This window comes from Squalius cephalus, assembly GCF_949319135.1.
Source record: "Squalius cephalus genome assembly, chromosome: 1".
Lineage (NCBI taxonomy): Eukaryota > Metazoa > Chordata > Actinopteri > Cypriniformes > Leuciscidae > Squalius > Squalius cephalus.
This window is the reverse complement of record NC_137122.1, coordinates 67,074,599-67,362,956: the sequence shown is the minus strand read 5'-3', so window position 1 is coordinate 67,362,956 and position 288,358 is coordinate 67,074,599. Positions and strand designations below refer to the sequence as shown.

The window sequence follows — 288,358 nt, the reverse complement described above, 5'->3', positions numbered from 1 at the left end:
ATCATTACATAATTGGTTCTTAATGTTATCTTTGTGCAAGTTACTCAAAAATATACTAGTTGGTGACAGTTTGACAGATGCATGTTTCTGGGACTCGGGTGACACAGGTAGATGTGAAATATACACTGCTATCGTGACTATAAGATTAATTGTACAGTTATTATCTGAATGTTCTTGTGATGACTGGCAGATAAATTTCCAAACTCTCTGAATCCAGGTATTGAATCTCCACAAGCTTGTGGTACAGAAATTAAGAACGTTTGCACAATGAATGTCAAAATAAACACATCTTGTCTAGGTAAAAACATTTATTTATTTTATTTTATTTTAACTGTTCTTGAGATCTTAACTCTTTAGAAAGTATTTTGTTTAAACAATTAAACAATCTTCTCTCTGTTCTCTCGCGCTGCGAAACAGATGGCAAAAAACAAAGTTTCAACATAACAAATTATGGAGGGATATATGAAGTAAGAATGGATAAAACAAGTGCAGACATAGAGCTGTGGCTTTTGCCAAATGAACTGAATTGTCTGCCATCACAAGTCCAAAATACAGGTGAGTGTCATCCTAAATTTAATGACGTTTTAACACATAACTCATAAGTGCAAATGTATTTTAGTGTTCTCTCTGGTTTCCAGGGTGCTGCGAAACAGATGGCAAAAAACAAAGTTTTAACATAACAAATTATGGAGGGATATATGAAGTAAGAATGGATAAAACAAGTGCAGACATAGAGCTGTGGCTTTTGCCAAATGAATTGAATTGTCTGCCATCACAAGTCCAAAATACAGGTGTGTGTCATCCTAAATTTAATGACGTTTTAACACACAACTCATAAGTGCAAATGTATTTTAGGGTTGCAATGATTGATCATTAATATCAGTGATGATGAAGTAATCAATGCAAAACAAATACAGATCCTAACACACCTAAGACAAACTGTTTGAACGGAGTCTGTGTTAATAGTCTTCTAAGCACTGTAATGTGTTTGAGTTTGGAAGAGCAGATTATGGTAAAGACTATTTTAGACTAGTTATATTTAGTGAGTTTTGTAATAACTCTCTTCCCTTCAGCTTGTTTATTAGCACAGACTGTGACCACCCCTGTCTGCAAGCCCGTCTGCACCTTTAATGGAAACTCAACACCCGGTAAGATTTTGTCCACTTTTACAGTGTTTATTAATGTCAGTTTATATTTTCAATTAGGGCAGAACAGTGGTTATTTAACAGGACAGGTGTAACTTACCATTATAGGAATGTGTCTGTGCTGATATCTGCTATATTTAGCCTACATAATGTTTTTATGTGCATTATTTCATTTATGTCGTTTTCCTGTGTTATATTCTCCTGGCAATAAGTATGAAACAAAAGAAGCAAGTAGAAGTTTAACCTTGTCTTATTATTGGGAGATATCAGGGTCCCTGGCTCTACCATTGGAGAAAGCATGATGGTCAACTTGGATCATGTGTGCCTTGATAGCCAATCACATTACAGCCTTGACGTCACTGAATTTCATTCAGAGTTGTAGGACAGTCAATAACTGTTTACGGATACCATAGAAAAGATTGAGAAGTGCCGTAAACTAAATCATATCTATCGCGCAATTGTCCATAACTTCTCTTATAAAACAGCATTTTTTTAATGTAAACTCTAAAAATGTATGTTTAAGAGCAAACATATTGAAGATTAGCCATGGGCTAACGATTCATTAAATGATAAGCCTCACAAAAGCGGTTTATTCGGTGTAGTGAAGCCTCTCCTCCATTGACATCCATTAAAAAAAAATGGCCTCTGGTCTCCATCCCTTTGACCATAACGTTGGCAGGCATTACGTTATTAATATTTTTATTTTTTTTGCTAACCTTGAAGGCAACCCTAGCTAACCTAGCAGGTGGGGCAGAGCTCCACTAAAATATTCATCCAAAACATAGACTTTATATAAACTAAATCAATTATAAATTGTAAATGTGTTCATCATTATGCAACAAATAATTTTCGGATTTTCTAGACTATAAAAAGTAAACATTTCATGCTTTCTAAAGATATATTGCTCATGTCTGTGAGGCAAGTAGCCTTTTTGTGATGCGCTCCAGTTCAAGGAGACCGAGACGGGACTAACTCCCTACCCCATTCAGTAAAGAATATGTGAACTATGATGAACATGCATTCATGCATTATGAATAAACAACAATATATTAGGATCACTTTAATTTGTGAGATCCAAATGCACAGATAGATAATTAAAATCCATCTCTTATTTAATACTTTGTGTTGAAGGAAAAGAAGAAAGCAAATGTGTTCTGCAATTTAAAGGGACAGAATGGATCTGTGTTGATGAAAGATCAACTACTGTGACACCACCGTCACACACCACTACTAACAATCCAACTAACAGTTTCAAACCATCTGAGACAACTAACAATCCAACTAACAGTTTCAAACCATCTGAGACAACTAACAATCCAACAACCAGTTTCACACCATCAAAGACAACTAACAATCCATCTACCAGTTTCACACGAACTGAGACATCTAACAATACAAATACCAGTTTCACACCATCTGAAACACCTAACAATCCAACAACCAGTTTAACATCATCTGAGACAATTTACAAACCAATTACCAGTTTCAAACAATCTGAGACAACTAACAATCCAACTACCAGTTTCACACCATCTGAGACAACTACCAATCCAACTACCAATTTAACATCATCTGAGACAATTTACAATCCAACTACCAGTTTCACATCATCTGAGACAACTAACAATCCAACAACCAGTTTAACATCATCTGAGAAAATTTACAATCCAACTACCAGTTTCACATCATCTGAGACAGCTAACAATCCAAAAACCAGTCTAATATCATCTGAGACAATTTACAATGCAACTAACAATCCAACTACCATTTTCACACAATCTGAGACCACTAACAATCCAACCACCAGTTTAACATCATCTGAGACAACTAACAATCCATCTACCAGTTTCACACCATCTGCAACAACTAGTCTAACATCATCTGAGACAATTTACAATGCAACTAACAATCCAACTACCAGTTTCACACAATCTGAGACCACTAACAATCCAAATACCAGTTTTACACAATCTGAGACCACTAACAATCCAACTACCAGTTTTACACCAACTGAGACAACTAACAATCCAACAACCAGTCTAACATCATCTGAGACAATTTACAATGCAACTAACAATCCAACTACCAGTTTAACATCATCTGAGACAGCTAACAATCCAACTAACAATCCATCTACCAGTTTCACACCATCTGCAACAACTAACAATCCAACAACCAGTCTAACATCATCTGAGACAATTTACAATGCAACTAACAATCCAACTACCAGTTTCACACCATCTGAGACAACTAACAATCCAACTACCAGTTTTACACCAACTGAGACAACTAACAATCAAACTACCAGTTTCACATCATCTGAGACAACTAACAATCCAACTACCAGTTTTACATCATCTGAGACAACTAACAATCCAATAACCAGTTTCACATCATTTGAGACAACTAACAACCTAACTACCAGTTTCACACCAACTGAGACAACAAAAAATCCAACTACCAGTTTCACACCGACTGAGACAACTAAAAATCCAACTACCAGTTTCACATCATCTGAGACAACTAACAATCCAACTACCAGTTTAACATCATCTGAGACAACTAACAATGCAACTAACAATCAAAATGCCAGTTTTACACAATCTGAGACCACTAATAATCCAACTACCAGTTTCACATCATCTGAGAAAGCTAACAATCCAAAAACCAGTCTAACATCATCTGAGACAATTTACAATGCAACTAACAATCCAACTACCAATTTCACACAATCTGAGACCACTAACAATCCAACAACCAGTCTAACATCATCTGAGACAATTTACAATGCAACTAACAATCCAACTACCAGTTTCACACAATCTGAGACCACTAACAATCCAAATACCAGTTTAACATCATCTGAGACAGCTAACAATCCAACTAACAATCCAACTACCAGTTTCACACCATCTGCAACAACTAACAATCCAACAACCAGTCTAACATTCTCTGAGACAATTTACAATGCAACTAACAATCCAACTACCAGTTTCACACATTCTGAGACAACTAACAATCCAACAACCAGTTTCAAACCATCTGAGACAACTAACAATCCAACTACCAGTTTCACACAATCTGAGACCACTAACAATCCAACCACCAGTTTAACATCATCTGAGACAGCTAACAATCCAACTAACAGTTTTACATCATCTGAGACAACTAACAATCAAACTACCAGTTTCACATCATCTGAGACAACTAACAATCCAACTACCAGTTTTACATCATCTGAGACAACTAACAATCAAACTACCAGTTTCACATCATCTGAGACAACTAACAATCCAATAACCAGTTTCACATCATTTGAGACAACTAACAACCTAACTACCAGTTTCACACCAACTGAGACAACAAAAAATCCAACTACCAGTTTCACACCAACTGAGACAACTAAAAATCCAACTACCAGTTTCACATCATCTGAGACAACTAACAATCCAACTACCAGTTTAACATCATCTGAGACAACTAACAATGCAACTAACAATCAAAATGCCAGTTTTACACAATCTGAGACCACTAATAATCCAACTACCAGTTTCACATCATCTGAGAAAGCTAACAATCCAAAAACCAGTCTAACATCATCTGAGACAATTTACAATGCAACTAACAATCCAACTACCAATTTCACACAATCTGAGACCACTAACAATCCAACAACCAGTCTAACATCATCTGAGACAATTTACAATGCAACTAACAATCCAACTACCATTTTCACACAATCTGAGACCACTAACAATCCAACCACCAGTTTAACATCATCTGAGACAACTAACAATCCATCTACCAGTTTCACACCATCTGCAACAACTAGTCTAACATCATCTGAGACAATTTACAATGCAACTAACAATCCAACTACCAGTTTCACACAATCTGAGACCACTAACAATCCAAATACCAGTTTTACACAATCTGAGACCACTAACAATCCAACTACCAGTTTTACACCAACTGAGACAACTAACAATCCAAAAACCAGTCTAACATCATCTGAGACAATTTACAATGCAACTAACAATCCAACTACCAGTTTCACACAATCTGAGACCACTAACAATCCAAATACCAGTTTAACATCATCTGAGACAGCTAACAATCCAACTACCAGTTTCACACCATCTGCAACAACTAACAATCCAACAACCAGTCTAACATTCTCTGAGACAATTTACAATGCAACTAACAATCCAACTACCAGTTTCACACATTCTGAGACAACTAACAATCCAACAACCAGTTTCAAACCATCTGAGACAACTAACAATCCAACTACCAGTTTCACACAATCTGAGACCACTAACAATCCAACCACCAGTTTAACATCATCTGAGACAGCTAACAATCCAACTAACAATCCATCTACCAGTTTCACACCATCTGCAACAACTAACAATCCAACAACCAGTCTAACATCATCTGAGACAATTTACAATGCAACTAACAATCCAACTACCAGTTTCACACCATCTGAGACAACTAACAATCCAACTACCAGTTTCACACCATCTGAGACAACTAACAATCCAACTACCAGTTTTACACCAACTGAAACAACTAACAATCAAACTACCAGTTTCACATCATCTGAGACAACTAACAATCCAACTACCAGTTTTACATCATCTGAGACAACTAACAATCCAATAACCAGTTTCACATCATTTGAGACAACTAACAACCTAACTACCAGTTTCACACCAACTGAGACAACAAAAAATCCAACTACCAGTTTCACACCAACTGAGACAACTAAAAATCCAACTACCAGTTTCACATCATCTGAGACAACTAACAATCCAACTACCAGTTTAACATCATCTGAGACAACTAACAATGCAACTAACAATCAAAATGCCAGTTTTACACAATCTGAGACCACTAATAATCCAACTACCAGTTTCACATCATCTGAGAAAGCTAACAATCCAAAAACCAGTCTAACATCATCTGAGACAATTTACAATGCAACTAACAATCCAACTACCAATTTCACACAATCTGAGACCACTAACAATCCAACAACCAGTCTAACATCATCTGAAACAATTTACAATGCAACTAACAATCCAACTACCAGTTTCACACAATCTGAGACCACTAACAATCCAAATACCAGTTTAACATCATCTGAGACAGCTAACAATCCAACTAACAATCCAACTACCAGTTTCACACCATCTGCAACAACTAACAATCCAACAACCAGTCTAACATTCTCTGAGACAATTTACAATGCAACTAACAATCCAACTACCAGTTTCACACATTCTGAGACAACTAACAATCCAACAACCAGTTTCAAACCATCTGAGACAACTAACAATCCAACAACCAGTTTCAAACCATCTGAGACAACTAACAATCCAACTACCAGTTTCACACCATCTGAGACAACTAACAATCCAACTACCAGTTTCACACAATCTGAGACAACTAACAATCCAACTAACAATCCAACTACCAGTTTCACACAATCTGAGACAACTAACAATCCAACTAACAATCCAAATACCAGTTTAACATCATCTGAGACAGCTAACAATCCAACTAACAATCCATCTACCAGTTTCACACCATCTGCAACAACAAACAATCCAACAACCAGTCTAACATCATCTGAGACAATTTACAATGCAACTAACAATCCAACTACCAGTTTCACACCATCTGAGACAACTAACAATCCAACAACCAGTTTCAAACCATCTGAGACAACTAACAATCCAACTACCAGTTTTACACCAACTGAGACAACTAACAATCCAACTACCAGTTTCACACAATCTGAGACAACTAACAATCCAACTAACAATCCAACTACCAGTTTCACACAATCTGAGACAACTAACAATCCAACAACCAGTTTAACATCATCTGAGACAACGTACAATGCAACTAACAATCCAAATACCAGTTTTACACAATCTGAGACCACTAACAATCCAACTACCAGTTTCACACGATCTGCAACAACTAGCAATCCAACAACCAGTCTAACATCATCTGAGACCATTTACAATGCAACTAACAATCCAACTACCAGTTTCACACAATCTGAGACCACTAACAATCCAACCACCAGTTTAACATCATCTGAGACAGCTAACAATCCAACTAACAATCCATCTACCAGTTTCACACCATCTGCAACAACTAACAATCCAAAAACCAGTCTAACATCATCTGAGACAATTTACAATGCAACTAACAATCCAACTACCAGTTTCACACAATCTGAGACCACTAACAATCCAACCACCAGTTTAACATCATCTGAGACAGCTAACAATCCAACTAACAATCCATCTACCAGTTTCACACCATCTGCAACAACTAACAATCCAAAAACCAGTCTAACATCATCTGAGACAATTTACAATGCAACTAACAATCCAACTACCAGTTTCACACAATCTGAGACCACTAACAATCCAAATACCAGTTTAACATCATCTGAGACAGCTAACAATCCAACTAACAATCCATCTACCAGTTTTACACCAACTGAGACAACTAACAATCCAACAACCAGTCTAACATCATCTGAGACAATTTACAATGCAACTAACAATCCAACTACCAGTTTCACACCATCTGAGACAACTAACAAACCAACAACCAGTTTCACATCATCTGAGACAACTAACAATCCAACTACCAGTTTTACACCAACTGAGACAACTAACAATCCAACTACCAGTTTCACATCATCTGAGACAACTAACAATCCAACTACCAGTTTTACATCATCTGAGACAGCTAACAATCCAATAACCAGTTTCACATCATCTGCGACAACTAACAACCTAACTACCAGTTTCACACCATCTGAGACAACTAACAAACCAACAACCAGTTTCACATCATCTGAGACAACTAACAATCCAACTACCAGTTTCACAACATCTGAGACAACTAACAATCCAACTACCAGTTTCACACCAACTGAGACAACTAACAATCCAACAACCAGTTTAACATCATCTGAGACAACTAACAATGCAACTAACAATCAAAATACCAGTTTTACACAATCTGAGACCACTAACAATCCAAAAACCAGTCTAACATCATCTGAGACAATTTACAATGCAACTAACAATCCAACTACCAATTTCACACAATCTGAGACCACTAACAATCCAACTACCAGTTTAACATCATCTGAGACAATTTACAATGCAACTAACAATCCAAATACCAGTTTCACACAATCTGAGACCACTAACAATCCAACTACCAGTTTCACACAATCTGCGACAACTACCAATCCAACAACCAGTCTAACATCATCTGAGACAATTTACAATTCAACTACCAGTTTCAAACAATCTGAGACAACTAACAATCTAACTACCAGTTTCACATCATCTGAGACAACTAACAATCCAACAAACAATCCAACTACTAGTTTCACAACATCTGATACAACTAACAATCCAACAACCAGTTTCACACCATCTGAGACAACTAACAACCCAACTACCAGTTTCACATCATCTGAGACAACTAACAATCCAACTACTAGTTTTACACCAGCTGAGACAACTAACAATCCAACTACTAGTTTTACACCAACTGAGACAACTAACAAACCAACAACCAGTTTCACATCATCTGAGACAATTTACAATCCAACTACCAGTTTCACACAATCTGAGACCACTAACAATCCAACCACCAGTTTAACACCAACTGAGACAACTAACAATCCAACAAACAATCCAACTACTAGTTTCACAACATCTGATACAACTACCAATCTAACAACCAGTCAAACATCATCTGAGACAATTTACAATCCAACTACCAGTTTCACACAATCTGAGACCACTAACAATCCAACCACCAGTTTAACATCATCTGAGACAGCTAACAATCCATCTACCAGTTTAACACCAACTGAGACAACTAACAATCCAACAAACAATCCAACAAACAATCCAACTACTAGTTTCACAACATCTGATACAACTACCAATCTAACAACCAGTCAAACATCATCTGAGACAATTTACAATCCAACTACCAGTTTCACACAATCTGAGACCACTAACAATCCAACCACCAGTTTAACATCATCTGAGACAGCTAACAATCCATCTACCAGTCTCACACCATCTGCAACAACTAACAATCCAACAACCAGTCTAACATCATCTGAGACAATTTACAATGCAACTAACAATCCAACTACCAATTTCACACAATCTGAGACCACTAACAATCCAACTACCAGTTTAACATCATCTGAGACAATTTACAATGCAACTAACAATCCAAATACCAGTTTCACACAATCTGAGACCACTAACAATCCAACTACCAGTTTCACACAATCTGCGACAACTACCAATCCAACAACCAGTCTAACATCATCTGAGACAATTTACAATTCAACTACCAGTTTCAAACAATCTGAGACAACTAACAATCTAACTACCAGTTTCACATCATCTGAGACAACTAACAATCCAACAAACAATCCAACTACTAGTTTCACAACATCTGATACAACTAACAATCCAACAACCAGTTTCACACCATCTGAGACAACTAACAACCCAACTACCAGTTTCACATCATCTGAGACAACTAACAATCCAACTACTAGTTTTACACCAGCTGAGACAACTAACAATCCAACTACTAGTTTTACACCAACTGAGACAACTAACAAACCAACAACCAGTTTCACATCATCTGAGACAATTTACAATCCAACTACCAGTTTCACACAATCTGAGACCACTAACAATCCAACCACCAGTTTAACACCAACTGAGACAACTAACAATCCAACAAACAATCCAACTACTAGTTTCACAACATCTGATACAACTACCAATCTAACAACCAGTCAAACATCATCTGAGACAATTTACAATCCAACTACCAGTTTCACACAATCTGAGACCACTAACAATCCAACCACCAGTTTAACATCATCTGAGACAGCTAACAATCCATCTACCAGTTTAACACCAACTGAGACAACTAACAATCCAACAAACAATCCAACAAACAATCCAACTACTAGTTTCACAACATCTGATACAACTACCAATCTAACAACCAGTCAAACATCATCTGAGACAATTTACAATCCAACTACCAGTTTCACACAATCTGAGACCACTAACAATCCAACCACCAGTTTAACATCATCTGAGACAGCTAACAATCCATCTACCAGTCTCACACCATCTGCAACAACTAACAATCCAACAACCAGTCTAACATCATCTGAGACAATTTACAATGCAACTAACAATCCAACTACCAGTTTCACACAATCTGAGACAACTAACAATCCAACTACCAGTTCAACATCATCTGAGACAGCTAACAATCCAACTAACAATCCAACTACCAGTTTCACACAATCTGAGACAACTAACAATCCAACAACCAGTTTAACATCATCTGAGCCAATTTACAATCCAATTAACAATCCAGCTACCAGTTTCACATCATCTGGGACAACTAACAATCCATTCACATCATCTGAGACAACTAACAACCCAACTACCATTTTCACATCATCTACGACAACTAACAATCCAACTACCAGTTTCACATCATCTGGGACAACTAACAATCCATTCACATCATCTGAGACAACTAACAACCCAACTACCATTTTCACATCATCTACGACAACTAACAACCCAACTACCAGTTTCACATCATCTACGACAACTAACAATCCAACTACCAGTTTCACATCATCTGGGACAACTAACAATCCATTCACATCATCTGAGACAACTAACAACCCAACTACCATTTTCACATCATCTACGACAACTAACAATCCAACAACCAGTTTCACATCATCTACGACAACTAACAATCCAACTACCATTTTCACATCATCTGGGACAACTAACAATCCATTCACATCATCTGGGACAACTAACAATCCAACTACCAGTTTCACATCATCTACGACAACTAACAATCCAGCTACCAGTTTCACACCATCTGCAACAACTAACAATCCAACAACCAGTTTAACATCATCTGAGACAATTTACAATGCAACTAACAATCCAACTACCAGTTTCACACATTCTGAGACAACTAACAATCCAACAACCAGTTTCAAACCATCTGAGACAACTAACAATCCAACTACCAGTTTTACACCAACTGAGACAACTAACAATCCAACAAACAATCCAACTACTAGTTTCACAACACCTGATACAACTACCAATCTAACAACCAGTCAAACATCATCTGAGACAATTTACAATCCAACTACCAGTTTCACACAATCTGAGACCACTAACAACCCAACCACCAGTTTAACATCATCTGAGACAGCTAACAATCCATCTACCAGTCTCACACCATCTGCAACAACTAACAATCCAACAACCAGTCTAACATCATCTGAGACAATTTACAATGCAACTAACAATCCAACTACCAGTTTCACACAATCTGAGACAACTAACAATCCAACAACCAGTTTCAAACCATCTGAGACAACTAACAATCCAACTACCAGTTTAACATCATCTGAGACAGCTAACAATCCAACTAACAATCCAACTACCATTTTCACACAATCTGAGACAACTAACAATCCAACAACCAGTTTAACATCATCTGAGCCAATTTACAATCCAATTAACAATCCAGCTACCAGTTTCAAACCATCTGAGACAACTAACAATCCAGCTACCAGTTTCACACAATCTGAGACAACTAACAAATCAACTACCAGTTTCAAACCATCTGGGACAACTAACAATCCATCTACCAGTTTCACACAATCCGAGACAACTAACAATCCAACTAACAATCCAACAACCAGTTTCACACAATCTCAGACAACTAACAATCCAACTACTAGTGTCACATCATCTGAGACAGCTAACAATCCAACTAACAATACATCTACCAGTTACACACCGTCTGCGACAAGTAACAATCTAACAACCAGTTTCACATCGTCTGAGACAGCTAACAATCCAACTAACAATCCAACTACCAGTTTCACACAATCTGAGACAACTAACAACCCATCTATGAGTTTCACACAATCTCAGACAACTAACAATCCATCTACCAGTTTCACAACATCTGAGACAACCAACAATCCAACAACCAGTTTCACAACATCTGAGACAACTAACAATCCAATAACCAGTTTCACACTATTTAAGACAACTAACAATCCAACTACCAGTTTTACACCAACTGAGACAACTAACAATCCAACAAACAATCCAACTACTAGTTTCACAACATCTGATACAACTAACAATCCAACAACCAGTTTCACACCATCTGAGACAACTAACAATCCAACAACCAGTTTCACACCATCTGAGACAACTAACAATCCAACTACCAGTTTCACATCATCTGAGACAACTAACAATCCAACTACCAGTTTTACACCAACTGAGACAACTAACAATCCAACAAACAATCCAACTACTAGTTTCACAACATCTGATACAACTAACAATCCAACAACCAGTTTCACACCATCTGAGACAACTAACAATCCAACAACCAGTTTCACACCATCTGAGACAACTAACAATCCAACTACCAGTTTCACATCATCTGAGACAACTAACAATCCAACTACTAGTTTTACACCAACTGAGACAACTAACAATCCAACTACCAGTTTCACATCATCTGCGACAACTAACAATCCAACTGCTAGTTTTACACCAACTGAGACAACTAACAATCCAACTACTAGTTTTAAACCAACTGAGACAACTAACAATCCAACTACCAGTTTCACATCATCTGAGACAATTTACAATCCAACTACCAGTTTCACATCATCTGAGACAACTAACAATCCAACTGCTAGTTTTACACCAACTGAGACAACTAACAATCCAACTACTAGTTTCACAACATCTGAGACAACTAACAATCCAACTACCAGTTTCACATCATCTGCAACAACTAACAATCCAACTACCAGTTTCACATCATCTGGGAGAACTAACAATCCAACAACCAGTTTAACATCATCTGAGACAACTAACAATCCAACTATCAGTTTCACATCATCTGCGACAACTAACAATCCAACTACTAGTTTCACAACATCTGAGACAACTAACAATCCAACTACCAGTTTTACACCAACTGAGACAACTAACAATCCAACTACCAGTTTCACATCATCTGCGACAACTAACAATCCAACTACCAGTTTCACATCATCTGAGACAACTAACAATCCAACTACTAGTTTTACACCAACTGAGACAACTAACAATCCAACTACCAGTTTCACATCATCTGGGACAACTAACAACCCAACTACCAGTTTCACATCATCTGAGACAACTAACAACCCAACTACCAGTTTCACATCATCTGGGACAACTAACAACCCAACTACCAGTTTCACATCATCTGAGACAACTAACAATCCAACTACTAGTTTTACACCAACTGAGACAACTAACAATCCAACTACCAGTTTCACATCATCTGGGACAACTAACAACCCAACTACCAGTTTCACATCATCTGGGACAACTAACAATCCATTCACATCATCTGAGACAACTAACAACCCAACTACCAGTTTCACATCATCTGCGACAACTAACAACCCAACTACCAGTTTCACATCATCTGGGTCAACTAACAATCCAACTACCAGTTTCACATCATCTGGGACAACTAACAATCCATTCACATCATCTGGGACAACTAACAATCCAACAACCAGTTTAACATCATCTGGGACAACTAACAACCCAACTACCAGTTTCACATCATCTACGACAACTAACAATCCAACTACCAGTTTCACATCATCTGGGACAACTAACAACCCAACTACCAGTTTCACATCATCTGGGAGAACTAACAATCCAACTACCAGTTTCACATCATCTACGACAACTAACAATCCAACTACCAGTTTCACATCATCTGGGACAACTAACAACCCAACTACCAGTTTCACATCATCTACGACAACTAACAATCCAACAACCAGTTTCACATCATCTGGGACAACTAACAACCCAACTACCAGTTTCACATCATCTGGGAGAACTAACAATCCAACTACCAGTTTCACATCATCTGGGACAACTAACAATCCAACTACCAGTTTCACATCATCTGGGAGAACTAACAATCCATTCACATCATCTGGGACAACTAACAATCCAACTACCAGTTTCACATCATCTGGGACAACTAACAATCCATTCACATCATCTGGGACAACTAACAATCCAACAACCAGTTTAACATCATCTGGGACAACTAACAACCCAACTACCAGTTTCACATCATCTACGACAACTAACAACCCAACTACCAGTTTCACATCATTTGGGACAACTAACAACCCAACTACCAGTTTCACATTATCTGGGAGAACTAACAATCCAACTACCAGTTTCACATCATCTACGACAACTAACAATCCAACTACCAGTTTCACATCATCTACGACAACTAACAATCCAACAACCAGTTTCACATCATCTGGGACAACTAACAACCCAACTACCAGTTTCACATCATCTGGGAGAACTAGCAATCCAACTACCAGTTTCACATCATCTGGGACAACTAACAATCCAACTACCAGTTTCACATCATCTGGGACAACTAAAAATCCAACTACCAGTTTCACATCATCTGGGACAACTAACAATCCAACTACCAGTTTCACATCATCTGGGACAACTAACAATCCAACTACCAGTTTCACATCATCTGGGACAACTAACAATCCATTCACATCATCTGGGACAACTAACAATCCAACTACCAGTTTCACATCATCTGGGACAACTAAAAATCCAACTACCAGTTTCACATCATCTGGGACAACTAACAATCCAACTACCAGTTTCACATCATCTGGGACAACTAACAATCCAACTACCAGTTTCACATCATCTGGGACAACTAACAATCCATTCACATCATCTGGGACAACTAACAATCCAACTACCAGTTTCACATCATCTGGGACAACTACAGATTATCTAAAAGACAATAATGGATTTATTAATTCCTCAAAAGCATCGTAAGTGTGTGGTTACCATGTGACTTTTTAAAATTAAAACTCTTATCACAGAATACAGAGATATTTTTCAATTTTGCAGAGCTGCCTTGGACAATCTGGAGTCTAAGATGGAAGAGATGGAAAAGAACAATATAAGCAACGCACAGATTGTCATGGGGGATGTTATTGGTCTTCTTCACATACAAGACGAGAACACAGAAGCCAGAGACACATGTTACTCTTCAGATCCAAACAGGATAAATGTAAGACTTGAGAAACAATAAAACATGGTATTATTTCTCATTTATTATGCAATTTTTTTTCCACAGGTTACTGATTGTCAAAGTGACCTGCAGACAGACATTCCCTGGTCTGTAAAGATTCCCAGCGAAGCCTTTAATAAATCACGACTGGAAAACCATGGACGCGCATTACTTGGAGTTCTACGGTTCAAAAACATGGGAAAGGTACTCACAATAAAAACATTTAAAAATCCATGTTTGAACATTTTAAGGAATGTTTATGGGACAGTTCACCCAATAAATGTCATATATTTTCACATTTACACTAATCTTTTTCCATAATCACACAAATCTCTTGACCTGGCTGGATATTAGTACATTATGTCATAACCACTACTGTTATGATGATTCTATCATGTTTTTTTATCCTCTTTGCGATTATAAATTGTTGTTTGAAAATAATTAAAAATTCTACTTTTGTGTTCCATTGAAAATATAACAGCATAAGAGACATTTATGTGTTAAACTATTCTTTTAACAAATGTTTCTTTATCTATTGTATTCATCACACGTTTATATTTGATTTGCTCTATTTCTTATTTAGGATGAAACTACAAATTACACTGTTTTGAACAATGAGGTTTATGGAATAACAATGAGGGCCAATATCTCCAACCTTACCAACAACATAGAAATGTTCTTTACACAGAAAGATCTGGTAATAAAGGTTTTGTTGTGAAACGGTTTTATATATATAATGACCAGACACTGTGAAAGCAAAATAAAAATGTTCTTACAGGTCGGTGAGGCGTCCTGCAGTTCTTGGGATGGCAAAGGTACATTTATTTATGGATGTATTGATCCCAACAGCAAACCTAATTTATTTGATATATTTCATTCCTCTCTCTCTTTTCTTTGAAGGAAATCTTAAATGGACGACGTCCGGCTGTGAGACAGTAAAAATCAACAATAACACCATAAAGTGCTCGTGTTCACATCTGACGTTCTTTGCAGTGCTGATGGTGAGAAGCTTCTCAGTGTTTCATTTAAAGACCCCATGAAATCAATATCAGTCTTTTAGTCCACTATATGCTAGTGAGCTTGTACAAGTTCAATAAAGAAACTTAACAGATAAATGCATTTAAAATTGAAAGATCTGATTCTTGCTTACAAGCAACAATAGGTTTTTAAAAATCATCCAGCTGATCAGTGTGTTTCTGTTGTTTTCTCTGCTCAGTCTCCTCCAGATGTAAATGCAAACATCACAGCGCAATATGTGGAATCATTGAGCTTCATCACTTCTATCGGCTGTGGCATCTCCATGTTTTTTCTGTCCGTCGCTCTTTTCATGCATTTCCTGTTACGGTACAGTCTCTTAAATATAATATATAGTTACTTTAAGTTCTTTGACCAATTGCTTTTGCTCCTCTTTTGGATTAAAGCGTCTGGTAAATGCATGTTACAAATACAGGTTGTTTTTACATTTGAACAGGAAAGCCAAATCAAACCAGGCCACGAAGATCTTGATGAACATGTTTGTGGCTTTGTTTCTCCTGAATTTATCCTTTTTGTCAAACGAGAGCGTCGCCAACACAGAAGACAAGGCTGCGTGTGTCTTCATAGCGCTGCTCATGCATTACTCCATGCTGACTACATTCACCTGGTTCTTCATTCAAGCTCTTCATATGTACTTATGGCTCATCAGACAGAACATCACCATCACAAACTACATGAGGAAGATCACCGTGTTCGGCTGGAGTGAGTTATATGGAGAAACCACCTGTTATAGTGCTCACTTAAGAAAATATATTGTGCTCGAGACATATTAACTACTGTCATGATACTTTTATGGTGTTTTTGTCCTTTTCTTGAGCCGTTTTTTTAAAGAACATCTGAGCACTCAACAAAATAATTTGTCTCCATCAGTGTTATTTTAGGATTTTATTTATTTTTTTATTAATATTTTTTAGTTACCTATAATAACCCTTGTCTCTGTGTGCTTTCAGCGTTTCCGGCTCCAATAGTCGTAGCTGTTGTTTCAATAGGAGGATATAAAGAAGTGATTATAAACGCAACATCTGGAAAAACCACACAAATGTAAGTTGTTCTGATGTCACAAATGCATGAAATAGCCTAATAATGACGCTTTTAAATCAACATTTTCTCTTCTCTTCTAATTATAGGTGCTGGATTACAGATCCTTTAATTCACTACATAGTGAACATTGGCTACTACGCTTTAGTCTTCATCTTCACAACTGGAATCTTCATCATGACCATCACTAAGATTGTCCAAGCCCGACACGTAAAAGCGGCTGACGGCAAGAGAAGCACGTTCAGAAAGCAGCTCATGATGGTGTTGAGTTTGTTCCTGCTCTTCGGCCTGACGTGGGCTGTGGCGTTCTTCAGTTACGGACCGATGCTCATTCCCTCATATTACATCTTCACCGCGTTGAACTCGTTTCAGGGTGAGAAACAATCACATACACCATTATATCTGGTTTAGTAGAATGCTTCTATTTATCCGTACGTAATTGTTTATTTTATATATAATTATTATTTTATTAAATTGATATTTTCTTTCTTTTTAAAATATTATTTATTCATTCATTTTATTGTATTTGACCAAAAGCATTTGGCCCAAAGTGTATTTTTGGTTACATTAAAACAATTATGCAAATGACTTTAAAGGTACTGTATGTAAGTTTTTGACTGTACTAAAGCATAAAAATACCATAATATGTTTGGAGATATTTAAGAAACATGCGTTCACATCAGTTCACATACTTGTTTCTCTGAAAAACAATGCTATACATTTAATTATTCTCCTTTGAAAATATGCGTTCCTTGTTGGAATGTCTGTCTTTGTTTTGGTCCGTGTGACTCCGCCCTCTGCCAGTTTACCCAATTATATTTCGGCACCCTGGGTTGCCAGTTGGTGGAAAACAACACGTATTTCAGTCATGAAAGCTGGCAAACTAAAGGGGTCCGAAATCAAACCTTCTACCCATCCTAAAAAGCCAAGGCATCCTTGTTTTACCATCGATGGTTTTTTTCAAACACCAAACTTATCAACACCACTTCTTGAAATGAACTTTTGCATGTTTTGTGATCAGATTCTGTCTTAAACTGAACACGACGTGTCTTGTGTGCGATACCTGTGAGTTTATCTAGCTGCGTGACTCCCTTGTCCGGTGGTCGACCGCCTTCTGACAGGGTTTGACTGAACACCGTCACACACCAGACGAGAAGAGCAGCGCCGTGCCACGTCTTCGAACACATTGTTTTCTATGAGTGTACACATACCGGCGGCGCCACTCAACGTCTGTCCGCGGTGTCCAGCTACTGTTCAAAATCCTGCTGCGCCATTTTAAATAAAGTAGCCTATGCTTTGTATAGAGAGCTAAAATATAGAACCTCTCCAATATTTTGAATTTGGACTGCAATACCGAGTTCACCCACTAGCTGGCAATATTACATACTGCACCTTTAATGATATATTGAATGTATTTAAATGAGATAAAACATGTTTTTCTAACTAGTTTTTTGTTTGTATGTTTTTTCAGGGTTTTTTCTCTTCCTGTATTACTACCACATTCATAATGATGTTGCGGGAAATTTCTCTGATGATCCAGAAAGCTCCAGCTCCACCACAACCATCGTTTAATCCAGAATTAATGTTGTGGAAAATGTTTAAAATTAGAATAATTAAGGTTTAAGTCTTTGTCTCTTAGACTTTCTTAGACTGATTTCTTTAACTGGGCTGCTGTTTAAGGGGAAACTGTATTGTAACCAAAATAATCAAATTTAAATCAAATTTTCACCAAAGACAAATGTCACTTCTGAATGAGTGAGAACTGTTTAAAATGATGTATGTACATTAAATTATTATGACCCTAAAAAGGGCAAACTTTATTGAAATCACTCAAAATAAATGACAAATATCTGTGGTGATCATTACTGAAACCGTCTGTTATTGTGGGAGCATTGAATTGTGCTGAATATTAGTGATTAGTTAGAAAACAAATTTACATCTTCAGAATGAAACTAAAGTCACATGCCTGTGGATTCATATATTTTCCTTGATCACACACATAGATGTGGAAAATATTCATGATTTGCATGTCTGCAAATAAACCATATGCCAGTGTTTCGGTGGCTCTGAGCTGCGGATCATAATCGTACGGCTTCATATGTGAATGGATGAAACTCTCTCTCCTCTTGGACTGTGGACTTTACATCTCAACAATGCAATAAGAAAATGCTTTAGGATTTATAACTGATATCTGTTGAAAAGAAAATTTAACTCGTGTCTCTCTCAGGCTGTTTTGGGGAATTATGTCTCGACAAAAGCAGAATTTGCTGTGGCTGATGATCGTCTGTTGTGCTTCATGCCAGATAAGTATGTCGCTTTAAAAAATTTAAATGTTAACATCATTACATAGTGACCTTATTTGTGCAGCCAGCTCAGAAGACCCAAAACTCCAAGTCTGTGTGACATCAACAAATCCAGGTAGACTGTGTAAATATTACATATTTATTTGTTACAATCACTTTACATCGGTTGTGTTTTTTCATTCCACTGCTCTTTGTCTCGGATTTTAAAGCTAAACAGCTAAACTTACCACCTTATTTTTCACGTAAGATGTCCGTCATCTGCTTCCATTTTTATTAGCTGTACAAAAACAGCCTGTTAAGCTACTTGATATTGGAAACTGGCATTTGTTATCATATTATATTAGGTACAGTATCTGTTATTGGAGGTACTCCAGAGCTCCTCGATCAGTATATAAAGTAGAACAATTGCATACACAAATACATTTACTTTCGACAATCATATTCATATTCACAATCTGAAAGAGGTGTACATCGCAAAATGGTCTACTAGCACAACGACTTCCACGTTTTACTTATTACAGCTCAGGCATTTCCGGTTTTAGATTGCATCTTCTTTTAAAAAGGACCCATATACGATATCTGCATTTACACTGTACTTGGTGAAACAACCGTTAGAAATGTTCATTTAGTTTTTTCCTAAACGACGCCTGTCATTAACCAGTAACCGGCAAGATGTTATATTAGAATTGAATTATGTTTTGTTAAATTAAAATTAAAATAAATTAGAATGCATAACAATCTCCACAACTTCATCCAAACCATTTTAGTGTGTGCCAGCCAGATCTGTCCTGTCCCCACCACTGCAGATTCTGGACGCTTCCCTCATCAGACACACCCAACTCAAGTCTTGCAGTCTCTACTAATGAGCTGATGAGTTGAATCATGTTTGTTTGATGTGGGAGATCAGTGCTGGGTGTTACCAGGACAGGTTTGAGAAGCACTGGCTTAATGTACATTTATTTCTTGATCATATACCAAATTAAATGAATACAAATTGTCTTGGTTACATAATACCTTAGTTCCCTGAAGAGGGAATGAGACGCTGTGTTGAAACGCTGTGGGAACGCCCCTACGTGATTGCGTTGTGATTGGAATCAGTCCAATGGCTTGACGGAACGTCATAGGCGGGTGACGTCATCGACCAGGAAACTTTAAAGCACACCTGTACCAACAATATAAGCTTCTGATAGGCCAGTGTTTCCCACACATAGACTAATTCGTGGCGGTGCGCCACAGAATCAACACTGGCCGCCACATATTGCGTTTCGTTATTCATTTTATTTTTCACGCTATTTAAAACACGCAGCATATTCGTTCAGCTGCATATCCTTTGCTTGCTCTCCCTCCGTCTCTCTGTCACTCACGCGTCTCTCTCTCTCAAACGCCTCGTCCGTTTGGGGAGGTGCGGGCGCAGTCTGCGGAGACTCGCGCTGCGGAGCCAGGCGAAAGTATGAACAAGGCTTCACACACACGAGAGATGATGGACCTACCACAGGCCTTGAGCGAAGCGACCACTCATGATATGTGAGGAGTTGGATGATGGCTGGGGCTGCTCCCGCTCAGCAGCACCGCCGTGGAGGCTGAACACGTGAAGGCAGGAAGCATTCATCTAGCTTGCTTCTCTGCCTGGTCTCCTGTTTATCAGCGGGCCACTAAATGCTTAGTTAAGCGACCGCACGAGTGATCACCTCCACGAGCTCCACAAATGCAGGAGACTGAACTGAGGCACTGGACCTGGCAGGTAAAGGCAGAGAAAAGGCCAGGCTCATCTCAAACCCGTCTGCCAGATCCATTTGCAAACCCCACGACTGGAGCCGCCGCTCTACCTCGGCAGAAGCGGGACCCAAGATGCCAGGTACACGAGCCGCAGCGTTCTCAGCGGTAGTCGCTCACAATGCTCACATTCATCTCCCTCGAAAGCTGACTGAACATGCTGCACTCCCATTATGTTTCTATAATTATATATATATATACAGTACTGTGCAAAAGTCTTGAAGGTTCGTGAAGGGACTCGTGAAGGGACTCGTGAAGGGGTTCGTGGAGGGGTTCGTGAAGGGACTCGTGAAGGGACCCGTGAAGGTGTTCGTGAAGGGACTCGTGAAGGGACTCGTGAAGGGATTCGTGAAGGGGTTCGTGAAGGGACTCGTGAAGGTGTTCGTGAAGGGGTTCGTGAAGGGGTTCGTGAAGGGACTCGTGAAGGGACTCGTGAAGGGACTCGTGAAGGGATTCGTGAAGGGGTTCGTGAAGGGACTCGTGAAGGTGTTCGTGAAGGTGTTCGTGAAGGGACTCGTGAAGGGGTTCATGAAGGGACTCGTGAAGGTGTTCGTGAAGGTGTTCGTGAAGGGGTTCGTGAAGGGACTCGTGAAGGGGTTCGTGGAGGGGTTCGTGAAGGGACTCGTGAAGGGGTTCGTGAAGGGGTTCGTGAAGGGACTCGTGAAGGTGTTCGTGAAGGTGTTCGTGAAGGTGTTCGTGAAGGGGTTCGTGAAGGGGTTCGTGAAGGGACTCGTGAAGGGACTCGTGAAGGGACTCGTGAAGGGATTCGTGAAGGGGTTCGTGAAGGGACTCGTGAAGGTGTTCGTGAAGGTGTTCGTGAAGGGACTCGTGAAGGGGTTCGTGAAGGGACTCGTGAAGGTGTTCGTGAAGGTGTTCGTGAAGGGGTTCGTGAAGGGACTCGTGAAGGGGTTCGTGGAGGGGTTCGTGAAGGGACTCGAAAAAGGGGTTCGTGAAGGGGTTCGTGAAGGGACTCGTGAAGGTGTTCGTGAAGGTGTTCGTGAAGGGACTCGTGAAGGGACTCATGAAGGGGTTCGTGAAGGGGTTCATGAAGGGGTTCGTGAAGGTGTTCGTGAAGGTGTTCGTGAAGGGGTTCGTGAAGGGACTCGTGAAGGGGTTCGTGAAGGGGTTCGTGAAGGGACTCATGAAGGGGTTCATGAAGGGACTCGTGAAGGTGTTCGTGAAGGTGTTCGTGAAGGGGTTCGTGAAGGGGTTCGTGAAGGGACTCGTGAAGGGGTTCGTGAAGGTGTTCGTGAAGGGGTTCGTGAAGGGGTTCGTGAAGGTGTTCGTGAAGGGGTTCGTGAAGGGGTTCGTGAAGGGACTCATGAAGGGGTTCATGAAGGGACTCGTGAAGGTGTTCGTGAAGGTGTTCGTGAAGGGGTTCGTGAAGGGGTTCGTGAAGGGACTCGTGAAGGGGTTCGTGAAGGGGTTCGTGAAGGGGTTCGTGAAGGGACTCATGAAGGGGTTCGTGAAGGGACTCGTGAAGGTGTTCGTGAAGGTGTTCGTGAAGGGGTTCGTGAAGGGGTTCGTGAAGGGACTCGTGAAGGGGTTCGTGAAGGTGTTCGTGAAGGGGTTCGTGAAGGGGTTCGTGAAGGGACTCATGAAGGGGTTCATGAAGGGACTCGTGAAGGTGTTCGTGAAGGTGTTCGTGAAGGGGTTCGTGAAGGGGTTCGTGAAGGGACTCGTGAAGGGGTTCGTGAAGGTGTTCGTGAAGGGACTCGTGAAGGGATTCGTGAAGGGGTTCGTGAAGGGACTCGTGAAGGTGTTCGTGAAGGTGTTCGTGAAGGGACTCGTGAAGGGGTTCGTGAAGGGACTCGTGAAGGTGTTCGTGAAGGTGTTCGTGAAGGGGTTCGTGAAGGGACTCGTGAAGGGGTTCGTGGAGGGGTTCGTGAAGGGGTTCGTGGAGGGGTTCGTGAAGGGGTTCGTGGAGGGGTTCGTGAAGGGGTTCGTGGAGGGGTTCGTGAAGGGGTTCGTGAAGGGGTTCGTGAAGGGGTTCGTGAAGGGGTTCGTGAAGGGACTCGTGAAGGTGTTCGTGAAGGGGTTCGTGAAGGGGTTCGTGAAGGGACTCGTGAAGGGGTTCGTGAAGGGGTTCGTGAAGGGGTTCGTGAAGGTGTTCGTGAAGGGACTCGTGAAGGGGTTCGTGAAGGGGTTCGTGAAGGGGTTCGTGAAGGGACTCGTGAAGGGATTCATGAAGGGGTTCGTGAAGGGGTTCGTGAAGGGACTCGTGAAGGGGTTCGTGAAGGGGTTCGTGAAGGGGTTCGTGAAGGGGTTCGTGAAGGTGTTCGTGGAGGGGTTCGTGAAGGTATTCGTGAAGGGACTCGTGAAGGGGTTCGTGAAGGGGTTCATGAAGGGACTCGTGAAGGTGTTCGTGAAGGTGTTCGTGAAGGGGTTCGTGAAGGGGTTCGTGAAGGTGTTCGTGAAGGGGTTCGTGAAGGTGTTCGTGAAGGGACTCGTGAAGGGATTCGTGAAGGGATTCGTGAAGGGACTCGTGAAGGGGTTCGTGAAGGGGTTCGTGAAGGGGTTCGTGAAGGGGTTCGTGAAGGGGTTCGTGAAGGTGTTCGTGAAGGTGTTCGTGAAGGAACTCGTGAAGGGACTCGTGAAGGGGTTCGTGAAGGGGTTAGTGAAGGGGTTCGTGAAGGGGTTCGTGAAGGGACTCGTGAAGGGGTTCGTGAAGGGACTCGTGAAGGGGTTCGTGAAGGGGTTCGTGAAGGTGTTCGTGAAGGGGTTCGTGAAGGGGTTCGTGAAGGGACTCGTGAAGGTGTTCGTGAAGGGGTTCGTGGAGGGACTCGTGAAGGGGTTCGTGAAGGGACTCGTGAAGGTGTTCGTGAAGGGGTTCGTGGAGGGACTGGTGAAGGGGTTCGTGAAGGGACTCGTGAAGGTGTTCGTGAAGGGGTTCGTGAAGGGGTTCGTGAAGGTGTTCGTGAAGGGGTTCGTGAAGGGGTTCGTGAAGGGGTTCGTGAAGGTGTTCGTGAAGGGGTTCGTGAAGGGGTTCGTGAAGGGACTCGTGAAGGGGTTCGTGAAGGGACTTGTGAAGGGGTTCGTGAAGGGGTTCGTGAAGGGACTCGTGAAGGGGTTCGTGAAGGGACTTGTGAAGGGGTTCGTGAAGGGGTTCGTGAAGGGACTCGTGAAGGGGTTCGTGAAGGGGTTCGTGAAGGGGTTCGTGAAGGGACTCGTGAAGGGGTTCGTGAAGGGGTTCGTGAAGGGGTTCGTGAAGGGGTTCGTGAAGGTGTTCGTGAAGGGGTTCGTGAAGGGGTTCGTGAAGGGACTCGTGAAGGTGTTCGTGAAGGGGTTCGTGAAGGGGTTCGTGAAGGGGTTCGTGAAGGGACTCGTGAAGGGGTTCGTGAAGGGGTTCGTGAAGGGGTTCGTGAAGGGGTTCGTGAAGGGACTCGTGAAGGTGTTCGTGAAGGGGTTCGTGAAGGGACTCGTGAAGGTGTTCGTGAAGGGGTTCGTGGAGGGACTGGTGAAGGGGTTCGTGAAGGGGTTCGTGAAGGGGTTCGTGAAGGGGTTCGTGAAGGTGTTCGTGAAGGGGTTCGTGAAGGGACTCGTGAAGGGGTTCGTGAAGGGGTTCGTGAAGGTGTTCGTGAAGGGGTTCGTGAAGGGGTTCGTGAAGGGACTCGTGAAGGGGTTCGTGAAGGGACTTGTGAAGGGGTTCGTGAAGGGGTTCGTGAAGGGACTCGTGAAGGGGTTCGTGAAGGGACTTGTGAAGGGGTTCGTGAAGGGGTTCGTGAAGGGGTTCGTGAAGGGGTTCGTGAAGGGACTCGTGAAGGGGTTCGTGAAGGGGTTCGTGAAGGGGTTCGTGAAGGGGTTCGTGAAGGTGTTCGTGAAGGGGTTCGTGAAGGGGTTCGTGAAGGGACTCGTGAAGGTGTTCGTGAAGGGGTTCGTGAAGGGGTTCGTGAAGGGGTTCGTGAAGGGACTCGTGAAGGGGTTCGTGAAGGGGTTCGTGAAGGGGTTCGTGAAGGGGTTCGTGAAGGGACTCGTGAAGGTGTTCGTGAAGGGGTTCGTGAAGGGACTCGTGAAGGTGTTCGTGAAGGGGTTCGTGGAGGGACTGGTGAAGGGGTTCGTGAAGGGACTCGTGAAGGTGTTCGTGAAGGGGTTCGTGAAGGTGTTCGTGAAGGACATACCGCAGTAGTGGAGTGCAGGGCACAACCTAACGCTTTTATAGACTTTCTCAGTTTGTGTAAATCCACTTGGGGTTCATTTAGGAGCATTTGGGAGTATTTATTTTTTCCCCACATGTCTAGTACAATTATGTGGCTTTGTGTCATTAATACAGTGTATATTTTTTCCTTGATTTACCGCCCAAGAATGGAAGTGAAATGTGACAACATGCCCCATAGGTGGGGTTCACTGTAACATGACCATATGACAGATTAAAATGTTATCTGATCTAATCAAAAATATAGGCTACAAGACAAACTAAAATATTTGTCAATGAAATAAAATTAGTAACTTTTACATATAAAATAATGGAATTTTTAATAATGAAAACAAAACAAATGTTTGAGTTTGACAACAAACACACCGCAAAACACACCTATACAGCAGCACAGTTCAAAACATATTGACTCTCAGTCTTTATTCACCTTTTTCTCAAGGTTTCTCAGTAGAATTCATAAAACTATAGAATACAATGTAATATTTCTAATAGGAGCTCATAACGCAGTGTGACAACATGCCCCGCCTAAGCAACTGAGAGTTTCTGCTGGTTAGAAACCAAAACAATATTCAATATTTGCTGTACTTCTGCTGTAACTATGACAAAACTAAGAGAACTGATATATTAAATTAATTAGCCGGGATTCATTTTGTGATGCCAGACATCTCAACAACTGTATGTTCTTCAGTAAAAAAAAAAAAAACTAGGCTAGTTGTTGAGGGTTATGATTTGAGTTTTATCATTTATTTACATTAACATAGGCTTGTTATTATTTTAATAATAATTTATTCATTTAAATACTTTTAAGTCTTATTTTCCTTGGGGGTTCCCGGATTGAAACTGAAGCACGTGTGTTTCATTCACCAGCCACCAGGTGGAGCCATACACCATGAAATACTCAATCAAGGGCCAGTACAGTACAGCATAATCCGCACATTACACAGAACAACACACTGATGTCTGAGTCTGAAAGAGAGAGGGGTGATGGTTTCTAGACTTCAGCTTCAAACACTGGGTCTCACTCACTAAAGCATGCATATACCCACACATTTGTGAGTGAAATGTGTTTACGAATGATTTTAAGAAAAAATTCAACAAAATGTAAACAGAAATTGTTTGGCAAGAATATTGGTAGTTATTGGTAGTTACACTCAAATCTCTAAACAGCCCAAACGTCCCGACAGAGAAAGTCTCCACTCAAAGACACACGTCACATGTCCCACATGTCCCACTCTCTCCACTGCTGGTCACATAAAGACACACGTCCCACTCTCTCCACTGCTGGTCACATATATAAAGACACACGTCCCACTCTCTCCACTGCTGGTCACATATATAAAGACACACGTCCCACTCTCTCCACTGCTGGTCACATATATAAAGACACATGTCCCACTCTCTCCACTGCTGGTCACATATATAAAGACACACGTCCCACTCTCTCCACTGCTGGTCACATATATAAAGACACATGTCCCACTCTCTCCACTGCTGGTCATATAAAGACACATGTCCCACTCTCTCCACTGCTGGTCCTGCTGTTACTGAGCCGAGTCAAGGCCGTCTGTGCCTCATGCAGACAGAACACACTGAGTTTGAGTTCTCTGACCCTTCCTCTGGCCATTTGGTTTTCTCAGCCTCTCCCACTCGCAGACACATTCCCGCAGACACATTCCCACACACACACACACACACACACACACACACACACACACACACACACACACACCTCTGAACAAAGCGTCCATTTTCCTAAGGAAGGGTCAGCAGGTCCTCCATCAGACAGAGGCTTGTTCTCGGCCAGACCCCCTCTCTCCAGCCCAGAGACAAGCGCACATTGTTCCCGCACACACACACACACACATACACACACACACACACACACACACCAGCGTTCAACACACACCGCAAACCTCTCTCCTGCAGCAGCCCTGAGACAAGTGCACATTGTTCCCGCACACACACACACACACCGCAGACCAGCTCAACACACACCGAGAGACGCAGGGATACGCCACACACACACACACACACCAGTGCTCAACACACACCGAGAGACGCAGGGATACACACACACACACACACCAGCGCTCAACACACACCGCAGACCAGCTCAACACACACCGAGAGACGCAGGGATACAGACACACACAAACACACATGGATTGTTTGGGCCGATGCGCTGGACTCAATGTGTTGCTTGTTATTACAGCTCCGGTGTAGCAGTACACAATGAATACACACACACACACACACACACACACACACAAATACACACACATACACACACACACACACACACACACACACACAAGTAAAGACTCTTAGAAAGCACGTGGAAACCTTGCTAATTATTGATACTCATACTGATTATTTGCTGAAGGTTCTCATTTAAAGCATCAGAGATACACACACACACACACACACACACACACTGAGATGTGAGTTTGGCAGATCAGCACTAAACACAGTCTCGTCTCCTGTGTTACACTCCTCTCTCCTGTGTGCTGGGTTACTGAGAGCATCTTGATGTCCTCGGACAAAACTATCTGGTTCTACAGCTGAACTCACCTCTGACCTCTGACCTCTGTTCATTTCAGTTCATCACTACACTAACTCACCTCTGACCTCTGTTCATCTTCAGTTCATCACCACACTAACTCAACTCTGACCTCTGACCTCTGTTCATCTTCAGTTCATCACTACACTAACTCACCTCTGACCTCTGTTCATCTTCAGTTCATCACCACACTAACTCACCTCTGACCTCTGTTCATCTTCAGTTCATCACTACACTAACTCACCTCTGACCTCTGTTCATCTTCAGTTCATCACCACACTAACTCACCTCTGACCTCTGACCTCTGTTCATCTTCAGTTCATCACTACACTAACTCACCTCTGACCTCTGTTCATCTTCAGTTCATCACTACACTAACTCACCTCTGACCTCTGTTCATCTTCAGTTCATCACCACACTAACTCACCTCTGACCTCTGACCTCTGTTCATCTTCAGTTCATCACTACACTAACTCACCTCTGACCTCTGACCTGTTCATCTTCAGTTCATCACTACACTAACTCACCTCTGACCTCTGACCTCTGTTCATCTTCAGTTCATCACTACACTAACTCACCTCTGACCTCTGTTCATCTTCAGTTCATCACTACACTAACTCACCTCTGACCTCTGTTCATCTTCAGTTCATCACCACACTAACTCACCTCTGACCTCTGTTCATCTTCAGTTCATCACTACACTAACTCACCTCTGACCTCTGTTCATCTTCAGTTCATCACTACACCAACTCACCTCTGACCTCTGTTCATCTTCAGTTCATCACCACACTAACTCACCTCTGACCTCTGTTCATCTTCAGTTCATCACCACACTAACTCACCTCTGACCTCTGACCATCTTCAGTTCATCACTACACTAACTCACCTCTGACCTCTGACCTCTGACCATCTTCAGTTCATCACTACACTAACTCAACTCTGACCTCTGACCTCTGTTCATCTTCAGTTCATCACTACACTAACTCACCTCTGACCTCTGTTCATCTTCAGTTCATCACCACACTAACTCACCTCTGACCTCTGACCTCTGTTCATCTTCAGTTCATCACCACACTAACTCACCTCTGACCTCTGTTCATCTTCAGTTCATCACTACACTAACTCACCTCTGACCTCTGTTCATCTTCAGTTCATCACTACACTAACTCACCTCTGACCTCTGTTCATCTTCAGTTCATCACCACACTAACTCACCTCTGACCTCTGTTCATCTTCAGTTCACCACACTAACTCACCTTTGACCTCTGTTCATCTTCAGTTCATCACTACACTAACTCACCTCTGACCTCTGACCTCTGACCATCTTCAGTTCATCACTACACTAACTCCCCTCTGACCTCTGACCTCTGTTCATCTTCAGTTCATCACCACACTAACTCACCTCTGACCTCTGTTCATCTTCAGTTCACCACCACACTAACTCACCTCTGACCTCTGTTCATCTTCAGTTCATCACCACACTAACTCACCTCTGACCTCTGACCTCTGTTCATCTTCAGTTCATCAACACACTAACTCACCTCTGACCTCTGACCTCTGTTCATCTTCAGTTCATCACTACACTAACTCACCTCTGACCTCTGACCTCTGTTCATCTTCAGTTCACCACCACACTAACTCACCTCTGACCTCTGACCTCTGTTCATCTTCAGTTCATCACTACACTAACTCACCTCTGACCTCTGTTCATCTTCAGTTCATCACTACACTAACTCACCTCTGACCTGTTCATCTTCAGTTCATCACTACACTAACTCACCTCTGACCTCTGACCTGTTCATCTTCAGTTCATCACTACACTAACTCACCTCTGACCTCTGACCTCTGTTCATCTTCAGTTCATCACCACACTAACTCACCTCTGACCTCTGTTCATCTTCAGTTCATCACTACACTAACTCACCTCTGACCTCTGTTCATCTTCAGTTCATCACTACACTAACTCACCTCTGACCTCTGTTCATCTTCAGTTCATCACTACACTAACTCACCTCTGACCTCTGACCTGTTCATCTTCAGTTCATCACCACACTAACTCACCTCTGACCTCTGACCTCTGTTCATCTTCAGTTCATCACTACACTAACTCACCTCTGACCTCTGTTCATCTTCAGTTCATCACTACACTAACTCACCTCTGACCTCTGTTCATCTTCAGTTCATCACTACACTAACTCACCTCTGACCTCTGTTCATCTTCAGTTCATCACTACACTAACTCACCTCTGACCTCTGACCATCTTCAGTTCATCTTCAGTTCACCACCACACTAACTCACCTCTGACCTCTGACCTCTGTTCATCTTCAGTTCATCAACACACTAACTCACCTCTGACCTCTGTTCATCTTCAGTTCATCACTACACTAACTCACCTCTGACCTCTGACCTGTTCATCTTCAGTTCATCACCACACTAACTCACCTCTGACCTCTGACCTCTGTTCATCTTCAGTTCATCACTACACTAACTCACCTCTGACCTCTGTTCATCTTCAGTTCATCACTACACTAACTCACCTCTGACCTCTGTTCATCTTCAGTTCATCACTACACTAACTCACCTCTGACCTCTGTTCATCTTCAGTTCATCACTACACTAACTCACCTCTGACCTCTGACCATCTTCAGTTCATCTTCAGTTCACCACCACACTAACTCACCTCTGACCTCTGACCTCTGTTCATCTTCAGTTCATCAACACACTAACTCACCTCTGACCTCTGACCTCTGTTCATCTTCAGTTCATCACTACACTAACTCACCTCTGACCTCTGACCATCTTCAGTTCATCTTCAGTTCATCACCACACTAACTCACCTCTGACCTCTGACCTCTGTTCATCTTCAGTTCATCAACACACTAACTCACCTCTGACCTCTGACCTCTGTTCATCTTCAGTTCATCACTACACTAACTCACCTCTGACCTCTGACCTCTGTTCATCTTCAGTTCACCACCACACTAACTCACCTCTGACCTCTGACCTCTGTTCATCTTCAGTTCATCACTACACTAACTCACCTCTGACCTCTGTTCATCTTCAGTTCATCACTACACTAACTCACCTCTGACCTGTTCATCTTCAGTTCATCACTACACTAACTCACCTCTGACCTCTGACCTGTTCATCTTCAGTTCATCACTACACTAACTCACCTCTGACCTCTGACCTCTGTTCATCTTCAGTTCATCACTACACTAACTCACCTCTGACCTCTGTTCATCTTCAGTTCATCACTACACTAACTCACCTCTGACCTCTGTTCATCTTCAGTTCATCACCACACTAACTCACCTCTGACCTCTGACCTGTTCATCTTCAGTTCATCACTACACTAACTCACCTCTGACCTCTGTTCATCTTCAGTTCATCACTACACTAACTCACCTCTGACCTCTGACCTCTGTTTATCTTCAGTTCATCACTACACTAACTCACCTCTGACCTCTGTTCATCTTCAGTTCATCACTACACTAACTCACCTCTGACCTCTGTTCATCTTCAGTTCATCACTACACTAACTCACCTCTGACCTCTGACCTGTTCATCTTCAGTTCATCACCACACTAACTCACCTCTGACCTCTGACCTCTGTTCATCTTCAGTTCATCACTACACTAACTCACCTCTGACCTCTGTTCATCTTCAGTTCATCACTACACTAACTCACCTCTGACCTCTGACCTCTGTTCATCTTCAGTTCATCACTACACTAACTCACCTCTGACCTCTGTTCATCTTCAGTTCATCACTACACTAACTCAACTCTGACCTCTGACCTCTGACCATCTTCAGTTCATCACCACACTAACTCACCTCTGACCTCTGTTCATCTTCAGTTCATCACCACACTAACTCACCTCTGACCTCTGTTCATCTTCAGTTCATCACTACACTAACTCACCTCTGACCTCTGACCATCTTCAGTTCATCACTACACTAACTCACCTCTGACCTCTGTCCTCTGACCATCTTCAGTTCATCACTACACTAACTCACTTCTGACCTCTGACCTCTGTTCATCTTCAGTTCATCACTACACTAACTCACCTCTGACCTCTTACCATCTTCAGTTCATCACTACACTAACTCAACTCTGACCTCTGACCTCTGACCTCTGTTCATCTTCAGTTCATCACTACACTAACTCACCTCTGACCTCTGTTCATCTTCAGTTCATCACTACACCAACTCACCTCTGACCTCTGTTCATCTTCAGTTCATCACCACACTAACTCACCTCTGACCTCTGTTCATCTTCAGTTCATCACCACACTAACTCACCTCTGACCTCTGACCATCTTCAGTTCATCACTACACTAACTCAACTCTGACCTCTGACCTCTGACCATCTTCAGTTCATCACTACACTAACTCACCTCTGACCTCTGTTCATCTTCAGTTCATCACTACACTAACTCACCTCTGACCTCTGACCTCTGACCATCTTCAGTTCATCACTACACTAACTCACCTCTGACCTCTGTTCATCTTCAGTTCATCACCACACTAACTCACCTCTGACCTCTGACCTCTGTTCATCTTCAGTTCATCACCACACTAACTCACCTCTGACCTCTGTTCATCTTCAGTTCATCACTACACTAACTCACCTCTGACCTCTGTTCATCTTCAGTTCATCACTACACTAACTCACCTCTGACCTCTGACCTGTTCATCTTCAGTTCATCACTACACTAACTCACCTCTGACCTCTGTTCATCTTCAGTTCATCACCACACTAACTCACCTCTGACCTCTGTTCATCTTCAGTTCATCACTACACTAACTCACCTCTGACCTCTGTTTATCTTCAGTTCATCACCACACTAACTCACCTCTGACCTCTGACCTCTGTTCATCTTCAGTTCATCACCACACTAACTCACCTCTGACCTCTGTTCATCTTCAGTTCATCACCACACTAACTCACCTCTGACCTCTGACCTCTGTTCATCTTCAGTTCATCACCACACTAACTCACCTCTGACCTCTGACCATCTTCAGTTCATCACTACACTAACTCACCTCTGACCTCTGTTCATCTTCAGTTCATCACTACACTAACTCACCTGACCTCTGACCTCTGACCATCTTCAGTTCATCACTACACTAACTCACCTCTGACCTCTGACCTCTGTTCATCTTCAGTTCATCACCACACTAACTCACCTCTGACCTCTGTTCATCTTCAGTTCATCACCACACTAACTCACCTCTGACCATCTTCAGCTCATCACTACACTAACTCACCTCTGACCTCTGTTCATCTTCAGTTCATCACCACACTAACTCACCTCTGACCTCTGACCTCTGTTCATCTTCTGTTCATCACTACACTAACTCACCTCTGACCTCTGTTCATCTTCAGTTCATCACTACACTAACTCACCTCTGACCTCTGACCTCTGACCATCTTCAGTTCATCACTACACTAACTCACCTCTGACCTCTGACCATCTTCAGTTCATCAACACACTAACTCACCTCTGACCTCTGACCTGTTCATCTTCAGTTCATCACCACACTAACTCACCTCTGACCTCTGACCTCTGTTCATCTTCAGTTCATCACTACACTAACTCACCTCTGACCTCTGACCATCTTCAGTTCATCACTACACTAACTCACCTCTGACCTCTGTTCATCTTCAGTTCATCACCACACTAACTCACCTCTGACCTCTGACCTCTGTTCATCTTCAGTTCATCACCACACTAACTCACCTCTGACCTCTGACCATCTTCAGTTCATCACTACACTAACTCAACTCTGACCTCTGACCTCTGTTCATCTTCAGTTCATCACTACACTAACTCACCTCTGACCTCTGTTCATCTTCAGTTCATCACTACACTAACTCACCTCTGACCTCTGACCTCTGTTTATCTTCAGTTCATCACTACACTAACTCACCTCTGACCTCTGTTCATCTTCAGTTCATCACTACACTAACTCACCTCTGACCTCTGACCTGTTCATCTTCAGTTCATCACCACACTAACTCACCTCTGACCTCTGACCTCTGTTCATCTTCAGTTCATCACTACACTAACTCACCTCTGACCTCTGACCATCTTCAGTTCATCACTACACTAACTCACCTCTGACCTCTGTTCATCTTCAGTTCATCACCACACTAACTCACCTCTGACCTCTGACCTCTGTTCATCTTCAGTTCATCACCACACTAACTCACCTCTGACCTCTGACCATCTTCAGTTCATCACTACACTAACTCAACTCTGACCTCTGACCTCTGTTCATCTTCAGTTCATCACTACACTAACTCACCTCTGACCTCTGTTCATCTTCAGTTCATCACTACACTAACTCACCTCTGACCTCTGACCTCTGTTTATCTTCAGTTCATCACTACACTAACTCACCTCTGACCTCTGTTCATCTTCAGTTCATCACCACACTAACTCACCTCTGACCTCTGACCTCTGTTTATCTTCAGTTCATCACTACACTAACTCACCTCTGACCTCTGTTCATCTTCAGTTCATCACTACACTAACTCACCTCTGACCTCTGTTCATCTTCAGTTCATCACTACACTAACTCACCTGACCTCTGACCTCTGACCATCTTCAGTTCATCACTACACTAACTCACCTCTGACCTCTGACCTCTGTTCATCTTCAGTTCATCACCACACTAACTCACCTCTGACCTCTGACCTCTGTTCATCTTCAGTTCATCACCACACTAACTCACCTCTGACCTCTGTTCATCTTCAGTTCATCACTACACTAACTCACCTCTGACCTCTGACCTCTGACCTCTGTTCATCTTCAGTTCATCACTACACTAACTCACCTCTGACCTCTGTTCATCTTCAGTTCATCACCACACTAACTCACCTCTGACCTCTGACCTCTGACCATCTTCAGTTCATCACCACACTAACTCACCTCTGACCTCTGACCATCTTCAGTTCATCACTACACTAACTCACCTCTGACCTCTGTTCATCTTCAGTTCATCACCACACTAACTCACCTCTGACCTCTGACCTCTGTTCATCTTCAGTTCATCACTACACTAACTCACCTCTGACCTCTGTTCATCTTCAGTTCATTACTACACTAACTCACCTCTGACCTCTGTTCATCTTCAGTTCATCACCACACTAACTCACCTCTGACCTCTGACCATCTTCAGTTCATCACTACACTAACTCAACTCTGACCTCTGACCTCTGACCATCTTCAGTTCATCACTACACTAACTCACCTCTGACCTCTGACCTCTGTTCATCTTCAGTTCATCACTACACTAACTCACCTCTGACCTCTGTTCATCTTCAGTTCATCACCACACTAACTCACCTCTGACCTCTGACCTCTGTTTATCTTCAGTTCATCACTACACTAACTCACCTCTGACCTCTGTTCATCTTCAGTTCATCACTACACTAACTCACCTCTGACCTCTGACCTGTTCATCTTCAGTTCATCACCACACTAACTCACCTCTGACCTCTGTTCATCTTCAGTTCATCACTACACTAACTCACCTCTGACCTCTGACCTGTTCATCTTCAGTTCATCACCACACTAACTCACCTCTGACCTCTGTTCATCTTCAGTTCATCACCACACTAACTCACCTCTGACCTCTGTTCATCTTCAGTTCATCACCACACTAACTCACCTTTGACCTCTGTTCATCTTCAGTTCATCACTACACTAACTCACCTCTGACCTCTGACCTCTGTTCATCTTCAGTTCATCACCACACTAACTCACCTCTGACCTGTTCATCTTCAGTTCATCACCACACTAACTCACCTCTGACCTCTGACCTCTGTTTATCTTCAGTTCATCACTACACTAACTCACCTCTGACCTGTTCATCTTCAGTTCATCACCACACTAACTCACCTCTGACCTCTGACCTCTGTTTATCTTCAGTTCATCACTACACTAACTCACCTCTGACCTCTGTTCATCTTCAGTTCATCACCACACTAACTCACCTTTGACCTCTGTTCATCTTCAGTTCATCACCACACTAACTCACCTCTGACCTCTGACCTCTGTTCATCTTCAGTTCATCACTACACTAACTCACCTCTGACCTCTGTTCATCTTCAGTTCATCACTACACTAACTCACCTCTGACCTCTGTTCATCTTCAGTTCATCACTACACTAACTCAACTCTGACCTCTGTTCATCTTCAGTTCATCACCACACTAACTCACCTCTGACCTCTGTTCATCTTCAGTTCATCACCACACTAACTCACCTCTGACCTCTGACCATCTTCAGTTCATCACCACACTAACTCACCTCTGACCTCTGACCTCTGTTCATCTTCAGTTCATCACTACACTAACTCACCTCTGACCTGTTCATCTTCAGTTCATCACTACACTAACTCACCTCTGACCTCTGACCTCTGTTCATCTTCAGTTCATCACTACACTAACTCACCTCTGACCTCTGACCTCTGTTCATCTTCAGTTCATCACTACACTAACTCAACTCTGACCTCTGTTCATCTTCAGTTCATCACCACACTAACTCACCTCTGACCTCTGTTCATCTTCAGTTCATCACCACACTAACTCACCTCTGACCTCTGACCATCTTCAGTTCATCACCACACTAACTCACCTCTGACCTCTGACCTCTGTTCATCTTCAGTTCATCACTACACTAACTCACCTCTGACCTCTGTTCATCTTCAGTTCATCACTACACTAACTCACCTCTGACCTCTGACCTCTGTTCATCTTCAGTTCACCACCACACTAACTCACCTCTGACCTCTGACCTCTGTTCATCTTCAGTTCATCACTACACTAACTCACCTCTGACCTCTGACCTCTGTTCATCTTCAGTTCATCACCACACTAACTCACCTCTGACCTCTGACCTGTTCATCTTCAGTTCATCACTACACTAACTCACCTCTGACCTCTGACCTCTGTTCATCTTCAGTTCATCACCACACTAACTCACCTCTGACCTCTGTTCATCTTCAGTTCATCACCACACTAACTCACCTCTGACCTCTGACCTCTGTTTATCTTCAGTTCATCACTACACTAACTCACCTCTGACCTCTGTTCATCTTCAGTTCATCACTACACTAACTCACCTCTGACCTCTGACCTCTGTTCATCTTCAGTTCATCACCACACTAACTCACCTCTGACCTCTGACCTGTTCATCTTCAGTTCATCACCACACTAACTCACCTCTGACCTCTGACCTCTGTTTATCTTCAGTTCATCACTACACTAACTCACCTCTGACCTCTGTTCATCTTCAGTTCATCACCACACTAACTCACCTCTGACCTCTGACCTCTGTTCATCTTCAGTTCATCACTACACTAACTCACCTCTGACCTCTGACCTCTGTTCATCTTCAGTTCATCACCACACTAACTCACCTCTGATCTCTGACCTGTTCATCTTCAGTTCATCACTACACTAACTCACCTCTGACCTCTGACCTCTGTTCATCTTCAGTTCATCACCACACTAACTCACCTCTGACCTCTGACCTCTGTTAATCTTCAGTTCATCACCACACTAACTCACCTCTGACCTCTGTTCATCTTCAGTTCATCACTACACTAACTCACCTCTGACCTCTGACCTCTGTTTATCTTCAGTTCATCACCACACTAACTCACCTCTGACCTCTGTTCATCTTCAGTTCATCACTACACTAACTCACCTCTGACCTCTGACCTCTGTTCATCTTCAGTTCATCACTACACTAACTCACCTCTGACCTCTGTTCATCTTCAGTTCACCACCACACTAACTCACCTCTGACCTCTGACCTCTGTTCATCTTCAGTTCATCACTACACTAACTCACCTCTGACCTCTGACCTGTTCATCTTCAGTTCATCACTACACTAACTCACCTCTGACCTCTGTTCATCTTCAGTTCATCACCACACTAACTCACCTCTGACCTCTGACCTGTTCATCTTCAGTTCATCACTACACTAACTCACCTCTGACCTCTGTTCATCTTCAGTTCATCACTACACTAACTCACCTCTGACCTCTGTTCATCTTCAGTTCATCACCACACTAACTCACCTCTGACCTCTGACCATCTTCAGTTCATCACTACACTAACTCAACTCTGACCTCTGACCTCTGACCTCTGTTCATCTTCAGTTCATCACTACACTAACTCACCTCTGACCTCTGTTCATCTTCAGTTCATCACTACACCAACTCACCTCTGACCTCTGTTCATCTTCAGTTCATCACCACACTAACTCACCTCTGACCTCTGACCATCTTCAGTTCATCACCACACTAACTCACCTCTGACCTCTGTTCATCTTCAGTTCATCACCACACTAACTCACCTCTGACCTCTGTTCATCTTCAGTTCATCACCACACTAACTCACCTCTGACCTCTGACCATCTTCAGTTCATCACTACACTAACTCACCTCTGACCTCTGTTCATCTTCAGTTCATCACTACACTAACTCACCTCTGACCTCTGTTCATCTTCAGTTCATCACCACACTAACTCACCTCTGACCTCTGACCATCTTCAGTTCATCACTACACTAACTCACCTCTGACCTCTGTTCATCTTCAGTTCATCACTACACCAACTCACCTCTGACCTCTGTTCATCTTCAGTTCATCACCACACTAACTCACCTCTGACCTCTGACCATCTTCAGTTCATCACCACACTAACTCACCTCTGACCTCTGTTCATCTTCAGTTCATCACCACACTAACTCACCTCTGACCTCTGTTCATCTTCAGTTCATCACCACACTAACTCACCTCTGACCTCTGACCATCTTCAGTTCATCACTACACTAACTCACCTCTGACCTCTGTTCATCTTCAGTTCATCACCACACTAACTCACCTCTGACCTCTGTTCATCTTCAGTTCATCACTACACTAACTCACCTCTGACCTCTGTTCATCTTCAGTTCATCACCACACTAACTCACCTCTGACCTCTGACCTGTTCATCTTCAGTTCATCACTACACTAACTCACCTCTGACCTCTGACCATCTTCAGTTCATCACCACACTAACTCACCTCTGACCTCTGACCTGTTCATCTTCAGTTCATCACTACACTAACTCACCTCTGACCTCTGTTCATCTTCAGTTCATCACTACACTAACTCACCTCTGACCTCTGACCTCTGTTCATCTTCAGTTCATCACTACACTAACTCACCTCTGACCTCTGTTCATCTTCAGTTCATCACCACACTAACTCACCTCTGACCTCTGACCTGTTCATCTTCAGTTCATCACTACACTAACTCACCTCTGACCTCTGTTCATCTTCAGTTCATCACTACACTAACTCACCTCTGACCTCTGACCTCTGTTTATCTTCAGTTCATCACTACACTAACTCACCTCTGACCTCTGTTCATCTTCAGTTCATCACCACACTAACTCACCTCTGACCTCTGACCTGTTCATCTTCAGTTCATCACCACACTAACTCACCTCTGACCTCTGACCATCTTCAGTTCATCACTACACTAACTCACTTCTGACCTCTGACCTCTGTTCATCTTCAGTTCATCACTACACTAACTCACCTCTGACCTCTGTTCATCTTCAGTTCATCACTACACTAACTCACCTCTGACCTCTGACCTGTTCATCTTCAGTTCATCACTACACTAACTCACCTCTGACCTCTGACCTCTGTTCATCTTCAGTTCATCACCACACTAACTCACCTCTGACCTCTGTTCATCTTCAGTTCATCACCACACTAACTCACCTCTGACCTCTGTTTATCTTCAGTTCATCACTACACTAACTCACCTCTGACCTCTGTTCATCTTCAGTTCATCACCAAACTAACTCACCTCTGACCTCTGACCTCTGTTCATCTTCAGTTCATCACTACACTAACTCACCTCTGACCTCTGACCTGTTCATCTTCAGTTCATCACTACACTAACTCACCTCTGACCTCTGACCTCTGTTCATCTTCAGTTCATCACTACACTAACTCACCTCTGACCTCTGTTCATCTTCAGTTCATCACTACACTAACTCACCTCTGACCTCTGTTCATCTTCAGTTCATCACCACACTAACTCACCTCTGACCTCTGACCTGTTCATCTTCAGTTCATCACTACACTAACTCACCTCTGACCTCTGTTCATCTTCAGTTCATCACTACACTAACTCACCTCTGACCTCTGACCTGTTCATCTTCAGTTCATCACTACACTAACTCACCTCTGACCTCTGACCTCTGTTCATCTTCAGTTCATCACTACACTAACTCACCTCTGACCTCTGTTCATCTTCAGTTCATCACCACACTAACTCACCTCTGACCTCTGACCTGTTCATCTTCAGTTCATCACTACACTAACTCACCTCTGACCTCTGTTCATCTTCAGTTCATCACTACACTAACTCACCTCTGACCTCTGACCTGTTCATCTTCAGTTCATCACTACACTAACTCACCTCTGACCTCTGACCTCTGTTCATCTTCAGTTCATCACTACACTAACTCACCTCTGACCTCTGTTCATCTTCAGTTCATCACTACACTAACTCACCTCTGACCTCTGACCTGTTCATCTTCAGTTCATCACTACACTAACTCACCTCTGACCTCTGACCTCTGTTCATCTTCAGTTCATCACCACACTAACTCACCTCTGACCTCTGACCTCTGTTCATCTTCAGTTCATCACCACACTAACTCACCTCTGACCTCTGTTCATCTTCAGTTCATCACTACACTAACTCACCTCTGACCTCTGACCTCTGTTCATCTTCAGTTCACCACACTAACTCATCTCTGACCTCTGACCATCTTCAGTTCATCACCACACTAACTCACCTCTGACCTCTGTTCATCTTCAGTTCATCACCACACTAACTCACCTCTGACCTCTGACCATCTTCAGTTCATCACTACACTAACTCACCTCTGACCTCTGACCTCTGTTCATCTTCAGTTCATCACCACACTAACTCACCTCTGACCTCTGACCTCTGTTCATCTTCAGTTCATCACTACACTAACTCACCTCTGACCTCTGACCATCTTCAGTTCATCACCACACTAACTCACCTCTGACCTCTGACCTCTGTTCATCTTCAGTTCATCACTACACTAACTCACCTCTGACCTCTGTTCATCTTCAGTTCATCACTACACTAACTCACCTCTGACCTGTTCATCTTCAGTTCATCACCACACTAACTCACCTCTGACCTCTGACCTCTGTTCATCTTCAGTTCATCACTACACTAACTCACCTCTGACCTCTGTTCATCTTCAGTTCATCACTACACTAACTCACCTCTGACCTCTGTTCATCTTCAGTTCATCACTACACTAACTCACCTCTGACCTGTTCATCTTCAGTTCATCACCACACTAACTCACCTCTGACCTCTGACCTCTGTTCATCTTCAGTTCATCACCACACTAACTCACCTGTGACCTCTGTTCATCTTCAGTTCATCACTACACTAACTCACCTCTGACCTCTGACCTCTGTTCATCTTCAGTTCATCACTACACTAACTCACCTCTGACCTGTTCATCTTCAGTTCATCACTACACTAACTCACCTCTGACCTCTGACCTGTTCATCTTCAGTTCATCACTACACTAACTCACCTCTGACCTCTGTTCATCTTCAGTTCATCACTACACTAACTCACCTCTGACCTCTGACCTGTTCATCTTCAGTTCATCACTACACTAACTCACCTCTGACCTCTGACCTCTGTTCATCTTCAGTTCATCACTACACTAACTCACCTCTGACCTCTGACCTCTGTTCATCTTCAGTTCATCACTACACTAACTCACCTCTGACCTGTTCATCTTCAGTTCATCACCACACTAACTCACCTCTGACCTCTGACCTCTGTTCATCTTCAGTTCATCACTACACTAACTCACCTCTGACCTCTGTTCATCTTCAGTTCATCACTACACTAACTCACCTCTGACCTGTTCATCTTCAGTTCATCACCACACTAACTCACCTCTGACCTCTGACCTCTGTTCATCTTCAGTTCATCACTACACTAACTCACCTCTGACCTCTGTTCATCTTCAGTTCATCACTACACTAACTCACCTCTGACCTGTTCATCTTCAGTTCATCACCACACTAACTCACCTCTGACCTCTGACCTGTTCATCTTCAGTTCATCACTACACTAACTCACCTCTGACCTCTGACCTCTGTTCATCTTCAGTTCATCACCACACTAACTCACCTCTGACCTGTTCATCTTCAGTTCATCACTACACTAACTCACCTCTGACCTCTGACCTCTGTTCATCTTCAGTTCATCACCACACTAACTCACCTCTGACCTCTGACCTCTGTTCATCTTCAGTTCATCACCACACTAACTCACCTCTGACCTCTGACCTCTGTTTATCTTCAGTTCATCACCACACTAACTCACCTCTGACCTCTGTTCATCTTCAGTTCATCACTACACTAACTCACCTCTGACCTCTGACCATCTTCAGTTCATCACCACACTAACTCACCTCTGACCTCTGACCATCTTCAGTTCATCACTACACTAACTCACCTCTGACCTCTGACCTCTGTTTATCTTCAGTTCATCACTACACTAACTCACCTCTGACCTCTGACCTCTGTTCATCTTCAGTTCATCACCACACTAACTCACCTCTGACCTCTGACCTCTGTTTATCTTCAGTTCATCACCACACTAACTCACCTCTGACCTCTGTTCATCTTCAGTTCATCACCACACTAACTCACCTCTGACCTCTGACCTCTGTTTATCTTCAGTTCATCACTACACTAACTCACCTCTGACCTCTGACCTCTGTTTATCTTCAGTTCATCACCACACTAACTCACCTCTGACCTCTGGCCTCTGTTCATCTTCAGTTCATCACCACACTAACTCACCTCTGACCTCTGGCCTCTGTTCATCTTCAGTTCATCACCACACTAACTCACCTCTGACCTCTGTTCATCTTCAGTTCATCACCACACTAACTCACCTCTGACCTCTGGCCTCTGTTCATCTTCAGTTCATCACTACACTAACTCACCTCTGACCTCTGACCTCTGTTTATCTTCAGTTCATCACCACACTAACTCACCTCTGACCTCTGACCATCTTCAGTTCATCACTACACTAACTCACCTCTGACCTCTGACCTCTGTTTATCTTCAGTTCATCACTACACTAACTCACCTCTGACCTCTGACCTCTGTTCATCTTCAGTTCATCACCACACTAACTCACCTCTGACCTCTGGCCTCTGTTTATCTTCAGTTCATCACCACACTAACTCACCTCTGACCTCTGTTCATCTTCAGTTCATCACCACACTAACTCACCTCTGACCTCTGACCTGTTCATCTTCAGTTCATCACCACACTAACTCACCTCTGACCTCTGGCCTCTGTTCATCTTCAGTTCATCACTACACTAACTCACCTCTGACCTCTGACCTCTGTTTATCTTCAGTTCATCACCACACTAACTCACCTCTGACCTCTGGCCTCTGTTTATCTTCAGTTCATCACTACACTAACTCACCTCTGACCTCTGACCTGTTCATCTTCAGTTCATCACCACACTAACTCACCTCTGACCTCTGGCCTCTGTTCATCTTCAGTTCATCACTACACTAACTCACCTCTGACCTCTGACCTGTTCATCTTCAGTTCATCACTACACTAACTCACCTCTGACCTCTGTTCATCTTCAGTTCATCACTACACTAACTCACCTCTGACCTCTGACCTCTGTTCATCTTCAGTTCATCACTACACTAACTCACCTCTGACCTCTGTTCATCTTCAGTTCATCACCACACTAACTCACCTCTGACCTCTGACCTCTGTGTGCCCGTGTGAAGCATTGAAGAGAACCAGAAAACACTCTCAATCTCTATTAGTAAAATGGCATATCAAAGTCAAGTCACCTTTATGTACAGTCACACACACACACATGTATTCAGACACTTTATGTACAGTCACACACACACACATGTATTCAGACACTTTATGTACAGTCACACACACACACATGTATTCAGACACTTTATGTACAGTCACACACACACACATCAGACATTTCTCACATCATCTCAGTTTATTCGCTATAGTGTAGAGAATGGTGATAAAATATGAGCAGAACTCAGTGGATATTTGACTGGTTTTGTCCGTCCTTCTGTTAGACTGTCTCACACATGAATTATGTTGAATATCTGTCAGCTGTTAAATTTAACTACACAATTAGAAAATACCAGTTTAGCTCAACCAATCACCAAGCAATGCTTCATTGTGTTCAGTCTGTGTGTGAAAAGAGCATTAGCAATTAAAGAAAACACACTTCAGCAAAACATGATCAGCTCAAAGTGTCCCAATCATTTCTGGTCCCAAATGTTTATAAATGTCACTGGTAGTCTCTGGATGAAGAGTGTTTGGGTATAATATCTCACAGTTTACTTTATTTTGAAAATAAATGTCTGATTAACTTCTGGTTTGACTGAAGCGCTTGTTATCAACACAGCTTTACAGTGATTACAGGACAGTGACGCAGCAGATCACAGCAGACACACACACACACACACACACACACACACACACACACACACACACACACACACGTGCAGAAGTCGGTCCGTCTTAAGGTCGTGTTCAGCTCCTGTCGTGCCTCGAGAACAGTGTGAGGAGGATGTGTTTATCATCGGCCACCTCCACTACACCTGGGTTAATGGCGCACACACACACACACACACACACACACACACACACAGTTTGAGGAGGATAACACTACTGAAGCTGATGGTGTGTTCATCATCGGCCACCTCCACAACACCTGGGTTAACGGCACACACACACACACACACACACACACACACACACTGGAATGTAACTTGTGGTTTACAAAAGAAAGTGTGGTCAATTTAACTGAACACAAGCGTTGAGTTCCTGCCAGACGCAGCACACACACACACTCATGTACGCTTCTCTTGCGGTTTACCACAGGTGTGTGTTATATTACAGCAGAGTAAACACCTGCTCCAGGCACACACTCCTCACACACACACACACTCAGACCTGTTCATGAGCTCAGGCACACACTCCTCACACACACTCAGACTTGTTCATGAGCTCAGGCACACACTCCTCACACACACACACTCAGACCTGTTCATGAGCTCTTAAAGACGGCCATGTTTAGAGGCCAGAGCATTAAGAGCACAGAACTGTAGGCCTGTAGTACATATGCAGTCTCTCACTTATTTTAGCACACTTGATGATTAGCATTATCAATATGTACAATATATACAATTATCTAACGTTATGTATTGTAGTGATAAACAAGAACTGAACTGAATGCGTTTCTGATTTAGGCTATGTCTCTGTCGGCTGCATGAACACATCGATGTTGAGAGAGCAATCGCGCCGCTAGCTTTAAACACGCAGCTTCTCCGGCTAATGACAGTGGCCAGCCGGATATACACTAATGCACACAGATGATGACAACTGAGGCATTAAACATTTGGGTGAGGTTTGCGTGTGTTTTTGTCACATTACATTAAACACTTGAGGAGAGGAGAGGAGAGGAGAGGAGAGGAGAGGAGAGGAGAGGAGAGGAGAGTGTTTCAGCTTCACTGACACTTCAGCCTCTTCAGGGACGGAGAGCCGCTTCTGCTGGACATCGGGTTCCTCTCAGAGCAGAAAGGAGGACTTGTTTGAGAGAGAGAGAGGCTTATAGTGGATCTCTGTCCCGGCTCAACAATAGAGGAATTCTGCTCGGGAAGAGGGGCGAGTCCTTTAAAACACACCCAGCGCCCACTGTCCACTAGCTAAATCTACTCTCTCACACACACACACACACACACACACACTTAGAATAATAAAGAGGAGACGCCGTCATCAACCCGAGTCAGGAGTATCACTATGCTGAGGGGTCTCACCACTAATGATCACTCTGTGTTCATAAGAGTCGAGCAAACTGAAACTAGTAAATCTACTTCAATAACTTGAGCTGTGAGATTATGAACTTCAGTATCAGTGTGATGAGAGCTGTCAGTGTCAGCTGAAGACATGGGAACCAAGCTACCAGATCAACACTGTGGCACATGAAGCCTTAAATACATAACCCAGTTAAAGTACCACGTTAATATCTTCCCTTTACCATGGTGCTAGTTCTGGTTAGGGTTGTACGCCTCTTGGTTTTGAAGTTTTGCTAACCAGACCGAGTCATGTTTAACACACATCAGTGCTGGAAATACTGCGCTATATTAAAAGCAATGAACCGAACAATAAAAATATGTGTTAACAAAACATAAATAAACAAAACACCTAAATAAACGGACGTAATTACGTCATAATAACTATGATTGACAGGCAAACAAGCGAAGACACCAACTGTAGCATAATAGGCATTATACTAGAGAATGGTTAACATGTGAATTGTGTATGGATTATTAACGTATACTCTGATGAATAGCGCGTTGTGTTCTGGTCATATCTGTTAGGCTGCTGTTATTGATGAAGCTGTTAGCATATTAAACGTTATCTCACGGTAACTTACTTACCAGTTTCTGCTGAGGAGTTTGTGCTTCTTCTCTTCCTTCTGTCAATCCTTCATCCTTTAAAGTATATTATTCCACATGTTAAGTTATTCCAGAAGTCATATCCAAACACGCCAGAATCCCAGAGATACAGGATTCATGTTCACGTTCCCAGAGGCTTTAGCATCCAAGCGGACTGAAGGAGTCCATACACATCCACACAATCCAGAGAAACTCATGCGCTTTCTGCCCTTCAATGAGGCTGTCGACCCACGTGCCACACACACACACACACACCTCCACATCATCCAGCGAAGATCTTCTTCACACTTGCCAACGACGTCCTGATGTTAAACCGAGAGACTCGGATGAAGTTCCGGAGGAAATCTTGTGTTTCGCTGTGATGTGTCAAGAGTAAGAGAAGCGCGCGGACGCACACACACACACACACACACACACACACACACACTCTCTCTCTCTCTCTCTCTCTCTCACTCACACACACACACATTCACAGTGAGACTGCCAGCGGCAGACTGAAGCTCCGCTCAGTCCCATATCACACACACGCTCTCTCTCTCTCTCTCTCTCTCTCTCTCTCTCTCTCTCTCTCTCTCTCTCTCTCTCTCTCTCTCTCTCTCTCTCACACACACACACTCAGAACCATGGGAAATGTACAGTTAGTCTGAGTTCTCTATTAATTGTCTTTGTACAAACATTTAAATTAATCATTTGATGCTTTATTTTTTTTAATGTTGTAGGCTACTTAAATCCCTGAATGTAATAACAATGTTAATTATTTTTTCTTTAATTTCATCTATAATTAACCTACCCTAGCATCACCAACCCTGTCCCTAACCTCACCCGTATCTCAGCTCAATAGCAGACACACTTCTGTTTCGCAGTAGCCTACAACATGAACACAATAAGTTAACTAACGTTTTATTCACAGACATCTAATATAGAGTAGGAACTCAACATGTATATTTCTTTAGTAGAGCCTAACTATAAGCAATATCACATGATTCTGAATGTCAGCACAATGTAAAATGTATTTTTAATATGTCTAATGAGGATGCACAACATATATTGCCTGCTCTGTATAGTGTGTTAAAATGGGCCGCAACATTGCAAGTGTGTCTTCACCTGTCCAATATCAACATGTTCTCCTGAAGTGACTGTGAACAGGCTCTGGTGTGTGTGTGTGTGTGTGTGTGTGTTAATGACAGCATCGCGTGTGAGCAGTTGAGCGTGAGTAAGATAAGATCAGCTGTCGTCACAGGACACAAAAGAGTGAATCATGCTTTCATTAATGTTCCTCCACCAGCTCCAGACATGCTTTCATTTCACACATCTCCGATCAGCTGAGGAGAACACCAGGAGTGGACTCGGGATCAGGATCAGGACTGATCATTTACAGTTACCATGATCTCTGATCTCAGATACTGGAATAATACAAATCATAATGAATCTGGCATCATCATAGTAATATTGCTGTTCAATAGATCGTTCCTTTCCACCCTGGAGAAGTTTTCCCAGTTCTTCTGTGGAAGTCAGTCGCTTCAGTCTCTTCCCGAAATCCCAGACTGACTGGATGGCGAAATCGTGCCAAAATCTCAGTGGATTATTACAGTGTTTGCAAAAGTCTTGCTTGAAAATCTGAAATGTGTGTTTTTTACTTGCATAAATAGCAAAAGATATGAAGGTCATTTCTGTAATTCAGTTTTATATCTAATGCTATATAGCAAATATAAGGATAATGAAGTTTCTCAATGTAAATTAGCACCAATCTTGCATAACATTTAATTAAAATTCACATGTGCATTATTCATAAACAAGACTATCATTAGATTTTGGAACAGGAGGCTAAATGACGACTTCTGTTAATTGACCAAATAAGGTAATTGCTGATATTCATTCACCTAAAGGATTATTAGGAACACCATACTAATACTGTGTTTGACCCCCTTTCGCCTTCAGAACTGCCTTAATTCTACGTGGCATTGATTCAACAAGGTGCTGAAAGCATTCTTTAGAAATGTTGGCCCATATTGATAGGATAGCATCTTGCAGTTGCTGGAGATTTGTGGGATGCACATCCAGGGCACGAAGCTCCCGTTCCACCACATCCCAAAGATGCTCTATTGGGTTGAGATCTGGTGACTGTGGGGGCCATTTTAGTACAGTGAACTCATTGTCATGTTCAAGAAACCAATTTGAAATGATTCGAGCTTTGTGACATGGTGCATTATCCTGCTGGAAGTAGCCATCAGAGGATGGGTACATGGTGGCCATAAAGGGATGGACATGGTCAGAAACAATGCTCAGGTAGGCCGTGGCATTTAAACGATGCCCAATTGGCACTAATGGGCCTAAAGTGTGCCAAGAAAACATCCCCCACACCATTACACCACCACCACCAGCCTGCACAGTGGTAACAAGGCATGATGGATCCATGTTCTCATTCTGTTTAAGCCAAATTCTGACTCTACCATCTGAATGTCTCAACAGAAATCGAGACTCATCAGACCAGGCAACATTTTTCCAGTCTTCAACTGTCCAATTTTGGTGAGCTCGTGCAAATTGTAGCCTCTTTTTCCTATTTGTAGTGGAGATGAGTGGTACCCGGTGGGGTATTCTGCTGTTGTAGCCCATCCGCCTCAAGGTTGTGCGTGTTGTGGCTTCACAAATGCTTTGCTGCATACCTCGGTTGTAACGAGTGGTTATTTCAGTCAAAGTTGCTCTTCTATCAGCTTGAATCAGTCGGCCCATTCTCCTCTGACCTCTAGCATCAACAAGGCATTTTCGCCCACAGGACTGCCGCACACTGGATGTTTTTCCCTTTTCACACCATTCTTTGTAAACCCTAGAAATGGTTGTGCGTGAAAATCCCAGTAACTGAGCAGATTGTGAAATACTCAGACCGGCCCGTCTGGCACCAACAACCATGCCATGCTCAAAATTGCTTAAATCACCTTTCTTTCCCATTCTGACATTCAGTTTGGAGTTCAGGAGATTGTCTTGACCAGGACCACACCCCTAAATGCATTGAAGCAACTGCCATGTGATTGGTTGATTAGATAATTGCATTAATGAGAAATTGAACAGGTGTTCCTAATAATCCTTTAGGTGAGTGTATAAGTCTATCACTGCTTAAAACCACAGCTAGTTTGATCAATAAACAATAACCACTCTGTCCATGAACAACACACATAACCTGAGACTATTTCACGGTCCCCATACACTGCAAAAATGCTTTTCTTACTTAGTATTTCAGTTTTGTTTCCAGTCCAAATATCTAAAAACTCTTAAATCAAGATGCATTTACTGGATGAGTAAAATGACATAAGATATTATGTCCTGTTTTCCAGGGGAAATAATCAAAATTAAGCGAGTTTGAAACAAGCTAAATTATCTGGCAATGGGGTCAGAAAAATAATGTTGTTTCCATTTGAATTAAGATTATTTTTCTGACCCCATTGGCAGATAATTTAGCATTTCTTTAAGCAAAGACTCACTTATTTGCCCAGAAAACAAGACATAATATCATATGGCATTTCACTACTTTAGTAAATGCATCTTTATCTAAGAATTTTTAGATATTTGGACTGGAAACAAGACCGAAATACTAAGTAAGAAAAGCATTTTTGCGGTGTAATTGTAATGCGAGTTGTTTTGGATGGCCAAATACGGTATTATCAGACGACGCTAATACAAATTTAAAAGTACATTTGTTAATTGCCGATCTATCAAAACTTAAGACCTCAGCAAGTTTGATCTATAAACAGTGATCACTCTGTCCATGAACACATTACTGTAATGCAAGTGATTGTGGATCAAGCTAAAGCAGTAGAGGTGCTATAGAAGCAGAAACCCGTTCCCGGATCCAGCGCTTGCTTTCAGAGCAACACCTCCTCTGGCTGGAGTCCACACACACACACACACACACACAGGCTCTTTCTAGTGTACCGCGCAGGAGAGGTGCGTGACTAGAGCCTGCAACCAAAACACAAAGACATTGTTTTCAGTCAAACCCCCTTTTTGGTAACTCAACCACATTCCTGTCTTGCATTCCTGAGTCACCGGCGCTCTGAAGTTTTCCTTTTTTTCTCTGCTTCTGAGAGTGATACACATAACACGGTATACAGTAGCCCTGAACCTGCAGCTGCTTCAATTAACACCATCATAAACTCATAAAGTATTAGCACAGGATAAATAGATAATTGATTGTTTTAATGAAGGGGCTCTCATGCTGTTAAAGGCTGTTACCAATGAGAAAAATAGATCACTTCAATAATGCACTGTTTAAGATCGAGTTGAAGTTCATACTTCTCCAGCCAACACATATGCCCATCAATGTCTAAGCCTCTGTTTTCCTCATAATACATTGGATGGTGTTTTATTCTGCCAAGCTGTAGAAAGACACCATAGAAGTATCATAAAAATGTCAAGTGTAAAATTTTAAATCTTCCCCTCTGGTGTAGCTCTCAAATCTTATTCGCAGATTAATTCTACATACTTATTGTGTTGCGATCAGTCACATGAGAGCCAGTGACATCTCTAATGCTTCCTCTAATGCCAGGATCAGACAATATTGGCCTGATTTTGATTCGTAAATAACAATGGGCATTGGGACTCAAGAATATTATTTAATTAATTGACTGTAATCTTCAACACGTTTTACGCTAAACAATGGAAATGAAAATGGATCTAGCAGCACTCCAGTTGACCCGCCTGTGCCAGGGAACGCGTTCGCTCGAGGACCACATCAGTGAATTTTTTTTTGGGACATTTGTAATTCCACCAACCTCCCAGACTATGATCTGATTTACATTTTCTGCCACTGACTCAACCACTCACTTCAATCCATCCTCGTTCACGTTCATGGATTATGCCCCTCTAAAGTTCAGACCCCGAGAGGGTCCCCGGTCCTCATCCAGACCCCGAGAGGGTCCCTCGTCCAGAGCCCCGAGAGGACCCTCGCCCAGACCCTCGAGAGGGTCCCCCGTCCTCGTCCAGAGCCCCAAGAGGACCCCTGAGAGGAGCCCCTAGAGGACCCTCTTCCAGACCCCCGAGAGGACCCCTGAGAGGAGCCCCGAGAGGGTCCTTGTCCAGACCCCCGAGAGGGTCCTCGTCCACAGCCCCGAGAGGACCCCGTCCTCGTCCAGAGCCCCGAGAGGGTCCTCGTCCTCGTCCAGAGCCCCGAGAGGGTCCCCGTCCTCGTCCAGAGCCCCGAGAGGGTCCTCGTCCAGAGCCCCGAGAGGGTCCTCGTCCAGAGCCCCGAGAGGGTCCCCGTCCTCGTCTAGACCCCCGAGAGGGTCCTCGTCCAGAGCCCCGAGAGGGTCCCCGTCCTCGTCCAGAGCCCCGAGAGGGTCCTCATCCAGAGTCCCGAGAGGGTCCTCGTCCAGAGTCCCGAGAGGGTCCCCGTCCTCGTCCAGACCCCCGAGAGGGTCCTCGTCCAGAGCCCCGAGAGGGTCCTCGTCCAGACCCCCGAGAGGGTCCTCGTCCAGAGCCCCGAGAGGGTCCCCGTCCTCGTCCAGAGCCCCGAGAGGGTCCCCGTCCTCATCCAGAGCCCCGAGAGGGTCCTCGTCCAGAGCCCCGAGAGGGTCCTCGTCCAGAGCCCCGAGAGGGTCCCCGTCCTCGTCTAGACCCCCGAGAGGGTCCTCGTCCAGAGCCCCGAGAGGGTCCCCGTCCTCGTCCAGAGCCCCGAGAGGGTCCTCATCCAGAGTCCCGAGAGGGTCCTCGTCCAGAGTCCCGAGAGGGTCCCCGTCCTCGTCCAGACCCCCGAGAGGGTCCTCGTCCAGAGCCCCGAGAGGGTCCTCGTCCAGACCCCCGAGAGGGTCCTCGTCCAGAGCCCCGAGAGGGTCCTCGTCCAGAGCCCCGAGAGGACCCCTGAGAGGAGCCCCGAGAGGACCCTCGTCCTCGCCCAGAGCTCCTAGAGGACCCCGGTCATCGTCCAGAGACCCGAGAGGGTCCTTGTCCTCGTCCAGAGCCCCGAGAGGACCCCCGTCCTCGTCCAGAGCCCCGAGAGGGTCCTCGTCCAGAGCCCCTGAGAGGACCCCCGTCCAAAGCAGTTCCTAGTCCAAACGAACTTCGTTTCAGCCTGATCAGTTTGTTCTTCGATTTCGCTTGAAGTGCATCAGTGCTTTTATTCACAAGACCAACGCGCTAATCCACAAGAAACAGATTAACCTAAACTGTAACTGACTGTCATAAAACTTTGAACGGCGGGCCCATTACACGATAGGCTGAGGTGCCTCACATGATCCAAGTTAGCGTTCTCCAATGTTAAGATGCCAGACCCTCTCATCTCCCCAATAAAACAATCTCTGCAGAAGCTCTTCCATACACTGCTTTCAAACATGCCGAAATGAAAGAGACTTTGTGAGTTCTTGGTTTAGGCATTAGATTTGACCTTTAGATTGTGGGGTGAGGTGTATATCCTGAGGTGAGGCTTATATTTACGCTGAGCAGGCGAAAAGAAGGCCGTCCATACCCGAGATGTGAACTGGGAACCCCGGTCTGAGACCATATCTTCAGGTAGTCCATAATAGCGAGTAAAGGTTTAACTGGCTTGCTTTAGAAAAGCGATCAATGACTGTTAATATAATGGTGTTTGCCTTTAATTTAGTCTCTTTGCTGAGCGTAGATATTAGAGGGTTTTGATGGTCAGTCAACAACAGAAATGGATGTCTCGCCCTTTCTAGTCAATGCCGCCACTCTTCAAAAGCTGCTTACATAGCCAGAAAGTTCACATTACTCACATCATTACTACGTTCGACAGGGGAGAGTTTACAAGAAAAATAAGCACATGGGTATAGTTTAGGAACCTTGACTTTGGGAGAAGACAGAGACGATTCCTGTGTTTGAAGTCCCTACTTCGACCACAAATAGGACGTTGGAGTCAGGATGGGGTCAGGATGATGCAATATGGGTGCAGAAATGAAGCAATTCTTTGAACGGCCAGCGTACCAGCAAAGTTAGTTTTTTTTCCTCTTCGCATGGAGGTGATTGCGGCTGCAAGTGTGCTAAAGTTTCTGATGAATCCCCTATAGAAGTTAGTGAACACTAGGAATCGTGGTAGCTCTTTCACCGTGGTAGATTGAGGCCAGTTCAACACCGCCCGCACTTTACTGTCATACATAGCTACCACCTCAGAGCTCATAATGTAAACTAAGCAGGTGGATGTCTGGTGGAATACATTTATTTATTTTAATTTAAAGAGCATATTCTGCTTAAATAATACATGAACTGTCCCATAAATGATGTTTCGTATGCTCAAATAGCTTTTAAAATGCTTATTTTCCAGGTTGGACCAGCCAATGGGCATGTGAAATCCTAAGTGTGTGTCTCAGGACTCTGACTGTTTCTTTGCCAATTTTACTTGTTGCTCTTTCTCCCATTCATAGTAGTATGGTGAGTGCACGTCTATGCATATATAAAGTCTTTGGTAAGATGCATATTATACAATTTACCTAAACCAGTGTGTAGCATAGATTTTACACAAGCAGTCAAAATACAAATAGACAACTTTATTACTGAAAAATGTAGCTTCCAGCCTAGGGTGATGTCAGTATGTACGTGATAACAATGATTTGGTACAAATACTTCAAATAATGGGTTTCTGTTAATGTGATTTAATGAAAAACACAGCAAATTTTGAGCAGCCGTAGTTGGGTGGTGTCGCTGGTGTATGTACACATATAGAAAACATGTTTGAAAACAATATGTTTGAATGAATCGATAAGTGCAACCACCTTAAATCTTTCTCCGCCAGTGTTTTTGAAAAAAGTTGCAAGCCACCGCAAGCATTTTTTTTTTTTTACATTTTCTCAATTTTCATGGCCTCCAGAATATTTTGTTGTATGAATATCTGACCATGCAAAATATCAAAAGAAAGACAAGAGCCTCTGCTTTTAAACAAACATTTTATTCTAGCTTAATGTATTATATTTTCATCAACACTTGAATGTGGGTAAGTTTCATAAAAAAAGCAACATTCTGAGCATAAAGCTGAGAAAATCGCATGTTTCGTCAAGGACTACATCTGGATCAGATTCAGAAAGATTGAGTCCATCAACACCCCCAATGCTCCACAGTCCTATAGCTCGTGATTTATATGCTGTTTAATGTTGATGATCACATTATTTTACATATGCATCGGCTTACATATGCTTTCGCCTGTTTCCGCTGCTTCTCCTCCTGCGTTTCGATCAGAAGATTCAGCAGTCTTACAGAAGATGTGTAATAGCACCCCCTACTGTATAAAAGTGCAGAACACACAGAAAGCCGGAAATTTCCGTCAATGACGGGGAAAGAGTTAATAAGGTTTGGAACACACCTTATGAAGGACAAGGGCCTACGTTTTAGATGCTCAGACAAACACTGGCTGTCAATTATTAACTGATGTTATATATTAATTTGAGCATAAAATCCACTAAAGATCTGTTGAAAGTCCCGTTATGCCATTGAAACACAAATCCCAAATTTGTGACTGGTATAAAAAAACTGTATTGTTGCAAATTGGCTTCAACCACGTCGGTAAATTATGTCACGCAGGTGGTGGAGTAACAACTGCTTTTAACGAATCTGTTTGAGATCAAATTAACGCTAGATGTTTTGCTATAAAATACAGACAAGCATGTCATCTGAGGACAATTTCTCATTTTTGTCAGTTATTTTGCTTTATTTCCAGATTCAATCATATATTCAATCTTACGCACTAGAGCACAATCACACGTGCGCACTCTTCAAAAACTAGCTTTAAATCTCTTGACAAACTAAAAGATTTAAATGACATTTGCATATATTCTATATAAAAGACACAGATTGTACTGAATGTCAGCTTGCTTATTTTGAGTCCACATGTCATGCAAACTAGAAACTCTGCTTCTAACCACAGGTCGAGATCTGTCATTCCAAACACACAAGTCTGCGATGCTGTTTGCGAATGTTCGTTGGAACGATGGTTTCGGGAAACACAGACTCGTTGAACTGCTGATAACGACAGAACTTGCGACCACAGTTGGCTACCGATGCTTTTGGGAAACACACCCCATGATAGCAGAATCTCCCACTAAGTTCACAAGAACACTCATGAATCGACGCCTTTTGAAAGGACATTGACATTGCAAGGAAACGCGAGGAAAGTCCGTCCCCTCAGAGGTGTGTGTGCAGATATTTGGCAGCGTGGCTGTGCGTGACTAGCAGAGATACACCTGTCTGCCGCTCAGGTAGAGGAGTGTGTGAGCACGCATGGGCCTGCCTTCAGAACAATACTGCCATTGTGACGAGCTCCGACTCACAGAGAGGAGGACAACCCAGCACACACACACTCACACACACCCTGTGAGCACACATGCTTTATTTATAGTTATACATTCACCTGAGCTTCTATGGAAGAATTTTACTTGCGACGAAAGTCAGCTTAGTTTGGCGTCTACTCTAGTGTGAACTGCTCTCTCGGGGTTGTTTATGACCTATTTGATCAATGCATGTGTTTCTGCTGATAGGATTGTTATACGATCGTGGAAAGATAACGTGTGAACACCTTCTATTCAAGATGGATAGCAATCTGATCATTCAGGACATGGTTTGACAAGCAAACAAGACGCAAATCAGCCAATTATTAACACTTTACTTCATTAGTTAACATTAATGCATTAACTAACATGAACTAACCATGAGCAATACATTTGTTACAGTATTTATTAATCTTTGTTAATGTTAGTTAATACAAATCCAGCTGATCATTGTTTGTTCATGTTAGTTCACAGTGCATTAACTAATGTTAACAAACATGACCTTTTACATGAAATTAATTCATGTTAACTGAGGTAGTTAACTAATGTTATCTAATGAACCTTACTGTAAAGTGTTATCAGTGACTCTAGTTGTTGGGGTCACATGCGAAAACTTTTCCCGTCTCAATCACAATACAGCAAGCAATCCAGAATGAGCTTGTGATTTACATATGGCGTGAAGTGAACGTGCCACATGAAGTTTTCACCATGGCATTAGCATCATCATGTAGGTTAACTGTGATATTTGCATAGTCAAGTCAAGTCAAACCTTTATTTATACAGCGCTCTTTACAATACAGATTGTATCAAAGCAGCTTTACAGAGATAACATGAAAATAATACAACAAAGTTTGTTTCTAGAAGAAAATTGCGTCATCGTCCACCCTTAATAAGGCAGATCAATAATATTGTTGAATATTAAATGTCCCCAACTAAGCAAGCCAAAAGCCAAGGCTACAGTGACAGGAACCAAAACTCCATCAGTGACAGAATGGAGAATAAACCCTTGGGAGAACCCAGACTCAGTCGCTCAGTGTATGATTATGATCCAGGCAGCGTTACAGGTCAGAGGTCAGATTGGATCTGGACATTCAGGATATGAGTTTGTTGAGGATCAGTACCGACGGCTGTGGTGTGGATGAGGCCTTCACAGGGCTGATGAGGCTGGGCTTCAGGGATGCGTTGTCGTGTCTAGGCGCAGGTCCTCCATCTGATCTGGATCCGGCCCGGATCCGGCTGACTTCAGTAAACCTCGGAATTAACAGAAAGTCTAACATTAGCGTAGACGCCATTCTTCTTATGATGTAGCGAGTACATCAGGATTTATGGGAAGTGTTCCCGGTTCCAGCTGACCTAATCTATGCAGCCTAACATTGAATTATAGAAGTCTATAATGTATTATATGAATGCTAGGTCAAAGAGATGTGTTTTTAGTCTATAGCTTTGAACTTTTACAGAGTGTGTCTGCTTCCTGGACAATGGTAGGAAGACTGTTCCAAAGTTTTGGTGCTAAATAGGAGAAGGATCTACCGCCAGCAGTCGATTTTGATATTCTAGGTATTATCAACTGGCCGGAATTTTGAGATCGCAATAGACGTGACGGACTATAATGCGTTAAGAGCTCGCTCAAGTACTGCGGAGCTAAACCATTTAGTGCTTTGTAAGTGATCAGCAATATTTTAAAATTGATGCGATGTTTAATAGGCAGCCAGTGCAGTTTTGACAGAACTGGGCTAATATGGTCATACTTCCTGGTTCTGGTAAGGACTCGAGCTGCTGCGTTTTGAACTAGCTGTAGTTTGTTTAAAATTTTAATTGCATACAATGTGGGAATAGTTGATCGGATTTAAGTGGCCGTGGAAATGGAGTGTGCTTTTACCCAGATGAATAGTGGAATTGTCCAAATGTTTTTGTATCGGTTGCACTTAAATCTAAAAGAATAAATTAAACAAAGATTATAGTTCAATAATTTTTTTTCTGACATTAGAAAATAATAAGAAAGATGGCACTGAAATTCTCCCTCATATTTCAAAAGTTTTAGAAAATCAGTTCCCCAACTTCCAACTCGTGTCTGCACTGATTTGACTGTGTGACCTGTGGTTTGTGATAAGAGAATACTACCACTGAAATTCCACTGACATGAAACCCTGGATTTCTTCCTGCAGGAGTGCGTGCGTGTGTGTGTGTGAGTAAGTGTGTGTGTGTGCCGTCTTCATAAAGGTAGTATTGTTAAGTTGCGTGCGAAGCTCATGCTGGAGGCTCTGTTTCTCCGCCCACTCCTGTAAACCACAGCCATTTCTCCTCTCCTCCCCCTCTCTCTTTGTTACAGGTAAACATTTGATGTCCGCACGCAATCCCTGGAGAATCCCCGCCCTCTCCTTCCCCGGATCATTCTCAGCCTTACACACACACACACACGCTTCTTCCTCATTCCAGCGGCATTCCTGTCCTCTCTGACTCAGCACCTGCTCTCCTGAGCTCTCACTTTCCCAGACCTTTTCTTTCTGAGCTTTCATTTTTATTGGACAAACAAAAATCTCAATTGTGATCAAATTTTAAAAAGTCATGTCCAGTTAGGTGGACCATCTGTGATGTTAGTACAGAACTGTAACAGTACAGCGATCTCCAGAGATAGCATCTCGTTCAGTGTGAACCGTGCATCACAACAACTTTACTGTTGTCAATCAAAGTGTCTTGTTTAATGCAAGCAGTGTTTGGGGGACAGTCATTGTTTTCGCTTGCACATTTCTATATTTAACACATTATTGATGTAAAGGAAAAACAATATAAGGTTAAAACATACGATTTATCGAATTATATGATCGTAACTTTGTAATTTCTTTTGCTCCCTCTGCTGAAAGTGGAACTGAAAATGTTATGATTACATTCTTAATCAATGTCACTGGTGAAATGTTTCAAAGCATCAAAGGAATTGCCTCCTGTTTCTGAATATCTTTACACAAATCAGTTAAAAAGAGCTTGTGCTAGAGATATGAAAACCAAGAAAAATGCATAATAAAAGTATAATCATAAGCATATGTTCAATAATGGGTTATGAGAAGAGATCTTTCGATGGGACAGTTAATAACAACTTGATGATGAAGTTCAAAACTGAACGTTGCTGTTTTTAAAGACTTTCACGCTCATTTGGGAACTCACATTTGTCAAAATCCAGCCATCAGTCAATGATCCCAAAAAGTGCACATAGCAAAAGCTGTCATTGCAGTCAGAAGCTTGAAATATTCTAGAGAATAGTGATATTTCAACAATTCAAAACCTTCAAAGACAATTCAAAACATTCATCAAAATCATTCAAAGTGCTTAGTAAAAAATAAATATTAAAAATGTACTGTCTTTGTGTTGTTTCAAAGGGATTAGTTTTGACTAATAACAAAAATACAGTGTAAAAAAAAACCTGTGAAATTTATGGTAAAAAAAAACATCTGCTTGGTTGCCAGTATTTTACCATAAAAAATATAGTAGTAACCTTTTAGTTTTTACAGGACAACCCTTATATTTCATTAACCGATAAACATTATCATTCAATCTCACTAAAGTATTAAAATCTGCTTTATACCTTTATAATATACTGATAACCACCATAATAATACAGGCGGAAAAAAGGAAATCCACATGATGATTTAAAGTACACCATTAGTTTTCCACAAGCTGAGGTTGAGGCACATGTTAATATAAAGAAGGTTCAAAAACAACACACCATCATGGTGACACACACACGACTCCAAATAATGCCATAAACATTCATTAAACAATATATGATGTAATATAAACCACAAATGTACATAACTGATAACAAAAACTAAGAAGAAACATAATTGTTTAAAAGAAATCATCAAAACATCAAATGTGAAGTGTCACGCAGGGAATTCTGGGAATGTCAATTTAGAGAAACAACAAGAACAGAAAAAAGAGAAGTGACGAGGAGAAACACAAGAACTACAGCTGACTTCAGACAAAGCCTTAGATCAACTGAAGATAAAAACATTAGTCTGTGAAGATCTCAGCAGAGGAGGATTAAACAACTCCACAAACAGCATTACCAGCTTCACTTATTACTAACCAGACTGACTTTATTTCTGTCATACATCTACTAATACTTATTTCCAGCACGGTCCTTGGTGTTACACACAAGAAACAATAAACAGACAAACTAGATACCCCCCCCCAAATTTATCAATAAATATTCACCTTATTCCATAAAAGTTTCTTGACCTGTGTTTTAAACATCCCTCGTGATGATAGGAGTTTTGTAGCAGTAGGCAAACTATTCCATGCCATGATACCAGTATAAAAGAAAGAATTTTTGCATTAGTAGCTCTAGGAACTATGCAGGAGCGGATGCTGGCCCTAGTATTGTGACTATGCTGCGTATGGACCATGGTTAAGTTAGAGCATAAATATTTGGGGGCATGACCATTATACCATTATATTAAACATGGGGGCATGTTTTTGAGTTTCACGGTCAACCCAGAAACCCATGCAGAGAAAGCTAAATCTACATGGCATTGAATCAGAGTTAATACCAATAATGTTCATACTCGAAGGTATAAGAGAAATCAAAAGGCTTTGTCTTGCGACATAAAAACTTCAACTTACAGGCACATTTGGCTAAAACCTTGGCTGCAATGGATTCACCTATAAGTGATTGATCCAATGTTAAACCCAAATATGTGACACTTGATCTGGATACAATTTCAAACCCATTACACATCACCTTTAAAGTATTTAATTCTGCCAACTTCCTTTTTGTACCAAACAGGATTGATTCAGTCTTGCCCAGATGCATAGAGAGCTTATTGTCTACTAGCCACAGGTTGACAGACTCAAGCTCTATGCCAATAGTATTTTCAATGTCTTTTACATTACAACCTGGGACAAGTAAAGCAGAATTATCAGCATATAATAGCAACTTGCACCGTACCGCAGCGAATATGCCATTTACTAAAAATAACAGGGGCCCCAGGATCGAACCTTGGGGCACCCCGCATGTTATACTCTGTGGATCAGAGAGGGTCCCCTCAACATCACAGGCTTGAGTCGTATCTGTTAAGTAAGAAGTGAACCATATAAGTGCTGAGTTACTAAAACCCATGCACTGTAATTTAGAAATCAAAATCTTGTGGTTCACAGTATTGAATGCTTTTTGCAGGTCAAGTAGAAGCATACCAACATAATTCCCTTGATCAAAGTTCTGACGCACATAATTGAAAAGGTGAATGAGACAGGTGTCGGTAGAGTATGCAGCTCTAAAGCCAGACTCTGAGACAGGACTAATTGCAAATGCATCTACAGAGATCATTTTACTTCTATAAAAGGAGTAAACAAAATTTATACCAAATTTGTCAGAAGCACCAGGCAATTTACTGACCAAACTGGCAGCAATGGTTGAAAAGTAATGGTTAAAATGGCAAGCAATCCGCCGCTTATCAAGACACATCTCATCTTCAATAATAAGCCCTGCTTTACCAGATCCCATATCATTGAGACTTTTCCACAGTTTTTTAGGCTGTTTTACATTTGCAGGAATGGAATCAGTATAAAATTCAGACTTAGCTTGCTGTACCTTGTAACTAACTTGATCTCTAAGATAAGCATAAGAGAGATAATCCGCTGGGAGTTTTGACTTTTTAAACTTTATGAAACATCTATTACGTTGTCTGATCATGTAAACAATTTCAGATGTCATCCAACATGCACTTCTATGCTTAATTCTTGTTTCCCTCATTGGAGCGACTTCATCAAGAGCTGCTCTAAAACGCTGCTTAAACAAATCCCAAGCCTTATCATCATCATTACATTCAAACACATCAGACCAGTCTCTCTCAGACAGCCTTTGATTGAACACCTCAGCAGAGTACTGTTTGGTACATCTGTATTTGATAGAACAGTGCTCATTTATTGGCTGAGATTTCATTTTCTTGCATGTGCAAAAAACTGCATTATGATCACTAAAAGCCACATCCAACACACCCGATTGACTTATCATTCCACAGTCAGATACCAAAACTAAGTCAAGAAGGGACTGGCTATTTAGTAGGCTCAGTAATTAATTGCTGTAAACCAGACGTCCTGCAAAGACATGAGAGAGATTCTTTCAAGCTACTTCGTGGCAATAATAGATTTGTATTAAAATCACCCATGATGATGCATTCTTTCTCTAGGCATACATTGCTTTTACAACAGACAGATTCAAGAAGTTCATAAAAGTCTGTTTGCTTAGGTGGACGGTAACATACATCAACAATGATGGGCTTGGTTTTAGGGAGAATTAACTCCACCCAAGCTGCCTCCAAGCCATCCACCTGTAGATTATGGCGCGGATTGAAAGTTATATCAGACCTTATAAAAAGGCACACTCCTCCTCCGTGTCGGTTGCGATCGCGTCGGTAGATGGAATAACCTGTAAGCCCAACTTCACAATCTTGAATGGAACAGTCTAGCCAGGTCTCCGATACAGCGATCACAGCAGCCTTAGACGTAGACACGAGGTGTCCAATTTCATCCCGTTGGGTAGCAGACTCCTTGCATTAACGTGAATAAAATGCATCCCTTTCCGATTTAAAAGGCCAAGTGAATCATAGTGTCTCCCATCCACACTGTCATCATCATACATTAAACATCATATACATTTTTAAATATTGTTGATTACTTACAAAGCACTAAATGGTTTAGCTCCGCAGTACTTGAGCGAGCTCTTAACGCATTATAGTCCTTCACGTCTATTGCGATCTCAAAATTCCGGCCAGTTGATAATACCTAGAATATCTAAATCGACTGCTGGCGGTAGATCCTTCTCCTATTTAGCACCAAAACTCTGGAACAGTCTACCTACAATTGTCCGGGAAGCAGACACACTCTGTCAGTTCAAAGCTAGATTAAAGACACATCTCTTTAACCTGGCATACACATAGAAAATTATACATTCATATTATTCAAATCAGTTAAATGAATATTAGGCTGCATAAATTAGGTCAGCCGGAACCGGGGAACATTTCCTATAACACCTGATGTATTCGTTACATCATAAGAAGAATGGCATCTAATTAGCTAATGCTAATGTTAGTCTTTCTGCTTATTCCGAGGTTTACTGTAATCAGCCGGGCCATATCCAGACCAGATGGAGGACCTGCTCCTAGACACGACCACAACGCATGATGTAGTCAGCCGGATCCGGGCCGTATCCAGATCAGATGGAGGACCTGCGCCTAGACACGACCACAACGCATGATGTAGTCAGCCGGATCCGGGCCATATCCAGACCAGATGGAGGACCTGCTCCTAGACACGACAACAACGCATGATGTAGTCAGCCGGATCCGGGCCATATCCAGACCAGATGGAGGACTTGCTCCTAGACACGACAACAACGCATGATGTAGTCAGCCGGATCCGGGCCGTATCCAGATCAGATGGAGGACCTGCGCCTAGACACGACCACAACGCATGATGTAGTCAGCCGGATCCGGGCCATATCCAGACCAGATGGAGGACCTGCTCCTAGACACGATGACAACGCATGATGTAGTCAGCCGGATCCGGGCCATATCCAGACCAGATGGAGGACCTGCTCCTAGACACGACCACAACACATGATGTAGTCAGCCGGATCCGGGCCGTATCCAGATCAGATGGAGGACCTGCGCCTGGACACGACCACAACGCATGATGTAGTCAGCCGGATCCGGGCTGTATCCAGATCAGATGGAGGACCTGTGCCTAGACACGACCACAACGCATGATGTAGTCAGCCGGATCCGGGCCGTATCCAGATCAGATGGAGGACCTGCGCCTGGACACGACCACAACGCATGATGTAGTCAGCCGGATCCGGGCCGTATCCAGATCAGATGGAGGACCTGCTCCTAGACACGACCACAACACATGATGTAGTCAGCCGGATCCGGGCCGTATCCAGATCAGATGGAGGACCTGCGCCTGGACACGACCACAACGCATGATGTAGTCAGCCGAATCCGGGCCGTATCCAGATCAGATGGAGGACCTGCGCCTGGACACGACCACAGCACATGATGTAGTCAGCCGGATCCGGCCCGTATCCAGATCAGATGGAGGACCTGCGCCTGGACACGACCACAGCGCATGATGTAGTCAGCCGGATCCGGGCCGTATCCAGATCAGATGGAGGACCTGCGCCTAGACACGACCACAGCGCATGATGTAGTCAGCCGGATCCGGGCCGTATCCAGATCAGATGGAGGACCTGTGCCTAGACACGACCACAGCACATGATGTAGTCAGCCGGATCCGGCCCGTATCCAGATCAGATGGAGGACCTGCGCCTAGACACGACCACAGCACATGATGTAGTCAGCCGGATCCGGGCCGTATCCAGATCAGATGGAGGACCTGTGCCTAGACACGACCACAGCACATGATGTAGTCAGCCGGATCCGGCCCGTATCCAGATCAGATGGAGGACCTGTGCCTAGACACGACCACAGCACATGATGTAGTCAGCCGGATCCGGCCCGTATCCAGATCAGATGGAGGACCTGCGCCTGGACACGACCACAGCGCATGATGTAGTCAGCCGGATCCGGGCCGTATCCAGATCAGATGGAGGACCTGTGCCTAGACACGACCACAGCGCATGATGTAGTCAGCCGGATCCGGGCCGTATCCAGATCAGATGGAGGACCTGCGCCTAGACACGACCACAGCGCATGATGTAGTCAGCCGGATCCGGGCCGTATCCAGATCAGATGGAGGACCTGCGCCTGGACACGACCGCAACACATCCCTGAAGTGTCAGCAGAGATTGTGTCAACTAGCCTCTCATCGACACGACAGCCATCGGCACTGATCCTCAACAAACCCGTCTCCATACTGGCGTGACTCTGATCTTCAACCAGATGAAACTGGATAATATTCTGAATGTCCAGATCCAATCTGACCTCTGACCTGTAACGCTCCTGGATCATAATCATACACTGTTCGCTCGTTGGCCAGAGGAGAACTGAGCGACTGAGTCTGGGTTCTCCCAAGGGTTTATTCTCCATTCTGTCACTGATGGAGTTTTGGTCTGTCGCCTTTTTCCACCTTTGTTGCCATTGGCTTGGCTTGCTTAGTTGGGGACATTACATTTAACATTTAATTTAATATTCAACAATAATATTGATCTTCCTGCATTGACACTATTATATGAGAAATGAACTGAGCTGGATGATGACATCATGGTCAGCTAATTTAATAACTAAATTAATAACTTATTTTTAAAACAAAAATGAACCATCACTGAACTTACTTAAGCTGGACTGTGACGCTATTTTCTTCTGGAAACAAACTTTGTTGCATTATTGTCCTGTTATCTCTGTAAAGCTGCTTTGGAACAATCTGTATTGTAAAAAGCGCTGTATAAATAAAGGAGACTTGACATGACTTGTTTCTGTTACAGACATTAGTTTCACTTTCATGGTTGTATTCATTATTTCCTGATTTCTTTTGTTTAGTTTCCCGCCACTTATGAGCTGCCATGGAGATTCATTGATTCATCAATGGTGTTTGTCGTTAATGACCCTTATTTGCCTTGTATTTAAGATGCAGAGTAATATGAATTAACTACATGTACTTACTCTAGGGTTAGGGTACGATTAGGGTTTGGTTTAGAGTTAGTTGCATGTAATTATGCATAATTTATAGTTATTACTATAGTAACTACATGTAACATGTGTAACAAGGACACTTTAAAATAAAGTGTTACCAAAAACTTTATCGTGGTTAATTTTGCAGTTATTTTTTTTTTTATCGATTGACAGCACTAATATAATATACAGTATACATAAAACCCAAGATTGAAATTTGTATCAGTTTTACACATTTTTTTCCCATTCAGATTCCATTTTCGGTCCTCATCCAGTCCTGTTATAAATAAAGCAGCACTGCCACCAGAGAACAGTTGACACAACTGGATACAATAGATTCTGTTCGTTGACACACACCTATTTCTACTATTACAAACACAAGTTTCCTCATGAATTCTTTGCTGTGAAGCTGTGCACAATGAATATTGGATTTGTTTCACTTACAACAAGTTCACTATTGTTTGGTTAGCCTCTCACTGGTCTGGAAAAGCCATTCAAACCAGATAATCTGTCTGCGGCTTGTCAATGCACCATAGTGTTCCTCGCGATCAGACCAGGGTCTGAGACAATGGGCCCATTTGATTAAGAATATGAAGTGACTGAAGGCAGAGAATAAAGGAATAGTTCTTCCCCTGCTGTATTTGTTCAGGGACAAACAATCTTGTTCTTTAATATGAATAGTAGCCCCCCCCCCCTCCTCTCTCTCTTTCTCTCTCTCTCTCTCTCTCTCTCTCTCTCTCTCTCTTTCTCTTTCCTATTTTGTTAAATCAAATACAACCAAGAACAATGGCCATTGTCCAGGCTGCCAATGGTCCTTTGAAATGTACCAGTTAGTGGCACAAGCCTTAGTAGTTGTGTTGCTTTATAATGTACGGTTGGGTTTGACACCTGTGAAAAACACATCAGTGGCACCAGCAGATCCAGATTCCCAGAATACAATTGCATGTTTGGGATTTATAGTGATACAGCACAATTAAGTATGAGCACATTTAATCAAGTTCCATAAAGCCATGACGTATTGATCATGCGATGTGACTGGATATGAACAAACAGTGACTGATACGCTGCATGTTTCAAATTTTACTGTGTTCATTTACACGTAAACAGTTTCAGTTGTTTGTCTCAGACTGCTGCTCCACACAAACGTGTTACATAGAACGTGCATTAAGGAATTCAATGTGAACCAGGATCACTTTATTTATACAGTTTCCAACATTTTTGTGGGCTATGTTTTCATGCCATCGTTTATATAGCAATCTAGGGTGTTGGCAGAAACCATCAAATAGAATAACAAGTCCATATTGAAAAGAAAGGAGGCTGTCAGCTTCACTGGAAGAGTCCACAGAGAGACAAACAACTCCATTCATAATTATACCATATGCAACGTTGCTCTTTGTGGATAATAACTAGCACATGTCTTATGCACGTGTGACTAAACAAGGGTGTACACGCAATGATTAGATAGACAAAAAAAGGAGATGCAAACATATTTATCCTGACAATTACTTATGTCAATCACAGTGCTGATTGCCTACACATACACAACGCCACAACCAATATGAACCCCTAACCCTACTCTATAACCTCAGCCTATACCCTACACCCTAACCTATACCCTATACCTTACCCTATACTCTAACCTATACCCTATACCCTACCATATACCCTATACCCTATACCCTAACCTATACCCTACACCCTACCATATACCCTATACCCTATACCCTAACCTATACCCTACACCCTACCCTATACCCTACCCTATACCCTACCCTATACCCTACCCTATACCCTATACCCTACCCTATACTCTAACCTATACCCTACACCCTAACCTATACCCTATACCCTACCCTATACTCTAACCTATACCCTATACCCTACCATATACCCTATACCCTACCCTATACTCTAACCTATACCCTACACCCTAACCTATACCCTACCCTATACTCTAACCTATACCCTATACCCTACCATATACCCTATACCCTACCCTATACCCTAACCTATACCCTACACCCTACCCTACACCCTACCCTATACCCTACCATATACCCTACCCTATACCCTAACCTATACCCTACCCTATACCCTACCCTCACCCTGGTGTGGGGAGAACAAGCATGTGTCCACTACATTCTGGATTTAATTGAGTATGTGTCAGTCCTCTGCACTATCCTATCTCAATAAAGGCAAAAACACAGCCTTTAAAGTCTCCCTGCAGTTTTTCAACCAAATGCTTAATGTTTGAAAGTGAAGAAGAGACATATTAATATTGTAACTTGTAAAATAAAATGATTATTATGATTATTAGGGATGCACTGATGTATCGGCCAGAGATTTATTAGCAGCTGATAAAAGCTGCGTCAGACATTAGCTTTTTAGAGTTTAATGGGAGTACAATCTTTATATATATATACTAGTGCTATAGCCTGGAATGGTTTACCTTATTGTATAAAGCAGATAAAATCTGAAGGTGTTTTTAGAAAGAAAGTTAAAAAATGGCTTGTTTTTTTTATTAATTTAAAGGTGATGTATTGTGATGGGGATTTCTCTCCATATATGATCTGTTCTTCCATTTTGTAAACATAAGAGGACACCAATGGAAATAAGCCTTTGGCTTTTTTGTGTATATTATCCTCGACAGTTTTTTAATTGTTCTATGAACTTTCCTTGTACAGTCGTTTTTCTTGTTTAATATCTTATAATAATAAGATTTATTATATCTTAATAAATCTTGTTTAATAAATCAATAAAAAAAAAGTCTCTTGTGTAGAATTTAGGGCTGTCAAAGGTAATGCAAATGTAAAATTGACCCTGTGAATGAGGAGGTATTTAAAAGACAGTACAACTAACTAGTGTATGATGTATGATGTATGATCGCCCAATCAGTGATTGAATCATGGAAAGAGTCAATAAAACAGCTTGTGAACATTTATGCCACTAATGCACATTTATCCCAGGAGAAGTGTTCACAGTTTCCTAGTCAGCTATAAACAAACTTATTTTAAATTTAACTTAATATTTATTGTTAATTATTTTTGTATGGTTGAATAAATCTGTCATGATGTTTTTATGAAAACTACCGTATGTGTATTTGAGTGTGATTTATTAAATGTGAAAACAAATACCAGTTGAATAGTTTGGACCATTTGTAATATTATAGTAAATACCAAATGATAAGGATATCGTTATTGGCGCTGAAATTTTGTATCTGTGAATACTTAATTATAATGATCAAATATTCTTTTTTTATAAAGAGTTAAAAAATTACAATAATATAATATATCATATTATTACAATCAATAGGATTTCAGAAAACAACAGTGTGAATGGATGTGGACTGAGACACTGACAAATAAAAAGTCCATTTTAAAGTAATGCTAAAAATTCAGAGCAAAGTTTATTGTTGTTTAGACTGATTTAAAGAGGTCTTGTTCTTGTAAAGACCGAACCTAGGTTTCGCTTGGCAGTGGTGGTCTCTTTGTTAACATTGCAGATCAAATCGCAATATATGACAAAATTATCACAAAAATAATTTTAACCAAATTGTGCATCCCTACACAAAACTGTAAAATATTTAAGTAATAAATACTTAAAATAAATATTTTATTTGTTTACCTGCCTGTCGTGTGAGTAATAAACAACATCAGAGAACCATTAAAACATCCAAATGTGCTGTTAAATTATTGAAATACAATAGTCAACATTAGAAGTGGATCAAAAAAGTTCATCAAAGTTCACACAAAAACATGTGTTGTTCAAAACTCATGTATAACTTTGATGAAAGGTTTTGATCCACTTCAAATGTTGACTAGTGTATTTACTTAAAATCTGAGGGGGAACTTCATGTTAACGGGGTTCAGCAGACAGAAAAAGTTTGGGAATCTCGTTTCTTATTTGTGCATCTTCACTCCCGTTCCTCGCTTCCTAATGCAAGGAAAGAAATGAGGACGAGGAATCAAAGCAAAGATTTCTTGATCACTCAAGCGTCAGCATTCAAGGGATCTGTCCTTATGTTATTAAAGTTTGGTTATTTATGAAATTCCAAATAGATTTTAATAAAGCAAGATGCCCTCTTGAAATATTTGAGATGTACGGTTTGTTTAAACTGGTGAAAAGGTAAAACATAAATTCAGTAAAAATATGAAGTCTGAAACATATGACAGCTAAATAACAGTGACAACAACAGCATAAATCAAGCCGGTTAATGCAAAGCAATAATCATTTTTTAATATTAATTACCTCATAATTTTTTCAGGATGCAATGCATGCTGGGAACTGGCACAACATAGTTGAATGTAAACTTGTTTTTTCAAATAACTCAATTTGTAAAGTTTTGGACAAATGCTTGAGAATCGAAGTAAGGTCAACAAAAAAAAAAAAACTTTTTTGTTAGTTGTTCCCAGTTCCCAGCATGCTTTGCACCTTGAAAAAAATATGTGCTAACTATTATATCAAATGTATTATTGCTTTGCATTAACTGTATGCTGCTATTTAGCTGCATGTCATATGGTTCAGAGTACATATTTTGTATGATTTGTATGTTTGAGATGTGTGTGTTGAGGTATATGTGCTTCTCATTGCCACTTATTTGCCCGGATGAAATGGGTAAACCGTGTGCCTCTAGTTTTAAGAGGCTAATGGTGTTTCATGACGTATAGCTAACTTTGGTCATGGAGATAAAAACAAGGATTGCAGGAATGCTGCTTGCATGGCTAAATACTAAACATTGTTTAATTGCCTTGACAAGAAGTTTTAAGTTCAAAAGACTACCTGTTACTCATTTCATGAACAAACGTTTTTAAGTTGACTTTAACTGGAGAGAATTAGTTGAGTTAAAGGGATAGTTCACCCAAAAATGAAAATTCTATCATTGTTTACTCACCCTCAAGTTGTTCCAAACCTGTATGAGTTTCTTTGTTCTGCTGAACACAAAGGAAGATATTTGGAAGAATGTTTGTAACCAAACAGATCTCGGTCCCCATTGACTACCATAGTATATTTTTTTCCTACTATGGTAGTCAATGGGGACCGAGATCTGTTGATTACAAACATTCTTCCAAATATCTTCCTTTGTGTTCAGCAGAACAAAGAAACTCATACAGGTTTGGAACAACTTGAGGGTGAGTAAATGATGATAGAATTGTCATTTTTGGGTGAACTATCCCTTTAACTTACAAAGTTCAGTGTGATGGGTTGCCTTATTTTTTCAAGTTGGCTAAACTTTTTTCTTTAAGTTTTTAAGCTGATTTTAACTGGAGCGGATTAGCTGAGTAAACTTAAAAAGTTAAATGCGATACAATTATTTCAGATTTTTTTTTTTTTAATCAACTTAAATATGCTTTGAGTTCAACATGTGTTATTTATGACTAAGACAGCTTTAAAAGTGATATTGTTCAATATTTTAAGGCAATTAGATCATGGTAGTGATGGGGACGAGACCGCCTATGCCGAGTCCAAGTCAAGACCGAGTCTTTGAAGGGTCTAGTCCGAGTCGAGACCGAGTCCGTTGGTTTTCAAATTCAGTCGAGTCCGAGTCAAGACCGAGTCTTTGAGGAAGCAAGTCCGAGTCGAGACCGAGTCTTTAGGAGTCGAGACCAAGACCATAAAAACATGTCAGTTTTCATATTCATGATTTAATATCACCCCAGTTAATAATCAACAGTTAGGCCTACAGACTAAGCTAGATTGGGAATTGTTTAGAGGAGCAGTCTTAATGTCTTAATATGGACTATGTTTTTACTATCATTAAAAAAATCCCTACCACATGCATCATCTTCTGCCTATTTTTCTAAACTGCTTCAACAGTGCTGCTCTGTCATCAACATGTTAAGCCCACCCTGACTTTTTTAATCATAGTTAGGACATGCAGAGCAAATGAAAATTTTCTAGTGGTATGTATTCTAGTGGACTAGTGATGGGGACGAGACCGCCTATGCCGAGTCCGAGTCAAGACCGAGTCTTTGAAGGGTCGAGTCCGAGTCAAGACCGAGTCTTTGAAGGAACAAGTCCGAGTCGAGTCCGAGAAAGCAGAAATCGGTCTCGAGACCGGACTCGAGTCCGAGACCGAACTCGAGTACTACATCAATAGATCATGGATCTTTACTGGGGACCCAAAAGGCACCGAATCCCAGGAATAACCCGCATCTCTAATCCACAGTTCTAGATCTTCCGGTTTTCCACCTGCTGGTATGGGAGAGTTATCTTATGCAGGCACAGAAGATATGCTAGTTAGCCGCTAGCTGTAGTCTTTGCCCTGTGTTCAAGCGCAACTGTTTTTCCCAGATTTTCTAATTGATGTGTCCCTACCTTTACACACTGACCAAAACTCACCAATTTTACACATTTTGTGAAGATCACAACATAATCTGGTGCCCTGTGTGAGAGCGACTATGCACTTACAGGAAAGAAGGAAAGGAAACGAGGATGCACAAATGAGGAATTGAGAAACACCCAGTGTGTTTGTGGTGTGTGTGCATCAATGTAATGAACCTGGGCTCGTCAAACAAAAGGTTCTGCCCTACTCACACAGAGCTGAATACAATGTCAGAACTTAATGTCGGATTTACGTAAATACTGATTAAAGATTGTATTTGTGGAGACAGAAAGCAGGTTTACTTGTGTCACGCTGGAGGCGCTTGACGGTGAAAAGTGAGGGTGTTGTGCAAGCGGTGTTGGCTGGCTGCAGCTGGAGCCGATGGGTGAGAGGTGAAGAGGCAAGAGTGTTGATGTGTGGGTGGTGAAGAGATTGGTTCAGCATGGCAGACCTGATCAATCACCCTTTGTAAACGAAAGAGACAACACATTAGTCTTCTCACGGAGTCAGAGCTCAACTGTCTCCAACTGTTGATCTCTTCACGCCTGGGTCTGTGGTTTCCAGGGGTGGTGCTGAAGCCCAACATTTTACAAAAACCCTTAGTCCCAAAGTACACTTAAAGTCTGGTGGTGTCCGTGTACACAGTCAAGAGGCAGAACAATAAGAGGGCTGAAAATCAGAACAAACAGGAGAGAGTAAGACCAGAGGAATATAAGAGCCTTGAGAAGAGTACAAAGAGGTCACTGAGCTAGAATAACAATAAAACCAGCACGACGACTGATCAAAGTATGAACGTTTCCATCATCTGTGACTTAATTTCACACTAAAGTCTGCGTAGCACAGGCTGAGACAGCGTACGCTGCTGTACAGCTGTTGCTAAACCTTACTTTTATGAGCACAGAGGATTTTATGAGTCCCCATTGTTCCTGAGGCGCTGATCTGGACCCGGAGTCCAGAGTCGACTGCCAACGAGAGACAGGTGACACAGGCAGACAAAAGGGCAACATACACACATACATGTAGATTTGACAGAGATTAAATTTTACACCAGACAGTTCACATTAATGCATTTGGCAGACACTTAAAGGCACAATATGCAAGATTGTTGGATTAAAATATATAAAAAAAACACTAAAACAATGTTATATATTTTGTTGACTTCTGTACTCACACTATCCCAAATATTTCCAACAATGTTTAAATGGAGAGAACTCAGCAGTTTAAACCGGTGTAACGGTTATGTGCTTTATTAGACAGGTGAGCAACTGTTTGGATGCTTCTGTCGACAGAAAATTAATCCTGGTTATAGTTCTGTCAGGTGTCTGGAGTGTTTGGTTGCGTTCGAGACCGCATACTCACTCAGTAGGTACTTCATTTCAATAAGTGCTTACTTAACGAGCGCTAAAAGAGTAGGTACTTTATAGCCTGATCTCGTTAAGTATGAATGCGGTGCCATGTCGACGTTATCACAAGCGCAACAACTTAAAAGAAATGAGAGACATGTTTAACTCATCTATCTGTAAATATCTTGATATTAATGAAACTTGCTCATTTTGTGGTATTGTTTAAGAAACAGCTGCCCATTTATTTTGTGAATGCATTTAGAGTTGATTTAAGTTTTAAACCCTACTAATGTTTTATCCTTATAACGATATTTTTTTTTTATTAAGAAACCCCCAAATTTTCTCCTTTAAGTTTTCCTCTTAATCTTGTTGTATTTACCTCTCGTTTCATCCCTCAGGCTTCATAATGCATACATTTTTTAAAGTAAACTATTTAAAGATATTTAGCCTTGTCACTGTTCTTTTTTCCTGTGTATAAAATATCATATTATGATGTACACAAACCCATGATCTTTCTGTTTTCTGTTTTTGTCATTATGATTGTTCATTGTTAAAGATACAACTATGGTATCATTCCCTGATCTTGCATGTAAAGAATGATATGAGCGACACTGCACTAACACCTCATAACATCGGGGGACAGATTTAGACAGATTTGTGAACAATATTTGAGAGAAATAGGCCTTTTGTGTACATAGAAAAAGTCTGAGTCAAAAACTCAAAATCTTTGAGTTCAGCTCATGAAAAATGGGGGCAAAAACAAAAGTGTTGCGTTTATAATTTTGTTCAGTGTATATAATAAAAAGAAAGACTGATTAAACAAAATAAAAGTCTGTGCTTGCAAAGTCTGTAAAAATGGTCATTTTTCCCACACTGCTTAAAATGTAAGATATATCATGTTTTTTTTTAGTACAGCCATATCGCACGGCCCGAAGGACCTCTTAAGTAAACTTACGACTAAAGATGAAACACATTAAGAAAAAAGAATGGAGCCTGTTTGTAGGACCAATAAGACTGAAATTTGAGCACAACAAAAGCTTTATGAAACTAGCTTCATGCGAGATTTTGAAAGCGTCATGCTTTCCAAGTGTCGGGGATCTTGAGAAACTGAACCATATGACCCATAAAGCAGGGAATTTCAGCTATTTGACCCCAGGTTCTGCTCAGAGAAACCATCTGATTTTACCACAGATGTTTGCTCCAGAAATTGCTGCCCAGTTTGAACCTGGAGGCTCAGAAAAATCGGCTGCAAAATGATTTACAACTACTGTAAATAAGTATAACCTCATATTTGACATCTGTCACATCTGTCTACAGTTTCCACATAATGCTAAAGCATTAATCCACTCAATTCAATGCACCAGTCATTTTGGAAAGCAGAACACATGATGGCTCATAATAGATTTGTACATTTTCTAAAGAAAAAGCAAATTGTGAATTGTCTGGACAATTAAATATAACCCTACTGAACAATAGTCAAATCATGCCATATTTGTATTGCACTTTTCACAGTACACATTGTTTCAAAGCAGCTTTACGGGAAGGTACAGTATATAGTAACAGCAGGTCATACTATAGTGTAGTGATGATAATAGATAGTAATAGTGATACCACACTCCCACTCCACATCCATTCATTCCTGCTTGTGTTGCGCAGCTCCCAAACAAGAAAAGCTGCTCTGTTTGTGGACAGTTTTGGCTTTCCCAGACTTCTCCCTGGCATGCTGTCAAGATCCTGCCCCTAGAGAACAGATTAATGACGGTTAGTCACGGAAAGAAAGCACAGACACACGGCGAGAGAAGGGGGGGAAAGGTGCATAACATCAGTGCTGAACTGAGTTTTGGTGAACTATGCTAAGGCCTGTCTCATTGTTAATACGCTGGTATTAAAACGTAACTTTCTAAGACTCAAAACATACTGTTTGGATAGTATGGAAGATTCGTAAATATTTAACGTTTTTACAGCTATAAAACGTTAAATATTTACAAATCTTTCATATCATAAAGATATCTGTGTGATTTCCCTTTTACCACTTTATAGATAAATGTACGATCCCTTAACCCCACTCCCAAACTTAAACATACCCATTTTATACAGAGTATAAAAAGAATAAAACGTAATGGACAGAGATGTGTAGGAAAATGAACATTTTTGTAACAATATAGCAATAAAAAGATATTTTGAGCTGCTAATCCCACTCCAACCCTTAAACCTACCCATAACCATTTCATAAAACTTCGTACAGTTATGAAGAAAAACATAAGAGACAGACAAGAATCACAAGATGTGAAAAGCGGTACCAAACGTTCTTCAAACGATGATGTGCGTCTCTGGCGGTATGTAATAGTTTTGTATGAGGTACGGAGCAGAATTTAAGTTATTAATCCATGTAAATGTAAATCCGACTTCACTCTGTGAAGTTCCCTATTTTAAATGTACATGGACTGAAACACGGCATGTCGCAATCTGTGACGAAGCAGGCGAGAGCCGATGAGTCCCTGCCGTAAAACGTGCCGTAGCGCTTCTTGAGGGCATGTGCGTGTGGTAGAACTACACTTTACGTAAAAACACACGCATTCTCATGAGATCACGTCGGATGGGGACACATCAACAGAGCCATTTTTAACAAATTAGGCATAAGATTAAGAGTGAATGAGTGCATATTGTGAATAATCTTAATGAACGTGGTTACCTGGCTTTCTTGGAAGCTTTACATTAATTTCTTTCTTAAAAAAAACACAAAATAATAAAATAAATGTAACAGATGTAAAACTAATTTAAATCTCTGGTTATGTTAGAAAATTAATCAAAAGCTGTAGGGTAAATCGAACTATCGTTTTACACAAAAGTATTAACCCAGCTAAAGATTTTTGGTTCCCAGAACGCTCTTTTTTTTTTAAAGTGTTGTTTTTGGTTAGCCAGGAAGTCAAGTGACCTTCATTTATAAAGCACTTTTAACAATATAGACTGTTTCAAAGCAGCTTTACAGTGATAATATGAAATTACAGTAACAGATTGTTTAGGCTTTACAGCAGCTCTAGAATAAAGTTATTGTCCAGCTAAAGTTAGTTTGATTGATTCACTTCTGTTGTAAAGATGATTAGTTATTAACTTAGGGGCCGCTAACACGACACAGCTTCAACAGTGGATGGAATCAGCATTATACAATCCATATCTCGTTTTAATTTACTTTTTTTAATTTAATAAAAACAATCCAAGCACATCAACCATCATATGAAAGATTGAATAATATAAAATTTGTCCATTAATATGTAAGATTTACTATTTCACCAGGAAAACCGATTTTACATTTCTTCAGCACCAAATAACAATGACTTCAACACAATCTATGGTTTTTAAAATATATTAAAAAAAAATATTAATGATTTAATGTGTAGAGTCCTTACACTCATTATCAACCTTTGCGGATATCGAGGTTCTGGACTCCAGTCTGGACACCTGCCCCATAATCTCAGCTGTCTAATTACCCCTACACCCCTGTTCAACCCAGTACTTCACATTTAGAGCGCATCTGCAGTTTGCTCCGTCAGATGTTTCCCATAGCACGCCTGTGCAAGCCCTTGTACAGAACGAGGACCCGGATCAGATGCAGTTATGCATTCCACCAGCAGTAACAGCAACTGGTGGTTCTCCAGCATCTTCAGGGGCCCTGGGACATTACCAACACCTGCAAGTGATAATGGACACCTTACTGCACAGGTCCAGGGTAACTGAGACGCATTTTATGACCTCATGGAAAAACAGGAGACAGCTGCAAGTGTACTTACTAGTGAATTGAAAATGACTTCTTCCCAACATGAATGCCAATTGAAAAGTCTTGCTGATAAATTGGACAATCACACAAAGCAAATTTCAACGATTTTATCAAGTACCAAACAGCAGGACTGACCAAATGGTCAAGACAATGAAGTTGTTAATGTCTGATGAATTCCACTTTTTTTATTTTTTATTCCTTAGCATCAAAATATTCGTTCCATTATGTAGCAACTTCATCTGGAGATACAGTGAGATATTAAAGCTGTCCAGCAGTAAGTTGCAGTTTGCCTACCGTGTGAGTTCGAAGCCTGGTCAAGCTGGACTTAAAGGACCCCTTCCAAACATTAACCGACCTGCAGATAAGACACAGGTGCAGTGTTGGAGGAGTAAAGGGCATCTTCTTTACAATTGAGTTTTAATGTCTTTCTTGAATGCCACTGTTAAATAGAACCATTGTAGTCTACATGAAAAATTGAAAGCACAGTTTATTTCATTTGCATCGTTCTTAAATTGAATTTGTCATATTGAATGTAATTTGTATCTTTGCCCATTTTGAAGATAAAAGATAAAATCATTGGAAATATACTGTATTTTAAGATATGATAAACTTAAATTGTATAATTATGATGTAAAATGACAAAGACATATATAAAATTACTCATATTGTGAAACAAGTTCTGTCATATTATTCAATTACTTTTACTGTTGTGTTAGTTTTTTTGCCGTGTTATTGATTCAGTACTGGTATCGATATTTTTAGTCAGGTATCGTATCAAAGTCATAATTTTGGTATCGTGACTGTAGCAGAACTGATTGAGCATGAAGCAATGCCAAGGATGAGAAAAGGATTCACAAGGAAAACACATACTGGCAAAATGTAAACCATGAATGGACTGTAAATCACTTTAGATAAAAACATCCGACAAATGCATTGAACGGGAAGCGTGTGTGTGAGTCATAGACTAGGCCAAAGGTGAAGGTTCAGTACTCTGCTGGCAGTTGAGTCATGTTTAGAGTGTTTAATGTAAAGATCTTGTTCTGTGTGTATTACACACCATCTGACAGTCAGTCCACAGTTTCACAGTCACACTGTGATGACTAAGGTTACACAATGTCAAGACATGTTGTATTTGATTTTGGTTGATATCTATTAAACACAGACCTTCGATGTAAGAAGAAAACAACTAGTCAGATAGAAACTGTTTCAGAATTATCCGTCGATGTGGAACATGTCTAGACACTAATGTCTAGACACTTCCTAATATCAGAACAACAGCAACCTCAGAACTATGATGTTCCCTATCAGTCATTAACATTTGATGTTTAGTCAGATGTGATCTTACAAATTAGGATCTCGCTTGGGATCAGCTTTTGGCTTCGGAGGTGAGCAGTTCTTCTGTTCAGGCTTTATCCAGTCATGCAAGAGTGAAGACTACGAGTGCTCTTCGGGAAGAGGCTTCTGCTATCTGGTGTTGCTGTGACGGCGCTGCAGCGGTAGTTGTGATCTCCAGAGTACTTCCTGCTGTTTGTAACAGTCCTAAAAGAGCTTTGTGCAAACTCCAGGCTGCACTATTCCCTGCCAGCTGTGCTGTGGCCATTAGTGCGCTTTAGCACTATAAGAGAGCTAAATTTCCCTGTAAGAGACACTGGGCCCTATTTTAACGATCTGAAACGCAAGTGTCAAGCGCAAAGCGCAAGTAACTTTGTAGGCGGGTCTCGGCGCTGTTGCTATTTTCCCGGCGGGATAAATGACTCTTGCGCCCGGCGCAAATCTAAAAGGGGTTAGTCTGAAGTAGCTTCATTATTCATAGGTGTGGTTTGGGCGTAACGTGAAATAAACAAATCAGAGCGACATCTCACATTCCCTTTAAGAGCAGACGCGCTTTTTCCATGGCGGATTGCTATTATAACGGCGGATTTGCCAGGCGCGTGCCAGGAGCGGTTCACAGCCGAGGAGAGCAACGCTCTCGTCACGGCCGTAAAAGAGAGAAGTTACATTGAAATGGAGAAACCCACCCAAAATGAACTTCGGTTAAACAGGCGTATGATGATTTGGGTAAAAGTGTAAGCTAGATGTATGCTTTTATATTAAATTGTCTATCTATCTATCTATCTATCTTGTAATAATGTATGATTTGCAAAAATGAAAACTGCTGCTTCTGTGTAGATGAGAGAATCAAAGTGTATGCGCGTTGTGCACACGCTACATTGATTATGGCCAAGCATGCGCCCTTAAAATAGCATATGAATAACATGCGCAACGCGCCACTGACTTTAAACTATTTTTTCCTGGTTAGTGGCGCAATTGTTTTCTAAACCTGCAAAATAGCATGAAGGAACGTTTGCACCGGAACATGCCTCCTCTTTGCGCTGAACCGCCCTGGGGAGCGCAAGTTTATTTCCTAACTTACCGACTTGCATCTGTGGAGGGAAAAGTCCGCTTTGCGCGGGTGCAAAATAGGAATGATACATGCGTCGGTGTACAAAGTCAATTGCGCTGGGTGCAAGATAGGGCCCACTGTGTCACTCCACCCATGTGCTTCCAAATGCGGTTGTTACCTGGTGCCGACTGACAGTCACGATCGTTGCCTCTGGCTGAACCTGGCGGATATGAGGGAGTCCGACAAGTATCGATTCCTCAACTCCCCTATCTCCCAGGGCGGCCTCTTCAGCGACGCAGTTGAGAACTTCTCCCAGCAGTTCTCGACTGCACAGAAGCAGACGGAGGCCATCAGACACATCATGCCCTGGTCGCAGGAAGGCAGCGCAGCCCGTTCAGGCACTTGCCAAACCAGGTGGCAAACGAAAATACAAGCGGCCCTGAGACGGGCGACCCAGAGATGGAGGGAGCAGCTCTTCGGGAGATGGTGACCACTTAACTCCCTCCCCCGGAGGAGGACCGTGTGAAGAATCTATTGTTTAGGTTTTTTTCTGTTCTGAAATTCGCGGTACTGAAATTATCAATAAAAGAGCAGTTTCCTCTATCTCTGGGTCCCAAGAGGGCGCAGATGGCGGTGTGCGATGCTATACCTTACCACCTCCATCCCCCTCTCCTACTGCCAGCTGGCGGCAGCAGCGCGTGGTTTGAGGCGCTATGCCCTCTCACACCCTGTCTAATACTCCTGTCTTATTAGCAGAGATCACAGTCCTACTGGTGAAGTACGCGATAGAGCCGGTCCCTCCTGCCGATATAAAGTCAGGTTTTTGCAGCACCTACTTAAAAGTACCCAAGAAAGGTGGTGGGTTACGGCCAATCTTGGACTTGCAAGTTTTGATCCGGGCCTTCACAAGCTCCTGTTCAAGATGCTCACGCAGAAACGCATTTTCGAATGCATCCGTACCTGAGATGGGTTTGCAGCGATTGACCTAAAGGACGCATACTTTCATAATAAATAATAATAATAATGTTACATTAACATAGAGCTTTTCTGGGTTCAGAAGCACTCAAAGCGCTTTACATAGAAGGGGGGAATCTCCTCAATCACCACCAATGTGCAGCATCCACCTGGATGATGCGACGGCAGCCATATTGCACCAGAACGCCCACCACACACCAGCTTATTGGTGGAGAGGAGCCAATCCGTGTATATACAGTATGGGGATGATTAGGAGGCCATGATGGACAGGGGGCAATGGGCAAATTTGGCCAGGATGCCGGGGTTAAAACCCTACTCTGGGATTTTTAATGACCACAGAGAGTCAGGACTTCGGTTCAACGTCTCATCCGAAGGATGGTGCTCTTCGACAGTGTAGTGTCCCCATCATTATACTGGGGCGTTAGGACCCACACAGACCCCCTGCTGGCCTCACTAACACCTCTTCCAGCAGCAATCTAGTTTTCCCAGGAGGTCTCTCATCCAGGTACTGACCAGCCTCAACCCTGCTTAACTTCAGTGGGCAACCAGTCTTGGGCTACAGGGTAATATGGCTGTTCATGTCTTGATTCTCCCTCGACACAGACCGTTCCTGCGCTTTGTGTTCAAGGGGCGTGCATATCAGTACAAAGTCTTACCCTTCGGGCTGTCCCTGTCGCCTCGTGTCTCCACATAAGAGAACATGGTATTCGCATTCTCAACTACCTCAACGACTGGCTCATTCTGGCCCAGTCGTGAGAGCATTTGTGCGAACACAGGGACATGGTGCTCAGACACCTCAGCCAGCAGGGGCTTCAGGTGAACTTGGAAAAAAGCAAATTCTCCCCCATGCAGAGGATCTCTTTTCCCGGTATGGAGTTGGACTCACCCAAACAGCACGCCTCACAGAGGAACATGTTCGTTTAGTGTTGAACTGCTTGAATTTACTCAAGAGCAGGACAGAGTCCTGACTGAAATTGTTTCAGAGGCTCCTGGGGCATGTGGTATCCGCAGCCGCAGTGACGCCGCTTGGATTGCTTCATATGAGTAGACGCTTCAGACCCGCACAGGTAGACCTGTTTGCCTCTCTGGACACGGCCCACTGCCAGTTGTTTCACTCCCTGACCGAGAGGACCACCGGCAAGACCACCAGAAATGTGCTGGCACTAACCCCGGAGGCTACACAGATATGCATTTCCCCCAGTGAGCCTACTTGCACAGACACTGTGCAACATCAGGGAGGACGAGGAGCAGGTCTTGCTAGTTGCACCTTACTGGCCCAAATGGACCTAGTTCCCTGAACTCATGCTCCTTGCGACAGCCCCTGCCGACGCATTGCTCTGAGGAAGGACCTGCTTTATCAGAGATGGGTTACCCTATGGCGCCAGCGTCCAGACCTCTGGAATCTCCACGTATGGTCTCTAGACGGGACATGGAGGACTTAAGTGATCTACCCCAGGTGGTGATATTAGACACCATCACTTCATGTCTTGAAGGAAGGACTGGAGAGTAGGCTATCTCCCTACACCCTGAAAGTGTAAGTTGCCACGATTGCCGCACATTATGATCCAGTAGCTGGTAAATCTCTAGGGAAGCATGACCTGATCATTACGTTCCTGAGGGGTGCGAGAAGGCTAAATCCTCCTCACCCTCACCCCGTACCCTCTTGGGATCTCTTATTGGTGCTTACGACATTACAGAAAGCCCCCTTTGAACAACTGCAGTCAATTGAGCTGAAAATTCTGTCAATGAAGACAGTGCTCCTGACTGTGCTGACTTTTATCAAGAGAATAGGGGACCTACAAGCATTTTCGGTCAATGAATCGTTCCTGGAATTAGGACTGGCCAATTCTCACGTTTACCTGAGACCCCGGCCCGGATGCATGCCCAAGGTTCCCAGCACTCCTTTCAGGGACCAAGTGCTGAACCTGCAAGCGCTGCCCCTGGAGGAGGCAGACCCAGACCTACCTTTGCTCTGTCCCGTCCACACTTTGCGCTTGAATGAGGACCGAACGCAGATCTTAAGGACCTCAGACCAGCTCTTTGTCTGTTATGGAGGCTAGCAGAAGGGAAAGGCTGTCTCTAAGCAGAGGATGGCCCACTGAATAATGGATGCCATCATCTTGGCATACCAGTCCCAAGGTGTGCAGTGCCCCCTCGGGTTGAGAGCTCACTCTACCAGAAGTGTTGCTTCCTCTTGGGTGCTGGTACATTGCACCTCAATGACAGATATATGTAGAGCTGTGGGCTGGGCGACACCCAACACCTTTGCCAGATTTTATAGTCTTCATGTAGAGCCAGTGTCATCCTGTGTACTCGCCCCAAGTGGCCAGTGAACGCTGGGGAACTGCTCAGTGTCTCGCTTGCTGCACCATACCCTTCCTATGGACCGGATATTTGCGCTTTTCCTGCCTCTTCAGTTGAGTTCCCCAGCTGGCGAACCATGTTGAGTTTCTCCACCACCCTCGGCAGTCAGATGTGGCAGAGCGTCCGACGCCAGGTCTAACCCCTGTGCTAGGCTAGGCGCTGTGATCATAAGTTGTGATCCTTACGGATCCCATATGTGTATTCTTCCGCAGTACGGCTCTCCTGTTGGTGAGCCTGTGTCTTTCCCCTGGGTAGAGTCTGCTCTGCCGTTCCTGCCAGTGTTGACTCCCCCTAACTAGGCCGGAGCATCCTCAGAGAGCTTCCATATGTTACACTGCCCTAATGGCCAGTACATATGTGTAATTTCCACATGATACCTCTACAGGCAGGATGTGGATTCTGTAGCGTCCCTTTCCACCTGGAAAAGGCACCCTTTCCCAGTGTTATTCAATAATCTCACTGTATGGGTCAGGCGGAACAGCAGTGATCGACTTTCTTGGCGTAAAGCCTTGTCCTATCTTCTGCCCCAGTAGGTGTGGGGGGATCAGGTGGCTTACACGGAGCTCTAGAAATGGCAGAAATAGTGGCGCTTTGGTATGGATCCCAATTCATCAAATCAGGTCTGACATAACGTTTTGGTCATGTATGTAACCCTCGTTCTCTGAAGGTGGGAACGAAGATGTTATGTCCCGTCGCCACAATTACTGTACCACCGCTGAGTGGCTGGGTCACCTGCTCAACCCCTCAGTGAAAACCTGAATGTGCGTGGCATCTGTATTTATACCCTCTTGCACGCTAATGTGCATTGGCTTGTTTAGTTTACACTCGAAAGTGATTGGGCTCTCAGGCGAGATCCCAATTCATCAGATCATGTCTGATGTAACGTCTCCGTTCCCTCCTTCAGGGAATGAGGGTTACATACGTAACCGAGACGATCTACATGCAGAAATGTTTTTTCAAACATCTGAAAATGTGAAAGTTCTTGCATGATTCAATAGAGAGAAAAAACTTACTATAATTTGGAACTGCTCTGGAAATAAAGAGCAAAACAGCCAGCACTGAGCCTTCCAAACACAGAGAGGTTCTGTTCTGTAATAATATCTATAGACCTGCACTTTTGGTTGTTTGCGCTGTTAATATTCTCATAATATTCTAATGAGATATAAACTTCAAGTATCGAGTAGAGGTTAAATTAACATGTTATACAACTAGCACGTTACATTAGCAAAACGCAAATCTAGTGTGCTTACAACAAAATACAGTAATAATCTCAATATAACAACCCTCATACAAACATAATCACTTTATTGTTTTGATTTGTTTTACTGTTCATATTCACTTGAATGGATTAGCAATCATTACTGTTGCCTCAAATAACTGATGATATATATTAGGGCTGTATATCACCAACAATGTCACGATACGATACACATCCCGATACTAAAGCCACGATACGATACGTATCACGATACGGATCAATTTGGAATTAAATAGTTTAGTAACAGTACTATCTGTTTATTGAAGAATCAGTGTTATAACAGTTGTGATAACTGAAAGACTTTAGTTTTTGTCATTAAAAAAAAACTGAGTTAAAAAAAAAAAAAAAAAAAAAATGTCTCTAAAAGCAGAAGGAAGAGCCATTCTAAGCTTTTTAAGTTTCTGCCTTAATAACAGAAATGACAATTATAGTGTATATTATAGTGACACTGAAGCGTGTCAGCAATGCTCAATGACTAAACAAATCTTAAAACATATTCCATAAAAGCAAAAACTGTAACAACTTAAATTTAACTTAATTTTCTTAAACTCTTTCAAACACTTTTTTTTTTTAACAATTTGGTCTTACGTGTTGGAATGTGCACCAAACAAAGTCATTTCTTCACATTACGTTGAAATCTTCAGATTTCTATGCAGAAACAACAATTGATCGACATGCTCAGGGTTAAGAGCATTCCTCTTTGCTGTAATTATATCTCCAGCAGTGGAGAACACCCTCTCTGCTGCTACACTTATGCCATGGATGCAGAGGGTACATCTTGCCAAGTTTAATTTAGTTAGTTTTAGTTAAAGGAAAAACAGACTGGTGCACATTCCACTAAATGAGTGGATCCTCTGTAGGAGGTAATGGCTCTGTGTCTCTGTATTTCCTGACTTCAACCTCTGCCTGATTATACAGTGTCAGAGGTGATTGTTTGTGGTGTTTTGTAAAAGTATGTTGGTACGAGCCGAGAGACATGTATTACACTATATCCAACTTTATTCTTCTCCCTCATCAACACACATACCATCCGCCTGTATCTCACTGTGCACTCTAGCGCCCTCGGTGTTCACTAACAGTTATTAACAGGACACAACATTGTTGTGTTTTGGGAGGGGAAAATGCATCTCCAAATAAGTCCTCAAGAGCACAAGAGTCCACATTCTTTCTCTTCTGATCTGCTTCATTACTCTGGTTCTGAAATAATCATAACATGACATTTGTAATTAATAACTTTTAAAGAACTCATGTAGCCCATATTTTGTAGACCACACTGATAAAAAATGTATGTTGTTCTAGAACATATTTTGAGTTGAGTCCACAAATCTTTGGCATTTTTCCGCACCTCAGTTGACAGTAATGCAGTGTAAATTGCAGGCTGTTGTTCTACGAATCGCTCCAACATGTCATGTGCGCTGTTCCACCTCGTCCAGACATCGGTCATCAACTCAGGAAGGCCAAGTATCTTTTGCTTCCCGTGCAGGACATGGCAGGCGATTGTACTTTTCCTAAAAAAAAAATTGTGATGCTCCGAACTCTTCTGAGAAGACGGGAAACTGTTGGTAACTTCAGAGCCCGTTGAGCAGCCAGATTCAAACAGTGAACAAAGCATCTCACATGAACTAATTTGGCTAGTTCTGAAGCTACTGACATGTTAGATGCTTTATCAGTCACAAGTACTGGATCTTTGTCTTTTATTCCCCATTCGTGCATCACATCATTTAGCAAATCTGCGATGTTTGCTCTGGTGTGAGTGTCAAACATCACTCTAATCTGCAGAACGTGCGAGACAAGTTCCCATTGTGGAGATATGTAGTGGCAGGTTATCGTAACATGCGATTGGGTTGCTCTCGAAGTCCAAGCATTGCAGGCAATGAAAACTATGTGCAAAAGAGTGACAGCAGAACGTCTCGCTTACCTTCATCATACAACCAGGGAATTGCTGTTTCTGTTAAAAACTGACATGTTGGTATTGTGTAGCGTGGCTCACACTCGTGAAGCAATTGTCTGAAGCTGTTATTCTCGACTACGCTGTATGGCCGTAAATCCTGACATATGAAGCGCATTAATGCATTTGTAATCTTTTGAGAGCGGTGGCAAAATCATCTTATCCATTTTGAATGTCTCGCGCTGCTGCTCGCGTTGCTAAAATTGGAGCCAATTGATGTCACGTGATAATTGGCTACATTGAAAAGCACAACAGAATCGATATGGTAGTTGCTGTATCAATACGCACATCGTCAGGAGTTCGCGACGATGTATCTTTATTCTGAGTAAAAGCCCTAATATATATATATATATACAGTACCAGTCAAAAGTTTGGAAACATTACTATTTTTAATGTTTTTGAAAGAAGTCTCTTATGCTCATCAAGCCTGCAGTGAAAAACAAACAAACAAAAAAAAAAAAACAGTAATATTATGAAATATTATTACAATTTAAAATAATGGTTCTCTTTTTTAATGTATTTTAAAATGTAATTTATTTTTGTGATGCAAAGCTGAATTTTCATCACCAAGTACTCCAGTCTTTGGTGTCTTATGATCCTTCAGAAATCATTTTTAATATTCAGTTTTGGCATAATATCTACTGATATCTGTATCAATCCATCCATTCTCCAAAGTGCTTTATCCTCTGTGCTGGGAAAATTGAGCATTTTCCCTATCCCAGCATCTTGGGCACAGGCGAGGGACACTCTGGATGGAAGGCCAGTCCATCACAGGGCTCACACACACACACACACACACACACACACACACACACACACACACACACACACACTTAGTGTTTTCAGTTCAACTATGCTACATGTTTTGTGAAGCACCCGAAGGAAACCCACACAGACACAGGGAGAAACCACAGGGAGAACATGCAAACTCCACACAGAAATGCCTCAAACTGGGGACCTTCTTGCTGTAAGGCAACAGTGCTATTCACCAAGCCACTTTGCCATCAAGACATCCCTATGGAAATGAAAATATTCATGGAAAGTGCCAGTTGTCTAACTACTGTACAACAACCATCACTGTAGTGCCACTTCTGGGTGAGCTGTTGAACTGCAGTTACTCTTGATTTGACTCTTGATTTTCAGCGAGAGCTCTCTTCATTGGCTGAGGCCAAAAGGAAAGGACATCTCTGGGTGCCAAATGTTAATGTGAAAGGTAATATGGTGAAACTTTACCATAAGGTTGTATTTGTTCAAATTAGTTAATGCATTAGATAACATGAACCAACAATAAACATGAACTGTTTACAGAATTAGTTATTTTGGATAATGTAAACTTGTAAATTTCTCACATTTCACAAAACATTTTACAGTCTTTTAAAGTAATGCATTTTGGTACTCTTACCATAAAATACCATAAGTAACTACATCAGAGCAAACCATATTAATATTCACATTAGAGTTGTCTAAAGTACCGGTTATTCTGTACCAAGTTGTACAGTGGGTACAAGATTTTCACAAGTATTGGTAGAACCGAGTATTGGGTCAACCCGGTACTGATGTACTATTCGACAGGTAGTCAGTTTATAGGTGCACCATTCAACAAGAAGACATGGGGACTGGCAATGCCACTGGCGAGATGGCTCCAAATCCACACAAGCTTTTAAAACAAGAAAAACATAAAGAGCAATGTATCAAAATACTTTGGATTTAAGGCAGATTACTAAGGGAACATCATCAATAACCAAAAAAAAAACTATTTGCAAACAGTGTAATTGAAGTTTTGTGACAAAAGGAGGAAACATCCCAGATAGCAAACTTTGTCTGGCCCACTTGTGGACCACATAATTTATAAAATTCCGGACCAGATCTGACCAAATATGGTCCATGCTTTACTGCGAGTAGAAATTATGGTTGTCCCAGATTTGGCCCAATGATTATTAAATCAATGGCTGTGGCCCAATTTGAGTTAAATTATATGAGAAACAGCTGGCCCAGATGTTTTCACATTTTCAAATAAAATCATAACAATAAAGCAGTTTAAATGAATGATCTTTATTTTTTATTATTTCACAGAATTAATACAAAGAATTTTTTTTATTTTCATTCAAGTTTAACTGTCAATAGGAAATATTAAATCTAAATTATAATTACAAAAATCATTTTTAAACGATGCATGCCAACGGCATTGTCTACTTGTCTGAACCCAGCTGCAACCACCTTTTCATTACAAATTCAGTTTCATTTCAAGTTGGTTGCTCTTTCAGACAGCATCTAATGCACACAAGCATAAAACTCAAAGACATTCACTTTTGACTCAAATGGGATACATTGGCTACTGCATAATTTTATAACTCAAATCTCTCAGAGAAAAAACGGTTCACTGTTCACAATTACTTCTCCAGCAATTTTTTGACACACATGTAAGCATACATTAACTAGTCTTACACCATGGCACTCTAGAATGGCACAGGAACAGTATTGGGTAACACTTTTAAGGTATTGATCATTTTTCAAAACTACTGAAGAAGTACCAATGTATTTCAGTTATTTAAAACAAAGCCCTATAACATATTGCAGCAAAGTTTGTGCTTTAATTACATATGAATGGCTAAAACATCTTAGTACTAAAACAACACTGGGCAAGGCTTAGTTTACCCTTTCAAATAACAACTTAAAATTTTTAGTAAAATAATGGCAGTTGTGGTTACTAGTAGCTTACTGTTAATTGTACAGTTCTTTAATCTACAATATGTTACTGTAATAATACCATTCAAATTCAAGTGAAACAATTATTTTCAATGAAACATCTAACACTTGTTTCACATTGAATGCGTGAGCAGATTAGAGCATTCAGACTGCACATGAGGCAGCATGTGGTACAAGTAGAAGGGGCAGTACTACAATCATTTCAGTCTATTTAAGTCTGTGTTTGCTCGGCTGCTGACGATTAATTAAGGCCACAGTGTATTATTTTTGGTAAAAAATACACGAGTTAACACGAATAATAACAAATTTCAACATTTATCGTTCAAACAAAAGTGATTCTCACAGTCACTTTTTTTTCTTCTTTTTTTTTTTTCTTTTTTTTATGCACTGTGGGGGACAAAAATACAGAAAAACATCATTGCCAGAAGTTTTTTTTTTTTTTTTTTGGCCTGTTTAAAAAGTTGCTATTATCACTGTTAAGCTGCTTTGAAACAATCAATATTGTTAAGTCAAGTCAAGTCAAGTCATCTTCATTTATATAGCGCTTTTAACAATGTAGATTGTTTCAAAGCAGCTTTACAGAAATAAACGTATAATTTAAGGTAACAGAGAATGTTTTGGCTTTATAGCGTTTCTTTAATAAAGTTATTTTCCAGCTAAAGTTAGTTTTGATTGATTTGCTTCCGTCGCAACGATCATTTGTTATTAAATTAGGGGCCGCCAAGAAGACACCATTCTCTCTACACAGACTTTAAACGCGAACCTGTGAGAAACGCTGATGGCGTTCACATGCGCATTAAGAATTGGTTCTATAGTTATGTGCGTTTGAATATATGTGTGCAGGTTTGTTATTCCCTACAAACCAAGCCTAAACAAAGTACTGGTGTTTCCTTATAGTTTTGATTCAGAATTTTATTTTATTTTATCAATTCGGGGTAGATACGCAAATTGAGTTTTCCCGACGACGCTTTATCTGTAGAGTGGTAAAGGGATCCTCCATAGGGAGAGACTACTTGGCACTTCAGCACTGCGTTGTCATCGGGTCCAGGCGCAGGTCCTTCGTCAGATCTGGATACGGCCTGAATCCGGCAGGCTGCGGGAAAACCTCGGGATAAACAAAGACACTAAAATTAGCGTAGATGCCATTCTTCTCATGATGTAACAAGTACATCAGGATTTATGGGAAGTCTTCCCGGTTTCAGCTGACCTAATCTATGCAGCCTAACATTGAATTATAGAAGTCTATAATGTATTATGTGAATGCCATGTCAAAGAGATGTGTTTTTAATCTGGCTTTGAACTGACAGAGTGTGTCTGCTTCCCGGACAATGGTAGGAAGACTGTTCCAAAGTTTTGGTGCTAAATAGGAGAAGGATCTACCGCCAGCAGTCGATTTTGATATTCTAGGTATTATCAACTGGCCGGAATTTTGAGATCGCAGTAGACGTGACGGACTATAATGCGTTAAGAGCTCGCTCAAGTACTGCGGAGCTAAACCATTTAGTGCTTTGTAAGTCATCAGCAATATTTTAAAATTGATGCGATGTTTAATAGGGAGCCAGTGCAGTTTTGACAGAACTGGGCTAATATGGTCATACTTCCTGGTTCTGGTAAGAACTCGAGCTGCTGCGTTTTGAACTAGCTGTAGTTTGTTTATTAAGCTTGCAGGGCAACCACCCAGTAGAGCATTACAATAATCTAGCCTTGATGTCATGAAAGCATGAACTAATTGTTCCGCATTTGTCAATGAGAGCATATGACGTAATTTAGACATATTTTTAAGATGGAAAAATGCGGTTTTACAGATACTAGACACGTGACTTTCAAATGAAAGATTGGTATCAAAGAGCACACCCAGGTTCCTAACCGACGACGAAGACTTAACAGAGCAGCCATCAAGTGTTAGACAGTATTTTAGGTTATTACGTGCAGAGGTTTTTTGTTCAATAATAAGAAACTTTTTTTCTAAATTAAGTAGTAGGAAATTACTAGTCATCATATTTTTTATATCAGCTATGCATTCGGTTAATTTTGTGAATTGGTAAGTTTCGTCAGAACGTGAAGAAATATACAGCTGAGTATCAACAGCATAACAGTGAAAACTAATGCCATGCTTCCTAATGATATCTCCTAATGGTAGCATGTACAGAGTGAACAGCAGCGGTCCTAGTACTGAGCCTTGTGGTACGCCATACTGAACTTGTGATCGATGAGACATCTCATCATTTACTGCTACAAACTGATAACGGTCAGATAAGTATGATTTAAACCATGCTAGTGCATTTCCCGTAATGCCAACATAATTTGAGTCTATTTAAAAGAATGTTGTGGTCAATGGTGTCAAATGCAGCACTAAGATCGAGTAACACTAATAGAGAGATTCAACCATGATCGGATGATAAGAGCAAATCATTTGTGACTCTAACGAGAGCTGTTTCAGTACTATGGTACGGTCTAAATCCGGACTGAAAATCCTCGCAGATATCATTTCTTTCTAAAAAGGAACATAGTTGTGAGGATAATGCCTTTTCTAGTATCTTTGACAGAAAAAGTAGATTCGAGATCGGTCTGTAATCGACTAAACCTCTAGGATGAAGTTGCATTTTTTTAATAAGAGGTTTAATAATAGCCAACTTAAAAGTTTGTGGTATGTTTCCTAATGACAAAGATGAATTAATGATATTAAGAAGAGGATCTAGGACCTCTGGAAGCATCTCTTTCAGTAGCTTAGTCGGTATAGGGACTAACATACATGTTGTCGATTTAGATGATTTAACAAGTTTAGTAAATTCTTCCTCACCTATAGCAATGAATGAATTGAATTTTACTTCAAGGAGACTACAATGCACTCCCTGATGCGATACTGTAGTAGACGGTTGCATAGTTATAATTTTTACCCTAATATTGTCAAGCAAGTAAAGAAGTTCATAAAGTCATTACTGCTGTGCTGCTTGGAAACTTCAGAAGTTGAAGCTTTACTTCTTGATGATTTAGCCACTGTATCAAATAAATATCTAGGGCTGTGTTTGTTTTCTTCTATGATACTCTAAAAATAAGCCGATCTAGCAGCTTTTAAGGCCTTTCTGTAAACAATCGTGCTCTCTTTCTCAAAATGCGAAAAACCTCTAGTTTTGTTTTCTTCCAGCTACGCTCCATTTTTCTGGCTGCTCTCTTGAGGGCTGGAAAAGAGAGAGTCAATAGTTTCTGTTGCAACATTGAGTTCTTCAAACCTATCTGGGATGCTGAGAAGATGAAACTGATCAGGACGATTATTATATATTTATCTGACTTCTGTGACGCGAGACGGTCTGGTTAGCCAGTCTGTCTGCTTCCTGACCTGAGCCCCAGATTGTCATGTTTGAGCTCTAAGACTTTGTGCCATATTACTAGAGAGAAGAGCAGCACCATCCCAGGAGGGATGAATACCATCTCTTTCCAACAGGTCAGGTCTGCCCCAAAAACTTTTCCAATAGTCTACGAACCCTATATTATTCTGCGGACACCACTAGACAGCCAGCAATTGAAGAGCGGTGTTTTGTCCCGCGACTACAGCGTCTCACGGTCACTCAGTTGCCCTGCTGCATGGGCTCTACTTCAGCCTGAACCGAACAATGTACAGAGTTCACTAAGCAAGGCGCATCCAAAGCAGTATCTAAAACCCTTGTACTCTTACTATCCTCGATTAAAGTTTGGATGCGTGTCTCTAGTTCTGTAATTTTCTCCGTCACCCTGACTATCTCCCTGCATTTATCACATGTAAATCCCTCATTGCTGACAGAGAATGCTATGCTATACATGTGACACAAAGTGCAAGTGACAATAAAAGGTGATGACATGACTTACAGTGTTTGTTGACTGATCCAACACACCACAGCTGTTTGATGGCAAACAACTTTGTTTGATGACAAATGCTACCTGTTGTGCCGAAACATTGGGAATAAATGTGCTTAAGAGAGTGTGCAGTTATTTTTCTTTGCATCAAGTTTTCCCCTTGCACCTCATAAGGTCCGCGTTTGCTTTTCTGTTCAACAAAAAGCAACATGCCAGCTTTGAAGTGGAGTAATTTTTATTCAAATCCATGTATGTCACAGGGAAAAAACAATTTACACGCAGCACTGTTCCAGAATACATGCTGGTCCATAGAAACATTGCTGGTCACACTTTAGATTAGGGTTCAATATTACTTCTAGACAGAAATACTTGAATGAAACACCCTTTAAACTACATTAAACAATTTAAAATTACATTTTCACTAATCAACATTTTTATTTTTAGATGAACATAAGTGTGTTCATGATGTATAGTATATATTTGAACTGAGTTTACATTCTTAATGAGTCTATGAATCTATGAGTCTATACATACATAAAGTATCAAGTAAACAAATAAAAAGGAATGGTTAAATAATTGTTGGTAACTTTTTATACTTTGTAAGAAATTGTACTGTACTTGCTCACTATCTTGCAGAAATTTGTAAATTAAAATCAAGCTTTAACGACTAATTAAAACTAAGCATATGAGTGATTATAACAAAAGAAAGGAAGAAAACAAAAGTGTTTCATCTAGGATCTAACTTTGGTTTTTTTTAAGTCTGAGAAGAACCGAGTACTTCCACGCTTCGACGCACTGGGAGAGCGGAATCTCTTCAGGGAAGAATTCATCCACCTCAACAGGAACTTCCAGATCGTTACGCTCCATGTAGGCCACAACAGTTTCTTTCAGACTGAAGGACAGACAGAAATCAATGAGTTATGATAGATTTCCATATGTTCAACATGAGCTTAAAATTGCAATCATAACCAGGCCTGCATGGATTTGCTCTGCAGAATACTGTAGAATACGAAAGCCTGCCAGTCAAAAATGTCCCCCATATTCCCTGCCACATCTATGTTCACATGATTTTTTTTTTTTTTTTTTTCACCAGTCTAAGAACGTTTTCCAGACATTCAATTCTGGTAATGGAAACGTTAAAATGACAGTTTTTCTTGATGTTAGTGGAACATTTTTTAAGGTTTGCTTGATGTTTCTGAAAAATATATATTTTTTTAACTTAATTTTTACTAACAACATTATAGGAACGATGGTTTGTAACATTCCAAGAACATAAACATGTCCAGTTTCCTTAATGTTACTAGAACGTCATTTGAAGGTAAGTATGATGTTCCTGAAACATTCAAGCAGCTGCTGTTAAACAGAATCACTGAAGGAAACAAGAACAGAAACTACAACTGAATTCAGCCACATCCTTAGATGAAATCAACTGAAGAGAAAAGAAGACATTAAATCTGTGAAGATCTCAGCAGAGGAGGATTAAACAACTCCACAAACAGCATTACCAGCTTCACTATTACTAACCAGACTGACTTTATTCCTTTCAAACATGTACAAAAGTTCTTATTGAGATGAACAGATGTTTAAATGATGTTTGGTTGAAAATAAATCACCATTATGGTGATCAGTGTTTGCTTTAGTTGGGCTAGACCCTTGACTTTTGCTAACCTATTTTTCTTTTGCAAGTGTTTTCAGTGAACATTTGTGCATTGCTCAAGATAGAGAAAGATGAAAACGCAGATTAACACGTCTGTTTCAGTGACTATCAAATTACTTTTTATAAATACATTTTCTGTAGTTTCATGACTGGTTTAAATAGTGATGAAGTTGAAGCATTAATGAATAAAAAGGTAATAAATTCAGCTGTTGTGACAGAAAGATTATTTGTAACACTAAAGAGATCTGTGTGAAATCTTCCAAAAACAGTACAACCTCTTGTGTAAACAAACAATGGTGACAATCAAAAAATATTAAACCTCAACAATGGTGACAATCAAAAAATATAAAAATATTTAAAAAAAAATTACTTCTGACCAGTGATTAGACTTAAGATGTGAATCTAACACTTCACAATGATGTTAATTATCAGCCAACATCACCTGATGCTATTCTGTCTCGACTTCTTCTGATGCAATAAATGTGTTTTCTGAACACACTATTAAAGCAGCCAGAGAAAAACTGATAAAACAATCCAGAGTCAAGAGCTGGAAACACTGATCACCACAATGGCGACTTCAAATGTTTGCTCTTCTTTCCTTCAGTAAGTAACCCCTAATGCTCAATCATCACTCATACTGTATATCTAATAAACTCCAACACTGCTTCAATTTAACACTCTGTAGTGTGGACACATATGAACACTGAGCCGTGTTCATGAAACATGAGATTTTGTTGTGTAATATCCAACCTTAAGCCATTTTTTAGCCAAAAAGTTAGTGATGCTTAATATTTAAAGGCCAATTGAAGAATTTTGTTCAAGGTATGTTTTCTGCTAAAATTAAGAGAACATTCATAAAATACTAATGACAATATGTAGTGATTTCCTGAACAAAGAATTAAACAGAGGTGGACAGTAACATAGTAAATTTACTTGAGTACTGTACTTAAGTACACTTTTTGAGTATCTGTACTTTACTTGAGTATTATTTTTTCTGGAAACTTTTTACTTTAACTTCACAACATTTGAAAGACAAATATCATAATTTTTACTCCACTACAATTCTGTCATGGTCCTTGAGTAGAAAGTAACATCAGCCAGTGGATGATTTTGGTTGCAGGGGTTGCATTTTGGTTGGAAATGAAAGTCGGATTGACATCAGAACCCGACGTCAGATTGACGTTGGATATTGATTGAAAATAAAAGTCGGGTTGACGTCAGAACCCGACTGATGTTGGTTCTGACGTCAACCCTATTTTCATTTTCAACCACAATACAATGTCTGTCCAATGTTGGAGATCAACGTCAATCTGACATTGGATTCTGACATAAACCTGATTTTCATTTTCAACGTTGGGTTTGGTTTTCTAAATGCGAATTTTGTCACTTTTTTGGAGCACACTAGATTATAGATAACAGTAAGGCTAACATATTCACACTAAAAGCCAAAAAACTTTAAATAGGGCAATATTTTAGGGAACAGCCATTTGGGTGTCCGAAACCATTGTGGACGTTATTTAGTGCGCTTATTCAATCTCATATTCAATCCCACTACTGGAACTGTGTTCTAGAAATAAATGTGATATTGATATGAGGGCAGGCATAGATTCAGAGGCATACGGTACTTTAAGTATTACATACAACAATGCAACAATAATAAAACAATGCATTAACATTACTTTTTACTTTTGATACTTAGTATTTTTAAAAACGAGTACTTCTGTACTTTTACTTAAGTAAAAATAGGTCTTTACAACTTTTACTTGTAACGGAGTAATATTTGACCAGTAGTATCTATACTTTCACTCAAGTAAGGAAGTTGTGTACTTCGTCCACCTCTGGAATTAAACACTTTCAAAAACAAAGCTTGCATAACCTTTCCATACATTTAAGATTAAAGTTAGGAACAATAACTATGGGACAGGCTATGTTCTTTTAAAATAGCACACACAACCTTATTCTTATGACGTTTGTTGTTTTTCTAAATGTTTTAAGGATGTTCCATGAATTTTGTTCTAAGAACGTTTTCTCCCAAGAAAACATTATGAGGACATTCAAAAAACCTTCTAAAAACAATGTATAAATAACGTTTTTGACATTTTGAGAACATTACTGAAGAACAGATAATATTGAACAAACGTTTGTAAGAATGTTTGTTCATAACTTTGAGAGAACCTTGCCAAAACGCTCTTCTAAAGTTCTTCTGTGTATACACCTGTACCAACCCCACCCATCAGATCTTACCCCCAGTCAGGCCTGTAGGTGTCCGTGTCGTTTGGGCTCTTCAGAACCAAAAGCAGAAATTCATGAATCTCCAACAGGAAGGCATCAGCACTGGACTTAGTGAAAAAACTAGAGAGCAGAGTCTTGTGTTCCTCCTGCAGAGGATGCTTGTACTCTTCGCTGATGCTCACAAACGGGTCCTGAAGAGCAGATGAACAGTCATTATCATATACAAACTCACTGAAAGTACAAAGCAGAATACGGTTTAGTGTGTTGAGTGTCTCACCCTCCTCAGACGAAGCATGGTCTCAGATTTCAGAGAGCTGAGCAGCTGCCACAGCGCCACACAGTGTTTCAGACTGCACCTGCTCAATGCCTGCACACACAATTATCACTTAAGCTCTAAGGCAGTGGTTCTCAAACTTTACCCGTACCCCCTGAGGCATTTAACATCCTTCTGCGTACCTCCTCTCTTCCACTTAGACTGCAGTGACACCTTTTCCATAAAGGGACAATATTTGCCACCTTAAATCGATTTTCCAGTGCATTTTTTACCTTTATAAATACCTTTATAAAATAATGATTTAAATAAAAAATGTTCAATAGATAAATGTGCAGTGACTTTTAAATATTAAATTAAAACCTCTAGTAGGTGGCGGTAAGTTACTGTCTTTATGAGCGAGTCATTCATTCATTCAGTAACGAAGCAAGTGCCTGTAGTTATGAACGGGTCATTGAATCATTGACTCTCACGATTCATTCAAAGCCGCAGATTCGTTCACAAAACATCGCTTTGTATGGGTTGCAGTTCTGCTGTGGCTTTCGTTGGAACTATTATTGCATAGCAAAATAGAGAAAACAATAATGATAATTCTGTGTTTAAAATTAACATCACTTAATATTACCCTTTCATTTGTTGAACTGTTGTATAAAATCATTGTCAAATTTGCAATTGTGTGGATATTCAGGACACATTGCATTCTCGCTCGTATAATATATGATCAACATTAAAACAAGAACTCACACAGGGAATGTTTTTGTATCGAAGAGAGTTTGAGTCTTAAATCGATCTCAATCCACTCTCTGTGTCTATATTTATTCTTCATGCTAGTAAGTGCTAAATCCCCACTTTTACAAATGTACATTGTCAAGTAATGTAGCGTGATTTGCTAAGGCAGCATTAACTCTATACGAAACCTGTCATATGCATTGCACACTGCTTGGACTGCGAAAGATGTATACGTATTATAATATAATATTAATATATGTATTTATGACATTTTACCTGCTAGAAATACATTCAAATTTAATGTTCCCTTTCGAAGGGAACTCGACACTATGTCATTGACACTTTGGGGAACGCCTCAGGCGTGACAGGTGTCTGAAATCAAATATCAACTCACGGCAATCATGTTGACCAGCGACAGCCCATGAATCATCAGCTTGATTGATTAACGCGTGACCTGGATGTATAAAGTGGAGCCTTGAAAACATGACAATATCTTTTCGTCTTCAGGGACTGTTTTTTTCTGTTTAAGAGAATATCGCTTGGCATTATGAAACGCGCAGAGAAGAAAAAGGAGAGTTTTCACAAGTGTGCAGACCCATGCCCAAGATTTTTGATGCCGGGTGACACACACGATCTGCACGTTTTTTGCTTGGGTGAAGAGCACGCACGGGAGGCTCTCGAGAGAGCCTCTTGTGCAAACTGTGAGAGTTTTTCATTGAAAACTCTCCACTCTCGTCTGACCCTTTTCTCGAGGGAAGAGGGTTCAGCATCTAAGCCCCGTGGTGCTGGTCTCGCTCGTGCTGAGGCTCAGCGGCAACTTTCATCATGGGGCTCCCAGATGGAGCTGGCCGATCGTCTGGAGAGGGAGGTTAACCTATCAGACCATTCGTCCACTGACGAGGGCGAGCTGCAGGTAGATGATGTTTTATTATTATCTCCTAATGCGTCTGCAGCTGGTGCTCTTCCGGACAGGCAGGATTTGGTTGATGATGCTGTCAGTCAGGTGGAGACCGGACCATCTCAACCATCCTTCCCTGTGTGTGTGGAGCAGGTGGACGTTATGGGACGTGCCACCGACAGATTGCAGCTGCAGTGGAGGCGCGTTAGGGAAGAGACCGCTCGTGGCCGTCTTGATGATCGGTTTCTTCCCAGCCATAGGCCACCAGCTCAGGTGAGCCTTCCATTCCTTCCGGATCTCCATACTGAGATCAAGAAGGCATGGAAGAACCCATACTCTGCCCGTATTCATCCACAGTGGGGTAGTTTCGCTGCTGTGGATGGAATCGCAGAATATGGGTACGTGTCGATGCCGCCCATGGACGAGACGTTGGCTAACTATCTGGGCAGGCGTCGAAATTGAGAGCTCCTACCCTGCCATCCAAGCCGCTAAAAACAATGTTGCGCTTGAATGGCAGAGCACACTCTAGCGGTGTTACAGGCGTACCAGGCCGACCTGCTGCGCGATCTCAACCAGGGGACAGGACTATCCCCTGAGGCGGTCGCTGAGCTGCGCCGCACCACGGACCTTGCTCTCCGGGCCACCAAACAATCTGCTGCCGCGATCGGCCGGTCGATGGCGGCCATGGTGGCCACGGAGAGGCATCTGTGGCTCAACCTGGCTGACAACGGAGAGAAAGAAAAAAACCTTTCTCCTCGATTCGCCGGCTGAACTATTTGGCCCTTCCGTTGAGGCGGTGGTTGAAAAGTTCAAGGAGACGAGGGCGCACTCAGCTGCTTTTAAAAGCTGTCTTCCGCTGAGATCCGATCCGTGCCCAAGCAGGCGGGAAGGCCTGGCCTGTCTTGGTCTGAGGACCATAGACAGGCTCAGAGAGCCAGTGTCGCCTCTCGTGCGCCCCCTCCTGACCGGAGCAGGACGCAGAGGAGACGCAATTCCCGCAGGAAGAAGGATCTGAGGGAGGTTATTCAGAAAAAGCGCTATCAGCGGCGCTAAGGATAATCTCCCCGGAGCCTTCTCCTAACTTTCCCCAGGCGTCTCTTACAACAGGCCTGGGGCTGGGCCCATGATGAGAACCATGTCTGATGGCCCTCCTCGGCTTGGTTAGTAGGAGCGCCTCTTTCAGGCATGTAAGTGGTGAACCCCAGGTGCTCTTTAAGAAGGATTCCTGACGTGTTTTCACTCTGCACGCCGCAGGTGTACTGTATGGTCTTTTTGTAAAATGTTTTTTTGCGCAAATAACATATTTCTGTTTCTCTTACAGACCGCATCTCCTGTATAGAGTTTGGGGCATGTTATGGGTAAGAAAGTAAAATCTAAAAGCTTTTTCGGAGGCTGCATGGTCAGGTAGTAGGCCTTAGCAGGCCTCCTTGACCAGACAGTCCCCATCTAAAAATGCAACTGGACAGCGCTTGGGCCTCCCTGAGGTGAGCTCCCAGGAGTTGGCTGTCAAGGAGTATTTTCCCAAAAAAAAAAAAAAAAAAAGACCATATGTGGTGTTCAGGTTCACCAGGCCTTCCTGAGTATGAGCTCCCACATACAGTGGTTATCAGGTCTTAGGCCTCACTAGGCCTTCCTGAATATGAGCTCCCACATACTGTGGTTATCAGGTTATAGGCCTCACCAGGCCTTCCTGAATATGAGCTCCCACATACTGTGGTTATCAGGTTATAGGCCTCACTAGGCCTTCCTGGTTATGAGCTCCCACATGCTGTGGTTATCAGGTCAGAGGCCTCACTAGGCTTTCCTGAGTATGAGCTCCCACATATTGTGGTTATCAAGTATCAGGTTATAGGCCTCACCAGGCCTTCCTGATTATGAGCTCCCACATGCTGTTGCTTCTACATGTCACTTCTTGAGTCTCTCCATCATTGTCTGACTCCAGTTTGAACATAAAAGACTAAAAGTTTTTGAAATTTTCAGTGCATGTGTGTGTGAGTGCAAGCTGTTGAAGCTCTGCCCCTTGTGCCAGGAGCAGCAGCTCATTTGCATTTAAAGGGACAGACACAAAATGATGTGTTTTTGCTCACCCTCAAAAAGTGACAAATTTAATTAACATGCTATATAAAAATATATGTGGGGTATTTTGAGCTAAAACTTCACATACACACTCTGGGGACATCATAGACTTATTTTTCATCTTATGAAAAGGGCATTATACCACCCCTTTAAGACCAGTGATGATGGCATAGTAACACTGCACAAACATATAATGAAGAAAGTCTGTGTTCATGACCAACCTTGTAGATGTGTGGGCCCAAAATCATCTGTAGCACCTCTTTCAAATAAGTGACCAGCTGCATGTGTGGCTCTCCCCCCGTCATGGCAAGGAACCCCAGGGCCAGCTGGACTGTGGACAACGCCTCACACACGTCACTGTAGGAGGACTGCAACTCCTTTACCAGGTCGTGCTGTGTAAGAGCCTGCAACGGCTCCTTTGGATGCACAATCACAATATGGCTTGTGAAATTATACAAATATATATCTGCATTGTCAACATGGATTTAAATAAATATTCAATTTGTAAATGGTGCATAAAAACAATGTAAAAAAACTTTCATTAAGAGCATTTTCATATTCCTTGTGGACCTATGTCTAACAAAATTGTAACCAATACAATAACTTACCGATTAAACGTGTTATGCTAAAGAAAATAATGCTACTTACTTGTTGAACTTTGCCTTTCACATCCTTAAATATGGTCTCATAATTTCTATCCTGTCTGTTTACCACTGTCGGAATACCCTAAAAAACAAAACATATATAAATAAATATAATTTTTATTCATAATCACATTTTCAACTCCTGAAAAACTCCTAAAAAAGTAATCTGTTTTAACTCTGAACATGCATTTTCAACCCTTCTGGTGCTGTGACATACATTAAGGGTTATGTGGGGTTTGCCCTGTAGAAAGCGTGTGAAGATCTGTTGCTGGATCTTGGGCAGGTCATACTCCATCAGTGTTTCCTGTCCGCGCTCCATGCTGTACTGGCAGTTGGACAGTATCAGCGGGAGCAGATCCCGCTCATACTCATAATGGATCACATGTAGCTCCATCAGCTCAGCTGGGCTTACAGTGTAACTGGAGGAAACAGGACAGAGGATGATACAGAGAAATAAGGGTAACTGGGAAATGTGGCAGAAAAGACGCTAGCTTTAACCACCAGGTCACAGTGCTGACAGGACAATGGTTCAGTGTTTTGAGTGATTATTAGTGTGTTGTGTGGTTGCTAAGGTGTTCTGGATAGTTGATTACTGGCTCAAATCAATATAATCCACCACTAATTGATCTAGATATGGCTCAGAACCCTCAAATGTAAGTCTATGGGTGATAGACTTCTATCTCTCATCCGGCAGCACTGGGCATTCTATCATCAAGACACATGATTTTAAATATCTCAAATTTACTTCATATGATTTGTAATACACACGGTGTAGGATGCCATAATGATTAATACTCAGGGTTAAGGCTTTGTTCAACTCAATAACCCTAAATGAGCAATGATTACTATATCAAACAGCAAATGATATAAGACATCTGAATCTCTTACTCAGACTCCTCTCCAGTGTGTTTTTCCACAGCGTACACCAGGTCATTGTGAAGGGCGATGAGGTAGCTGACGAGAGCAGTGGAGCACAGGCCCAGACCATGTCTCTGTGGCAGCAAAACCTGCAGGTCAGTGTCCAGACCCAGATCTTCCTGAGTGTAGTGAACAGGCAGCTGTATCTCTCCTGAGAGAAAAAGATCATGTATCATTCGTCAACAGAACACATTCAACTTGGTCCATCTGCCCAATAAATGATTTAACAGTGGCCTAAAACAGGGTTAATAAGTAGGAGTGGTTTTACCTGTGGTAGCCAGAGATACCCTGAGTTGGTTCCATGTTGACAAGAAGATTTTTATGCACTTCTCATACCAAGCTATTGAAGCTGTCAATTAAAAATATGGCACTATTACTTGGTTTACAGTGAACATAATATTTATTTATAGAGAAATGCCATATGCTTGCATGAAATGGGTAAAATAACCACCAACACACTTGCTGAAATTATTAACAATAATTAATTTATCATTGATCAATTATGAACATCCTCTTAAGACAGGGCTGGGCAACTCTGGCCATCGAGATCCACTATCCTGCAGAGATGAGCTCCAAGCCTGATATAAAAAAAATGAGTCTGATTTTGACATTAATTTGTTCAGGTGTGTTTGATTAGTGTTAGAGTAAAACTCTGCAGGAAACTGAATCTCAAGGGCTACAGTTGCCTACCCCTGCACTAAGACAACACGTAGCCATGATTTCTTTATTCTCTAAAATGGCCAGTACCTTCTTTATGGCTATCCAGGAACTCTCCTATAGTTTCGAAGGTTGGGTCTGTCACGTTCTGGAACTTCTTTACCAAATCCCTCTGGAGAACCAAGATATCAGGAAGGAATCTCACTAGCCGTAGCTCTGCTTCCTAAAATAAACAGATCGTTAACATGACACTAGTCTCGGTCACTCCCAGAGACCACCCACATATTGAACACAAAACTAGATACAGCTCCAGTTACTTACTTAAGTTAGACTCCTTGAGATCAGTAGCTGGTGCTATGCACCTTTCTCTGAAAAATACAGAAGCCCTATTTAATCATGCCAGTGAAATTAATTGACCAATGGCGTTCGAGTGTGCCATTATAGTGGGTAAGGAGATGTCATTCACACCATTCTTTCTATAGGCCATGGCTATAGTCAAGACAAGTCAAGTCACCTTCATTTATATAGCGCTTTTAACTATACAGAGAGTGGTGTGAATGCCGTCTCCTTAGAATCTTAAGTTCCTCAATAGTTATTTGCCCAACTTAAGCAATGTCTTATTCCTTCATCTCAGGCAACCATCTCATCTATCCAGTTTCCAATGAAGTATATCAAGCTGCAAACTCTGTAAGCACCAAGCATGCAACATTTGTGTAAATACACTGTGTAGTGGCAAATATGGCACTAAACACATTCAACCTTCAAGTAAGGAAACACCGAAGTTATAAAACCAATAACTGTTGACCAGCCTGCAGCCAGACAGATGTCCTGAAAATACATGTCCAAGGTTTTCTTGTGGAGTGAGATCTCACTCTTATATGGCATAACAAACCGTTGGAGTTTTAAGCCAATGCGACTGCATCAACAATCCAGTGAATGTGCAATCTGAAAGTGCAGGGCTGAGCAACTCTGGCCCTTGAGATCCACTTCCTGCAGACTTTTATCTCCAATACTGATGAAATTCCCCTGACTGTTGCTTTATAGTAATCCTGAATACCTTGATTAATTTGTTCAGGTGTGTTTGATAAGGGTTGGAGCTAAATTTTGCAGGAAAGTGGACCTCGAGGGCCAGAGTTGCCCACCCTCACTTACTGTAGGTGCAACCTCTGAAAGAGCTGCTCAGCGTCACATCCTTTTAACACATTCTGTTGACTAGAAGTAACGTTGCACCTACATAATTCATGATTACAATACATGACTAACGATAGCGGCTCAGACCTCAACTCTGTAGTTTACGTTACATTACGTTCAACGGTTTCAAAACTTAGGCAGGACCATGCCACTTAGGAGTTAGTTTGGCCATAAATGTGTCCCCTGCATAAGACAACGGGTGAGCACGAACCCAGATGAGTTTCCCTTCCTGGAAGGTCTCTTGCCTCCTCTTCAGGTTGTAGTATCTCTGTTGTCTGCTCTGGGCTCTCATGAAATTCTCCCTTACTCTCTCCAGAAGTGATTGCTGATGTTCAATAACTTAATACGCAGATTGGTCAGAATCAGGCAAACGATATTGGAATAGTTCAAGGGGTCCTTTCAACATGCATCCAAGATTGATTTCCGCCAGGGTATATTTTGTACTCCCCAAGATGAATTGATTGCAAGCCTGAACTCATGGATCCACTGGTCCCAATTCCGGTGATTGTCCTTGACATAGAATGCAATCATGATCTTAAGTTCCGTCAGGTTAGTCGGTGATTCATTTTTGAATGGCACCCCATTGTCTGCAGGTAGCGTTCAGAAGTTGTGAGGTAAATTTTAGTCCTCTGTCTGATACCAAATAAGTAGGTACCCCCCATCGGGTAAAGATCTCTTTGATAAGGATGTTAGTTATCATCCGTGTCTTAGCTAACTGCAACGGGAACACCTCGACCCACTTACCACAGTAATGCACAGTAACCAGTAAATACTCATTCAACTTCATGCTCCTCAGAAACTGTCACATAAGATCAATGTCCACCATATATACAGGTTCTTTCACAGGAGTATATTGAAGGGTTCCAGAAAGTTTGGATATATGTGGCTTATATTGCTGACAGACTTGGCACTGTTTGCAGTGGTCCCATATATCTCGCTGGATTTCTGGCCAGTACACCATGTTGAGTAGTCTATGCAATGTTTTCATGCACCCAAGATGCCCACTTAAAGGATTGTCCTGTGCAAACTGGAGAAATTGCTGCCGGAGATCCTTTGGGATGACTACTTGCAAAGTATGACCCTTTTGACTTTCAGGGACACATCTGAACAGAAAGCTGTTCTGTACAACATAGTGAATACGTTGGGGGGTCGATAGGGTTAAGTTTTGCTTCATCCCACAAAGGCTGCAATGATTGGTCACTTTTCTGGTGTCGACCATGTTCTTCCCAGTTGATCGCTAAGTCTCCATTCACATCTTTTGCTTGGCATACCACAACACATCCCAGTGGCTCTCCCCCAGGCATTGCATGGGACAACATTACATCTCCCTTTTCGGAACCTCACAGTAAATCAAACCCCTGGAGTCGGATAGCCCACCTGGTAAGTTTTGATGTTGGGCGAGGATGGTTGAAAGTGAGTGCAGCATGATCTGTAAGGACTTCAAAGGGTTTCCCTTCTAGGTATTGTCGCCATTTCTCAACCGCCCAGACCACAACGAGGCATTCCTTCTCTGAAATGGCATATGATTTTTCGGCTCCTTGAAGCAGTCGGGATGCATAGGCGATGACATATTAACCCTTTTCCGGCAGTCAGTACAGCCCCAAGTCCAAAGTCACTCGCATCAGTCTGCACTTTGAATGATTTACTTGAATCTGGGGGCACAAAAACTGGGGACTTTTGCAGGGCTTCCATCAAGTCTTATAAAGAATGTTGGCACCTCTCAGTCCAGTTCCATGGTACACCCTTCCTCTTAAGTGCATGAAGTGGAGCAGCACATTCAGAAAAATGGCGATGATACCACCCAGCAAGACCTAGGAATTGCTCAAATTCTTTCATATTTTTGGGCATAGGAAAATTCCTAATGCCTTCCGCTAAAATGACGTGTCCCAGAAAAGTCCTTACCAATTAGCATTTCCTTACCAATTAGCATTTCCTAAGGTTAAGTGTTAGGCTAGCTGATTCCAGCCCAGCAAACACCTTCTTCAGATCTTGGAAGTGTTGCTGGAGGTCTCTGGAGTATACAACAATGTCATCTATGTACACAAAACAACATTTGCCTATAAGATCTTGCTCCAGCATTTTTCAACCCAAATGGTAGACAAACAAACTCATACTGGTTGTTGTACTTTATAACACAATCTGTTTTTTGAGTGCTACTTTCGTCCATCACCACTTGCCAGTATCCAGACTTGAGGTCTAGGACTCCAAGATATCTTATATCTGAGGCATGCGAAAGCCATCCAGCAGGGTTTTGGCATTCAGTGCTTGATAATCCACACAGAAACGTATACCCCATCCTTCTTGGGCACAAGCACTACTGGAGCTGCCCATGGGGATGTAGATGGCAGTATTATACCTTTACTCATCATGGCTTTGACTTCCTCATAGGGGTGGAACGGTACACAGAAGTCACGGTTCGGTTCATACCTTTGTTCAGACAGCACGGTTCGGTATGAGTTCAGTACAATGGAGGGAAAAGCAAAACAAAAACGCAGAAGGCTTGTGCATGTCTCAGGCTGTACCACCAAAGGAAAATAAATTACTTAAGCCTTGTATTTTTTAAATAAGTTTTTTTAATAAAAGTAAAGGCATAGAACCAGTTTATTTGTAGTGCACTGTGACAATAGTTTTATATAATTAGTTTATTAATTAAATTAATAAAAAGACAAAAAGACCTTGAGATATGTTTGGTAATTGTACCTGAATAAATTGAAAATTAATTTGCTACATTTCAGATTAATATATTTGTTTTCCTTAAAATTTTAATTAACAGTAACTTAAAAGGGGGGTTAAATGCTATTTCATGCATACTGAGTTTTTTACACTGTTAAAGAGTTGGATTCCCATGCTAAACATGGACAAAGTTTCAAAAATTAAATTGTATGTTTGAAGGAGTATTTCTGTTCCAAAAATGCTCCTTCCGGTTTGTCACAAGTTTCGGAAAGTTTTTTTCGAGTATGGGCATGTGTGACGTCAGATGTAACGGAATTTCCTTATACGGGTCCTAAGGGCACTTCTGCCGGAAGAACCGCGGGCGCGCGTGCACTCGTAGACCAGAGCAAGAGAGCGAAAGCAGTACGCCCATCAAAGCGCTGTGCTCGGCTTTAGGGAAGTCAATGTCACCAAAGAAGTGGGTTTTTGGTTGCCAGGGCAAGACAACCCTGCACAGATTACCAAAGAACCCAGCGTTAAGGGAGCAGTGGATGGAGTTTGTTTTTTCAGAGCATCAACGGAGGTTGTGCAAGACTGTTTGTTCCCTGCATTTCGACGATGCTTGTTTTATAAACAAAGCCCAGATCGACGGATTTGCAGATCGTCTAATGCTTAAGGATGGAGCAGTTCAAACGATAAAGGTTCGCGGTCGTGCGTTGAAACCGCAGGCGGTGAGTAAAACTGCTTCTATTGTCTCTGTGTGTTGTTAGCTCAGCGCGTTAGCACACAGCTTTAGCTTCGCCCACACGGCCCGCCTCCAGCCGCTCGTTTTTTTCCGGAAAGACTCGGTACAGCCTATCTTTCTTTTATAAATATAATAAAACTAAAGACTTTTTGGAGATATGAAGGATGCAATACTACTCTATAGGTACTCAAGATTAACAGGAGATTGAGTGAAAATGAGCATTTCACCCCCCCTTTAAACACTTTGCAGTTTGAATGATGTCCTGTATAAACAAAATGACGGAGTATGTTTTTATGTTTCCACTGTTCGATCGCGCCCGCACCTCACACACCCAAACACACACGCGCACACAAATATAAGTAAACACTTTGCGACTTTTCGATCGCGCCCACGCCTCTCTCTCTCACTCACACACACACACACACACAAAACATATTCCAAAATTGTAATCTTTACATCGCAGCCTGCTTCAGAGCTAAGGCGGGTCTACAGATTAGGTGTCCCTAAAGAACCCGCGTATCTAACAGTAGTTCCGCATAACATTAATTCATTTGCACGCAAGTTTTATTTATTTTTATACCGTGTATTCTCCGTGTAAATTTATGCACCGAACCATGACGCCCATACCATTTCAGTTCAATACGAATACATGTACCGTTCCACCCCTACTTCCTCATAGGGTTGCAAAGGGGCGGAAAATTTCCGGTAAATTTCCGGAAAGTTTCCGGTAAATTTCCATGGGAAGTTAAGCTGGGGAATTTTGGAAATATTCATTACCATGGCAACCGCTTGCGCGTCCACTCTGAAAGTAACTGTACACACAAGAGACATATAGATACATTATTTAAGGTTATTTCTATTCGTTAGAATATTGATATATGAACTTGTTGTCAAGTAAGCCCCGTTGCGAGCATGTGCGTCTCTCTAAACTTTCAGTGTGCTGCACTGCTCTAGTTGACTTCTGCGCCTTCCTCCCCAAAAATATCACGTTAATTTTGAAAACGTAATTCCTTTTGTGGATCCTCTTGGTCTTTCTTCATGTTTCTTTGACAAATATCAGTGTCTCAGTCTCGCGCACGCTGCATGTGAGTTAACCACGCCTACTTATTTACATGTTGCGGTATACACGGAATAAAAAAATCTGTTACGGTTGACATTTTCTTCCGCGGTAACGATATATACCATCATACCGCCCAGCCCTACTTATGTGGTAAATAAAGTTATGCAAGCTTATTTAACATCTAACCTATCAGCTTGCTATCTACTAGATGAATACATTTGTATGTGATATTTGCAATTTAAACATTTAATCAATATATTTCCCCATAATATCATCAAAACTTACTTCACTTTGTTTAGTCCACAGGCTCAAATGTGTGCCTTCAATAGTCTTGTGCTTTGGGCTTCTGTACATGTGATGGAGGCATGCACAGTGCCAGTAGGGGGTGTGGTCTCAATAGCCATGCAGTAAGCAGTGTGCTAAGTGCATGTGATTGAGGAATGGCATGGATATTCAAGTGTATTTGAATGGCATCTGTTTGTTTTAGTCAAGATTATGCTAAAATATACTTTCCTCCACTACATTTAAGTTCCCTATGAAGAGCCAACCTTCAACTTTGAAAATTCCCAGTTTATTCCCGTTTATTCCCATAAATTCCTGTTAATTCCCTTAAATTCCCATTAATTCCCATGGAAAGTTTCCATCTTTGAAAATTCCCAGAATTTTGCAACCCTACTTCCTCATCAATGAAGTTTTGTTTATTGACTGGAATGTGAAATGCTCTTTCCCGTACTGGGATGGGGTCATTAGTTATGATCTGGTGCTTAATGATAGACGCTTCACCTAAGGCATCTGTACAGACAGTTGGCCAATTAAACAGTAACCCCTCTAAACATCTCTTCTCTGTCTTGGAGGAATCAGCAAGACCCACTAAATCCTTGATGGCAACTGCTGTGTCACTGGATACTTGCTCTATTTGCAGTGCACAGAGTATGTTAACAAAGGGTGGTTGGCCATAACAAGAGAAAGGATGTAATGTTTCATTTTGTCCAGGCAATGAATATGTGGTGTCAAAATCCAACTTGACTCTGCATGTCAGAAGGAACTCAAGATGAGTGGAAAAACTAGGTCCTCATCTCTCATGATGAATAGTCGCACTCCCAAGTAACTTCACCTAATGCCCTCTGGATATGGCCGTTGAAAAGTGTAAATGTCTGTCCCAAATTGGACCAACAAGACTCTGTCTCATCCTTCCACCTCCTCCACAATGACTTCTGGATTAATGAGTATGGGCTGCCTGTATCCATAATGGCTTCACAAGATTGGTTACGCAAAGTTAGAGTTAAGGTTAGAAGCTTGACATTACATCGTCACTTGTTGTGACTTCCGGGGTTACCTTTGCTGTACTTATCCTGGCTCTCTCTTCTGGAGGATTGTTCAGCCTGACGTTGCTTTCAGAAGGCCCTCACCTCAGCAATGTCCCGCTCTAAACTCCTGTGCGCACAAAGTCATCAAAGGTAGTTACCGTTCCCCTTAAAATACTGGCAAAACGGGGATTACAGTTTCTCAAGGCACGCTGCAGAATCTCCTTCTCAGACATCATTGGTTTGAGTCTAAGACATAAAGCTCAATACTGGAAAGCAAATATTCGAAGATCCTTATCAATCCCTTGTTGTCCTTCTCTTATCCTCCTCTCTGCTTCAACCTCATGATCACTGGGTAGAAAGGACCGAAAAAAGGCAGTTTTGAACTGACTCCATGTTTTAACTAGTGCTTTTTCAGCCACCCACCAATCCTTGGCTATTTGTGTCAGTACCGATGGCAGAGTTGCTAATATTTCAGCATCACTCATGGGTCGCACAGCTAGATACTCTGCACATTTCTCCAGATAAGCTATTGGGTCTTCATCTACTGTGCTCCCAAACTTAGGCAAGTCTATTTTAATGGCCATTTTATAAGGCAGCTGATGTGGAATGGGAGTTAACTGCACATCTGGTGTTGATGTGGTAGTTGGTGTAAAGGTAGCTCCAGGTGTAAGACAAAACAAAGACTTGAGATGGATGTCTCTTCTTTTCATGCAATCCATCACAGCTTTACCCATCTCTTGCAGTTGATTTTCTAAGGTTTTATAAATGAGGAGGGATCAATCACCACTTAATAACAAACGAGTATCCTTCTCAAAAGAGTATACAATTTGAGTACCTCACAATTTCATTAGAAAATTACATGAAGCAGAGTTATCAATCGTTTTACATTTGGAAACAAAACCTTAGAATATCCACCCAATATTAAACTCCAGAGTTAACACAGATGTCCTTGGTTCATCACACCATTGTAGATGTTAGGATGTTTAAAGAATGTAATCTAAGTTCATCTGACAAAGGTTGCTTCAAAGAAAAGTGGCAGTTTCTAAAGGAGTTCAGATGTAATCCAAAATTGAAGAGAATAACAAATCGCAAACTTGAACCAGTTGAGATATCTTCAAAATCAAGGCGATACAAAAACTCTCTGGACAAAACAAACAATACATCATGAGGCTCAACAAGCAAGATACATTTCCCACTATAAACCCCTGATAATGATAAAGGAACTAATAAATTAACTCACATTAAGATGTAGAACACAAATGTTCCTCAACAAAGGGTTTCCACATAAAAGCATGGAAAGAGCAAACACTCTCAGCTAACAGGTATCCCTTACTCACACTTCCCTCTTCCTTTTACTCTCTGGCCTAGAAAACTCTTCCTGATAATGTCTCCCTAGCGCCCGCTAGTGCCAGAAGTAGAATTAAAACTTGCATTCACCATAAAAGACAGGTAACAGTTTACTGAAACTGTTACACATTGTCACTCCCTCGTATATGGCCTTTCTGGCCCATAACATGTCTTACCAAAGTTAAATCAATATATTGTCATGAGTGGGCAGGATTATTTTAACACCATTTTGTATGCAAAAACTCAATCCTACAAAATCCAGTACTCAAAAGCCTTGTGAACAAATGTTTAGTATGTGGTTTATGAACCCCTCAGACCCCATAGGGTTAAATGTCAGATGTACTGCAAGCAGTTCCAAACAGGTAATGTGCCACGTCTTCCTAACATTGTCCAGGTGCTGAAGGCTGGCTGGCCATAGCACAGTGTGCCCCATCTCGTGCTGGATGCATCTGCCATGACCAATATTTGCCTGGAGACCAGGCCTATCTACATGCCCCTCTGGTAAAAAGATGTGAGGCAAGTTCATGCCACAGAGATTTCCACGTGCCCAAGCAGCAAGCTGGCCCGGGAATGTGAAGCTTGAGTTGAAGTGAGCGCATGTTGAACAGCCCTAGCGATATCACAGATGACGTTGCTGCCTTCAGACCCAGTGCTCTTTGAAAAAAAATAAGTGGAAGGGATTTTCAAGCTGGAAACTCCTGAATCATCTGCAAGCTCTCTACCAAGAGATGGACTCAAATTCTATTGCTAAAATGGAAAAGCACTGACTGGGAATCAGAACACTCCTTGTCATATAAACTCTGAGCCCCAAGCTCTGTAAGTGGCTGAGAAGCAGGGACCTGTGTTCGCACAGCACTGTCTCTGATTGGGCCAGGCTAGGGGCAGCCCAAACAGAAGGAAACATAAATTGTAAGCTGTTCCTTCGAATATGAACCTCAAAAACTGTTTGTGATGAGGTACTATATGGACATGAAAATAAGCATCTTTCAGATCCACTGAACTAAACAAGTCTTTCAGACTAATGTGTGGAAGTAGCTTGCTGTCTTTCTTTGGTACAAGAGCCCTTTTTTGACATTCTTTTTGTATGTTTTTTGTTTATTGCACAAACACAGTAATTGCACATAGAACACAAAACTATCTTTCTCCCTGTACTGTAGATTCAGATTGGAACTGAGGGAGCCAAAGTGCTGTGGAGTCAGCCCGAGAAGTTGACGACTCAAGGAGAAAGCCATGATGGCTGGCTCGAAGGCCACTGGCCACTGAATTTCACTGGCGTGATTCACTAGGGCTTCGTTTTTTTGCTGAAAAAGATGTTTCCCCATAGTGTTAGCTATTGATACAATATAGACCATTTTTCTGTGAACATAGTCTTGTTTATCCAACTGTATATTCAGTTTAACTTGTTTAATCTATACTTTCTTTAAGAATACTTACTTTTGGACATAAATTAGGATTACAAAGTCACGTTTTGCGCAATTTTTCTGTGATACCCGTTTACCTTTATTTGATTTTTTTTTTACTGTTTTATTATAGTGAAATAATCACTTCAGATAAACATCTTACCCTCTGAAGGAACCTCCAGAGTATAGGTAAATTGTCCCGGCCATTGTTCTGCTCCACAATGTGTGCCAGACTCAACAACGAGACGTTCCTCCGGCAGCTCCAGATGGATGAATTATGGATAAGGGAGTTCTGGGGCAAAGAGTGCAGGAAAAGCCCTGGTTTCCCAAATGTCAACTTCATCACTGGATTAGAAGACACTCGCTCATCTTCCCTGATGAATGCATTCACTTCCTTTAGCTGATGCTCCAGAACCTGAGAGAAAGAGAAATAATCAACCAATAATCATTACAATAATCCAGAGGTTCACAAACTTTTTTGTCAGCCAAACCCCTTAGACTTAATCTATTTATAAACACATATAAATATTTTATCAGTTTAACACTCACATGTTCACAGTTCTCTGATGACCATAAATGGTCACATGACATACAACATCTAATCTATTTTTAGTAAGTGTTTTATATTGATTGTTTTAACATGTCAAATTCTCCAGCTTTTATTTTGGTGGAATATTGCTAAAAACTTCTGTCTACTATACAAATGTGACTGTAAAAAAATTATTGTTGTTGTTGTTGTTCATTTTTTGTTGTTGGATAATCGTACACAGTACCTATATGTATCAATGAATTAAAAAAGCACTTAGTTTAAAGTACACTAAATGCCCATTCACTTGTACATCGTGAATGTAGTTTAAACTAAGCGCTTGTAGAGATGGAATTTGTAAGAAGCAGCAAAATAAAAATAAAAAAGCAGGAAAATATTCATCTAATTATGAAAAGAACCATCAGCTTATTATTTCCAGAGCACCTCATTAAAGGTGATCTAAGTAACTTTTTTTACCTTAACTGAACAGCTTCGGAGTCATTGGAATGGTTATATTACTTATTTCGGGTTGAATGGTGGTCGTTTCGCACCCCCCTGGTGCCCGTGAGCGGAAAATCCGCACTTGCAACTTTGAGCCGGCGGGCCGCCGGCCGCCGCGTCAGGAAGTATCGCGTGATATCAGGTCTCGCGATGTAAACAATTGCTTTACGGCCAAAAGAAATCTGCTAAAATGCTGTCATTATTGCGCTCCCTCACGCTGTTCGAACCCGAATGAAGAAGATGTTTTAAAGAATGTCCTATCTGCTTTGATGTCGTTGATCTACTAGCCTCTGGTGTCTGAGAATCACCAACGAGTTTTTACAACAGTCTTGTCAAATATCTATTCCGAAGCTGTGGGGGGAGCTCTAGAGAGAAACCTGCGAGCAAAAAGCGAGAATACAGCGAAGAAATCCCGAAACTACTGAGCCCCGCTTTAATGTAAACTTGCATGGCCTTTATAGTGAAAGCATTTCGTGAAGTTCCTGAAGAAGGATTTTGATGGTTTCCTGAGTTTCAAATGATTTCTTCTGCATTGAAGGAAGAAATAGTGATGTACTTGAATGGTTTGTTTGACTCTGTTCTGGTTGAAGGTTTTCTCTCTTTCCATGAGCACACGGCTGGAGTGCAGATTGTGACCTGCCGGCCCTGAGCCAGAGAAGCCACACAGAGCAACCAGGAGAAGGGAGAAAGTCGGAAGAGTTGATGGTTGTCCATTCAGTGATAGTAAAGTTGCAGTTTTCTTCTGAGTTGGAATGAAGAAATTACATTCTGACTCTGTTGGGAGAGTGAAGGCATAGCGGGCTGTGGTCAAGGCCTGCTGGGGCCCTTGGGCCCCAGTGGCGGTCCACACAGATGTCAACCCGAAGAAGCAGCAGTAGAAACAAGAAGAAGAAGAGGTCACTGTCAATTTGTCTCTAATAAAGCCTGAGAAAAACCCCACCTCTCTGGGTTTGCTTGACCAATGAGAAGAGTGGAATTTCCAAGCGGGAAAATTCCTCTGTGGTTGATTTATGAATCTTTGTTTAAGCGTGCTCATTTACATTTGCAGCTGGATTGGTTTCTGATGAAGAAACTAAGAAAGATTCTTGTAATACTAATATGTTGCGCAGCTATCGACATATCATGTACACCATCATTTTAATCTTCAAAGTACCAATTTATAGAGACCAAACATGGTATAGGTGAGGATACATTGACCGTTATTCTATCATAAAATACACAGTATCAAAAAAATAATAGAATTAAAAGACACTACACAAGACAGTAAACCATTCACACAATGTTCTGGGATGCATGTTCATTTATAGATCACTTTGTCTATAAATTAATGCAGGAAAGTCTGTTTCTGTCTTTCCTATGGCCTCTGTCTTGACCACATGACCACATTTTTAACAGCAATAAAATCGTATCTGATGGTAGTCATGGTTCTTGCCCTAGTTGGGGGGATGGAACCATAGATCCCAGAGTGAGTTTGAAAGATTATTTGTTAAATATAACAAATAATTGTGTCTGATTTGTCTCAGTCTTTACACAGATAATCGTACACAGAATATGCATCAATGAATTACACATTTTGGCTGTGGTGTGTGAATTAACGTTTGTGAAATGTCTGCTAATTACGTTGCTTATTTTGATCACTTATATTGGGCACTTTGTGCAATTAAATTGGCTTTTGACAATGAAAATTATGCATGTGTTTTTTCTGAGGGTTGAAGTCATCTGTTAATTTCTTGATTGGTATTTTAACAGTTTTCACTTTGACATTCTAGTCATATTTGCTAATTCTATTTAATGTAATTGCCCTGTTTTGATCCGTTTTCCTGGGAAATTGATTTATTTTTATTTTATTTTGTTTTAAGGTAATACAAATGGTTCTTATCAACCTTGATTGACATGGCAATAAAATAAAATAAATTTATTTTGGCAGTTAAAGTTTTAGGCGGATATTTCTTGGGGTGGGCAGGTTTTGGTGAGCTTTTGGGCTGGAAATCGTCGACCCAATCTGGCACCACTGGCCATGCTTTCCACAAACACATTGCGAAGTATTCCCATTCTTACCTGCCTTACTGTGTTCTTTTCTCCATTGCCATTGTGACAGCTTCTTGTTATGACTGTCAAGTGTTTTTCTTCTTAGCTGTGCTTAACCCTCACTTGATAGGGAGGCACCAATCAAGAACATTAAACTGGGTTTCACTCAATAACCAGGCCTCTGTTGCATCTTTGTCCTTTTTTATTTGTCTTCACTTTTTGCAGCCCAGATATTTACAGTACATATTCACTCCCATTGAACTACAATCTACAATTTTAGCACTTAAATATTTTTGATTTCCATTTTAGACAAATATTATGAAAATAGGACCATGCACGCTTTTCAACCATGTCTTTACAAGTAACCAATTCAATACAACAGTATCCCACATATCAGAATTAAATCACTAAATTAAGCAAACTGCAATAAAATTGACCAACCAATATTTGCACAATACATTCCGTAAACTACCACATGAATATTTACAACACACAGATACTACAGCGCACAAACACAAGTGTCTTCTCCCACCCGCATTTCAACGCCTCATCAGAGTGCAACAATCAACAACTGACACTCGCAACAAAGTCTGATTAACGTGGTGATCTTACCGGCTGTCTGTTCAGTCTTTTGACTTGGTACCAGATTCCGCACAGCTTCAGGAAAGTTTGATGAGAATGCCGCTTTCCTTTCTCGCGCTGTACTGGCCTTGTTGCCGGTTCTAGCTGACACACTGAATCGGAAATGCGCGCGTCTTTTTCTGCTTGAGTACACACAATTCTGACTGTATTTATGACCATCCCTCTGCCTGTTGATTTGGATTTATTGTTTATTTGTTGTTATTTGTTGTAATCACTATAATAAGTACATAGTATGTCCATGGGGAACAGGACTGTAAAATAAAGTGCTAACCAATAAACTTCTGCAAATTCAAACCCAATATCAAGCCTAAGTCTGTTACATAAAGTGCACCAGATTGATTCATTTAACTTTAAAATGCACACAACTGTCCACCTAGCTAGAGGGACCAAGGTCCACCCACCATAGTCTCACCAAATCCTGTTGGACTACTCAACAATGAAAAAAGTTTTATAATTGTCGATATTGTCTATCCATTTCAGTCATAATGAAGGAATTCACACAAGGAAAATACATGATAAAATGCTAGCATGATAGACTAAATATACTAGATAGATAATATACAAAAAGATACCATGTTATTTACCGTCAGATGATGTGTGATGACATCTGTATTCATGGCATTTTCCCATCCATTTCTTGCATTTTTAGTGGAAAGGTTTTCATCATAAAGAACAGGCCCTGTTTACAATAACAAAATGTTAAATTTCTTGAATTTCTGAAGCAGGAGCTCAATAAGGCGCGTGTGGAATGTATAGTGTGGGCTCTTACACTGGCTGGGCTGATGGGGCTCCAGTAGACTGTGGATGGTCAAATGGACGGTACTGACCGTATCATCCACTCCTTTACCCAGAGCTCTGCTCAGCTGCTCCATGTCCTTCAGAAGATGGGCCATCAGGAACGGACCAGGATCCGGCACAGCAGGCTTGATGATCTGCACGACACTCTAAAAAAAGACATATGTAAAAATACAGCAGGAAGATAGTTAAAGTTACACTCACTAAGTAACTCTATCTAATATCTAAATGCATGTCACTCTGGGCAGTTTTAGGGGATGATCTGTTAGAAGTGCTTAATGACAGTTTGACCAGAGGGGTCGCTGCCTACAAGCTGCCAGGGAGCAGTGATAACCGATCTACAGATGAAAGGTGACCTCAGAAACATAAAGAACTGGCAACCTGTGTCATTCTATGCTATGATATGAAAATCTTATCTTAACCCCCTGGGGTCGGCAATCACGCCGGCGTGATCTGCTCGCTTTTTTTCTTATCAGTGCATAAAAGACTCAAAATACTCTGTTGATTTTGATCTTACAAGTGTTATACATCATTCGATCTTGTTAAATGTCTATTATTTTTGTGTATACTCACAATAAAAACAAAGTGTTGTGCTTTTTGCCAAATAAAGAAAAATAAACATGAAGCGAGTTCTGCCTTCTCTCTGTCAGTGAAGTCCATTCTGAAACGCATCCAAAAATGAACTAACTCTGCAAATACTCAGTCAAACAGGCATACAGACACACAGGCATGAAACTTGAATTCTCTTCTTTTAAATGAAGTAATTTATATAAAAAACAAATATTCTCTGTTTATGTAATCTGTATGAAAAGAGAGAGATGTCAGCCGTTCTCATCTATATATTAATTTATATGTGAAAACTGTTTAATAAAATAGCAAAACATATATTTACAAGGTAGATGTAAGCAACATCTTAATATGTCAATATAAACCTTCTCATTAAATTATTTATTATAGTTTTTTATTAGTGACACATTTGGGGAGAGGATATATTCCATAACTTTCTGAAAATACAGTATGAGAATTAACTGCATACACTCTCAGAAAATAAAGTACATAATTGTACCTTTAGGGGCACAATGGCTTGTCACTGGGGCTGTACCCTCAAGGGTACAATATTGTACCCTTGGCATAGGGTACATATTTGTACCCTTGTGATTTGTACCTTAAGAGACCAGTCTTGTACCTGTGGTGACAATTTTGTACCTTTATTTAACAGTACAAAAATGGACCCTTCAAAAATGGTACAAAATTGGATTTGACAGGGTACAATCGTTGACTATAATGATTTTTTTTTCTTAGCAATTTTAATGATAAAGGCGTTAAACGTTACTCGATTCAGTCTGCCTATCGGTGACGTGATCGCCATGCGTGACACGCCAGCAGCAGCGCAAAGACAAAAAGCAGCTCAAAATCTCTCACCTCCGAAAAAAGGACTTTCCTGTCCTCTCAGCCGTTATACTGCAGTAGCGCGCACTCTTCAATTGCACGTGCAAATGCGGCGGCGCGCGCTGCAGGCTTATATTGTTTACCCTAATATATATATATAAGCCTTTTCATTTTCACATTTTCCAACATTTCATTTTAAATTCAACGTCTAACTGTGACACATAAATTATTATCATCTGAGTAAGTATCATTTGCCTGAAAGTCCATTTCTTCTCCTTTCATCTCAACGTCGGTTACTTCTATGCCTGCTTCTGATATTTTCTGAAGGACCTCCTCGGTTGAAAGCCCTGTAAGAACCGTGCAATGACTTCTCCACTGATGGCCAAAAAAAAGGAAGACCGCAAACTGGATATTCTTTTGAATTGAGATTCAAGCAGCCAATCAGGGCTGGCTCTACATACACTCTCAGAAAATAAAGTACATAATTGTACCTTTAGGGGTACAATGGCTTGTCACTGGGGCTGTGGTACAAGGGTACAATATTGTACCTTAACCATTAAAACAAACGGTACATATATGTACCTTTTAATGCTTTTTGACCCTCAAAAAGGTACATATATGTACCTTGAGGTCAAACAGCAAAAACAGTGTTAATTGAACTCTCCTGGGAGTTTATGACTCCAGACTCAAGAGTGTTAAAGTGTTAAAATATGAGTGTTAAATTAACACTCAAGAGTGTTAAAGTTAATGATCTAATTAAGCGATTCATTGAGTGATGATTGACCATTATTGAAGACACCTGATGTTAACAAGCAGAATCACCGAAGGAGAAAATATCATTGGTTAAGACACCGTTATGGTGATCAGTGTTTGCTTTAGTTGGGCTCTTGACCCTTAAATCGTTAACTTTAGATTTTGTTTGGCTGCTTTATTTCAGTTATAACTGCCAGATGAACAAAGAGAAAAGTTGATCAGGTGGTGTTGGTTATGTTTTGACATAATCATAATTTGCCTGAATCACTGAACTCACTTAGAATCTAATATCAGACTTAAATGTATATTGTTGATTACAGCAGACCTGTGATTCTACAGCAAATGATTTTCAGCATTTTCCATATAATGCAAAATATTTCTTAAAAGTTGTTCTGATCAAAATACTTTGAAACTTACTTTATGTAGACACACAGACATCAATAATCAGCCTGTGAATCTCAACAATTGTGACAATAATAAAGCATGTTGCAGTGCATTCTGGGTGCCACCAATCAAAACTCATTCATGGCTCCCATCATGCATTGCGGTATGAATAAATTATGATCTGAATTGTTTTAATAATTTCCTTTCCCTAATTGAATATTCTGTTTGTCACCATTGTTGAGATTCATACACTGATTCTTGATGTCTGTGTGTGCCTTAAAGAAAGATTTGTTTTATCAGAACAACTTTTAAGAAATCCTTTAGATTATTTAGAAAATTCTGGATCTTATGCTGTCGAATCACAGTGATGCTGTAATCAACAATATACATTTAAGTCAGAGATTAGACTCTAAATGAGTTCAGTGATTCAGGTTAGATTAGATTATGATTGTCAAAACATAACCAACACCACCTGATCAACTTTTCTCTATGTTCATCTAGCTGTTATAACTCAGATACAACAGCCAAACAAAATCTAATGTTAACAGTTTAAGGGTCAAGAGCCCAACTCAGGCAAACACTGATCACCATAACGGTGTCTTAAAAATGAGATTTTCTCCTTCAGTGATTCTGCTTGTTAACATCAGGTGTCTTCAATAATGGGAAATCATCACTCAATGAATCACTTAATTAGCTCATTAACTTTAAATTTCTTAATTTTTAATTTAACATTCACATTTTAACACTTTAACACTCTTGAGTCTGGAGCCATTTAAACTCCCAGGAGAGTTCATTTAACACTGGAGTTTTTGCTGTTATAATGATTTAATATCAGTAAATTGACTTACAAAACTTTTATTTCCTTTATTTCAAGGCTACTCAAATATAGTGATAAGTTAAAATATACCTTAAATGATTAAGGTATCATTAAAACCTTTAAAAAAAACTTTTTTTTTTTTTACAAAAAATTTTTTACTTAGCAGAGGCTGTCTTTTGATATTGTACCTTAACCTTTAAAAGAAACGGTATATATATGTACATTTTAATGCTTGGGGACATATATGTACCTTTTTGACCCTCAAAAAGGTACATACAGTGAGGAAAATAAGTATTTGAACACCCTGCTATTTTGCAAGTTCTCCCACTTAGAAATCATGGAGGGGTCTGAAATTGTCATCGTAGGTGCATGTCCACTGTGAGAGACATAATCTAAAAAAAAAATCTAGAAATCACAATGTATGATTTTTTAACTATTTATTTGTATGATACAGCTGCAAATAAGTATTTGAACACCTGAGAAAATCAATGTTAATATTTGGTACAGTAGCCTTTGTTTGCAATTACAGAGGTCAAACGTTTCCTGTAGTTTTTCACCAGGTTTGCACACACTGCAGGAGGGATTTTGGCCCACTCCTCCACACAGATCTTCTCTAGATCAGTCAGGTTTCTGGGCTGTCGCTGAGAAACACGGAGTTTGAGCTCCCTCCAAAGATTCTCTATTGGGTTTAGGTCTGGAGACTGGCTAGGCCACGCCAGAACCTTGATATGCTTCTTACAGAGCCACTCCTTGGTTATCCTGGCTGTGTGCTTCGGGTCATTGTCATGTTGGAAGACCCAGCCTCGACCCATCTTCAATGCTCTAACTGAGGGAAGGAGGTTGTTCCCCAAAATCTCGCAATACATGGCCCCGGTCATCCTCTCCTTAATACAGTGCAGTCGCCCTGTCCCATGTGCAGAAAAACACCCCCAAAGCATGATGCTACCACCCCCATGCTTCACAGTAGGGATGGTGTTCTTGGGATGGTACTCATCATTCTTCTTCCTCCAAACACGTTTAGTGGAATTATGACCAAAAAGTTCTATTTTGGTCTCATCTGACCACATGACTTTCTCCCATGACTCCTCTGGATTATCCAAATGGTCAATGGCAAACTTAAGACGGGCCTTGACATGTGCTGGTTTAAGCAGGGGAACCTTCCGTGCCATGCATGATTTCAAACCATGACGTCTTAGTGTATTACCAACAGTAACCTTGGAAACGGTGGTCCCAGCTCTTTTCAGGTCATTGACCAGCTCCTCCCGTGTAGTTGTGGGCTGATTTCTCACCTTTCTTAGGATCATTGAGACCCCACGAGGTGAGATCTTGCATGGAGCCCCAGTCCGAGGGAGATTGACAGTCATGTTTAGTTTCTTCCATTTTCTAATGATTGCTCCAACAGTGTACCTTTTTTCACCAAGCTGCTTGGCAATTTCCCCGTAGCCCTTTCCAGCCTTGTGGAGGTGTACAATTTTGTCTCTAGTGTCTTTGGACAGCTCTTTGGTCTTGGCCATGTTAGTAGTTGGATTCTTACTGATTGTATGGGGTGGACAGGTGTCTTTATGCAGCTAACGACCTCAAACAGGTGCATCTAATTTAGGATAATAAATGGAGTGGAGGTGGACATTTTAAAGGCAGACTAACAGGTCTTTGAGGGTCAGAATTTTAGCTGATAGACAGGTGTTCAAATACTTATTTGCAGCTGTATCATACAAATAAATAGTTAAAAAATCATATATTGTGATTTCTGGATTTTTTTTTTTTTAGATTATGTCTCACAGTGGACATGCACCTACGATGATAATTTCAGACCCCTCCATGATTTCCAAGTGGGAGAACTTGCAAAATAGCAGGGTGTTCAAATACTTATTTTCCTCACTGTATATGTACTTTGGGGGACAGAAATAGACTCCTACTGTAACCCCTATTTCTGACAGTGTAGTTACTAGAAATGTTTACCATGGATATTATGCAATTTGCATGCATTCAAAACAAGTCCTCACATTCTTTACTTGTGGTACTCTCAGTGACACACCTGAATGAAAGGCTCATTATGCAGCTCATTATGCAGCTCATTATGAGGTCATTGTCTTCTCAGGTGTGAATCACGCCCACACGCATACTGCCTTTCCAAAAAAACATGTCTTACAACGTTTAAATCAATGTATTGTTTTATGTGAATGATTAGGCAGGATGATTTTCACATCATTTTGAAGAAAAAATTCTACGCGACAACATCTCGCCATTTTGATCATTAGTCAAAAGTCTTGTTGACACATATTTAGTATGTGTTTTGTGGCCTTATTTCAGAAACTTTCATTTTTAGTTTTTTCAATAACCATGCATAAACATTATTCTCTCAAAAATACAAACATGTACATAGATGTTGCTCACATATTATGGTAGCCCTGTTTGTGCTAAATAGAGTGTAATTACACCTTTGCCATTAATATGTTTATAAGCAACTGAAAAACAAATGTCAGGGCATGTCAGAACATCTCAAGGACCCCAAAAACACCTCAGACCCCAGATGGTAGCTTTAGCTATTAGATTAAGAGAAGTGATCGGTAACCCATTCAAGCCCATGGAGTCAGCTTTAAAGAAATTTCAGACACAATTCAACCAATTCAATTTTAAAACAAATATTCTCTGATTATGCAATTTTTATGAAACCAACAAGTGGTACAGTCTTTCCTGTCTGAGCTCATTATCTGTAATGTGGCCTTTACGTAAGGTTGCAATTGAGACCAGGGGAGCTTACAGGGGGCAGATTATTTTTCATTAGCCTTTTCTAAAAACACACAAGACATGGCCTTAGAAATTGCTAATAGTTTTAGATAAAAAAATAAAAATAAAAAAAACAAACAAATTCCTCAGATTTGAAAGGAGCATGAGCAGACTTATGGCTTTAGCCTAATTTTATTTCCAAGTTCATATACCAAAGCCATGTTGTTGTTTTTACACATTTAAAAAATATATTATTTTTATGTTTTTATTTAGAGGTTATATTTATCTCCATTTTAATAATGGAGTAATTCTGAATCTTGAACAGTAAACTCTCAAGTGTCAGCTTTCTAAATATATCAGTTATGTGCCTAGTCAGAATGATTTTTGCAATGTTATAATTTTATACTATAACCAACAGAGAACATTAGGATGTCTGTTCTGGGAACAAAAAAAGTGTTAGCTGGGTAGAATGGCAGTTTAAATGAGTCTAATGGGCTTCTGGCAGTTTAAATTAGAATTTTGACAGTTGATTGATTGATAGATACATTTCTCTATATTTCTACACTATTTTGGAAGTACTTTTGCTCTAACTCCCACTAAAGTTTTTGGAAAGCAAAGGTACTTTTACTTGGGTATATTTTTCAGCACTCTTTCCACCCCTGTATGTCACGAAACTATAAACAAGCAGAAGGAAAGTTATACCTGAGGGTTGTTTCGAGCTCCCAGCAGCATGGACATGTGTGTGAGCAGTCGGAGAAGAGCAAAGGGGGCCGGAGACATGTTCTTAGTGTCCTGCATGTCAGGCTGATCACGACGTTGTGCGTCGCCCAGAATGTGTCCGGACTGAGTGCGGTCCTCTCTGCAAAGAGGAACAAGAGCCTCAAATTCATTAAAGAACTACAGAACCAATTTTTATTTAGAGGCATCTTGAAGGAATGTTAATTTTGATTTCTACATATACTAATGCATTTTATTAATTTGAAGTTGTACAAATTTGCATTAATGTATCATAAACAATTAATAAGCAAAGAACAAAAGTAGTATATTAATAAAATAAGGTTAACCTATATTAATAAATGCTGTAAAAAAAATCCTGTCAATCATTAGCTCATGATACCATTAACTCCAGTTACCGTTGCAGGTTTCCATTTCCATGCTCAGTTTTGTATGATACTCCAGAGGCTAACAGCAAATTATAAGCAGCCAGTTGTGATAGTACTGTTGTACACTAGAGGGAGCCACAGGATTTTTTAAGCCTAATATTTTTCCTCCCAGTTTCCATCCCTTTGAATGGAAATGCATTGATCTAGTTAATTTGTATATCTATGGTTTACTGACAGTATAGTTTTATATAATTACTGTAGACATATGTGAAAGCACATCAATACATGTCTATTTAACTTTTATAGACCCCAACATTTTTCACAGTTTTCAAATTGTCATACATGATTAAATATTTTGCTATCCATTTAACATGAAGATACAATTTTATTTGCCTTTTGAAGAAAATACATATTTTAAGAATTCTATAAAAACACTTATACTGTTGTGTTATGAATTAAAAAAACTTACAAACAGCACATTCTAATGTAACATGACACCAGCTTATAAGACCATGCAGCACAATAATTATTCCATTTACTGTATGTATTTTTAACATGCTGTCTTAAATAATATGACAGTTTGTTCTGTGCAGTATTTCTGCATTCCAGTATTACAATTTCTACAAAAATATTACATGATTTATTAATTACAGTGTTTACTTGGTCATAGTAGGCCATTGAACCACCAAACTAGACAAAATACAAGAGGAACAACATGCATTCACTGCAGGAGTAACTTACAGTCTATCTACGGCTCGGAAGCCCTCAACAGGGCGGTGGTCTGTGCCGTCTATTTCTGCATTACACTCTAAACAGCGGCCAATTTCCGTGGGTCGACCACACTAGACAGACGTATGAAGAGAATAAATGTTTCATTTTAAGACAAAAATAATAACAATTTGATTACATTAAATTACATTAATTCCTTTTACATTACATTCTGTGACTTTTGATCTATGCAGTTAATGATGTAATGTTAAGCCAAATCATAGAAATAAAATGACCCTACCATCCCATCAACGAAGCATGGATGACCATTAGGACACACTGTTAAAAACAAAAGAAGAGATAAGGAACTGATTTAAAAAAATAAATAAATCTGAATGCAGAAATGTTCAAATACAAAACCCCTGGCCAAGGCCAAGGACCTATCAATATTCCCAAAGCAATTCTATCAGCTGAAAGAAATTTTGGGGGATTCATATTTGGTGCCTGATTAGAAATCCTATACAAGTCTATACAAAAGAGATAATCCTACAAATCCTACTAGTCTGTGTTATATTACCAAAAAAAAAAAAAAATAATAATAAAATGCATAAATCAAAAAGGTTTTCCCTTTTGCTTCATTATTATTAACACATGCACTGTCTTATTGTGAACAATTCTTCAGTAAAACTAAATAACTTGCTCTGGCTCTGAAATGACTTTCCTTTTTGCCTTAATTTTTCAAACAGAAAGAAACTCAATATAACAGAAAATTAAGCTTTTTTCTGTAATACCCAGGAAAACCATTTAGAATATATTATCCTATATTATCACAATTCTGATAATGAAGTTCTGTTCGTTGTGTTACATGATTTAATGTGGCCTTTCTGATCAGGCATTAATCACTGAGTTTCCAGGTTGTTTAGAATTTTGACAGGTCTTAAATTTAGCATGACACAGAATCCACTCACAGTACCACTTGACTCCTTTTATGGCCAGCTGTGCATCAGCCAACATGTCATCCGGCATAGTTGGGATGAATGAAGCCTGTAAGGAGAACACAACAAAAATATCACACTCAAACTCATTCTAGTCCCCATGTGAAGCGTGAAGTGTTCATACCATCATGTTGTGTGGGGACAGTGCCAGCCGCTGCAGTGGCTGCAGTAAAGGCAGATTTCCACACAGCAGGACTGCAGCCATATGAACTGTGACCTCCACCAGCACAAACTCTCTGCCTGACGTCTGCGCTTCAACACTCAGAGCCTGCAGTCGATTATTCACCAGAGCTTCAGCAAACACTCGCATCTTAACATTCACGAAGACGTCTGTGCTTCTGATACAATCTTCAAGGCCAGCACATTGCTATAGAAAACAAAAAGACATGAATATCAGGAATTGGGATATACATTTATCCAAAAAAACACACACACACAAAAAAAACACATACAATACAGAAAATTCAATTTCTGCACCATACCAAAAACTACTGGAACAATTGAAGAATGATTAATGCTGATAATAATGTATTTGTCATGATTCCTGTCTTGTGTTCCCCTTGTCTTGTGTGGACTTTTGTTATTTCCTGTTCTGTTTTCTTGTTTATTAGTCTCCCCAGGTGTTTCTGATTAGCCACACCCCCTTGTTATCTTGTTAAGCTTGTTTGCCTGTGTATTTAAACCTCTGTGCTTCAGTTGTTGGTTGTCGGTTGTCTGAATTCACTGTGGGAGTTGCAGTGGATGAATGTAACATGCCCGACATGGCCGCCGTTACAGAGCCTCATCCTGTCATGGCTGCTGCCGATCCAGAGACTGTTCACGTCATGTCTGCCGATCCAGTGTCTCCGGACAAGATGGTCGCCGTTGAGCCAGTGTCTCCAGACAAGATGGCCGCCGCCGAGCCAGTGTCTTCAGACATGAAGATGGCCGCCGCCACGTCGCCTGAGCCTTCGGACAAGATGGCCGCCGTCACGTCGCCTGAGCCCTCGGACAAGATGGCCGCCACCACGTCGCCTGAGCCCTCGGACAAAATGGCTGCCTGCTCCGCTTTGGCTGCCAGCACAGCCTGCTCTGCCTTTGTATGTTTGTATGTCTCCCTCATTTAACACACCTGATTCAGATCATCAGCTCATTAGGAAAGAGCTCTGTGAATTGAACTGTGTGTGTCAGATAAAGGAGACATATAAAATGTGCAGAACTGTTGGTCCTCAGGACCAGGATTGAGAAGCACTGCCTTAAGTGATGACTTACAGTGGGGAGAACAAGTATTTGATACACTGCCGATTTTGCAGGTTTTCCCACTTACATTTGATACACTGCCGATTTTGCAGGTTTTCCCACTTACAAAGCATGTAGAAGTCTGTAATTTTTATGATAGGTACACTTCAACTGAGAGACGGAATCTAAAACAAAAATCCAGAAAATCACATTGTATGATTTTTAAGTAATTAATTTGCATTTTATTGCATGACATAAGTATTTGATCACCTACCAACCAGTAAGAATTCCGGCTCTCACAGACATGTTAGTGTTTCTTTAAGAAGCCCTCCTGTTCTCCACACATTACCTGTATTAACTGCACCTGTTTGAACTTTTTACCTGTATAAAAGACACCTGTCCACACACTCAATCAAACAGACTCCAACCTCTCCACAATGGCCAAGACCAGAGAGCTGTGTAAGGACACAAGGATAAAATTGTAGACCTGCACAAGGCTGGGATGGGCTACAGGACAATAGGCAAGCAGCTTGGTGAGAAGGCAACAACTGATGGCGCAATTATTAGAAAATGGAAGAAGTTCAAGATGACGGTCAATCTCCCTCGGTCTGGGGCACCATGCAAGATCTCACCTTGTGGGGCATCAATGATCATGAGGAAGATGAGGGATCAGCCCAGAACTACACGGCAAGACCTGGTCAATGACCTGAAGAGAACTGGGACCACAGTCTCAAAGAAAACCATTAGTAACACACTACGCCGTCATGGATTAAAATCCTGCAGCGCACGCAAGGTCCCCCTGCTCAAGCCAGCATGTCCAGGCCCGTCTGAAGTTTGCCAATGACCATCTGGATGATCCAGAGGAGGAATGGGAGAAGGTCATGAGGTCTGATGAGACAAAAATAGAGCTTTTTGGTCTAAACTCCACTCGCCGTGTTTGGAGGAAGAAGAAGGATGAGTACAACCCCAAGAACACAATCCCAACCGTGAAGCATGGAGGTGGAAACATCATTCTTTGGGGATGCTTTTCTGCAAAGGGGACAGGACGGCTGCACCGTATTGAAGGGAGGATGGATGGGGCCATGTATCACAAGATCTTGGCCAACAACCTCCTTCCCTCAGTAAAAGCATTGAAGATGGGTCGTGGCTGGGTCTTCCAGCAGGACAACGACCCGAAACACACAGCCAGGGTAACTAAGGACAGGCTCCATAAGAAGCATCTCAAGGTCCTTGAGTGGCCTAGCCAGTCTCCAGACCTGAACCCAATAGAAAATCTTTGGAGGGAGCTGAAAGTCTGTGTTGCCCAGCGACAGCCCCGAAACCTGAAGGATCTGGAGAAGGTCTGTATGGAGGAGTGGGCCAGAATCCCTGCTGCAGTGTGTGCAAACCTGGTCAAGTACTACAGGAAACGTATGATCTCTGTAATTGCAAACAAAGGTTTCTGTACCAAATATTAAGTTTTGTTTTTCTGATGTATCAAATACTTATGTCATGCAGTAAAATCCAAATTAATTACTTAAAAATCATACAATGTGATTTTCTGGATTTCTGTTTTAGATTCTGTCGCTCTACATGCGGTCTACGTAAATGTACAGGGCATGAACGGGACACAGCAACACAAGGTCCTCTGGGTGCATCACTTGCAAGTTCACCACCTGGTCCCGAAAAGGAGTGGTGGGAACTTTGGGCATGTATCCCAGTGGGGGTTCTCAGGACCACAAGAGTGATGCGAGCGCAAACTGCCTTGCCACTACCCATTATTCTGGTGTTTAGGAATAGACCTAATAATATACATCCTGCTTTCTCCTTATTACCTCACTGTAATTCTGATCATCCAACAGGCATTCTGTGAGCCCAGAGTTCATCTTTGTAATAAATGCTCGTTAGAATGGGGAAAAAGTTTTGAGTTATAAAAGTTACAGTATGTTTTTATAGTACATGAACCTCTTTTATTTGAAAATATCAAGGACATTCTCCATTTGACATGACCACTTTAAACATGACACTTTAATTAAGAAGCTTGATGTAAACATTCATTCATACTGTTCTTACAAAATCATATAGCAGTACTTTAGATTTCTAAAGCAATAAATGCCTTGTTGTGTAGCATGTTTGTGTTTTTACCTCAGGTTTTGGGTGCAAGTTGGGGTTTCCATTTCTGTACAGGGAGGTGACTTCTCTGAACAAAGCCATTAGCAGATAAACAGCTTTCTTCATGGGTGTGCAGTTGCAATCCTTCAAACAAAGATTTTTTTTTGCAAGATCAGCATTGATAAAGCAATTTATCAGAGCGAGGAAGAGAAATGCCAAACATCTGATTGCATTTTTAAGCATTGTATTACAGTGTCCACATAGTCCACACAGTGTCCTCCGTTCCAAAACCCAGTGAACTGCCTTGCTACTGTCTAAAGCGGCATCCAAACCCAACTGTAACTTCACAAGTGATGGAACAAAAACGTCCTGGTTGCGTATGCAACCCACAGTTCCCTGAAGGAGGGAACGGAGGACGTAGTCGACGTCGACTGAATGGGGATCACGCTTAGGGAGCCTGTCTTCTTCGTACTACTATTTAATCATTTAATCAAGCCAATTCAAAATTGGAGTGCGTGATTACACGCTCCGCCCCACAGCGCGGGTATAAACACGGAAGTGGACGCACGCACCAGTTGCTTTTTCGCTGAGGAGCAGAGCGGCCTCCTGATCCCCCCGCGATTTAACCCTCTGGGGTCTGAGCTGTTTTCTGGGCCCTGGAGGTGTTCTGACATGCTCTGACATTTGTGCTTATTTCTGTTACTTGATTGTTACCTGAATATTTCTTCACAAGACTTTTGAAAATTGTATGACGTAGCCTAGATTTTTTGCTCCAAAACTATGTGAAAATCACCCTGACTGCTCATTCAGATAAGACAATATATTGATTTAAAATTTGTACGACGTGTTTTGTGTGAGAAGTTATGTGTTTAAATTAATATGTAAGCTTTTCACACCTGAGAAAGACAAAGACCCTCCCCTAACGTATGGAAGGTATATTCTGCCAAATTTAAATAAATAAATTAAATGATTAAAATGAAAATTAAAACCAGATTAACGATTTCATTACAGAAAACTGTACGCAAAATATGGGACAAAATTGAGAATGAAATTAAATGATTTCATTTTCACAGTGACAGTGCATCATCCCTGAAAAATAAAATGCAATTGGTGATTTCACATTTCATTTTCACTACAGTCTCGAGGCAAGACTGCCAATATTAAAATGAAAAGTCAAACGTGAAAAAGAAACTACAAATACAGTTTTTACAAAGCTCTTTATTAATGCTCATGCAATAATAGTGACACAATTCAAATTCAAATGTAAATTTTCGTTTTCATTTTAATTCCTCTTTTATTTCACAGTTTTCATTTTCGTTTTCATTTTCAAAGCCTTCATTGCATGCAAATTCTATGTTAATGAGTGGGTGTGGCTTGTAATGGCGCTAGAGGCACGCCTTCTGTAAAGCGAAGTCGCCGACGTCCCTGTTGCATGAGTTGAATGTGTGAAACGAAATTAAATGTGATTATATTGTAATCGAGACGACGAGATATGGCGAAATCTGTTAGTGAGCTTTTGCGGGAAGCTGCCGCAGCATTAGAACGTGGAAACAACCAGCCGGACCAGCATACTTCAAACCCTCGGTGCGGGCATCTTCAGTTGCCAGAGAAACTGTTAGTCAAGTCAAGTCTTGATCGCTAGCTTTAACCGAGGACCTCGGCCAATGTTTCATATTCGCGTCATGCCTAACAATGCCCTTCAGCCGTGACTTATTCAGATACAAGCAATAAGGTTGTTTCCACGTTAAAATTGCTTTTTAAAATTCACAGAATACACACACACACACACACACACACACAAATGTTTCCAACAATATATAATATAATGAACACCAGGTTTGTTGTGCCTTGTAGGCATAGGCTATGTGCAGTGCTGCATAAAATAATAATAACAATAACCTATAGCAGCCTGTAAATCTTCCAAAAGATTTCAGTAACAACTAATCTAGAGAAAAATATATTGATTATCATATGTTACCTCAAATGTTTCCATTCGTTATGATGATATGAAATGAGATAATAGTAAAAACATGAAGCCATTTGGTGCGTTTTGCTTTTCAAACGCGATCGCGTTTCAAAATATGAAACATTCAAACGCGATCGCGCTCAAATATGAAACATATACATATCTACGTTTGACCAACACTGCTCAACACTAGGTGTGATGAATATCACTGAGCTTTCAGGAGCATTTCTGCTCAACACCTAGTGTGATGATTATCACTGAACTTGAGCGGGCGCCGAGCGATAATGATTCGCATAGCCGAGTCTGATGGTCACAGTCTGGTCCAGACCGGTTGGGAAGCTCTTTCCGCTTCTACGAACCAGGCCCAGGCCCAGAAGACCACAGACGTACCCGAGGAGTGGCAGCGAGGTGGAGGACAGTGATCCAGCTCAGAAGACCCGGGGGCGGCCTGAAGCGGGGTCTGAGTGTGCGGTGCAACAATTACCTGTATACACGGGGCAACAGGGGATGCGTGAGAAGGCGGATGACCGGGTCCTCGAACGCACAATGCTGCCGGCTGGCGATCAAGAGCAACAACACCGCGACTGTCATATTCCCGCAATGGGAACATGAACTGTCCACAAAAGCTGCTTCAGCGTGCTGTAAGCCCAAACACGTGATGCAACAATTGTGACCATTTCAGAGAGAGACAGGGAACGAATGCATCCAGAAACACACGGGTGGAATAACGCACCCATAGACGCAAACGCACCCACGTTGCTCAGGAAATGTGACCGTCACCGGTGCCGGAGCACACAGGGAATGACCGCGGCAACACTGAATCAGCGAGCTGAAACAGTGAAGCACTCACTTCTCGCCTTCTAACCAACCGTCAAATACACAAACAAATAGAATTTGATGCTGTTAAAACAGCAGTTGAGAGCTTGAGAAGCTTGTGATCACCACTGCACTCACTCTGTAGAAACACCAACACTGGGAGGTCTTTCCACAATAACACCGACACACTCGCTTGTTGTGTAAACAATAGTACTCTTCAGAGACATCCGATCGGCTCCGAAGTGAAAGGCAACTGGTGCATGCGTCCACTTCCGTGTTTATCCCCGCGCTGCGGGGTGGAGCGTGTAATCACGCACGCCAGTGTTGAATTGGCTTGATTAAATAGTAGTACGAAGAAGACAGGGTCCCTAAGCGTGATCCCCAGTCAGTTGACTACGTTTGACGTTCTCGACTGAAAGGGAACTCATGGTCAAGACTGATGGTCATTGGCATACAGATGCATTCTAGACCATGTAGCTCTCTATATATGTTTTTGAACAGTTTGTGTGTGTGTGTGTGTGTGTGTGTGTGTGTGTGTGTGAATAAGTATATCAATACCTCAATGGCTTTCTGTATTCCGTTCATGTTGCAATCTAGCATGGCTCTGGCTACTGCATCTCTAATAGTTTTGTAGTCCGGTCCACATGCTAGATAGTGGTCAATCTGGCTGCAATCTTGATTCTGAGAGAAACCATTTTAGCAGTTAAAGCACAAATACTTGCGACTCGTGTCAGCATTATGAAGTGAATTAAACTAAAACCCACCGACTCAAGAATCTCCTGTGGAAACAGCCACCTGAACTCTTCCTGTGGCATAAGTTTCTGGACATATTCAACCCCCTGAAGACTGCAGATCTTTCTGATGAGGTAAACCCTGTACCAGTCGTTCCTGCTCCGGCAGCACAGATCAATCACACTGCTCAAAAATGCTGGGATAACAGATGAAGGATCATCCTGTACACCTAAAATAAGAAAAACATTATCAATATTAAGGGAATACCTTCAAACATTATTCACCAATTCTCAGTTTCAGTTAATAAAAAGTGTTCTATCCTTTCATGGCAAGTTTTCAGGCTCAAGTACTCATGAGTGACGTTTGATTGGTTATTGAGGCATTTGGGGCAGTTCCTGAGATCTAATTTCTTAGTGTTAGACAGAACGCCTTCCAGACCGGCGAAATAAAGTGAAACTGGATTTGAAAGCCTGCACTGCAGTGATGCCTGGAATCACTTTGTTCATGATTTGCAGTTAAGTGCAAAATATGCAGCACCAATCTATCATATACATAGCCTAGCATTATAATGAGAACACGATTCTCAGGACTCTCAGGATCTTTTCCAAATGCATTTGCGCACAGCTGTTTGTGTTTCGTAATCAGTGCATCTGCTCGTTTGTGGCATCCGCAATGCACCTGTCTCCCCTTTCATTTTTCAGCTACATTTATGATTTCTTTCCCTTTGTTCTCTGCCAGTATGTTCTATACCTTTTGCTGGTCACTTGCCGTTTTTTTCCTTGTTTAGTAGTTTTATTTGGTTTTGTATTCTTTTTATTTAACATTTCTCTCTGCCCAGTTGTGTTGCGGTTCCCTGTTCCTCTCCAGCATTCACTGGTCTTGGACTATTCTATCACTGCTGATCATTAGGACTGTTACTGATACTGGAGTTTGGATTTCCCTGGGTTACCATTTGCCTTTCTGGACTGATTTCTGCTGTGAACTACTGCCTGTTTCTGATTGTGAGTTGGGATGTCCCTGTTGGTTCTGTTTGCTCCTCGCCTAATTACCCTGCTTATCTGATACTGATTCTCACCTCATGATTGGGATTTGATTATCCCTGCCTGCCTGCCTATTCTCTTCGCTGCTGTTTATCTGTTCAGGAGCCATGCAGCTTCAACTGTATTACTGTTTCAATAAACTGAAATAAGCATTCTTTTGATTTTGGGTCCTCCTTCCTCAAAACCTCACACTGATTGGAATAGAATGTTGTAAATTCTCTGTGCTTTAGTTTTTCAGCGCACTGTTAAAGAGCACGTCCACAACATCAGACTAGCACGGTCAAGCTCATGTACGCATTTGCGTCTTTTTGTGCAGATGCAAGTTGTAAAATTACTTTTTGTCTATATCTGATTAATATCAAATAAGATGCTTTTGGTTGAGTTTAATAACTACTAAGCAAAACAGTAAACTATATATTTTTGTCAAAGTTGTTTCTAGTAATGGCTTCGAAAACACACAGTGATGACTGTAAACACTTTCTGTCATGAAAAATAAAATGAAGTGCAAGATGTGCAGCGCCAATATACATGCCATATTCAGCATTATAATGAGAACACGATTGTGATAGAATGTTGTAAATGTGCTTTAGTTGCCCGTGTATCAGCATTGTTAATGGAAGAGCGCATCCAGAGTTTCCCTTTCAAACCATTGACTGTAAAAAAACTAGTTCACATGCGCATTCGTGTCCTTTTGTGCAGATGCAAGTTGTAATATTACATTAATGTTATGTATCTAGGATATCTGATTATTAATCTAATAGGACGTGTCATAGAACGGGCTGCAGTTTACTGGAGATCATTTAGTGGAGTCTCTTTTTCCGTAATATTGATGCATCTAGCAGTGTTTTTTTTTGTGTCATATTTTTTATTTGTCGACATTAATTTTCGTAATTCTTAAAATACTTTCATTTTCATGACGGACAAGCTCCACCCCCCGAGTACTCGTTTTTTGAGACCTGTCAATGATCGAAATCAGTCAATCATCCCCAATGGCAACATTAAATGCCGACAAGATACAGTAGCAACTTTTTTTTATTGAAAGGGACCGAAACAAGGTTGTAAACAAGGACATTCAGTTTACTTTCAACAACACCCTTAGAACAGTGGTTCCCAAACTTTTTGAAAGCATGGCACCCCCAAGTCATGCCAAGCTAGTAAAAATGAGTACTAAAGCATTTACCAGCACTGGTCCCTCTGTTGACTAGCAGGTCAGCGGCCACATCCAGGCCCAGTCGAACCCTGGCCACCCGCTGCAGGTGCTCTATAGAGGCGGTGTGTGAAGACACAGAGTCAGAGCCAGCGAACTCCAGCAGAAAGTGTGTTTCCTCCTGCAAACAGGCCTGCTGCTCCGCCACTGAGTGCCACTGTGTCCGATCATACATCGAGTCCTGCAGACACAGTAGAAACTTACTGTACTTTTAACCAAACTTTAAATATATACAGTACCATATATGTGTTCATATATTCAATACTCATTCTTAAGAAATAAAAAAATTGCATGGTATCTACAGCTGTAATATTTGTGTAACTACACATATGTAACAACCCACGGAATGGTATGTGTAAGTACAAATGTGTAACAGGACATTGGTAACAACACTTTTTTCACTTCAGTAAGTACACGTGTAACAGGAATTATGTACAGATGGTACTCAACCAGAATGCCTATTACCGCCGCGCCAGCCACCGCGGCAAAACTACCGCGGCAAAAATAAACCAGTCGCATTTCAAAGTCATTCGCAAAATGACCGCCAGGTGGCGCAAAGGGATATTGTGCAAAACAGCAGCAATTGCTGCATTTTTTTCAATTGCCTTAAGTGGGGTTAATGCCAATTTACAGTAAGGATGAAATACTACAACTATGGTAAACAGAATAGAAAATTTTTATAAGGCCAGAAAAATAGAATAACAAGTTAAAAATAAAGACGATAACAATATAACCTTTATTTCATATTGTAGGCCTAGACGTCGGTGGGCGACAAGCCTATTCCCCGGGGAGCAGTGCGATAAAAAACAAACACTCACACACACACACACACACACACACACACACACACACACAAAAACACAAAAACAAATTTAATACCAAAAATAACAAACAAAAGTAAATTATGTGTAATGAAGCTGATTATTTGTACTATTCTATTGAGGAATGAGACGAATGAAGAGCGCTTCTCGCTCGTGTGAGCGAACACACATTGGAATGTTTGGGTTTTTCGCAATGAGTAAATTCATGGCCAAGTGGTAGAACGTACGTTTCAATCATTTAGATGACACGGGTTCAAATCCCAAACCAACTTGGACTATTGTCATTTTTATATTAGCCTATTAATGCATTTTATAGCCTATTATTGATGCAGAGAGATTTGTGTAGTCTAAAACTCACCACAGTTACACCATAGTTTTTTGCTTATATTTATAAAATAAAATTACCATGCATTTCCATTTTACACTAAGAAACAAATATTATGCAATGACTTTACATCTGTAGCCTATAATAATACCAATCGTAATTTCAAAAGCAGTTATGTTATATATATATATATATATATATATATATATATATATATATATATATATATATATATATATATTGCTACTTCACCAATAAACCATATCAAATATATCAAATAAAGATATGCAACAGGCACGTTTAAACGACAAACAATAAAATCAGAACCAGTATTCTGCTACGTTCATGGTTCCAGTGGACGAAATGCTTTCACGGCTTTTCAAAATGTCACAAAGCGGTTTGAGATTGTTTTGAATGAAATATTGAAGTTTATAATTAAGTGTTTTGGCACACCACGACGAGTGGCGCTATGCATTGTTCTGAAGTCGGGTTTTATTCTGGCATGTTGAATTAGTGTTCGGCAAACGCGACGGCGCGTTCATTTGGATTTATGTTTCTCTTAACAGCTAAAATAACTTAATAGGCTACTCTGTAGTTTTTCGGTCATACAGATAAGAGTAGAGTAGCCTACATCGTTCAAAACTGTAAACTTTTATTCATATTAGGCTAACGACAAAAGTTTGTCTGTCGCCTCTGTCTCCGGGAACTGCACGTCAAAAAAATGAACCGAACGCCACTTGCCTCAGCTCAGTCACGATACGAAATTAATCGGCTATGTCTAAAGCCTGATTATGAAATCCATATGAAACCGAGAGGTACAGAGGATCTACTCAAACATGTTTAGCTATCATGTGAGCGCTTCCCAATGAGGAAAGGACAAGGAAAGGGTGAAAATCTCGCTCTAATTAAATGTAGGCTAAATCGCCCTGAATTAAATTGTAAAAGCAGATCAAATAAATGTATTTGTCAATGTTGCGATATTGTTTCATTTAAGTTCATAATTATTCTATAAATGTTATTTAGTTTAACAGCAGCATGAAGCACTGTGGTTCGAGATTTATTTAAATAAAAAAAAAATAAAAAAAATAAACTTTATTCACAAATCGCACCCTGGTTGTAAGGATTCAAAGATCACTGTGGAATTTAATATTGAGTTGAACATTTTGTTCATGACAACAAATGAACATGCGTTTGAAGATTGTATTTAGTTTTGTTTGGAAAAAGCTGGCCCAAACTGAAGTACCGTTTTAATTCTTCAATTATTGAAATAATTAAATATTTAGTAATAAACATTTATGACAGAAATATTACTACATAGCCTAAATTATTTAATTCCTTCATTATCAACACTTGAATAGCCTATTGCTAATGTCAAGAATAGCTAATTTAAGTGTGAATTGCAAACTCTTTGTTTTGCAGTCTCAGATAGCCTGTGGGGGGGTTGGAGAAGGCAGTATAGTGGCTTTATCGTGGGGGTGCAGGACAAGAGGTGTTAACCCTCTGGGGTCTGAGCTGTTTTCTGGGCCCTGGAGGTGTTCTGACATGCTCTGACATTTGTGCTTATTTCTGTTACTTGTGACATTTTCATGGCTAAAGTCTGATTACACTGTATTCAGCACAAACTCTGCTACAATAATATATCAGCAGCAAGTATATAAAAGTTTGTAGTTTTGAGATAATAACATTTATGCGTGGTTTGTGAAAAAACAAAAAACATTTGTCACTGAAATAAGCTCATGAAACCCATACTGATTATTTCTTCATAAGACTTTTGAAAATTGTATGACGTAGCCTAGAATATTTGCTTCAAAACTATGTGAAAATCACCCTGACTGCTCATTCAGAGAAGACAATATATTGATTTAAAAATTTTACGACGTGTTTTGTGTGAAAAAGCCTTATGCGAGAGCTCATTAATATGTAAGCTTTTCTCACCTGAGAAAGACAAAGAACCTCCCCTAACGGCCCTATTAGGAGCTATCAGGCCCCTATCATTCTGAGCAACCTTGCACAAAGAATGAGGAGATTTAAAAAAGAATGGCTTTTTGATTGTTTTTAATTTATTTACAACACAACATAATCCAAAGATTATGAAAAAAAACCACATTATTTAACACACTGAACTAAAGACAGAGACTTGAACTGTCACACACCTTTGTGCCATTCCTGAAACATAGTACATACCTTTCATTTCCATGGTGTTTGATTTTTCACTTTAGCATGTTCATGTATGGAGACTTATGTGAATGTTGAAGTCAGCAGGACTTATCAGTGGCATCTTGTTCCTCTAAAAACAACAACAAAACAGCTGTGAACATGCTAATATCAAGAGAAATTATGCTGCACAATTTGGGGAATACATTTTAGATTTTTCAGGTTAAAATAGCTTTTTAAAATGTACAGAATACACACACACACACACACACACACACACACACACACACACACACACACACACACACACATACATATATATTTTTCTACTTTTACCATGCTGTGTTTTATTATAGAATATAAAAACATCCTCGTGTCGAACATGTATACAAGCACTGAAAGGTTGCCTACCAGTTCACATTTCATGTTTCTGTCTATATATAGGCCTACATGTAGGCTACATATATGACATTAGGCTTAGTTCATGTTTTTACTCCAAACTCATTTCATAACATACATTTTAATCTGGCACGACCAGTTTAACATGTCTTACCTTAAAAATCGTCTCATCGTCAAATCGCGTTCTTCTGAGGTAAATCTGAGGTAAATTCAAGGTAAACAGCACAGCACAGCACAGCTTACAGTTGTCCAAACCCGATGAAAGCAGAGAAGAGTAAGTTAAGAAGTCTCTGCTTCTTTGTTTTGAGGTGATGAGGGCGTTTACAGGTCTGTGTTTCTCCGCATGGATCATTTGCATGTCAATCGCTCGTGCGCGCGTGGGTGTGGTCACATTATAGTTAATTAGGACGCGTTTGAGAAACTGTACATGCCGCTGCTTTCGTATGGATTACTTAAAAATATAATATTTGTTTTTTATATAATTTACATACTTTAAAAATAGAGATTCCAAGCGTTGTATAGACATGCGTTTTATGTCTGTGTGACAAACATTCGCTGAGTTACAGGTCATTTTCTGTCGCGTTTCAAAATGAGTTTCACAGTGAGAGAGACGGCAGAACGCGCATCATGTTTATTTTCTTTGTTTTACGGAAAACACAACATTTTGTTTTTATTATGAGTGTACACAAATAAAAGAAGACATTTAACAGCTTTGAATGATGTACAACACAAGTATGTAAAATCAAAATCAACAGAGTATTTTGCACTGATAAAAAAAAAAAAACGAGCAGATCACGCCGGCGTGATTGCCGACCTCAGGGGGTTAATGTTCCGTCTTTCATATGGAGAGTGTCGGATAGCCAGCCTGATGAGCAGGCAAAGGCAAAATTCTTTTAAGGATAAATCTCAAAATCTGCAAAAGTCCATATGTAGGCCCTATATATTATTCAATTATAAATATTGTAGTTTTATTTATTGTATTTAAAGGTTTTCCACTCATTTCAGTTTAGCAGATACAGAGTTCTTTAATTCGCGATCAACCTCGTTTTACTGTAAGCCGAATTCAGCAAGGCATGCAGTGTCTGAAGCAACAAAGGTATTTTTCTTACAGTTTTTTCTTTCGTGATTTGTGTGGATGACACGCAGCGCCAACAGTATTATCAGCTGTATGGTGTGTTTTTACCCTGAAATTTCGAGAAAGACCCGGCACGCGCAGTGAGGGAGACAAAATAAACTTACTCAAAAGAGATCCAGCGCGAGAGAGAGGCAAAGAAAAACACCTGTTCTTAATTTATGTTGCTTTGAACTATTTTCGTTTTGTACCGTTTTAATTTTTTAACTTAGCTGCAATTTCGTTGGCAATACACATGTAAAATGTCGCAAGAATAAGATTCTGTGTTTCTTATTTTGCATCGCAAAGGGAATAAACTCTAAACTCGATGCAACCCTGTTTTAAATAAATAAACTGTCCCGACACTTTATTTAAACCTTGAAATGTGCTCTTTTGGGAGTGTTCTTTTATTCTTTTTTGTGTGTGTGTGTGTGTGTGTGAAAGCAATAGCCTACTGTAGGCTATTGAAAGTCTTTTTCTGGTTTGTTCGATTTGTTTTGAAAAATGTCTTCCGTTGCTATTGCCGGGTATCACTGTCAGTCATCTCAATTTCGTGAATGATTCACAAAACAATAATTTAGCAGATTAAAGACGAGCTTCATCATCTTCATTTTCTGGTGCGATCGGCTGACAGTCTTCCTTCATAAGTTGTGTCGTCTGTGCAGCGGCTCAAATGGAATGCAGCAAATTTATGCTGTAACGTACAATTGATAATTAAACAAAACGCTTGACTTTAATAAACAGTTACAGTACCTACAATTTGTAACAACAATATGTATTTACACAAGTTGTTCCACTTCCACATGCAATATTAAATACTACAGTTACCAGTTTGGATATACAGTGAGGAAAATAAGTATTTGAACACCCTGCTATTTTGCAAGTTCTCCCACTTGGAAATCATGGAGGGGTCTGAAATTGTCATCGTAGGTGCATGTCCACTGTGAGAGACATAATCTAAAAAAAAAAATCCAGAAATCACAATATATGATTTTTTAACTATTTATTTGTATGATACAGCTGCAAATAAGTATTTGAACACCTGTCTATCAGCTAGAATTCTGACCCTCAAAGACCTGTTAATCTGCCTTTAAAATGTCCACCTCCACTCCATTTATTATCCTAAATTAGATGCACCTGTTTGAGGTTGTTAGCTGCATAAAGACACCTTTCCACCCTATACAATCAGTAAGAATCCAACTACTAACATGGCCAAGACCAAAGAGCTGTCCAAAGACACTAGAGACAAAATTGTACACCTCCACAAGGCTGGAAAGGGCTACGGGGAAATTGCCAAGCAGCTTGGTGAAAAAAGGTCCACTGTTGGAGCAATCATTAGAAAATGGAAGAAGCTAAACATGACTGTCAATCTCCCTCGGACTGGGGCTCCATGCAAGATCTCACCTCGTGGGGTCTCAATGATCCTAAGAAAGGTGAGAAATCAGCCCAGAACTACACGGGAGGAGCTGGTCAATGACCTGAAAAGAGCTGGGACCACCGTTTCCAAGGTTACTGTTGGTAATACAATAAGACGTCATGGTTTGAAATCATGCATGGCACGGAAGGTTCCCCTGCTTAAACCAGCACATGTCAAGGCCCGTCTTAAGTTTGCCAATTACCATTTGGATGATCCAGAGGAGTCATGGGAGAAAGTCATGTGGTCAGATGAGACCAAAATAGAACTTTTTGGTCATAATTCCACTAAACGTGTTTGGAGGAAGAAGAATGAGTACCATCCCAAGAACACCATCCCTACTGTGAAGCATGGGGGTGGTAGCATCATGCTTTGGGGGTGTGTTTCTGCACATGGGACAGGGCGACTGCACTGTATTAAGGAGAGGATGACCGGGGCCATGTATTGCGAGATTTTGGGGAACAACCTTCTTCCATCAGTTAGAGCATTGAAGATGGGTCGAGGCTGGGTCTTCCAACATGACAATGACCCGAAGCACACAGCCAGGATAACCAAGGAGTGGCTCTGTAAGAAGCATATCAAGGTTCTGGCGTGGCCTAGCCAGTCTCCAGACCTAAACCCAATAGAGAATCTTTGGAGGGAGCTCAAACTCCGTGTTTCTCAGCGACAGCCCAGAAACCTGACTGATCTAGAGAAGATCTGTGTGGAGGAGTGGGCCAAAATCCCTCCTGCAGTGTGTGCAAACCTGGTGAAAAACTACAGGAAACGTTTGACCTCTGTAATTGCAAACAAAGGCTACTGTACCAAATATTAACATTGATTTTCTCAGGTGTTCAAATACTTATTTGCAGCTGTATCATACAAATAAATAGTTAAAAAATCATACATTGTGATTTCTGGATTTTTTTTTTAGATTATGTCTCTCACAGTGGACATGCACCTACGATGACAATTTCAGACCCCTCCATGATTTCTAAGTGCGAGAACTTGCAAAATAGCAGGGTGTTCAAATACTTATTTTCCTCACTGTAAATGTATTAATTTCCAACCATGTCAGTATGTTAAAAGCAGATTTAATTTCACAGTGGCAGAGTTTTTCTATTTTTATTTTAGGCAGTCTAAAGGACCTTGTGCTGTTCTAGTGTTAACCCAGCTGCAGGTACACTGAAGTTTTACTTCAGAATCTGTTGCACTGTTGAGTGCAATGTGTATTAATAAACATTGTTTAGCTTTACTGCTTTTTTTTCTCTTTTTGCAGTCATATATACTTTATTTACTGAGAAGTGATCAAGGTTTAATACTTGTGCATTTCACCTATGCAATTGTTAAACTACTTTTAAGTGGACAGTTCCTGTGGAATTAACATGTAACATTTCACAATTTAAGTGGAAAGTTCCTATGAAACTATCATGTAACAACACTGATGGTACACAACAATTACCTTAACAATTACACAATATATTAAGTTGACTGTTCCTGAGGAGTTACCATGTAAGTACACTGTTGTTATAGTGTTACACAGAGGTTTAGGTTTTGCATATTACACAGTGAGTTGTGACCGTTTTACACTTTATAGTAAGTAGACAGTTCCTGAGGAGTTACAATGTAAGTACACTGGTATCAAAGGGTGAAACTTTTGTTGTAATTCAACATTATTCACACCAGTTATAAATACTTGGTATACACATAGGAATCATCATGTTCCCTTTCATGTCGGTCACTCCAACGTTCGTCGGATGGATCCGACAGAAATGGGATTTTCGCAGAGAGACCAATCTACTTCGAGAGAAACTAAATGAGCCAATGCACATTGGCATGCGATAATTGCGCCAGCTGCTTCTATCACGCAGTGCGGGCATATAATGAGCAGAAGGTGCAACTCATCTTTGCATTTCGCTTCGCTTTGCTTCTGTTCCAGCAGTCTTACTTCTAAAGAAGAGACAACTTTGAGTATTCTTTTTGGAAGAAGCTCCCACCTTCGTGTTGCGTGTCATGGCATGCTACAGCAGGATCACCTCAGAAGAAAAAACAAAAAAAAACAGCTGTTTTCACACATGGCGGTTCGGTTGAGTGCCTCAGCGGATTGCACGATTTCCCGCTGTTGGCTACGGACATCCCCCTGTGCGCTTCAGCACTAGAGAGGAAAAAATTCCATTCATTCATTGCTATATGCGCATGCGTCGCGTCTGAACGCGTTGTTGTCTTTGGAGCTCCATCGATTTGATTTATAATTCTTGATTTTACTCTTTAAACTTACTTATAACAAACATTTTCTACTTTTCCTCACTGAGAAGCACTACTGCTCAAACCTCATAGTTACAATGCGGACTGTTGAGCAGACGCGTCTCAAGCCTGTTAGTGATCCAACGCTGGATACTCTTATAGGTTACGTCCGTGGATCACGGCTGAACGCGTCTTCTCAACACTCACTTACAAACATTTTTCGCCTATCGTGCGTCCATAGGCGTAATTCTATGGGGGGACAGGGGGACACGTCCCCCCCAATATTCAAAGAAGGACAAGTTGTCCCCCCCAATATTTGATCATACTGTATGATTATGTGGGAGATATCGATGTGATTGCAAATACGTCTTTCTTTCGAGCTCCGAAAATATAAAATCCCGGCCGGTCCATTTCCCAAATTCATTCGACTGGCCTTACACTATACATTAACAAAAACTATTTCTCCTGAAATCCATGTCATGTTTTCCCTATACCTTAAGTAGCTCGTGCACCGTCAGTGAGTTAGGAAAAACCAAACAGAAGAAGAGTTAGGAGCGCGAAATCTGACAGACATTTGGCCATACCTGTCAACACTCCCGTTTTTCCCGGGTTTCTCCCGTTTTTTAGCCCTATCTCCCGGACCCCTCCCGGTTTGTTATTTCTCCCGGGAAACTCCCATAATTTGCATGGCCCAAACTGAGTTAAGCCTCTGTTTAGGCTATTAAGGAAATATAATTTTGGCAAAAGAAGAACTTTTATTTTAAATAAATGTTCATTTTAAATCAGCCTACTTCAGTGTGATATGTTACCATATCATCATGCTTAACACTGAGAATCTGAATAATTGTAATGTGATGATCAGCTGCAGATATCTAAATCAGAGAATATCATAGGTTCGGGCGGTTTGCGGGTGGATTATTTATTTTTAACAGTGGATTCGGGTGACTCAAAGTGCACCAGATTAATGAATTTACCTTTAAAATGTACAAAATTTTCTTCCGGGGGAGCATGCCCCCGGACCCCCCTAGAAGTACCAAGTACACTTTAACAGCATGACTGTTGTATGCTGGTAAGTGTTCGGACTCTGACTTTTCTTTTATTTTGATTAAAAAAATGTGTGCATGCGCCAACACATAAAGTCCCACAGCTGTCCCCCCCAATGTGTGATTGACAATTCCGCCCTTGCGTGCGTCTACTCTACACCCGTACCACTAAAAAGACGGATTATATCTAAGACTTCAGTCATAAATTAGTATTAATATTGTTAGCATTAGGGATGTCCCGATCAGGTTTTTTTGCCCTCGAGTCCGAGTCCGAGTCATTTGATTTTGAGTATCTGCCGATACCGAGTCCCGATCCGATACTTAATACATAAAAAAAGAATAAAGAAGAGCGAAAAAACAGATCCAGGATGTTCCTTATTTTTTATTTAATTCACCTTATTTTAACATTCAACAACTCTGTTAACAAACAGAGCACTTCTGTGAGGTAGCTTGAACAATCAAGTAATAAATTCTTCACTTTTGGACTTTAGTGCAACAGTAAATATAAAAAAAGTCTAATATATAAACAAATAGCACCTCAACTTAAAATACCCGGCAGGCATGTGAACAAATAAAAAATAAAAGTGCTACAGTGTTTGCAAAGCCAGTAATGTGCTTTTAGGAACTGCACTCCTAACTCTTACACCGGTTTCACACTGCACTGTTAGCAGAGCATGCAGCGCGTATTTTTTTTCGCCGCCCATGTTACCAGATTAAACCAGGCTTTAGAGCATTCACACCGCGCGCCGCAGTGCGTTGTAGAGCAGAACAGCAGTGCCGCGATCGTTTCGGCGCCGAGTCTATTTTTGCTGCGCCGCTTTTGCTGAATTAAAGTGACAATACTTTGATCATGGCCAAAATACACCGCAGTTTTATCCAAAAAGTGCATTGATGATATCTATTGTGTTTTAAACAGTCAATCAAATGACCAACAGCAATTTAAAAAGAAAACAAATGTCCAAAAACAAACTTGTTGCCATAACAATAAAATTAAAGATGAAACAAAAGTTATATAAATGAAATTATTAATAAAATAAGCTTCTTGACAAGTCTTTTCTCTTAAATGTATTTGAAAACGAAAAAAAGCAATGCCAACTTATCCATTATGGAGTACTCTGTCTGTGGCCTACACAACCCGCGGTTCAGCCGCGCGTGACAAACGCTGCCAGTGTGAAAGCAAAACGCACGTGTCCTGCTCCTGCTCACCATACACTGCTCCTGCGCTGCTTACTAACGCGTGCAGTGTGAAACCGGTGTAACTCTGTGCAACCGCATAAATATTGATGTGTTAAAAAATAATGAGAATATATATATATCCGAGTCCTGATCGGGAGGTAACGTCCGATTCCGATCGAGTCTGAAAACACGTGATCGGGCACGATTTCCGATCATGTGATCGGATCGGGACATCCCTAGTTAGCATCCCCGGAAGTTCTGAAGAAAGACTTCAGGAATCTGATCGATACGGTACGCAGCACATCGCCTGATATAACGATCATTGTGTTAGGACCGCTTCCCACGTACCGTCTAGGACATGAAAAGTTTAGTAGATTATTCGCGCTAAATGAATGGTTAACGTCATGGTGCAATGAGCAGAAACTGCTCTTTGTAAATAATTGGAATCTGTTTTGGGAGCGTCCTAGGCTTTTCCGTGCTGATGGCTTACACCCAAGCAGATTCGGAGCGGATCTTCTGTCGGATAACATCTCCAAAATGTTAAATCCCTTTTGACTAGTAACCAAAAGCCCAAATCATAGTCTCTGCTGCACCAAATTAACTGATATAAATACTAGTGTAGAACATTGCATAGAAATTGTGTCTATTCCTCGTTTAGTGCGTTCAAATCATAAATCTACTGCAGGATCTAGGAAAAATCTAATTGTTATTAAAACAGAAAATGTTGCTATTAGTAAACAAAAACAATTTCTAAAGCTAGGTCTTTTAAACATTAGATCACTCACACCTAAGGCAATTATTGTAAATGAAATAGTCACAGATAATAGCATCGATGTACTTTGCCTTACTGAAACCTGGCTTAAACCAAATGATTATTTCGGTCTAAATGAGTCTACTCCATCAGGATACTCCTATAAACATGAGCCCCGTCTGATTGGTCGTGGTGGTGGTGTTGCAACAATCTATAGAGATATTCTTAGTGTTACTCAGAAAACGGGTTATAAGTTTATTTCATTTGAAGTACTTGTACTAAATGTTACGCTCTTAGATGCTAAAAAAACATCCTTATTATCTTTAGCCTTGGCTACCGTATACAGACCGCCAGGGCCTTACGCTGATTTTCTAAAAGAATTTGCAGATTTTCTCTCAGACCTATTGGTCAATGTCGATAAAGCATTAATTGTTGGAGATTTTAACATACACGTAGATAATCAAAATGATGCGTTAGGGGCTGCGTTTATAGATTTATTAAACTCCTTTGGGGTTAAGCAAAACGTTACCGGACCAACTCATCGTTTTAATCATACACTCGATTTAATTATATCACATGGAACCGATCCAACCGATATAGATATCATTCCACAAAGTGATGATGTCACTGACCATTACATGGTAACTTGCATATTACGTACCCCTGTAATATATCATGCTGCGCCGCGTTATCGATTAGGCAGAACAATCCTTCCATCCACCATAGATAATTTTTCAAATTGCTTATCGGATCTGTCTCAGATGCTCAGTGAACCCAAACAAACAGATGAACTAGAGGAACTAACCAGCACTATGAGCACCATTCTCTCTGGAACACTGGATATTGTTGCACCTATTAGACTAAAAAAGGTCAGAGAGAAAATTAAAGCACCATGGTACAACAATACTACGCGTGTTCTAAAGAGAGAAACCCGTAATTTAGAGCGTAAATGGAAACAAACTAATTTAGAGGTTTTTAGAATCGCTTGGAAAGACAGTACGTCACGTTATAAAAAGGCCCTAAAAGTAGCCAGGGCTGAGCACCTCCGCAATCTAATAGAAAATAACCAAAACAATCCTAGGTTTTTATTTAACACCATGGCTAGACTAACAAATAAACAAGCGTCACCTGAACAAAATATTCCGTTACAGTTTAGTAGTAATGATTTCATGAATTTTTTCACTGAGAAAATAGAAAACATCAGAATCACAATTGTAAACGTTCAATCCTCAATCGCGCCTTATAACTCAGCCTCGATTATCACCCCGCAAGAACAATTACAGTGCTTTACAACTGTAGAACAAATAGAGTTAAATAAACTTATCACTTCCTCTAAAACAACAACATGTTTATTAGATCCCATACCAACTAAACTACTGAAAGAAGTGTTACCTGTAGTGGAAGAGCCTCTCCTCAATATTATTAACTCGTCTTTATCTTTAGGTCATGTTCCAAGAACATTTAAACTGGCGGTTATAAAACCACTCATTAAGAAACCACAATTAGACCCAAATAACCTAGCAAATTATAGACCCATTTCAAATCTTCCTTTTATGTCTAAAATACTAGAAAAAGTGGTGTCTGCCCAACTAGTCTCTTTCTTACAAGAAAATGACATCTATGAAAAGTTTCAGTCTGGATTCAGGCCGCATCATAGCACTGAAACTGCGCTCGTTAAAATCACAAATGATTTACTCTTAGCTTCTGACCAAGGCTGTATCTCAATACTAGTTTTACTTGATCTTAGTGCTGCGTTCGATACTATAGATCACACAATACTCTTAGATCGACTACAAAATTATACTGGTGTTCAAGGACAAGCATTAAGCTGGTTCAGATCATACCTATCTGACCGATACCATTTTGTCTATTTAAATGGAGAAAAATCGATCATAACTCCAGTAAACTATGGAGTGCCGCAAGGATCTGTGTTAGGCCCTCTATTATTCTCAATATATATGCTGCCACTTGGAAATATTATAAGGAAACATGGAATTAGTTTCCATTGTTATGCTGATGACACTCAAATATATATTTCATCACGGCCGGATGAAAACGCTAAATTATCCAAATTGACAGAGTGTGTTAAAGATATAAAAGATTGGATGACGCGCAATTTTCTTTTATTAAATCCTGACAAGACAGAGGTAATACTTATCGGTTCAAAAAACCGCCCACAAAACCTCTCACAATACAACTTTAACATAGTAGGATGTCCTGTTACTTTATCCTCTACAGTAAAAGACCTGGGTGTTATACTTGACTGCAACCTGTCTTTTGAAAATCATATTTCATGTTACAAAAACAGCCTTTTTCCACCTTAGAAACATTGCTAAGCTACGTAATATGCTATCTGTTTCTGATGCAGAAAAGTTAGTTCATGCGTTCATGACCTCGAGACTAGATTACTGTAATGCTTTATTAGCTGGTTGTCCTGCATCCTCAATAAACAAGCTACAGTTAGTCCAAAATGCCGCCGCTAGAGTTCTTACTAGATCAAGAAAATTTGACCATATAACACCAATTCTATCATCACTACATTGGTTACCTATAAAGTTCCGTATTAATTACAAGGTATTGCTACTGACTTATAAAGCCCTAAACGGCTTAGCTCCAGTTTATTTAACGGATCTTCTATCGCCCTATAATCCATTGCGCTCTTTAAGATCACTAAATTCGAGGCTTTTGGTCATACCTAGGATATCCAGATCATCCAAAGGAGGGAGATCATTTTCACATTTAGCTCCAAAACTCTGGAATAGCCTTCCTGATACTGTTCGTTGCTCAGACTCGCTCTCCCAGTTTAAAACTAGATTAAAGACGCATCTCTTCAGCCAGGCATTTATATAATATTTTTAATCTTACAGTTAAATCCGGTCTCTAGTTCATAAACGCCAGAGGAGAACTGGCCCCCGACTGAGCCTGGGTTCTCCCAAGGTTTTTTTTTCTCCATTAGGTCACCTGATGGAGTTTTTCGGTTCCTTGCCACTGTTGCCTTTGGCTTGCTCAGTTGGGGATACTTAATTTAATCAATCAATCAACAATACTATTGATCAGCATTACCAAACGTGGACGTTTTACACTAGAAACAAACACTGATGTACTATTTTATTTAATACTGTGAAGCTGCTTTGATACAATCTGCATTGTGAAAAGCGCTATATAAATAAAGTTGACTTGACTTGACTTGACTAGAGAGAGCACATTTTCCTAACAGAGCTTACACGAGTGTGACATTCCACTCGTGTGTTTCTGGATGCGTTCGTTCCCTGTTCTCATGTGACGGCCACGATCACTGTCTCACATGCCTCGGTTTAAGCATGCTGTAACTGCATTCGTGGGTGATTCATGTTCTCTCAGGAGAACATGACCACATCGGCACGTTGTTCATCTTCCCTTTCTCGCAAAGGCTTGAGCGTTCAACGTGCCGTGTGCCATCAAGCTGCCGGTGTGCGGGTTGTCACGGCCAATCACCGCGTCGTGTGGCACTCTAGATGCGCGGTTGAGACTCGAGTGCCTCACACGAGGTGGAGTCCCTTTGCCTATTCCCCAGTCTAGTTCCTCTTCTGGTGGCCAAAAGAAAAGGGCTACTTCGGCTAATAGCACTGGTGATCTGAGGATTACAGTGAGCATTCCCCGACGAGACTACCTCCTCGGGCCCCTTACTCCTCTAGCGCATCGCAAGCATGTTGAGACTGTGTTCGTGGGTGGTTCATGTACTCTCAGGAGAACATGGCCACGTCAGTGTATTGTTCGTCATGCCTTTCTCGTAAGGGCATGAGCGTTCAGTGTACCGTGTGCCGTCGAGTTTGACGTCCACGTTCACGGTCTCGCATACCTGGCAGTTTACCGATGGGACTGCTAGTCCTTCTCATGGGGGACCTAGCGTTTAATTCAGGGCTCCAGTTGAGGACCACTGCATCTGAGAGAGGGCTGTTATGCTGAGCTTCCCATTAGAGTGGTGTGTACTCATGCTGAGTCAGATTCAGACATGACAGTCATGCTTTCCCAGGCTGCTCTAGGGGTAGTAACTAAAACTGAAACGCGTAAATCGCCTTGCCCGCATCCGTGCTGTTTTCCTGTATGTGCGTGATGAACTTTGGCAGTATGGAAGCATATTGGCACCAATATGGCAAGCCAAACATGCCTAAATCTGCAGAAAAAGTTTTTTCTCTCTCACTACCCTCGGTGGTGGGGTGGCAGTGCTACGCGCAGGCCGCCTCTACCCTGCAGCATGTGATGGCCACCCTGAAACTATCTTAGGCCAAAACCCTCATAATGCAGGAGGGTACACTGTTAGACCTTACCAGGTTTTTTTTACAGTAAAATACTGGCAACACTGTTGTCACCACTTTACACCACTGCATCCCATGCTTTACACCACTGCATCCCACGCTTTACACCACTGCATCACCCCACGCTTTACACCACTGCACCCCATGCTTTATACCACTGCATCCCACGCTCTACACCACTGCATCCCACGCTCTACACCACTGCATCCTACTCTTTACACCACTGCATCCCACGCTTTACACCACTGCATCCCACACTTTACACCACTGCATCCCACGCTTTACACCACTGCATCCCACGCTTTACACCAATGCACCCCACGCTTTACACCACTGCATCCCACGCTTTACACCACTGCATCCCACGCTTTACACCACTGCATCCCATGCTTTACACCACTGTATCCCATCCTTTACACCAATGCACCCCACGCTTTACACCACTGCATCCCACGCTTTAAACCACTGCATCCCACGCTTTACACCAATGCACCCCACGCTTTACACCACTGCATCCCACGCTTTACACCACTGCATCCCACGCTTTACACCACTGTATCACCCCATGCTTTACACCACTGCATCACCCCATGCTTTACACCACTGCCAGTGATGCGCGGGTTGATCCAAAATGAGTCATCCAAAAATATTTTTAATGATATTCGGGTCGCGGTCGGTCAGGTCGTTTGAAATAAAGATAACAATTAAACCTTTGTAATTTATATAGTACTAGACACAATTTTCTATGAAATACATAGGCCTACACTTTATTGGCTGAATAACTGGCGCGAAGATGACACACAAGCTCAGTCTGCAGGTAGAGATGGAGGCGGCAAGAGAAAAGGTGAAGACTGGGGAGAGACGCACACTTCGATTAGACTAACACATACAGCATCTTAATTGTTAAGAAAATGAAACGAAATAAATGAATAAATCAAGCCTTTATTACATAACACTATGCTATATCATACAGCATTCAGAAAAAGAACAGTTTGCGCTCCTAACTACGTTCACACCGCCGCCGACTTGAGCTGCAAAGAAGCTCTGGCCGCTTGTCAAAAAGTACGGGGAAGCTTGTTGACGCTTTGGCCGAGCAGCATTCTATGTTCGATTATGGGAGAAGAGAAGTGTCACACCATGAAATGTAAACAGAAAAAACAAGCAAATACATTGACATTAGAAACCTTTTATAATGACAGCATTTTTATTACCATTTTGGTCACATTTGGTCAGGAAAAAAAGAATACTTAGCTATTATTATTATTATTATTAATAGTGAGTGCGCGCGCGCGGCCGGGGCTCGCTCTCTCTCTCCCTGCTCGTTCTTATATATGCCCTGTCAAGCGCGCCCTGTTAAACTGACAGGACTTAAAAACACATGCAAATGATAAACGTCCACTCTATGATGGTTAAACTGTGCAATTAATCCGATAATGATAGGAAACCCAGCAGCGGCCACATCCTCCCCGCACCCTAGTTCCTACGTCTATGGCCCAATGACGCTACGATGAGCATTTAATACTTTTAAAAAATGCGGGTCAGGAAGCAGGTCAGGTACAATATTTTCTTCTCTTTTTTTTGCGATCCGAGTTGCGGGCGGGTTAGTTGAAAACGTCGGTCGGGTGCGGGTTGTTTATACATTGACCCGCGCATCACTGACCACTGCTTTACACCACTGCACCCCACGCTTTACACCACTGCATCCCACGCTTTACACCACCGCATCCCATGCTTTACACCACTGCACCCCACGCTTTACACCACCGCATCCCACTCTTTACACCACTGCACCCCACGCTTTACACCACTGCATCCCACGCTTTACACCACCGCATCCCATGCTTTACACCACTGCACCCCACGCTTTACACCACCGCATCCCACTCTTTACACCACTGCACCCCACGCTTTACACCACTGCATCCCACGCTTTACACCACTGCATCCCACGCTTTACACCACTGCATCCCACTCTTTACACCACTGCATCCCACGCTTTACACCACTGCATCCCATGCTTTACACCACTGCACCCCACGCTTTACACCACCGCATCCCACTCTTTACACCACTGCACCCCACGCTTTACACCACTGCATACCACGCTTTACACCACTGCATCCCACGCTTTACACCACTGCATCCCATGCTTTACACCACTGCATCCCATGCTTTACACCACCGCATCCCATGCTTTACACCACTGCATCCCACGCTTTACACCACTGCATCCCACGTTTTACAACATTGCATCCCATGTTTTACTCCACCGCATCCCACGCTTTACACCACTGCATCCCATGCTTTACACCACTGCACCCCACGCTTTACACCACCGCATCCCACGCTTTACAACACTGCACCCCACGTGTTACACCACCGCATCCCACGCTTTACAACACTGCATCCCACTCTTTACACCACTGCTTTACACCACTGCATCCCATGCTTTACACCACTACACCCCACGCTTTACATCACCGCATCCCACGCTTTACAACACTGCACCCCACGCTTTACACCACTGCATCCCCTGCTTTACACCACTGCATCCCATGCTTTACACCACTGCATCCTACGATTTGACACAACTGCATCCTACATCCTACTCTTTATACACCACTGCTTTACACCACTGCATCCCATGCTTTACACCACTGCATCCCACGCTTTACACCACTGCACCCCACGCTTTACACCACTGCATCCCACGCTTTACACCACTGCATCCCATGCTTTACAACACTGCACCCCACGCTTTACACCACTGCATCCCCTGCTTTACACCACTGCATCCCCTGCTTTACACCACTGCTTTACACCACTGCATCCCATGCTTTACACCACTGCATCCCCTGCTTTACACCACTGCATCCCCTGCTTTACACCACTGCATCCCCTGCTTTACACCACTGCTTTACACCACTGCATACCATGCTTTACACCACTGCATCCCCTGCTTTACACCACTGCTTTACACCACTGCACCCCACCCTTTACACCACTGCACCCCACGCTTTACACCACTGCATCCCACGCTTTACACCACTGCATCCCACGCTTTACACCACTGCATCCCATGCTTTACACCACTGCATCCCATGCTTTACACCACTGCATCCCACGCTTTACACCACTGCATCCCATGCTTTACACCACTGCATCCTACGATTTGACACAACTGCATCCTACATCCTACTCTTTATACACCACTGCTTTACACCACTGCACCCCACGCTTTACACCACTGCATCCCCCGCTTTACACCACTGCACCCCACGCTTTACACCACTGCATCCCATGCTTTACACCACTGCATCACATGCTTTACACCACTGCATCCTACGATTTGACACAACTGCATCCTACATCCTACTCTTTATACACCACTGCTTTACACCACTGCATCCCATGCTTTACACCACTGCATCCCACGCTTTACACCACTGCATCCCATGCTTTACACCACTGCATCCCATGCTTTACACCACTGCATCCCACGCTTTACACCACTGCACCCCACGCTTTACACCACTGTATCCCACCCTTTACACCACTGCATCCCATGCTTTACACCACTGCTTTACACCACTGCATCCCATGCTTTACACCACTGCATCCCATGCTTTACACCACCGCATCCCACGCTTTACACCACCACATCCCACGCTTTACACCACTGCATCCCACGCTTTACACCACCGCATCCCACGCTTTACACCACTGCATCCAACGCTTTACACCACTGCATCCCACTCTTTACACCACTGCATCCCACTCTTTATACCACTGCATCCCACGCTTTACACCACTGCATCCCACGTTTTACACCACTGCATCCCACTCTTTACACCACTGCATCCCACGCTTTACACCACTGCATCCCACACTTTACATCACTGCATCCCACTGTTTACACCAATGCATCCTACGATTTACACCACTGCATCCCACGCTTTACACCATTGCATCCCACTCTTTACACCACTGCATCCTACGATTTACACCACTGCATCCCATGCTTTACACCACTGCATCCCACGCTTTACAACATTGCATCCCACGCCTTACACCACCGCATCCCATGCTTTACAACATTGCATCCCACGCCTTACACCACTGCACTTCAGCACTTCAGAAGGATTGAAGGAACTTTCCCCAATTGTGAAAATGCACTCAGGATCCTATTGACCATCCCAGTAATGGTGGCATCAGGAAAGCACTTTTTTTAGAATCTGAAACCAATTCAAATTTGAGCACCTCTTAGTCACAGGACAGACTATGAGGACTCTTCCTTGACAAGGATTAGGACCTCTTTAAGTGTAATGACACATCTTAAAAATGATCTAAAATCTGAAAAAAATATAGCCTATAAAAAACCTGAATTTATCAATTGCAACATACTGTCAGTCATACTTAAAGTCATACAAGTTCGTAGAGAGCTTTATTCAGTCCATTTTAAATTCTAATTTTGGCAGCCTCTAAAATGGGTCAAAACAATTTTTGCAAAATTGTCTACAAAATGAAAAACAAATGAGAGCACACAGTTTATCTCTCGGATGCGTGTGAAAGTTGCGTCTGTTAATATAGTGGTTTATTTTTGTTTCCACAAAGGCAGATGACCTTGCATATCAAGTTTGCACAGGGCCTTGCACAAAATTTATACAATCAAAAATACTTCATAATCGTAAACTACTAAAACCAAACTGTAAACAAGAATGTAAAATTTCCTGACGAAAATGAGAGTGGTGCTTGTAGTGGCAAAACTCAACTGTCAGTTGCTAGGGTGTTCTGAGTAGTTGCTAGGGAGTTGCTATACAGTTTCTAGAGTGTTCTAGGCTGTTACTAGGGTATTGCTAGGCGGTTTGTAGTTGTCACAGATGGTCAACTATGGAGTTTTTATAGACTTCTTAACATGTTATTAACATGTTTTAACACTTAGTTAGTCGTTATTAGCATGTAGATATTCACTGCTAGCATGTGTAGCAGGTTGGAAGTCTTGTTTGCTTGCATGAGTCAAAAGATCCAACCCCCATCTCTATACAATGTTCTGATGCAGAGATATAGGTCTTGCTAAAAGGTTGTTAGGGTACTCAGTTTGGTCGCTAGGGAGTGGCTTGGCAGCTGCCAGTGATGATACACTGCTCGTCAGTATGAATGATATAAACCAACCTCAGTGCCTCTATGGCAGGGGTGCCCAATCCTGCTCCTGCTGATCGACTGTCCTGTACAGTTCATCTCCAATCCTAATCAAACACACCTGCCTTTAATTTTCAAGTGATCCTGAAGATGTTAATTGTGTTTGATTAGGGTTGGAGATGAACTGTGCAGGACAGTCGATCGGCAGGAGCAGGATTGGGCACTCCTGCTCTATGAGATTCAGATTTGAAGATATCCCACTTTGGATTTGGGTTGCTAGGGTGCTCTAAATGGTTGCTAGGGCGTGGCTAGACAGTTAACAGGGTTAAACCAATAGACTGCATGTCTGCTCAAATCAAAAGAGCCAAACTCACGTATCTCTATGATGCTCTGATTCATTTATATCCCTCTCATCTATTTTTCAATGGAAGTCTGTGTGGTGGCTGCTAGGGTGCTGTAACTGGTTGCTAGGGTGTGGCTATGAATATTTTAGGTCATAATAACTTATTGGCTGCTTTGATAAGATGAGTCAAATGAGTGTGTGTGTGTGAGAGAGAGAGAGAGAGAGAGAGAGAGAGAAAGGGCTGTGTGTGTGTGTGTGTGTGTGTGTGTGTGTGTGTGTGTGTGTGTGTGTGTGTGTGTGTGTGTGTGTGTGTGTGTGTGTGTTTGTTTGTTTGTTTGTTTGTGTGTGTGTGTGTGTGTGTGTGTGTGTGTGTGTGTGTAAACGGCAGTTGGAATTCAAAAACATGAAGATTCTGAATGACAACTCATTCATGGGTCTATGACAAAGAGTAGTAAATACTACTACTACTACTTTGTCACTAAATATGGGAAGTGAACGTGAGTTGATATACACACCTCCAAACAGTTTATGTACAAGGAATAAAGCTCAGTTTTATCAGTCTCCTCGATGTTGCTTTGATCAACTTCTGTCAGATGCTGCTGAAGATAGTACTTCACATCATCAAAGCTGAAAGAGGATTAGACAACAAAACTATTATATCCATAACTGTGTAAGAAGAGTGTGCTGTGAGCTGTTGGAAGCCCTGCACTCACCTGTACTTTAGGAGGAGTTTCAGCACGACTGAACGCACCACTGGATTTTTATCCACAGACTCATCGAAGGGAGAAAGAGCCTTGGTCAGGAACCTGCGGTCTTGCCCTGAGAGCATGAGGAACAGCGTTCTGATCATTTATTCCTCCACACATACACACACACATTACTACCAGACGTACCTCTGATCTGAGGGAACGAGCAGGCGTCGACCATCAGAAGAGATAGCAGGTGGATTATGATGTCTCCGCTGGGAGGAGTGTTGTCCTTGAAGCACACGCTGGACACCACATCAATGAAGAACGCATTACATCGCATTCTGAACAATGCGTTTTGATTGATGAGACCCCTAATGACCAAAACAAGCACACAATCTTTTAGACTGACAGAGAGAGATACAGGCAAACAGAAATATAAAGCACAACCTTACAAAAAATAAGTATAATTCAGTTAATTTGATTAAGTATACTTAGATAAAGTTCAAGTATGTGTTTAAGTTTACTAAGTATACTAATATCAACGTACTAGTAGTATACTTGTAAGTGTACTGTTTAAATACTACTTGGGACTAAATTAGTCCACTTTTTAGAGTATAATAATATACTTTTAAGTATACTTTAAGATTACCAGTAGTACTTCAAGTACACAACAAGTTTACAACTAAGTTTTTCGTTTGTACTGCAACTATACTACAAATGAACTTATAGGTATAGCCTACTAATAGTTTACTAGTCAAATACTTGTAGCACATTTTTTTAGTTTATGAAAGTACACTTTGAAGTACAGGCTACACTCAGTAAACGACTAGTTTAGTAGTTTATACTGCAAGTATACTTTTAAGTTTTCTTTAAGTGAACATAACATCATACTTTTTTGTACACTACTGTGTTACTAATTTATATATTTTTTTGCACTTGAAATATACCATTAACTGTACTTTAACGCTTTAAATTAAAAAAATAATAATTTTAATAAAAAAAGGCAACATTTTAAACAAAAAGCTGAGAAAATCGCATTTTTGTCAAAGACTACGTATGGATCGGATTCAGAACGATGATCAAAACATAGATGGAGTAAATGGAGTCCATCAACACCCCTAAAGCTTCACAGTCCTGGGTCGACATTTCATTCAGTAACATTAGGCAGTTTTGATTTATATATGCTGTTTAATGTTTGATGATCGCGTTATTTCACATTTGCATAAGCAAACTTCTCTCACTTGTTTCTGCTTCTTCTTCACCTGTGTTTTCATCAGGAGATTCTGTACTCTTTCAGAAGATATGTATTGGGTGTAATAGCGCCCCACTTGAATAAACTTGTCTGGGCAACTATTCAGCCCAGACAATTAGTAAATTTACCGTATTGTCTCAGAGGCCTTGAGCTCAAATTCATCAGGCACTTCTTGTACACACAGAGGGCAGTACATCTGACCGGGCATCAGCCACTGCTTGATGCAGCTCAGGCAATAGATGTGTTCACACGGCAGACTCAGAGGGTCCCGAGGGTCTCCAATGCACACTGGACAAAGTTGAATGCCAAACCTGGGGACAAATCACCACAATCCTATAATAGTAGCCGCTCACTAAACCCTTTGACAGAAAAAAAAGAAAAACTAATAACAAATCATACCTAAAAATGCTCTGAGATGCTTCATCTTTGCAAGCTTTGAGTACGTTGATCACTGTCTCAAATGGCTGCTTCTTTTTGAGGTCTGAGTCCTGCTCTAGGACCTTTAGCAAAGAGATGAGTATGAATAAGCAGAAATTAAATTAAGAAATTATTTTCAAGGAAGGACGAAAAGATGACTCACTTGTGCTAGGCGTCGAGTGTGTTCCAGAACCAGTGGCCCGAGATTCAAATGCACATCCCCGACACCCAGCAGCATGTGCTCCACAAACAAGGCCAGAGAGTAAATACGACGCCAGCCATGTCTAAATTAAAGAATAATGATATCAATTAAATGCAATCTAATGGTGTGTGCACACCAAAGCGAATTTAATTATTTGCACGAATATATTACAAACAAAGTCAATGCAAACTCATAAATGACAAGAATTTGGTGACGTGGCTGCCTCGAATATATTTCGATAATCTTCGCCTCGCATCTTCTGCGCAAGTTGAAAAATGTCAACTCCAGCATGTAATTTGCATGACGCGTTGTTGTATTGTCGAACAAGCCAATAAGTGAACAGCTTATTGACAAGTCTGTGCACTGGGCAACTGTCATCCTCAAGTCGCGCTGGAAGCGGCTGTCATCCAGGCGAAGTTCCTGGAGTAGACAGTGAAATTCACTGAGGAACAGGAACCACAACAGGAACAGAGCAGCAATAGTAATTATCTCCAACATGGTTGATGATGGAAAAAATGGCAGAAAGAAATGTTGTTGTTGTTGATGTGCGTGAAGACACTCCTAATCATGCAATGTTTTTATTTGTGCGAGTGGAATCTGGGTTTGGAATCAAAAACATTGAGAACCACTTATCTACAGTGTCTAAAGTGGTACAGAGCCAGCAATTCCAACACAAACAGACTGAAGAATAGCTTCTTTCCCAGAGCTGTTGGTGCTATCATATAGGAATGTAGCACAACATAAAAAAATACAACATGTTACTTGTAAATAACATATCATCACACTGATGATAGGACAATATATTTTATAGCTAATAATAACTCACTGGATGTAGGTGACCATCTGTTTGCTTTTCTCCCCGTAGTGGCGTATGCTCTCCTCACAGCAGACCAGCTCAATCGGCACCTGGAGCTTTTTCACACGCCTGAGCCAGGCCAGACTTTCAGCATCTCCATCTAGAGTCTGGGGCTCCAGGTATTCAATACAGGCCAGAGCGGCGTTCGCATCTAACACCTGAGAAACAGAAAGAAGTTCAGAGGGAAGTAACCAAAGTAAAACATGCACACAATCAATCCCTGTAACATTTTCTTGTTAACTTTGCAAGAAAATATGCAAAGAGAAGAAAGTTGCAAAAACTTACCAATTCTGTTCCCTCTCTGGCACATATGTTATCTTGGAGCATCTGAGCTATCTGAGGCTGTATACTGATCATCCGGTAGAGGTTCTGTATTCGGATCTTGAAGTGATGGTAGGCAGCATGAACCCACGGCAGAGAAATGACTTCACCCTCATGTTTTTCCTGACTACTTCTAAGCTCATTTACACCACAAGTAAGGGCTCCACATAAGAGCTAAAAACAGATATATAACCATATCAACACATAAACAAGTATATGTGCTTGGACATGCAGATGATGTATTGAAATGGGCTCTCACCTTGAGATCCACCTCTGATGTTACCTTTATGGTCATGGAGATGAAATCCTGGAGATACCTGTGGAAAAACTCCATCTGCATCTCTTTGGATGCTTCAGAGATGTACCTGCCCAAGGTTATCTTCCAAAAAAACTCTTCAAATTGTTCTATAGTGTGTCCTGTTGAAGAAATGCATGGAGATTTATTGTTTATGTTTTCCCTAGAACAGTAAAAAAATAAAAAGAAAGAAAAGAAAAGAAAAGAAAAAACAACTGTAAAAAGAAAAAGAAAAAGATACGAGAGAACTAACCACACTGATTTGAGCATGACTGCTATAAAAACAAACACGAGAAAAAACAGCAAGGAAACCAGTTAAGTAAATATACCTTCACGCTGCAAAGCATGTTCCCAGAGTTCCTCTAGATAATCTTTAATTCTCCAGCTGAAAGGCATGCTGCAACCCACATTGCTTTCAACTGCAATGTAATTCTGAACCAAGATTGTCTTCTTTCCTGAGCTGTTAAAGACAGAATGTTTTTTTTTTAGTTAAAAGGACTGCTTTAAAGCCAAGAAATTTACAATGCACATGTACGCATTTTCAGTGTGTGGTCCTGTTTTGAATTTTCTTGCTTCCCATTTGATCAGACAAGTTACCTTGAGTTGCTGTTAATGCTAATGCTAATTCTCATTTAGGTAGGTAGCTGACTTTAATAACTTGCTCAGAAGGATTCTGTTTTAACTATTGCTCTAAAATGACAGCAGTTGACCTGATAGAAAAAAAAAAAAAAACTGTCTAGCACTGCAGAGAATGCAATGCATATTTGCCTGGCATTGTGAACTGCTGTAGGACACATTGTGGAGCAAAATAAAATCAAGCTTGTGTAGCTAGAAGCATTAGTGTGTTTTGGGCTCAACGGCTTACAAAATCCATCTTGAAATCAAATAATTACATACTTGTTGTCCAATCTTGTGTAAGGAACATTCAGTAACTTGTCATCTCCAAAAATGTCCAGCCATAGTTTCCTCAAGGATTCTTCAGAGTTGGCATCCAGCAAGAGGTCTAGATTGCGGTCACAGTCAATAATCGAGACAAGTTGCGCCAAAAAAGGAGTTATTACTGCTTGAACTCGTCTCCACAGGGCATGTCTAAAATACAGATATGGTCAAATATTGAAAGCAGTGTCGCATTAGGTATAGGGTGTTGTTTCACAAAGATCTTCAATTCAAGACAATAACTTTACACCTTCTCACTTAAACTTACCTAAAAGTACCACCCTCTTGCAATGCATCAATATTTAGTGCTTCCTTGGAGACCCAGCTCTTGGCAGAGATTGTGTTTTCATCGTGAGCCATCAATAGAGAATGAAGTCGCTTTTTTAAAGTTTTCATAAATTCAGCTGGTAACATAAATATGTAAATTTCAGTGACCACATATAAGCTGGCTAATGAAAGCTATTTTTTTTTTTTTTACAGAAACAGCATTAAGTCTCACCTTGTAGATTCTCATTGTCAGCCAAGAGCATTAGAAGGATCTCTACTCTCTTGGTGCTGCGGGTACCTGCCTCAGTCTGATCTCTAAGCATGCCAACTGCACTCTGAACACAGCTACGAACCAGCACTATGGTGTTTAAAACATTCTCCCAGCCCTGAGAAGCACAAGAAACAGAACTATATTTTGAAGCTTACTAAACTCAACAGTGTGACCATAGAATCAAAAATATATTGAACATATATTGCTGCTGTTGAGGTTGTGACCCACAGTATTGTCTTCTAGTTCCATCTTCTCTTCTTCTGTTTGCATGTCTTCAACCTCCATGGCTGCAAGCAATAAAAATGACTTGAGAACACTGATCAGTCCTTTGAAAACAACTCTTAGTATTTTGTAAATTAACCGACATCACCTTCAGGCTCATCTGCTTTCTCTCTTTTCTCTTCAAACAACTGGCTGATGGTCAGACACTGCAAGGCTTTTATATCAGAGACAATATCTTTCGATATTCTCAGGTCATCAATGTGGACTGACTTCCAAGGGCCTTATCAAATGAATCTTTATTGAGATTTAGTCTAAAACAATCAATGTTGGTTAGTGATGCAAAAAATCAGTTGTCTTACCACCATGAAATCCAACAAAGGAAGTGCCACCATTCATTCTGGGTAGTTTAGTGATGAAGTACACAAAAATCTTTCCATTGTAGTCTTTCCTGAATTTGTTGATTTCGTTGAGAGAAGAATACCTGGAAATATATCAAATAATGCTGATTGGATTGGATTTACTGAACAAGTAAATTGTGCCAGTAACCACATTCAACTCACTTTGCAGATGCAATGACATTTAAACTTTGAAAGCCTTCATCAAAATCAGATTGGATGATGAGTATCTTGTCTCCAGTGGTGTTTTCCAAATAATTCCTGAACAAAGAAAATGTTTATTTAACTAATAATAAATTAGCTTTTTGTTATTGTGATATGATATTATGTGATGTTGTGAGCACAATACTTGATTTTCTTGAGGAACGAGTTTTCCGTGTCAAACTGCTGTAGCGAGAGGAGCTCTATGTTTTGAACTATGTTCTGTAGCTGAACAGTTTCTGCTGCGGTCAGAAGCCTTGAGAATGTAGTTACCTACAAGATTAAGAAAAAGATGGCAAGAAAAAACTTTGTACAATAAACTTGCAAAATACAATTACAGATAGTTCTAGAGTAAAAAACAAAGTATTTAAAATACAATATGCTTACCTCTGTGAAAAAGGCATGGCTAGGCCCTGCTTGCTGTGTTTGAGTATGGATGAAGTCAGCAAGTGAGCTATGCTTCTGCTCTTCAAAGTACATCCTTGACAAGTGCTCACTTTCTACTTTGGAGAGGGAAGTGCAGTCTAGCCTAATCACTGCATCTGGTGTAGCACAGTTCAGAAGGATCAATTTAGCCTCATCTAAGATCCATTTCAAAGGATCTGAATTTTGCCCTCTGAGCTGCTCTGTAGCTTGCAGGACAACAGAGGCACAAGTGTCCGAGTGGTAGCCAATGAAAGAATCAGCTGGAAGGTAATGGCATGCTTGGGGAGCAATTAAGTGATGGTTTTTAGCTGCAATGAAGCATGCAACCCACTGCTCAAGCTTATCAACAAGGTCCTTTTGCTCACTCTTTAGTACAGTGTTGATGTCAAGATAATGTTTCTCCAACCTGTTGATCAATGGAATAGGAAACTGCTTGTACACAATGTCCTTCTCCTCAATGACGATGAGCCTGAAATCTCTGTGCACTCTGCATTTAACTCTATGGGTTCCAAGCCCCAAATCCACATATTTCTGACCTCCAAGGCTGACGTAATATTGGTTGAGAGCATCATACAAGCTTTCGTACAAGTTCTGCAAGTTCAGAAGCATGATGGTTTGACCAGTTTCCATACAAATCTTCACACGGTTAATGTTGCGGCATATCTGAGTATACTCCTGGTCTTTTGGAAAGCTTGAACCAAAGATAATCTCTGGTTGGCATTGGTCTAAAAAAAACGTCTGCTGTAGAATTCGAAGGGCTGCATAGTTTTTGGTCAGAACAAGCAGGTATCTGCATTCCTCATCTTGGCCAATGGCTGTGATGTTCTCTCTTACAAGCTCAATGGTACTGATATTCTCAAGTTTGGGTTTGACATTTAGTCTGCTGGTGAAAACTGTGACAGCATCCACATTTTCCTTGCCACTGAAGTTCCTTAGCACAGCCTTCACAATCTGTTCTGCACTAGGCTTCTGATTAGAAGCTTTGACAACAGCAAACATCATCTTTATCAAGCTGTAATAGTCTCGCAAACCAAAGAAACCTCTTCCCTGTTCCCTACAGATGTTCAGGTAAGCCCGGGCAAATGGCTGAAAGAAATCTCTCACCCTTTCAAGGATCATGGCATCCGAGGAACATATTCCTTCAGCAGTCTCAATCAATTCCTTTTCATCAGGATCACCACGAGAAACAAATATCCCTCTGTTCATCTTGGCTGGGTCCAAAGCCCAGTTCGAGATGCCGATGAATCCCACCTTCTTGTGGGGTACTGGCTGATCATCTATGCACCCCTCTTCCAGCAAAGGATGTAAAGTTTTCAGAGGCATTTTCTGGGAATCTTCAGCCAAGCCTATCTCATCTAACACTACGACTGAGACATACTCTGTTAGATTCTTGCTTTCTTGAAAACGGGCAGACTGCTTAAATGTATTGATGATCCCCTCTGGTGTAGAATGAGGACTGCACTGAAAGGAAACAAGATGGACCTGCTTCAGTTTTCTAAACAAATCCGAATGGGCTGCTTGGCCTTGCATGCCATCTGCAACCAGAGTTTTAGATAAGGACTTGGAACTTCCAGGTTTTCCAACCAAAAAGAGAGGTATTCGTAATTCAATGCAAATCACCATCATGAAGACATTTTCCTTCAAAGCATTGTTTCGAGCAATGGTTTCACCCAAAGGAACTCCACTCAGAAAAAGATCCTGAAGAACTGAAATCTCCTGCATCACTTTCACTGGGCTGTAGGTCTCTGGAAGGTACTCACAAATCTTTTTTCTGTATTTTTCTTTATCCTCCAAGCAGGCATGGTAACACACACCAACAGCCATCAGTAATGACCAAAGAATTGGGTTTCTTTCATCAGTATTCCTCTGATTTTCATTTCTCTCTGTCCACTGAATTCTCTCAAACTGGTCAAGCTCTGAGAGTATCATTGGGTAGTTTTTGTAGAACCAGCCAAAGACTTGCATGCAGCGCTCAACATCCCTCAGACTCACAAAACTGCATTCATCCTCTCTTGTTCGCATATACATCTGTGAGGCTGAAAGAACATCAGAGATGGTTGCGATATAATCTGAACCAATGGAATGGGTTTCAACTACCCTTTCGACTCTTTGCTTGATGTACATTTTCTCAGTATGGTCATTGAGCTGTCCAAAGTCCCAAACTAGTGGAATCATACTAGGTGGTAAAGCCTGCACTCTGTACACTAGCTGGCGAAGTGGAATGGATCCAAGTTTTTCATCCGTTTCCTGAGCACGAACTCTGTATCCCAAACCAGCGGACTCCAATCTCTTGATCATCACGTCTGTGTGTTTTCTGTATGGGTTGCAAGCAGCAATGATTTGCAAGCCAGTGTCACCTGTCAAATGCTGTCCATCAGCAGTGTTGTCACAGAGGACTTCCTTAATGCTGCTAATGGCCTCTGTTGTGTTTGCTTCATCAAAAAACAATACAGAGTCTAATCCATAATTCTGCTTGTTTTTTAACGCCATGGCCTCTGCTTCTCTCACTTTGGTGTAAATCATGTCTGAACTTGTCCCTCCATGAACCTTGACTAGTTTCATGTTGTCAGTGGCAACTCCACCTCTGTGCATCTCACAAAGGAATTTGATTAGCCTGGTCTTCCCACATCCTGTCTCACCCATGATAATAACAGGAATCCCACAGCGGAAGCGCATGTGAATTGCCAACATTTTCAACATGTTGTCTGTAGTGAGCTCATATGTTTCATCTGGGTCAAGACACTGTATTCCCAACACTCTGGAAAGACTCTCAATTTTCTCCCATCTTGGGAGCTGGTCAAAATCAATATTGAAAGGAACCCCCTGAAGTTCAAGGCCCTCATAGAGCTCTTCGGTCATGATGTTCTGCTTGATCACTCTTCTTGTTGATGGATCAATAGCATCAATCCCATTCAGTGAATTTGTCTGAAGATGAAAGCCAATGAATGTCATGGACAAATGGTCTTCATTGAAGAAAATATATGGATGTGGTTCTGACTCCCATCGTTTTCTTATCCTAAGGCGAGCTAGATCCTCCTCATTGGCAGAAGAAAGGTCATTGTGCAGACTTCCTGGACTCTGGTCAGAGACGCTAAGTGAAGGAGTGGCAAAATCCTTTGCCATGAGAATCATGAAATCAACAACAAAATGTTTAAATCCCAACAAAGTGTCCCCTATGAAAGAAACGTCACAGAAAACGGAGTTCTCACAATCCCTAAGTTGTAAGTTCAGGAACCAGGCAAAATTCCGCAACTCTGCCCAAGAGGGGTCTATAATGCCGCAGTACACAAACAACATCTGCAGGCATTCAACATGACTGCCCTCCACTCCTTTGTACTTGAAGGCATCCAAATTAACACCATTGTAGAAACGTTGCAGGTACTGATAAGGCCGCTGGTAGGCCTCACTTTTGAACTCTTGGTCATCCATAAGGGGATTACCACCCTCTACTAATGATGGATCTTCCTGGATTCTCATTTCTAACTCAAGGACCTCTTTAGGTGGACGGCAGTATACACTTGGAAACACATCCAAGAAAGCACATGGAACTTTTGCACCCTATCATGAAAAGGCAAATAAATTAATAAAGAATTTGTCTCATTACAAAAAAAGCAAATCATACATGATTTTATAAAATAATTTATATTTACTTACAGCTTTTCTGTCATTTTGTGATGTACTGCCATCCGGTCTTAGAATCTCAATTACATACAAGTGCTCATTGCTGCTTTTCCACATATTTCCATCTGAGTCCATGAGGTATCCAAGAATAAATAGCCTGAACAAAAATTCATTAAGTCCTGTCTTCACCTGTAAGTATTAAACAATAAGGAAAAATAAAATGTCTTTCTATTTGTTCATCACATTCATAAAACAAAGTGAATACAGGTAGCTACCATGGTGGTGATGTCGAAATGATAAACTGAAAGCTCCTTTTTCTTGAGGCTGTTGAGCAGGGACTCGAGTATGATATTTTCATCAACTCTTTGCTCAGTTAACCTGATGCACTTCAGCTGAGAAGGCTTCTCTGTGATCCTTTTCAATGTCTCATGCATCCGTTTAATGTGAAGTGATTTCCCTAGAACGCACCACAGTGATGTAATTCATCTGACACAATGCAGTGCAAAAACATTTCTATTTATACACACAAACATTATTTATCTTTTTTATTTTACTTTAATTTGCGAACTAATAAAAATTCTAAATCTGAAAACTAACTTTAATCCATTATACAGTGGGTACAGAAAGTATTCAGACCCCCTTATATTTTTCACTCTGTGTTATATTGCAGCCATTTGCTAAAATCATTTAAGTTCTTTTTTTCCCTCATTATTGTACACACAGCACCCCATATTGACAGAAAAACACAGAATTGTTGACATTTTTGCACATTTATTAAAAAAGAAAAACTGAAATATCACATGGTCCTAAGTATTCAGACCCTTTGCTGTGACACTCATATATTTAACTCAGGTGCTGTCCATTTCTTCTGATCATCCTTGAGATGGTTCTACACCTTCATTTGAGTCCAGCTGTGTTTGATTATACTGATTGGACTTGATTAGGAAAGCCACACACCTGTCTATATAAGCAGGGATGTAGTGGAGGCTAAACGCACGTAAACGCCGTTTACGCACCTCCCAAAATTTGGAAATAGCGTTTGCACACCTCCAAAGTGCGTTTATCCACCTCTACTTTGCGTTTATCCACCTCTAAATTTCACGTTATTTGAGCGGACTTTGCTTTTCCAGTGCGTGATCGCTGATCAGTACATGATTCCAGCATTTGGGCCGTTAACGACAGAGCAGAACGCGCAGCACAAACACGGAGAAGAGAGAGCAGCGCGCCGACACACACACACACACACACACACACACACACGGAACAAAGAGAATGGCGCAAACACGTAGCAGAAAACACACGCTCGTGAACTTACTAAACAAGCTGAGCGAGAATGAAACTTGATCGCAGCCGCAACAGGAAATCATTAAAACGATGCAAAAAAAGTGATATTTTTTTTAATTCATTTCAGGAAGCTAGTTTAATGTAGGGAGCATGTCAAAACACAACTGTACAAGTCAAGAGATTCAGAGGGAGTCAAGCCTGCACCAGGTTAAAGACATTTTTCTGATAGACCAAACAACTAATTAATTAATCGAGGAAATATTCAACAGATTAATCGACTATGAAAATAATCCCAAATTCCTAATCATTATGTACAAGTGCATTGCATTGGAAGCCCTGGATATAAGCCTCCCTCTCGATCTCTCTTAAATATTTTTGTTCTCTCGGTTTTGTCATTTAGTAAACTTTATAGATTTCAACCATATTATTCCTTTTTGAGTCTCTTTAACAAGAATTTAGATTAATGTATGAATTGAATAGTGATTGTGTGACCTATGATGAGGGAACAACCAGTGATACCCTTGGTAGTACCATCAAATGATAGCCTATAGCGATGTCATCAGGATACACATACACCGGTAGGCAGTGGCCCACCTTACCGGGTGACCAAGTTGTGGTCCACCAGAATTTATAGTTTACCCACCTCTTTTTTTACCACTACACCACTGTATATAAGACCTTACATCTCACAGTGCATGTCAGAGCAAATGAGAATCATGAGGTCAAAGGAACTGCCTGAAGAGCTCAAAGACAGAATTGTGGCAAGGCACAGATCTGGCCAAGGTTACAAAAAAAAATTCTGCTGCACTTAAGGTTCCTAAGAGTGGAGCCTTGGTGAGAGAGGTAAAGAAGAACCCAAAGATCACTGTGGCTGAGCTCCAGAGATGCAGTCGGGAGATGGGAGAAAGTTGTAGTAAGTCAACCATCACTGCAGCCATCCACCAGTCGGGGCTTTATGGCAGAGTGGCCTGACGGAAGCCTTTCCTCAGTGCAAGACACATGAAAGCCCGCATGGAGTTTAAGATGGCGATAAATAAGATTCTCTGGTCTGATGAGACCAAGATAGAACTTTTTGGCCTTAATTCTAAGCGGTATGTGTGGAGAAAACCAGGCACTGCTCATCACCTGTCCAATACAGTCTCAACAGTGAAGCATGGTGGTGGCAGCATCATGTTGTGGGGGTGTTTTTCAGCTGCAGGGACAGGACGACTGGTTGCAATTGAGGGAAAGATGAATGCGGCCAAGTACAGGGATATCCTGGACGAAAACCTTCTCCAGAGTGCTCTGGACCTCAGACTGGGCCGAAGGTTCACCTTCCAACAAGACAATGACCCTAAGCACACAGCTAAAATAACGAAGGAGTGGCTTCACAACAACTCTGTGACTGTTCTTGAATGGCCCAGCCAGAGCCCTGACTTAAACCTAATTGAGCATCTCTGGAGAGACCTGAAAATGGCTGTCCACCAACGTTTACCATCCAACCTGACAGAACTGGAGAGGATCTGCAAGGAGGAATGGCAGAGGATACCCAAATCCAGGTGTGAAAATCTTTCCTAAAAAGACTCATGGCTGTATTAGATCAAAAGGGTGCTTCTGCTAAATACTGAGCAAAGGGTCTGAATACTTAGGACCATGTGATATTTCAGTTTTTCTTTTTTAATAAATGTTTTTCAACAATTCTGTGTTTTTCTGACAATATGGGGTGCTGTGTGTACAATAATGAGGAAAAAAAATGAACAAATGATTTTAGCAAATGGCTGCAATATAACAAAGAGTGAAAAATTTAAGGGGGTCTGAATACTTTCCGTACCCACTGTATATTGGGGTGTAACGGTTCACAAAATTCACTGTTCGGTTTGATACGATACACTGGTGTCACGGTTCGGTACGTTTTCGATACAGTAAAAAGAAAGAAATGCCAGAGAAATTTCCTTGATTTTAACATTTTTTTATTTTTTTATTAAAACTAACATCATAAAATATGATCATTTTTTTACTTTGAGCAATGATGGAGCTATACTTGACTCTTCTTAGGAGCATATTAAACAAAAACAGCTCCTTATAAAAAAAATGAAATGTAATATTGTAGTAGTTATAAACAAAGGTTTATTTTAGTTCAGATTAACATTTGAGGGCAGCAATTTTATTCATAATGTCGAAATAAAACCAACGTAATGTTACTTGAAGGCATTATAGCCTACTATTCCTGCCAAACTTCCATGGTTGCAGTTAGTGTTACTACAGTAAATCCATGGTGAATGTTGCTGATCTGTGGACACTGGATAGTTCATTCATGGCACAATGTTTCTTCCTGGTTTCCATGTCAGCCCTGTTTGATCCGTTAATATCGGAGAAATGCGAATGCTTCTCACTAGATCTCGCAGCGATGTTATTACTTCTGTGGCCAAACTGATAAACGGTCCGTGAAGCACAAAATAAAGAGTATCGCAGTTTCGTTCCACTTTCATTACGTTTGCCATTTGATGTTGGACAATATTGTGTTCGCGCCAGTGTCTCTTAAATTATGAAACAACAAATTTGAAATAAAATTTTGTTCAGCAGGAAAACTGGTCCAACGAACAGTTCAGTATGTAAAGCGTACCGAACCAAAAGCCTCGTACCGAATGATTAAATACGAATAGGTATATATATATATATATATATATATATATATATATATATATATACATATATACATATATATACACACACACACATTATATTTTTACTCACCTACTCCTGACCTTTCAGAGAAAACAACTCCCACAAACTGTCTGTTTTTGAACACATCAGCAGCACTGGATATGTCAGCTGGGACTGTAAAATGCCTAGCAAGGTATCGTTGAATACTTATTATTGGTTCTTGGGGGACCAAGTGCAATCTAAATTGACTAAAAGCTGAGGGAAGGTATGCATGTTCTCTATTAGAGCTGCAGACCAACGCCAGCCTGTAATCATTTCTGCTCAGTGCATTTTGACGCTGAAAATACTGCTCCATTTTGTAGCTCACTTCATAGGCAAGTTGGTCCACATAGAGCATTGTGTATATCTTCTTTCCCCTGTAGCCAGCAGAAAGACAGCGCCTGAGGAAAAGTTCCACTTCTTCATATGGAGTGGAAGAACTACAGATGAGTACTTCATCATAGGTTGGTAGAGGCTCATTCTTGCTGCTCATGTAAATTGAAATGCATGTCATTAGAATTTCTTCAGATGGGCAGATGATTAGATTTGGTCTTCCAGTAGCCATTCCATTAGGAAGTTCCCTCTGAATATTGCTTGTTTTCCCATCCTGTTTGGAATCCCCCTCATATTCACTGGGGTTGTTGGCTAGAATTTCAAGAAGATATCCAAGGCTTCTGACATCAAGAAAGTGTGGCAGGAAATTCTTCATGTCTCGCATGTAAGCGTTCCAAATCACATCTAGCTTTTCTGACCCATTAGCATTCCCCAAGAGATTTGGGCATGGCTCTTCAGTATTCAAATCATTTCCAACCATGCTGGGAACTTTCACAAATGTTTGAAATTCTAAGTCACCATTTTGCTCAAGGTCCTTCTTATTTATTTCATACTGAAGCATGTGCCAAGCTTGTGCCACATCCGAAAAGGAGCAATTAGGTTTGATAAAGGAGAGCATCATAAGAACTTGATCTTGTATATCAGTCACATTGTTCTGGCTGAGCTGACTGCACAGGTAGACCACCTGTTCTGCAGTGAAATAGTTTAAGTAATAATGCTGAGATCTCTGCTTGTCCATAAAAGCCTTCCAGAAGCAGAGGCAGCTTTCCATTTTCTTACAGACTTCTGGCAACTGTTCTGTGACATCACCTTCCACCACGAGGGCACTGACAACACTCCCTAAGTTGAAGTCCATTATGATGCATGCATCTTTACTATTACAGTTGACCTTTGCCTTCCAGTGTCTGAACAATGGATTTCCTGCATCAAACAAATCAATAAATGCAGAGGCTAACCTCTGTACATTGGTAAAGACCTGGAAACAGGAAAGAAGTTCAGGAATAATTGCAGGGATAATTACCACAACCATATACAACAGAATAAAAAAGCTAAAAGGTGGAAAATCACCTCTGCAAATTGATTGACTTGACACTGGCCTTGATCTCCTTTGCCAGACATTAGCATCAATTTATTCTGAAGGTCCCTGAGGTCTTCAAAAGAATAAATACGTGTCTCACAGCCCTCATCTTGCTCTTCCGTAATATGTAACTTCAGAATATCTTCCAAGCATATCTGAGAAAAAAAAGCTATATTCAAGGGTTGATATTTCTGCATAAGGATAAGTATTATCTGCATCAATTATACTATCATGCATCATTATAATATCAACAGCAGAGAGAGAAGTAAAATAAACAATGTGCTAATGAAGTATTTCACTGCTCTTCAAGGAGACTTAACTGGAAAATTCAGCTAAAGCCAACTTAAGGTGGGAGCTGTGTTTTGGAACCTAATAACTGTTTTTTGTAGCTTGCAGACCATCTTAGACAAGCAACAATCCAGCATGACCACTTTAAATCCAACTGGTAAACTGGTGCACCTAGAAAACAGTTAGAATTTCCCAAAACACACCTGCCACTTTAATCTGTTAACCTGCACCCAATGCCTTTGCCAATATAAGGGATTTCCTGGAACGTCCTTTACTGTGGCCTTTCTGCACAAAGGTGCTCTCCAGCGTCGAGTATGAATGAAAAAACATTACACGAGAGTGTTTAGCACTCCATAATGCTCACATCACCTACATTTTGATAAAAATGCAACAAAAATACTCCTCTCCAAAGAAATTTGTAAGTAAAATTATGAGAATCCATCAATATTTAAGCCCGGAGGGACATTGTTGAGTGAAGCCTTTTCATGATGACCATACAGGAGTTTTTTTTGTTGTTGTTTTTTTTTATCAATGAATGCATCTGAGGCTCATATTTCATATTAAAGGTACGGACTCGGTTTTGATTTTCATGACTCCTGGAACAAATTAATAAAATTACAGATTATTCGATTTTTATAGTACAACAGAGGTCAAAAACTGAAGCTTGTGATCAAAACCTATCTAATGATATACAGTTCTCTTACGAGAGGTTCTCTCGTATTGTGTAAGTTGCTTACGCTATAGGTAAAGTCATCTTTTCTCGAGATAATGAAACCAAAAATTATCCTTAATTTTGTATTTATTGTCAACGCGTTGCAGCAGCTAGCAGACCTAGAGCAGGCTAACTAGCGCGCTCATTGGCTGCTCTGCGGCAACTGCAGCAGCCTACCACTGAGCCTTGCGTGACGTCATGCCCAATGCCCGTCATGCTTCGCGCCCCCACATAGCCCGCCAGAAAGGGCGTGGCTTAGCGTATAAAAGGAAGAGCTCGGGAGCTGCTTACCTGATTTTCATCTCTTCAACTAAGCTCTCCGCATCGCTGGATCTTCGAGAAGAAGCCGCCGCCATTGAAGCAAGCGACAGAGCAAGCTTAGGACAGCGCCTGAGGAAGCCGGACGATTTTCTCGCCGCCTTCAGCCATCCGTGCCTGCTACGCTATCTGGCGTCAATATCCTTTTCTGCCTGTGTGTGCTCGCCGCTGCGACACACACTCTCTCTCTTCTCTAAAAGAGGTCGAGGCGTTTTTATCAAAATGCCTCGCAATTCCTGTGGCTCTTGCAGAGCCCCCACTCAGCGATGGAGACCGCCACGTGATCTGCGCTCTCTGCCTGGGCCGAGACCATGCAGCCCTCGCCCTGTCTTCGGGCGGCTGCATCCACTGCGAAGACATGACTATGTCGACCCTGCGGGCTTGACTTGACATGTTCGACGCTGAAGCTGCACCTCCGTCTGCTTCTGCCCTGCACTCGATGGCAGTGCTTCAGATTCTCCAAGCCGATCTCCTCCGTGAGTGGGACGAGAAAGGCGCGGACCAGTCCATCATCACGGTTTTAAGGAGCGCAACGGACCTTTCCCTTCATGCTATCCGCGGCCCAGGCTATTGGGAGGAGCATGGCCTCGCTCACCGTTACGGAGAGGCATCTTTGGTTGACGCTTGCTGACATGAGGGAGGCTGAGCTAGCCGTGTTTCTTTTTCCCCCCCCCTTTCTCTCCGTCCGGCCTCTTTGGCCCAGCTGTAAGTGGGATTGTCGAGCGGTTCTCTGAAGTACAGAAAACAACACAGGCCATGAAGCTCTTCTTGCCTCGACTCTCGAGCTCCGCCGCAGGCCGCTCTCAAAAGCAGCCTCCTGCCGGGAGCTCTACCCAGCATTCCTCTCAGCCTCTGCCTTCGCAGCGACGCCAAGGCGCTCGCCAGAGATCGCGTTAGTCAAGCCGCCGCAGGCCGCCTCCCCCGCGGGGACCCCAGCCTAAGATTGCACTGATGCCTGAGCCAGCGAAGCATCAAGGAGGTGAAGATGGTCGAGTCCAGCCGCGGCCGGACCGCCTTCAAAGCGGTTCGCTCTGTCAGTTCCCTTAGAAAAGGCGACTGCAGATTTGTATTTTGCAGCCAACGAGTGTGTTGTACAACCTGCTCACCTGCACACAAACGCCGTTTTTACGGTGACCCAGAGAAATCTCATAAAGAGTACAATTTCTGGTTATCCGGCTCATGCCGATGGTGTCTTGAGTGTAGAAAATGTGCCCGCTTCCCAGTGTTCACCCCTACACACAAGCACGGTTCACCCGGTGTCATTCTCTCATGCAGAGCACACTCTCATAAAGCTGGCGTATGCCGCTCGAGTGTTAGATGTAGGAAATGTGCCCACAAAACAGTGCCCACACCTACTCACTGCCCACTCTGCTACGCTTTTATCCCAGGGGACAAAACCTGTTAACCGGCTATGTCGTAAGTCTTGTGTCTGCCCTGCGAGCACTCACGCTTACTGATAAACACGACACGCCCGGCGCTACACACGCGTTCCGGGTTTTTCCCCATGAAACGTTCCCCGCTCAAGGTGACCAGGAAGTTACATGTAAACCGGCCAGCCGCCGCTTTCAGCGTGCTGCTGTGTTCAAAGCATTGAGAGCGCGCTCACCGCTCCGATACCTCAGATTCAGGTTCACGAGCCCACGCCGTACGGCGACCGGAACCGAGTGGCCATTCTACCCCTAGCTATGCACGCAAAAGCATGGGAAGCTATTCCAGGAGTGTCAGAATGGGTGCTGAATACAGTGAAGCAGGGCTATTTGCTGCAATTCGCTCGCGCAGAAATAGCAAAGCTGCTATGCAAAGGGGCCATAGAACCAGTACCGCCTTCCCAGAGCGAGTCAGGCTTCTACAGCCGCTATTTCCTCGTACCAAAGGAGGATGGGGCTCTCAGACCTATCTTAGATCTGAGATATCTGAACAAAGCTCTCATGAGGCGACCGTTCAAAATGCTCACGACCGGACAAATCCTCGCGCAAATTCGCCCGAGGGACTGGTTTATCTCTCTCGATCTGAAAGACGCATACTTTCAGATTCAGATAATACCCCGTCACAGGCCATTCTTGAGATTCGCCTTCGACGGTCAGGTATATCAATACACCGTCCTCCCGTTTGGCCTGTCCCTAGCACCCCGTACATTTACGAAGTGCATGGACGCGGCTCTCGCTCCCCTCAGAAGTCAGAGCATGCGAATATTGAACTACTTGAACGATTGGCTGATTCTAGCGCAGTCGGAGATAGAATTAATATCTCACAGAACGCTGCTTCTCAGCCACCTGGAAAACTTGGGTCTCATGGTCAACTGGACCAAGAGCTCATTACTGCCCAGTCAGACAGCCTCTTTTCTGGGGATAGAACTGGACTCTGTGTCTATGACGGCCCGCCTGGCCGTTCGACACCTGGCCGTTTCATTCCGGACAGGCAGCCTTGTTCCCCTGAAAACTTTTCAGAGAATGTTAGGCTGCATGGCCTCAGCTGCAGCAGTGCTTCAGCTGGGTTTGCTACGTATGCGCCCGCTACAACGCTGGCTGAGGCACGAGTACCACACCGAGCTTGGGCTTCCGGCGGTCTGCGTATCAGAGTGACTGATACGCTCTGGAGCCTTGGATAGCGACCGAATGGTACCAGTTGGGAGTGACAATGGGAGCTATCTCGTACCGGAAGGTTATCTCGACAGACGCCTCCAACCTAGGTTGGGGTGCCCTCTTCGAGGGCAGGCCGGTCTTTGGCCAGTGCTCAGACCAGGAAAAGTGCCTTCACATAAACTGTCTGGAGATGATAGCGGTCGAGAATGCGCTGAGGCACTTCCTCCCATGCCTACGGGGCCACCATGTACTGGTTCGCACGGACAATATGTCAGTGGTGGCCTACGTGAACCGCCAGGGCGGTATCAGATCCAGAAATCTCAATACTCTGGCGGAACGCCTCCTCATTTGGGCTCAGTACTCTCGCTGAGAGCCGCGCATGTGCCTGGTCGCCTGAAAGACGGTCCAGACAGACTGTCCAGGGACAACGTTCCTCCAGGAGAATGGTCCCTGCAGTCCAGCTGCTGTGGCGCCTTTTCACAACGCTCATTCACAACGCTCATTGCCCAATGTTCTTAACGAAGAACAAGGACGCGCTGGCCCAAGCATGGCCCAGCTGCCCACTGTACGCTTTTCCCCCGATCTCGCTGTTACCACAGGTAATCAGGAGAATCAGGGAGACTGGCTATTCGGTGCTCCTCATAGCCCCGCAATGGGAGAAACAAATTTGGTTCCCGGAGCTGATGCGGCTGACGAACTTAGCCCCATGGCCGATTCCAGTGAGAAGGGATCTCCTCTCTCAAGCCGGCGGCTCGATTTGGCATCCTCATCCAGAGCGCTGGTCTCTGCATGCATGGATAATCAACGGATACCCGTTGTCCTGCCAGAAGGGGTTGTGAGCACGATCACGCAGTCTAGAGCTCCTTCTACGAGAAGGCTCTACGCGTCTAAATGCTCTGTGTTTACTAGCTGGTGCGCTGGCAAAAACCTGGACCCACAAACCTGTGGGGTCTCTGGGGTGCTTTGTTTCCTTCAAGAGCTACTGGATAAGGGCAGGACCCCTTCCAAAGTATATGTTGCGGCCATTGCGGCGTTCGCAGAGTCGACGCGCGGCCAGTGAATAGGAAGGAATGAGTTCGTCATCCGTTTCCTTAGAGGAGCCAGGAGGATGAACCCCCTGCGACCCCCGTAGGTTCCTATTTGGGATCTTTCTATGGTCCTGGAGGCCATGAAAGCACATCCCTTTGAACCTTTACAGACCGTGGATCTGAAATACCTTTCGCTCAAAACCGCTTTTCTGATAAATCTGTCATCAGTCAAGCGTGTGGGTGACACGCATTATCTGTTAACGCCACATGTCTCGAGTTTGGACCTAATGACTCTAAAGTCATCCTCAAGCTGAGACATGGTTATGCCCCCAAAGTGCTCGGCACTCCCTTTAGAGCGCAGGTTATTACGTTATCGGCCCTACCGGGATCCGGTAGCGAAGTCGATGTTAACCTCCTTTGCCCTGTTAGGGCGTTAAGGGTTTACGTCACGTGCTCCGCCGCCTTCAGGCGCTCGGAGCAGCTCTTCGTATCGTTTGGTGGGCACGCCAAGGGCCTCGCCACCTCGAAACAGAGTCTGTCCAGGTGGATTGTGGACGCTATCGCGGCAGCATATGCGTCTAAAGACCTGCAGTGCCCTTTGGGCATCAGGGCTCATTCCACTAGAGGCATGGCCTCTTCGTGGGCCTGGTCCAGTGGGATTTCTATTCACGACATTTGTATGGCGGCAGGCTGGGCCTCCCCCTCTACATTTGTTAGGTTTTATAACCTAGAAGTTCCTGCCCTGCAGGCTAGACTTTTGTCAGTCTAAGTTACGAGTATGTTCTGCTCAGATTCGTTCTCGCGCAGGCTACTCTCACACTAATCCTAGCTCCCCTGGCTGAGCTGCACTATAAGGGTAGATATCCCCATTTCAGTATGGACCGGCTGTGCCGCTCTGTATTCCCTGCCACATGATACTGTGTGCTTATGTACATGTACTGGCCCACTCAAGTTGGCCGTCTTATTCCCACTAATCTGTGTCCCCCGGGTGTGCCCCTGGGACTATATGTGGTTGATGCTGGCGCGCACGGCGTTGACAAGGGGTTCCCGTAACGTAAGCAACTTACGCAATACGAGAGAACCTCTCGTAAGAGAACGTACTTGGTTACTAACGTAACCTCGGTTCTCTCTAGAAGAGGGAAGGAGTATTGCATAACCTGCCATGCTCGCGCCTCGAGCTGGTCTCGCTTCAGTCGATGAAAACCAGGTAAGCAGCTCCCGAGCCCTTCCTTTTATACGTTAAGCCACGCCCTTTCTGGCGGGCTATGACGCGTGGGGGCATGACGTCACGCAGGGCTCAGTGGTAGGCTGCTGCAGTTGCCGCAGGGCAGCCAATGAGCGCGCTAGATAGCTCGGCTAGGTCTGCTAGCTGCTGCAACGCGTTGACAATAAATACAAAATTAAGGATAATTTTTGGCTTCAATATCTCGAGAAAAGATGACTTTACCCGTACGTTTGTCAAGTTAATTGCATAGTTTTACCTTATAGTTAACAGTAACTTTGAAAAATGTGTCTTATCACTTATCAAAAAATGCTTCATGACAGTCTTGATTAGGTTAAAGGATTAGTTCACTTCAGAAATAACATTTCCTGATAATATAATCTCCCCCATGTCATCCAAGATGTTCATGTCTTTCTTTCTTCAGTGGAAAAGAAATTAAGGTTTTTGAGGAAAACATTCCAGGATTTTTCTCCATATAGAGACTTCAGTGTGGTACAACGGGTTGAAGGTCCAAATGTGAGTTTCAGTGCAGCTCCATTTTAGAAAATAAACATTTATATACTTTTTAACCACAAATGCATGTCTTGCATGTCTGTGACTTCACGCATTGCGTAATCATGTTGGAAAGGTCAGGCAGTAACCTGACGTAGGCGGAAAATGCAGAGCAGGGCGAAAAACTCCAACTTCAAAATCGTCCAACATCGTTGTTTCACCTTTTATTTATTTATTTAGTCTTTGCACATTCTCTTTGTAAACACTAGGTCAGTTATTCCACCTGTCACGTGACGCGTGACCTTTCAACGTGATTACGTAATGTGTGGCGCATCGCAGAGCTAGTGCAAGACGAGTATTTGTGGTTAAAAAGTATATAAAAGTTTATTTTTTATAAAATGTCTGATGGTTTGTCTAGATAAGACTCTTATTCCTCGGCTGGGATCGTGTCGAGACTTTGAAGCTGCACTGAAACTCACATTTGGACCTTCAATCCATTGAACCCCATTAAATTCACTATCTGGAGAAAAATCCTGGAATGTTTTCCTCAAAATCCTTAAAGGTAGTGTAGGTAGGATTTTTATAAAAAACTTTTTTTTCAAATTTGTTTCAACTGTCTTTATATACCAATACATAATTAAAATGTAAGTGCTCTGAAAAAGAGAGAATAAAAATCGAGTGACTGTAGACCTTTTAATCTGTAATAAACACAGCTCATTATTTCCATTCGGGACGAAACAACTGATTGGTTTGGGCGACTGTCACTCACTCTCACAACCAATGGCTACCACCCCTGTCGCTAGATCTGCCCATATGCGCGCGCACCCGTTTGATTTGAGAGGCGCGGAACCGTAAAATGATGGCAGAGAAAGAGCATTCAAAATTCAAAGCACCTGCATATGCAGTCAGCGAAGGCAAACAAGGCAAAAACTACTTCCACGGACCCTGCCCGCACTCTTGTACGACCTCCTCTGCTTCGCCCTCGACCCCGGACCTGTCCTCGAACCGACGATGCGGTACTTGTCTCCGGAGTGTAACGTTAGTCTTCATTAGAGTCAACAATGTTTTCATTATGGAAACTCTTACATGCAAAACACCGTATATGTTATGAATCTTACACAAAATTCACCTTCATCACAGTTTAACTGATGGTAATGGAAAAACGTGTATCAATGCAACCTGTTTTTAGCTTTGCCTTATAAATATAGCTCGTTACCGAATCAAACTTTACCAGTATCGATATGCCAGCTTGATAGTGAGTACTAAAATAAATCTTATTTGTTTATATTCATAGTGATAAAGTTAGGTACTTTATTACATGTGATTCTGACATGATGTCACTGCATGTACTGCGCTCCTCTCCACTCGTCTCAGGTAAATAAATGCGCCGTCTTCCAGCTGAGCCTGAGCGTTTGGCGTCGTGCGTTCATGTGTTTTGGGGGCGTGGCTTTGGAAGGAGCTCAGAAGGGAGGGGGTGGGAGTGAATGGAAATAATGAGCTGTGTTTATTGCAGATTAAAAGGTCTACAGTCACTCGATTTTTATACTCTCTTTTTCAGAGTACTTACATTTTAATTATGTATTGGTATATAAAGACAGTTTAAACAAATTTGGAATGTTTTTTTTTTAGAAAAATCCTACCTACCCTACCTTTAATATCTTTTTGACTGAAGAAAGAAAGACATGAACATCTTGGATGACGTGGGGGAGAGTAAATTATCAGAAATTTTTTGAAGTGAACTAATCCTTCAACAGTTTTTTAACCTGTTATCTTTCTCCACTGCTTTTGAAAATAAATGCCAAGAAAAGGATAAGTATGATCTTATTTGAAAGCAGACACATGGCAGTTTACTGTAAAGTCAGAATGAATGATTGTCATAATGGACAAATTGTTATAAATAGCTTCAAAATGTTATTATTAGAAATGCATTTTTATTAAATATCTTTAATGAAAATAAAACTGAAGCTGGCATTGTTTTAATCTAGAAACGCACTGCAGTTAAAGCCACATGTCTGACCATGTTATATTTCAAATCTGAAGATAATTCTAAAACTCTGAAATTTATTAAATGTTTTTAAAGACCATGTCAGGTGATTTTGAGAAGACTCTAAAATGCTAACTGATGTTTATTGCCATGTTATAAGCATCCATTCACTGTATTGTCTCTACTGTTATGTGGTGCACACTTCCCATTCAGTCTCAGTCTCGCCTGCACACATTCACACCTCTCCGGCCTGGTTATAGCTCTAATTATTATTCTTTTTCATATATTCTCTATATTTTTATTATAATTACTGACGACTTTGTTCACAGTTTTAACCCCTCATTTCTTTGATCAAACTTCTCACTTCACCTTCTTTGAAACTGTATCAAATGCCCTTCTTGAAGAAATAAACATTTCAGTGAGCTTTACTATTTAAACATTTTCATAAAAATAACATATTTGCTCAGCTAGGTGGCAGCAGGTAGCATGTTAGCTTAACACACCATCAATACACGACATTTTATGAGATTAAAATCATGTTTTTGCTTTATATACTTTATATATTATATTATATTTTATTTTATTTTATTTTATTATATTATATTATATCATATTATATTATATTATATTATATTATATTATATTAAATATACTTATTTAATAACGCAAAATAACCTTATGTGATCTGATGTGGCTTCAGATAAAAAAATCAGACAGAAAATATATTATTTTACAGTATTTTGCACAATGATAAAGGCTACTTCGATTAGCATTGCATTAAAACTATAATCTATTATTATGAAAATACCCAACATGACTTGAAGAACACAAATCATATATCTCTGCAATAATGTGTTTATTTTCTCCAAAACGTCTTTATCCTCAAGTTACAACGATCTCTGGAAGCCTTGTTTATGTAAAGGATTTGCTGGAATGTCACATGATTATGGCTGTTCAACACGAGTCTCGTTTGTGGAACGTGTGTGGCTGTGCACCTTCCAGCTTTTAGTATGAATGAATCACAGTACATGAGACTGTTTAGTGGTACTGCACAGTCAAAGCAGTACAAATTTATAGACATTTGACATAGACATATGAGAATCTATCTATATTTCTCCAAATCTGCACGCTTTTGAACTAAAAGCCCAGAGGGACGTTGTTTTGTCAAGAGCTTTTATGATGTCCTCGTGAATCTTAAGAGGTTAAACTGGTTTTGACTGAAAAAAGCATCATTTTAGAAAAAAAAACATGAGTATTTCAAAAATGGTGTGCTTCATCAGTGTAAGTAATGTAGTAATGACAAACAAACCTTCTTTTGATTTTGTGCACTGAGAATGTAGATGCCGTTTGTGTTGATAGCTGATGCCAGAGACAGAGATGATATTTCCACTGAACCATGGCTGTCCTTGACTGTCTTCAACCATTCAATGTGTCTTGCAGAGTCACACTGAAACCATATTGATTAAATATTGATGAACAAGAATGTGACAAATATTGCTTTCTTTTTCTAGCTAGCAGATTCTCTCACCAATTTCTTTGGTAGGTTGGGGTCATTGTCAAGTGCCTTCCAAAGTTTCGTCAGCATCTCTTTAAAATGATTGAAGCCATCACCTGGCTTTAAATCATAGAGCATTGAGGAGTATCCAAGAACTGCATCATGAAAACAGGCCACACGATCCACATCCATATCATTCTCTCCAGCAGAGATTGAAGCCAAATCCACAAAGACTTTCAACCCATTGATGTCTGAAGTAATAAAGAGGAATAAAATTTGCTTACAAAAGATCATAAAAATGGTAAAAACCACATACAATTACTATTTCAAACACATTTATTTACCTCTAAGAGCATCTTTAACCCAAATAACAAAATTCTTTCTGAGGCCAAGCTTCTGAAGGCACAGTCTACGGGAATCTGTGATGTCCACAAGCACAGTTTTTGCCTGCATCAACTCATTGTCAATGCTGTCAAGACGCTCCTTATCCATGTGTCTCTAAAAGAAAGCCTTGTAGGTTTACCATATTACTTATTTATCTTTGATTAAACAAAATGCACTTATGATGACAAAATATGATGACTTACAGTAGCAAGGATCTTCTCCAAGACTTGAAAGTCTCCTTCCAGGCAAAGCGTCTCTTTGACCATCTTGACCACCCAAGCCGACTCTACTGCCAGATGAAGCTCATGGTACTGCTCGATCTGCTGGATTCTTGTCTGGACCCATTGCTGTTCATCCAAACTATCCAGTTGGCACATGATTGCAACTTCTGCAGCCAGTTCTTTATGTTTTCCCTTGTAGGTTCTGAATCTTAAATCAATAGTTTCAAAAGTGATGCTGCCATCTTTAAGCCCTGTGTATATATTTTTGTAGGCATTGTAGCATGGTTTAAATATTTCACTGAAAAGCATTTTGGGTGTGACAACCAATTCGCCCTCTGAAGGAATTGCTTGACATTTTTTAGCAAACATTTTTGCCTCATGAACCCAACAGTTTCTGAAGACGAAGCTGTCTTTGAAGGTGTTTAGGTCCACTGCCATAGATCGAACATCATCTTCAAGCTCCAAGTAGTTGACAACCCTTGACATCGCAGAGGGATTTTGATTGAATGAATGAACATCCACAAACTTGTCAAGGTCCATCTCATCAATGTCAATATGACGTTTTTCTTCCAACCCTTCAAAATCAACTGAAAAATAGAAGAAATGTAGAAATTTAAATTTAAATATCTATATAAAAGCAATCTGTTATTGTCAGGTGAGAGAGCTAATACCCCTGGCATGTTCCTTTAGACTGTGGCACATTGTAAAGAGAGCATCCACCAGTGATCTCTCATGACTGATAGCCTCTACCTCCTCTTGTCTAGTCTGAAGAAGCCTCTTCATGGCATTGGTGTCGTTGTATTGTTCATTTTCACAAAAACAGTCTGGAAAAACAGTAAGTTGTTGACTAATCACATTACCATATATAAAAGGGAGAAATCTAAGTTATTTACCTAATTTATGCAGCTCAAAGAAAGCACTCTTGTTTTGCAGGATGTGACTGAGTAGCTTTATCTTTATTTTCCCTGTTACAAGTTTATTTAAAATATTTGTGAATGAAGAGATTGCCATGTCAAATTTCTCTTTAGCTTCTTCAGAAAGCTGACGGATCAGTTTTTCATCAGCACCTACAGAGCAAAAATATTTAATATTTTAACATTATATAAACATTACTGTATATAGATAGATAGATAGATAGATAGATAGATAGATGACAATTTCTAGTGAGATGTAATATAGCATTGTTATGCACTATGCAGAGGGAATCCATATAATACCATGAAGCTGAAAGATATGTTTGGCTGCTGTCCAGCCCAGAAGATGTTTGAGAACATCATCTTCGTCCTCCAGATAGGTTCCTTTGTCATCTCTTGGCCAGGACTTTAGGATGATGGTAGACACAAGTGATTCAGTTTTCCAGTTGATTTGGAAATGATTCAGTTTCTCCAAAAGTTTCCCCTCAGTTTTAGCCTGTTAAAAAAAAAAATGTCTTCATGTTTTTCATCTTATTAAAATAAAATCTTATTAACTTAATAAGAAATCCATGTAGACCATTGATTAATGTATTGCTCAAACACAGCAGCTCCCAATGAACAGCAAACTCTACACCATATTCATTTCCATCTCTATGTGTTAATAACTTTGTAAATGGATAGTTCACCAAAAAAAAAAAAAAAAAAACTGTCATCATTTACTAACTCTTGGTGCGTGGCCCGATTCAAAGCTTGCAGTCACAATCGACTTTTTGTCTAAAAAAAATTCTCAATTGTGTGGGGTCATTACGATTATTTTACTCGTCGGAACCCACACTATCCCCAAATCATGATCGAGCTGACTCTGACGTGATACCCGCAAATAGCCAATGAGAGCAAGCAAGCTTCACCTACCAGATGTTGCGTGCTTCAATAGCTGAAACTTAGCAGCCACAAACATGCCACAAAAGTCACATCTATGCAAACTTCTCAGCTAAATGGATTGCGTTTGCTTTGTATAGCTTTGTTTTTAATCTCTATTTTCTATTTTCCCTGCCGTTTATATTGCTTAATATAACTTAATCGTCACAATATATCTGACATTATCTAATATTGTCTGTCATATTCATCTGACATCACTAGCTTTAATCTAAATCAGTATCGCATGCACAACGCGTAAGCATTTCGCTAGCCTTTTAACCTGCCATCCATGCATACCATCTTTTTTTTTGTGTGCCTTTTACGAGTCCATCAAACAACTGTGGTGAGTCGGATCCATCAACAAACATGGTGAGTCGTCATCTTCTGTTATTGTCACTTGCACTGTCTGTCATGTTTAGCATAGCCTTCTCTGTCAGTGACAAGGGTTTTACATGTCATAAATGCAGGGAAATAGACAGGCTGATGGATGAAGATTTCTAGAGAAACTAGAGATATGCATCCAAACTTTAATCGAGAATAGTAAGAGTGAAAAGGCTTTAGATAGTGCTTTGGATGCGACTAGCTTAGTGAAGGGGCCCTATAGGCAGGGCAAGTGGGCTCCTGTCTGCCTTGCTGCTGAGTGGTTTGTATCGGTTAGCTCCATATAGCTTTCCATTTTGAATTTCTATTTACTATCATTCCTTGTTGTTTACATTGCTAAATATAACTTACTCATTACCATGTATCAGATATTGCCCATCACATTAATCTGAAATTGTCACGGAACAGTGAACGAGAGATGAGGATACAAATGCAGAGGAGATTTATTAGAGACAATCAGACAAGGTACAAACTCAAAAAACTCAGGACTCCAGGAAACAGGTAACTCGGACAACGAACCAGCACAGGACTACAAACACAGGGAGGCTAAATAGGGGAACAAACAAAGGAGGGAAACGAGAAGGACAGGTGGGACAAATTAACCAATAATTAGATAACAAGATGGGAGGGGCTAGACAATAGACAGGAGAGCACATGGCACAAAACAACAAACACCCATGTGCAGCACAAGACAGGACAGACATGTGACATTACCCCCTCCTTAAGGAGCGGCTACCAGACGCTCCACTAGGGCGGGAGGGACAGACCAGGGCGGGACGGGAGGGACAGACCAGGGCGGGATGGGAGGGACAGACCAGGGCGGGGCAGACCAAGGCGGGACGGGAGGGGCAGACCAGGGCGGGACGGGCGGGACGGGAGGGACAGACCAGGGCAGAGACAGTCCATCGGGCGGCCAGGGCGGAGCAGACAGTCCAACGGGCGGCCAGGGCGGAGCAGACAGTCCATCGGGCGGACAGGGCGGAGACGACCCCTCGGGCGGCCAGGGCGGAGCAGACAGTCCATCGGGCGGCCAGGGCGGAGACGACCCCTCGGGCGGCCAGGGCGGAGCAGACAGTCCATCGGGCGGCCAGGGCGTAGACGACCCCTCGGGCGGCCAGGGCGGAGACGACCCCTCGGGCGGCCAGGGCGGAGACGACCCCTCGGGCGGCCAGGGCGGAGACGACCCCTCGGGCGGCCACGGCCCAGGAACAGACACTGGCTCCGGCTCAGGAACAGACACTGGCTCCGGCTCAGGAACAGACACTGGCTCCGGCTCAGGAACAGACACTGGCTCCGGCTCAGGAACAGACACTGGCTCCGGCTCAGGAACAGACACTGGCTCCGGCTCAGGAACAGACACCACCGGCTCCGGCTCAGGAACAGACACCACCGGCTCCGGATCAGGAACAGACACCACCGGCTCCGGATCAGGAACAGACACCACCGGCTCAGGAACAGACACCACCGGCTCCGGCTCAGGAACAGACACCACCGGCTCAGGAACAGGAACAGACACCACCGGCTCAGGCTCGACGGCGGCCATCTTGTCAGGGGACACAGGCTCGGCAGACGTGACGTGAACACTCTCGGCAGCGGCCATCTTGTCAGGGGACACAGGCTCGGCAGACGTGACGTGAACACTCGCGGCGGCGGCCATCTTGTCTGAAGACACAGGCTCGGCAGACGTGACAGGAACACTCTCGGCGGCGGCCATCTTGTCCGAAGACACAGGCTCGGCAGGCGTGACGTGAACAGGCTCGGCGGCGGCCATCTTGTCCGAAGACACAGGCTCGGCAGACGTGACGTGAACAGTCTCTGTGGCGGCCATCTTGTCCGAAGACACAGGCTCGGCAGATGTGACGTGAATAGTCTCTTGCTGGGCAGACATGACGTGAACACTCTTGGTGGCGGCCATCTTGTCCGAAGACACAGGCTCGGCAGACGTGACGTGAACAGACTCTGGATCGGCAGACGTGACCTGAACACTCCTGGGAATCTCTAGGATCTTGGATAGCATAGAAAAATAATCCAATAACGTGTCAGCGGCCATCTTGTCCGAAGACACAGGCTGGGCAGACGTGACGTGAACAGTCTCTGACTGGGCAGACGTGACGTGAACAGTCTCTGGCTGGGCAGACGTGACGTGAACAGTCTCTGGCTGGGCAGACGCGACGTGAACAGTCTCTGGCTGGGCAGTCGTGACGTGAACAGTCTCTGGCTGGGCAGACGTGATCTGAACAGGTTCGGCGGTGGCCATCTTGTCCGAAGACACAGGCTCGGCAGACGTGCTGTGTCTCCTCCACGCATGCAGTACCGCTATAGCATAGAAGAGATGCACGGCCCTCCTGGCCATGGCAGGACTGATGATAAAGAGTTCTGGGACCACCGGAACTGGGACCACCGGACTCGGGACCACCGGAACTGGGACCACCGGAACAGGCATGGAGGAAGTCTTCCTTCTCCTCCTCCGTTTCGGGACCACCGGAACTGGAACCACCGGAACTGGGACCGTCGAAACTGGGACCACCGGAACCGGGACCACCGGACTCGGGATCAACGGAACTGGGACCACCAAAACTGGGACCACCGTACTCGGGATCACCGGAACTGGGACCACCGGAACTGGGACCACCGGACTCGGGACCACCGGAACTGAGACCACCGGAACTGAGACCACCGGAACAGGCATGGAGGAAGTCTTCCTTCTCCTCCTCCGTTTCGGGACCACCGGAACTGGAACCACCGGAACTGGGACCACCGGAACTGGGACCGTCGAAACTGGGACCACCGGAACCGGGACCACCGGACTCGGGATCAACGGAACTGGGACCACCGAAACTGGGACCACCGTACTCGGGATCACCGGAACTGGGACCACCGGAACAGGCATGGAGGAAGTCTTCCTTCTCCTCCTCCGTTTCGGGATCAGCGGTGAAGTCTCTCCTTTCAGCTGACTGTCGTCAACCATGGTCCTCTCCTGCTCCAAAGTCCTTTGAGCGCATCTGGCGAAGTATTCCAATAAGGAAATAGAAGCTCCTTCTCCCTCTCCCTGCGGAAAAATCTCACTCCGCTGTATCCACATACTTTGGCTGGTTCGTTCTGTCACGGAACAGTGAACGAGAGACGAGGATACAAATGCAGAGGAGATTTATTAGAGACAATCAGACAAGGTACAAACTCAAAAAACTCAGGACTCCAGGAAACAGGTAACTCGGACAACGAACCAGCACAGGACTACAAACACAGGGAGGCTAAATAGGGGAACAAACAAAGGAGGGAAACGAGAAGGACAGGTGGGACAAATTAACCAATAATTAGATAAGATGGGAGGGGCTAGACAATAGACAGGAGAGCACATGGCACAAAACAACAAACACCCATGTGCAGCACAAGACAGGACAGACATGTGACAGAAATTGCTAGCTTTTAACTAAATCATCATCGCTAGCACCTCCGTGCTTGCCATCTTTTTCACTCGCGCCTGCCATCCGTGCTTGACGTTCTTTTTCACTCGCCCCTTTTACGAGTCCATCAAACGACTGTGGTGAGTGTTAGATCAATCGACAAAGACGGTGAGTAATGTCTTCTCCTGTTATTGTCACTTGCACTGCCTGCTACATGTACAGTATAGACTTCTCTGTCGGCGAAGAAAGCTTCACATGTGATAAATGCAAGGAGATAGTCAGGCTGACGGAGAAGATTTCAGAACTAGAGACATGCATCCAAACTTTAATCGAGGATAGTGTTGTATTACACATTTATTAGATGTTTCATTTAGGTTCCACTACAATAGTATATAAACTGAGAAAGTTTAGTAGACTGATTTTAGCATTTGAGGTATAAATGATGATTATTGAGTTTCCAGCAAGAGATTCCTGCCAGACCTGTTTTTTTCTATTGTAAGTTAAATGAGTCAGACTCTCACCTTTTGTCTTTAATGGCTCTTGGAGCCAGAGCCCCAGCCCCAGTCGTTGAATAGTTAGACTGATTGGATTAGCCTCTATGCGTTTGAATAGTTATGATGATTGGATTAGGATTGGTAACACTCTGGAGTCTAGGGTGGGTTCCTAAACCTGTATACTTCATTTACATGCTTTGTTCAACCTCAATGTAAATCCCTCCCCCTAAATGTATATAAATTGCAAGGCAACGTTCCTTAGTCAGACTTGATTGGATGACTACAGCAACGCACAGCGAAGTCCTCAATAAAGAATAACTTCTGCTTGAAAGATATTCCAACGTCTCCTGGTCTCTGCTTTGACGAAGGAAAAGTTTCCAACAGTTTTGGTGCCGTGACCTGGATAGAGCTACTCACCTGAATCCAGATTGAAACTTCAAGCTCAACAAAGATCTGACTGCATTCCAGACTGAATCTTCTGAATCCAGATTGAAACCTCAAGCTCAACAAAGATCTGACTGTGTTCCAGACTGAATCTTTCTGTACAACCAAGGGTTGGTGAGTGCCACTCTATCCAAAAGAACCTTTAAGACCAGTACACATTTGTTATCCTCTGCGCCGTCAGAGAAGAGTTAACAGACAGCTGTAGGGTTTGGTTAACTAAGTTATCCTCTAAAGTTTTCTTTTAGAGATGAAAGTTATCCTCTAAGTTGCTAGAGAAGGTTTATCCTCTGTAAAGTTAGGGAAGATTTATCCTCTGCTTTATCAGGGAAGGTTGTTTAACAGATTAGTTTATCCTCTACGTTGCTAGAGAAGGTTTATCCTCTGTAAAGTTAGGGAAGATTTATCCTCTGCTTTACAGGGAAGATTAGCATCATGTGCTAATATATTGTATCCTCTGTTTCAGGCAGGGAAGAGTAGCATAAAGTGCTAGTAATTTGTGTTATCCTTTGCTCTGGAAAGGAAAGTTAACAATAGTTGATCTGTGTTAACAAGTGTACCCTCTGTTGATCAGAGAAGTTTTAGTGTTTTTGATTGTGTGGTAACAAAGAAACTCACAAAATGTTTAGAAAAAATGCTAGACTGATCCCCACAACTGAAGAAGGTGGTCTTGCGACTCCTTTGTGGTCAGATAGCAAATTCAAATCACTGTTAGGAGTACAAATTAACCTAATAGTCACTGAAAAAGTTAGAAAAGAACTAACACAGAAATATGAGATTCATCCAGACAAGACTTGGTCTGTAGATGAGTGTAAAAAGGTACTAGGAGCAAGTATTCGCAAGAACAATGTGAAAGGCATTATCTGCTGCCACAGAGAATTTGGTTTAGCACTAGATACACAACAGTCTCAGCGTAACTCAGAGCTAGAGAAACAGAACAAAGATCTGCATGCTAAAGTATCCTCTTTGACTAAGAAATTAAACCGCAACAAAGTTGCAAAAAAAAAAAAAAACTGATGTGGAAGAAGTTAGTTAGCTTGATAGCACTTATCCTGACTTACAAGCTTTCTTTGAAACAGATGTAGCCATCCGATCAGTAACTGATGAGCCTGTAGATTCAGTAAAGGTATGTGGCGCTTGGAGAAGATCTCAGGGAATTGAGGGAACTGAAAGTGTTCCTCCCAACTCTTCTGTTGTCCAAATACAAACTGTTGCCAAAGCGCTAGGACCTAAAGATATAGAGAGACTATCCCAATGCTTACCCTCAGCACGCACAAATTTTTCTGAATTTAGAAGAGCATTGATCAGCAAAATGCTTCTCTACGACATGTCGTTGGCAAAAGTCACACAGCTGATGTCACAAATTCTAACTGAATCTGAATTCAACAGTTTTGAGTCTGCTGTTACTTCGGAACTACAACATGCCAGTAAAGGCGATTTGAGAGAAGGTGTTTTGACAATTCTAAAGAACATTGTTGGACCAAACATGGACTGGTCAAAGATCACTAGTTGTGTACAGAAGAAGGATGAAACTGTTAGTGAGTACACTGAAAGATTTTGTCAGTCAGCTGCAGCATACAGTGGGATAGCTGACACTTCAGAGAAGGTGCTAGATGATAATGGCCCCCAAGTTCGCACATGGTTTGATGGTCTTTTGTCAGAACATAGAAAGGCATTGCCTTTCTTAGACTTCACATGGTCCAATATAACCTTGCAAAACAACTTTGGAGAGTTTAGCTCCTTGGGAAAGAGACTCTGATGTCAAGGCAAGAGTAAAAATTGCAGCAGCATCCTTTAAGGTCAACACAGAGAATCAACAGAAATGCAAATGTCCTAAGAGACAGGGCAGTTGTTTTTACTGTGGTAAGCATGGACATTGGAGAAAAGAGTGTAGGAAAAACAAAAAGAACTTTAGAGAAGTTAACAATGTTACTTCTACTCAGTCTGCTTGCTACTCTGAAGCAGCCCCTCCCCTCGTCATTAAACTCATGGGGCAGCTTGTTGAGGTGTTAACCATTTGGGCTGTGAGTGCTTAATTTCCCCAGTAACTTACAACAAAGATGAATGATTTATTTTTGTTTAATAGAACAAAAGGAAAGTGATTGTCTCAGCCTTCCTTTGGGGGACACTGGTTAAGTAGACTCACAGCCTTAAATGTAATGCTACAGCACAGGCCATTCATCAGTAATGGTGTTAGGTGACTTAGGTTAGACTGTAAATGTATAATGCCCTCATGCAGTGTCCGCACTAATGAAGCAAGCAAAAGTCACTTCTGTCACCTCCTCCCGTTGGGGAAATTGGTTAACTACCCTCACAGCCCTGAACATTGCTTTACAGCGTGCGCCAGTCACAAACCCATCCTCATGTATGATGTCTGCAATGACTGAAGTTGTGTTAGAGGATGAAGGAGAAATGACTCACGATTGTGTTACACACCTACGAGTGAAGTAAAAGAAACTCCCTTAGAGAATTCAGAATTTGAGTTGTTGTTGATGGTTCAGCTCAAGTCATTGAAGGTAACAGACGAGAAGGTTATGCAGTAACTTCCACCACTGAAGTTGTAGCTTCAGATCGTCTTCCAGATCATTTTTCAGCTCAAGCTGCAGAACTAGTAGCCTTAACTAGAGCATGCAGGCTATCTTCAGGATCAGTTGCAAATATCTACACAGATTCCAGGTATGCTTTTGGGGTAATTCATGATTTTGGTGTCATTTGGCAAAGCAGACCGTTTTTAACTTCTGCTGGATCCCCCATTAAGCATGCTGGATTAGTGAAAGATCTAATGTTTGCCATGAAACTTCCAAAGAAATTAGCGGTGATAAAAGTGAAAGCACATCTCACAACTAAGACTACGGAAGCTAAAGGAAATGCTCTTGCTGATGTAACGGCTAAACAGGCTTGTTCCTATGTAACTGTACAAGTGTATTCAGGTAGTACAGCACAAAAGACAATTCTGCCTCCTGTATCAATCGTTGATCTGTACAAAGACGTTCCTCTATATGAAGCATGGACATGGTTAGACAAAGAAGCCACCATTGATTCATCCGGCTGCTGGACCAAAGGGGGAAAGTATGTTGCTCCCGAATCACTGCTGCCATATTTGGCTCAACAAATACACAATTTGGGTCACAGTGGTCCAGCAACGATGAATCACAGGTTCTCAAATCAATGGTGGAATCCAAAATTCAGAAAGGTAGCCACTGAAACAATCAAGAGATGCGTTACATGTCAGAAAAATAATGATATGCCAGCAGCAACTACAGCAACACATACCCCAACTCCACCAGGACCATTTCATCACCTGCAAGTTGATTACATCTCGTTGCTTCGTTGTAAGGGAAAAACTGACGTTTTGGTAGTAATAGACAAGTTCTCAAGATGGATAGAAGCTTATTCAACAGGGCATGCTACAGCTGCAAATACTGCTAAATGTTTTGTCACTGATTTCATTCCTAGATGGGGATTACCAGATTGCATTGACTCAGATCAAGGTACACACTTCACAGGACAGGTAGTTAAGGAAGTGTCTAGAATGTTGAATATTAAGTGGAATCTTCACTGCCCATATAGGCCACAAGTATCAGGACAGGTTGAACGATCGAACAGAACAATCAAAACCAGGCTAAGCAAAATGTATCAGGAAGGAGTATCATGGGTCGAAGCGCTGCCAGCAGTACTGTGTAGTATGAGAGCGTCACCTAACAGATCAGTAGGACTGAGCCCTCATGAGATTATTACTGGACGCCCGATGCAGATGCCAGGTGTGATTGATCTCGAAATGCTGATGTACACATTGCCTCAGATGCCCTGATCGCTTACTGTGAAAACCTCACAAAGGCAGTACAAAGTGCTAAAGAGAGAGTTGAGTCGTGTTGGCAGACTCCACCAGAAGGTGGACACACAATCATCCCAGGTCAATGGGTCATGATAAAGTCATTCAGAAACAAGTCATTAGAGCCTAAGTGGCACGGACCACATCAAGTGATGTTGATTACAGCAGCTGCAGTATTGTGTCAGGGAAGGAAAACCTGGACTCATGTGTCACACTGTAAAGTTTTTCCCCCACCTACAGGGATAGGATAGGACACGGACCAGTGAGGAGCCCAGGGAAGAACCGAATGCAACCGGCTTTGGGGGCCAACCCTGCGGTGAAGACTCCCTCATAGGCCTTCCCCATCCACTAGTCCATCCTTACCTCACTGTTCTTTAAGGTGTCGCTGGAATTAAGAAATAGGGAAAGAATGAACAACAATAGCAGACTCAGAAAAGGATACAACCCTAGTGTTTGAACAAATACTGCTCTATCTGTCTTTTGCTTTCTTTCTTACTCTGTGCAGATACCACTTGATGGCTTTCCCGAGATCCATATGCACCAACCTCCTCACATGCATATGAAGCCATAACCTCAAGAAAATAACTAGATCCACTGCCAAGCCAACTATCACAAAAGAAAAAATACAAAACGCAGAGACTTACATACGAGAACTTCAGTCATCCATCAACATGATCAAGATTGTCATACTACTAACCATCATGGACATCGCACAAAGTGTAGACTCCAGAAACAACATATTCTTAGAGCTGATGAATATGTCAAAAAACGCCTTGTTTGCTGAAAAGAATGTTTGCATGCCACACCCGCCTTCAGTAGGAGCAGGAATCCCATGGGTGGCACCTCCAATCTCCAACAAGAATACATGTCTCAACATCACAACTCCCCCAGCTTCTCCATGTTGCATTCCTGGATTACCATCCTGCAACCTAACTTCAGCTACTCCCATCATGACAGATCTACTCTTGCCAATGACTTTTCCTTGGTGCATGGAAAATTATGCTCCAGCCTCAACTCCCTTGGGTGAAATTCCTCGTGAACGTTGCAGCTTTGTGGTCGAAATGAGAACAGAATCCCATGTGGATATTACTCCAGCAGCAGGAAAAGAGGAAAAAGACTTAGAAGAGTGTCTCCGCAGGACACCATCCCTCCCGAAACTCTTTGCAATAAATCAGTGGTGTATGATTCCTCCACTGACTGGCACTTGTGGAACTTCTGTCTACAACATCCTACCCAGCCAATTCAACGGCAGGTGCACCCTGGTTTATGTTCTATCAGCTATCAGAGAAAATACACACTCCACCCCAAGCTCTCCACATCTACAAAATTCAGCTTCTTCATTTTTTATTGAAGTTATAAAAATTCATTTTATAACTTCTTATGTTAATTATTTGTAGTTATTGGTTGTCTCCATCTGCTTTTCTGCTTATTTGTTTGTTATAATAAGCAGATTGCTTGTCTCTTTGTCTGTCAACTGTTTGTATTATTTTGTGAAGCGACCTTGGGTTCTTTAAAGGCGCTATCAAAAATAAAAATTATTATTATTATTATTATTATTATTATTATAGTAGTCCGGCTACACATTGTCATTCTGTAAATAAGACAACATTTGTATTGTAAACCCCTCCATGTTGTAATGTTGCGATTGTTTTTGGTGTATGCCTACCATCACAACGTCATTGCCATAGAAACCAATGCAGATATTCCGGAAAGCGAAAAAGCGCAATGGACACACAAATAGGATGTGTACAGATGAGACGCACAGTGTGGACATCAATCATTTTAGATCAGATTCCAAAATAAATTTGCTTGCTCATTTTGTTTCTCCTGATAACTCAGGTATTTGTTCACAAACGTAAAAATATAGGTCAATATCTGTGTAAAAATCACATTTTTTTAATGTGTTTGTTGTCGAACAACTTGTTTGCAATGGGAAAAATATTAAGCTATAGTTGAGATGAGTTTTCCCCAGAGTTCACAGGGTAGAGGTTGGTCTGTGTTATGATTTCAGTCTAAATGGAAATGGAAAAGGTATATAAAAGGAATGTGGGAAGGAATCATAAAGGAATGTGATAATTTATACAAGAGACTCCAAAAATGGTCAACCTGAGAAAGACATGAGAATTGATTTTATACTATTAACTCTTTCTCCACTATTGGCGGAAATGTACAGCTTTCCGTGTTTTCTCTGTCAAAACACAGGCGAAGAAGAAGCAGAAACAATCAATCTCATTTGTAATTATATGCATATGTAAAATAGCGCAATCATCAACATTAAACAGCATATAAATCAAAACAGCCTAATGTTACTGAATGAAATGTCGAAGCAGGACGAGCTATAGGACTGTGGAAGCATCAGGGTTGTTGATTGACTCAATCCCTCTGAATCCCATCCAGATGTAGTCTTTGACTAAATGTGATTTTCTCAGATTTTTGCTCTAAACATTGCTTTTATTAAACTTACTCACATTCAAGTGTTGATAAAAAAATGCATGAAGCTAGAATAAAACATTATTTTTACTTTTATTATTTATAAATGTCAAGACTGTAAATCTGTGATTAAGTTTTACTGTAAACAGTACTAACCCATATTTTATTATATTACTCTGATTATTACACATTAAACAGTTGTGAATTTTTATTTATATAATTTAATGTATTTCCCTTGCCATTAAATAAAAATGATAAATGTGTAAAAATGACCTGAGGTATACTGGTAGACTGGTAGAGCATCCATGCATTTAACGGTTTAAATTTATTCAAACTTAATTCTGCTGGTACAAAAAGGAGAAATAATCCTTAAACTGGACAAGGTTTTTGACAATCACATTGTTTTAAAAGTTCTGATGTATAGGATGTGTGTATGATGCTGCTATATAACTCATGTTGTCAATGAGAAGAAAGTGAAAGACCTTTACCTGGCAGATTGTGGTAACAGCCTGGAGAGCACACTTCTTTACACTGCCCACCAAAAAAGGCTGGGAGCCGTTAAGTTCCTCAATCTTTGAGTAATAAACCAGGATTTGATCCAGACAACCTTCCTAATAAGAGTAAAAAAATAGTTTTGTATATTTACAAATACAGAAATGCAGACATTGAAATTCATCAGTGAGGGCTGTCAGTTGTCCAGGTCATTGTTAAATGTTAGTCATTTATTTCAGTTCAACCAGATGCAAATCTCAGTTGGTTTAAGAGGTTTTCTCTCAAGTATTTTAGCGGATTTGAAATGTACTGGAAGGCTGTATTTAGTCCAAATCCTGTGGTTTGATGGCACTTACAGATGGTACTCAACCAGAATTTGTTTTTCAACGATTTCTGCTCTTGATCGCTAAGTGGCACTATAAAGATTTCCACATGTTATGGAGTGATGTTATTCTCACAGCTCATTTTTGCAAACAGCACACAACTGCGCAATGTGGAGATTACACGCACACACACACACTTTTTAAAAATAACATTCACAAACAAATGTAGGCCTAGTATTCAAAAGCCAATGTAAATGCTGTTTTTTTTCCACTGAGTAGGCCTGTGCTTTATAATGCAGTTAATCCCCATATTTCAAAAAAAAAAAAAATTAATATCTATTATGCTATTTATTTGTTTATATTAACAAATAAAAAAAAATAAAAAAACTATAGAAAAGTGAATTATATAGACTACACATTTGGACGAATGGAAGACTGCCTTTAATACCCCCACAGGTCACTTAGAATATTTGGTCATGCGCTTTGGACTCTCAAACTCCACAGCGGTTTTCCAGGCACTCTTCAATGATGTGCTCAGAGACATGGTCGACCGGTTTGTATTTGTTTACCTCTACGACATCCTGATCTTCTCCCGGAACGAGTGCGACCATGTCCAGCACGTCCAGCAAGTGTGACAGTGGCTACTCTAGAATCGTTTGTTCACCAAGTTTGAGAAGTGCGAGTTTCATGCACGGTCGTGTCCGTTCCCGGGTTTTGTTCTGTCGCCTAAAGGGATCCAAATGGATCCTGCCAAAATAAAAGTGATTGCTGATTGGCCCACCCCAGATAACCGTAAGGCAGTCCAGCAATTTCTGGGGTTCGCCAATTTTTACAGGCGATTAATTTGGAATTTTAGCCAGGTCGTCCTGCCGCTGACGAATCTCACCTCCAAACGAATGCGTTTCTGTTGTTAAACGAAGGCTCAGGAGGCATTTGAAAGTTTCAGGTGGATGCGTCGGACGTAGGAGTGGGGGCAATATTGTCCCAGAGATCACCTTCGGACAACAGAGTACACCCATGTGCTTTTTTCCCCTCATTGTCTCACCTCTTCAGAACGGAAATATGACATTGGGAATAAGGAGTTACTGGCTGTTTTGTTGGCGCTGGAGGAGTGGCGTCACTGAGTATATTCAGTCCGCTAAAAGACTAAATTCTTGTTAACATCTCGTATCACCCGAGTAGTAGTACCATTTTTTTTGACATGTTTCTACAGTGGCCCTAAACGGACAAACACAGTTCGTCACCATGTTGTTCTTCATGCAAAGAAGCTATAGCTAAAGTCAGTGAATAAAACACTGACACAATGATGAACAAGTAACAATAATATTCACAATAACATATCGTTTTACTGAATAATTTAAGTAAACCTAGTTTCTTAATTTATCTTTGTAAAGAAACCTCATTGCTTAACTGGCTACTCTCTGCTGTCTCAGACGACGACATCTAAAATGTACACACTGCACACTTAACACATTTATATATTATACTATTTTAACTTGATTAACTTAATTATTTATTGTTATATTTTAAACAACCCAAAAAATTAATGAAACATCTTATCTTTGGTCATTTAAGACAAGATGGATATTACCTTAACTTTAAGAAGTTATTTATGAGGATTTTTAAGAACGGTCTTTTCAGGAATATGAATACTTCCTAAACTCTGTCTTAGAACAATCTTAAGAAACAAGTGATAAAAACTCAGTGAGTGTTTTAGCGCAATTTTCTGACGTCATGGGATCACAACACAGATAGTAAATCTTTTCCTGGATTTTTTTTGTGCATTCCAGAGATTAGACCTTCCTTAACATAATGCCGAAAACCCGAAGTCTCTAGGTGGTCTGGTTGAGGAGTAGATAGAAGTACAAGTTTGGTGTGCACAGACAGAACAGAAATCATGAGTTAACAATCGCAATTTTGTCCGGTGGAAAATTGCGCTAAAAAGATAAGAACATTTAAGTTTTTGGGAACATAAAATATTCATATCTTTTTTCTTAAGTTAGAAAATAAGAAGAAAATAGCAGTTAAGAAAAGACTGTTTCATGAATCCAGCCTCGTTTCTTAACAATTTTAAGATTTGATTCTCTTTGTAATTTTGAGGTAGCACCCCATCACAAATAATAAATCCTATATACTAAATAGACCGATTGATAAACTTCAATACTTAGTTGTGTACCATTTTTTTTAAAGCATTTAAAAATGACTGCCATTTCAAATTTGCAAAAGATGCTGGAAAACCAAATAATGTGCAGGACCTGGATAAATGTTTCAATTATTTTAGCAACAGTGGGTAGCTTTATTTAAATAAATAAATGAATCAATATTGGTGACTATCTAATACTAAATGGGGGAAAACCCTCACTTATTTTAATATCAGTAATTATACTGATTTATATCTGACAAGCCTTGGGTACACAAACTGATAAGTATTATTTTTTGCCTGATTCACTAAAAAGATAACAGCTTGGTCAGTATTTTAGTGAGATCTTTTCTAAATTATTTCAGGTACAGAATAGAGGAACGCAGATACTAAAAGTTAACTGAATCGAAAGTCATGTAAATTAATTATTCATATTTTGAGACATATTCTGGAATTTTGTGATGAATACCTGTTGATATTTTCCCTCAAAGTCCCGTGTAAAGGTCTCTCTCCATTCTTTAGTGAAGTCCTTACACAGGAAATCTATGGCTACAATGTTATTCCACACCTGTAAAGCAGAACAAATAAAAATGATTATAATAAAGTATATAGATATACTGTAGATGAAATCTACCAATGGTCAGTTTAAATAATCATACTTGTTCTGCTTACCTTAATTTCTCTAGTGAAGCTGGCAACCGTTTGTTGATGTCTGTTTAAAAGTCTGTCTCGGAAAGTTCGTCCAATCCATGTTCTGACAGTTTGCTTGGCATCACTGAGTAACACACGAGTATTCTCAGAAAAGGTGTCCGTTTCTTGTATTGTCTAAGGGTTGAACAAATGTCAGGCATATTGAGTCATTTTCTTCTGAACTTCTAATGTTTTTAAGCAGTTATTTACAACAAAGATAATATGATCACGGGATGGAATACCTGGGCAAATCCTGATACAAAGGCCAGAAGTTTCATGCAAGCAACAGGAATATCAGCAAGCACATATCCGACTTTTGTGCAGATCTTTAGAAGTTTGCAAGTTGCTTGAATACACTGTATGCCATACTCCTCATTCGGACAGCTACAATAACAATGAAAGCCAGTTAACCAGTGCATATGGATAGTTCTTTTAGATTTTTTATTTGATTTTCTTTATTTTGTATTAAGGGTTCTGATATTTCAATATATTTTAATATCACACAAAAGTTGGAACATATCTGTCACAGTTATGTTCCATTCTGTAAACTTTTAATTTGATATTCGGTTCAGTGTCCTTTGGTTCCCGTCTCCCTGCACAGTTGTACATTGGGGGCTCGTCCGGGATCTTGTTCATCACATTTGGTGAGTTATATAGACATTATGAATGGTAAACTGAAGCAGATGTTATCAGAGAGAGAGCAACATGACGAATGCTCGTGAGAGAGCGAGGATGACGAGAAAATACTGTAATACAAATAAGAGCAGTCATTTGAACCCTGCTATATGTCTGTAATGGTGGAAAATGAGGAAAAACGGACGTACATCTCATTTGCGGATTGGTTAAATGAATTGGATGTTCAAGTGTCCAATAATGAAACTAAAAATAATTTTTCTAAAATAACATGAGACCCAATAGTGTCTCATGATGCAGTGCGAGGTCCCTTTCGACATAGAAGGTCTTGGGTTACAGCTTTAACCCTGTTCCTTGTACTGCATCTCTTGGCCATGCCTCCGGGCTGATTGTTCAGTCCCTTCAGACGAAGAAGTGGATGACATGTTTTCTAGGCGCCCCTTATATACTTCCTGGTTGCACTAGAAGTGACGTCATAGGCTGTTGCCAGCCAATACGACTGACATGATTTAAAAAGTGCTTCAGATACCAGTCACGCTGAGGCGTTCCCCAATAGTGTCTCAGGACACAGTGTCTCGTTCCCTGTTCCCAGGGAACCAGGGTTACAGTTGTAACCTGAGACATTTAGAGTCGATTCTTTCTTTTGGGAGACAATAACTTTTTTTATCATGCACTTTTGACTTTACAACTTTGCAGAAAGTTTACATTCACAAACAGCTATATTACACAATCATGAAAGTGAATATTTGAAAAACCATAATAGGGGCACTTTAAGGGTCTATGATTAGATCTTTATTGCAATAATTATTATGTTTCTAGCATATATTCAAAAGTTTTTCTAACACTAATTGATGGAGTGTGTAGCTTTTTATTTCTTAAACAACCATGTGGGAAGACACACAATGGGCATATTCCAGGATGACAATGTCAATATGCATCAGGTTCAAATTGTGAAAGAATGGTTGGAAGGGAGAATGAAGAATCATTTTCACACATGAATTGGCATCTCTGAATCTAGACCTTAAATTCATTGAAAGTCTTTGAGATGTGCTGGAGTAGAGTTTACAAAGTGCTTGACTCTTGCATTGTCAATACAAGATCTTGACCAAAAATTGATGCACCTATTGATGGAAATAGATGTTGTGATGCTATTTTCATCAAGATGTGCCTGAATTTTTGGTCAAGATCGTGTTGAGCACCCTGTAAATTCTACTCCAGCACATCCAAAAGACTTTCAATAAATTTAAATCCTTAAACTGCACCGCATTGCTGGCGGCCCCATATTCTTGTTCTTCAACATTCAATGCATGTTAAAACATCAAACTTACTTGATCGGGGAAAAGTGTGTATCACTGGAAAGATACCCCAGCTTCAGTATTTGACTACTATTTATGATAAAACTAGGTTGCAATAACATTAATTTCTTAATTTATGTCAGGATTGCAAAATAATCAGTCTGCAATTTTTGATATTTTTAACAGAATAAAAACACGCATTGATAGTCTGCTACGATTTATTTGTGTTTACATAGCTGCACTGAACAGGTCTGTTTGGGCTTTTAGTCCAAAAGTGTGTATATTTGGAGAAATATTGCTTTTATTCTCACATGGTTGCAAAATGTTTTGTCATACAGAATGACATTTATTTTCATTTCCCACTGAATAATGCAACTCGAAGAGCTGAAACAGCGTACATAGCTATGTCTGTCCTGTTCCTGGTTTGCCTGAGTTATGACTTCAGCAAGCGCTCATTTGGTCTAGAGCTGTCAATTATATTATGTGACCATAAGTCCTGCCCTTCCGAATGACCATGTCTTGTACACTTCCACGTTCTTTGCTTCATGAAAATAAATAAATAAATAAAAATAAACACTTGTACACGTGAAACAAGAAGCTAATAATCACACAATTTCGAAATTTTCATGCGATTTGGTGTATTTTCATATCAATAAAGGATGTTTACATTATAAATGCTAAGCATATGTAGTGATTAGCTGCTTATAAAAGGCTATACATAACATTTCAACAACATTATATGAATGAAATCCACATTAGATCACAATCATGAGTTAATACAAACACTCAATGGTGTTTGAAAGTGTTTTAAGTAAAAGCGTAATATTAAATTGTGTTATGTTGCTTGATGCTAATTGTAGCTCTATTGCACCTGTTGTGCCAGGAGATATTCTATATCATAATTAAGGTGCTCTAAGTGATGTTGGGTGACGTCACTTCTTGTTGACGTTTAAAGTATTGTCAAACAAAACAGAGGCTAGCTAGACCCTCCCTCCTCCTCATCCGCGCACTAACCCCCAAACCCCACCCCAAATCCTTCTTGTCAGTTATTGGCTGGAACAGTTTGTTGTGTTTCGTGGTGTGGGTTAGCCCAGTTTGTTTTTGTTGCCGTTTGTGGAGCCTGTGGTGTCTACAGAGACAGTGTTTCTTTACAGTGTTCAGGAGACAGGCAGCTAGCGGATAGTGAGGAGATGTTTCCTGGATGTGTCAAAACATGTTTTGGCCTAAAAAACGTGTGACATCGCTTAGAGCACCTTTAATGTTTGTTAAAAAAATTCACATGTTTTGTTTTTTTCTAGAAAGACTTCAGACAATAGGTGGATTATTGTATAATGGGATAAAAGTGGTGTAGATGGGCAAGCCATTAAGGCTAATAGCCTCTGAACAGAAACAAAAGAATAATGATAAAAGAATAATGAAGATTAGGTCAGAGGTGTGAAAAGTTTATCAAGTGAGAACAACAGAAACATGAATGTGGCAGTTCACCACACCAGACATAGACAATAGAGTGCTTTACAGGGCAACAAATTATTTTATAAGCATCTTATCAGCCTTCTCTATAAACTCACATGACATGGTCTGAGAAAATGTTTCATAAAATTCAGAGTTTGAGATTTGAGTTTTCACTTCATTTCAAATCTAATATATTAAGAATATATAAAAAAATTATATTTAAATATATTCTTATTTTTTATGTTTGAAATGATTAAATCTTGAACTGTAAACTTACTGCAACCTTTTTAATTTTGGGTATGTATGTTATGCCCCACTTGCCAAAATGGGGGTTGCATGAAAGTAAGGTCTGGACTCAGAGGTGCCAATCCATGTGTGAAAATGATTCTTCATGACCATTCTTTCAAAATTTGATCCTGAATATGGTTATTTCTCAAATAGGCAATTACCTATTTGAATCCAAACAGACTTTTTTTTTGGCCAAACAGTGTATCATCTTTCCTTTCACATAATAGGCCATTCAACCGAGACTGCATTTTTGTTGGTAACTGACGATTGCAAAAGCTGATCCAAATCAGTTCTCATGCTGCTGGACCTATCTGCTGCCTTTGACACTGTGAATCATCAGATACTTCTGTCTCCTCACTCCTCTCAGGAACCTGATGATCAGGTCGTGCTTTCCCAGAGACTTACCTTCAACTGCACCGTAATGTGCGGCAATAGTGGCATCATACACTTTCAGGGTGGAGGGAGACAGCCTTCGCTCCAACCCTTCTTGCAGGAAGGAAAGCACGACACTGATCGGGCATTTCGTGGGGTCTTCACGACGGGAAGAACACCAGTTGACGAAGAAGTTCCACTTCAACACATAGGCATGTCTCGTGGACGATGCTCTAGCGGAAGTGATGGTGGCCACCACCGCTGATGGTAGGGTACTCAAACCTGCCTTGTCCCGTCCAGGAGCCACACGTGGAGGTTCCAAAGATCGGGACGAGGGTGCCATAGGGTGCCCCGTCCCTGAGAAAGGAGGTCCTTCCTCAGAGGGATTGGCCAGGGAGGTGCTGTCGCGAGGAGTACTAGTTCGGGGAACCAGGTCCGGTTGTGCCAATACGGGGCAACGAAAGTGACCTGCTCCTCATCCTCCCTGATCTTGCGCAGGGTCCCCGAACTGATCCCAAATCAGCTGAACCGACTGGGGATGGAGTCTCCATTCTCCAGGGAGAGGCCAAAGCCGAGACAGCTCGTCGGCCGCACGGTTCAGGTCTCCTGGGATATAAATGGCTCGAAGCGACCTCAGATGCTTCTGACTCCATATGAGGAGGTGGCGGGCGAGTTGTGACATACAGCGGGAGCGCAGACCACCTTGTCGGTTGATGTACGCTACTGTCGCGGTATTGTCTGATTGGACTAGTACGTGCTGACCCCTGAGCAACGCACGGAAGCGGTGCAGGGCGAGACGTACAGCCAGCAACTCAAGGCAATTGTCCATTGCACATGGTGCCCCAGCCCGTGGTGGAGGCATCTGTTGATACAACAACATGTTGAGAAACTTGTTCTAAGGGCACTCCGGCCTGTAGAAAACTGCGCTCGCTCGTAAGCTGCACGCACATGGCGACTGAGACGATTTCCATACCGAGAAAAGAGATCAGCCAGTCGTCGAGATAGTTCATTATGCAAACCCTGTGTTCTCGTAGAGGAACAGGGGCTGCCTCGACGACCTTCGTGAAGATGCGAGGAGACAGGGCTAGCCCGAATGGGAGAACCTCGTACTGGTGTGACATTGTATCGTCATCTGGAGTGCCGAAAGAGACCCAATTCAATCGGGACGCTCTCAGGTTGCGCTGTGAGAGAGGGGGATGTGGAGCGTGGAAGAGTCTGCATTTTGTTCCACACCGTCACCCTCAGGTAACCCTGGCCACCAGCCGAAGTACCAGCTCTCGTGGAGCTCGTAGATCGGGGTGTGGATGAGGGGACTCTTCCTCGAACGAGATCATTGAGTCTAGACCGCAACAGCGCAATGGTCATGTTCCCGCAATGGGAACATGATTCATACACAAACGCTGCCTTAGCGTGGTCAACGCCCAGAAACACAAGACAGCGATTGTGCCAATCAGAATCTGATACAACTCGACAGCAACCAGAAGTGCATGGGCGAGGCATCTTTAAAAAGACATTTCGCGTGCAATGCTCTTTTATGAGAGGAAAAAGTCTCTGCAGAGTATTGAAGCGACCAGGGAGATGAACACAAAAACACTGGCAGATCACTGCACAGATCAGCAGGGAATGTGCACTCGCTGGAACTCGCTGTCACACCAACACCTGGAGAGAAGCTCGTCTCGAAGAGTGAAGAGAAGATCTCAGATTTGGCTTGTGGAGTGACGTGAATAATGGTTTGTAGCACCGAAGTGAAAACATATCTCCATTTTGCCGGTGTACTTCCTTATATACCTACGAGGTGGGGCGGAGTTACGCTATACAAATTCCGCAGACCCATGGCATTTCATTGCCATTGGTTCGTTTTATATACTCGAAGGTCATAGGCTTTCTAAGCGAGAACCCATTTGTCGTCACTGACGTAACTCGTAGTGACCACGAAAGGGAACCAATGAAATGCACCATAAATGAATCCAACAAAGCTTCTAGACAGATGTGAATGGAAACAGAATCACAAACGTGTCTTCTTGGCTCCAAGGAACAAATCTGAATGAGTGGAGCAAGCCACCTCCTTTTGCAATGCAAATTCCACTCTCCATTTCTCATTGGCCTTTACTGAAGCATCAGAGTTGTTTGTGGCTCCCAAGTGCGACCCCTAGTGTCCCTACATTGACACAACATCGGTGTGAGTGACAGATAGGGCCCTATTTTAACCCCCTGAGGTCGGCTATCGGCTCGTTTTTTTCCTTATCAGTGAAAAAAATAAATAAAATAAAAATATTACTTTTTATCTTATATGCTTGTGTTATACATCAATCTATCCTGTTAAGTGTGTATTGTTTTTGTGTATACTCACAATAAAAACAAAGTGTTGTGCTTTGCGCCAAATAAAGAAAAATAAACATGATGCGAGTTCTGCCTTCTATCTGTCAGTTAAGTCCATTCTGAAACGCGTCCGAAAATGAACCATAACTCAGCGAATACTCAGTCAAACAGGCATACAGACACACAGGCATGACGCTTGAATTCTCTTCTTTTAAATGAAGTAATTTTTATTATAAAAAAATATTCTCTGTTTATGTAATCTTTATGAAAAGAGAGAGATTTCAGTCGTTCTCATCTCAGCTCATTACGTTGTAATCTGCCCCACCCATGGAGAGCGCGCGCTATTCAAACGCAAATGACTGTGGCAATCCATGCAAACCTGTGAACGCCCCCATATCAGCTCGAGAAAACACATCAAGCTTATTCAGATCATTGTACTTGTTTACACTGTCTCGCAGCGCTGTGAGGAATAATAATAATGGAAAATGTAACTCAGAAGTGCTGGTATTTCGAGGAGCAACGGATGGAATACTGTAGTAAGTTTTTTCATTCTCAAGTAAATCGCGTTTCTGTGTGAATGAATGAATGGCAGAGATGCGCGCTGTTTACCACAACTCGCAAAAAGACGGTTTAACCCTCTGGAGTCTGAGCGGTTTTCTGGGCCCTTGAGATGTTCTGACATGCCCTGACATTTGTGCTTTTTTCAGTTGCTTATAAACATATTAATGGCAAAGGTATAAATTCACTCTATAAAGCACAAACAGGGCTACCATAATATGTGAGCCACGTGTATGTACATGTTTTCATTTTTGAGAGAATAATGTTTATGCGTGGTTATTGAAAAAACTAAAAACTAAAATTTCTGAAATAAGGCCACAAAACACATAGTAAATATGTGTCAATAAGACTTTTGACCAATGGATGTCGTCGCCTATAGTTTTTTCTTCAAAATTATGTGAAAATAGTCTTGCTTTATCGTTCAAATAAAACCATACATTGATTTAAATTGATGTAAAACAGGTTTTGCTTGGAAAGCCAATATGCGAGGGGGGCGTGAACGAGGAGTGGTTTACACCTGAATTACCACCCACTCTGCATAATGATGAGCCATTCACTCAGGTGTGAAACTGGCTGAGCCACAATGCAAGGACAAAAGATATTTAGAAGAAGACTTATATTGACCATTTAAGATTTTGCTTACATCTATCTTGTACATATGTTTTGCCATTTTATTAAAAAGGTTACAATTACAACAATAATTACAATTTCAACAATATTTCAAGTGTACTCTTTCTTTGTAAAAAAAAAAAAAAAAGATTATTGGCCTACATTTTATCTATGTATTCATTACTTTGAATACAGCCAACATTGGAACAGCTAACATCTTAGTTGATGACTTTATTTTTGACAAAAATATTAGGCTATTTTATATATAGAAATTGCTAAACAAAAGCTTATTTGACGAGGCAGTATATTCTACAGTAAAAACTGTACCCAAATCTACTAAACAAAATGTTGTCTTTCATATTTCGCCTGACTGTAAAGTTGTTTTCATGAAATATTAGGGCATATAAATGTTAATTTGCAGTTTACGTTGCTTATACAAATAGCCTACATTTTATTTCAACATATTTCAGTCGATTTTTATTCATCTCAGTATAGCAATACAGTTTGCTAAAACATCATCATTCGTTGACGATAGGCTTATTTACTTTAAATCCAGGAAATTTGTTAATGAAAAAATTATTAAAATTAAGATACAATTGATACAAAACGAAATTCGTTTTAAAGAAAGGATTTGTACTTTCAGTTTTGAGGTCTCTGTGTAAGTTTGAAAGTCTTTTAGTGTTTTTTTTTTAGAGCTCGCGTCCATAATGGAGAACTGTCACGTAATATTGTTTTTTGCCAGCTGTGGTAAACAGCGCGCATCTATGCCGTTCATTCATTCATAAACAGAAACCCGAGAAGGAAAAACTTACTAATATTCCTCAGCTCGTATTCCTCATTATTCCTCACAGCGCTGCGAGACGGTGTAAGCAAGTAATGTTCTGAATAAACTTGTGTTTTGGTTTTCTCGAGCTGATACGGGGGGGCGTTCACAGGATTACCTCAGCCATTTGCGTTTGAATAGCGTGCGCTCTCCGTGGGCGGGGTCACATTACATTTGAATTAGCTCTAATGAGGTCTACTGGAATCGCTCTCTTTTAATACAGATTTCACAAGATGAGAATATTTGTTTTTTATATAAATTACTTCATTTAAAAATAGAGATTTCAAGCTTCATAAAGACATATATCACGTGTATGTGTGAGAAGTATTCACTGAGTTATGGTTCATTTTCGGACGCGTTTCAGAATGGACTACACGGACAGAGAGAAGGCAGAACTCGCTTCGTGTTTATTTTTCTTTATTTGTCGAAAAGCACAACACTATGTTTTTATTGTGAGTATACACAAAAATAATACACATTTAACAGAATCGATTGATGTATGGAACTCCTATGGAAAATCAAAGTCAACAGAGTATTTATGAGTTTCTTTTACACTGATAAAAAAAAAGCGAGCTGGTATCGCCGGCGATACCGCCGACCTCAGGGGGTTAAATTTGAATCGCGTTTCTGTGTGAATGAATGAACGGCAGAGATGCGCTGTTTACCACAACTCGCAAAAAGACGGTTTAAATTTGAATTGTGTTTCTGTGTGTGAATGAATGATCCACTTTTAACAAACTATTTTGCTATACTGAGTAAAAATCGACTGAAATATGTTGAAATAAAATGTATTTGTATAAGCAACGTATTAAACTGCAAATTAACATTTATATTCCTTATAATAAAAACGAAAGACCTATGTTACAGACATATGAAAGACAACATTTCGTTGACTAGTTTTGGATAGATTACAAATTTTTTATGTAAAATATCTGCCACCTCAAATAAGCTTGTGTTTGCTAATTTTTGCTAATATGTTAAATATAGTATGTTTTGTCAATGTAGGCTATATTCAAAGTAATGAATCCTTAACTTTAAAATATGTATGATAAAATGTATACTTTACTTTTTACAAAGAAAGATTACACTAGAATTGTTTTTGTAATTGTAACCTTTTTAATAAAAAAATAAATTTACAAGGTAGATGTAAACAAATTTTAAAAGGTAAATATAAGCCTTTTCTTTAAATAATTTTTATTGTGTTTTATTATTGACAAATTTGGGGAGAGGATACATATTCCAAAACTGAAAATACAGTATGAGAATTAACTGCACAATTACTAGACATGTTTTCCTTGGATATTATACAATTTGAAAGCACAATTTGTGGAAAAAAAAAAAAAAAATTGAGGTGCTTCCAACTGTGAACCAATTTGGTAGAATATATATATATATATATATATTAGAGGTGGGCATAGATTAATTTTTTTAATCTAGATTAATCTAGATTAATTTTGAAATTAATCTAGATTAATCTAGATTAAAATGGCTCATTTGAATTCTGCCGAAGGCATTCAGAATATGTGTGCTACCCAAATAATGACTATAAAAGTAAGTCTTTGAGAACGGGTTTCTCAAGCCAGGTGGCGCATTAGACCAGGGGCTCATCTCCTGTTTCCAAAATGCATCACAAACTGCTTGAGAAAGCTGTTCTACTCATAGACTGTAAAAGGTTACTACTGTACTGTTACCGTCCGTAGGCAACATTAGGTAGGCCTATGTTATTATCAACTACTATAGGCTATCAATTAGGGATGGGCGATATGGCCTAAAATACATATTGTGATATACATTGCAGCCTCTTGCGATAACGACATTATAATAAAACCATTTCAGAACAGGTTACACAGACCCTGCTAAACAACTGCTAAATGTTTTTTTTTTTTTTTTTTAAAGGGTGTATGTAGTTTTGAGAACATATATTGTGCAAAACTGTAAGTATACAACATAATTTTGCAGATAAATAAAATTTAAGTACACTAGCTGCAGAGACAGTAGGTCTAATGTTTATTATGGCTTGGAGCTTATGAAACCCCAAATTTAAAATTAGAATATTGTCTAACTGATGTCTTTTCAGTTAAAAAGAAACACAACAACGATTCTTAAAATCGGGCGCAGACAGAGATTATGTTCTACACCACTCAGATATATTGGGAATAATACGCGCGCGCTGGTATTCAGTGATATGTTTCGTTTTGGCTTTGAGGTGGTAGAACGGATTAGTCGTGTGTTAACTTACCGAACTGTTACACCACACAGTCTACGTCGGACGGCTTAAATCCGAACCAAGTCCAAATAATGGATGTTGCACGGATCTTTTACACCAGCTTTCACTTTCAGCCGTGTTTAAGATGACGACGAATATGATGCGTTGCAGCCGGGTGTTCCTCGCGGCCGCGGGTAGTTTGCGTCATCATAGCTTGTGTAGCTTGAGCCAGCTCCCAACGCTCCCAACCCAACTTGGAGAATAGATTAACGGCGATATTTTTTTTATCGCGCGATAAGAGTCTCGCGTTAACGCAGCGCGTTAACGCCGATAACGGCCCACCACTATATATATATATATATATATATATATATATATATATATATATATATATATATATATATATATATGTATATATATATATATATATATATATATATGTATATATATATATATATATATATATATGTATATATATATATATATATATATATGTCATGCCGCTTGAAAATGTGTTTGTTTCAGCAGTTCAGTGTGGTTTGTTTATCTTGTAACCATAGTAACTTAGTACTAGTGCATGTTGGGAAATAGGAAGTAAAATTGCCATGCGGTAATCAGCTACAGGAATGTGTGAGCTCTATCAGTCGTTCTGAGTCGATCGCTTTTCCTTCTTCCTTTTTGCTAAGGCAACGTCTGTAAGTATTTCTCATCGTGTAATATTTGGTTACTGCTTACTTTTAAGTTAGTAAGATTATTGAGACGGTTAAATTAGTTTGTTTATTGCTGCTGGTTGTTTCTACTAGCTTGATTGTGTTTATCATATAGGCTACACTGCTATGTTAGCTAAGTGGTGCTACTTACACTGTTATTGTGTATTTGAGTTTGATTAATAATATAGACATCTCATTGTACTGTATTGCAGTTTCACAAAATTCCCAGTAAACTTCATGGAAATGAATCAACTGTGTCCTGGAGTTTCTTGGGAGTGTTTAAGCTGAATGGAACATAGCCCATGACAATATATATATTGCTCTTGCATTCTTTCTTGTGGTTATAGGTGACACATCTGAATGAATGGCTCATTAACCCATTTAATCCCACCGGTCACAATAGTGACCGTAAAAAAATGTTTCCTTTCTAAGGCTATAAAAATGTTACTGAATGATTTATCAATGCATTTCCAGCAGATATTGAAATAATAAAGGGTCTCAATGAAATATGTGCAGTGTCGCATGTTTACTGTAAATTGTCACATGACCAGAGCTGTTTACTTCCTGTTTGCGCCAAGAGAAGAGGATGGCAGCAAGAAAGCTCCCAAAGAAAAGGTTATTAAAGTATGTTAACATAAAGATAGGACATAGATTTTTGGTACACATCATGTTTAAGGTGTCTAGTATTGATATATGCATTTGCAATTACTCAACTTTGTTTAATGTGGTCATAGAACTCACAAACATGTCAACGGCAACAATAGTGACCGGTGGGATAACCCATTGTATCTACATGCTAATACACATAGGCTAACTGTTCTACCTTACTTTCTGCTGCTACCTAACTTTCTACCTAATTTTACACACAGACACTATCCCGTGGCCTCGAGACACTATCCCGTGGCCTCGAGACACTATACCGTGGCCTCGAGACACTATCCCGCTATCCCGTGGCCTCGAGACACTATCCCGTGGCCCGAGACACTATCCCGTGGCCCGAGACACTATCCCGTGGCCTCCAGACACTATCCCGTGGCCTCCAGACACTATCCCGTGGCCTCCAGACACTGTCCCGTGGCCTCCAGACACTGTCCCGTGGCCTCCAGACACTGTCCCGTGGCCTCCAGACACTATCCCGTGGCCTCCAGACACTATCCCGTGGCCTCCAGACACTGTCCCGTGGCCTCCAGACACTGTCCCGTGGCCTCCAGACACTGTCCCGTGGCCTCCAGACACTATCCCGTGGCCTCCAGACACTATCCCGTGGCCTCCAGACACTATCCCGTGGCCTGCAGACACTATCCCGTGGCCTGCAGACACTATCCCGTGGCCTCCAGACACTATCCCGTGGCCTGCAGACACTATCCCGTGGCCTGCAGACACTATCCCGTGGCCTCCAGACACTATCCCGTGGCCTCCAGACACTATCCCGTGGCCTCCAGACACTATCCCGTGGCCTGCAGACGCCTGCAGACACTATCCCGTGGCCTGCAGACACTATCCCGTGGCCTCCAGACACTATCCCGTGGCCTCCAGACACTATCCCGTGGCCTCCAGACACTATCCCGTGGCCTGCAGACGCCTGCAGACACTATCCCGTGGCCTCCAGACACGATCCCGAGGCCTCCAGACACTATCCCGTGGCCTGCAGACACTATCCCGTGGCCTGCAGACACTATCCCGTGGCCTCCAGACACTATCCCGTGGCCTGCAGACGCCTGCAGACACTATCCCGTGGCCTCCAGACACTATCCCGTGGCCTCCAGACACTATCCCGTGGCCTGCAGATGCCTGCAGACACTATCCCGTGGCCTACAGACACTATCCCGTGGCCTCCAGACACTATCCCGTGGTCTCCAGACACTATCCCGTGGCCTGCAGACGCCTGCAGACACTATCCCGTGGCCTCCAGACACTATCCCGTGGCCTCCAGACACTATCCCGTGGCCTCCAGACACTATCCCGTGGCCTCCAGACACTATCCCGTGGCCTCCAGACACTATCCCGTGGCCTCCAGACACTATCCCGTGGCCTCCAGACACTATCCCGTGGCCTGCAGACACTATCCCGTGGCCTGCAGACACTATCCCGTGGCCTCCAGACACTATCCCGTGGCCTGCAGACGCCTGCAGACACTATCCCGTGGCCTCCAGACACTATCCCGTGGCCTCCAGACACTATCCCGTGGCCTCCAAACACTATCCCGAGGCCTCCAGACACTATCCCGTGGCCTCCAGACACTATCCCGTGGCCTCCAGACACTATCCCGTGGCCTCGATACACTATCCTGTGGCCTCGATACACTATCCCGTGGCTTCCAGACACTATCCCGTGGCCTCCAGACACTATCCCGTGGCCTCGAGACACTATCCCGTGGCCTCGAGACACATCCCGTGGCCTCCAGACACTATCCCGTGGCCTCGAGATACTATCCCGTGGCCTCGAGATACTATCCCGTGGCCTCGAGATACCATCTCGTGACCTCAAGATACAATCCCGTGGCCTCAAGATACTATCCCGTGGCCTCAAGATAGTATCCCGTGGCCTCCAGATAGTATCCCGTGGCCTCAAGATACCATCTCGTGACCTCAAGATACAATCCCGTGGCCTCGAGATACTATCCCGTGGCCTCGAGATAGTATCCCGTGGCCTCCAGATAGTATCCCGTGGCCTCCAGATAGTATCCCGTGGCCTCAAGATACCATCTCATGACCTCAAGATACTATCCCGTGGCCTCAAGATACTATCCCGTGGCCTCAAGGATTTTATAAGGATTTTATACACTCTTATGCACGCGCGCGCACACACAAACACACACAAACACACACACACACACACACACACACACACACACACACACACACACACACACACACACACACAAAAACACACACACACACACACACACACACACACACAAACACACTGCACAGGTCAAATAGACCTATATTCACTCTGTCCAATGGTTGATACAACACAGTATCCCACCGGTCACAATTGTGACCGATCATAAAACACACTTTTTCACACACTTTTCCATGAAAATTTAAAAAAATTATGATTGATTGTTTCAAAGGGATACTAATGACACATGATTTGGATATTTTTGTGTCTGAGAAAAATTTGGGATTAAATGGGTTAAGTATGTGGGCCCCATTGTCTCCTCAGGTGTGAATCACTAAATATGCATGATGGTGTTGGATGGTGATGCCCCTTGCGCACATTGCCTTTACAAACAAAAAGTGTTTTACAAGATTTAAATCAATGTATTGTGTTTTGTGAATGATTAGGCAGGATGATTTTCACATCATTTTGAAGAAAAAACTCTAGGCAACGACATCCATTAGTCAAAAGTCTTATTGAAACATATTTAATATGTGTTTTGTGGCCTTATTTCAGAAACTTTAGTTTTTAGTTTTTTCAAAAACCATGCATAAACATTATTCTCTCAAAAATACAAACATGTACATGCATGTTGTTTACATATTATGGTAGCCCTGTTTGTGCTAAATAGAGTGAATTTACACCTTTGCCATTAATATGTTTATAAGCAACTGAAAAAAGCACAAATGTCAGGGCATGTCAGAACATCTCAAGGACCCCAAAAACCCCTCAGACCCCAGAGGGTTAACGATTGAAGCACATGGTCTGTAGCGCACGGCGCAAGTTCACTTAGGGCATGTCCGAATCCACTTTTGCTAGTTTAACGACGGGAAAAATGTTGTGTCTAAAAGGGTTGTCCCTATTCTCTTAATGAGTAATGGGTGTGTTTTGGGATTTACGTGCGTTAAACCAATCAGAGTCTCATCTCCCATTCCCTTTGAAAGCGCTCGGCAGGATGCTATTTACATGACGGAATTTGCAAGCAGAAAGACTGAACGTGTCTCCAGAGAGAAAAAGTACATTTTCGTGCGCGAGGTTAAAGCACGCATGCAGGCAATCTACAAGCGGACAAGCCGGTACACAATAATTATCTTTTACATTGTAATCCTTTTAGTTTTAAATTTTGGCATGTTTTTGTGCTGCTGCTGCACATTGTGGGCCCTATTTTTACGATCTCAAACGCGAAACGCAAGTAACTTTGTGGGCGGATCCCGACGAAAATCTAAAATGGGTTGGTCTGAAGTAGCTACATTTCTCAAAGGTGTGGTTTGGGTGTAACATGAAATAAACTAATCAGAGCGTCATCTCACATTCCCTTTAAAAGCAGGCGCTCGTTCCATGGTGGATTGCTATTATAACGGCGGATTTGCCAGGCGCACGCCAGGAGAGGTTCACAGCTGAGGAGACTGACGTTCTCGTCAGGGCCATAAAAGACAGAGAAGTGACATTGTATGGGGATGGGAGAAACCCACCCAAATTAGCTTCGGTTAAACAGGCGTATAATAATTTGGGTAAATGTGTAAACTAGATTTATGCCTATTTTTTCACATCTTCATGGACACCACAATGATTTCCCTCATGTGGAATATTTTTCCTTGTAATTATTTATGGTTTGCAAAAATGTCAACTGCTGCGTCTGTGTGTAGATGAGAGAATCAAAGTGTATGCATGTTGTGCACACGCTACATTATGGCCAAGCATGCGCCCTTCAAATAGCATCTGAACGCGCCACTGAAAACACTGAAAACGTGGCGCAGAAAACAATTCCGCCACAGACCAGGAAAAACCTAGTCTAAAGTCAGTGGTGGAATTGTTTTCTGGAACTGCACAATAGCATCAGGGAACGTTTGTGCCGGAACACGTCTCCTCTTTTCGCTGAACCGCCCCTGGAAGCACAAGTTCATTCCCTAATTTACCGATGTGCGTCTGTAGAGGGAAAAGTCCGCTGTGCGTAGGGTGCAAAATAGGAATGATACATGCGTCTGTGTACAAAGTCAATTGCGCTGGGTGCAAGATAGGGCCCTGTGTGTGTAATAAGCAAAGTGTACACGCGTTGTGGACCCGCCTATAGGCGCACATTACTAACACGCTCTTTAAATAACAAAAAAATACTGCACAGTATTTTTTATACGGCGCAGTATTTTTTTTTGTTATTTAAAGAGCGTGTTAGTTCTTTTGCCACAAAATAGCAACGCGCCAACAATGCGTCTGAACACACCTCGTTTTCAGACCAGCACGCCCACGGGCACACAAATGTGCACAGATGCATTTGCTATGTAAACAACGTGGCACAGGACGTGAAAAAGATAACTGCGTCGGGCTGAAACTAGCAAAAACAGTTTTGTCGCGCTTGACATCGCATTGCACTGGGTGTATGATAGGGCCCTATATTTGAGATGGTTCTTATTTATGTCTACCTTTAGTGTTGGCAGGAAAAAACAGAAAAAAATCTGGAATGTACGCTGACTCATTTATTTGGTCAACCTAATCACATTATGTGACAAAAACAGCTATCATTTAAATTGCTCATCACTTCATACTTCATACTGATTCACACAGTGGGGAATCACGGGTTGGCTAACAGATGCTATTCTACTCCATTGTGTTTTTCCACTGACAGACAAACAAAAGCAGATGTGCACAAATTTTGGCAAGCAACAAATTAAGAATTATTTCATTTTATTGTCATAGATGTTTCAATAGTGATATAGAGTGATCAGACACGACATTTACACCTCAAACTATAAAATCTCCTTTCACAGGATATAATCTGATATAATCTGATTGTAGCCCCAATTATTGCCACTTGTAGCAACATTTCAACACATTACAAAACTATTATTCACATGAAAGGCAATATTATATTAATATTATATTATTTTTTAAAATATAAAAACAATTTCAGAGGCAAATTAATTAATGATTAATTTTTCATTTTAGTTAAAGAACTTTACCTGTATTTCTGTTCGATCAAGTGTTCCAGCATCTTCAAAATGCTCTGAGACAACATAATAACAATACATATTTTAAAGCTATATTACATGGTCATTAAATTTGTTCTGATTAATACATATATGGTTATTTCTTGTGATAACATGACACTCACCGTTGAAGTGCTGTTGGATATTTCTTCTGCGCATTTCATGGTGAAAACCTGCAGGATGTCCAGGAGCTCTGCATGGATTAAGGAGTTGCACTCAACCAACTCATTTAGAGTCATCAAGTACATCCAAGACCGAGCCAGTAGTCTGTCCACCTCCACCAAATGTCCATGTCTCTTCATGAGTTTCAACATCTTACTAAAAAAATAGGGATTTAACAATAAGTCAAAAATCACCTTTTTTTTTTTTTTTTTTTTTTTTTTACTTTCAACTGAAACCCAAGTGGGTTCAAAGATTTCACAATATCTACCAGGAAATTTAAAACCCAAGAACGACTCCAGTTACGACTGTGACCATGGTTCCCTGGGAAGAGAACAAGATGTTGCGTGGTAAGTTACAATGATATGGTGGTGTAATTGTGTCTGAAGCACATGTGCAACTATTCCAATCCAGATTGGTGGTGCGTCACCTCTACGCGGACATTATACATATAATTTGAATATGTATAATTTTATATTATATTATATAATAATAAATGTTAAAATGAACACCAAGTTTGTTGTGCCATGAATGTTGGTTTACATTCAAACCAAAAAGCCATTCTTTTTTAAATCTCTCCTCATTCTTTGTGCAAGGTTCCTCATAATGACAGGGCCTGATAGCCCCTGATAGGGCCATTAGGGGAGGGTCTTTGTCTTTCTCAGGTGTGAGACACATCAATATTCATGATGATTCACACCTCCTCACATAAAGTTTTCGTACACAAAACATGTCTTACAAATTTTAAATCAATATATTGTTTTATCTGAATGAGCAGTCAGGATGATTTTCACATAGTTTTGGAGCAAATATTCTAGGCTACGTGATACAATTTTCAAATTTTCTTCTTTGAGTGAAGAAATAATCAGTATGGGTTTCATGACCTTATTTCAGTGACAATTTTGTTTTTGTTTTTTCACAAACCACACATAAATGTCATTATCTCAAAACTACAAACTTTTACATACTTGCTGCTGACATATTATTGTAGCAGAGTTTGTGCTGAATACAGTGTAATCAGACTTTAGCCATGAAAATGTCACAAGTAATAGAAATTAGCACAAATGTCAGAGCATGTCAGAACACCTCCAGGACCCAGAAAACACCTCAGACCCCAGAGGGTTAAGTGTGGAGGGGTATAGACCAAACAATCCTAAAGGGACTACAGCACTGAAGCCACTGGGGAGTTAACTGGGTCCAACCAGTGTTTTCTGCACTATAAAAGTGAATATTCTCCACTTTAGAATGTATAGATTTCATAGTCATAGTCTTCATAGAGGGAGCTTTAGAGTTTAGGATGTTCTCAACAGCCTCAGTTGAGAGACAATCATTTATGAGTTGAACCCCCACCAGGGGCCAAACCCACAACTTCCACTTCTCCGGCCGGAGGTGGTAGATTGTCCCCTGGCCTGTGAAAGATCCCTCCTGATGAGAATCTCTCATGGGAGGCCGTGGAGTAGGGTAATTCGGTCTGAGAACCACATCGGCCACAGGTTCACTTCCGCCTGGACAAACCTCACCTAATTACTTCTCCAACATCTCGGGGTGGAGTCTCCATTCCCCATGAATCGGCCACTGCCTCAACTGGATGTCTGACTCCCTGATACAGGTACCCAGGGATCTAAACTGTTCTCAGTGAGATCAGCTTGCCCTGAGACTACAGGAGGATCTAGTACGCCAGTCGCAAAGAGTGTACAACCTCAGACCCTCATCATTTATGTATGAGACTACTGATGTGTTATTTGAATGGACATGCACATGATAGCCTCTGAGGTCTGGGAAGAAGTACCTCAGTGCTAGAAATACAATCATCATTTCAAGGCAGTTTATGTGCCTTGAGGATTAGCCAGTCATCAACATCAGTGGTTCTCTAACTTATTGGGGACAGGAGAGTCCTTTTCAAGGACCACCTCACAGTTATAAAAGAGATTAAGAATATGCTTACTGCATTTTGTAATCTTAGATGTCATTGGAACTTCTGTGTTCCTGGAATTTTAAATGTTTCTTGATTGTTAAATTTTTCTGGATTACATTTAATTTTTATGCATTACATTTTTGTTTTAATTGATCAAAAACTGGTAATCAAATGAAGGCATAAAACCTTCATTTAATATTTTAAAATGCAATAAAATGAAAATTTAACAATTCCTTTTAATATTTGGCAAACAAAGTGCTGTGCAACAGAGGTTTACTATACTAATTAAAACATGAAAAAAAAACCCAGAAAAAAAACAGTGTGATTATTCCTTTAAAAATAAAATTTTAATATTTGAATTTTTTTGAGAAAAATCTTATGATCTATATAATTGAGTAAACGGATGCCCTGGAGTCGTAATGGAGCTGTGAAAGTGTGGGGAGACAATGCTAGGCCAGAAGGAAGAAACCGATACTGGTAAAGCTTCGCCTCCGAAAGCAAACCAGAGGACCTGATTTGACTCCTGAGTGAAAGCACTGGAGCAAGCAGGTGAGAGCTGATAAAGGGCTGGACCCATCTTACACTCTTCTGTGAGCTCCATCTGCGACCCCAATGATCTGATCTACCAAACCAAAAGAAATGCGAGCCTGACAGCTTTCAGTGCCCCTCGGGAGCTGACCACACATGCTCCACTCCAAAGCAGTGCACACAGAGATCGAGAGCGAGGGCAGGGAGGCACACACTAACTCTAAATGGCTTAGTTGGCATTCTAACACTTTCTAACAACTTTTTTGTGGCCCTAAAGGACCGACAACACCAAACAACTTTTTTGTGGCCCTAAGGGACCGACAACACCAAACAAGACATACAATTGTTACACAGAGTGCTTGCTGAAGACACAAAAGCGAAAACTGCTTTATTCCGGGTGTCTTTTATGGCCAACATCATGGTCACATCCTGACACAGGATTGAAAGAGTTGTACATATGGTTCTATGCAATCATGCGGATACGTTCCTCCATAGCATTGTAACTTCCGAAGCAGCACAAGTTCCCTCAAGAAGTAACAATGTAATACCTAGATTATTTAATACCTTGGATTTTTGGATATGGGGGAGAGTACATGTGCTGATTTGAGTCCCTGCAGTCCAGCCCAGCTCAAGTCTAATTGTGAGTTGACTTTATTAAACACCGGCTGAAATGGTTTTGAAGTGCCTTTGAGAAGGTGCAGTAGTGGAATGACGATGATCCAATTGGAAATGTGCTCTGCTCTCACACTGTTGATTAGTTCCTCCACCATGTCAGGCAAGCTGAAAAGGGAATCCAAATAATCAAGATCTTTTCTCAGAAAAAAACTACTCAAGTCTGTTCTCTGCATATTAAACCAATGTTCTGGGTTAATGTAAGCTCTACTGACTGCATCTGTGGCATACTGTCAATTACCAGAGAAAATTAGTTTGGCAAATTGTAAAAACAAACAAAAACATTTACAGTAATGCGCTTACAAAGGAAGTGGGATATTGTACTGGAGGGTTTAAAGCTACGATGGAAGTGAAGAATTTCTGTAAACAACATGCTTGTTTTCCAAATTGTTATGCAAGTGACTTATCAGTAGGATTTCAGTAATATAAACAGATTTCAGATTTTAATTTTTTAAAAGAAAGTTTGTTTTATTCCTTACAAAAATGACAGTTTGATAATCACTATTCAGTTTTCACAAAATATTAATTGTTTTCATGCTTTTTGCGACACATTGCACTATTTCATGCTTTTCATCTTCAGAAAGATCTTCCTTCCCCATATTGCACGAGAACTGTGACTTGCTTAATAATGTGGAAAAACCTCTTTAACTAAGGAAAGACCTGTTTAATTTACCTAAGAAGACCTGGCAATCTATTTAACAAACCTGTATGAGGGGCTGTTTACATGACACCGTTTTCAACTAAAAACGTAAAACTTTTTTTTATTTTTTGTCTGTTCGTTTGCACAACAACTGCGTTTTTGGGTACCTGAAAAAGCAAAGTTTTCAAAATGGGTTTTAAAGTGCAAGTTTTTGAAAATGGTTTCCATATAAACAACAAAACTTTAATAATAATAATAATAATAATAATAATAATTCTAATTTATTTAATAAAGCACCTTCAAAAACAACTTCTCAAAGTGCTTTACACAAAATAATCAATACAAAGCTCAAATAATAAAAGTAACATCAATAATAAAATGCTAATTTAAAAATGCTGCGTTATCTGCCCAGGCTAGCCAACTCGCTGCTCATCACCACCAACTGAATCGTCTTACCTCATTGACAGAGGAGTTGGTGAAAGCCATTCAGACCCTGCAAACTCCCGCTCCAAGCCCATCTCCGCAGCAAACACAACCCACCGCTGTCCGCGCTGCCGAGACCCAGCCTTCCGCGAGCGCGAGTCCCAGCCTCGCACTTCCCGACAAGTTTGATGGAGATCCCAATAAATGCAAGGGCTTCATTTTGCAATGTTCACTCGTTATCGCCCAGCAACCCATGCTTTATTCCACTGAGGCTGGTAAAATCGCCTTCGTCTGCTCTCTACTTACCGGAAGAGCACTCGACTGGATTACAATCGTGTGGAGAATGGATGGTACTGTCTTCCCCACCTTCGAGATCTTCCTCCAGCAGTTTCGGGAGGTTTTTGAACACTCTAAGGAGGGTAAGGGAGCGGGCGATCGACTCCTCGTACTCACTCAGGGTTGTTCCACTGCCGCTGAATATACGCTCACATTCCGAACTCTCGCTGCACAGACGGATTGGACCAACGCCGTTTTAAAGGTGATTTCCCAAAGAGGCTTGAGTCACGAGATGCAAGCAGAACTGGCCTGTCGCGATGAGGGAAGAGAGTTAGATCAGTTCATTCACCTTGCCATCCAGATTGACAATTTGATTTGTTCTCGCCGAGCGAGTTGCCATCCTGTTTCCACCTCCCTTTTCCCTCCCGCTTACAGAGTCTCCGCCTCCGCGCCTGCTGACAACGTTGAACCCATGCAAGTGAATACCTCCCGACTGACCCTGGAGGAGAGAGATCGACGAAGGTCTCAAAATCTGTGCCTGTACTGTGGAAAGGCTGGTCACTTTCGTATCACATGTCCCTCTCGACCTTCTCTGAGAGATTCAAGACCGGTGAGTTTAACCGTTGACGCCCTTAACCCCAGTTCTTGTATGTCTCTACCCCTTGTGCTCACAATTAATGGCCGTAAAAAGTTACCACCAACACCCTGATAGATTCCGGAGCCACGGTAATTTTATGTCACAAAACTTTGCTCTACAAAACAACATTGCTCTAATCCCTTACCACTCTCCTCTTACAGTCGAAGCCATCGACGGGCGGCCACTAGGCTCCGGCCGTGTGTCCCACATCACCCAAGAGATATGTATGCGGAAGGGAGCTCTCCATCCATCCAGTTTTATGTCCTTCATGCTTCTCACACACCTGTCATCCTGGGTCTACCCTGGCTCTGTAAACACGACCCACACATCCGGTGGGGAACCAGTCAAATTGTTCACTGGGGTAACTCCTGTCGCTCCACCTGTCTCGTCTCTGTCACCCCTTTGTCCGTCCGAAGAATCACCGTTCCCCGGGAAGGGACTGAACTAGACCAACTTCCAGCTGAATACCATGACCTAGCAGAGGCCTTCAGTAAGGTAAAAGCCTCCAAACTTCCTCCTCATCACACCAGTGATTGTGCCATTGACCTAGTGCCCGGCTCCACACCTCCCAAAGGTCGCATCTTCCCGCTCTCCCAACCAGAGACAGAGGCCATGAAGAAGTACATCGAGGAACAACACGCAAAGGGCTTCATCCGACCCTCGACGTCTCCTCCAATGGCCACACCACCATCCTCACTGTCGTGGCCTGTCACCTCATTCCTCTAGCCAAGCTCCCCACCGCTCTGCAAACGGCTGAACAACTTCCTCCGACAGGGGACCCCAATTTACCTCCCGAGTCTGGTCGGCCTTCTTCAGAACACTTCAAGTCAACGTGAGTCTCACATCTGGATATCATCCCCAAGCCAATGGGCAGGTCGGACACCTAAACCAAGAGATAATCAGGTTCCTCCGGACCTACTGTCATCACCATCAAGAGGATTGGAGTCGATTGGAGTTGATCTGGGCTGAGTATGCCCAAAACTCCTTTCAGAAACACTCCACTGGTTTGACACCCTTCCAATGTGCCTTAGGCTTCCAACCTCCCCTGTTCCCATGGTCCGGCGAACCCATAAATGTACCTGCAGCGAGGAAACATGGAAACTGGCCCACACACATCTCCAACATGCAGTCCGCCACTTCAAGAGACAGGCTGACCGCCGTCGCCGACCTGGTCCAGAATACCAACCTGGACAATGGGTATGGTTGTCCACCCGAGACCTACGCCTTCAGCTCCCCTGTAAGAAGCTCAGCCCTAGGTACTTGGGTCCATTCAAACTCCTTCGTCAAACCACTCCAGTATCTTACCGTCTTGCCCTGCCTAATCATTTCTGTATTGCTCCCACCTTCCATGTGTCACTACTCAAACCTGCCGCTGACCCCTCTGAGCAAGGAGAGGAGAGGTCCCAGGAGCCGAGCCCCCTACCCATTCTGGTGGAAGGCGAGTAGGCCTATCGAGTACACCAGCTACTGGATTCCAGGCGTCGGGGTAACACACTTCAATACCTAGTCGATTGGGAGGGTTTCGGTCCAGAGGAACGTTCATGGGTCAACGCACCCCCATAGGTTTCAACGGAGAAAAGTGAAGCAAATTAGAAGTTTCACTTCCTGATGGCTGAGTGTACTGTGCAGACTCAAACTGAGCTTGACGAGGTAGATGTGACGTGAGCAGCCTGTCTGACAGTTGTAAGACTTCTAGTAGCTGTGCCAAGCGAAATCTGAATCATTCCCTTCCGAATCTTGCAGAGACGGAGAGCGTGAGTAGGAGCTGTCCATGAGCTAGGAGCAGAAGCAACTTTATGATTCTCTATGGGCTTCTCCCTTGACTTTATGCCTTCACGTGCCTTCCTGAAGACCTCCCATTACAGAAGAACCGTCTGGGGATGGAGTGACCATTCTTTTGGGGGAACATTACCCCGAGAAAGCATGTCTGCTCCTACGTTCATTGTGCCCGGCACGTGAGCTGCCCTGAGTGAGCGCAGGTTAGTTTGAGCCCATAGCAGTAGCTGTGTGGTAACAGGTTTTGGGACCTGAGGCCACCCTGGCAATTTATATAGGAGACCACTGACATGTTGTGGTGTTCCGCCATATATGGGAGGAAGGTTTTTAGGGCTAGAAAAACCGCACTCATCGAGGCAGTTGATGTGTTGGCGTTTCTCCGAGCTCGACCAGAGGCCGGAGGCAGGCCTACCCTCGTACAGAGCTCCCCAACCGGAGTTGGAAGCGTCTGTTGAAATGACCCTCCTCTCTGAGACCAAACCCATGCTCACACCCTGCTGGTACCAGCCGGTGTTTTTCCAGGGGTCCAGGGCTTTGATACAGCGCTGGTCCACCCTGATATTCATGAGGCCCGAGTGCCATGCATGGGATGGTACCTGAGGTGCCAGCCACAGCTGAAGAGGACGCATACGCAGTAGGCCTAGTTGGAGTACTGGTGATGCTGATGCCATAAGGCCCAAGATCCTCTGAAACGTTCGGAGGGGTACATAGGAGCCCTCTTTGAATGACGTGGCGAGCCGCAGAATTGACAGAGCCCGGTCTGTTGTGGGCCATGCTCTCATAAGTACCGAGTCGAGAACTGTTCCCAGGAACGTGATACGTTGGCTGGGGGACAGTATACTCTTGGAAAGATTCACCCTGAGCCCTAGACATTCTAGATGGCTGAGGAGCCAGGCTTTGTGAGTATGGGACTCCACCTCTAACTGAGTCAGTATGAGCCAGTCGTCGAGGTAGTTCAGAATGCGCATTCCCCGCTGTCTCAGGGGGAAGAGAGCTGCATCCATGCACTTTGTGAATGTATGAGGCGCTAGCGCCAGTCCAAATGGTAGGAATGTGTATTGATATGTCTGCCCCTCGAAGGCAAATCTCAAGAATGGCCTGTGGTGGGTGTTCTCTTGGATGTGAAAGTACGCGTCTTTTAGATCCACTGAGAAGAACCAGTCTCCTGGGCGAATTTGCGCTAGGATGTGTCTGATTATAAGCATTCTGAAGCATTCTGAATGGCCGTCTCATGAGGGCCTTGTTCAGATGTCTGAGATCTAAAATGGGTCTCAAGCCGCCGTCTTTCTTCGGAACGAGAAAATAACGGCTGTAAAACCCTGACTCGCTTTGTGACGATGGCAACTTTCGCCAGCAGACATACTTTGGTGCGGAGGACATGAGCTATGGTGCTCCTTACCGAAGTTTGGATGACGGCGCGAAAGCGCGGTGGTCTGCGGGCGAACTGAAGCGAGTAGCCGCGCTTTATAATGTTCATTACTCATTCTGAAACTCCGGGGATGGCTTGCCATGCCAGAGCCCGCAGTACCAGAGGTAAGATCATATCTGACGGTGGAACGCCCAGACTCGGGGGCCCGAAACGACATGGGTTTATGAGAGAGATTTTGCTCGATTGTGCATTTTGTAGGTTGCTGTTAAAATCTACTGCAGTGCCTACGCCAGCAGTGTGCACGGCGCAGCGTCTCTCTGTCCTAGTCGGGCTTTTGTTTGTTTTTATTACTAATTTAAGTTATCAAAATGTCTCAGCTCTGTTTGTATATGATCGCCAGACACTTCTCTCTGTTCGTGATCAACATGCTTTATTTTTAAAGAGTGTCAATCATGGGAAACAGTCTTCGGAGATACCCCTTCCTCCATTCTTAGCTCGGCCGGTGTACCTGCAACGTATACCTAATGCTTCCCCACGGAGGAAACACCCCAGAAGACGGAGAAAGCGTGGTGGTGTGGTTGTAAGAGTGAGAGCATACCTGCGGTCGGCATGGAGAAACGGCTGGGGTTTCTATCGCGACTGTCCCTCACTTGCTGTCCTTTCTCCCTCGGACTTCAGGATGCAGTGGCTTCTCCCGATTCAATGTGGAGCTGTTGTCGCTGTGAACCTGCAGCCTGCACTGGCGGAAGAGTATGTTCCTCGGCACTCTCGAGTGACTAAGCGCGGCGTGGACCAAACGAATCTACGATCACTGGATCGAGCCAAATCTCCACGTACGGAGGATACCGTTCTTCAGTTGGCACTGATTAACGTTAGATCCTTGACTAATAAGACGTTTATATTAAATGACTTCTTTTTGTCCAGGGGGCTTTACTTTATGCTTCTATCGGAGACGTGGGTTCAACCCGGTGAGCACTTCCCCTTCTCAGAGCTTCTTCCTCCGGCATGTTCGTTTTTTAGCTCTCCTCGATCTACGGGAAAAGGTGGAGGGCTAGCGACAATTTTTAAAACCAATCTAAACTGTAAGAAGATCCCATGTGAACAATACAAGAGCTTTGAGTTGCAACTCTTCGAAATTAACCTTAACTTATCAGTGTTATGTGCACTTATCTATCGCCCTCCTAAATTTAACAAGGATTTTATTAAGGAATTTTCGGTGTTTGTGGCTGGCATTGCTGTTAATCAATCATTTTTTAATTGTTGGTGATTTTAATATTCATGTTTGTTGTGTTTCTAAGCCCTTGGTCAAGGACTTTTTTAATATTTTAGAATCGTTTAATCTTACTCAATCTGTGAATTCCCCAACCCATAACAAGGGACATTGTTTGGACTTGGTCTTATCCCATGGCCTAAATCTGTCCATAAAGGACATTTCTGATGCAGGCATTTCTGACCATATGCCCGTTTTGTTTTCCGTTTCTTTGCCGTGCTTTCAAAAAACATCATGCCTCCCCATATGTCAGCGGCGTGCAGTTAATCCATCTATGGTTTCACTTTTTGCTGCAGCGTTTGATACTTCTCTGTTAATGCCCTTGGATGTGTCTTTTCAAATCTGGACATTGATGAGATGGTTACTTCATTTTACTCTACGTGCACGGAAATTCTCGACCTAATAGCACCGTTTACGCACAAGAGTTCCAACCTAAAGAGAGAGCTATGGCACAATGACACTACCCGTGCTCTCAGAAGGGAATGTCGACGTGCTGAGAGAAAATGGAAAAAAGATAAATTGCATGTATCCTTGGGAATTTTAAGAGATTGTTTGTCTAATTATCAGGACGCTGTTAAAGCTGCAAAGACTCAGTATATATCAAACCTTGTGCAAAACAACTGCCACAAACCCTTTGTTCTTTTTAATGTCTTAAATAGGTTCATTAATCCTCCTGAACACACTGGTATTATCCCTAGCGCCCTTTTGTGTGACAGATTTTGTAAATTCTTCACTGATAAAGTGTCCAGTATCCGGGCTGTAACCCATTGTGTTGTGCCTGATCCAAGCATTATACCTTTATGTACAGCTGGCTTTGAAGATTTTGTGCCATTATCTTTTTCTGATTTGTCAAAGACGGTTCAAGGTTTAAGACATTCAGTCTGTTCAGCCTTCCTGCCAAGCTTTTTAAAGATGTTTTTGACACGATTGGCCCTTTTATTTTAAATCTGATAAATACGTCTCTGTCAGCTGGGTATGTTCCGGCAGCTTTTAAAAAGGCCATTGTACAACCTCTCTTGAAGAAGCATAATTTAGACCCCTCTGCTTTGTCTAATTACAGGCCAGTTTCTAAGCTGCCCTTTCTATCCAAAGTTTTAGGAAAAAGTGGTATATGCACAACTCCAATTGCACCTCAATTTAAACAATATCTGTGAAAAATTCCAGTCTGGTTTTAAATCCTGTCATAGTACGGAAACTGCTCTTTTAAAAGTTTTTAATGATCTTCTTTTAATCGCTGATTCTGGTAGCTCTGCTGTACTAGTACTCTCAGATTTGACTGCAGCGTTTGATACTGTTGACCACATGATTCTATTGTCTAGACTCGAGTCCTGTGCAGGCATTACAGGCACTGCTCTGAAGTGGTTTCGGTCATATCTGTCAAATAGGTCTTTTTCTGTGAACCTTGGGCCTTTTTATTCAAAGAAAGCCCCGATTACTAGCGGGGTGCACCTCAGGGATCAATTTTGGGCCCAGTCTTATTTTCATTGTATATGTTGCCTTTGGGATCAATTTTCCAAAAATATAACATCTCTTTTCATTGCTTCGCGGATGACGTCCAAATTTACTTACCTTTGAATACTAATACGAACTCAGTTGAAGCACTGATAAATTGTTTACATGAAGTAAAAGACTGTATGTCACTGATTTTTTTTTAATTTAAAAGATAAAAAAACTGAAGTTATCATTTTTGGAGAATTCAATATCTCAGGCTTAAGTGCTCTTGGCCCAACATTGTCAAACTGCTGCCCATGTGTAAAAAGTCTTGGTGTTTTAATTGATAGTTCTTTTAAACTTGAAAGTCAAATTAGCTCAGTGGTAAAATCAAGTTTCTTTCAACTCAGACTTCTTAGGAAGGTTAAGCCGTATCTGCCACATAGCCAACTGGAAAAAGTTGTGCATGCTTTGATTACAAATCGTTTGGACTATTGCAATTCATTATATTATGGTCTTGACCAGGGCTCAATTCGCCGATTACAATTAGTCCAAAATGCAGCGGCACGTTTGTTGACAGGGAAAAAGCGCAGTGACCACATCACCCCTATATTGTCGTCTCTTCATTGGTTGCCTGTTGTTTTTAGAATCCATTTTAAAATCTTATTGTTTGTTTTTAAATCTTTAAATGGATTGGCACCTCCATATTTATCAGACATGCTTAGTTTGCACACTCCTGTTAGAACACTAAGGTCTACTGGCCAGTTGTTAGACTGTCCAAGGTCTAGACGGAAAACCAGAGGAGACAGAGCTTTTTCAATAGCAGGACCTACGCTCTGGAACTTGCTTCCTCTCAGTATTAGAGCAGCTACCTCTGTCGAGTGTTTTAAATCATTATTAAAAACTCATATGTTTGCATTGGCGTTCTAATATTGGCTGAGCTGTGACATTTTTTTATTCTTTGTTGTCTGTTTTTAAATATTTTTTTGGAATAGCTTTGTATTTTATGTTATTTCTTATACTTGTACAGCACTTTGGGGCAGTAGTGACTGCTTGTAAATGTGCTTTATAAATAAACTTTGACCTTGACCTTGACCTACTGTGTAGGTCGCGTTTGGGTGCAGGGGTGTGTGACAAAAGACGGGCCCATGTTCTGCATTTAATACTGCTCCAGCCGCCTGAGCTGAAGAGGGGGCTCTGAGAAGCAATCGAGCGGTCTCTTCTCTGGCTGGTCTTTTTCCTCCGCGCCGTCCACAGTGGAGAGTGTGGTGGAGGAAGTAGAGCGCGTTCGCGCTGAAAAGGGCGCGCGCCAGCACTTAGTGAGCTCCTCGTGGACCTCAGGGAGAAATGGAGCGGCGCACTGGCGAGGGGCCTGTTGGCGCCCCGGCAGGTACCACTCGTCGAGGCGGCTTCTAGCGGGTTCAGCTGGGGAAAGCCAGTCGAGACCCAGCTTGTCGACAGCACGAGTCATGACACGGAGAAGCTTGGCATCAATGCTCGCTCTGGTGTCGAAACGATCATTCTGAGAGGGAGGGGTGGGGTCCGCGGAGCCTGACCAATCCTCACCCTCAGATGCCGCCATTGAAACTGCATCATCCAGTTCCTCGGCAGATCCGCCAAAGGAAATGAGCCCTGCCGCTTCGAGAGAGGGGCATTGGTCGCTTCTGGCGAACAGAACCGGAGATGAGGGTGTCGGTGAGGCACGCGGGGAAGGACCTGGCGTGCACGCGCTGAAGTCACCGCGTTCATGGATCCTTTGATCGCGCCGCTTCTTCCTACGGGGCTCGCGGGGCGCCGAAGACGGAAGATGGGCGGGTTCACTCTCTGACGTAGCGAGAGTGAGTCTTGATCGGAGGACAGCCACAGGCATACTGTCACCAGGGCTGCCAACTCTCACGCATTGAGCGTGAGACTCACGCAATTGACACTTTTCACACACTCTCACGCCACATATCCATTTTCTCACGCACAGAAAAATTGCGGAGCAAAGAGGTAACTTACTTTTAATATTAAACTAATTCTCAGCTCTTAGATTCCGTCAATTTTATTACGAAATTCAGACAAAAATACGTTTGGCGCTTGTAAATGTGACGTGACAGATCGCTGAGCGCCTCAGTTCAAGTGCACGTGAACCGATCATCTGTTACTTTTTTATTTAAAGATGCAGTACAACTTACCGAAAGTATACATAATATCGAAATTAGTGTTTTTCAAACACGGAAAGAGGTCAATATAACAGCAGGAGAACACATAACGTTACATTTAGCTCAGGAAAGCCATTTAATGACCATAGCATGTGTTAATTGAATAGAAACAATAGCTAGAGAGGAGATTTTGCTGAGCACTATATTACATATTTATTATATTTTTACTTATGTCATTAAATAATTGTTATTATAACAAAAACTGCATTATATTTAATTTAATTTGTTATTTTCAACCTTTAATAATACCAGCAGATTGGGCCCTCTATGTTTACAGCATTAGGTGAGATTATTTTTTTAAATAAAATGTAAAATAAACATGTATCCAAATTAGTCAATATTGAATCAAAATTTGGAATCAAATCACAAGAATGGAATTGAAATCTTGAAATTTTTGTCAAGCAATAATAAAAACTGTATCCTACCAGTCATTGTACAATGTAAACATTGTAACATGTTGTCACTAAACTTCATAAAATTCTATTTAGTTACCAAATGTTTTGACAATCACAATTACACTTATTGTGATGCAATATTTGTTTTTACATAACCACCCCCCCCCCCCATTTGCAACAACGCGCTCCTCTGTTAAAACAGCGTTTTAGCTCTTTTAGACTTGTCTAAAAGGATACTCGCCGGATGCCGCAGGGAAACGCTTGCTGGGCGAGGTCTACCGACGGCGCGAAGCTGTTCCGCTGAGAGGCTTTTCTATGGCGAGCGGCTTCCTATCCGGAGAAATCAGCGAGGTGTGTCTCTGAACTGAAGGAGAATAGATCTGTCATATGGCGAGTTTTCTCTGAATTTATACTCTCCTGACGCGTCCAAATTGGCACACTCGAGTCTGGCAGGGCGCCAAGCGCTCCTATTGGATCGCACGCTCTGCTCACTCGCCATAGGTTTGTGCAGTTGCCTCGCCACGCTGTGCAGCTGCAATGCGTTTTAAAATAAAGGCTTCAATATTCTCGAGAAAAGGAGTTTTCCCACAGCGTTTGCAACGCAGTACGAGAGAACGTTCTCGTAAGGGAACTTCAGTATAAATAATTTTTTTTGTGATTTGAAGCACTGTCGGACTTCTCTTATATAATAGCATGTGTTAAAAATAACTGTATGAGGGGTATTTCAAATATTTGTAATTTGCGTTCTTAACCCTCTGAGGTCGGCAATCACGCCGGCGTGATCAGCTCGCTTTTTTCCTTATCAGTTGAATTGAGACCCGAAATACTCTTTTGACTTTGATTTTACAAACAAGTTTCATACATCAGTCGATTCTGTTAAATGTGTATTATTTTTGTGTATACTCACAATAAAAACAAAGTGTTGTGCTTTTTGCCAAATTAAGAAAAATAAACACGAAGCGAGTTCTGCCTTCTCTCTGTCAGTGTAGTCCATTGTGAAACGCGTCCGAAAATGAACAATAACTCAGCGAATACTCAGTCAAACAGACATACAGACACACAGGCATGAAGCTTGAATTCTCTTCTTTTAAATAAAGTAATTTATATAAAAAACAAATAATTCTCATCTTGTGAAATCTGTATTAAAAGAGAGCGATTCCAGTCGAGCTCATTACAGCTGATTCAAATGTAATGTGACTCCGCCCACGGAGAGCGCGCGCTATTCAAACGCAAATGACTGAGGCAATCCACGGCGCAAACCTGTGAACGCCCCCATATCAGCTCGAGAAAACACAAGTTTATTCAGATCATTACTTGTTTACACCGTCTCGCAGCGCTGTGAGGAATAATAATAATGGAAAATACCTCAGAAGTGCGGGTATTTCGAGGAGCAAGGATCAGACTGAGCTGAGGAATACAGTAGTACGTTTTTTTTCCTTCTCACATGAATCGGGTTTCTGTTTATGAATGAATGAATGGCAGAGATGCGCGCTGTTTACCACAGCTCGCAAAAAGACTGTTTAAATTTAAATCGCGTTTGTGAATGAATGATGATGTTTTAGCAAACTGTATGGCTATACTGAGATGAGTAAAAATCGACTGAAATATGTTGAAATAAAATGTAGGCTATTTGTATAAGCAATGTATTAAACTGAAAATTAACATTTATATGCCCTAATATTTCATAAAAACAACGTTACAGTCAGGCGAAATATGAAAGACAACATTTTGTTGACTAGATTTGGGTACAGTTTTTACTGTAGAATATACTATAAGATTACACTTGAATTGTTGTTGTAATTGTAACCTTTTTAATAAAAAAATATATTTACAAGGTAGATGTAAACAAACTATTAAAAGGTAAATATAATTTTTTTCTTTTAATAATTTGTATTATGTTTTATTAGTAACAAATTTGGGGAGAGGATAAATATTCCAAAACTGAAAATACAGTATGATAATTAACTGCACAATTACTAGACATGTTTACCTTGGATATTATACAATTTGCAAGCACAATTTGTGAAAAAAAAAAATGTATATAAAAAAATATAAATAAAATGTATATTTGTGTATAAATATATACACATATATATATGTGTGTGTGTATGCATATATATATATATATATATGTGTATATATATATATATATATATATATATATATATATATATATATATATATATATATAAATATATATATGTGTGTGTGTGTGTGTGTGTGTGTGTGTGTATGTATATATATGAAGAGTTCAGATGCAAAAGCCTCTAAATGCCATCTGAAATTTTCTTCTAGAATGATCATTTTTATGAAGCTTGTATATTTAAGTTAGCTACAGGTGACACACCTGAAAGAATGGCTCATTAAGTATGCAGGTCATTGTCTCATCAGGTGTGAACTACTAAATATGCATGATCGTTTACGCCCCATCCGCATATTGCCTTTCCAAACTAAAAGTGTTTCACAAAACTTAAATCAATGTATCGTTTTATGTGAATGATTAGGCAGGATGATTTTCACATAACTTTGAAGACAAAACTCTAGACGACGACATCCATTAGTCAAAAGTCTTATTTACACATATTTAGTATGTGTTTTGTGGCCTTATTTCAGAAACTTTCATTTTTATTTTTTTCAATAACCATGCATAAACATTATTCTCTCAAAAATGAAAACATGTACATACATGTGGCTCACATATCATGGTAGTCCTGTTTGCGCTAAATAGAGTGTAATTTTTTTTTGCCATTGATATGTTTATAAGCAACTGAAAAAAGCACAAATGTCAGGGCATGTCAGAACATCTCAAGGACCCCAAAAACACCCCAGACCTCAGAGGGTTAAACCACACCTGAATGTGCACCTGATATGGTCTTCAGTTCATTTGAACTGCTCACAAATATTAGATATTTAGATCTGTTCTGCATTGCAACACTCTTTTGAGAGTTCTTTATAATTTACATTGAAACTGTAAATTATATATCAGTACTCACGTGTTTATTAGTGAAAATGATTCCGTTATGTCAGTCCATAAGGACAGGAATTCATACTCAGGTAATTTGGGCAGGCAGAGGGCAGTGCAGAGACGAGACAGAGTCCTGATGTTTAACTCTAGACGATACCGTTTCCACACGTAGACCATGATGAGAGCAGCATTCAGTGGCTCCACGATGAAAGCACTCTTTCCCTCGCTGTCCTTTAGCTCTGGGGTCACTTGCTCCTGCATGAAATGCTTCAGAAGCCTGCTCACCTGACAAGATGAAAATGAGATGATATGTTGAATTTCATGTTGACATCTACAGTGAATGTCTTTCAGTTTGTGATATTAAAGGCATTGTTCACTAAAAAGTGAAAATTTATATTTTTTATTATAAATGTATACTCAATTTATTTATTTTTTACAGATATTCACAAATCTGGTAAGACCTTATTTCTTTAGTGAAAAACAAACTGCATAACATTTATTTGATAAAATATTATTGCAGAGTAAATTTGTCCATTATAAGAACCGAGACTGTCAAGCTCAAACAAAAGACAAAATGAGTGCTGTAAAAATGTTAGTATTTTTAGTAGTATTAATACATCGTATTTTATCTTATATGTTCCATGAAGTCATTTAAGTTTGGAATGACATGATGAGGCAAATGATGTCAGTCCGAATATTAATTTTTGGTGATTTTTAAGTGAACATTTTAGTAGAAAGTTTTCCATTATATGCTGAGATAGATATGGTTCACTTACATCTTTTTCACCATATTTAAGTGAGACCCATTTCACATATGTCTTTTCAAATACAGAAGGGTTGCCATAGACTTCAAAAAACTGTTGCAGCTGACAAAAGAATTTGCTGACGTTAATTTTGCTCCAGCTTTTCAGGAGGTCAAAGATAGTTGTCAGCATGAATCGACCAGCGATTTCTCTTCCCTTGATTATTTTTTTCCTCTGCTCAGCCCACACATATTCTCTCAACTTCTCAAACCTACGTTTAGGTGGTTCTGAACAGATGATATCATCATATTGATGCCATTCTTCTGCAGTATATGAAAATGACACATTAGGTCCAGTAAAAAATTTAAATTAAACTGAAGTATAAATGTCTGAGTTTTACATACCTTCATCATTCAGGAGATGTGGTTTGACAAACAGACATCTGTTGGTGGTTTCTTTTGAATCCAGATTGTATATGTATTCAGAACATAATTCGTAATGCTTGTGCCATAAAGCTTTATACACAACATACGTGTATGGGATGGACACAGATACAACATCTGTCTTTTTGCATACACATTTCCCTTCAACAAGAAATCCATGCTCTCCAAGATCCCTGTAATCAAACTATTCTTCAACAGCTGATTCCAGTAATGAATAATGAATAAATGGTCCTTGAAAACTTCACTAACCGTGTTGCAAAGATTTCAGCCAAATCATCTTCCAAATCACCAATGGGACCACCAGCTCTTACGAAGATAAAATCCTCTTTGGGGTTAAACTCAAAGTCTTTTGATAGGACTGCATGAAAGTGAATGGTAAGTCTCTCACTGGAACTTATTTGTTGAGTTGATGTTGGAATTCTGCAATTCAACAATATTGATAAGATAATAATCCATGAAAAAAAAACAAAAAAAAAAAAACATTTGTACTTTAACAACTTCTATGAGGAAGTGCATTTGTCACACAATTCTGCATTCACCTTTTTGGAGGCGCGACATACTGACTTTCTGTATCATCACTTTCAATGGATTTCTTTTCATCAGTGAAATCTTTTCTTCCCATATGCGGCTGTTCCTGACTGTGCTCAGCCCTCACCGGCGAATCTACTCTAGAACCGTAATTCTTCTGAAGGCAAAAGAAACCAAATTAGTCAACATTAAACATGTTTATAATTTCTGTGATTATCAATGTTAGCAACCCAGCAAACACAGAACGTTGGCACAACGTAGCCAACCTTCTAACAACGTTTTAACAACATGGTCAAAAGGTTGCTATAACTACGTTGTGTAGTGAAGGTTGTTACAGCGTTGTCACAATGTTGACATTAAACCATCGTTCAGGGCCATTGCTTAAAGTTGTGCCAACGGTGTCTTGACAACCACTGGACTACATAATGTACTCGTCACTGCCCTGAAGCGCGAAAATCAGCCTTTTAAATTCCAACCACCTGTTGTTGGGCTCATTGTGTTCTCATTCATCATCGGGCAAGGATACGTGAGTATTGCGTTTAGCTGACCTCAGCTATCAAACACAACCAACTTTAATTTCTAATGTGATTAATGTAGCATCGCTCGCACTGTTTAGTTTTTCGTTTGATTTTTCCGCTATTTAGTCTCATTCGTTTCTTTGCTCCTCTGGATTTGTGGACGTTTCCCCGGTGACACCTGCTTTCGGCTACTGTCCGCCATACAGACCTGGTTTTGTTCATTAAATGTTCTGATCTGCCTTTGCTTTTTATGTTTTATTTATTATACTTAAAATAAATGTGTATATTCGTTTATTTTTTTTTATTTATTTTTTTTCACAAATGTATGACTTTTGGAAGTGCAATTTGATTATATGCAGTTTTAATAAAGTTGAATTAACGAAACCTTTTGTCATTTTTACTCTTCAGAGTGTAGGCTACACTTGCAGGTGTTGATAGCCCCATTAAATAATAATATAAACAATAAACGATAAAAAGTATATAAATATCTAACAAAATGCACCATATAAAAATATTGTCAGAACGTCGTCTCTCAGTTGCTGAATGTCGCGCAACAACGTTGCTACAGCCCTGTCGCGTCTTACAATTCTACGTTGTTACAATGTTGCGAGCACGTAGACAGCGACGTTGCCATAGCAGAAATGCAACGTGCCAGAGACGTTGCCACAACGTAAATGTGTTTGCTGGGAAGCAGCCGTTGGCCAAAGCTTTAGCTCCCTCCGGGGCCAGTTCTCAAATTAACCTAGACCCTTTGTGAAAGCACAGAGCACATTTTATATTTGAAATTATTTAGATTATTTTAAAATTATTTAAATTGAGACTGTGTAATGTTTTTTTGTATTTCAGTTTGAATTTCATGCAAGCACAGATGAATATAATTGTGCATCATAAATAAATCAACAAAAAAATGTCAGAATAAGAAACAAGTTTAACACTTAATCCACAGCCTTTTAATTTTTAAACTTGATGTCCATATCCAGCACCTCTGTCTTTGGTTTAGAGTTGATATCTTCATTTGGTCGAGTTGGAGATACATTGGCATTCTGGTAATCCAGCACTTGCCCTTCAGGCCTGATATCAGTCATTCCTTCTTCAGTGCCATGTGGAATGTTTGCGGATGTTTGAGATTCATCTTGTGGCTTGTCTGATAAACACAAAAACAAAAGTCACATAGCAGTGGTGGACATTTTTACTTTGTTACTGTCCTTTGGTAAATTTTGCATTTTTTTTTTTTTTTTTTATATTTTTTTACTTGTCCATATTTCAAAGCATTTCATAAAAACACATCATTCCTTGTTATTCAAAAAGATGAAATTGACACCCGCTCCAAGAGGCAATAATGATGTCTGATTCGATAGTGATGTTCATGTCTGACTCAAAATGAGCCCGGAACCAGGAGATGCTCAGAGCAGAGACATTTTAATATTATCAATTATCAGTGTAAATAAAAATTATACTCAAGTAATGACTGTCAGTAATTTGTGAACTAAATCTGCTGTAAAATAGTTAAGGCCATTTTATGAAATGCTTGAATGTGTACAGAGTAGGCCACTTTAGGTAAAAACTACAATATAACAAATGAATGCCTCATGCATCTACCTCATTGCCGTTTCAGTTTCAAATTATATAAAACTAGAATGTTTGCGGAGTTCTTCAACACATTTTGCACAATGTGACATATGTTTTATATTGTTTGATTATGTGTTTGTACTATTATGTATACTACACACCACATATTTACACATAATTTTTTTTTCTTAATTTTTTTTTTAAATATCATATTTGTCATTTTCACTTGTTAGCACAATGAATTACCAGTATCTGAAATGTATATTTTAGTATCAGAGTTTAAAGATCTAATCATTTATAATTGCTAAATAAATAAACATCCTTCAGTACATTTACCATGAAGTAATTTTTTTTCTAAAGTAAAATTTAAAGAGTACTTCTAATTTAACTGTACTAATATTTCATTAGGGTATATGTATTTTAGTCTGACTACAGATAACCTCTTATTGAAATGTTGTTCATGTTGTATTTAATTCTAGTTTCAAGTCTTTAGACTGTCTGCACTATTAATCCATTAATAATATTATTATCTGTTCAAATGGTGTAGTAAATATCATCTCGGTTACCAATGTAACCCTCGTTCCCTGAAGGAGGGAACGGAGACTTAGTTGATCGTACCGACTGTATGGGATAACGCCTAGTGAGCCCGATCACTCTGATTACTCTTAAAAATCAAGCCAACAAGCTTTGGCAGGTGCGTAATCAACGCCCCGCCTTACCCAGCAGGTATAAACACGGAAGTGGATGCACCTACCAGTTGTTTTTTGTTGAGGAGCAGATCGTGCCCCAGTCAGCGGTGGTCCAGTAGAATTGGCAAGGGGACTAAGTCTCCGTTCCCCTACTTCAGGGAACGAGGGTTACATTGGTAACCGAGACGTTCCCTTTCAGTCGGGGAACGTTCGACTTAGTCGATCGTACCGACTGTATGGGATCCTCTAACACGCCACTACACTACTGCCACCTTCCAGTGCCTAAACACAAAGCTGCAAGAGCCTCCGCATGGCGGATGGTCGAGCTTAGGTCCGGAAGTCACTGCTGTTCCACAGGACCACTGGGAAAGCGTACCTTGAAGGAGAGGTCTACGCTGCGAAGCCACATCTACATGAGAGTAACATGTGGAAAACACATATGGACCAGGCGCCTAAGCGGGTAGTACAACATATGGGATGTCATTGAGGTGGCTCCAGCCGCAGAAAGGGGGGGGGAGACACAACCAGTCAATAACGGCAGAGGTGACTCTGCTGAAGGAAGATACGAGCTTACCGTAGGAAGCATGCCGTAGAAAAATACACATACGGGATCACCATAGGGATCACAACGTATGGGCCCCACCTAACACAAGTTTCACAAGCATACAAGTGATAGGACTAGTATCAGACGCTCCGCCACGTCTACTACCGACAGGGGGCTCGGAGGAACTCAATAGGGTTCCGTAGAACTCACCAGAGTAAATTTACGCACTTATCCAGTCCATAGGAGGGGAATGGCGTAGCAAGCCGACACTAAACTCAGGCTAAGTGAGGCTGACTTCAATGAAGGAGCCTACTAAGCCATGAGTTCATGTTCATACCTGTTCAGCGAGGCATCCATGTCGACGCTTAGGAAAGAGCACACACTCCAGATGGAGGGACTCTTAACCCAAGTGGACACGGTGCACCTTGGACTTCCACCAAGATGATGGCCACACATTCCTACGTGGGCCAACCATCGCACAGGGAACCGAATCAAACACAGAGAAGCAGAGAAAAGTCAGGGCTGGGTCTGCCCATGAGAACAACGTCACCCAGAAAGGTGGAGCGGAAGCCGCACCCCACAATTCTAGTGCAGGAGTGAAGTGACAAAATGATCGAACATCTCAGGGGTTCTTATTTCTAAGAACACCAATGAACCGGTTCTACTTTGGATCACACGCAGGCCTCCAGTATGGAGAGGGCTCACGCAGAAGTATTAGTATCCATAGCTCTTTCAGAGGAAGATACTGAACCACCACAACCAAGCTGCTGTTTAGGGCTCAGTGCGGGTGCCATCGATGCCCATCTCTGAGTGACTCAGAGGAAGTCAGAAGGCTCTCGAGGAATAAGTCTAGTTGGGCCGTACCGGGGCAACTGAAGACTGTTCCATTCTGACATAGCACGCTGACATGCAAGAAAGCTCATCGGGGAACGCTCTTAGCGTGAACCCTGGCATCAGTCCGTTCCGATACAACCACTATTCCCAGTGAGTAGCGAAAAGAGCATCGGAGGTAATGGCAGGCGAGTTTGGACCAGCGAGGAAGCCCTTGAATTATCCTTGCTGAAACTCTAGGTGAAAAGCATAGACTGTAAAAAAATATGGACGTAGTGTCCGTGACGTCACCCGTAGGTTTCTGAAGAGCATTTTTGAAGCCTAAAGTGGGCGGAGTCGGCCGTCACCATCTTGGCCTCGCGTCACCTTGCGTCACTCTTGGATAACAGAAAATGGGCAAAGAGGCGGGGCGTGAGTGGAGCTGGAAGAGCCTGGCTATCTGAAACCACGCTCGCGGCTCACCGCTCGACTTGATCGAGTTAGCTCAGGCTTGGGAGGTAATGCTATATGCTACTGAAAGTACCCTATGGAAAGTACCAAGTCTGCGACTGCACAGGGCCGCGCGCTAAAGTGACAGTTGATGATGTAAAGCCAATTAAAAGTTCCTGTTTTTGCCCTTCGAAATATTATTAAAAGACATGGCTACAAGTGAGACTGTGTATCGTGATTCTGTACTATTCTGCTAGTTGAAAATGTATTATGCAGTAACTATTACTCTGAGAGAGTGTGTGTGAGACAGTGATTTATGTGCATAACAGTTACATGTCAGTAACTCTTTTTTTATAGTCTATCGGTCCGTCAGCGCGGCATCGCTCATCAAGTTCGTAGAGAGCTTATTCAGTCCATTGGGGATCGCCTTGTAACCCTTATCCGCACCTCCATTGAGGGTAGTGAGGGAGGAGGAGCTACCAAGCCTGTTTCTGGCAGAGAAAGGTGCCTTCCACCCGCTCCAAGAAACCAATCATCCAACCGAGACGGTTCAGGACGCGGTGGAGTATTCCACACGAGCCCGACCACCTCGGTGGTCTTCTTGAGCATAGCCGTCATCTCAGGATCCAACATCGGCGTTGCCACCCTCCCGGAGGAGGGCAACGGCACAGAGTCTACCTCCGTCAAATCAAGCTCCCCCTCTGATGCTGCGATGGACAACACATCGTCCGGAGTCGCCCCAAAAGAAATGTTCGGTCACAGAGGGACCGGCACATTCCTGCTGAGCTTCCCCCGGCTGCGATGCCTGAGAAACGGGAGGGATCCACGAGGCCACGCCGGGCGGATTACTCCTCACCGTAACTCCCAGATCACCCGTACCCTGCGGCATTCCAGATTTCCCCTGGGTTTTTTTTTTTTTTTTTACCCAGGGGGCGCTATAGAATGGGGCAAAGGCACGGGGACTACACTTCCGCGTTTAATGGAAGCGAGTCTCGATCTTAGCACCGGGATGATCATATCCCCGCAATGAGGACATGAATCATCCACAAGAGCCGCTTCAGCGTGCTGAATGCCCAGGCATGTGACGCAGCTCTCGTGGCCGTCAGAGGACGACAGAGACCGACCACACCCAGAAACGCACAGATGAAATGACATCTTGAAAAAGGCACACAAATCACAACCGTGTTTGCTCTTTTAGAAATGGGACCCGTCATCAGTGCTGGAGCACACAGGGGAACAACCGCGGCAACACTCGAAAGTGAAACACTCATTACTTCCGCCCTCAACCGCTTCAACAAAACACTCTTACTAAGAAGAAAAATGCTGTGGAAACAGCTGAACAGAGCTTCCGTAGCTCGCGACCACCGCTGCAACTGCTGTAAACACCGACACCAGGAGAGTCTTCCAAAAGAACACCGGCACACTCGTTGAATAGTTGCTCGATCAGAGACCATCAGAATGAACCGATCAGCTCCGAAAGCGAAAGACAACTGGGAGTTTTACTTACTCAAAAATGGTTTACAGCTTCAACCAATGAAAATGTACCAAAGACAAGGTCAAGACTTTTGAATGTGAGGGAATTAGTTGGGACTCGGGAATACAAGACAGATGCTCGTGGAAGAACGCATTTATTGCAAGGTAAGTGATTTTACTATGTATTTTTGTTAAAATTTAACATTCTCTAATGTTTACTAAGATAATTAGCAAACATTAAAAATGCACAGAACTAATAATCATCGTCTAAATATAGTATTGTATGTATTTTGATTCGACTGTTTTATCAGTCGACCGCAACAAAGCTACTTATGGGTTAACTGGTGTAAAACATGCTTTTCCAATGCTACCTCGCTGTCTGTGAAGTTGATATATGCGACAACAGAACTCGTTCAAATCTGCGCGACATTTCAAAGGTCAAAATGATACATCTCCCGCCCTAGCGCTGCTCTCTTGGCAGTAGTACTCCATATAGATTCAAATTAGTGTTATTTTAGTGTATTACGCACTGCTCTCAGGGCAGGAGTACTTAATACTCAGCAAAATCCCCGGAGTTAAATTAACTCTTCTAGAGAACATTTGGTCCCACTCTACAGAGAGTTAAAGTAACTCTGAATCAGAGTTAAAGTTAATGAGATCATTCAGTGATTAATTAAGTGATGATTGAACATTAGTGATGAACACCTGCTGGTAAACAAGCAGAATAACTGAAGAAAAGAGAAACACAAGAACTACAACTGACTTCAACCAAAGCCTTAGATGAAATCAACTGAAGATAAAAGAAGACATTAAATCTGTGAAGATCTCAGCAGAGGAGGATTAAACAACTCCACAAACAGCATTACCAGCTTCACTTATTACTAACCAGACTGACTTCATGTGGCTATAGAAGTTCTTATTGAGAATTATCAGAGGTTTAGATGTGGATGTTTTATTGGAAATGTTTCAGTGTTTCCTTTTGTTTGCCAGTTTAAGCTTTTGATGTGAGTTTGTGGTCTTAGTAACAGTGTTTACCAAAACACATAATTTGTTGCAAAGAAAGCCAGAAACAAAGATGATCAAGTGATATAGTTTTCAGCATCGAAAGGTAGATTAATTCACTAATATTTTTTCTTGACCAAAAGTGGTTAATTATTATTAATATATTTTATTCACCAATAATATTTTTTTGCAACAGATCAGACATTCTGATTTTAGATTTTTCAATACATATTAATAATCAATAATAATAGTGGAAAGAGAGGATCTCTATCATCTTTCCTGACATCTCACATCATGAACTCAAGAGGTGCATCAAACATAAGCAATGTACATACTTTACACACTCATACTTATGTTGTGTCTATAAGTGTTCACCTACCTTGTCCTGTCTCTTTTGATAGAGACGACAGCTTAAAGCCACACTCACTGCAGAATTTGGGTGCCTTTTCAGAAGACACATGATCGCATTGAGGACACTTCATTCTGAGATGATGCCTGCAAAGAGCATGAGAATGATGAAAAAGGAATTTACACACTATTTTAGGGGTTTTCAAAGAGGGACAGACTGAACGGTGGCACAAAACACCCAACCACTACATGAGAATATGATACTTGAATTAAATATCTTGGTTGGATGAAGCAAACCAGTGCCGCATAGACATGTGCCGGTATCAATACAATATATCATTATAATGAACATGCACAATATTGTTATCGTGGGCACTTAAAAATATCACAAATATTTATTACGAATTATTCAGATTTTTAGTATGCATTTTTAAGAATACTTTTCCCATCAACTGGTTAAAATGCACAACAACGCTGTTTGCTGTGTCAAAGTGCAGTGCTCACACTGATATAAACAAGCCCAACACGAAGGAGAAGCGTATGGCGGAACGAGTGAAGGAGCACGCTGAATGAAAACGCACGTCCACTCTCTGACAGCAGATGGCGCTGTTGGAACAGCAGACCTGCAGCTGTTACCCCTGTAACTTTGTAAACAAAGCTTTGTCTTTTTTATCCAGTCAAACATAATGTTTGAGAGCAAAAATAATAATATTGTAGTTAAAAAAATTGTTGCAAATTAAGTCTTTACAAAAATGTTTTTGTGGAGTTTTCATTACACACGCACAAATTTGCTCTCTGTTCTGCTGTCATTGTTTGAGAGTTGAAAAGTTTTGAATTTAAGTGAAGCTGCACTTCAGTGGGCGGTATCTATGCACCACCATGAAAGGCCTGTTTCTATTGGTCACTTTCACTTGGCGTAATAATTTGACCATGCCCCCACTGTGAGTCGGCTCTGATAGAAAGATCGGGGTTGTATCATTGAGAACACATCAATGAGTCCGTACCAAACTAAGAGAAAGAAAGGTTTGCACAAATGAAACATTAAGCTAGTAAATAGACAATTACAACAATATAGGTATTGTTTTTATGTGTTTTTCATGCGATTTGGGGGAATTTGATTTGATAAGAATAAAAGATGTTTAGGTTATATGAGAAATGCTGAAGGTGCAGCGTTACGGTACCTAATATAAAAAGCTGTAAATAATATAATGTAGTTCTGCCTCATTTTATGATGAATCAACTTTAGTTCGCAATCGGGAGTTGTTACAAAGACTCCTGGGTGTTTTAAAGTTAGTTTTGTCATGTGTACATTGATGCTAATTTTAGCTATAATGCATCTGTTACCAGATATGATTATATATTACATTATTAATTTTGGCAAAATAAAGCACACTAGGCCATAACAAAAAAAAAAAGTTTTGTTTTCTAGTAAGACATGGCCAAGAAAGACTGAGCCAATGGACTCAATAGTGCAATAAATTGATTATACAGTCACCTGTGTAGAGTTCAAGAATTTTAACAAGTTTTAACTCAGCTCCGCGTTGTGCCTAGCTGTTATAAATTCACTGTAAACCATGGCTTTTTGGGGATTATTGCTTTAATAAAAACAGGTTGGTACAGTGAAATATAATTAAACTTTGGATTCTGTTAGGCCATTATTGTCATCAGCCACGGTCATATTTAGCACTCCCTTGAACTTGGCTGAAAAAGACTGAGCACTCGGAAATGGCTCATGCAAACATAGAATGAAATGTTAAGTTCCATAAATGGTTGATAAAATTGTTAACTCAAATAATGACCAAAATTGTTATATTTCGCTAGGGTATTAAGCCCCCGTGTTATCAGTGGTGGAAAATGTACTGAAAAAACATACTCAAGTAAAGTACCATTACATTCCAAAAAAATGTAGTGTGAGTAGAGTAAAAAGTACTTGTCCAAAAAACTACTTGAGTAAGAGCAAGAAAGTAGCTTATTTAAAAGTACTCATGAGTAGTGAGTACTGAGCTGCAGATTCTACCCCCTTATAATAAACACTGTGCACTACAATTAATAAATTAAAAAAAAACATTGTACATATTGTAATTCACATTATATTTTTTACTTTGTCAGAAAGATTGAAGAATATCTATCATCCATCTTTTTAAAATGCATCAAATCAGTACATTAATCACCATTTAAATCGTATTGTTTGAAAAAAAATACATTTAAATTGAGGCGTAAGGCCACTGAGCCTGAACATGCTATTGTTGCACATAAAATATCAATGTTCATAACTGTGCAAAGAATTCAAAAACCTTTAGAAACTCATACCAGATTTTCCTTTCGAAAATGGTCACTTCGTATTGCGTAGCTATACGCAGTGGGGAAACTCCTTTTCCTCGATAATGCTAAAGTCTAAAATGTAAAACACATTTGCAGCTGCACAGCTAGCACAGTGAGTGTCTGGCTCACTCATTGGCTGTGCTGCGGCAACTGCACATCCAATGGTGTGGCGCCTCTGATGTGTGCGCCAATGAACTAGCAGCGCAGACACATGTCAGAGACTGCCAAATTGGGCGTGGCTAAGTCTATATTAGAGCCCGAATTCACCATTATAGCAGATTTGTCTCCTTCAGTGACACACTTCACATCTCTGACTCCTCTGCAAGCCTTCGCCGTAGAAACAAGCCTTTACAGCTTGAGCGAGCCATTCTACAGCAGCCAATGCCTTCAACACCCGAAGTCGTTTTCCTCCTGTCGCCGCTCTCCTGTGGCCATCCGGCGATCAGTGCATATCCTTTTATTGCTTATTGCTACTGTGTGTTCGCCGCTGCGTTCACACAGCCTAAAAGAGCTGCGAGCGTTGTTCCAAATGCCTCGCTCTTCATGCGCCACATGCGGATGCCATCTGCACAAGGCCGACGGGCACACGAAGTGCATCTCATGCCTGGGAGTCGCCCATGCTGAAGCTGCACTCTCTGCGGCGGCTGCTCAGTCTGTGAGAGCATGCCTGTCTCTGTGCTGTGGACGCGGTTAGCTCTCTCTAAAGATGGCCACGCCGCTTCTCCTGCTCTTCCTTTCCCCGCTCTTCTTTGGCGAGGAAAAAGAAGCGCCGCAGCCAATGGCAGCCCGAGAGTATGGATGTTAGCGAGCCCACAATTTTTGCTTTCCTCGTGCCTCGCTTTCTCCTGCTCAAACACCGTCACTGGTCCTGTTCGCGGGGGACCAGCGGCCCCCCACCCACGTGGCAGGCCTGGTCTCTTTCGGCGGATCGGTCGACGAACATGATGACAGCCTGTCTCCATTGCTGCATCTGAGGCGGATTGGTCAGGCTCTGTCGACCCCGCCATCACTTCCCAGTTCTCAGCCCCCAGGACTATTCTGACGCAGAGATACTTCGGATCCTCATCAAGGCCATCTCGGTCCTCGAGCTCAAGTGGGCCTCGCCCGAGGAGCCTCCTCGAAGTCGGCTGGATGGCTGATTTTTGATGGGGCGCTAGCAGGCCCCTCGTCACAGGCCTGCGTCGTTCTTCCTTGAGGTGCACAAAGACGAAAGCGTGGCGCTCTCCTTACTCTGCACGCCTGGGTTCTTCGATTTTCGCAACGCTCTCCTCTGCGGGTGGCACGGCGGAAAAGGGCTACGAGTCGTTGCCGCCCCTCGAAGAGGCTGTGGCCGCTCATCTTTGCCCACACACCGCTGCTAGCTGGAGAACTAGAGCGGTTCGTCCAACTAAGCCATGCCCGAACACCTCAGTCCTCGCTGGACTCACTTACTCCGCCTCCGGCCAGGCTGCTTCGGCCCTGCACACGATGGCGGTGCTGCAGGTCGACCAGGCCAAACTCCTCCAGTCGATGGACGAGGCTGGCCCGGACCCTGAGGCCTTCCGGGACCTTCAAAGCGCCATGAACTTAGCTTTGCGTGCTACCAAAGCTACAGCTCAGGCTATCGGGAGGAGCATGGCTAGCCTAGTCGCGCTCGAGCGCCACCTTTGGCTGAACCTCACCGAGATAAAGGATGCAGACAGAACTGTGTTCCTTGACGCCCCCATCTCCAGCTCCGACCTCTTCGGCCCGGCGGTGTAGGGATTTTCAGAGAGGTACACCGAAGAACAGAAGTCTTCCCAAGCTATGCAACCCTTGCTGCCAAAACGCACCAGCTCCGCTTCAAGCAGGCCAAAGACCGCCCCGCCTTCTCCTCAGCCAGCGAAACCGGCGAAGCAGGTCTCTCAGCCGTCCTGCGGCTGATACCTGCCGCCAATCGCGACCAGCTAAACACTACCTGCTGCCCTGGCGCCAGGGCTCCCGACCCAGCGTTGTGTTGGACGCTAGGCCTCCAAAGACTTCCTAGCATTGGGGGTGAAAAGAGAGGGCTTGTGTCTCGCGCTAGCCGGACCACCCTCGAAAAAACCCAGAATTGTTTACTGTAGAAAACAGGCCCGCTGCTCTGCGCGCACCTCTACAAACAAACGCCGTTTTTACGGTGACCCAAATAAAGCACATAAAGAAAATGTTTCAAGCACACAACACGGCTTCACAGTCCCCCTTCACTAGGCAGCCCCTTCCCAGTTGTCACTCTGACTTTACCCCAAGCGAAAGCCTTTACAGTCAGCCCAACACTCAATATGTGCACAAATCACAATATAAGGGTATCAGGTCCCCCTGTGTTAGGCGGCCCATCCCCGAACATGTCAAACCCAAGCCACACAAGCCCTGGCCTGGCAAGCCATCCCCGGTGTGTCGAGTTGGGTTATAAACACAAAGCGAGGCTTCTCACTCCAATTCGCTCACAGACCCCCAAAGTTTCAGGCGGTCGTCGAGACTTCGGTGGAAAAGCACCATGTGTCACGTGCTTCGCTCCGAAATACAAAATCTGTTAGCAAAAGGGGCAATAGAATTAGTCCCCCACGCTAAAACACTCTGGGTTTTACAGCCGCTATTTTCTAGTTCTGAAAAAAGACGGCGGCATCAGACCCATACTAGATTTGAGACATTTGAACAAGGCTTTCATGAGACAGCAATTCAAAATGTTAACTGCCAAACATATCCTCGCGCAAGTTCGCCTGGGGGATTGTTTTTTTTACGGTGGATCTGAAAGATGCATACTTTCACATTCAGATAGCCCCTCGTCACAGGCCATTCTTGATTCACCTTTGAGGGGCAGGCTTATCAGTACACAGTTCTGCCGTTCGGTCTGTCCCTAGCACCCCGTTCGTTTACGAAGTGCCTTGACGCTTTCTCCTCTGAGGCATCGGGGAGTGCGCATGCTAAATTATCTCGACCACTGGCTGGTCCTGGTACAGTCGAGAACCGAACTTTTGACACACAGAGCTTTTATTCTCAGCCATTTGGAATGTCTGGGTCTCAAAATCAACTTATCCAAGAGCAAACTGAACCCCAGCCAGAGTGTGATCTTTCTGGGCACAGTTATCGATTCTACAACTATGAGAGCGCGGCTTACACAACAGCGTGCGCTCTCTATACAGCAGCTGGCAGCCTCCTTCAAGGCAGGCGAGCGCACACCCCTAAAGAAGTTTCAGAAACTGAAACTGCACAGTTTTTGTGTTTTGATAAAGAAATGAGAATAACTAATATTATCAGTTTACCTCACCCAATGCACTAAAAAAGTCTAAGATAGTGAACTAACACTAATTACACTGTAATTCCAGTGCCATTAAATATGTTAGGCCTAAACGTAAATGCACATTGTTGGTGGCATCATCCCTTAAATTTTACACGGCTACATTTACTCAAATTGTAATGCTTATTGTAGATCATTGTGATAAATGATCCGTACAGAAGTACAATATAATTAGTATATTCTAACATGTTACTTTAAAATGTGTTGGGCTCTTTAAGAACATCCTTTCCCCTCAGTGCGCATGCACTAAGAATATACACGTGAGTTGTTCGAACACTGGATATGTGGTGTTGGCAACTAGAGCTCTGTTAATAAAAATCATTGCGTTCATATGTGGCAGTCATTGAGTAATTCCTTGGACGTACAACACTTATAATATCATTTGTAAAGAAAATTGTGCATTAAATAGGGAAGTTATATCCAGGAAACTTTTACAAAAGCATCCACACGCACACAAAAAAAGTTGAACATGAAAAATATTTTTGCGCAAGTGCACTTGCTAAATGAAGGCAGAAATGGATCAATCCAAAAACGTTTATTAACGAGCTGTAGTCACGCACTGACAGAAATGCAATTCAAGTTAACGCCATACCGAATTTGGCTGAATTTTGGCTGCAGTGCACAGATCGCAGATGCGCGTCTCTCTTTATATATGAAGTAAATGGGAGCGGGATTTCACCGCATTATGAACTCAGCACTTGAGGGAGTTAACACTTGTACGCCAGTGTTCTTCAACCCTGTTCCTGAAGGACCCCCAACACTGCACATTTTCTTTGTCTCCCTAATCAAACACACCTGATTCAATTTATCAGCTCATTATCACATGGGTTAATGAGCTGATGAGTTGAATCAGGTGTGTTTGATTAGGGAGACAAAGAAAACGTGCAGTGTTGGGGGTCCTTCAGGAGCAGGGTTGAAGAACACTGCTGTACGCAATACCCCAACCTCACGTCAATGTCGAATGTCAGGCCCTGTAGATAGGCCAGCCTATATAAATATCATAGTAAGCAGACATATGAAATATACCGTAGCATATTACAGGAAGACGCTGATATCTCAATTGAATTGATCCTTGAAGAATGCACTTCCACACAGCAGCCACGAGTAACAGCAGATAGGCTAGCGGTTAAAGCTTTCTATGCAGAATTTGATTTGATGACAGTCATGAAACCGATTACTCGATCCAATCATGTTGATGGATAAAAAATTTAATTACAACAAGCATGTAACGAGTAACGACACAAACGGAAGGAAAATAGCGGAGTAAAAGTACCGATACATCACTTAAAATGTACTAAAGTAAAAGTAAATTGACAACTACTCAAAAAAGTACAATTTCTGAAACAAAAAAACTACTTACAGTAACGTGAATATTTGTAATTCGTTACTTCACACCCCTGCGTGTTATATCTCGCACCCTGCTATACCAGATGGCTACCACAACCCTGCTCTCTCTGTCAGAGACCCAGAATCCCACATAGCAACATTGTGACGTCCAGATCTGGCCCACGTGGAAAGATGATCTGACCCACATGCATATCAAAAACCTAGTCTAAAGTCAGTGGCGCGTTATTCAGATGCTATTTTAAGGGCACATGCTTGGCCATAATGTAGCGTGTGCACAACGCGCACACACTTTGCTTTTCTCATCTACACAGACGCAGCAGTTCCCGTTTTTGCAAACCATACATAATTACAAGGAAAATATTACAACATGAGGGAACTCATTGTGGTGTCCATGAAGATGTGAAAAAATAGGCATAGATCTAGCTTACACATTTACCAAAATTATTATACGCCTGTTTAACTGAAGCTAATTTGGGTGGGGTTCTCCTATCCCCATACAATGTCACTTCTCTGTGTTTTACGGCCTTGACGAGAACGTCGGTCTCCTCGGCTGTGAACCGCTCCTGGCGTGCGCCTGGCAAATCCGCCGTTATAATAGCAATTCGCCATGGAACAAACGCACCTGCATTTAAAGGGAATGTGAGATGATGCTCTGATTGGTTTATTTCACGTTATGCCCAAACCACACCTTTGAATAATGAAGCTATTTATATTTATTTATATTCAGACCAACCTATTTTAGATTTGCGTCGGGCGCAAGAGTCATTTATCCCGCCGGTATAATAGCAACATTGCCCGAGATCCACCCACAAAGTTACTTGCGTTTCGCGTCTGATACTTGCGTTTCAGATCGTTAAAATAGCGCCCCTAAATGTTTTAGCTGTATAATGTGTTGGACTATACCTGTAATGAGGGGTCAGAAGCATGTGGATCCATTTGCAGATTATCTTTAATAATCAAGATCAGGGTCAAACAGGCAGTGTTCAAACAACAGTGGCAGGAATATCAGAGGCAGAGCAGAAACAGAAACGATACCGGGCAGGAGTCAGGGCAGGCAGCAAAGAGGTCGAAGTTCCAGAGAGCAAGATCACAAGGGCAGGCGACAGAGAATCAACAGTAGTCTAACAATCCAAGATCATACACAGAAGGGTCACAGAATATCAAGGTAAACGCTTAGAAATGTCAACCAGGGCAAAACAAGACCTCGCAATGAGTGTGAATGCTGCTTAAGTAGAGCAGATAATTAGTCTCTGTACGGGGTGCATGGGAAATGGAGTCCAGGAAAGTCTATATATATATCAAACTATTTACAAATTTATGATTAGGTTTTTCTTTGGTTATTGAACCTCTCTAGGAAGGTGAATGATGGGGCTCCTCTCTTGATGTCCATCATATGGCTTTCTGCTGACTAACTCCCAGTCTTCATCCAGTTCAATGTCAGATGATTGTCAGTGATATAGGTTCACTGGTTCCTCCTGCAACACAGAACAAGAGACAGACGAACAAGCAGACAAAAGACATGAGGCATAACAATGTTCACTCCATGCTGCGACCTAGTTCATACATCCTATTCTGGGTTCGTGCTCCACCAGCCACGGATGACCCAGAAGGATGGGAGCTAAAGGTGACTCAGTGAGACGGAAGGAAGTGTTTTCAATATGATTCCCAGAAGTGATGAGGGTAAGTAGATCAGTGGAGTGTGTAATACCAGGGAGTTCTTTTCCGTTTAAGGCGCTGACAGAAATGTCATGTTCCAAGGACTTGATGGGGACCTGAAGCTGTCGAGCCAAGGAGTGGTCCATAAGGTTCCCCTCAGCTCCAGAGTCTATAAGTGCCTGGCAGTCATAAAAACGGTCTGCCCATTGCAGTCTTACTGGGAGGAGAGTGGTAGAGGATTTAGCCATGGTTAGCCCACCCGACAGTAACCTCTGTCCGTGTTCTCTCTTCTGGAACTGGACTACTCAGGGAATGTTGGCACCAAAGCCTGATGTGAGTGACTCCATCTTTGCTACAAACGCGCATCCACGCGCAAGGCCAGCTCAATAAATCCATCCAGTCTCCTAGGTAGCTCCAAGGTATAAATCTCAAATTGAACACGGTCAGCCAACTCATGGAGGAACATGTCTCACTGCGCTTCCTCGTTCCATTTGCACTCGGTCGCTAGAGTCCGGAATTCGATGGAGAAATCGGAGACGGTTCTGTTGTCCTGGCGAAGGTCGGCGAGTTTGCGAGCCGCCTCGCGACCCGCTACCGCGTGGTCGAACACTCGTTTTATCTCCTCTCCGAGTGCATGGAACGAGGAACAGCAGGGATGTTGGTTCTCTCACACCGCCGTTCCCCACAGCGTCCGGAAAGTAGTGTCATTACCAACGGCACTTTAGACTGCTCAGAAGCGAAGGTTACAGGCTGGAGAGAAAAGAAGATGGTACACAGTCAGAAAGGTTCTGCAGAGGTTCGGCTCATCCGGAATACCTCTCAGGCGTCGGAATATGTTGCTCGTGCTGGTTGGTGTTGGGTGGATCGTGGGGAATGGGCGGCGGGGGTGGCACAGTGGGCACTCTCAGTTGTTGAAGTTGAGAGGTAAGCTCGGACACCTGCATTACCAGAGCCTGTATAGCCCGACCAGTGGCGACTAACTGTTCGTCCTGCCGGTCCATACGAACATTGTTGTTCGTGAGGAATTCCTGTAGTCCGGGTGCACTCACTGAATCCATCGTGGTCAGATCGTTATGTCAGACTCTGTAAATGAAGGCAAAAGATCCACTTACGAGTGAAACAGAAATGTTTATTGAATAATGCAGGAAATAGATAGAGATGCTGGTCAGTCGTCGTGGACAGAGAAAATGCTGGGCTCGGTAACGCAGGGGCGCAATGGGCAGATAATCCAGGCAAACACAGATGATCCTCAGGAACACAGGAGACGAAAAGGCAAGAACCAGGAACGAAGTCTCAAGAACTGCAAGCACGGAGAATACTCCAGGAGAATCACAAAACGATCTGACAAAGACAGGACGAAATCACAGACAATAAATAGGACGCCAATCATGAAACTCAGCTGCCGCTGATCCGCACATCAGTAACGATAATGAGCCACACCCACCACACACAAACATACACACAACATAGCAAGGGCGAGTCAGTGAACCCATGAACCGTGACAGAAACGCACGCACTCGAACAACCAGGGATATGCAAACACAAGGACGGACGGACACACATAAACATATAAACCCATGGATAAAGACACATAGGGACACAAACATACATTTACACCTCAGAACAGTGATGTCTCCCCATCCCAAAATATCCAAGAGTCATTATATTCCATTTGCTACACTATATTCCGCGTTATGCAGTAAAGGCTTCAGAGCAGGCCGCAGTTGCATCCAGCAAATTCATATTCTGCGACGAATAATGGATGGAGCATATGCACAAGATATCCCACTTTACATCACATTCATCGACTTCAAGAAGGCCTTCGATTCAATCGACAGAGAAATGATGTTCGCCATTCTCCGACACTACGGCATTCCAGCAAAGATCGTTGATGCAATTCGGGTGTTGTACGATGACTCAAAAAGCCAAGTATACCTGCAAGGCCAGTGCTCCGAGACATTCAAAATCACAACAGGTGTACTTCAAGGTGATGTCTTAGCACCATTTCTATTCATCATAGTCATCGACTACGTCTCAAAACTATCAGCTAATGAATTTGGATATCTTACACACAAAGGCAAGGAAACAGATGGAAGTTACAGAACTTTACGCGCATCAACTCGCGTGCTAAGTCACAAAGTGAATGACCTAGTTTTTGCCGACGACATCGCCCTACTTGAAGGAAACGTAGAGCAACAACAAAAACAAGTCACCGCACTTAAAATACAAACACGCCAAGTAGGCCTAGAGATAAATATCAACAAAACCGAGCAAATGCGCCTGAACATACAGAAAGACGCAACTCCTGCTCCCGCACTCAAGATAGATGACCAAGAGGTAGCCATCGTAAATGACTTCAAATACCTAGGCGCCTACGTAGGATCAACAAACAAAGACGTTAATGTTCGAATCGGTTTAACTTGGGTAGCGTTTCACAAACTCAAATCCATCCTAAAAGCACCCAAGACCAAGATCAACTTCAAGATTCGACTCTTCAAAGCCGCTTGCATCTCCATCTTGCTTTATGGCTGCGAAACATGGATCCTCACTAAACATCTAGCGAATTGACTCAACGCATATGCAACAAACTGTTACCGCATTATGCTTGGTATAGACCAGAAGAACGATCATATCACAAATGAACATTTATACGAGACGGTTCAACAGGTGCCAATAAGTACAACTATATGCGATCGCCAGCTTAAGTTCACAGGCCACTGCATTCGCATGGCAGAAGACGAACCGGTCAAACGTTTCATCTTATATGAGTCACAGATCAAACCAACAAATAGGCGCGGGGCACCACGAACATCGTACCGCGAACAAATATCGTACCGCGAACAAATATCACGCCACATCACCGACAAAAGCATGATCACTCTCAGCGAAAAGGAAATCAGCGAGTTGGCAAAGAACCGGAAACAATGGAACTGTCTTTTTGCCGCGCCTAGGCAAAAGAAACCGAAAGGAGGGAAACCTCTCGTCGACCTCTAGCCCAGCTCGACTGATGATGATGATGATGATGATGATGATGCAGTAATGCGCACGGACGTGCTGGTCACCATGAAACTTTGTGCACCGTCTTCTGTTGTCGATGTCTTGATTCCTCCCACTAAAACTGAATATCAATGTTTTCAGGAGATCATTGGCTATCAGATATGCCAGTCATTTGCGAACTCTGATCCAACTGGAGCAGCCAACTGTCCCTCAAAGTGAAGGAGGAACCATCCCCCATACTGCGCGCTGGCTGGCTAAAACTACCTGGAAACCCCCTTTCACTCCCCGATTTGCTCAAATCAGCTGTCACTCAAAAGTTCAGGGGTCAGCGGCCATTTTGACCTCAAAATATCTGTAATATTTACATGTGAGGTGTAGTTTTACAACAGAATGCATCGAAGTTGTGACAGCTCTGTCAGCTAACTTGAAATGCTACTACTACATTATGTGGATGTTTATTGATATAAATGTGTTATTGACTAAATTCTTTGCTGAATTGGATTGTATGGAGCCTTTGCAGTGTAACTAAACCATTGTTGTTGCAATGTAATGGATCAGTGGACTAACAGGAGGCTTCATAGGTGAGTTTCTTCCGTTTTGTTGTTGTTTATTTTGTTGCAGGTGGTCTGACAAAGACACCGATTGTACCCGCCGTGTTGATTGTATCCTAAAATGGTTTACATCATTCGAATCACAAGAATCTCAGCTTTCCAAAGATATGTAACATGTTTAATTATTTAATTTTTTTTTAGTTTTGTCTCTCAAGACATTAAACCTCTTAAACACCCAATGGCCCGCGGGCGGGTCGTCAGAACACTAACAATTTGTAAGTCGCTTTGGACAAAAGCTTCTGCTAAATGACTAAATGTAAATGTTAATGTAAATTCAATTAAGTTTATAAAAAGCAATAGTTATGAGTACTCTGAACTAATTGAGTCCACTAAAACAAGGATATTTCTTAAAACATAATTTAACTTTATACTCCATTCAAATATCTTATATAGCTGAAACTTCACTATATTGAGTAAAAACAGTGAAATTACAACCTTTAAAATGAACTTTTAAGCGCTTGTAGTTACTGCTAGCTCACAATATCACACACAAAGTCAAATCCTATAAGTTAAGCTAACTCATTACATTTGTGGACACCGATTACCTAAATTAATTTAATTTTAAAAACTAAAAGAAGATATACATTGCAGTCAAGAAGTTAAGTGATTAATTAAGTGACAAATTAAGTGATGATTGAGCATTAGTGATGAACACCTGCTGTTAACAAGCAAAATCACTGAAGGAAAGAAAAACGCAAGAATTGTATTCAGACTCAGCCTTCTGAAATCAACTGAAGATACAAGAAGATATTAAAGGGGTGGTATAATGCCCTTTTCACAAGATGTAAAATAAGTCTCTGATGTCCTCAGAGTGTGTATGTGAAGTTTTAACTCAAACTACCCCACAGATATTTTTATACAGCATGTTAAAAATGTCACTTTTTGATGGTGAGCAAAATTGCACCGTTTTTGTGTCTGTCCCTTTAAATGCAAATGAGCTGCTGCTCCCGGCGCAGGGGGCGGAGCTTCAACAGCTTGCACTCACACAGACATGCACTGAAAATTTCAAAAACTTTTAGCCTTTTATGTTCAAACCGGAGTCAGACAAAGATGGAGAGACTCAAGAAGAAGTGACAACGTGTAGACAACATTTCTGAATGGTTAGTAGATGAATTTATGTAGCTTATGTGTAGATATCTTCTAGTCATTGATTAGCATATTTGGGTGGGGTTTATGTAAATTTCAGGGTTAGGTATTGTAAAAATTTCACCTGGAGTAAGTCAGTCTGGACACTAGGAAAGAACTTCACCCTTTGGAACACGAAAAAATACTTATGGGGAATTACGGTAATTGTATCATAAACATATTTGATAATTGTACATACAGTAAGGGAGGTATTGTCAATTTCACCTGGAGTCAGTCTGGACACTGGGAAAGCACTACAGCCTTTGGAACACGGAAAAATACTTACGGGGAATTACGGTAATTGTATCATAAACATATTCGATAATTGTACATACAGTAAGGGAGGTATTGTCAAAATTTCACCTGTAGTAAGTAAGTCAGGTCACTAGGACAGCACTACACCCTTTGGAATATGGAAAACTCCTTTTGGTAAATGACTGTAATTTGATTCTGAAAATATGTGTGTACTGTACATACAGTAAGCGAGGTATTGGCAAAATTTCACCTGTAATAAGTCAGTCTGGTCCCTAAGAACATACTTAAAACATTTGGAAGAAGGAAAACCCCTTTTGGTAAATTCCTTTAATTTGTCAAAAAATATTTTACTGTAAATACAGTAAGGGTGGTATTGTCAAAATCTCACCTGTAGTAAGCCTTTGGAACATCCCTTTGGTGAATTACTGTAAGTTTTACATACAAAATATGTGTGTACTGTACGTACAGACGGACCTTAAAGCAGTCTAGGTGAATATTCAGCAAATATCAAACATAAAACTAACTTTACCCCGCTTGGCAAACTTTACTTTTTAGAAAAACTCAACTGTGTTCGTGTGACAAGGCGCTGTCCATGTATGTGGTACTGAAGGTCCTACATGATCTTACCTGCACCTTACAGTTTCAATAACTTTCAATAAGTTTTCAGTGTTTACCCAAGTTAAACACTTGAATGTTATTAAGCACTCTCCAAAGAACACACTACCTTGCATATTGACTGGCATATTTATTGCATTTAGTTGACTGTGAAATGCAGCAATATATAAACCTCAAAAATATTATATGGTGGAACAAACAGCTCCAAAACTTGTTAAAAGTACACTGTTGCTGCAGTGCATTAAGTGTGCAGTTGAGTAAAGTTGGCAATAAATTAACAGATTCGAACTTCACAGATCAATAACTCGTTAGCTGAATATTGTTACTACACAAATAACATTGTTTTAATAATTTTCCTCAAAACAAGCTTTCCTTCACAGTGGACAAAATACATTGATCTCTACATGCGCAAGCGGCTGAGAGATCCGAAGGGACCAGTCAGTAACAGAAACACACACTATAGTGTCACCATATTCAGATCACACATCACTGCAGTGCTGGCTATATACCAACACTTTGTTTGTATAAATGCAATACAATTGTATCCAAACAAAGTGTTGTTATATAAGCAGCAGGACAGCAGTGATGTGTTATGTATGATCTGAATTTGGCAACAATACAGACAATTACAGTGAAGTTATTGAATATTTTGAAGTAACACTTTTCGGGTTTTGCACTTTGCAGGCGGTTCCTTCTCAGCAGCCTGTGCATAGAGATCAATGTATTTTGTCCACTGCGAAGGAAAGCTCGTTTTGATGAAAATTAGGTTGTAGCTGCAGGTGTTATATGTTAATAATAATAGTTTCAACATCAAGAGTAAAACTTAAAAAAAAAAAACTTTAATAAAACTTGTTTTACAATCTTGAGCATGTGTTAACTCTTTATTTAATGTGCTTAATTAAGCCATTGCTGCTAGTCATTTGACAGCCTAACAATTTTTAGTGTGCAGTACAGTTAATCACAAATTCAGTCAGCATTGTCATGACTCATGTTCTAGCTGCAAAGGTTGTAATAGAATGTACAATTGTATCCTCCCATGATGAAAGATAACGCCCGTTTCACACATACTCCGTTTGCAGTGCGTATTTTTTTCCGCACCCATGTTAACAGGTTAGAGCTTTCACACTGCACGCGGTTGCGGTCCGGCGATCCGTTCCAGGAGCGGTGCGTATACAGCAGTGCCGCGATCGTTTCCGCACCGAGTCTATTTCTGCTGTGCTGCAAACGCTGAATTAAAGCGACAGCGCAGGGTTCGTGGTCAAAATGTACACAGATTGACATGAACATATAATAATCTCACCATAAATGCATTTCATTAAATAAAATGTAGTAATCTCACCATAAATGCATTTAATTTAATACTACAATTTTGACAGTCATCTTTTTTACTTTAAGACCAAAGTAAAGGTAAAGCAAAGAAAACTACAATTACCTCAACAAGGCGACATAATGAACAACACTCGTCTCATTCATGGAGGTGGAAAAACAAGTAAGATTTATTTTATTAAAACTTAAATGCAAAAGAAAAGGCATGAGAGTCGGCTGTTTTTGTCAATTTTAAGTTTTAATCTAAAATGAGATTTTAATATAAGTAGGCTACATGGTTAATATTTTACCACTTGCTTGAGCAAAACGCACGCAGCATGTGAAAGCACTATAGCGCACTGCAGCAGCAGCAACACGCACTGCAAACGCACTGCAAACGACAGTGAAACAACGTCACGATATCAACGTTGATTCGTTTTGCAAAACACCGGTGAATCAACGTTGAAATGCAGGCTGGGGGTTGACAACACACGTGCATGTTGATTATTTTAGGAAAATAAATAAATAAATAATATATCCTGAGCAGGCACCACATATTTTTCTGACAGGAAAGGGTCTACTTAAACCAAATAAGTCCTTAAACACAACAAAAACAATACTCTGAAAATCTGATTTTCAGAATAGAAAATGGCACGTTTTCATAGAATGACTCAGATAATATCTGACGCACGCAGACCTTGCAATCATATCACTTCTCTAAAGCTAAACACACGCAGATGATAAAAGACAGGTTTGTGTCTTACCCAGTGAAGGAGAGATTTCAAAGATTAGCACACATCTTGTATGCTATCTGACACTCAGATGCAGCTCAGATGCTCGGCCAGTTCAGATCAAGTCCATATGCTCCACACACACGCACTGCAGCTGATGAAGCAGGACAGGGCGTTTCCTGAAAATGGGCGTGTATCCATTTACTAATAATTAAGCGAAAATTATACAGAAAGCATGAGATGAAACTTCAGCTGAATATCGGTCTGTTTTTTTTTTTTTTTTTTTTTTTATAGTCTAACAATTAGTTATGTCGCTTGTAAACGAATCACTCTCCCTAATTCACTTGCATGAGTACTTCTCAATCTGAAATGGGTTGTGAAAGCTGAGAAAGTATGGCGTTCGCTTTGTTATTTTTTTCCTAACAAAGCTTTGATGCTGCGTGATCTTACATCTTTTCTTAAGTCTTACACCAAGCTTTGAGGCTGCGTGTCTAAAAGATCTAAATACATATTTTCTTACATCAACTTCCCAATTCCCCTCGGCAAAATCCGTGCTGCCATTTTGAAGTGCGTAAATTTACCATAAAAATCGTAACAAAATATATCTAGAAAATACTATAGTGTTTTTGAACCCATACTATAGTAAAGGTACCCAATCGGCACATGACCGACCTTCAACGTTGAAATATGGTTGTTGTTTCAACGTTCATATAACGTTTATTGCTAAATGGTTGAAAAAGGTTAACAAAAACACTTCTAAATCAACGTTGAAAGTTTTACAAGATCTATGTCTTCAACAACATACAACAGAAATATCTGCCTTTTAAGGTATTATGATCATTGTTAGCATTTAAATGATATTTTGTTCAGCTTGTCAATGCATATGATAAAATATAATTATTATCATTATTAACAATAAGAGTTTCAACCTCAAGAGAGCAGTGTAGCAGTTAAACTTTTTGCCTTACGTGATTTTGTATATAGATTTACAATTTTGTGTGCTTGCCTAACAGTTTACTGAATTATTATATTTTTATTCATACACTGTCATGAAAACACCTGCCCAATTAATTAAATAATACAGTCTGCAAATAAAACTAAATAGACTGTACACATTTCTTTCCTTTGAAGGCCAAGTCTCACGCACCGAGACTCATTTAAAGGGAAAAGTATAGCCGATTGCGTCACGGCGGCGCGACAAAGGCTGTCCCAATTCGAAAGTCATTCGAAGGCTCCTTCAAAATGCAGTCCCAGCTTCAAAAAGTTCAGAAATTTCAATATTACTCCCCTCGAGTTTTAATAAAGGCTCAAGTCGTTCCTGGGTTTTAACGGGCTTTTATTTGGTGACAGAATCTTCAAACATGTCTTTACATGTTCCTTTATTACTACATTACCATTTTGCCGTCAGAACTGGTATAAATAAAGCACATAAAGCGTAAGTTAACCTTAAATTCTTGACATACTTGCAGACAATACTAAACAAAATTACATAGAAAACTCATAAACAAAACATAAATTTATGCCATGTAAAATAATATCTTAATTGGTGTAACGGTCACCAGCTGTAGTGCCCTTGAGAGCCACCAGAGGGCACTCCACACATCAGACTATTATCACTCCCTCACAAACTACATTTCCCGTAACTCACTGCCTGGACTAATCATTGCATCCACCTGTGTCTCATCACCCTGTTAGGCTCAGCCTATTTATACCATGTTCACTCATTCACTCACTGCGAAGTTTTGTATGTTGTTGCACTGCATTTCCGAGCGTTTTCCCTGGTTTCATGTCTCTTGGTTTTTGGATTTCTTGCCTGTTCCCTGGATTACTCTTTTGCCTCTGACCCCTGCCTGTTTTGATTGTTTGTTTGTTTATTTGTTTGTTTGGACTGCCTTCCTGTGTTTGACCTCTGCTTGTGCTAATTACGATTATGTATTACGCTTCAAATAAAGCTGCAATTGGATCTCAACCTTTGTGTCTCGGGGCAGTTTGTGACAATTGGCTTGTTACAAACACAGTCACGTAACACAAATAAATGACAAAAGCCCTATTCGGACGAGACTAGTTTTCCAAACGACGTTTGAGTTACAATTCTTATCAACCTACGTCTGTGATTCCATGTACGGATTCGGACGGGACTAACATCTCCGTGTTTATTACCGAGGTAGGTGTGTCTGTGTTTTACATGTGGGCATTGCAGAAGATCACGTGTTCAGAATGCGTGGATTGCGTATGAAATATAAAGTAAACGTCCTAACGTATTTAGTGTTTTGTAAACATTTTATAAAAATTGTAGTATAAAAAAACTAAACCTACATGTATCATCATGATTTTATATAAATGGGTTCTTATAATAAACCTACTGGAATAAAAAGTTTTAACTTATATAATTTACACGTCATGTAATTAAGTGCAGAAATGAAAGTAATCTTACCTGAAACTGATATTACACTAGCCAGTCTTAACAGTTTACGTGATTTGGCTCTTCTTGTTGATTTCATTTTTTTAATTTCTTCGCAGTGTACGTTACCGAACACATCTACATCCATTATCGGTGAGCAAAAAGCAGAAACTTGAATACCGGCGCGATAGCGAGAGATTGTATGGTAGTTCACGTTGACCAAAACACACAAGAAAAAGCGTTTTGAAAAAAAACATTTTCGGCAATCACAGACATTCGCATTCGGATGGGATTAGATTTCTCTGAGGACCGCCGAGTTTGACGAAAAACAGTAGGTAATTTGCTCTGGAATTTTTACAGAGGTCATGTGAGAAAAAGACAGACATGGCAGATTCGGACAGGATTAAAATCTCAAAGTACGTCTGTGAAACAGAAATTTCTCTAACGTCCCCCTGTGAAACTTGTCCCGTCCGAATAGGGCTAAAGACAGAAAATATACCTCATTGGCCACATGAACCCGAGAGGGTAAACTTAAGCCTTGGTTATACTTTCGCCTGGCTCCGCAGCGCGAGTCTCCGCAGACTGCGCGCGCACCTCCGCAAACGGACGAGGCGTTTATACTTGACGCGCTCGCCGTTGTACTATTCTGTGAAACGACAGGGGGCGACTCGAGTAATTGTCCTCTAAACCATCAGGAATCAGCAGTGAGAAGAAGAAAGCTATACACACGTGACAATGTTTATTTTAGTACACCACCACCAATACCACACTACAAAAAGAATCGTGTAAAACCCAGTAAACCCTGAGATACTAGTGACAATAAAACAAAATATATGGATATGAGAATGTGTATAAAACATAACTAACTTATATTAACGATCTCTTACATATTTTTTAATTTCACTAAACATTTCATTAAGTTTCGTGAACATTTTTATTAAACATGGACCTTTATGTTCATTAAAAATACTTTTTATGCTATTGTATGCTCATTTTTTATATGTAAGCAACTCATTTAGACGTGCAAACTGGGTGCTGGTGTGGTGAGAAGTTCGAGCTCGGCCAGATTCGGCTCGAAGTCGTTCATCTTCGGATGCGGCGCCGCGCGCGTTGTTACAAAAAATGTCGCGCACACCGCCAGGCGAAATTGGGTCTTGCGAACCCAACGCGCACGACCGCCCACACCGCAATGACGTCATTTTTGCCGCGCGCACCTTCGCGCTCGTGCGGACGCGTCGAGTATAAACCAGGCTTTAGGAGGGGGTATTCATCTTCACACTTCACCGACAAAACTTATGGATAACTTTACAATCTTCCCGGGGCTTTCAGACAGCAGGCTCGCAAGCCGCAGCACATCTCTCGCTCTGATCTTAGCGAGTGCACTCATGCAGCGTCCCCATAACAACAAACTATAATTTCCACACGGAACAAAAAATAAGTTCCCTCCTTTTTACACAAAGTTTTTAACAAAAAGAAATAGTTATGAAATTATTATTTATTGACCATGAGCCATTATTTATTTTAACCTTATATATATATATATATATATATATATATATTTATATTTATATTTTAACTGTGAACCATATTTAACTGAAATATGAGTTGCCTTTGACGGCAACTACACTCCCACCAAATCACTTGTGATTTCAACCAATGAATTATGTGAGAGCGATTACTGTAAGTTAAGGTTATGTTAGTCAGCTTCAAGTAATGTGACTGTCTTGTGGATAGGTCTCTCCAGATCTTGCTGAGCCTCTTTCCTTGGTCATCTAATGCTGAGTTGCTGATCAGCAACTGGACCTTCCGCACACATCCATCTTCAGCTGGATACACCGTGGCGACTTTAGCCAGCTTCCATTCATTTCTGGGTGCGGTATCGTCTTGTTCAATTACTATATCATTGACTTTTGCATTTCTCTTTGTCTTGTGCCATTTCTGTCTTTGTTGTAAACTCAGTAGGTACTCCTTTTTCCATCTGTGTCAAAATTCATTGGCAAGGTATTGGACTCTACGCCATCTCTTGCGGAGGTAGAGGTCTTCCTTTACGAAGTTTCCAGGTGGAGGCAAGATTATTGAGGATTTCATTGTCAGAAGCAGGTAGGGCATAAGAGGCTGGGGACCTGTTGGGTCGCTGAGTAAGTGTGCTGTCATAGGTCGGCTGTTTATGATTGCCATCACTTCATAAAGATAGGTCCGTAAGGATGAACTGTCGAGTGTTCTGGATGACTGATCCAGTATGGATGTTAACACACTTCTGATTTTCCGGATTTGCTTTTCCCAAACTCTGCCCATATGGCTAGCAGAGGGAGGGTTCAGAACAAACTCACAGCCTAGTTGTTTAAGGCATTCTTGATCCATTTCCTTTACTGCTTCCAGGAATTCACGCCTTGCTCCAACAAAATTGGTGCCCTGATCTGATTGGAGTTGATGAACGTTTCCACGTAAGGCAATGAAGGCACGAAGTGAGTGGATGAATGCATCGGTTGATAGATCATCAAGTCACTCTATGTGGGGGGGGGTGGCTATGGCGCGGAGCTGAGCGGTCGCATTCTCGATCTCTCCGTAGGAATCGGCTAAATTTACTTATCCTGAGTTAAAAGCGAACGCACTCCTTCACCAAACTTAAGTTTAGTGCATCTGTAATCTAAGACATGTCGACCAAACAATCTAAAACCAACTCGGGCCAACAAAAAAAAGGCTCAGAATAAGGCCGACCGTCTAGAAGAAACAGGGGAAGATGCTAGCATGCTAACCACCGATGTGCACGCTTCCGGAGCAGCAGGGATTTTAGAGGCTATTGCATCCCTGAAAAATGACTTCAGCTCCAAATTTGACGGAGTTCTGACCGCAATCAACGAGATTAAGTCAGACTTTAAAGACTTTTCAGGGAGACTGGAACAATCAGAGAACCGTATTGGTGACATGGAGGATGATATTGCTAATGAGAAAACCAGAATCACGATACGAAGCAGGTGTCTGAGCTCACCTCTAAGGTGGCCTGGTTGAAACTGTTTATGCTTGATTTTATTTTATGTCTTCTAATCTAAATTTTAAGTTTACATCCTGGAATGTTAGAGGTATGGTGAAGTTGGCTAAAATTAAGCAAGTCCTCAGTAGGGTTAAACAACTCAAATCGTTAGTTGTATATCTCCAAGAAACCCATTTATTGTCAGATGAAGTGATAAAGATAAAAAGGAGATGGCCAGGGCAAGTAATATCAGCCTCCTACTTATCACACACCCGAGGAGTGATGATCCTGATCCATAAATTGATACCCTTTAAAGTGGACAACATCATCCGTGACGTGGGGGGTAGGTACCTGATTGTCCAGGGTACATTGATAAATGAGAAGATAAACATGATTAATGTATATGCCCCAAACGAAGACAATCCCAAATTCTTTGAAAATGTATTTTTATTAATTGCTTCTCTCCCAGGGAAGGCTCTTATAGCAGGTGATTTCAACTGCACTTTAGATCCTAAATTGGATCGGTCAACTGAGATGGACTCCTCTCATATACAAAGTAGGAAGAAATTGTTACATTATATAAATGATCTGTGTGACCCCTGGAGGAGACTGAACCCAGATAAATTAGAATTCTCCTGTTATTATCCCCGATTTAAGTCATACTCACAAATAGATTTTTTCCTGATTTCCAGCTCTATGCTCTCCTCTGTGATAGAATGTAACTATAACAGCATAATGCTGTCAGACCACTCCTCTACTTCACTTGTATATAGAGCCCAAGGGGTAGTTAAAGGGACTCCTAGATGGAGATTTCATCCCAAATGGCTTTCTGATTCAAATTTCCTGCAATTTTTAGATGCCCAAATTGAGTTGTTCTTCAATACAAAAACAGATGAGACATCTGCCTATTGTCAGATGGGAGGTCTTTAAGGCATACATCAGAGGCATGATCATATATATACACTAGTTCAAAAACAAACAAACTCAAGTTGAAAATGAATGAGCTTGACCACAAAATTAGACAATTGGAAAGAGAGACACAGACACATTCATTCCTATGTACAACCCCACTTGTCCACGTTAGAAAACCTAGCAGTGAATAATTGTACTGGCAAGGGTCAGATATCTTTACTCTATAACATTCTGGTGAAAAACCATAAAGACTCTACTGAGCATAAAAAAACTCAATGGATAAATGACTTACAAACAGATATCTCAGAGGAGGACTGGAGAAAGGTGTGCTCTAGAGCACAACTTCTAACAATAAATACCCATCTCAAACTGATTTAGTATAATTGGATTATTAGGACTTATGTTACACCCGAAAGACTGAATAAGATGAATCCAAATATTCCTGATATCTGTGTTAAATGTAATGTCGAAAAGGGCACCTTATTTCATTGTCTGTGGGACTGCTCAGAGATACGAAAGTTCTGGAATGAAGTTATGAAATGTATTTCTAAGATGACCTTAAATCCAGTGCCTGACAATCCTGCACTTTGCTTTCTTAATTTGTATCCAAAGGACTGTATGTTAAACCACAAAGAGAAGAAAATGACAGACTTGTGTTTAGTACAAGCTAGACGCTTGATTTCTCTCTGTTGGAAAGATGTCAAGAGCCCTTCTGTTGGTCGCTGGCTGAAAGAACTATCAGCATGCCTTATCCTTGAAAAGTTAACATACACAATGAAAAAGAAATCAGCCGAATTCAAAGAGATCTGGAATCCCTTTCTTGCATTCTTGGAGAACTGTGAAGTTGAGGAAACTCTGGAAACTTGAAGGCGATATGTCCCTAACTGTCGATACCTCCTAAGCTGTGTATGATTATATAATAATGTTACCCGGGTTTTTTTTCTTTTTTTTTCGTTTGGGCTGGGGAGAGTGGATTATTTTATAGTTTGACTGTTATATGTTTTTGTAAACTGTTAAAATTCAATAAATACATGTTTATAAAAAAAAAAAGTAACTATGTGCACTGCACGAGAGCACAAGCATGTGAACAATAGTCCATAATGTTTCAGCTCTTTTCGACCTTCTTTGATCAACAATCCATCCCACAATACGTGAAGGGAGGAGTTCTCTGCTCTTCTGTGTGACACAGCTTGACTACATCCGAGGATCCAGATACCATTTGATCTCAACTCATTTATGGTCATGCCACGCCCCTGATATTGCACCTGTCTGTGATAGTGATCAATCAGTAACCTTGTTATGTGGCTGTTTTTTGGTAAAATGACTGGATGTTTGATGTGTGGATGCATGGCAGCATGCTCTAATCGACCTCCCACTCTAAGGATGCCCCTGTGGTCCAAGAAGGGATTGAGTCGGTACAGCCTACTGGTTTTGTCTTTGGTCATCTCCCTTTGTGACTCAAGATCATCGATCTCTTTGGAGAAGACTTCCCTTTGTGTGATGAGCATGATGGTAAGCTCTGCATCCTATCTTTCCTCGAGATTTGTGGCTTCATTGGTTCTTTGTATTGTATCCTTCAACTTCTTGAGAAATCTTTGGAGTCTGGCGATTGCTTTCACTAGTCTTGTCCAGCTTGAAAACTTAAGGAAGCGATTAGTGAGCAAATCTGTTGTGGTTGAGGTCTAGTGCACAATGACCCTGCGCACTTATGGATCTTTGGCATCAAGTTCTCTCACCTTAACCTCACCGCTTGGAAGCTCTTTCTGCCAGAGAAAATCTGGACCACTAAACCAATTGGAAGCGATGAGCTCTTTTGCCTTAAGCCCCCGTGAGATTGTCTTCTGACCTCACGTATTTCCACTGGGTTGGTTTTGTACTTTCCTTGATGCGCTGTATGCGGTTAGCTACATAGATATGAAACCGTTTCGCATCATTGTTGATGTATCCTAAGACGACGTTTGAATCTGTCCAGAAGAACTCTTGGCTCGAGTCTAGGCACCGTGGTTACCTTTGTGGGGGATACTCTGGCCTTGGCCATGACTAAGACGCAGTGTATCTGTCCTGTTGAAAATGGAAGCCGCCAAAGCACGTCTGGAAGTCTACGAACAAGAATCAACTTCAGATGAAGAAATATCAGACCTTCTACACAGTGAGTCCAACCCTAAGAAAGCTGCACCTTACCTGGTTAGTTTGCCTGAATTTCACCTTGCACAACCCACTGCTAACCCGCAACAATGCACTGTGCCACAAGAGGACACAAGCCGGCAACATGCAACCAATGCTACACAAGAAGATAGCACTACTGCATTAGCCAGAGTGCTAGCAGAGTCAATCAACATAAGCCGTTACCATACCAGTACCAGAACCTTCAGTCTTCATTGGAGACTTGAGTTTGGAACTGCATATGGGTAAGTAAATTATCAATTTGGGCAAAATATTCCTTTAATAAACACTTGTCATTGTCTTTAAGTGTAAACTATTTTTAGGATTGTAATACAAGTTTAATGGCTCATTAAACATAACACATCATTTTTCATCAAATTATGATAATACTAAATATTATTTAATGTACCAAACAAAAAGAATCAAGAAGGTAATTATGGGGAATTCATGTTTAGTTTTGTTTATGTTGTAAATTTCATGTATGTATTATATGCATGAAAGTATTATGGTGTGTTCAAACCAAACGCGAAGTGTATATTTGCATCGCGTTACTTGCTCTAGATTACTCGCGGGATGTTTTCGTGTTTTTCGCATCACTTGCGCGAATAAAAACATTGCGCGGAAAGGATTGTCTTCACACACATCAACAAAAACAAAATTTCTAAGCGTCATGCGAATTTTCCACTCGAGGTGAAATTTTTCAACTTGCGAGGAAGACGCGAATGAGGTGAATATCGAGCGTTTGCGGCAAACGCGTCGCCCAATTCGCGTCCTTGCGTTGACTTTGTATGGATTTAGCTATCATGAAATCAGTAACACTTTACAATAAGGTTTCATTTGTTAAATTTGAGAGAGCGAATCCACGATACTGGATGGCATAATTAAATAACTGTAGTTTTTATATTTTATTAGCTCACCAAACGCAAAACTTCCATGAAGAAATTTTTTTCCTAGCAGGCGTGTAACACTTCAGTGACCTGGATGAGCCTGCGTTATCTGCTTTGAGCGGGTGTTATAATCTTAGGTAATATTAATTTCAGCATTTACTAAACATTATTAAAATCAAAAGTTGTATTTGTTAACATTAGTTAATGCACCGACTGTGACATAACATGAACAAACAAATAACAGTTGGATTATTATTAACTAAGATTAACAACTACAGTAACAAATGTGTTGCTCATGGTTAGTTCATGTTAGTAAATACATAAATAATAAACAAATGAACATTATTGTAAAGTGTTACTATGAAATCAAAGATATAAATTCCTTACAATTTAGAGTTGGACATGGACTTAAGATTTAATTTCTCTAGAGCCCCTTTCCCATTGATCCCGGGAAATTGCTGTAAAATTGCTAGAGTGCCTTCTGTGTGAACGCAAACACGTCCCGGGATTGATGCCGGGATGGAGACCTTGTAATATTAATGGGATCAGTCCCAGTCCCTGTGCGAACAAAAGCAAGGACCAATGCCGTAAGGGGTGTGTCGTAGTGATGACACACGTTAGGGCTGTCAAAAAATTATTTGAATTTTTAATTTTAATTGAATAAAAAAAAAATACACATTCGAATGCAAAAACCGTGCATTTGAATTTTTGGTGTGTCAATAGGTGTGCGAGACATGATGCAATGCTTGATGTGGTTTATATTTGTTTATTGCGCTCGCATGCGCCCTCTTGTGGGTGTAGGAGACAATACAGTACTTTTTTCCTCTAACATTAAAGTGTCCCTATTATGCTATTTTAAAGTTTCCTAATGTTGTTGTGGAGTCTCCTACAACAGGTTTACATGCATCAAAGGTAAAAAAAAAAAAAAAAAAACTGTTTAATTTCCTCATAATTTACATTTGCACATCATCACATTTTCAATGACTCTCAAACGACTCGTCAAATGAATCAATCTCTCTAAATCCCTCCTTTCCGCAAACTACTCTGCTCTGATTGGCCAGAGAGCTCAGTCTGTTGTGATTGGTCTACCGTGTACAGCGCGTCAAAAACAAAACCGCCCATAGCCATAACAACATCAGCTCTGCCTTTCCTGAGGCTTCCTACACCGTAAACTAAACACAGTAACAAACAATGACGTTGATTTGACCCTATCAATGCGAGCACGAGTCCGATGATGAAACACTGGAAGAACTAGTTATTCAACTCGAACCTCCATCAGGATGGCTCGAGCAGGACTCAGTGTTTCTCAGTGATAAGCTACTCAATTTGAGGTACATTATATGAGATGTTGCAACTGTAATTCCTCACCATCAGCATTAACAAGTGCAAGTCCATCAACAAACCCATTATTTTACTTGTACTAATTTATTTAACGAGTATTTTTCTAATATATTGCGGTGAACACGTGGAAACTGTATCAATAACAGTGCATGTATACATTAGCCAAGCTCTAGAGTGAACGATCTGATGTAACATATAGTCTAGATGGAAATAGGGGTCCATGCGCACCCCCTGGCTTTTTTATGCCACCTGATTTTTTAAAATCTTTAAAGTGTCTATTTTCAGAATCTGCCAGGTACCAAGCTGAAATAATGTCCCAAAGGCTTCTTTTTTAACCCTTTGCTGCACCCGACCAGAACCCGAAAGATCAAAAAATGATGTAGAAAGTGGCATAACATTTGAAGTAAACAACATACAGAGACAAATTAACACATTTTCCCATACAATTCTGACCCCAGGAATTTAATGGAATGGTTATTTTTGACATTTGACAACATATTGACCCTATTTCTGGACAAAAATAGCAAAAAATGGCCAAAGAGGTGTAGAGGATCAACTATATTTTCGTTTTCTCAAGCGCATAGGGTGATTTTTTTTTTTTTTCACAACCTGTTATTACTTTATCATTCAAGTGTCTATTTTAAGATTAAATTGGGTACCAAGCTGAAATAATGTCCAAACTGCGTTATTTTTAACCCTTTGCACCAAACCCGAAAAATCTAAATATGATATAAAGTGGCATAACTTTTGATGTAAACAACTCACAGAGACAAATGGACACATTTTTCTACACAATTCTGACCCAGGGAAATTGGTATTTGTTATATTTTACAACATCTTGACCATCTATGGTCAAAAACAGCAAAAAAAAAAAAAAGCTCATTTGACAACGTTTTTATTATACTAATAGCAGCCTGAAATGTGCTTTATTTTAACCTTTTACAGCACCTATCCTGAACCTGAAGAAATTGAAAATGGCTTTACTTTTGAAGTAAACAAAACAAAGCAAATTAAATTAAGATCCGAGATATGAGACTCTGTGAAGCAGCCAGCTCACCATACCGCATGATGGATATTTGTGAACAGATTCCATTAAATTTAGAGGACTTGCCTTTGGATACAATTGTCTATTACCAATACTGCTATAAAAGCTTTACAGGGTAAATAGATCGAAGTGTCAAAGGCTTCTACATCTGATGAATCATCATCATTGAAAAAGGACTCTCTGCGCCATGTCAAATCTCTGTCAATTCAATCTGAAGGAGCTCCAAGAAGGTGTTCCTTGTTTCCCAATCAGTGCATTGCAAAATCCAAGTTCAAGGACAAGACTGAAGAGCTTACAATGTTTCAGAGTTGGAAACACAAGGAACCAGCCTGGAAAGTTATTGAACCTAGGGCACAGGAATTAAAGAAAGAGGCTCTTGTTCAGGCAAGGTTCAGGGCAAGGACCTTTTTGCAATGGAAGCTAAGTATCATCCATCATGCAGAAACAACTTCAACACAGAGTACCAAACCCATGAGCGTGGAAGGGAGAGGGCAGAAAAGGCAGCAGACAACATTGACAGCCTGCAGACCCAGAAGATAGCAGCACATAACAAGTCGTATTGTGTGGTAAAGTATTACATTCTTAGGAATGTGATTGAATGCAAAGAGGGTGTCCAGCTATAACCATTGGTAAAACAAATATTTCCTCAAAGTAGTGAGAACGACAGACAATCTGCATTAATAAACACAGTTATAGGTAATCGTGGCCCACAACTGATTAGTAGAAGTATTTCAGTAAGACAGTGATAACGTGAGTTAGCCAGTTAGCAGGAGACCTACACAATATAAAACTCAAAACTAAGTATTTTGAACACCATCAAAAAGCCCAAGAGCAAGCGGTTTGTGAATCCTGTATTGAACTCTGAGATTTGAGAAGCAGTCGTCAGTGAAATAAAGGGAACACATTATACTGCTGCGTGGTAAAGATGAACTTTAACCCCTGATTCTTCACATGCTCATCCTTGGGCAGAAAAAAGCACTGGCTTTACCTTCACATTATAGAGCACAGCGTCTCCTGGACATGATGCTGTCCAGTATCCACAGGAATCAGCTGCAGTGTTTGAGGTTCAAGTTTTCCCTGGTGTCTGCGCGCGCAATAAGTGGGCGGGCAATATGCTAATGTTTCGTCTTGACGTCACAATGAAACAGCTCATGACTCGTTTGAAAAACGATTCATTTCATTGACTCAGAGTCGACTCTTACCTTTGAAAGATAATAACTTCATATATAACTTTATATACGGTGCACTTTCAGATTTAACACTTTGCAGGATGTTTTCATTCACTCAGAGCTGTGTTACACACTACATGAAAGGTCATTTTCAAAAATCCATAATAGGGGCCCTTTAAGTGTTGCCTTTAGAATTCGAATGTATTTCGAATTTTGCTAATATTTAAGAAAGAAATTCAAATTGAGCTTTTCAGCCATTTTGACAGCCCTAACGCACGTGCCATCGCAATGACATCCTGATGCCACTTGTATTTATGGGATTTCTACGGGATGTGTGTGAACGCACTGACAGATTCTGGAAAATCACTGGCAGTGTGAATGAACCAAAATCAAACGACATTATCCGTGAATTTTCCGCAATCTCTTTGTGAAAGGGGCTTAGATGTATTTCCCCAAGCTAATAACACTTGCTATGGCCTTGGATAAAAACGAATGACATTGTCAGACTCAGAATGCGGCTGAAATCGAGTTATACCTTTATTATAGTTAAAGACAACTGTTGTATTATGTACTGGTTTAAATCCTTTGACAACAGTTTATACAAATTTTATATATCTTTATTCCTCGAAAAAACAACAACAACTTTCAAATCTTTCAAAAAAAAAAAAACTGGAGGATTGGGTTTTTTTACTTTCTTTTTTTTCTTTTCTGTGTGTAAAATTTTTAGCACTGTGAAGATGGTGTATGCATGATCGATCTTGGGAGTAAACTATAACAAGCTCTTATTTGACTTATTCACATTGTGCCATGTTTGGATTACTTCAGTAAAACTGTTTTGTATTTCTCTTCGGAAAGCACTGTTTGTGCTAACCGTTTACTAGTTTGTATACGCACTTTTAAATCAACAGTGACCGTTACTATTTTTATTTTTACAAATGTGTTTGCTGTTCTTAATCGACTTTGACGGACATTTGAAGTATGTGTGTATATATATATATATATAGTTGGAGTTACAGTTAAAAAATCTGATACCCTTAATATGATGAAATCACTTAACAATACACAATAAATTTGTATTACAGTTATGACAAATAATATCTTGAATCAACGTGATTATTTTAAGTAGTCACAGTTTTCAGTTAATGCCTGATATTTAAATGATGTCACATCATGGAAAGTATATATTTTAATATGAAGAATACTCTGGCGATGGACAACCGCCAGGCCCCCACCCCTGCTATTTTTTTTGTATATAATTTTCACATGATTTTACATAATTTTATTAATTGGTTTGTTAAATACACACAGCATTTCTGTGTTATTGTTACTGTATCATGTGTAATACAGTATCTCTTCAGTTAAAAACAGTTTGGGGCTTAGTCAAAATGTAAACTCCGTGATGTATGTACGTAGAAGACGACTATCATGTGCTCAAGCTGAGAGACCAGACAGAGGTGATAGAAGCAGGCGAAGTACAGTTTATGTTCAGGAATCATTTCGATGAGCAATTAATATAGTAGAGGGCTGACGTAGCCTGACTTCGTCATACTCAGATTCTAGTCAGAATGTGAGTCTGATACTGCTCCATAGAGATTTGATTATGGGGCGTGTCTCAACCGAACCAGAAAAAAAAACAAAAAACCTCTGCACTCAATTGGATAGACCTACAACCAATCAGAGCAACGGAGTAAATGACGCATGTTCTTCATTCATATTTTCAACCAACAAAATGTCGCGGCTCTCTGTTCCTCTTTTAAAATGAATGCGCTGTGGATATCTTCTATAACAGACGCGATGTCGGAATCTACACATGATGTTTTATAAACAAAGTTCGGGAGGAGCACGTACAAATAATCAATTTATGGCTACCGAGCCCACAGCCCTCTCCTCGGACAGCACGTCATATACGCATTTATTCTATCTGACTTATTTGTAAGTGTGACCTCGTGAAATCTCAATTCTCCAGCTGCAGTCATCTTTGTTGTAAACTAATTCAAATCAAGCGCTCTTTGGTGACGTGGGTGATTACGTAAACGCAGATCATCTGTCCATCATCGATTAAAGCCCGCCGTGGCAATTTGATTGGCTCGGCCTTTTGGGAGCCGAGCATAATTATTCCTCAACGGATCGAGTCCAGACCGAACTTCCCGACCAAAAAATATTGTGGGCGGGGTTCGGGCTGGCACCCAGGCTAGGGCTGACGAGCAATTCCAATAGTTTTACACATAGTGCAGCAGATTAGTAAAAATCTGTTCACTTTGGTATACAAGCATGGAATTTGGCAAAGATACTCTCTAAGGACCACTATTTTGGAGTTGGCCACTCAAAAATTCAATATGGCGGCCATCTATTCAATGCTTATTATATAAATTATTCAAACAGTGATCCAAGCATAACATTTTATACAAATACTCTCTTAAAGGACATGTTATTGGAAAAAGATGTTTGTCCCGCAAAAATTCAAGATGGACGCCATTTTTTAAAGACGATCACCGTTCCTGACGAATATTAATTATTTCAATTGTTCAAATGGTGATGCAAGCAAACAATTAGGCAGAAATACTCTTCAAGGAACACTCTTTTGGAAAAAGGTATGTGCCACTCAAAAATAACCATTTTCAAGACCATTTCTCATCATACTTGCTTACTGTGGCATCTCCCAGTTGAGCTGATATCTCCAGCACCTGGTCATATGAGATACTCATACCATGTTCATGCAGCATTTCAACCAGGCTTCTCATCCTGGTTTTGGCGAACACAGACATACCAATGTATACTGGGAATGGAGTTTATCTATCTCTGGAATGTCTGTGGGCAGCTGCTCCCTCTTTGTATCGGGAGAAGCAGTTGTACCGCAACAGTTGTGCAATAGCCTGGGCAGTCTGTGAAGTGCCAAAATCTCAGCTGCGATTTGATGTCGGCTCCATGTTCAACCATACCAACAAATTGCAGGAGAGATGGGGAGATGGCCTCTTTGATACATCCCTCATGGAATGTTCCATCAAATCTGGACTGATGATCCAGAATATGCCTTCTCAGGATTTTTGCAGCCTTGGCCATGATAAGCAGGGGTGCACATAACTGGTGCTCACGTGTGGTAAAAATAAACGACGCGCAGCAGAAAACATGGAAGGAAGCGCTTTTGAGTACCAACATTTTGGGCCAAAATGTTGGTACTCAAAAGCGCTTCCTTCCATGTTTTCTGCTGCGCGTCGTTTATTTTTACCACACGTGAGCACCAGTTATGTGCACCCCTGCTTATCATGGCCAAGGCTGCAAAAATCCTGAGAAGGCATATTCTGGATACAAATGTTGAAATACAAATACAATCCGACTACGCCACCCCGTAAAAAAACGGGGAAATGACCAAAATAAGGGACACAGGTTCGTAGGCTGAAATAATCCGAGAGAGGCGTGTGAACAATGTACAAAAAGACTTTATTCAAATCATCATAAATAGTTAAAATGTTCCATGATAATCAATGTCTGGTCACCATCAAGCACTGTCGCAATCAGATACTCTGTGTACTGGACAAAAATAAAGATGTCAATTGGAAAATAGTCACAACAAAAAAATAAACAAAAGACATAAAAGACACAGGCTTTCCAGTGGCTGGGGCAGGCTAGATGGAGTGGAGACCCTATCTGTGGATTTGTGTAACACGCACACACACACACACACACACGCAGTGAGAGGTGAATCCAAGCAGCACTGCACTCCACACAACTGCACCACCACCTGTAGTACTCCAAACTAGCTAGCTAGCCTCCCAGCCTCGAGCCAGCAGTGCCTAGAATACACCAAAGCAAACAAAACAAATTAAGTTCAATAATACAGTGGAAATATTTCCATCAAAGTAAACAAAAACATTTATAAAGAACACTATTACAATAACAAGCTTGAACTATTGAAAATATACAAAACAAAATACTAGTAAACAACGACATAAACACACAAAATGAAATGAATGCAACAGTTCGAATGATCACTGAAGCAGGTCCCAGAATCAGAGTTCCCTGAGCGTAAACACTTAACAGGGCACGAACGATGACATTAATAATGCCCTAGATGTAAACCAGCCCCAAAAACAGCAGGAAAGGAAAAACAGCAGCGCATCCTCCTTTAACAACGGATATAAACTTCTGCCTTCAAGAAACGCGATGGAAGAGACAGCTCAGCGCACTAAGGAAGAATGCTTAATTAGATACTGGTCTTGTGAAAAAGAGGAAGCAGATTAAATCACACTTACCCCACGCAATTCCTCGTGCCACACGGGGTGTATGGTCACTCACAGCTCATAATGAATTAACATGCAGGAAGACTTTTCACTGATTTCACGGCTAAGAGTTAAACAGATAATTAATCACCCGACGCCAAAATAACAGTAGGTAAAAAGAATCGCGCACATACCTAACATGCAGTGGACAGCCTATGACCCAACCAGGCATAAAACGCACTGAGAAAAGAGAAAGTCTACATTTAAAATCCACATGCTCACGTCTATTAGCCAAACAGCTACAAACCAAGAGAAACCACGTACCGTCTACACCAGCACGCTCAGTATGGGCGGTCCCAGTCGTGACGCACACCAGGCGATCTAACTCCAGCCTTAAAATACCATCAGTGCCACCTCCAATAGGCTATGGTGGGTGACAATCATGTACCAATGAGCCAATGAAACTGAACTACGTCACCCACCTTGCCACATTTTCCTTTAGTCTAGTAGAGTTAACTGTAGGGGAATGTACACCCAGTTGATCTAGACGCTGCTGGTACAGGTTGCACATATCTGCGAGACGGAAGGCCCATTAGAATTGAGACTGGTTTCAACAATATAGGTGACCAGTTCAGGAAATCATAGTTCATAGGAAAGATGGCTGGTTGAACCGTTTCACTCTGTGACTCTTTCTCAAGCCTTCTGAGGTGGAGTTTCTCTCTGTTGTAAAGATGAATGAGACACAAATGATGGTATTTCAGCTCCTGTGCAATGGCATCAGCACCACTTAGTGGAGACAAAAATTTTGCATCATTCAGTGTTTGTGCACATTCATGTGGTCAAAACTTCTGACACATTCAAAACTTCATTCAAAACTTTCTTCAGCTAAACAAAGACAAAACTGAAGTCATTGTGTTTGGAAACAAAGATGTTCTCAAGGTGAATGCATATCTTCACTCTAGGGGTCAAACAACTAAACATCAAGTTAGGAATCTTGGTGTGACACTAGAGTCAGACCTTAGTTTCAGTAGTCATGTCAAAGCAATAACTAAATCAGCATACTATCATCTGAAAATTTTTGCAAGAATAAGATGCTTTATTTCCAGACAAGACTTGTACTTGTACAAAAGAAACTTGTACATGCTTTCATCACCAGCAGGGTGGATTATTGTAATGGACTCCTCACTGGCCTTCCCAAAAAGACCAAAAGACCAGCTCATACAGAACGCTGCCGCCAGGATTCTGAGCAGAACCAGAAAATATGAACATATCACACCAGTCCTTGGGTTTTACACTGGCTCCCAGTTAAATTTAGGATTGTTTTTTAAGTATTATTACTGGTATATAAATCATTCAATGGCCTAGGACCTCAATATATTGCAGATATGCTCACCGAATATAAACCCAACAGATCACTCAGATCATTAGGATCATATCAGCTAGAAATACCAAGGGTTCACTCTAAGCATGGTGAGTCCGCTTTTAGCTATTATGCTGGAACCAGCTTCCAGAGAAGATCAGACGTGCTCCTACAGTAGTCACATTCAAATCCAGACTCAAAACACTTCTGTTTAGCTGTGCATTTAATGAATGAGCACTGTGCCACTGTTCGTCCGACTGTTTGTACTGTACTGTATTTTATTTTATTTTTTATTTTCTAAACTGTTTTAATTATTCTTATTTCTTTTTATAATTTTAATTTATTCTATGTAAAGCACTTTGAATTGCCATTGTGTATGAAATGTGCTATATAAATAAACTTGCCTTGCCTTGCCTAGTCTGTCATTCAGGTGCATTGTCATTACCTGACGTAGGTCAGATTCAGGAGATATGTCATCACAAAGAAAGCAAACCTGATCATCTAGACTTTTCTGCATCATGGTTCTGCAACGCTTTGTTTGGCCTTCATCTGTCTCACTACATTGAGCATTGGATTGTTGCTTCTGGGCACAAAGTAACTTTGTGTTGTTGAACTGAAGTCGACAATTGTAGTGATACTTTGCTTGGTTCCTTCTCAAAGTAGCTTCTATACAACCACCTTCATCCAGTCGTTCCAGGTCCAGGGTCATTGGCATTTTGTTCATCTTGTGAAAGAGTGGAATGTTGGTGGCAATCATGTTGAGAAACATGATGGATATGTGGTGATTGGAGGGGTTCCTTTGTGTCTGTCTGACAAAGACAACATTTCATCCAATCAGTTGGCCTCTTGGCTGACATGGGATTTTCATTTGCCATTTTGGGGGTTTGTTGTCTGATTAAGGCCGAGGGGTTATCCTTTTACCATCTCAATCATAGACATAGTACACAGGTATCACAGGTTCAGGTATGGGATACAACTAGGTTCGGGTCACCTACACCAAGCCCGATCATTCATCTAGTGCCATTTAAGTCCTGTGTGATCTGTACACCTTCCAGGTAAGCATACGTGAACAGGTCATGTATTGCCCCGCTTACCCTTTCCTCGGCTCTCCCGCGCTGGCACAACCTGTCAATTCAGGTGCGGCTATCTAACTACATCTACATCTAACTACATCTACACACTAATTGATGAGTGGCTTTTAGACAGCATTTGGGACACTAAACTTAGCTATACTATTACTACTAGTCAAGAACTACAGTGTAAGTAAAACTAGATCAGCTGACACTGAACCCTATGCTGAGTTCCACAGCAGTGAAGTCACCAGTGTGCACTGGTTGTGTAATGACGTTCACTCTATTAAACAAAACCTTCCTGAACACATTAAATTGAGCTCTGACAGAAATGGCGGCCATCTTGAATTTTTGAGGGACAAGCACCGTTTTCCAAAAAAACATTCTGAAGAGAGTATTTTCACAAAATGTTATGCCTACATCACTGTTTGAACGATTGACATAATGAGCTTTTGACAGAAATAGTTGCCATATTGAAAAAATGGCCGCCATGTTGAATTTTTGGGTGGCCAACGCCTTTTCCCCAAAAAGTGACCCTTAGAGAGTATTTGTGCCAAATTTCATGCTTGTAGCCTATACCAATTTGAACAATTCTCTTGAAAAATATGCGATTAATCTGCTGCACTAACAGTCCATATGTAGCGGAATCCAATCAGGAAAAACAGTCCGAGCGACGCAACTGCGCCAAAGTGTAGCAAAGTTCAGTGTCGACAGAAAAGAACACGATTAGCACGAAAAACACAGAGGGCCATCGGTCTCACAGCCAAACAGGTTTTATTTAAGAAAAACGTTCCATACATGGCTAGATGCACAGCATTCATCGCCATAACCATTCATAAATATTCTAATCTGTATAACAACAACAAATGAATACTCAAATGCATACGTACTCCCCCATTGCAAAGCTGTTTAAAAACTTCCAATGGCTCACTCATTGTTAGTTCTGACTGGTGACACACTGTGCACAATGATGGTTAGGTCTTCATTGACAATAATAATAATAATACTAATAATTAATTTCATTTATAAATCTCTTTTCTAGGCACTCAAAGCGCTTTACATATGGAAGGAGGAATCTCCTCAACCACTACCCATGTGCAGCACCATGATGCGACGGCAGCCATATTGTGCCAGAACACACACACACACACCAGCTTATTGTTGGAGAAAAGACAGAGTGATGAAGCCAATCCGTGTATATATGGGGACGATTAGGAGGCCATGATGGACACAGGCCAATGGGGAAATTTGGCCACAGAGAGTCAGGACCTCGGTTTAACGTCTCATCCGAAGGACGGTGCTTGTTACAGTATAGTGTCCCCATCACTACACTGGGGCATTAGGACCCACACAGAGCACAGGGTGAGCGCCCCCTGCTGGCCTCACTAACACCTCTTCCAGCAGCAACCTGGTTTTCCCAGGAGTCTCTCATCCAGGTACTGACCAGCCTCAGCCCTGCTTAGCTTCAGTGGGAGACCAGTCTTGGGCTACAGGGTGATATGGCTGCTGTGACAAAAACATCTCAGTGTGGATGGAATGACAAAACCGAGAGAAAAAGAATGAAGGTGTATTAGTGTGGACAGGGCCTCTGTGTTTTTATATTCGTCTTTTCCAGCCACTTGTCAGTAGCAGAAAGGGAACTGAAAGTAGACGAGGAAGTTAGAGCGGTTCCTGAGACCCACAGTTTTGCCAGGTTGGACACACACAGACAGACTATATGAGGCTCAGGTTGAGGTTACATCCGCAACCGCACTAATAGGAAGTGCCTGGTTGAACATCTGTAACAATGTCCAGAGATTTTGGTCAAATCCAGCGAACTCCAGTGATCAACTTGGACACATAAGTGACATTTTTTACCACACACGAAATTGCTTATCGTGTGGATTCCTATTGAAATCGCCAAACAACAGCAAATTTTACACCACAATAACCATTACTGTTATAAGTGGAAATGTTTTCTGCTTGTTGTGACATAAGGAATACTGTTTCTGGGTTAAAGCCTCTACTCATTTATAGTGAGAATATTCAACAGCCATTTAAAAGCACTATTGATTCAAGACACACATTTAAGCTTTTCAAAAGCCATTGTGCACATTACAGTCTCCAGTCTCACGGCATCCCAGACTTCAATGTTTTAATGATTCAAAAAAGCTGAGTAACTGTGACCATCTGAGATTTCGGTATAGAGATAGAGGTTAGGATCATCATTTTCAGTAGTATTACAGCACACTGTGAGTGTATATTAGTACCGTTTGTATTTTGCTTTTGGCATCTGATAAAGCTTTTGGACCTGGAAACAGTGACGTCAGACAAGAGGATGGAGACTCAAATGTTTTAAAGTTAAGTGAAGATGCACATTTTTAATTGGGGTAGTCAAAATGTTAATGTCAACAATGTTTAACATTGATTTATTACATGGAACATATGTGTTTCCATGCATTTTTCTTGTATAGCCTATTCTATTGTTTATAAATGGTTAATTTTTCATGTTGCTTTACTATTTTTTTTTTTTTTTAATGTGTATTCATTGATATTAACCTATTACTAGCCTTTTTCCAAGTGCATGCAAGTGTATGTGTTAAAATGGATCTATAATATGCAATAAACAATTATTCTTATTTTGCATTTGGTTCAGTTATTCAGTTTGTTTATTATAATATAAGTTAATGGAGGACCCAAAGTGGTTCCACACAGTGCTTCATATACGAGTTCCTCGGGAAACCTGTGTGGTTCCTCAGAGAAACATTCCCTTTGCAAGGGAGCCTCGATGATCTATAGACGGTTCTGCTGGTATGGCAAAGGGAAGAACCCTAAAAGATTCCTCCAGGCACCTTTTATTTTTACACTGTAGATTACCATAAAATTCCAGAGACACCAAGGGAGTTTTCTATTGTCATGGATGCGATTCCCACAGAGGTCTTGGCATTATTCAGAGCTAATACCCAAACCAATATTGCGCCCCTTTCTTCCTTTGATTTATTTAATACTGAAATTGGGAAACTTTGTTTTACCACTCCCACTCTACAGATAAGGCGTTGTCGGGAAAATCCGTTTCGCGTTCCTACCCCAAAGCAACAAATAAAATAAAATTCTTTATCAAAATTTATAGGGAAAGACAAGTACTTTGTTTAGGCTTGGCTTGTAGGGAATTCCAAACCTGCGTATATTCAAACGCACATAACTATAGAACCCATTCTAAATGCTCATGTGAACGCCATCAGTGTTTCTCACATCTTCGCGTTTAAAGTCTGTGTAGAGGGAATGGTGTCGTCTTAGCGACCCCTAATTTAATAACAAATGATCATTGCGACGGAAGCAAATCAATCAAAACTAACTTTAGATGGAAATAACTTAACTCTGCTGTAAAGCCGAAACAATCTCTGTTACCTTAAATTATACGCTTATCTCTGTAAAGCTGCTTTGAAACAATCTACATTGTTAAAAGCGCTATATAAATGAAGATGACTTGACTTGACTTGACTTGACTTTTGCCCCCGGAGTCTTAAATGTTAATAAAACTATTCATTCTCTATTTCAAAAAGACATTGCCACCAGGCCAAACTGCATTGTTTACTGGAATAGACTGATGGAAGGTTTATTATGAAGGTCATCTGGACTTTACTAAACAAATAGTTATTGGTGAATAAAATATAGAAACTACTTAGAAAATATCCAGTAAATAATTTTCTTGTTAAATTTAAAAAGGATATTGATTTGAACTGTTCTTTTTGCAATACTTTGGCTGAAACATTGTTTCATTTATTTCGACATTGCATTTATGCAAGAAAATTTTGGAAAGATTTGTTTAGATTTATCCCCTCAAATAAAATAAAAGAATACTATATTATAAATTTAATTAACATTTTTGTAAAATTTAACCCAACCCTTTGTTTTTGGTTCTTGAAAAAGAATGCAAATATATATCAAGACTATTTTTATATATTATTATTATTATTATTATATATTATTTTATTATTATTATTATTATTATATATTATTTTATTATATTTATTTTTTTACTTTGTTTGTTTGAAGTTGAATTTTTATTTTATTTTATTAAATTAAAATAACACACCAACATGGAAGAAATAATGGGGGTTAGGCATCTGGTAAGTTGACAATTTACACTGTAAAAACGCCAATTAAAAAATGTTGGAAGAGCAAAAATATAAAACTAAACTAAACTAACTACTGCAACCAACTAAAACACACACCGATCTCCATAATGGTGATTTAAAATTTGTGATTTCCTCCTTCAGTGATTCTGCTTGTTAACATCAGGTTGTCTTCAATAATAGTCAATCATCACTCAATTAATCACTTAATTATCTCATTAACTTTAACACTACTTCAGTGTTACTTATAACACTCTGAGTTTGGACTCATATAAACACTGAGCAGTGTTAATTTAACAATGGGGATTTTGCTGTGTATGTGGAAATGAATTTTCCTTTCTGTAAGGGTTAGGCCAGTTATGGGTTTGAGGGTTTATTAGTCTGTTGGCATCCCCCTGTGGTCCTGTTTGGTATGGCAGTTTGACTTATGCTTTTTTAAGTATAAGTACTTTTAAGTTATCTGTAGTAAAGTATCCAGGAATACTTTGAATCTGTCTTACATATTGTTTAAAAAAGTTATAATTGAACAGAGGGAGTTCTTTTAAGAAGTTAAAAAGTTTAAATTTACAAAATATGCTTTCAAAAAGAATACTAAATGTTAAAATCTATATTGAATTTATTTTGATTAAAATAAAACTAAGAGTAATAACACTAGCGAAAACATATTTGGTTAATAAAAAAGGTTTAAAAACAAAAACCTCTCTCTTTGCTGCAGAAGTACACAGTATAGGAAATGTCAAGCAGTTTTTTCTAGTTTTGCAGTGAGGTTTTGCAATCATTCAAATAATATACATGTTCCTGTCTATCCCCTAAACCAGATGGATCCAATTCATATGTAGTGTTAGTAACCTTTAGGAAAAAGATAAGTGAAATAGAAAAAACGTTGCATGGTGAATTGTAGGGTGCATTTGTGGAAACCATTACTTTTACCTCAATGAAAGCAAAATAAAACTGATTAGATCTGTGTGTACTAATGAGGGAATCACTGTTATAGTGACCATAGTGGTACTATCAGATAGGGCAGAGGAAGGGATATTACATAACCACATCAATCATAGGAAAAATCGAAGAACTTAATGGACTGTCTGACATATTGAGCATTATGACAGCTATAAATGCACCATCACTGACCTCAACACCAGTATGTCAACTGTGAAAATACTGTACAACAGCTCTCACAGAAAAATAAGTATACTTCATATTAAAGTAAAGTTCTAGTAAAGTTAAGTAAATTTTAAGCATACTTTTATGTAGGAAGTATACTAATATCACTTGTACTTGTACTTGTAAGTACTTGTAAGTGTACTATTTCAATACTACTACCTGCGACTAAATTGGCCCACTTTTTGTGTATAAAAGTATACTTTTAAGAATACTTTGTGTAAAGTAAACTTTGAGTACACAAGTAGTTTACAAAGTTTAGTTGACTAATTTATAATACTTGAAGCAAATTTTGTAGCTTTTGAAACTACACTTTGAAGTATACTCTCAGTAAACTATAGTTTAGTAGTTTTCTTTAAGTGAACTTAACATCATACTTATAGTTTACTATTTATATTTTATTTTTGCAAATTGAGTATACTACTATGTTCCTATTTATGTATAAATGTTTATACTTTAAATATATCTTTAACTGTACTTGAACACTTTCACCACCAGCTTTAATAAAACAGGTGCCAGCCAGTACCAGCATTTCTGAGCATTTTCACAAAAGTTTCATGGCCTCCAGATTGTTTTTCTTATGAATATCTGAACATGCAATATATCGAGAGAAAGAACAGAACAAAAAAAAAAAAAAAAAAAAAAAATCAATGTCAATTGGATTGAATCAATATTACAACTTAATTTTGGTTCACCATCATGTATGCCCTTATGAAAAGACAACATATTATGATCAATATATTAAATGGTTTAACAGTATATTTGAAAATATACAGAATAATATATTTTGTTAATATATTACATTATATTGGATAATACATTTTTTCATATATTGAAAAATATGTGACAAACTAATAATTTTATATTCAGTAATACGCTTCATATTATATATAGATGTATACGTGATCCGCAAGCAGCTCTGTCTTCGCAGGGTTTAGTTGAATTCATTGTTTATGATGATAATGTGTTAAACCATATTTGTTCTGGCAAAAGAAGCAACGATTAATAGAGATCAAATGATGTCGATGGCTTGTTACCGGTGGTATAGTCATCATTAATTTGCCTGATTCATCTCATCTCAAGTCAAATCAATGATTATGAGAGTTGTTGTTAATTCATGCACTTTGTCTTACCATCTGTGTGATACTACAGTGTGAAACACAACAGTGTTGTGACAATCACATAATCTGAAAGATTAAAAAAAGTTGTAAACAAAATGGTTGTCTCATTCAGACCCACAGAAACATCAACAGCATATGAATCTCAACAAAGGGGACAATCAACAGAAAAGCTACACACGGCTGAGTATGCTGGGTGCATCGCACAAAACTCGTTCATAACTCTCACCATTAATTGCAGCATGAATAAATTATGCACACTTAAAAAAATGGTTTTGTGGCACTGTTCTTTTTACCCAAATATTTTTTTGTTAAAATTGCACACATATATTTCTTTTACCATATGATCTTTCAGCTTTGTTTAACTTTAACTTCCAGTGGGAAGATTGATGTGCCCCTGCAGTTACTCATCTCTTATTACACAACATCCTTCATTGCATGTATGTTGTTCAACAGGTCATGCACTCACAGCGCCTAAGCGAGGCTCCTCTGAAGGCTTGGGTGATCATCGGCTCCACTGGTGAAGTTTCCTCAGCCCACTGTACATGTATGGTGGGTATTGCAGAGACATGCACTCATGTTGGGGCCCTGCTTTTCAAAGTGGAAGCCACCGTTCGGTGTAGGGAAATGAGAACTGTCACTGACAAACCTGCATATTGGATCTTACCAAGTAATGTAAACAAAGTACATTGTGAGGTAGGCCACCAGATTGATTATTCTTCTGCTGCTGCCACACCAAAATCCCTCAACTGTCTTCTTAAAGCTGAGACTGTTAGCAGGCCTGGTTTGAGGACTTGTGCCAGCAAGCTCACTACACCACTGCCAACACAGAGTTATCACAATTCTATGCAGATCTTCATAAAGCTGATTTGCTATTCTGAGTGTGCTGCCACATTATTGTGAAGAGTTCAAGGATCCTGTGCAGTCTGTCACAAATGTTCAATCCCTTCACTGCCAGGCTTGACGAATGTGACTTCTCAATTTTGGAACAGCACTGCCAGGCAAAAAACATAACAAAAAAACAAGCTTATGATTCAGAACAACAGGCTGAACAAATCGTAAAGACTACACGCACATGGCATAAATCTTCTTTTTGGTTCTTCTCGAGCAGGCAGAATCACTGCCTCTAATATGCATGCTGTTTATGCTCCTGATGTCTGGTCACCAGCTCTTTCAACTATCAAAAAGATGTGTTATCCAAAGGACAGCAACTGTATCAGCTGACCTTACTTGGGGTACAACACATGAAGAGGAAGGCCTACATCCTAAAAAACAAGGGACAACACAATAATCTTGATGTGTCAATGTGGATTTTGCATAAACCCCTCTTTCCCAGAAATTGGAGCAATTGGAGATCCCCAAATGTAGTGAATCAGGCAGTTAGGGATACTAACAAAAATAGGGTTGTTTGCCAGGGATGCATCAGGAAAGATCCCGAGAGAAAAATAAAAAAGTTGTGACCCAAATTGGCGTGGACCAGTATATGTAACTCATGTTGGAGTATACTTCGCAGTTTCATCATGCAGAAGCCAAGCTGTGTTGTTCAAAGATCGCCGCCTCCATTTCTGCTATAACTTCAGGTGAGTTTAAACTGTGACTAAGATATGACAGACAGATTGAGTAACTTGATCAATAACCTGAACAGTCCTGAAACAAATAGTGAGTCAGAAGAGAGCAAACACTGTGAGCAGCTGTGATCTGAAGCCCTGACTTCAAAGAAATGTGCAGAAATTATTAAGAAAATGGGTAGTCAGGGTTTTGATTCTGTTTGGAAATTTAAACAACAACTTGACTGGCTACAAACAAAGAAATAAACTGAAAAATGTAAATGTTTAGCCTCGTATTGCCTCTGATGATTACAAAAAGCAAGTAAATGTAATTATAGTAAATGTAATTAGTAAATGTAATTAATGTCCAAGGAAATGATCAGGGATCATTTCCTTGGACAAATGGGATTCAAGTTAAACAGAAACATTGTGAAAAACCATGTTGAGTGATTTTCTGTGCAGACCTTTCCAACGTGATTACGTAATGCCTGGCAGACCAGCACAAGACGAACAATTGTGGTTAAAAAGTATATACATTTTTATTTATTTTTTAGAAAATGACCGATCGTTTCACTAGATAAGACCCTATTCCTCAGCTGGGATCGTGCAGAGCCCTTTGAAGCACTTCAGAGCCCTTTGAAGCACTTCAGAGCCCTTTGAAACGGCATTGATTTGGACTTCAACAATTTGGTTACCATTGAAGTCCATTGTGTGGAGAAAAATCCTGAAATGTTTTCCTCAAAAAACATAATTTCTTTTCCACTGAAGAAAGAAAGACATGAACATTTTGGATGGCATTGGGGAGAGTAGATTATCAGGAAATGTTCATTTTGAGGTGAACTTATCCTTTAAAGGCAGCACTAACAGTTTCTCTGTGCACACTGAATATATGGGCAATGTGTTGAATTGGCAGATCCAACCTGAGATGCATAAAGGTGAGTTTTTCCTGGAGGCAGAAGTGGCATGATGTGACACAACAAAACCTGAAAAATGGCATAACTCGGCAGAGCAGTGTAATATTTTACTTTAACATTGTCATCTTTAAAAACATCCTCTGTTATTTTGTGTTTATCAAGTTCTTGCTTCAACTGTCTGTTTTAATTTACTACACATCTAAATATTTTTCTTTTGGAAAAGTTGTGTTCATATTAGGGCTGTGACTTTAAAAAAAATAACGCAGATTAATCCATTCCATATTGACCTTTGAACCTGGAGCCGTTCTAGCCACCATTCGACTGTAAAATGAAGGAGGGAGACGAGAACGCGCTGGCGCTGCCTGGATCATTGATTGGAACATTTACTTATAAAAAAAACAGCCGTCATTTCAACGTTGATTCACCGGTGAACGTAAGGGACCAAGGTCGAATCAATGTTGGATTATGTTTCGATTGTGCAAAACGAATCAACGTTGAAATCGTGACGTTATTTCACTGTTGATGTCGTGACGTTGTTTCATTGTTGATTTCGTGACGTTGTTTCACCGTCTCTTCTTTCAATATGGGTGAATAAAGATTGTATGTCGACGTTGAACCAATGTTGAATTATGCTTCGGTTTTGCAAATTGAATCAGCGTTGATATCGTGACGTTGTTTCACCGTCTTACCTTTCATCATGGGATAATGAGTCATGACAATGCTGACTGAATTTGTGCCCAGCTGGCATTTTAACGTAGAGTCAGCGTTGAATCAACGTCAGGTATCAGTGTTGGATAACCGTTGGATTTTGTTTAGATTTTGCAAATCTAATCAACGTTGAAATAGCAACGTAATTCCAACGTCAATCTAATCAACGTTGAAATAGCAACGTCATTCCAACGTAACGTTTCTCAACATAGGTGAATTTGCCAACGTTGAATCAATATTGATTTTAGTTTAGATTTTGCAAATCTAATCAACGTTGAAATAGCAACGTCATTCCAACGTCACGTTTCTCAACATAGGTGAATTCGCCAACATTGAATCAATATTGATTTTGGTTTAGATTTTGCAAATCCAATCAACGTTGAAATTTCAACGTCACTATAAAGTCCTGCTTTTCAACATAGTTTATTTTGTTAAACTGTTTTCACTAAAGTATTGATGTGTTCAACAATAACACTAAACACCTTGAAATGGATACATAAACACTAAGTTTGCGGACACGCACAGTCAGCTAGGAAGAAGCCAATTGGTCAGAGCAAGACCAGGAAGAAGATTAATAAAGACATTTCACTGACATAAGAAACATGCTTTATTGCATGGCTGCAAGTGTGCCAACATTTCACACAACATCATTTTACACGTGTCGAACTTTAACCTTTAGAAAAACGGCCCAAACATTGGGCAACATTGAACACGGCTGGTTAAATCTTCCCTTTTTGTTACTTCTTTCTGCCACCGCCACCTATCCTCTCTGGTGCATATTTCAAGTATTTGACCATGTATTCGTCTGCTTTTGTTGTAGCTGTATCAAATGAGCTCAAGACAGCGTCTGATGAGGGGGGGAAAAACAGAACAGTATTAGCAAACATTAACCTCTCAAATTAAAATATTTTGCAAATATCAACTTTTGTGGAATTGCCAATGTTTCAAGTATATAAATTAGTATTGATCAATGTGCAAGGTCATTGATAATCATGTGCT

The 288,358-nt window shown here is 41.2% G+C and overlaps 2 protein-coding genes and 1 long non-coding RNA gene across 3 annotated transcripts in view; 1 reads left to right on the top strand and 2 right to left on the bottom strand.

Annotated features, from left to right (window-relative positions):
• LOC307159713 overlaps positions 1-47,468 on the bottom strand; it is a 144,690-nt gene extending 97,222 nt beyond the window's left edge. Inside the window, exon 1 of the long non-coding RNA XR_013821432.1 lies at positions 46,941-47,468. This is a non-coding gene — a long non-coding RNA (uncharacterized lncRNA). The remainder of the gene's footprint in view (positions 1-46,940) is intronic.
• Positions 14,150-19,399, top strand: LOC307167600 (adhesion G-protein coupled receptor G2-like). The gene is made up of 11 exons (XM_079886832.1): positions 14,150-15,219; positions 15,299-15,461; positions 15,528-15,665; positions 16,045-16,158; positions 16,240-16,276; positions 16,362-16,462; positions 16,678-16,805; positions 16,933-17,198; positions 17,447-17,537; positions 17,624-17,907; positions 19,006-19,399. The coding sequence occupies exons 2-11, from the start codon at positions 15,327-15,329 to the stop codon at positions 19,104-19,106; spliced, it is 1,395 nt and encodes a 464-aa protein (XP_079742958.1). The 5' UTR covers positions 14,150-15,219; positions 15,299-15,326; the 3' UTR covers positions 19,107-19,399.
• A 45,498-nt stretch (positions 47,469-92,966) lies between the features above and the next one.
• LOC307171873 (E3 ubiquitin-protein ligase rnf213-alpha-like) lies at positions 92,967-258,366 on the bottom strand. Its single transcript, XM_079893804.1, has 63 exons — positions 258,294-258,366; positions 242,033-242,148; positions 236,100-236,260; positions 234,610-234,755; positions 234,320-234,490; positions 234,032-234,243; positions 233,661-233,950; positions 232,913-233,169; positions 219,391-219,606; positions 216,350-216,542; positions 198,875-198,973; positions 195,939-196,061; positions 187,713-187,898; positions 183,854-184,046; positions 183,308-183,460; positions 182,619-183,223; positions 182,376-182,529; positions 182,065-182,282; positions 181,846-181,983; positions 171,901-172,065; positions 170,551-171,808; positions 166,809-166,990; positions 166,567-166,722; positions 162,874-166,470; positions 162,635-162,759; positions 162,451-162,546; positions 162,250-162,371; positions 162,039-162,170; positions 161,897-161,955; positions 161,630-161,783; positions 161,399-161,534; positions 161,092-161,283; positions 160,524-160,654; positions 160,159-160,316; positions 159,864-160,073; positions 159,549-159,736; positions 158,684-158,804; positions 158,503-158,603; positions 158,232-158,414; positions 157,056-157,222; positions 156,876-156,981; positions 156,678-156,789; positions 134,942-135,149; positions 132,754-132,950; positions 132,548-132,670; positions 129,241-129,351; positions 126,023-126,265; positions 125,872-125,947; positions 125,205-125,242; positions 124,937-125,037; positions 123,795-123,951; positions 116,997-117,171; positions 116,812-116,906; positions 112,694-112,945; positions 102,919-103,051; positions 102,440-102,520; positions 102,142-102,322; positions 101,471-101,672; positions 101,258-101,335; positions 100,831-101,025; positions 96,913-97,002; positions 96,648-96,826; positions 92,967-93,638 (listed from the first exon to the last, which is right to left on the bottom strand). Exons 2-63 carry the CDS (start codon positions 242,133-242,135, stop codon positions 93,485-93,487), a joined length of 14,538 nt encoding a protein of 4,845 aa, XP_079749930.1. The 5' UTR covers positions 242,136-242,148; positions 258,294-258,366; the 3' UTR covers positions 92,967-93,484.
• Between the last annotated feature and the right edge of the window lie 29,992 nt (positions 258,367-288,358).

Excerpts from the sequence above, each read along its gene's own strand:
- LOC307167600 (XM_079886832.1), top strand. The coding sequence starts at position 15,327 with ATGGAAGAGATGGAAAAGAACAATATAAGCAACGCACAGATTGTCATG. Across the intron at positions 15,462-15,527 it reads CAGATCCAAACAGGATAAAT|GTTACTGATTGTCAAAGTGA; the intron begins GTAAGACTTGAG and ends TTTTTTCCACAG. Across the intron at positions 17,199-17,446 it reads GATCACCGTGTTCGGCTGGA|CGTTTCCGGCTCCAATAGTC; the intron begins GTGAGTTATATG and ends GTGTGCTTTCAG.
- LOC307171873 (XM_079893804.1), bottom strand. The coding sequence starts at position 242,135 with ATGAAGTGTCCTCAATGCGATCATGTGTCTTCTGAAAAGGCACCCAAA. Across the intron at positions 236,261-242,032 it reads ATCAAAAGAGACAGGACAAG|ACAAGCCACAAGATGAATCT; the intron begins GTAGGTGAACAC and ends TGTGTTTATCAG. Across the intron at positions 187,899-195,938 it reads CTGTTACCACAATCTGCCAG|GGAGAGGGAGAAGGAGCTTC; the intron begins GTAAAGGTCTTT and ends ATTTTTCCGCAG.